The following is a 288358-nucleotide window of genomic DNA, read 5'->3' as shown; positions in this document are numbered from 1 at the left end:
AGGGAAGGAAAATTCATCAAGTCTAAACTATGTTCTCTCTTCTGGCACAAAAGTAAGTGACATCAACAGGATGTGGGGTTTCAGGATGAGCCTTGAGTCCGATGAAATGAATTAAACCTCACAACTCCTTGGAACAGGAACCTGTTTTCATGTGAGTTCCCCAACAGCTTTTGGGGGAGCCTTGAAACAAATGGATTTAGCATCTGGGGATTTTTGGTAGGTTTGATTTGCTTTTCTAACATCCGGTACTTTTGCAAAAATCTTTGAGCACAGAAAGTTAAACCAAAGCCCAGGAGGAGGCAAATGTCCAAGAACATATGGAAGCCTAAGAGGTTAATATGCTCCTCTTTGTCTCTGTCATGATGTACATCCTTTCAGCCTTGACTTTTAGCAAGTGACCTTTAGCAGAGATGTGAGGGTCTGTCACTCTGACATTTGACAGCTATGAAGATTCATTCTCAACAGAACAATAGTTACGGGTTCAAAGGGCAGGCTAGTTGGCCTATTCTAGTTTTTGTGAGGGAGAAACAATACCTTGGGAGACCGATTCTCTAGTAATATGTATTTGATTGTTGTTCAACCTCAGTGAGACACAGAGACTGAGATGGGTCCCAGAAGGAGTAGGAAAGAGGGACTGAAGAGGGTCTGAGTGAGGGACGGAGGTGTTGCTGGCAATTATTTAGGGGCGTTGCAGAGTTGCCTCTTAAAGAGATATCTTCAAAGACATTAGAAAGGAGTAGAGACCGATCCCTTTATAACGTGGGGGGTTTAGCATTATCTCGTTTCCGATATGTAGAAGGATATCTCATTATTGTGTTGGATGCCCCTTAAATGCTTCAAACTTTCTTTCTGGATGTACTCAGGGCAACTTTGGGGGTGTTAATGTGGCCTCGCAGGCAAGGGGAGATGAACAGCGATGACCTATTGCGAGGTAGTCCTAGCATCTCTAACCCTACGGTTCTCAAGCCTCTGATACCATTCTGCTTCTGACGTGTCTCTTAAACTTCAAGTGACCTATATTTAGGAGATTACGTAAAAAGTATTGAAAGCAAATGGCCATTCTGCTCTAAGGTCAGAGTTCTGCTGTAGCTCATAATGCTGCTTTGATCTCCAGGCCCCTGCCTGTCTAGATCTATGGTATCTGTCAGCCAACTTCACTCTGGACTTGACCTTTTGCTGGCCTAGACCTGTGGTTACTGTCAGGGATCTAATCTCTTAGCAAGTCACTTCTGGAAATTTTTTTTTTAAATCCCCAAATCTTACAATTCAGACATCCCAGATTCTGCTTCAGCCCATTGCAAAGGCGTTTTGAAATAAGTAAAAAAATAGAAACACAACAAACAAAAACAACAACAAAAAAAACAAGATGGCAAAGAAATGGTTTTAAGAGGAAATTTCAACAAATGATAAGATCGATGATGCAGTAACAGCAGTTTGGCAAAAACCTTATAGAAGACACATAGAATCATAAATGAATTCTAATAGAGCTGGGTAAAATTGAGAGATTATTTGTTCCAGTGCCCTGTCTGGGGGCAGGTGACCCTCCAACAATCAAAAATAGATGCTTATCTTTTGTCCTTTGAAAATTTCTGGATGTGCTTTGATTTGCTCATTTTGATATTTCATAACCCTGGTAGCCAAAAAGTGCTTCCTCATATCCAGCTGGAATCTTTGCTACTTAATTAAAAAATCTATTTTCCATCCTGTGGCAATTTTGGTTATTTTTTTATGGATCTCTTCCAGATGTGTGCATGGTTTTCACAATGTGGTGAACTAAGTTGGACATGATACTCTGATAAGGGTCTGACTGCTGCAGAGTATATTGGAACCGCTGGGCTAGGATTCAGAAAGATTCTTGCTCCTTGCCTGCCAGGAACCAATGGTTTGACCTTGGACAAGCCACTTCCCCTGTCTGGACTTCATGCTCTTCATCTCTAAAGTGACAGTATCAGACTACATGATCTCTTAAGATTTCTTCCAGCTCTGATGCTTATGTTCAATAATTTTGCTAAAATTAACATACCTCAGTCAATGAATCTGTGCTTAGCATGCAATAGATGGACAGTAAATGTTTGCCAAACTGAATTAAATCATAGGAATTTCCATTGAAGTTTCCTCTCAGTATGTACTAAAACTTTTCATCACCCTGATGTCCTCTGTCCCTTCCAGGAAAGATGTATGTCTTTTATAGAAATCAGAACCAGCGCGCAGTGGTGAAGTTGCTGTCTTCCCAAAGTGTCGCAGGCACCAGCATTGGAGGAGTGAGGATTCTCAGGTTTCACAATCAGGACCAAACTGTTTCTAGTCACTTCTCTACTGCCATAGCCAATCTATTAAAATGCCTGTGTGATTCTGGAAAGAAAACAAGTGCCCATGAAAGGGAGGTTATAAATACATCCAATTATAAATATATCCCATTAAAAATAGATATTGACAAGGAGCTCCAGATAGAGTTGTCCTCAGCAAACTGAGCTGAATAGAACAAAGTGGCCTATTATCCAGAAAGCAATAATACTTTCTTAAGTGATTCCTTAATAATATCTTTGGAGTTATATATGCCTCATAACTAGCTACTAAGTAGTGTTGGTGGTCAGTTAAGAATTGGACTTGAAAGGTCCAGTAAAGATAGAATTAGGACTTAATGCATATTTTTCCTCTCTATGTCACAGGACTGATAAACCCCAGTGACTACGTTGCTGGGAGGACTGAGCTGAGTTTCAAAAGTGAGATTGGCATGCGGTCCTTAACATCTCTGGTCTTTAACAACTCCCATGGAGACCCCTGGCCTGGTGTGGTGGAGGAACCACAGACCTGGAACCAGAGGGCCTGGGCTTCTACCCCGGTCTTGCATGCTCTACCTTGGTGATCTTGGTGACATGGTTTGGCTGTTTGTCCCCACACAAATCTCATGTTGAATTGGCCTGGTGGGAGGTGATTGGATCATGGGGGTGGCTTCTAATGGTTTAGCACCATCCGCCTAGTGCTGTCTTGTGATATAGTTCTTTTTTCTTTCGTTCTTTTTTTTTTTTTTTTTTTGAGATAGAGTCTCACTCTGTCGCCAGGCTGGGGTGCAGTGGCTTGATCTCAGCTCACTGCAACCTCTACCTCCCGGGTTCAAGCAATTCTCCTGCCTCAGCCTCCCGAGTAGCTGAGACTACATGACCATGCCACCACGCCCAGCTAATTTTTTTGTATTTTTAGTGGAAATGGGGTTTCACCATCTTGGCCAGGATGGTCTTGATCTCTTGAGTTTGTGATCCACCCACCTCAGCCTCCCAAAGTGCTGGGATTGAGTTCTTACAAGATCTGGTTGTTTGAAAGTGTGTAGCACCTCCCCTTTTTCTCTCTTTCCTGCTCTGCCATGGTAAGACATGCTTGCTTCTTGTTCGCTTACCACCATGATTAAGTTTCCTGAGGCTTCCCAGCCACATTTCCTGTACAGCCTACAGAACTGTGAATCAATTAAACCTCTTTTCTTTATACCCAATCTCAAATAGTTCTTTATAGCACTGTGAGAATGGATTAATACACTTGGGGAAACTACTTAACCTCTTTTGAGCCTCAGGTTTGCATTAACAATTAAATGAGGTAATGTGTGAGAAAGCAGCCTAATATAGTGTCTGGCAGGTGGGAAAACTCAAATGTTAGTGTCTTGTAGTAATGGTCTGAGGTCAGGTTGTGATGTAGGAACGAAACAGCAGTGATTTGGCTGGCATGTGCTGAGGCCCTCTCGGGACACCACATTCAAATTATATGGGGCTCTTTCCCCAGTGTTTTGTCTGCTAGGGTTGCCATAATAAAGTATCACAATGGGCACCTTAAACAAGAGAAATCAATTTCCTCACAGTTCTGGAGGCTGGAAGTCAAACTCGATGTGCCAGCAGAGTTGGTTTCCTCTGTGGCCTCTCTGCTTGGCTTACAGATGGCAGCCCTCTTGCTGCCTCTGCGTGGGGTCCCCTCTCTGTGCACTCTTGTTCCTGGTGCCTCTTTGTGTGTTCTCATCTCTTCTTTTTATAAGGACACCAGTCACATTGGATTAGGGCCCATCCCAACAGCCTCATTTGAGCGTCATCACCTCTTTAAAGGCCCTATCTCTATAGTCACATTCCAAGGTACTGGGGGTTAAGATTCAATATGGGAATTTAGGCAGGGGGACGCAATTCAGTCCATAAAACCCAGGAACTCACAGACTACAGGAGGAGCTTAAATCACAGGGCTGTGTGGGTTTTACAGTGCGGCCCCGTTTGTAATGTATGAAATTCTATGCTCAAGGCTAGTCTTCTTCCTTCCCCCCACTTCCTCTTCTTTTCCTGGTAGGAAGACTCAAGCGAACATCTCCCTTTTGACAAGTATATATTTCTTCTTTCTTTGCAGGGATTCTTCACCCATGGTTGCTTAGGTTTATAAGCAAGGAAACTGAATAAATTCCCTTTCCTTGTGGGTGAGCCCCTGGGTTTCTGGAAGATTCTTAAAATCATCCCTAAATGGCTTCCAAGCAATGAAGCCCAAGCTGTTAGCTGGCCTGTGTGGGGCCTTGAGACAGAGTGCCACAGCCACACCCCAAGGATGCTGAATGGGGTTTCCCTCCTCTGCGGTTTTCTCCTTTCTTCCACCAGCACTCCTCCTACATGGTGAGTCATCCAGAACTCCAAACACACAGCCAGCTGTTTGGAACACAAGAAATGTCCATAGCCAGAGGCATCTTGGGTCCAAACTCTCTTCTCTCTTTTATTGCTCATTCCCCAAGTCACTTCCTTTCCCCTCCCTTACTTCCCCTCCCTGTTCTTCTTAGGACTTAACACAGGTATCTGGAGACATTAGGTCTTTGTCAGTCAGTGTCGGACCTCTCCTAACATTGATATTTATCAAAGTAACGGTTACATCATAGTCCTCTTTCATATACTCGGAGTATTGTCTCTTCCTTCTTTCTTTCTTTCCTTCCTTCCTTCCTTCCTTCCTTCCTTCCTTCCTTCCTTCCTTCCTTCCTTCCTTCCTTCCTTCCTTCCTTCCTTCTTCCTTCCTTCTCTTCCTTTCTTTCTTCTCACTCTGTTGCCCAGGCTGGAATGCAGTTGGAGGGATCCCAACTCACTGCAACCTCTACCTTCCCAGTTCAAGTGATTCTCCTGCCTCAGGCTCCTGAGTAGCTAGGATTACAGGATTGTGCCACCACACCTGGTTAACTTTTTGTATTTTTAGTAGGAACAGCTTTTCACCATGTTGCCCAGGCTGGTCTCAAACTCCAGTACTCAAGCAATCCACCCGCCATGGCCTCCCAAAGTGCTGGAATTACAGGTATGCACTATTGCACTGGCCTGCATTTCTTTCTTAAGGTGTGATCACTTTCCTTGTTGAATCTAGAGTATTATCTAATATCTAGAATGTTAGCTTCTTATGAACAGGGATCATACTGTATCCTCCATGGCCAATGCTTTACACATAGTCATGCTCAAACACTTTTTGAAGAAAGCAATGAAACTTTTAAGAAAAATATTATTCTCCGAGAGGTATAGGCTTGTAGTTAGCTTTAAAGAAACTTGAGGAGTCCCCTGAGGTATGTAAACCTGGAGTCACAGTGTGCCACTCGTACAGGTGTTACCAGTTACTCTGGTGATAGCATTTCAGACACTAGGCTTAGCCATAGGTATAGCTTATTTTAAAATATATATATAACTTCTTTTGATACTAAAATGTAAAGCAGATAATCACATAAATTCATTTTATAGACATAAATGCTTAGGTAAAATGTACCACCATATCAACTAGATATGATTTTATCATGTTTATTTGTTGTGGCACATGTATACCATTTAATACTATGCAGTCATAAAAAGGATGAGTGCACGTCCTTTGCAGGGACATGGATGAAGCTGGAAACCATCACTCTCAGCAAACTAACACAGGAACAGAAAACCAAACATCACATGTTCTCACTCCTAAGTGGGAGTTGAACAATGAGGACACATGGACACAGGGAGGGGAACAACACACACTGGGGCCTGTTGGGGGGGGGGGGGGCTAGGGGAGGGATGGTATTAGGAGAAATACCTAATGTAGATGATGAGTTGATGGGTGCAGCAAACCACCGTGGCACGTGTATACCTATATAACAAACCTGCACGTTCTGCATGTGTATTCCAGGACTTAGTATAATTTAAAAAATATAAAATTTAAAAAATTGTGACAAAAATAAATTGGTATATAATATAGTTACCCATTGACTCTCACTTTCATTTCTATGGAAAGAATAGGTTAATTCTGATATGTAATAAAAATCATCCATATGAACCTTAACATATATATATATAAATATATAAAAAAATAAATATATATATATATTTATTTCCTTCTTGTGGCTTCAAAGTTAGAAATATGCTCTTAGATACCTTCTCTGGTATTAAAGTCCCCGAAGTTTCATTGAAGTTAATGCCTTCAAGCTTTCTTAAACAGATGTGGGCAGTGGGCTCTGACCCCATCCTAATCTTGCTTGCTCTCTTTCTCTCCTTTCCCTGCCATCAGAGGAAGAGGAGGGCAATAAGGAGATCTAATGGATCTCAGTTTTTCATCTCTGACCTTTCCTGCACTCCTTTCCACTTAGCAGAAATAAGAAATAAAGATGGGGCACACATGTGAAACTTGTACTTATTCATTCAACAAATATTTAATATGAACCTACTGTGTACCATACATTTTGCCAGGTTCAGGCACTAGAAATGAGAAAGTCACAATCCTGGCCTGCAAGGAGCTCATAGTCTACTGGGGAGTAGAAATGCAACCGAATCATTCTTATAGACTGAGATATTGGAAATATGTACAAAGGACTATGAGAGTACTGAGGAGGGGTTTGCCTCAGTCCAGAGTTTCTGTAGATCAGAGGTTCTCCAAGTGAGGTCTCCAGACCAGCAGCATCACCTGGAAACATATTAGAAATGCAAATTACTTGGCTCCAGCCTAGACCTATTGAATCCAAAGTTCTGAGGTTGGGCCCGGCAATCCTCATTTTAACCAGTCCTCTGGGGGTTCTGATGTTCACTCAAGTTTAAGAAACTCTGCCCAACCCTAAAGGATTTTCATAGTTGAAATCAAGTTAAAATGAACACTAGCAGAAGATTAAGGAGAATAAAGGCAAACAGAAATGGTAGACTGGTAACAAGTTACAAATAAACAAGATGGGAAAGCTAGACTCAATCCTGTGCTGCTGAATCAGAGTCAGAGGTATCAGTATAAACTCATACTGATTTTAGTGTATGTAGGCAGATAGAAATAGGACATATAGATATGTGTATATGGGCTGGGCATGGTGGCTTATGCCTGTAATCCCAGCACTTTGGGATGGCTGAGGCAGGCGGATCATGAGGTCAGGAGATTGAGACCATCCTGGCCAACATGGAGAAACCTTGTCTCTACTAAAAATACAAAAAATAGCCAGGCATGGTGGCAGATGCCTGTAGTCCCAGCTACTTGGGAGGCTGAGGCAGGAGAATCGCTTGAATTCAGGAGGTGGAGGTTGCAGTGAGCCAAGATTGCACCACTGTACTCCAGCCTGGCGACAGAGCAAGACACCATCTCAAACAAACAAACAAGCAAACAAACAAACAAAAGGATATGTGTATATGTAGGTTAGTACACATGAATATATTTCCTACCTCTGTCTGCTGAGAGGTCCTGAATGCAGGATACCCCAGTAGCAATGAGCATGCCTAGAAGCCAGATTTTGGTTTCTAATTATTGTTCTCTGATAAAAGAAATTTAGGGTCCTTTGGAGAAATGGCAGATTCTAGGGGGAGCAGGAAAAAAATACAAGATAAACCTGGAGCATCTTATAGTTTTAGAACCCCTAAGGAAAGCAAAGAAGTTCTAAGGAAACAAAAAATTAAGGTACATCAAAAGGACACAGAAACCAGCCTGGAGGAATTACCAAAGGCCAGAGCTGGAAGAATTAAAAAAAATTTAATGTTATTTCAGTAGTTTTAGGGGTACAGGTGGTTTTTAGTTACATAGATAAGTTCTTTAGTGGTGATTTCTTAGATGTTAGTGCACTCATCACCCAAGCAGTGTGTACACTGTTCCTCACCCCCTCTCAACCTTCCTCCACAAGTCCCCAAAATCCGTTATATAATTCTTAGGCCTTTGCATCCTCATAGCTTAGCTCCCACTTGTAAGTGAGGACATACGAAATTTGGTTTTTCATTCTTGAGTTACTTCACTTAGAGTAGTTGCTGCAAAAGACATTACTTCATTCCTTTTTATGGCTGAGTAGTATTCCATGGTGTATACATACCACATATTCTTTATTCATTCATTGGTTGATGGGTACTTACGTTGGTTCCATATCTTTACAATTGTGAATTGTGCTGCTTTAAACACGCACATGTATGTGTCTTTTTCACATAATGACTTATTTTCCTTTGGGTTGATACCCAATAGCAGGATTGCTTAATTGAATGGTAGTTCTGCTTTTAGTTCTTCAAGGAATCTCCATACTATATTCTATAGTAGTTGTACTAATTTACATTCCCACCCAGAGCTGAAAGAATTTAGGCAATAAAATAAATGATTGTATTATAAAGTATAAATAAAGACTTGTATTATAACAACAACTATATATATATATGTTATACATTCACTAGTCCATGCAGACTTAAATAAGTGATTGAATAATAAATAAATGATAAATAAATAAACAAGAGAGGAAGGGATAACTCTTTTTTATAGAAGAGTTTTCAATAATATATGTAGACCATTCCTCCTTCAGAAAGTGAAGCTTAAATCCTCTTCCCCTGAGTGTAGGCTGGACTTAGTGATTCATTTTCAAAGAGTAAAATACCAAAAGGGACAAATAGTAGCTTTATGGAGTACTCTGGCAGACATCATCTTAAACAAGCAATGGGATTAACATCACTAGTGATGTCATACACCCCTGCTATGATGACGAGAAGCATCACACCTCTGTGGTATTATCTTTAAAAACCCATAACCTCAGTCTAAGTATGCAAATCCATCCAACAGACTCACATTGGGAGATATTCTACAAAATATCTGACCAGTACTCCTCAAAAGTATCAAGGTCATAAAAAACAAAGACTTAAAGACCATCCCAGACCAGCAGAATCTAAGGAAACAAGATGACTAAATGCAATGTGGTACCCTAGGCAATTCCTGGAAGAGAGAAAGAATATCAGTGGGAAAACATGTAAAATCCAAATAATGTTGGTAATTTGATAGTAGTATTATATCAATGCTAATTTCCAGTTGTGATAAAGGTGCCATGGTTATATAAGATGTTAGCATTAGGGGAAATTGAGCAAAGTATATACATGAACTTTCTGAACTATATTTGTAATTTTTTGTAAGTTAAAAATAATTCCAAAATACAAATTTATTAAAAAATAAAGATAGCTTGGTGAAGGTAAGATAGCTTGGTAAGGCCTAATATTATGTGCTGCCTTGATATCTAGTGCAACTGGGAAGGCTTCAAATGACCTAACTGCAAGGTCTCCTCTCTACTCCACTCCTGCAGCTAACATCTTCTAGTCAAACAACTCGCCTTTTCAAAGGGACCAGGCACAGTTTCTGCTTACCCCTGAGTAGCAGTTTTCAGTTCCCTGGCAGTCTGTGGAGTTTTTCAAACAAGCCAATCACCTCCTCCTGTGGGAACTGAGAAGCACCCCACCCTCTCCATACTACAAAGCCCCTGCTTATTCCCTAGTGCAACTCCCGGGTGGTCCTGTGGAGCATATGGTATCTTCCTCTCCTGGGCAGTGAGCATATGTGACTAATAAACGGTCTATCTCATCTGTTCAGTGCCAGGTGTCATTTGTTCTGCCATCCCATGACCTAGGGTGGGATTCCCTTCACACTAACAAGGTGAATGCAAGGTGATTAAAACAAGAAGCCTCTTCAGGATCTATATCCTAGAGAAAAAATTCAACACCACCAACAACAAAACAAGAAGCCTCAACTCTGACCCTGTATTCCAGATGTGTTACAGGGGCCTGTCTCCCCAGAGCCACTCTCCAGGTCAGAGCTTACCTCCCCTTGCTCAGGGTTAGGAGCTCTGGGCAGGAAAAGGACATCATGGTGAAAGCCAGAGATGAAGAGGGGAATATGGTAATGAGGAGACAAAGGAAGAGAAGCCAAGGAAATAGAAAAAGGAGAAGATGACACACCTTGAAGGCTCCAGCCATTGCTTAGGATCTGCCAAAAGGCTTTAGGGGGCTTTAGACCAGTGTCCCCACAGAGCGCCTGGCATGTAGTAGGTACTCAATTAGTACTGGAGGAGTCTGAGATTTTTACTGCCATAAGGCTTGGAGCAGGCTTCAATGGAAAGGGACTGGATACAAGCAGTACATCAAGAACTTGATCCAGCCATGCAATGGGCACTGCATTGGGTGTTACAAGCTTGGAATGTTGTCCCCAACACACTATTCTAGCTGTATGGCCTTTGACAAATTCTCCAGTCTCTCTGAGTGTATATATTATCAACCATAAGTGAGGCTAATGGAACCCATGTGGCTCATACTTATCAAACTGGGTGAGACCCAAATATGATGTTCTATGTGAACATGCAAAAACCATTAAATGTCATAGCTTTTAAAAAACATATTAAACACACTGATTTATGGGGCAGGAAGATTATGAGAGAGTATCAGAGTAACGATAAAAAGATGTGGCTTCTGTTCTCAAGAAAGCTGTAACCCAGTGGGAAGGAACACACACAGAGGTCACAACAGTTCCAGCAAAGTCAGAGGTTCCATGGAAGAGGCATACACAGCATGAAGCAACAGGGAATATTTGACCTGGGGATGGATAGAGATTCCACTGAGAAGGTATGGCTTGAACTGGACCTTGAAGCGTGAGTAATTATAAAGGATTATGTGAGGTAACACCAGCGGGGTTGGAATCAAAAGACTGGTTCAAATATTAGTCTCTATTCTTACTGTTTCTGTGATGTTGGGCAAGTTTGAATCTTTCTGAGTCTTAGTTGCCTTGTCTTCAGAAGGGGATAACAATATCTATAGTTGTGATGAGAATCGAATGGAAGATACAAGTGAAAGTGCCCCACAGGGTGCCTGGCATTCAGTAGGTGCTCAGTTAGTGTTGGCTGAGTCTGAAGTTTTTATTGTCATAAGGCCTGGAGCGGGCTTCCCTGGATGGGAATTTGATCCAAGGAACAGATTAAGAACTTGGCCCATCCTTGGAGTTTCCCGGACATCTTTAGACTTGTTCTGTAATGCTTCCATCAGCCAGAGAGCCCTCAGAGCCACCGAGGAGATAGAGAGTGGGCCAGGGAGTGAGGCCTGCACAACTGGGTTCCCAGTGATTACAAAATGAGGTGGGGAAGTAAGCCTCCCTCATGCGCTGTCCACTCTGGGGACTGGGCAATGGAGACAGGCACTGCCTTTCTGGCCTGGCAGTTATCAGCAAACGTATGGCAGCTGGCTTCAGTGGCTGCCACCTCAACAGATGGTTCACTTAGCCATCACCTGCCGTCTTAAGCTCAACACATCCAACCTGAACTCCTGATTTTCTGCACCCACCTGCTTCCTCTAGCCTTCCCCATTCAGTGGACGGCATCTCCATTTTTCAGTTGCTCAGGCCCAATTCCTCAGAGCTGACTTGGATCCTCTCTCCTTGTCCTCCTCTCCCTTCCCTCTCTCACAGCCCACCTTTCAGGAAATCCCATTGCCTCTCCTTTTATAATATAGCCAGAACTGACCTCTCCTCACCACCGCATTGCTGCCCCTGAGTTCAGACACCATGGTCCCCACACCTGGAACACTGCAGCAGCCTGTTGGCTGGTCTCTTTGCTTTTACCCTTGACCCTACTTTACAGTCTGTTCACAAGAGGGCAGCCAACTGATCCTACTAAAACTTAGATCATCTTAGTCCTCTGTTTGAGACCTGCACATGTCCCCATTTCACTCAGAGTAAAAGCTAAGGTCCTTACAATGTTCTACAGGATCCCCTGTGACCTCACGACCTGGTTTCTGTTCCCTCTCTGATTTCATCTCCTGCAACTTTCCCCCTTGAGTCCTCTGTTCCAGCCATGCTGGCCTCCTCCCTGTTCCTTAGGGCTTTTGCTCTGGCTGGCTCTCTGCTTGGAATGCCTTTCCTCCAGATATCCATATGCCAACTCCCTCATTCCTTCAAATTTTTGCTCAAATGTCAACCTCTCAATGAAGGTTTTGACAATCCTATTTAAAATAGTAACCTGCACAGCTCTCCACCTTCCCCCAGCACACTCCAGCTCCACTACCCTGTGCCTCTTTTTTCACACAGCACTCATCATCTATGGACCTTTTAATGTACTTGGTCTTTGTTTTCTGTCTTGCCTCACCAAAGCATAAGCCAAATGAAGGCAAGGGACTTGGTCAGGCCAGTTCATGGATATACTCTAAGTGCCTGGAGCACTTAGTGGTTGCTACTAAATATTTTCTTGCTGTTTTGTCCTTGGCCCCTCCGTACTGCTGGGTGTAGCAGGTCTGCTGTACTTAGGAGTCAATCCGTGGCCTGGGTTAGCAGCCTGGCCTTCCTGTAGGATCTCTGAGTTAGGTTCTTGGAGTGAACTGACTTGCCTAAATCCTCGAGCTGAAGTTATGGCTAGACCTACCAATGACCTCAGGGGATCTGACTCCAAATGGGTCTTCTGCGTCTCTGAGTGTCCCAAGTTAAGAGAGGATTGGAATGGGAGATTGGAGCAGGAAGGAAGGGCTCCTGGGCAGGTGAGGGCTTAGGGACCCCTGTTTGTTCTGAGTGGGGAGTTTAGCACACCTGCAGGATGTGCCCAGGGTTAGCTGTCTCTTTTTAAAACTGCCATCTCCACCCCACGTGGGCATCTCTGATGTTTCCGTAGCTGAGAGGGATGGGGAGGATTTCAGATGTTAGAGGTGAGCTTGCCAATGAATGGACTCCGGACTCTGAACTGAGCCTCCAGCAGAGGGAGAGAACCATGGGCAGAAGGTTGGGAGCTCTGGGTGCCCCTCACTCCAGCTGCTAGACCATGGAGTTTTCATCTGTTCAAAGGGAACAGTTAAGCCTGCACTGTCTCCCTTTTGGCGTTCTGAGGATCAAGTGAAATAATGTATATGAAAATGTTTTCAGAACAATAAAGAGCATTGCCAGGATAAGAAATTGCTTTTATTCCAAGCGATAAGTCAAGGATGAGATTTCTAACAAGTATTTGTGTGTGGGCTGTTTTATTAAATTCTGTTTTGTTTGTTTAAAAACAAAAAAACCTCAAGATCCGCCCGGCTCGGCCTCCCAAAGTTCTGGGATTATAGGTGTGAGCCACCACGCCCGACCAGCCGGGCCTGCTCTATCAAGAAAGGGTGGAGTGTGCTGTGCGGCTTCACAAATCATCCATCTCTCCACAACTCAGTGTTCTCTCCCACGGCAGCCTGTTCTCACATGGGGATGTGCTGGGCTGAGTGTCAGCCCACTAGCAAAGCCCTTGTATACCTGGGATGGGGCTGTGATTTTGCAAAAACCAGATCAGTGCTGCTTGGTTGTGAGGGTGAACCACTTGCCCCAAAGCTTCATCGGCACCATTGGGAGGTAGGGAGATGTTGGGCCAATCCCTTAGTTTGTTCAGGACCTGAGTGGGGAGCAGTGGAACAAGAGGAAGAAAACTAATATTTGTAGGATTCTTTTCTGTGCCAGGAGCCACCAGTCTTTACACCTCACAACAAACCTGCATCTCTCTAAGATTCATCATCACTGATTTGAAAATTAGAAAACAGACTCAGAGAGGTTAAATAACCTGTCCCAGGCTTATTAGTCACCAGCAGGAGTGGCACTAAAATGAAGATCTGTCTGGTTTCCAAATCTGTGCCCTTCTCATGGTACTGCATTCCCCTCTGCATAGATGGATGGACTGGGTTCCAGTCTCAACTCCTTCCCTGACATGCGTGACCTTAGGCAAGTCACTTAACTTCTGCTGTCCATTTCCTCAGCTATAAAATGCAATGATAACTTTCTCCCTCAGTGGGTGGTTGTGAGAATCAAGTGAGATAATATATGTGGAATGATCAGAAACATTGATCTAGATGTTACATGCAAGCAAGGAATTGCTATTATAATTTTGAAAGCATTGCTTTCATTCTGTGACTCCCTTGCTCAGGAACCTTCAGTAAGTCACTTCCCTGCCCAGAATCTGCTGGATCATCCCCATCCCTTATGCTCTCACTGCCCCTCCTCCAGCTAGCCTTTCTCTGTGATTTTTTTTTTTTTTGAGATGGAGTCTCGCTCTGTTGCCCAGGCTAGAGCATAATGGCGCGATCTCGGCTCACTGCAACCTCCACCTCCCTGATTCAAGTGATTCTCCTGCCTCAGCCTCCCAAGTAGCTGGAACTAGAGCACCTGCCACCATGCCTGGCTAATTTTTGTATTTTTAGTAGAGACAGGCTTTCACCATGTTGTCCAGGCTGTTCTCGAACTTCTGACCTCAAGTGATCCACCTGCCTCAGCCTTCCAAATGCTGGATTATAGGTGTGAGCCACCATGCCCGGCCCCCAGATGCTTTTTAGTATTCAGAATGCAAGTATAGATTCCCCAAGCAAGGGAAGGTAAGAAAGCAAGCCTAGTCTTAGTATTGATCACATTGGCTTAACCCATGACACCAGGCACATGACCTCATCTCAGATCCTTGATTCCTTGACACATAAATTGTGGACGATGATAACACAGACATTATAGGGTTTTATGAGCATGCCTTTAAATTCCATCCCAAATTGTGTCCCCGGTTCCACTGTTGAAGTCAGATGCTTTTTACTTAGAAAGCATCTGAGAAATTTCTTCTACCCCCAAGGAAGTCCCTTGTGTTATCATGTACCATAATGCCTTGTTAATTTCCTTCCTAGCACTTCTACAATCTATAATTACTATGTATGTGTACATGTATATTTTGTTTTCCCATTAGAATGTCAACTCCATGAGAGCAGGGAACACCTCAGTCTTAATCACCACTATATCCATACCTCCTAGAACAATGCCTGGCACTTAGTAGGTGTTCAATAATTTTCGGCGGTGTTCCCTTCTCTTTCCACAGTATATAGCACATTGTCAGCCTGGGTGTCAGGAAGATAAAGGGTCTCCTGTATACCACTCAGAAAGCTCCGGTGAGGGCATGAAGGGTGGAGCGTGCACATGTCAAGAAGGAGCTTCTACAACATAAAAACCTTTTCTTCAGAAAGAGGAAGACAGGCGGTGGGGGTGGAGGGTGGGGACAAGTGCTGGTGACCTTTTCATCTGAAGCAGCAGAACAAATGCTGCTCATACCAACTGAGCTGGTTTGGGGTTTCCTCTGCCTCCGCAGCTGGATGCCTGGAATCCCCAGGTGGTGAGGATGAATCTCAGCTATTTCTACCTAACAGGCAGGGGAGCTGCAGGGGCTGGGACATTTCTGGAAGACTAGTCTGGTCTTGCCCTCCTTCCTGCCACCCAGCCCTTGCCTTCCCAGTACTTAGGTAGCATCAGGGCTTGCCACTCCTGGAGTCTGTCCAGGTTCAGCACACTGCCACGTGGCCACCAAGGAAGCTAGTAGAGCTGCGACCTTTCTCACCCAGTGTACTGCACAAGGGAGATGAACGTGTGTGTGTGTGTGCATGGGTGCACATGCAGGACTGTTTATTTTACAACCGAGAGAAGAAAAATGGGAAAGGACAGAAGAGAAGAGAGGAGGGAAAGGCAAAAGCAGAGTGGAGGAGAATGGTGAGGTGAGGGGGGTGGAGAAAGAAATGTTAAATTAAGGGACTTTTACAATTTAAATGCTTGAAAGTTTCGAGCTGATAGAGAAGAGCCAGTTGAGAGGGAGAGTTTGAAAATACAGCACAAGGGAAGGCTAATCACTAGAGCAGAGTCTAGGGTAACCAAGTGTCCCAGTTTGCCCAGAACTTAGGGTTCCTGGGTTGTGGGGCATTCGGTGCAGAGGCTGACGTGGGACTTCTCTGTGGCCAGGCATTTGCACAAGTGTGGCACTGGGGAGAATGGGGGTGGGGTAACTGAAGGGCCACCTTTGCACATATACCTCCTGATGTTTTCCAGGTGTGGAACCAAGAGTTGCTGGCCTCACTGGCACCTCACCCCCACCCCTGGGAAGGTAGCATTCTCCAGGGTCACAGTGTGGCTCTGCATGTGTCACTTGAGTCTGCTGGGCCTCATTTTCCTCATACGTAAAACAAGGACATTGGATTCAATAGGGTCTGAGACACTTTCCAGTCCCTGCTGAGCTTTTGCAAGTCAGTGGCATAAGTTGTGATGATTTTGATGGCCCTGGCTGAGTTCTGTTAGTAGGAGAATGCCTCAGGAGCCTCCGGTGGGGAAATCTCCAGGGAGGGCTGCTTCTGACTGTCATTGGAGGCCCCCCCTATTTTGAGGACCCAGCTTTGGAACAGCCGAAACTCACACGAGTGTAAACAGATGAGTGTGTGGTGAACACTAATGAAGCAGGATCATCCTCCTACACTGCTATCTACATAGGGGTCTAGGCTAGCCAGGCATGGGCCCAGCAGTGACAAGATATCAATCTGTGTGGGGCTGTGTGGTTTCATCAGCAGCCCCATGTGGCAGGGGCTACAAGAGATGACAGCAGGAAATGGGAGTGCGGGAGGAGGGGCTGCTGAACTGATCAGATTTCTCAATTATTTCTTTGTACTAACCAATTTGGGCTGAGTGAGCACCTGGGGCTCTTTAGTTTTGTGGGAGGAGATCCCAAGAGAGGTGAGACTGGCCATCCTTCATTTTGGGCAGGTGGTGACTTGAGTGATTAATGTGCATATGAAAAACAGATATCATTTTATTTATCTTCCAAGCTGATGGAGCAGGTCATGCCAGTCACATTAGTTTTTAAAACAAAACAAAACAAAACGAAAAAAAATAATATGTATGGGTCTGTGGTGGTGTTCATGTGTGTTGTATGATGGGGGAGGTGGCTGAAATCCCAAATCAATAAGGTAATTGAGTTACTTCCTCCAAGTGTTTAAGGCTATTACTTTAAGTGAACACAGGGCAGTTGACTGTGTTTGCTTGACTGTAATCAGCTTTGGACTCATTGGGTATATTGATCTCTTTCTATGCTACTTGGTGTTCTCATTGAAATACCAGCAAAAGTCTTCCCCTCCTCCTCTCCTTTCTCCCCTCCTTCCTTCCTTCATTCTCCAGGCTTCCAAAAAGCAAAAATGCATTTTTTTTTCTACAGGCTAGGCTCTAAGTTTTCTGTTCCACATCATCATCTCTTGTTCTAAAAACAAAATTCAATTTTCCAAGACTCTTTACACTTCTACACACACACACACACACACACACACACACACACACACACACACACACGGCCTCTGTGCTCAACAATGTGCTTTTTAATATAGAAAAAAAAAGCAAAAACAACAGGTCCACTATAGTCCTGCAGTATCCTCGGGCAGGGAAGCCATTCCCAATCCAGCAAGAGACATTGTCCTCATTGAGGCGGCTCTCCAGCTCTGGGAGGCTCACAATCCCAACCTTTGTGGTGACCAAAGAATTGTGGCCTGTCCCCTTCCCCTTGGACTCCACCCTACTGGCCCCCAAAGGTCACTGACAGTGATGTCACGGAAAAGCATGTGCTCAGAGAGCCTTTCCTCAGAGGAAGCCCTGGAAGCTATTGGCGGGTGGCTGAATGCTGGTGGAGTTATCCTCCCTTCCGCCCAACCCCCAGCCCCAAGCCCTGGAGAATGTCTTCAGCTTGGAGAGAGTGCACTGAGGGAAGGAGTCCATTTGGACCTAAGTTGCCCAACTGGGAGATTCCACAGAGAGAGTGTGGGCAGTCCCCTTCTACACTCTCCATGTGCACCCACCCAGGCGACAATGAGGACTATGCAAGCTGGGCCCTGATCCCCTCTCCAGCCTTTCACCTACTTTAACCCTCTTTTGCACAGCTGGATTTTGCCCCACTTTTTTGCATTCATTTGCTCTATCCAACCCTCTTTTCCTCCTCCCTTCAGCATGAGCAATACCTACATAAGCATATGTGTGTGTGCACGCACACACACACACACGCACGCATGAACACATGCCCCAGGGTTCCCCATTAGCCTAGCTCTCTGTACGTGTTAGCCCTATCTCAACTCCAGGCCAGAAAAATCCAAGCAAAGCCTCACTGGAGCAGCGTCGGCAGTGCAGTTAACTAGAGCCTACACATGTCCCTTGCCTGTCAAAGATAGTTTCTACTTAAAGGCTCAGGGGGCATGGAACTCATGGGGTATTGTAGAGAGGATCTCAAAGAAAACAAAATTTACATTAAAGTTGCATTGACTGAAGACTTCCTATGTACCAGGACCTGTCCTAGGTATTTCATATATATTTCCCACAATAGTCTCACCCTCTCCAGGAAGGAGGTGTCGCTACTGCATTTTAGTGCTAAAGAAGATGAAGCACAGCAGTGAGGCCAAATGCATATGAACAGGTTTGAAACCAGGCCCTTTAACTCCAGATCTAAGACTCCCTTTACTACCTCGCAGTTCAGAAACTGCAATAGGTAACTAGGATCATTTACATTCTAGAAGGGGAAGGCTATGCAAATGTGTGTGTATGTATATGGGGGTGGGGTAGACAGTTTAAGGAATCTGGAGCCCAGGTAATGGGTGAAACAGCAATATCATTATGTTTTCCTTTAGTGCTTTCCTCTCTGATACATGTCTGTGCTTCTTGGGGATCAGGGTCTTTCAGCTGAACTCTGCCCAAGGCTCCACGGTGGCTCCCACCACCCCACTATTCTACTGCCACCAGAAAAGAGATTTGGCTTCCAATCTGGCCCCAGACTCCTTTCCACCCTCTCTTCTACGGGCTCCTCTCTGCTTCCCTCCCCACTCACTCCACTGTTTATTACTTACTATGCCTCAAACATCCATATTCTTTAGGACTCAATCCTTTGTATTGGCTGTACCCTTTGCCTGCCATATCTCCTCCCTGCTACCCTTTTTGGTGACCTTCTATTATCTTTGGAATCTCAACTTGTGACACTTTCCCTTAAGCTCATCCCCTTTGTGTCCCCATGACACTTTGCATATCCATCTATGCATTCCAAGTCTGATCAGAGCTGTGTTTGAGAAAGTTCATTGTATTGGTAGGTGGAGGTTGTTAGAGAAGAGGCTAACGGCTGGGAGAACATTAGGAGTTTGTTGCACTCATTTCAGGGAGAGAGGAATTAAAGCAGGGGATGCAAAGAAGGGGCCTGCCTGGGTTGGGGAGAGTTCCTGGAGATTGAGAGTACGAGGCATGGAGCTGAGTTTGATTCTAGGGGCAGATTAAGAGAGGCTACCACCTGCCCAAAGTGGGTTTCAGGAAAGTTTTGCCTCACTGCAGGAGACTTTCCTAGAAGACCTTTAGAAGACCCTTTCAACCCTTTAACCGATTTCGTTATAATTGTGGCATTCTTCGGGTTGCTCAGAAGGCAGAAGCTCTAAAAATAGAAAGCATTATTATTACCGATTAAATTTCTTTCCACCTACGGAATTTTCTGAAAGTAATAAGAAGAGGAAGCCTGAGTCTCTGCTTAAGTGTTCGGGGAGCAGAGATGTATTGAGAGGTGATGAAAGAAGAAGGAGGGTGTGGGGAAAGGGAGGCTAGGCAGGTAAGATGGGGTTAGGGTAAGAAAACACTGATTGAACCCACTGATGAGTAAAGGGAACTTTCAGCAGGCACTGACTTTTCCAGAGAGATGCACTGCATATTAAAACAATAGAGTCCCCCTGAGGCCCACCATCTCAGCTGTGGCAGGTCCAGGCTGCCAGATGGAATGGGGTTTGCCCCGTCTCTGCATGGGGGCAATGCAGGAATGCTCTCCATAATTCTGACAAGCATGCAGCCTCCAGTGCCTTCGCTCTCTGCTTCCTGATGTATTTCTTAAAAACCCATCTGCAAGGCTGCCTACAGCCTTGCAGTTTCTGAGGAGGGCACCCATAGTGACTAAGGACATATAAGATCACATAAAGAGATGATTCGGAAAATATCCAATTTTATATATGTACTTATTAATTTTTTTGGAAAAGAGGAGCTTTCAAATTGAATCAGCATCAGGTCCTACAAACTTGGATTCAACCTTGTGGCTCTATTAGAATATTTTAGAATGATTTTAATGCCTCTTTCTTTTCTTTTCTTTCTTTTTTTTTAAGATGGAGTATTGCTCTGTTGCCCAGGCTAGAATGGAGTGTGGTGTGATCTTGGCTCACTGCAACCTTCACCTCCGGGGTTCTAGCTATTCTCTGGTCTCAGCCTCCCGAGTAACTGGAATTACAGGTGCCTGCCACCATGCCTGGCTAATTTTTGTATTTTTAGTAGAGACGGGGTTTCACCATATTAGTCAGGCTGGTCTCGAACTCCTGACCTCAGGTGATCCACTCACCTTGGCCTCCCAAAGTGCTGGGATTACAGGCGTAAGCCACCGTGCCCAGCCTAATGCCTCTTTCACATGACACAAAGAAGTCCAAGTTACTTACCCTGTGTTTTCTGTATCTTCTCTTCTTCCATACGGCTTAGTTCATTGTCCTGGGTGCCCTCCCCAGTCATCCTTGCAGAAGTGTTTTCAACAGCATATACATCAGGACACAGGCTTGAAACTGGGTTCTGCTAAGAACTGACTTGGGCTACTTGCTTCTAAAATTAAATTATTCCAAATTGCTGTTTGTTCATAGGTTAAAAAAAATGGTTGAATAACAGCATTTACACATGGTTCAACATAATAATTCCTCTATTTTCTCTTCTACAAAATGGAGATAATAAAGCCTGTCTCACCTGATGGTGGTGAGGATGGAATGAGATAATCTATGTAAAGTGTTTTGCACACTTCCTGGCATGTGGTCAATGCTCAATAAATGTTAGCATTTGTTAGTAGTATTAGTATTAATTGTTGTGGTTCCCCAAAGTGTCATTCTCTTTTCCCAAGCTAAAATCAAGTTGTCTCTCTAATAGTTAAGAAGGGGAAAAGCTATGGGGAATCATCACTGAACAGAATCGCCAACACATTCATTGTTGTCCTTAGGCTCCCCCTTAAGCTGCAATTTGTATCTCTTTATAATGACAATAATAGCTAACATTCATCTTATGCTTTGTACTATGTGCTTAACACAAATGAGCTCATTTAAGCCACATCAGCGCCCTCAAGGATGGGTATAATTATTTTCCTCACTTGCCTGAGGTCGCACAGCCAGTGAGTGACAGTCCAGATAAGGCCAAGTGTTGCAAAGTCTGATTTTGACCACTAAGTCACATGACCTTCACCCAGCTCGCCTTGCTGCAGAGTCTCTAGTTTAGACCACTAAAAATGATGGGCTCCTCTTGAGCCTGTGGCCAGCTACAGCCCTATAGGCCTATGCTCCATAACACCTGGAAGGGTGCTCCCGGGAGGGAGCTCCTGGAGGTTGCTCCTTACTCTACGGCTTTTCTGTTCAAACATCCTTCCTCTCAGAGAGCTCTGTGGCTGAGTCCCTTGGCCCAGAACTTCTGTTTATTTACATTTGCATATTATTCACTCACTATTTAGTTAATTAGAGTAATATATGCACAGAGTCATAAGTACCTGAGCCATATAGAACAATATAAAACAAGATTTAAAATTTCCTTTTCCCCCTCACCTGTCTCTAGGTTTAACTATTTCTGTTTCTAGCTCTTTGGTGGTTATGTCCAAACTTTGCCTAAATGCTTATATTGCTTTTTCTTGGTTTTTCAACTTTAAACAGTGTTTATTTATTTTTTACTGTAGAAGAGGAAGAATTTAACCATTTATAGTAGCCTCCTGATTTTGCTTTTGCTTTTTTTTGTTGCCTACCTATGTGATTTTAAATAATATATTTAATTTATATTTTGAAAGACTATCTTTCTCAATATCTCAACTTCAGACAGTATTTCCTAATTCTGCACTATGAAATAAGAAAATCACCATTTCTCCACAACCTGTTAGCTGTTCTGTCACTTTTACATTGTTTAGGTTGACAATATTTAAATTCTATTCTGTAATTACCATTAAGTCTTTGTGTTTTGTTTATATGTTGATTTTATAAGTTGGAAATCAATCAGTATTTACATTATGATTATGTAATTAGTATTCTCTTCAGAACCAAGTAGTGCGATTAGACACACAGAGAGGATGCAATTCCATGTTGTTAAATCTCTTTTATTCAAGAGGGGGGTGCTCTCAGAATCAATGTCATATGTGTTCTGTTTTCATACACTCTACTCATGCTCAGAATCCTGTTACAGTTTCATTTTTGTATATTTAGACCATGATTTTCTTTTATAGCTCTTTGTTAATTTTCCTGGTGTTCTTAACTGTTTTTCTTTTTTCTTGCTTACAAAGTAATGCTATTATTTCACCTTATCAGTAAGGTCATCTAGCTTCTTATTCCAGTTACTTGTTAAAGGAAATTTTCTTGACTCTTGAAGACATTTTTCTCAAACAGCTCTGTTCTCTTTTCTAATTTTCTTGGTTACTTTCTAGGTGGGCCTCCAGAGAATTGCCACTCCAGGATATCAATTCATTTCCCTCTGGTTTACTCTCACTTTTTTTGGATCCCAAGTTCTCCTCTTAGATGTCTGTTTCGTTTGGTTAGAGTATGCTTTCAAATGATCTTTACACAAGGGTGCATTAGAGGTTAACTTTCTGGGTCTTTGCATTTCTAAAAACTCATCTACTCCCACCTCCTTGATTGGTTTGGCTAGAATTCTAGATTTAAGATGATTTTTTCTCTGATCATTGACTTCTAGCATATAGTTTTAGTAATGATGGTCTGATACTTGCTGCTTTGTAAGTGACCAACTTAATTTTTTCCTCTCTTAGAAACTTTTAGGATATTTTTTATTCTTGGTGTTTCTATTTACCAGGGGATATATTTAAATGTGGACCCAGTTTGTATTTTTTTTGTAAGCTCCGGGCATTTGCTTGTTTTTCTTTCTTTTTAAAATTATTTTCTCCCTTCCATTTATTCTGCACTTATTTTCTGGAACTCTCATTGAATCAATCTACGCCATTGATTCTCTATGTTGCTTAACTTTTCTCTGATATTTTCCATCTCTATGTCCTTTTAATCTGTGTGTCTGGAGGATTTTCTTGAATTTGTCATCTAGTTGTTCTATTGATCTTTTTCTTTAGCAGCTGCATCTTTAATGTTCAATAACTCTGTTTTGCTCTTTGAATGTTTTATTTTTACAGCACCAATTTTTGTTTTTGGATGTAATATTTCTTTGGCTCTCTCTGAACACACTAGTTAGAATTATTTTAAAAGTTCACTTCTATTTGGTTTCCCCTGCAGTCAGTGTTTTATTTATTAATCTATATTTATTTGTGATGGTGATTTTTCTCAAATACCTAGTGATCCTTGGAAGTTTATTTATATTTTTTGAATGAAAGAGTAAATTGATTAATTTCTGAAGCCAGCACAAATTTGCTTTGTGGGTGTATAGTCCTGTTTTCTTACCAGGCTTCTTTACTAAATAGAAGACAATGAAGGTCACAAAGTTTCTGCCCTCATGCTATTTATAATCTTAGGAATACACACGTCATATACATAACAGAATCAACAAATATAAAACTCTGATAAAAATTATGAAGAGAAATAACAGGGCTTTGTGAGGGAGTATAGCAGATTTGGGATAACTTTTCTAAGGAGGTGACATTTACATGGAGGTTTAAGGTGGCTTGGAGTTGCCTGAAGAGTGGGTGTAACAGTCTTTTAATCAGAAAGCATAGCATGTTCAAAGGCTCTAGAGCAGGAGAGAGGATGGTGTGTTCTAGGCACTGAAAGGAGGCTTGTGTGGCTAAGATGCAGTGATTAGGGCAAGAGTATATGAGGTTAGAGTTAAAAAAAAATAGCCAGGGGCTGGGTCATGGGAACCTCGAAGATTAAGTTACAGGAAGAGAATTTATTTCTCAGTGCAATGATAAATCATTAAAGGGCTTTAAGCATGGGAGTAATATGATCAAATTTATGATTTATAAATACTGTTCTGGTTATTTTGTGGCTAATGGAATGGAGGTCTTAGCAGTAGAAGCAGGGAAAGAAGTTAGGGAGTTTTTACAGAAGTCTAGGCAAAAGATGATGATAGAATAAGGTGAATACATCAGAGATAGAGAAAAGTGACAGGATCAAATGGTGGATAAGAAATAAGGAGCTAGGGGGAAGTGGCTTCATGAATGACTCTTACATTTCTGGCCTGAGTAACCTAGTTGGGTCAAGATACCATCTGGGGCTAGCAGACCCTGGGAAAACCAGGTTTGCAGGAAACATCGTGAGTTTAGTTGGGTATGTTAGGTGTGAGATGATTATGAGATATCCAAGTGTCAATGTCTAGTGGGCCCCTTGACACTTGGATCTAAAGAGACTTGTGCCAGGAAGGACAAGTGAGCCTACTTCAGGAAGGGAAGGGAATGGTCAGTTGTGTTGGGTGATGTCACGCTAGTAAATAAACATAGATAAGATTTATTCAAGTTTGAAACAAAGGGATTTTTTTTATGACCTTGGAAAGAGTGGTCCTATTAGAGTGAAAGCATAGAGGCCAGGCTGTGTGGGTTGAGAATGAAGTAGAAGGTGGGCATGAGGGTTGCCTAAACAACTCCTTCAAGGGTAGCTGGGAAAGGGAAGAGAGGGCAGCTACTAAAGAACCATGTCACATAACACAGATTTCCATATCAAAATTATTCATTAGACTGTGCACTCCAGAGAGCAGGAACCATTTCTTCAACTTCTTTCATCCTCTGGGCCAGCACAGTACCTGGCAAATGGTAGTTCATTAAACCATATTTATTGAACCTATTGGAAAATATGAATCCTTAACAAAGAGAACCATTCTATTGCTCGACAGCATGTAGAGCTGGCTCAATGCTTAGCACCCCCTGCTGTTGTTAAGACTGATGACAGATCCAGATGACTGCAGACTGTTGACAGCCATGGCTTGTATAAGTTATCCCTATCAGCCTGATCCCTTGGGGATTAAGCTGCTGAAGGTTCTGCTTGGGAAAAATCAAAAGGATCCAGTGGATGTCTTGGTTAACTCCAGGGACTGGTTTTAGGGTTGAACTGTCCTCTCAAAATAAGAATAGCTATAGACCTTCCTTATATTTATTGAGCACCTACTATGTATTGATCACTGTGTCATGTATTTTTGTACGCCTTAAATCTGATTTTCATAGTTATCATCCATATTTCATAGATGACAGCATGAAAGCTCAGAGAGGATAAGTATATTTCTGATACGGTTTGGCTATGTCCCTGTCTCATCTTGAATTATAACTCCCACAATTCCCATATGTCATGGGAGGAACCTGGTGGGAGGTAATTGAACCCTAAGGGTGGGTCTTTCCTATGCTATTCTCGTGATAGTGAATAAGTCTCATGAGATCTGATGGCTTTAAAAATGGGAGTTTCCCTGCACAAGCCCTCTCTGTCTGCTGCCATCCATGTAAGATGTGACTTGCTCCTCCTTGCCTTCCGCCATGATTGTGAAGCCTCCCTAGTCACATGGAACTGTAAGATCATTAAACCTCTTTATTTTGTAAATTGCCCAGTCTTGGGTATCTTTATCAGCAGCATGAAAATGGACTAATATAATCTCCTATGTGTTGTAAATAACTGAGTCAGGATTTGAACCCAGGTCTTCTAATTTCACTGGGCATACACTTTATGAAGGTTAGAAAATTAGCAGGATAGAGGAAGACCAAGACAGGCCATAAGAATCCAAAAATCTTGATGGTATGTCTTTTCAGTGACTTTTGAGGGACATGAAGAGCAGATAATTAAATGATCGGGGTGGGAGGGAGTATAGAAGAGATGAGGAGGAGGAGGGACCACTGAAGGGTTTGATTCATTGATGGGATGAGATGTCTCATGTAATTCAGGTGAGTGGGCCTCTGAGGAGCTGTATCCAGCGATGCTCATAAAACGTTGGTTTTGTGCTCCAGCCTTTTTTATTTTTAATACATTTTGTTGTGTATGTTTAAGGCACAGAACGTGATGTTATAGGATACATAGAGATAGTAAAATGTTTCTATAGTAAAGCAAATTGCTATATTCATCATCTCACATAGTAACCCATTTTTTTTTGTGGCCAGATCAACTAAAATCTACTTATTTAGCATGAGTCCTATATGCAATTCAATTTTATGACCTAAAGTCCTCATGTTGCACACTAGATCTCTAGGTGTGTCATCCTACATATCTGTAACATCTCCCCCATCTCCCCTACTTGCACCCCACTTCTGGTAACCACAGTTTTGTTATCTCTGTGTATTTGAATTTTTTTTTTTTTTTTAGATTCCACATATAAGTGAGGTCATGCATTATTTTTCTTTCTCTGTCTGGCTTATTTCACTTAGCATAATGGCCTCCAGGGGCATTCATGTTGTGGCAAAAGACAAGAGCTCATTCTTTTTTAGGGCTGAATAGTATTCCATTGTCTATATGTACCACAGTTTTTTATCCATTTTTTCTATCAAAGGATGCTTAGGTTGTTTCCATATCTTGGCTATTGTGAATATGTTTGTGAATATGGCTTGGCTTCAGTGAACATGATAGTGCAGACATCTTTATGAGGCAATGGTTTCATTTCCTTTGGGCATATTTCTGGAAAAGGAATTGTTAGGCCACATGGTAGTTCTATTTTTAATTTCTTTAGAAAAGTTCCATAATGTTTTTTATAATGGCTGTGCCAATCTACATTCCCATCAGTGGTACACAGAAGTTCCCTTTCTCCACGCCCTTGCTAACATTTGTTGTCTTTGGACTTTTTGATAATATTTGGCTTCAAACTCGTGGTGTTTTCAGGGAGGTGAGGATTCCAAGGTATTTTTGTTTGTTTGTTTGATTATTTGTCAACCGCTCGCTATATGAAATAGAATGTATGGAGGAAATGGGCTGTGACTTGTGATATACCAATGGCAAAATGAAACAAGTCAAAAGATTAAAGAATATTTTTGTTTAAGATTTAAAAATATTTTGATTATTTTTCTCATTGTAAATGTAATACATGGTCATAGAGAATTTGTTAAAATATTGAATACTGCAAAAGAAAATAAAAATCACTTCAAGATTGTGTGGCCTAAAGTTCAACATTGTTCAAATTCTGTTATATTTCTTTCCAGACTGAAGAATATTTTTGAAAAATCCAAAGCTACATGAAACTTAGATAAAATATTGAAAGGGATGATAGGCAGTTCTCTTTTTTATCTGCAGGCACATTTGTTCTTACACTAATGAAGGAAAAGAACAGTCTAGTTTTCCTTTAAAAATTCACAGAAAGAGGATATGTATAACCACCCAGGGTACTACCTTTCTATGGACCCTACAGTCTGGAAGCCAGGAAACTCTTTCAGTTTCCTAATCTAAATCACTCTTCTTTTTTATACCTACCTCCTTTAGTCCTGGCAGCAGTAGAAACATCTATGAAATAAACACACAAAATAGTCACACCCAACTTGCCTTTGAGGCAACTAATATTTACCAAAAGAGCTTAAGCCAAAATATAAAACCAAGAAGGAACTAAACTGTCTTCATTACTGTGATTGGCTCAGGACCTCAGTTATAAGTGAGGAAACAGCAGGAGGTAAAAACCAAAGCAAAGGTTAACTAGAAGACATTTAATGACGACATGAGGAGGAAGATCTTTTAATAACAGAATCATAAAAAAGTGTCTGTGAACCGATGTGCTTCTCTTTAAAAAACAACAACAACAACAACAACAACAAAACCCAAAGCTCTCACAGCTGGCTGGTGGCAAGCTAGGTCCTATCAGACTCTCTGACAGAAACTAATATGTATAAGTGCCCAGTCCAGTGTCTGAAACATAGAAGGACTCATGAGGCATGACATTTTTTTTCTTTGGCCCATCCAAGGTGCTTTTCATTGCACCAACACCCTTCTAAGCTGTGCAGCATATCCTCAGATGGACCAGTGGTGTTTAATAAGATTATGAAGCTTCATGGCATGGACATTGGCATTGGCGTTGACATCTTCATAGTGCACAAATTTTCTGGTTCTCCACATTGTAGGACTTACGGAAAACATCTTCGATCACAAGGCTGTTTCAAACAGTTATGAGAGAACTCGTTAAAATAATCCATTGGTGAATACAAAAAACTCGGGTTTCTAATTTTTTTAAATCACAACCTGGTTTTATCCAGACTTCACATGTGCTTATGTGTTTAAAAAGCCATGGGAGCTCTCAGCTTAAGTACATGGGGATCTCAAATTGCAGTAGCACCAAAAAATCTGGAAATGTTCAAGAAATCCCTCAGATAGTAGGGCTCAGACAGGAAAGGCCGCTCTGAGAGACAGGAACCAACAATATTGTTTGTCCATTCCCTCTGGTGCTGACTCTATCTATCCACATTTGCGTTTTCCTCCACTCCCATCCTGTGTGCATCTCCACCCCCTTTTCCCATCTGCAGGCTCCCTATTCTTATCAAAAGCTGCTCCTCTTCTCCAGATCATGTAATGCCCGTTACCATAGCACCCGGGTACTTCACATTATTAAGACAATCTCTTTATTAGTAAGGAGGTTCCTCCCAGGAAGCCAGGAGCCTTGGAGCCCATTTGACAAGATGATGAACCTGTGTCTTGGAGGCTTAGAGATTTATCAGGGGGTCAGGACAGGCAGATTCAGAGAACTTGGACCTCATGCTGCACTCCTGGCCCACACCTCACTGCTTAGATAGGGACTGAGACTCCTCACAGCCATATTTCACTTCGTCGCCTTTTCCTTTTCATCATGCACTCACAGTAATTATGCATGTTATTACACTTCATGTTTTACAAAAGGCTTTCAGATACACCCCTTCTTTCAATCCTCACAATTTCCCTGTTAACTAAAAATTTTATGTTCGTTTTAAAGGCTAAAGAAACTGGAAACTGACATTTAGAGGGCCCTAACTACTCAAGATCATATAGATACTCGGGGCAAAGCTGGGACTCAAAACCAGACCCTGCACTGTCTCTACAACCACTTCTTTAATCCTAGACTACCAAACAGATGAACAGATAGATAGGCAGACAGATAGAGAGACAAAGAACCCTATACTTTTTACAGAAAGAGTGCTTAGTAATTATCTGTTGATTTATTGGAATAAATGTGTTTTCTTTTGAATCAAATGCGATTCCACTGACTCACCAACACATGCCTTAGATTACTTACCCATTAGAGGAATAGGTTTAACAGCTATTTGTTTGAGCACCTAATGTGGACAGGGCACTGTTGAAAGTGTTGGGAGAATATAAAGGGTGTCCTATATCACCTATATTCTTAAAGACAGTGAAGAGTGGATGAGACATACACTGTGCACACAAAGCTATAATTGAATGCAGAGTGTGATAAATGTTATTCATTTATTCATGAAATATTTATTGCCTATCAATTATTAATACATTCCAGGCACTGGGAATTAAATGATGAGTAAAAGAGGTATGGCCTTGTCCCCATGGAGCTTCCTATTGTGGAGGAAGGCAGGTGTTAAACTACTGGTTAGACAGTTATTTAATTATAATTGTGCTATGTGCTGGAGAGGAAGAATGCATGCACAGTAAGAAACCTGTGTGGAAACATAGGTGCCAACTTTGGCCAGGATGGGAGGATGTGGGACACAGCTGGGAAAGTTTCCTACGCAGGAGACTTTGATCCAGATTGGTGGGAAGACACGCCTGGCCCCCAAGAAGGGAACTGGGCTCCCTGTCTCATTATAATTATGCTAAGCCCTTGGTGTGGAGGCTGAACATCAGCTAAAATGCAAAAGCAAAAGGCATGAGGAATGAGTTTTTAGTAGCAGCATATTAAGCGATATCAGTCTGTGAGTATGCTTCACACTGAGAAAATTCAAAGGTTTCACAGCTTAGTAGCTAGTTGCAGATCAGAAATAGAGGTACATGGTGCTGGGGGCTGGGAGGTGGGGATGAGAGCTCAAAAGCAGGGAGAGACAGAGAGACAGAGAAAGAGATGCACAGGGATACACAGAGGAGAGAGAGATGGAAAGCAAGATAGAAAGAGGCAGCGACTACCTAGTTAGGAAGGATTAGGGAGAGGAGCATTTAAGACGCTCAGAGAAGGATGAGATGGGATTCATCTAATGGGGTGGGTAGTGGGGAAGATGCTATTTCGGGACGGGAAAGCAGTTTGAACAAAACCCAGGAACAAAGAATATGCAAAGTGTGTATGGGAAAGAGTACATATGCACTTTTCTAGACACTGAAATGTGCTCAGTCAAGTGAGGGCCAAAGGGCATGGAGAAATGAGATGAAACCCAGCGTAGATATCTCTGTGGGCAAAGGAGAAGCCATTAAAAGTCTTTGACTTAAGAGCCCAGCATAGTGGCATGGGCCTGTACCTCAGCTACCCCTGAGGCTGAGGTGGAGTAGTTCGCCACAGGCACATGCCACTGTATGTGGATTGCAAGAGCCCAGGGGTGCAAGGCTGTGGTGAGCTATCATCACACCACTGCACTACAGCCTGGGTGATAGAGCAAGACCCCATTTCTTAAAAAGGGGAGAAAAAAAAAAAAGGTCTTCAGTACTAGGAGTCCCATCAGAGCTGTGCATTAGGAAGATTAATCTGTCAGAAGTGCACAGGATGGGATGGGTGGGAGAGGTAGGAAGGAAGGGTGGCAGCCCCTCCACCTCCCTCACTGCGTCTTCCTGGTTTACCACGGACAAACCGGTCAATAAATCGAAGTTTTAAAATAGTCCCCTGCCCACTCTTTCACAAGAAATGGGTGATTCATTTTTAGCGCTGTTCATTATTGCTTTTCTTAATTACCAGGCAGGACTGATCCCTCACTGAAGTATGGAGAGAGCACATCCCCGTCCCTCAAACTGTCAGGAAACCATGGCTGTTCAAGAACTACTTATTGAATTTCCTCCCCTTTTGCTTTTGCTTTTGCTTTTGCTTTTGGTGGCCTGATGTCTTTGGAAGCTCTCTTCGTCTGCCAGGCTGTCAAGGAGAAGTCTCCTCCATCACCATTGCCATCTCCGTTTCTGATTTCACACCCTTTCAGTCTTGGCTGGCTGAGGCCTGCCAAGGATCTGGACCACAGGTGTCTGTGCAGGCCCAAGTGGCCTCCTGTGGAGGGGAGAGGGGGTGCAACATCAGCCTCACATATAGACTTTGATTTGGCGTCAGAAGGGCTCTGGCCCCTAAATGTCTGTGTCCCAGCCTGCTGATGTGTCTAAAATTCCACCACAAGAGTGGTGATGTTTGGGCCATTTCAGAAATAGCGTAGCATCCTTAACAGCTGCTTGTGGGTGAGGTCACAGGCAGCCAGAAAAGCCTTCCTCTCTGCCAAAGAATTGTTTCTAATCTTGACTCCACTACCAATAACTGTGACTTAGGAAATTGGACTAAAATGGCATTAATATCGACTCTTCAGAGTAACCGGAAGGCATCAACAAATAATCTCTGATGCTGTCATGTGGCATACCAAGTTCACACCTGGCTTTCTGTAGATACCATTCTGTAAGGCCGTGATTCTCCCATCATGCTCATGGGTGGGAATCACTTGTGGAGCTTGTTGAATGGACATATGTCCAGGCATACTCAAGCCCCAGATTCTGATTCAGAGAGTGGGAACAGGCCCCAGAAGTCTGTGTGTTTAGCCACCTTCCAGGTGAGTCTGATGTAGATGGTGCCTGGAGACTTGGAGCCACCCTGCTGCAGGTGGAATGTCTCAGAATTCATCTTCCTCTGCCTCCCATGGATGATACTACACGGTTGATACCAGCCAAACTGGGTCTAGTTCCTCTTCAAAGGCTAATATAATATACTAAACACAGAACTTTCTCAAACTCTGATATTGCTAAACATTCTATGTCCTTCTCTACCTGCACCCCCTACCAACCTTTTCCCCAATCAACTATTTCTCTACTTACAGCTATGTATATTCATTCTCACTACTGGACAGAGTTATCCAAATGCTGGTGGTTGGTGTGGCTTTCTCTCAATTCCTTCCAAAACTAAATGCCTTCTGGCCTTTTGGTATTAGCTGCCTGGAAATAGGGGTGGTTACAGAAGGGATTATGCAGTGTTTGGCTTTCAGCAGAAAGAAAACTATGTCTCTATTGAACACCTACTCAAAAGGCTTTCCCTGCTACAGAGGAAATCATTATGGCAAGATAAATTCTCATGTCCTAATATCCAATATCATTTCTGACTGTAGCCTTCTTGAATTCTGCTTTAACAACGTTTTATACCCATTTATGAATGGGCTACAAAAGCATATTATAAATTATCAGGTGTTATACATGTAGACAATATCATTATTTAGTTTATGTAATTGCAAGACCTTCTTATGATGTAAATGCCTCAGGACAGAACAAGGTCGGTTTTGTCTAAGGCCTACCTTGTGACATCTATATGCTTTGCTCAGTGAATCTTTGGAGGGGGTCACATAGTGCTTTTCCTGCCATACAAAACCCATTCTCAGGGGCTCTTAAATGAAAACCAAGTCAAATAATGGACATTTGCCCTTGTGTAAATATAGCTCTACAAGTGGTGGGGGCCTTTGAGTTGTGCTGAGGTTAATGGTGAGGCTCCTGACGTCCCTGTCTGCCCCACCCTGCTCAGCTGCCAGCAATGATAATCGGCCTCCTGCAGTCACTGGATGGTATATTTAGAGCCTCTCCCCAAGAGTAAGTGGGATCTCAAAATAGACTGCTTTGCCTGTGTGTGACTGGGTTGCAGCCTCCAAATCTACACCTGAATACATGAATACATGTAGCCCGTAGCCAGTACACAGTGGTTCTTAGTACATGTCCGTTCAACAAAATCCAAACGGCAATGACTTGGTCTTAGAGGCTAGGCTGTATTTTAAAATTTCCTCCTCTCTCTCTCAGGGACTTGAACGGACTTAACTGAGCTCTAATGCTGACATCTACTTCTTTGGCTGGGATTCCTTGGATCTGGACCCAGTCTAGATTAGAGTGTCCCATATTTGCACTGCTGTCTCCTCTCTAGAGGGGACCAGATGTTTTCCCCTGGTCTCAGCCCTATTCTCTCAGTGTGGTCACAGTTGTTCTGTATTCTGAGAGCTCCCATGGGCATTGCAGCTGTGGTTGAGTTGTTTATGACAGAAAAGCTTTTGTGATCATCATTTGTCTGGGAACCGAGAGATGGCGGCATCTATGCAGTGGTTCCTTCTACCTTGAAAATTTTGTAACTGGGGTTACCTAGTTTGGAGTTAAGGGTAATTATGTTACTCTTAACTCATAGATTATAGCTCCATAAGAGCAGAGATAGCATCTGCCCTGTTCATTGTTGTAATCTCAGCATTACAACAATTACAATGTTGTAATTCAATAAGCATTTATTAGGCACTTACTGTGTACAAAGCAAAATGCTACATTCTTTGACAATATAAAGATGAATATATGATTGTCCCTGAACTCAAAAGAAGATTCCAGTTTAACAATTAGTTTTGATACCAAGGGAAATTAAATTCATGCTGTAATGAAGATGTAAGGATTTTGAGAGAACAATGGAAGTATTAACTACTTGTAAGGGAAGACTTGATAGAGGGACTGGCCTTTAATGAGCAAGATTTTGACAGCAGAGGCAGTGTTGTGGGAGCATGCTATGCTAAGGACACAGTGCCAGGAAACCTCAAGTCAGTATATTCTACGTCTGCACAGCAGATGGCCACAGCCACCATATCTCCCGCTAAGCAAGAGCTTCTTGGGTTCATAAGCCCCAATTGTGTGTATTAGCAGATGGGAAAAGTGGATCTTATTAGTTCCTTGGAATTATCCAGGGAAACAGTTTCTCATTTTCTCCTGATGGGTTTTTCTTAGCTTGTTATGAGAATATTCTCTTGCTGCAAGTCAATGGTTCACAAACTCATCTGCACATTGGAATCACTGGGGTTCTTTTGGTAGTTCCAAAACCCAGACCACAATCCCACATTAATTGAATAATCTCTGGAGGTGAACATGGGTATGAGTAATTTTTTAAGCTTCCTGGATGATTTCAACTTGCAGACAAATTTGGGAATCATTTCCTTAAGGCAAATTCGGTCAGTTGATTTCACCAGTGACTTCAGCAACTAGCTATGATACAAACTTATAGTTGGTTCCTAAGCCACGTATGACACATTTTAGATTTAATTTGTGCTTTTGGACAGGCCTTTTGTAAATGGCTCAGTTTTGGATCATAGATGAAACTGTTCTAATTTAAAGCTAATCATCAATCTTTCTGATTTAGGCGCCTCATTTCCATCGTCAGTGAGTCTTAGTCATCAAGACTGATGTACCACACTAATGCCAGCATTGAACCTGTCCACATAGGAGTCTGCTTCCAGGAAAAGGAGCTCATGAAAATGAAAATTAGGCTGTTAAAAACTATTGGAACCTAGGAATGGGAACACTGACTTCCTCATGCCCAGTGCCCTGGAGATGACATGAGGACATAGCATAATCAACAAACTTTTATTCTTTCATTCATCATGTATTTACTGGGTTTCTACTATGAGTTAGGTTCTGGTGTTAAAGGCTTTAGGAGCTACAAAAATGACTCAGACTCAGTTGATAGTCATCTAGTAAGAGGGTTTTTCAGGTGCAGTCATGATAATCACACAAGAAGGAACATATTGAGAGACACAAGAATGGTGAGTTACTTGGGGGTGTCATAGAAAAATGGCGAGTCATTGATCTGGCCAGCAATGAAGGTGAGGCAAAGCCAGAAAGGATGGTTTTCTGGCAGCACAGAGCCCAAAATTGACACGGGCATGTCAAGCAAAGAATCATGGGTGAGACAATGAAACAATGGAACTCACTGGGGGTCGGGGGTGGAGGGTAAGAATGTTCAGAGCTCCCATGTTAATGGCCAGACCATGGTTAAACCTCCCATGTTAGATGGTTCAGATTTCCCATGTTAGATGGCCCAACCATGTTGGATGGCTCATGTTAGATGGCCAGACCATCTAACATGGGAGATCTGAACATTCTTACCCTCCAGCTTCTCGGACGCACTGACTTCACTCCCTCCTCAGGGCTGTTAGACCAATTTTTCTCTCTTTCTGGTCCATCCTCTCTTCATCCTCCTGCTTTCTTCCCCAGACTGGATCATAGTCATCCTTTAGATCTGAGTGTAACTACCATTTTCTCAAAGAAGTCTGCTCTGACCTTCCAATTTAAATGAGATTCCCCTGCTGCAATCTTTCATCTCATCCAGTTGTTTTCCTTCCTAGCTCTTATCATGGTTTATGCTGGTATATATGTGTCTGTGACTATTTGTTTAATATCCATCTCCTCTATTGGGATGCATAAGTTCCATGAGGTCAGGGACTATGTCTATCTTTCCCTTTAGTATATCCCCACTGGTTGTCAGATAATAAGTTCTCAGTAAGTGCTAGCTGAATGATAAGTGAGTAAGTGATTAACAGCAAAGACAAAAAAAAACTATGTATAGGAGAAACCCCATCCCCATTAACATAAACATAGATAGGAAACACATCATTAATGAAAGAAGGATTGTGATTTCACGAAAGACACATTTACTAGATGGCAGAGTTGGGGACCTAGCTTTTATACCCATTTCTTTCACTACCTAGTTGTGAGACTAGATCCAAAATCCAATTTGTTAGAGTAACTGTCTTTCATTATCTGATTTCATAGTCTTAGTCTCAAATTGCCCATTTATAAAACTGGGGTAACAAAGCCTGCCCTATTTAAGTCTAGTATTGGGGATAGCACATTGAAACTTAATGTACTATTATGTAGGTAAGGTATTACAAAAATATAAAAATATTAATACATAATATTAGTATGGAGATATTTGCATCTAAATTCTACAGCTAATGTTTATTGGTCATTGTCAAATGGATGAGTTTGGTTTTTCATTTATATTTGCTGCAAAATACTATTTTATATCACCATGGGACAAAAGAAAAAACAAGAGCAGATGTAAAGCTATATACTTTGATTACCAGGGTGAATATAAGATATTATTGGCCAAATTTGTGTCAAACAGTCACACATACTAGTCAAAATCCAAGCTCTTTTTGTTTACTCAAAGGCACTAGTGGCTTTGTAAAAGTAGAACATATTATTTAAGAGGACTAGATAATTAGCCTTGACAAGAAGTAGGCCAAGAATTCCTGTGAATGAATTAGCTAATTCCTACTATACACATTGAGCATTTGGTCTTTCACTTGACATCCTAACGAGAATTCAGTAACAGCTGGCAACACTGTAGTGACCGAAGTCACTGGAGTTGTTTGAGAAGGGCTTAGGTTAGAAATACCAACCACTTAGGATAACGTTGTTATATCAATAATGGTCTTAAGGAAGACATAATGGTGCTAAGAAAAAAAAAGTGGGTTAAAAAGAAAAAAACACATTCATATTTCTTGATCTTATAGCAGAGCTTATGGTTTGTTATGGGATATTAAGCCATATGGAAGGTATCATAAGAAAAGCATACTGGGGTACTCTTTGGTATATTGTTTTTGACATATTTAATTGTGTAAAGCATGTTTGATACAAAAATATTTGTTGAGCACCTATTGTGTGTTTTAGCACTTTAGGTGAGAAAACAAAGACACATAATCCGTTATCACTATATTTGAAGAGTTAATGTTATGAAGATAAGACATATTCAAATGAAAGATAAATAACCATTCCTTGCCATTTCACTGGGGATGCCACAAGGCCGTACACACTAAGTGTCACCTGAACACACTGGACAATAAGTTTTGTCAGACCAGGTTAGGGAGACATCTTTTTGGATAAGTGTGGTCATGGTGGGAACTGGGCTGGAACTTGAATGATAGGTAAGAATTTTAGAGATGAGAATAGGTAAATGGGTATGGACAATGAACTATGTGTTAGTCCTTTTAGTGTTGTCATAAAGAAATACCTGAGGCTGGGTAATTTATAGAGAGAAAATGTTTAATTGGCTCACAGTTCTGTAAGCTGTTAAAAAAAAAAAGCATGGGGTCAGTGTCTGTTCAGCTCCTGGTGAAGCCCAGGAGGCTTTTCAATTGTAGATTATAAGACACTTGCTTCAGATACTACTATGGAGAAAATGGACAATTATGGAATGGGTGATGGATCAGTCTGCATTCAGTTTTAAAGTTGAAGGTGATATTGGAACCCATGTAGCTCTGCTCCATCATTTTACAAATGAGAAAAAGGACAGGAGCCACAAAGTGACTTGCTTAAGTGATAGTGGAAGGCAAAGGGAGAGCCTGTGTGTCACATGGTGAGAGAGGGGTCAAGAGAGTGGAGGGGGAGGTCCCAAACTCTTAAACAACCAGATCTCCTGTGAGCTAACTGAGCAAGAACTCACTCATCACCAAAAGGATGGCACTAAGACATTCATGAGGGATCCACCCCATGATCTAATACCTCCCACTAGGCTCCATCTCCAACATTAGGGATCACATTTCAACATGAGATTTGGATAAAGAAAACATCCAAACTATATCAAACTAGAAGTTGGAATGAACATACCGTACCCCTACAGTGGGCAAAACAGCCAGATCCAAAGCAACTCTCAGAGAAAGGGAAGAAAGAAAACCAGGAAAATATTAATTCTTTGCATTTGTTTTACAAAGCCATCGTATAGAACTTTGCAGTGTAAAAATGAGCATGTGCCCAACTCTCGTCACATATCATTCACAAAACCAAAACTAAAACCAGAAACCTCAGTAAAGCTGGCAGCATGGATGTTTTTCCCAGAGAGTGTGTATCCCAGGCCTTGTGATTACTGCCCCAAAGCACTTTCCTCTACATAGAGCTCACATGATAGGCTGAGACACCCCACAAATGGTGAGCCTTTTCCATGCCAGGTTAGGATTTGGTTTTACTTCTGTGAGGAAAAGAAATAGACAATGTACTGAACTTAGAAAAAGGTGAAGAAAGAGTCTATCTGTTGGTGGATTAACCATCAGATCATCTTGACAATGACCTTGGACAAGTCTGTAGACTGTGATTTTTAAAGAACGGTTTTTGAATACTTGAGTACTTGGAAAAACCCTTGCAAGCACAAGTTCACCAAAAAACCAGTTTAAGTAACTCATTTCCTTTTCTGACATGCATACAATAGAAAACTGTAGATTACAAGACACTTGCTTCAGATACCACTATGGAGAAAATGGACAATTACGGAATGGGTGATGGATTAGTCTGCATTCAGTTTTAAAGTTGAAGGTGATATTGAAACCCAGGTAGCTCTGCTTCATCATTTTACAAATGAGAAAAAGGACAGGAGCCACAAAGTGAGTGAATTAAGGTTACATCCTCTTCCTCCTTGACCTCCTCCTCCTCCCCATCATTTGCATCAAAGTAGATTACATGTATCGAGCATTTAGTATTTATCTGGCATATTTCAAGTGCTTAACATGCATTGACTCATTTAATCCTCACGGTAGCCCTATAAGGTAACTGAAGCTCAGGGAGATTTAGTCATTTGCCAGCATTATGAGACTGTGAGCATGGGAGCAGGGATTTTCACCCAGCAAGGTTGGCTTGTGAGTTGGTGCTTCTACTACACATATAGCCTTTCAAGGCCGTATAACTAGTGAGTAGCAGAGCAAAGTGTCTAAGGCACTAATGAATGGACTTTTTAGTGATATAAGATGTTGTCTTTGCTATGTCCATGTCAACACTTTTATCAATGAGTTGAATCAAGTATGAAAAAGCAGTCCATCAGATTTTCAGAAGTCATGGAATAGGGGTATGAATAAGAAATACTTTGTACAACAGAAGCAGGATCCCAAAAGATTTGGGATGATGAAGGACGCCAAAAAGTTTTAACTTCAGAGGAATATAGGAAGCATTTCATGTAGGTCCCAAAACCAATTGCCAGAGGATGGGATGAAGAATGTATATAAGAGAACACAACTTGGGGGAGGTAGGGGTGGGGGAGATTTTTATGAAGTTGGTTCTACATGAATTAACATGCAGAGCTGCCCAGCTAATGCAAGTGAGCAAATGGTCCTCCTGTATTCTACATTACTTATGTCCACTGGACTCTCATCCCAGCAACAGTCAAGGCAGCTCTGGGCTCTCCAAAGTTCTTTACAGTGATGGCCTGGATCTTTCTTCCTCCTTTCTGACATGCTTTTGGTCTGATTCCCCATTTTGACCTCCTCCTTTGTCGTCACGACTTTGTTCCTGTCTCTGCCTTTTATTCTACACTTTTGTTTTGGCTTCTCCTAGCATTTGAATCTTGATTTTTTTCTATGGGAGTCTGAGTTGACTTGCCTCTTTGGCTCTCTGTCTTGTGCTGCATCAGGAGAAAATCTCTTATCATTTTTCCAGCCCGTCAGAGCTCAGCCCATGAAACGGACCTTCAGTGAGTATGTTGACAGCATCCCATCACCCTGCCAACACATATACCATGAGGAAAAGGTTTGGACCTTATCCAGAGGATTGCATCCAAGTCTGGCCAACCCCCTTCCTCACTGTGAGGGTATCTATGTAAATTGAAGTACATTATTAGTAAAAGGATAGGTTGGTAATAGACATGAACACTTGGTGATACATAGAATTACTGAAAGAGCCAGAGATGCTGAGGGAAAGGGGGATTATGGGCACAGCAGATCAATCTCAGGATATGTAGAGGATCCCACTGCGAAAGACTTTTTTTTGTCTTTCAGGCTTCTCTTGTGTGGCCCCTGGGAGCAGTCTAGCACCTGTGGGCAGAAGCTGTAGGGAAAAAGAGCGGATTTTATCTCTATAAGAAACTTTCTTGTGGTGAAAACTGTCTAGAGATGGAATGAGAAAGTGGTGAGCTCCCCATTATTGGAGGTGTTCAAGTATAGGCTGAGCGGTGACTTGTCATGAAAGTTCTATGACAGACCCAAACGTCAACGAGATGCTTAGATTCTTTGATCTCAGGTCAGTTCCACACAAGACAGGCTCTGGGTCAGTGAGGACCCCGTGGTGTTTTTGAACAGGTGGCAGGATAACAATGGTATATAAAATAAATGCAGAGAAAGACCTTCACATCAAGCCAACCCCTCCTCCCTACCTGTAAGTTTTCCACCTGAGTGAGCTCTGGCTCCAACTGCACTTGTCAACCTCCCATTATTAGAGCACAGATAAACGCTTCAGGCCACCCAAGCAGGAGAGGCCCACCTCAACTTAAGGGCTGCTCCATTTTAGTTTTCTGTAGCTGGAGATTGATTGAGTGTCACGCTTTTCCAGTCTTGGGCTTCTGAAAGGGCCCTATTCTCAATTGAACCCTACCCCCTCCTCCTTTCACAGATCAAATACCAAGTACATTGGACAGATAGAAGCTCGAATGAGAAAATACATTTTAATAAAACCCCACTGATTTTTGTGGATGCAAGTCAAGGAACAGGCACCTAAAGAGTCTTCCATCCCCTGCCGTCTCCCCCTTCTCTCCTGACCTACCCCGGGCGGTCATACATCGATTGGCTTCCTAGATAATAGATCGTGCCACCCGGCAGGGACCTCTGGGGACGCGCCGGGAGCTGGAAAAGTCGCACGCAGCAGCCCAACCCTGAGTTAATCAAACTAGCAACAGGATCTCAAGCAGCAGCGACGGCGGTGGCAAGAGTAGCGGTGGCGGCGGCGGCGGCGGCAGCATTATGCGTGATTACTGACAGGCACCAGCTGCTGCCGCCACAGCCGTCTCAAACGCACTATGTGGACTCTCCGATCTAGAGGCAGATTCCTGACTAATCCCAGAGGGCTGGCCCAGCCTGTGCTCCCCGGGCTGCTAGGAAGCGATGACCACTCTTGTTAACCCAAGTTGAAGAAAGCCAGGCTGTGCCTGGGAGCCGGGAGAGGCTGTACTCTTTAGAAGCCGCACAGGAGAGGAACATGAACTGAAGAGTAAACATGTATGGAAATTATTCTCACTTCATGAAGTTTCCCGCAGGCTATGGAGGTAAGTATCTCCCTTGGGCTTCACTGCTTGGACTTGTATGAGAGACTGAGAAGAAATTGGGAAATACGAATGACTGGATTAGTATTGAATTAAAAGGAGAACATATATGTTTATATGCATATATAGTGTGTATATAGCGTTTCTGTGCATGTGTGTGCACGCGTGCATGAGAGAGGAGAGGAGGCGAGAATGGTCGGTAGGTGAGGATACATTTGCATATCAGAATGAGGATATGGGGATATTCTAAGGAGAGAGTAAACCAACATGCTTGAGAATGTGTCTGAGACAAAGACAGAATAAGAGCATTGTTACAACCCAGTGTGTTTGTGTGGGTGTGAAAAGTGGAAGAGTTAACGGGGAATTACTATGATGTTCCTATTAGCCAACTTGTAATGAGAAAAAAATGTGATTAAAAAGGTTTTGCCTATCTTGGGGGTTCCTGGGATACTTTGTAACAAGGGCATGATTGTTTTACTCAAAAGCAGATTTCCCTGTAATTGGATTTTTAAAAAGAAAACATAGTGTTTTAATTTGTTACTGTGTTTTCCTTTCCCTGTTTTCTTTCCTTTTGATTTGCTAATAGCCTCTTCTCTCCTCCCCTGCTGCTGCCCCCAATTCTATTGCAAGGGTTGCTGCAATCACTTCCACTCTGGGGGTAGAGATCTGGGAATGGGGGGCTGGGGCTCTTAGAGAATTGGCAAACTGAAGATTCAAGTCACCGTGCCAGGCAGGGCAGCCCAGTCACACTTCACAGAAGCTTCCGGAGACTAGGTCCTTAGGCTGCCTTAACGCCCTAGCACATCCGTCCCAAGGATCCCTTGATTCAGTGACAGAAACAGTACAGCCGCCCAGCTCTGAGTAAATGGAAGCAACAGCTGACCAACTGGCCTCTTGCTTGTCAGTTGGAGGCATGTAGCTTATGTTGCTGGGAGCCAAAGGAAGATTCTGGCAGGCAAGACAAAGCAGAAATTCTTATAAGGTCTTGAGAATTGAAAAGTCCCTGCTCTCTGGACTTCCTCCGTGGACCAATTCATCAGAAGCCTTGGGAGTAAAGCTTGCCTAACTCAGCTGGGCAGAACCCTGTGGGAGGCATGGTAAAACACTGCAAGGTAGAAGCGATCTCTGTCACCAGGAGGTGTTAGACCTGGGAGTTTGCACATTCATTCAGGGTAGTTTTTATGAAGCAGGCATGGTGTTGGGCACTGGGAACACAAATGTGAATAAGACACAGTCTCTGCTCTTTGGGACTGGGGCAGGTTTGTTACACAGACACATTATAATACTGCATGGTGTGTGTAATAGCAAACGCCTGGGTAGGTTGTACTTGGACTTGAGGTGAGGGCCATGGAAATGCTCCCGAGGTGATGTTCAAGTTCTTTGGGCCAGTCTGATGACAGAGTGAGAGCGGTGGCCAAAGCTGTGTCCTGGGCATTTGATCTCTAGTCTATGTTTGGGCTCCAGATGTGAAAAGCCTCCTCAATTCCCACCTCAGTCCCATTCAGAGCTGAGAATTGCTTTTTCCTTTACATCTTAGTTCATTTGTGAGAGGTGCATGCTCATTTTTGGCCAGATTCGTGGGCCTCCCAAGGTCTGTGAGACTATGGCTTCATTAATGCCAAAGAACCCTTGTAGACAGTTGGGTGAATAAAAGAGTTGAAGCTAGAAATATTTAGGGAGAGAACTAAAGTAAGAGCCAGAGAAAGAAGATCTAGTTAAAATTCCATGGGGGCTGGAATCTTGGAATGTTAGCATCCTAAGGACCTGAAACAGTGTCTTAGGTTCTCATTTTATAGATGTGTAAAATGAGGCTCAAAGGAAGGCAGGGACTAGTCCAAGTTTACATGGGGCTGAGCTGCAGAACATTTCCAGAAAACCCCCTTACTCAAATTTATATTATTGCTTTAATATAGTGAAAAGAGCACGAGGAGGAGGGGGCAGTACTGAGTTTGGTTCCCAGTTTTTCACTTACTAGCTGTGTGACCTTAGGCAAGCTAGTGAACTTCTCTGAGCCTTAGCACCTTTCTCTCTAAAATGGGATTTATAATCTCATCCTTAGAGTATTGTGAAAATTAAATGAGCTAGCATGTGAAAAACAGCTGCTACAGTGTTGTCCATATATTTGCTACCTAATACAATATTTTCTTCCCCTCTATCTTGCTCAGGGACTAAAACACAAAATAGTTAAAAATCAGACATTATTGTACAATAATAAATATGGAATCTGGGAAAATAAAATTAAATCCACAAAGACCCTCACATTTTGCTGTCATAGATTTTCATAATTGTGGGGGCTCTGGTATTCAGTGTAATTAGATTTCAGATAGAAGGAAACACAGTGGTTCAGCTATGGAAGGAAATAGTTCAGTACAGCATAGGGAACTTGAGGGGAAAGGGTCATGTAGGTTGTCTACATGTCTCCTCTAACGCTACTTTTCCTTGTCATTCTTGAGGGAGGAGAACAATTATTTTGTTTAGTTCTGTTGACGTTTTCCATTTTGTTGGCATGCACCAGTTTAAGAGGAGGCCTAAATGCTGAGCCAAAGGACTCCACCCCCATCTGCAGGGAGGTCTGTTTGAGAACTTTCTGTGATGAGGGAGAGGGATAGAGGAGGACTCACCGGCAGGCATAGGGGAAATTGCAGGATCAGAGTGGACGTCACCTTCGGCCTCTAACTTCCCCTGCCCCAATGCAGCAAGTTGCACTGCACTTATTAAAATATTTGGTGTATAACCGCCTGCCCTTTTACATATTAGCACATGGAATTACAGAGGGTCCCCATGATTTGTATAAGAATCTCCAGGAAGGAAGGTCATCTTTTGGAAATAACACCAGAGATTTGTGTCTGGGACCATGCTTACCGGATGTCAGAGCATCATCTGACCAGTGAACAAGAGATTGCTCAGACTGGCCAAAGTGTGGTGGCTACCTGGGTGACAGTGGCTCCACAAAGGTGCCCAATCCCCCAGCTTTGGGCCCTACCATGTGATGATGAGAGAACCCTTCTCTTCTCCTTCACTGCCAAGTCCAGGGTTTGCCAGCTGCTCGGTAATAGGTTTGTTTTTCTGGGATGAGACAGTTGCTGTCTCTTAGAAGATGGCAAAACAAAGCCTGTAATCCCCCCATCCAATTGTGCAGTAATCCTCAGGGTGAGAAGGAGATCAGGGAGAGAGAGGACTTCTCCCATTTCATTTAACAAACACACTGTAACACTAATGCTCACTACCGTTGTAAGCACTTTACCAGCCTCGGCTCATGTAATCCTCATAACAACCCTAGGAGTGGGTACTGTTACCATTGTTCTCATACTCCTTTTAGAGATGAAGAAACAGAGGCATTGAGAAGTGAAATAACTTGCTTAAGGTCTCATAGCTAGAAAATGACACAGCCAGGGATTTGAACCCAGGCAGACTAGCTCCCAGAGTTCACACTGCTGAGCTGCCTCTCACAGCTTCTGTGAGTGACACATTTGTTCTGCAAAGCCAGGGGCAGCAGCACACCCCCAGGGAGCTCCTCGTGCCCCAATCCGACCTCAGAAATGCAGCCTCAGCACTGACTGGTTGTTGCAGAACCAATGAGCTGGTCATTGAGGAATAAGCTGCACGATAGGTTAAGAGACACTGAAGAGCAACAGTGATCTCTGCAGAATTAATTGGTGGCTTCTCTTGGGGACATACTGATTTACAAAAGACCTGTCCAACTGACCCTGGCCATTCATGTAGAATAATTGCTTTTTCACCTGAAAATAGCCATAGAGAAGGGATTGAGTTGGACGTGCTTTTATGTGTGCGTGTGCATGTGTGTGTATATGCTAGAACATATTTTTCCCCTCCACAGATATGTGGGTGGCTAATTGGAAACTATCGTGGGCATAAGTGGTTAAGGTTTATGTGGAAAGTAGTAACTGTTTATGAGATTTAGGAAGAAACATATTTAGTATAAACTATTTTCTAAAACATTTACAATCTCACCAAGATATAGAGAACTGAATAGCAACTGGGGGAAGAAATTGTGCAAAGAGTAATCTAAATGCCCCACCTCTTCCTTCCCCTCATTATGAAGCTTCTAGGTCTGCAGAGAACTTAGCCACCAGCATTGGATGGCGGGTGTGCCAGGGGCTCCCAGAGGAAGCTAGTGTTTTCTCCTCTTTTTAAAAGTAGAAGACATAAAGGCCCAGGGAATGAAGTGAATTTTCTAGAATGCATGGGCTTTGATGGCTCTCATGAGATTCAGTCCTGGCTCAGTGATCCTCAGAAGAAAGTGAAAATACAGGTTGAGTATCCCTAATCCAAGCATCTAAAATCTGAAATGCTTCAAAATCCAGAACTTTTTGAATGCTAAGATGATGCTCAAAGGAAAGGCTCATTGGAGCATTTTGGATTTCAGATTTCTTGATGATAGATGTTCAATTGCTAAGTATAATGCAAACATTCCAAAATAAAAAAAAATCCTAAATCCAAAACACTTCTGGTGTTAAGCATTTTAGATAAGAGATACTTAACCTGTATCAACTCATTTCATAACTGCAACACCACTTTAAGGTCGGTAGTTTTATTATCCCCATTATACAGATGCAAAAACTGGGGGACAGAGAAATTAATAACTTGCCAAAGGGAATTTGGTTTCTAAATGATACAAGTGGCATTCGAATATGAGGAAAAGCAGCAGATCCAGATTTTAATCCCAGCCCTACCATGTACTGTATTGTACTAGTCTGTAAATTCTTATAGCAGTTATCCAGCACAGCTCTTCCCACCCCTTCCCAATTCAATACTTGGCCTCTCCCAGGATTTTGACCCTGGGCCTTTCTCACTAGAACACTCCACAGTTTGACTCCAGCTCCTCACAAATTCAACTCCCAGTTTGGGTTCCCATCCTCAGGGCTCCCAGCGCAGCCTAATCTTCTTCTCCCTCCTTTTTCCACAAAAGAGCCACTCAGATACCAGGGATTAGCTAATATGCATTTCTTTTTCTTTTTCTTTTCTTTTCTTTTCTTTTTTTTTTTGAGACGGAGTCTCGCTCTGTCGCCCAGGCTGGAGTGCAGTGGCCAGATCTCAGCTCACTGCAAGCTCTGCCTCCCGGGTTCACGCCATTCTTCTGCCTCAGCCTCCCGAGCAGCTGGGACTACAGGCGCCCGCCACCTCGCCTGGCTAGGTTTTTGTATTTTTTTTTTTTGTAGAGAAGGGGTTTCACCGTGTTAGCCAGGATGGTCTCGATCTCCCGACCTCGTGATCCACCCGTCTCGGCCTCCCAAAGTGCTGGGATTACAGGCCTGAGCCACCGCACCCGGCCTGCATTTCTTATATTTGAATTATTATGAGCATTTTCAAAGGGACTTTCACATAAACATGTAGGCTGCACAATACCCTGAGATGGAATGGGAAGGTATTTTATACCTGTTTCACTGGTGCAAAGCTTTACATTTTAACAGATGTAGAAAACAAGATGTTAGACATTAAATTTCCAGTGAATGGGGAGCAGAGGGAAACTTTCTTCTGATGGGAAGGACACCTTCTCCGCTACAAAAGCTCTTTCTGGCTTCCTCAGTGGGGAAAATCAAGGAACATGTTGGGGAGTGGAGAGCATGTAGAAGAGGCCCTCCTTCTGCCCCTGGAGGCTCAGCCCTCTCAGCCTCTCAGTGGGAATGTGAGAATGAAAGTATGCATTAGCTGATGGGTTGATGCTGCTGCATGCTTCACGCAACCCCAGTTCGGACCAGCTGGCTAGCCTTTCGAAGCCACACAGGGCAGTTCCACCTGGATTCATGCGGCCCCCAGAGAAGGGCTGATGAGCTGCTCAGAGTGGGAGGTGGGGTTGCTTCTAGTACTTGAAGGAAGGGGGAAGGAGAGAGTGGCATCCCTGCCTCTCTCCCTCTCCTCCACCCCCCTCTTCCCCTCCCTCCCACTCCTCCCACCTCCCTTCACCCCCGCCTCCCTCCCCTAAAATCTGTAATGATGGAGGTAGTGAAAAGCAGCGAAAGATTGATAATCAGCCTCATTATTACCAGCATTATATATAATTATAGCAAAACCTCACTCATTTGGATCAATTGAGAGAAAAATCAGTCTAAATTCGTGACAAGTTGGCAGATTACTTTTAAATTACAATTTTATTACTTCTAAGTAACACATGTGAATAGTTTGTGTTTCAAGTACCACAAGCTAATGGTTACTCAGTGGGGATTTTAGAAAACCTGCTTTAAAAGATTCTTTTGTAATTAACACCCCGTTAATATGCTAATGTGCTCCTACCATGCTTTTCAAATTGCTTGAAAATGTATGTATCTTAAATAGACTCAACACTTTTACCATCTTATTTGCTCAACAAACATTTTTTATTATTGTTTTGTGAATGAACAAATACAAATTAGTTTATACCGTGACCAATTTAGTCACCAGTCTCAAATAATTATGTTGTAAATTAATAAGACCATGTTGGTTGCTTTTGTTTAGAAACCAGACTTTTAGAACTTGAAGAACCACCTCATTTTATGGAAGAGAGGTTGAGAGACTTGCCCAAGGGCACACAGGCAAAAACAGTAGGTCTTCTGGCTCCTGGGTCCAAGATTATTCCATCTGCTACATAATGCCTTACGTTCCCAAAACTCTTTATAAATATGTGCTATTTATTTCCATACCAATCACTGGGTTATCAGCCAAAAAATATTCGTTGAGCGCCTATTCTGTGCCAAGCCCTGTGCTTAATCCCCATATAATGGGGATAATAAAACTACCAGCCTTAAAGTGGTATTGTAGTTATGAAATGAGTTGACACAAGTTAAGTATCCCCTCATCCAAAATGCTTAACACCAGAAGTGTTTTGGATTTGGGAATTTCTTTTTATTTTGGAATATTTGCATTATACTTCCCAACTGAACATCTATAATCCAGAAATCTGAAATCCAAAATACTCCAATGAGCATTTCCTTTGAGCATCATCCTGGTATTCAAAAAGTTCTGGATTTTGAAACATTTCAGATTTTAGATGCTTGGATTAGGGATACTCAGTCAGAGTTGAGTCAATCTCAGCACTACAGATAGAGGGGCCCCTCCTGGAGGCCACCGTCTATTTCATTCAAACTTCAAACTGACAGTGTAGTCTGTAAGGCAGAAATTATTCCCATTAGACAGATTAGGAAACTGAGGTTCAGAATGATAAAGTGGCCCTTTTGAGGGCTTGCTGCAAATTGTTATAGACCTAGAATCTGAGTCTAGTCTAGCAGAATTTCTGTGAACATTTCTGCATATAATTAGTGACATTTGCTTGCACACCACCTTTCCCAGCCAGCACCAAATTATAGACCTTGCTGGTACAGATGGATATTATGCCATCCCTAACAAATGAGAGGCTCCAGGGGATCCTGCTAACGAGGACCGGCTGGCTGTCCCTTTAAGCCAATTCCTTATACTGGTACATCATGTACCAGTTAGTCCATGAAGGCAGATGTCAATGAGTGTTTGAAGCAGATGCCAATGAGGGTGCCCCCAGTTCTCTCCTCATTCTTGAAGTCCTTGAACATCAATTATGTGCACACCCAGCTCTTGAATCCATGACCTCTGTCCATTTCTCTCTCTGGATTTCTTGTTCAGATAGGCTCTATCTGAACGAGGCAACCTCTATAGATTGTCTTCTAAAGATGGCAGTCATCTTCAAATACAGAGAACTATATTCCTAGTCCCATGTTACCACTGGGTAATATTCAGAACATTATCTGTTCTCAGGTTCTAAATCCCTGAATTCTTTGAATCCATTCACTTAAACTCAGCCCTAAGAAAAATTTGCAGAAATAATTAATCTCCAAATGTTTTGAAGGCGTCAGAGCTTGTAACTAGTTTATACATTCTGCCAGGGCAGGGAATGGGCTTCATGCTCTTGGTGTCTTACACAACCCATGTACAAGCAGATGCTTAGCCAGGGATGCTGGCTGACTGACTGACTGGCATTCTCCATCAGTCTAGGACGTTCTTCCCCTCCTCTCCAACCTCTGCTCTCCACATCCCTGGGGCTGTGAAAACACAGATACTGTGAGCCCTGAACCCTCCAGGAGGCTGCTTCCCCATGACACTAGTGACCAATAAAGAGAAAAGGAGGAACAAAGGAGATGTTGAGTCACAGAAATGAAACCCAGGCAACCAGCCTATAAGAAACACTTCAAAATACTCATTAAGCACTTTGTTTCCCGTTCCTCTGACATCTTTTAAATGCTTTTTGAATTAAAGATGATAACAGGCCTCTTCACTTTTCAAGTTTGGATGTTAATTCTGAAATCCCAACAGGAGTTTGGGATTGACCTTTAACCTTGAAACTCTTGTTGTCCCCCTACTTCTGCCCCCATCTGGTTACAGTAGCTGATAAAAGAGGGCAAGGAACTCCAGGTTGTTCCATTTGCATTTGAGGAAATGGGGGGTGGGGGTGGGTCAGGACTTCTCAAGGTCACCGCCTGGGGCGAGGGTCTCCTGAAAATGATAGGAGTTGGAAGTCCCAGGTCATGGCTCCCTTTCTGTCTGACCTCATGAGTGCCTGCACTGGGATGATTTGTGAAAACATAATTTTCTGAAAATGGTGTTCCCTCCGAGGCAGAATCCATGTCTTATTTACTTTGTCAGCATCTCATAGTGTGCCATCTGACACTTTAAGAACAGGCCAATCTCCTCTAAGAAAAAGGCACATACCAAATTCTAGCTAAATTTAGTGCCATAGTCTCCAGATTTTCTGTAGAAAAGGGAACTAACTTTTATTATGTGTTTATAATTTTCCAGGCTTGATTTTATTTAACCCTCACACTGTGGAAGGTTAACCCTTGTGGTTGGTAGCATTGAGCTATTTTACCAAAGGGTGGGAGGAGGACTCACTGTGGCTCAGCCCCCTCTACTCCCTTTCCTGCCACCCCAGGTGGCTCCAAGGGGACTCAGGGGAACTCAGTTTGAAGACCACAAACAGCCACAGGTCCTGGGCAAGCTGTACCTGCTTTCCCCAGTGTCCTTGCTTGTAACTGAGGGGTTGAACTCGATGATCTGCTGGCCCCTCTGTGTAGCTTTGACAGTCAATCCAGCTTGGTGACAGGGAAGCTGGAGGAAGAGCAGTGTGGTGCTAAGGTGTTGGGGATCACTACTAACTGAAGAGCAATCAGAAACGGTAATGGTAATAGAACTTCTCCAGAATGATCCCCTAGAGGTCTGCAAGCTTATTGGAATGCAGCCATATCTGTGTGCCTTAGCTTACACATTGACTGTGGCTGCTTTCACACTACAAAGGATATTGTGAGTAGTTGTCACAGAGACGGTACAGCCAGCAAGACTGAAATGCTTACTGTCTGACCCTTGAAAGAAAAAGTTTGCCAACCTCTACTCCAGAATGCAAAATCGGGTTCCACATATTAAAATAAGTTGAGGTCCACCTGGAAAAATATTTTAATCCTTGTTTTATTAGCAACTTTGGGGGCCCAGTCCCGTGCCCCCCACTCCTAGTCATTTTGTTCATTTGCTGCAATTATGTGTGTTCTAAAGGAAAAGAATGCATTATGATCCATAAGTAAGTTGTAAAGAGCATAGGGTAAGAATTGAGTATCTTAGTTGTTCTTACACATAGTCCACCCATTTTGGGCTTATCTGGGCTTACCTTCCACTATCTCTCTTCCACTCTGGCAAGTGGCAAGCACAGTGCAGGAGTTCAGCACAGCAGCCCCGGCACGAGACTGCCTGGATTTGGATCCTGGCCCTGCTTTTTACCAGCTAGAAGGTCTTGGCAGTTTGCTTAATCTCCCTGTGGCTCCACTTTCCTGTCAGTAAAATGGGGATGAGGATACTAATAGTACCTTATTTCCAAGGGCCCTTGAGAATATTAAACAAGATGATGCATGCCATGCCCTTGGAAGGGTGCATGGCACATAGTAGGTGCCTAACAAATATTAGCCACTCCAAGCTGAGTATCCCTTATTGGAAATGCTTGTGAATCAACATATTTCAGATTTTGAATCTTTTTTTGATTTTGGGATATTTACATTATATACTTACTGGTTTTGCACTCCTAATCCAAAAATCCCAAATACTCCAATGAACGTTTCTTTTGAGAGTCATGTCAGTGCTGAAAAAGTTTTGGATTTTGAAACATTTTGGATTTGGGATTTCTGGATTAGAGATGCTCAACATGTATAAAGTGTTTAGAACCATGTCTGGCTTGTGGCAGTTGCTCAGTAAATATTAGTTATTGTTATTGTTACACAACAGAGGCGGTGACAGTCAGTTGTTGGTTGAAGTGCCTGTGCCTGGCAATCTCCTGCTGACCTTGCTGAGCAGCATGTCTGTGTTAAGAGTCGAGCCGGGAAAGGATATATGAGTAAATTTGCTACAGACAAAGAAAAATAAGCCACGTGTCTGAGCATCCTGTGATTGCTGGGCTTTCACACCATATCCCTCCCTTGGAGGAACAGAGGCAGGCTTTGGTGTGTGACACTTCCACCGTGGGAGAGATCAGAGTGGGACAGGGCCCCATGGTGCTCCCGTGACTTCATATGGAGACTCCTGACTCTGAAAAATGCCAAGTCTTTAGCTCTGTCCCTTTCCCCATGGGTGGGCATTAGCCATTATCAATGATTCATTACAAGTTTCCATTCCAACCTGAAGAGGGTTGCTAATGGGAGAGCAAACTCTCTACCCTTCCTGGCACAGCAGCAAAGGGGTGGAAACACCAAGCCATTTGCTACCTTGTCTGGCCAGTCAGAAAAACTGCATGCTTGACATTTTGCTTTTATTGGCTGAGGATGAGGTTGCTAAGCAACTTCCTTACCTTGGTAAGAATTCTGTAGTTCTAAGCACCCTGGCTTTTGTGTCCCCTTTCTCAGTAAGTCTCTCTCTCTCTCTCTCTCACACACACACACACACAGACACACACACACACACAGACACACACACACACACGCAATGCAATTCATTGTTTAGAGATTGGGGTTCTGGTAAACATCAGGGACATTGCTTTCTTATGCAAATAATTTCTGTTGATAAACTTTATACCTAGTTATATAAATTAATTAACAAAAAATTAATGACTTCATAGTCTCAGGAGCTCTCAGCAGTCCTCTGAGTTAGGCCTATTTGTCTCAATTTATGAATGAGGAAACTGCAGTTTATAGAGGTCATGTTCCTTGCTCAAATTTACATAGGTGAAAAGTGGCAGAACCTCAACCTAGAACTCTTTGACTTCCGAGCTCTTGTCTCCTCCTTAGTCCTGCATCCCTGAAACTATATTGCCATCAATGAACACAGGGACTTTTGGAGTCATTGTAGAGTTATGCACTCTACAGATTCCCTTCTCAGTTTTGGCTCCTGGTGACATTCTTAGCACCTTTAATTGGAATGCCAAATGGTTTGAAGGCCTAACATGGTCCAGTTGATGGTGACAGGTACCCCTCAGCACCTGGTCCAGACTCAGACCATTCCAGACCACCAACACCTGCACTTCTTTCTTTTCAGTGCCAATGAGCCAGGTCCTACCCAATGCTCATGAAACATTAGTGCTGGAAGGGATCTTACAGGTCACTGAGTGCCAGCTCCTTACTGGGGGAAACGAGACCCAGGAGGATGTAATGCTATTCTTGGGTATGTTACCAGGAGAGAAGAAAACCTTTTGAGGAACTCCACTAGCGCTTTTTTATTAGATAAGTTATTTTGCAAATAAAATCATTGCCTGAGCAAAGAGAATGAACTCTGCAGCCTACAGACTTGATGCATTTTCCAGGCATCTGGCATAGGTGGCTGGAAGATCAAGAGGGCACAGGGGAAGGCAGGGAGCAAGGTTGATGGGATGCCAGGGCCAGGGGTCACGTCACAGAGTGAATTGGACTGAGAGACTGGATCAGGCCGTTTGTGCTGTTGGTATCTTGTGCTACAAGATACCTCAGACTAGGTAATTTATAAATAATAGGAATTTATTGCTCACAGTTCTGGAGACTTGGAAGTTCAGGATCAAGATGCGAGTGGGTTCGTGTCTGGTGAGGGCCACTCTCTGCTTCCAAAGATGGTGCCTCACATGATGGAAGGGATGGAAAAATGGACAAATGGCGTATCCTCTGATGCAGAAGAGATGAAAGGGTCAGGCAGTTCACTGAAGTCCTGTCTTATAAGGGCATTACTCCCATTTGTGAGGGTGGGGCCCTCATGGCCTACTTACCTCCAAAAGGCCCCACCTGTTACTACTCTCTTATAGTTTAAATTCCAGCACAAATTTTGGAAGGACACATGCATTTAAATCATTGCAAGGACCAAAAGGGAGCATTAGGGAAAACCTTGACTTCAGATTTGGACTAGACTTATCCTAGGCTGAGGGCTAGACAGAGTTTACCCTGGATCAATTTGCAATAAACACCACTCATCCTTCAAACAGGAGCCTGCCTACTTGCAGCTGGTGCTGAAGGGAAACCTGTCAGTTTTCTGCCTAGTTCATAGCTTAACCAGAAGGCTCTTGATGGAGAAGGAAAAGAAATAAGATATAATCAGGTATCTGGAAAACTTGTGGTGCCTATTGATATTAGCTATAGTTTCGATGGGGCTGTGGGGAAAAAAAAAAGGAATGAGAGAGGCTGACAAAGACATCACAGACAGGTATGCATTAGTGTCTATTTGGGAGAATAGATGAATTTTCCATTGAGAAACACTTTTGTCATAAAAGTTATTGTTTTCCAACTTGTCTAAAAGCAAAGTTATTTATTTCTAAGAACTACTGGGCCATTGTGAGAGGCAAAGAACTAAAATGCATTTGTCTAAGATGTATTTGCCTTTTAAAATTCTATTTTATTTTTTAAAATGTAGTTATAAAATAGCCCACCTCTTCTGGGTCATTGACTCAACAGAAATAAATCACATTTTAAAGGCCATTGATAGCCAAACTTTAACTCATTATTTCATTGTATCTCAACAATGTACCATTCTCACCACTGCCCCGAGTAGTCAAGTTGCCTTACTTCTTATTAATAATGATAACAACAAAAATGTACTTTAAATTTCAAATCACTTTCACATCATTATCTCATTTTATTTTTGAAACAACTCATGAGTTATTCAAAGTCCATATTTGTATATTTTTGTGCAGGTTGATGTTTCTTAAACATCATTCCTTTGCATACTATTTTCATGATATTTTATATATCCTCTGTACTCAGACTTTTTCTTAAATCAATTTACTGTTTTTAAGAAAGCTTAAATAGCTATCTTTGGGAAGATAATTTTATAACAAAAAACGAGAGCTCAGTCCCTCTTGATAAATAACAGGAAACAAAACATAAATATAAAACTATTAATTTTCTTTTAAGTTTGCTGACATACCACTTAAAATGTCCTTTGTCACTGGTGGCAGAGGGATCACACCCTGGAACTCTTGAATTGATGAGTGTGAAGCAAACTCTTGCTCTTGCCTGTCCCCTCAGTCTAGGCCTGATGTCAGGCTTTGGTTCTTGACCCTGGGGGATAAAGAAATAGGAGGCGCAGTCTCTCTCAGATCTGTTTAAAGCAGAATAAAAAGGAAAGTTGCAGGGTGGTCTGGTCTGTTTTTGGCAAGCCTAAGCAAGAAGGGAAAGTCAATTTCCTTCAGATAGCTTGGTCATGGGGGAAGGACAGCTGTCTTCCCAGTGGAATTCATGGCTCCTCACCCATTGAGTCAGGGCTGGCTCCTAACTCACCTGTCACACTTTATCTTAGTAACAGACTCAAGGTATACATTGACTCGTTAAATGTCACAGCCCCCAGGGCCTCAGGAGAGTCTAAAACTGCTCTTTCCAATGAGTGGCCATCTGAAAAGAGTCTCTTGGTTTCCTTGGCTTTGAGTTCTTGAGTGCTGCCCTCTTTTCTCTCCTTCAGATGAACTTTCAGCTTGAGATCACTTCATAATTGAGTCATCTTGTACTCTTGGTGCAGATGGCTCTCCAATCGTCTTTGCTGTCCTTGACAATAAACACAGAGGAGAGCGTGGGTTTCAGATTGGCAGTTTGAATCGAGGCTTTGCAACTAACTACCTAGGCAGTGCCAGGTAATCTGATAGAGATGGAGAAACAAAACTGGGTGTGGTTTTTTCCTTTCTGTTTAGTGGGAAAGACAGGGGAATAAACAAATATGGTGATACAGTATAACAAATGCTAAGATACAAGTAAGGACAGACACTTTTAGGAGACAAAAAACGGCAGCAGACCAGACCAGGAACACCAGGAAAAGCTTCCTGAAGGAGGTGGCACTTAAGTTAGACCTTGAAGGTTGAATAAGAGCTTCTAGACAGTGGAGGCAGAGGTAAGTCACCCTGGAACGGCGAATGGTATGGGGTTAGATGGAGCCTAAGTTTTCTCATCTGCAAAAGGCTGAAATGATCTTCATAGGCTTATTGTCAGGATAACATTATGGAAATTGTCTGATGCTATTGAGAACAAATAATAAATATTTGAGTTATTCATTTTAACCACTTTGTCACTCCCCTGTGGGCCCGCAGCATGTATTTCCTCCTTGATTGTGGTACTTAGGACATGGGGTGTTGGGATTTACCTGTTTATGAGGTAATCGTCCCTGATAGACCAAAGCTCCATAGGTAGAACGAGGGTCACAGCTTCCTTGGAGTGACTTCCTTCTACAAGTAGTCCTTAACTAAGCTAGCAGAAGCTCCAAGAGAAACTGCAGGTTGACATTTTTTTCCAGTGGGTTGTTTATGTTTAAGAATGGTTTCACAGTTATATTTCTGACACTTCCTGCTCTCCTCCAGAACTTGAAGGAAGCCAGTTTTTCCCAGCATCCTATTCCTAACACTACACTTGGCACCCACTGATGTTGCCCAAAGGCTTAGGACAATGCCTTGCATGTAGTAGGCACTCAAGAAGTATTTGTTGAATGAATAGTGAACTACATAAAGTTAGGCATATGACTTCCTCTACTCCTTATCACATCTGCTTGGCAAGGTGTCTGACCCACAGCAGCCATCTGAGAATGGGGTAACTTCTCCAGCAGGCCGTGCTTACTGAGCACTTAATCCTCTCCCTTTCTATCCATGTGGACAGCGTGGGTGCCATGGGTGTGCCGCTACTGTGCACATGGCTTCTTCGCATCTGTTCTTGCATGCTAGCTGCACAGGGATCTAATGATGTGATCCATGGTAGGCTGCCCTGTGGTGTTTTCTAGTCTCTGCTTTGCTGCCACAGATCCTAAAGTTTATAGCTCCTCTCTTCTGGAGAGAATGTTCCGTGCGGGGCTCCCAAGATGACAGGAGGGCACTCTCCTGTTTCATCTCGAGTTTGCTACTGACTACAGGGGAATGTGGGTTCAATTTATTGGAAGAAAGTGGTACTGATGATCTCCTCACCCAGACCCTGTTCTACAAGACACTTTTGGTTGCAGCATTCTACTCTTGGAGGCAGAAATGGTCTCAGCAGTCCGGTCTGCACTTGCCTTCCTGTGTTTCCTGGGCTTCTGTGGTCATAAAGCCGTGCCTAGCCATTCCAAGTCTTCTCCTCTGAGTGCTAATTAACCCTGTGCTATAGAGAAGGACAGGACAAGAACATCATGTACATAAAGCCTCAATAGATATAGGAAACTAGGGGTATGACAACAGCCACTGCCTTCCCCATCATTATTATGCAATGTGACCTCTGACGTCAACGACTGTGTGCTCTTCAGCTCTGAATCCCTAGCACCTGGCACCCTAATAAATGTTTGTTGCATATACATGAATGAATCTCAGCCCTGCCCCAATTCTCAGAGCAATATGAGTTCTAGGCAGGGAATTCTGGAGCAGCCTGGGAACCTACTTGCTCTCCCCATCTGAGGTTTGGTATAGACTCACCTTCCCAGGCCAGGCCACAGTCACTCAGGCCAGGAGTTTGTGGGCTGTGCCCCTTGTTGCACTGGCCATGGATCCAGCATCACCCAGAGTGGATTCCAAGCTGGGCTCCAGAGAACATCCATGCTTATTTCTATGCTAGGCCAGGCCCTCTCCCCTCTGTGTCCCTCACTTGTCTTTATACCACCAGGGTAGTGTAGGGGAGAGCACCTAGGGCTCACAGATGTGTAGGTGTGGCTAAAAAGAGGGGCAAGATACAGGAAAGAAAAGGGGGCTGAGCCTCTGTCCCCCAGGGCCCATTTCGATGCCCCCCAACCTCCCACCACCTATATTCTTCTTCTCCTTACAGGCTCCCCTGGCCACACTGGCTCTACATCCATGAGCCCATCAGCAGCCTTGTCCACAGGGAAGCCAATGGACAGCCACCCCAGCTACACGGACACCCCAGTGAGTGCCCCACGGACTGTGAGTGCAGTGGGGACCCCCCTCAATGCCCTGGGCTCTCCGTATCGAGTCATCACCTCTGCCATGGGCCCACCCTCAGGAGCACTGGCAGCACCTCCAGGAATCAACCTGGTTGCCCCACCCAGCTCTCAGGTAGGTGTTCTTCCTCTCCAAGGCCTTTCCAGACATCTTACATGGTCTCACCCAGGCTGCTCCTGGAGCAGAACCAGCACTCAGCAGGTGCACAATGTGTGCTTGGTGAAGGGGTTGGATGGTCTCTGCAGACATCCTTCAGGCAGGGCCTTCATTGCATGTGTCCTCAGGCTGAGCGGTCCTGAAGAACTGACAACTCCTCATGGTCCAGGAGACTGTGACCAAAAGGGAGCCTGCCTTGTGGTTTCAGTAGTTCAGCCCTGGCTGTGATTTCAACATCTCTCAGGGTTGTTTGTGTCATTAGCAGAGTGGACCTCTTTCATTCTTCTCAATTCAATCATGAGCACTTATTGAGTCACTGAAGTGCCATGTGCTCTTGTTAAAGGCAATGCAGAAATGATCAGGATATGGCCATTGCTTTTCAGGAGCTTACAACAGAGAGGAGAAATAGACAGGTATAGCAATGGATAAATTGAGAACAAGGCAGACTGCGTTACATGCTGTCTCTGGGACTATGGGAAGTTGGGAAGGAAACTTTACCTTAATTTCGAGTGCCTTCTGCTATGATGGAGGAGAAGAGATATTTGCATGGTACATGGTAGGTTGCTACTCTGCAGAGCCTATAGGATGACCAGATGTCTTTACTTCCTTCTAGTAATACCACACTAAGGTGGTAATGGTTGGCTATTGCTGCAATAACGCTGCATAACAAAAAATTCCCAAACACTTATCTTCTCACTCATATATCTACCTTAGACTAGGACAGATGGCTCTGCTTCAGATGGTGAGCGAGTGGGCTCAGCTATAGGCTCCTCATGTTTCAGTTGGAGCAGCAGCTACCTGGGGCATGCTTTTCTCATGGTGTATCATAGAAATGTGAAAGTCCAAACCCAACCCAGAAAGCACAGTGAAGTCTCTGCTCAAATCATGCCCACTGATATTCCATCAGCGTAAGAAAACCAAATGACTGATTCAGGCCAGGCGCAGTGGCTCATGCCTGTAATTCCAGCACTTTGAGAGTCCAAGGCGGGTGGATCACAAGGTCAGGAGGTCAAGACCATCCTGGCTAGTAAAGTGAAGCTTTGTCTCTTCTAAAAATACAAAAAATTAGCCGGACATGGTGGCAGATGCCTGTAATCTCAGCTACTCAAGAGGCTGAGGCAGGGGAATAGCTTGAACCTGGGAGGCGGAGGTTGCAGTGAGCTGAGATCGTACCACTGCACTTCAGCCTGGGCAACAGAGTGAGACTGTATTTCAAAAGAACAAAACCAAACAAAACAAAATTTGTTTTCCAACATTGGTGGGATAAGGAAGAAGGCTGTGTCTATACTACTGGGAGGTACTGCAGAGACACGATGCAAAGAATATGAAGAATGAAAAGGAGTGAAGTATTAAGAACAATAATCCCATCTGCCATACCTTCTTCTTTCCCTGCATAATAGCCAGGGTTCCTGCTGCCCCAACTACCAGCACACCTAGAGGCAGAACTGGCAGGTCCTTTACATGTCAACTTGACTGTGCCATAGGATGCCCTCATATTTGGTTAAACATTGTTCTGGGTGTTTCTGAGACGGTGCTTTTGGATGAGATGAACATTTAAATAGGTAGACTGAGTAAAGGAGTTTGCTTTCTCTAATGTGAGTGGGCATCATCCAATTAGTTGAAGATCTGAATAGAACAAAAAAGCTCACCCTCCTCTGAGTAAGAGAGAACTTTCCTGCCTATGACCTTTGAACTGTGACATCATTTTTTTCCTGTCTCTGAACTTGAACTGAAGCATTTGCTCTTCCTGGGTCTCAAGCCTGCTGGCCTTTGGAGTGTGCCATGAGCTTTTTTGGGTCTCCAGCTTGCTGACTCACCCTGTTGGTCTTGGGACTTATCAGCCTCCAAAATCATGTGAGACAATTGCTTATAATAAAATTTAAAATACATACATACACACACACACACATGCACACACGCCTCCTATAGATTCTGTTTCTTTGGAGATCACTGACTAACGCAGTCCCAAAGCCTCCTTCAAATACAGTTTTGAAGAGGAGGCAGGGCTCCTTTTATGTCAGCATTTTCTGCTACTCCAGAGAGAACTTCAGTAACCATGCCTGGAGTCTCCTCTGAGATACCTCATATTCTAGGGGTCTGAAAGCAAATTCTTGTGGAGTTATAGCATAGAGCCAGTAAGGACTTCAAAAATGTATTGCTCCATGGATTAGGTAATTAGGAAACTGCCTTAGAGATAAACTAGTGTAGGGATTCCAGGAGCTGGGGCCAGTCAGGTAACACAGGTGAGTGAATGAGGGGGTGTGTAAGTCAATGGGGGGGGGGGGGGTGTGGACTGTGGAGAACTGCCCTGCTCCCTCAAAGCTGTTCAAATTCAAAGACTTTTAATGCATTCTTCAGGCCAAATAAACTACTTTCTTGGGTCTAATTTGGCCAGTCATCTTCACCCCAGTTTCTAATCTTATGGTTCTCACCTGTAGGACATTTTTCAGAGTACACGTTCCTCCCTCATCCCCTATTTTGGCCCTTGGGCAGGTAACAAAAGCCCCACAGGGATCCTAACTGCCCTACTCCTGCTCAAATGAGGATCACTCATTCTGTCCAAACCCTTTATTCCACAAATGAAGTAGCAAGACTTGGGGAGCCCAAGTGACTTGTCCGGCCTCACACAGCCAGTCAAAAACAGAGCCAAAATGAGAACCTGTCCCTGGGCTTGCAACCCTGTGTTCACGATCCTGCATTTTCCTAATGCTGTGATATATGCTGACTTGCACAGTGACCCCAAGATCTTCCTGTTGGCTGCCAAGGATTAAAAGATGAATAATCAGTGCTCCTGGGGAATCTTGTGGGAGAGGTGGCCACATTATGCAGACCCATTGCACTTCGGTGCTGCCTGTGTGCTGTCATAGACGCAGGGACAGACCTGAAGGGAGCAAAGAGAAGGACCTATAAACTGCTCAATATATATTCCTTGACCCCAGCGAGAGTATAAAACTGCTCGGAGGAGTGGGGATGAAGAAGCAGTGGGGGTTTACATGTATTTATGCCACCTACAGCCACTGTAATCAGCAGGGCCATTGATACCCTAGCTTCATAATGTATGAGGCTTGTTTATGCCCTTTCTTTCCTGTGAACGGAGTCCAGGAAGGCGAGTAAAATCTGGTAGTTAGAGACAGAAAGTACAGTTTTGCAAAGGGCATTGACATTCATCCCAATAACTATTTATGTGGACCTACTGTGCATCAGGTACTAATTGATATTGTCCTAGGTTTTAGGGATAAGCATGGAATAAGGTGGCCAAGGTCTTTACTCTCATGGCAATTACAAAATAGCAGGCAGGACACACAAAAACCTAAGTAATAAACAAGATAGTTTCAAATAAAAATCATAATATTTAAAAAGAAATAAAATAGGGTGAGGTGGTAGACAGATCCTGTGGGTAGGAATTGGACAAGGCACCATCCCTCTGAGGCCACTTTTAGCCACCACACTCAAGTTTGATTGAGCCAAACCTGGCCAGTCAATTCATCTTCAGAGCTGTGTGAGTAGCAGGGCTGCTATTCCTGGACCATATGTCTGTACAGAGGGATTGGGGTTGAAAGGTCAGATGGAAGCTTTGGTCCTGGCCAACTGGGCTGTGTGCAGAGGCCAAGGCCAAGTTTGGCTGTGGGGAGCTATATTAAGCTTGCCAAGTGCCGGGGAATCTCAGCAGCCTGAGACCCTGAGCAGAGTTCTGGGCTTGGACTCCGGAACCACACTGCAGCAAAGCTTTGCCCAGTTAACGAGATGACACTGGACAAAAGGCCTTGGTGTTAGCTACAGTGAGCTGGACTCTGGATTGTCTGGGCAGATTATTCCTATGCATCCTGCCTTCCTCACCCAGGACCGGTCTGAGAGGGATTCATGATGGAATCATGTTCGTTCTGTGACCTGGGTCTCGCGTAAGTACGATTTGGGGGTGCAGGGAGGAGGAATTGTCCAGGGGTGGGAGCAGAAGGCAGGGCCAGTGTCCTACTCTGTGCTCTGTCATTTCGTTGTTTGTGCTTCTCTTTTTGCAGTTGTTGGATTTTTGAGCTTGGGCAGTAAAGAGATCGGAACTGGTACGATGAAGGCAGAAATTGTGTAATCTTTTGCAAACCACTTTAACTTGTTTCTGTTTCAGTTTCCTTTTCTTTATCGTGGGGTTACAAATACTTGCCCTGATTACCCTACAGGGATCTTTTTAGGCATGTCAAAGAACATGTGGATTTAAAAATCACTTCTCAACATGTGCAGTGCTCTATAGCCATAAGTTGGTATTATTAGGATTATTCCCAGGTGATAGTATTATACACTTAGGTCATTCAGGTGTACTGTGCTTCTGAAAGGTTCTAGAGAAGTTCATTTCAACAAGCATTTATTGAACCAGGCCCAGTACTGGGCATTGGAGATACCAAAAATGTGTATGAGATTCAATCCCTGCCCTGGGGAGCATCTAAGTGGAGTGATGCAATTTCTAAAGACATCAATATATAATTGGGAAGATATTGATGTACTTTTTAGGTAATGTGATATAGGAAACATTTCTCCGAGTGTGTTTGTGTGTGTGTGTATGTGTTTGATACTGCATCTTTGTCAGCAGGATGTCTGCTGGCTGGACTCCAGAACAGGCCTCACAGATCTTTGTGATACTCCTGTCTTTTTCTCCCTTCCTGAACTCTGCAGCCTGACCTGGGCTCTATCACTGCTAATTTCTGCTTAGGTATTTATTGATAACTGAATTATTATCCTCTTAAGTCTGTTTGCATTTTTATAGAAAATAAATAAAAATTGCAAATGTTAGAGCTGGAATAGACCTTAAAGTTCATCTCGTCTGATGATTTGAAAAAATTAAGTCATCAAGTCTTCTTCAGATGAAAGCGTATGTGGAAGCCCAATATACACATAAGATAAAAACAGATCTGGTTGAGCCAGGGACAAAAGACTTGAAGCCTCAGCCTCCTTCCCCCCCAGCGACACACACACTCACCTAGAAATGGGGAAATAGAGTCTTTGCTAAGTGAAGTGACCTGATTAGGAAGTGGCAGGTTTAGACCAAACCCATGTTGGAGGTTCAGGCTTATTACTCCTCATGAAGGCCGTAACTAAATTAAGGCTGTGCGAGTATAAGGGTTCTGCTCCCTGTAACAGGAGCGCCTGCCTGCAGCCTAACCTTTGATGGAAGGATTTGGGCTGAACACAGCTCAGAAATGCAGGACTCAATGTTCAAGGATGGCTCCAGAAGCGTGCAGAATGAATTGGTTCCTGGCTGAGTCTGCAAAAGGGAAGACAATCCGGCAGACAAGTATGTTTCTTTTCTGTTCTCAGGGAGCCGCCGGCTTGCGTGCAGGAGCAGATAGGAGTTGCCTGGTGAATCCCAGCTCTAAAGTGCTTATTTCAGTAGATTGTTTCTAATGGAACAAGACAGCCGGGAATGGGGGACTTGGGGACCAGGCAGCTAATGGGTTTATGCTCTGATGGCTGCCTTTGATCTCATCTGCCATTGCTCTGAGCCCAAAACAAACCCCAAGCCAGCCAGAGAGATGGGCAGAGAAAATATCAACCCACCTGTCTCACTGCCCCTCCTGCCACTATCCACTCATGAAGAGGAGGAGTGTTGGAGAGGGACTGCTAGCTCAGACTGGGGAGAAAGTGCCCCAAAGCAAGTCTGCTCCTTCAGGGACTCCTGGCCAAGGAGGTGGGGAAGGAAGCTGCTAGGGAAGGTGAGGGTTGAGGATCGCCTGTCACCCAAGGCAGACAATGTGGTGAATGGGGAATGATGATCTAGGATCCAGGATCCTGGGGTTCTGGCTCCAAGCAGTCAGACCTGGTAAGGTACCTAACCTGGTATCTGGGCAGGTGCAATAGCCTTGGATGTCTCCTTCAATCTTTCCTCATGCTCTACCTCATTTACTGTATTATTGAGATAGTTTCATTTAATTATTTCTCTGCTCCAAGCCTCTAGTGGCTACTTATTGCTTCCCAAACTAAATCCATTCTCCTAGCCAGACAATTCAGCTTCTAGGCTCTGTGATAGCCCACTTCTCAACATTATCTTCCATCCATCCACTGGACATGTTTGCTCCACAAACACCTGGGCTTCCCTCTAGGCCCGCTGCTCTCAAAGCCTTCTGCCCATCACTAGCCCATCCAAATCCTATCCATTTTTGAAGGCTGTCACATCCCAGCTCAAAATGCCACTTCCTTCATAAAGCCTTCCCTGATCTCAACAGCATGTGATCTTTCCTTCCTAAATGATCCAAACTGACTTTTAATCTCATTAATGGCCAGTTCCTTGAGGCAGTGTCTGCATCTCACTCCATTTTGGATCTCCATATTGTTCCTGAATAAACACATGAATAAACCCACTTTAAGGCTCATGTCCTTATCTGTAAATAGGAAGACCTCTTAGGGTTGTTGTGAGGATTAACATAATTAATCAGCAGTGAGCAAGCTTTCCACAGATGGTAGCAATGGCAATCATTACTCTCTGTGGTTGCTGCAGGCTGGTGGTTATGGAACTGGCCCTGCTGGAGTGGGGGGTAGGAGGAGAAGGAAGGGTGACGTCCCCTTGAGCCTCAGGTGATGGTAGTTTCTTCCTTATTCCCATGACTTTTCTTGTCCATCTGAGGACTTGGGGACAGAGCCATGGTCAACTAGAGGGCTCTCTCTGTGGGCTCATCTGACCTGAAGTTCTTCCATTTCATAAGTCAGATCCAAGTGCTAATCTCTGTTTCTTTGAGGCACTTGAGGAAAGTTATTGCCTAGAAGTCACACTACAGCAGTGGTTCTTAACCCTGGATGCACATTAATGTCATCTGGTGAAATTAAGAGATGCCAGAGCTGGCCAGGTGCAGTGGCTCTCCCCTGTAATCCCAGCACTTTGGGAGGCCAAGGCAGGCAGATTGCCTGAGGTCAGGAGTTCGAGATCAGTCTGGCCAACATGGTGAAACCCTGTCTCTACTAAAAATACAAAAAAAAATTTAGCCAGGTGTGGTGGCATGCACCTGTAATCCCAGCTACTTGGGAGGCTGAGGCATAGGAATTGCTTGAACCAGGGAGGTGGAGTTTGCAGTGAGCCGAGATGGTGCCACTGCACTCCAGCCTGGGCAACAGAGCGAAACTCCATCTCAAAAAAAGGGGAAAAAGAAAGAAAGAAAGAAAGAAATGCCAGAGCCAAGGCCCTACCTCTCAGACTCATGGAATCAGAATCTCAAGACATGGGGTCCATGTTTTTTTCAAAGCCCCCAGGATTGAGAACCTCCACTTTTTTTTCAAAGCCCCCAGGATTGAAAACCAGTGTACTACATGAAAACAAAGCAAAATGCTGGTTACAAGCTCCACATGTCTTCTCATAGCCTTGTATAAAAAAAGGGGCGGTGCAAGAAGAGAGAGAGAATTCTTCTATCACATATGTGTTGTCATTTATTATGCAAATTAAGTTTTAAAAATTAATAGTGATGTTGATTTCAAAACAAAGCACCAAAGGCTGTGTCTTTTATTTTTTGTATCCCTCATAACGTTAACTGAGAGCCTCTGTTTGCCTCCTGCGCTCAATAAATATTTGCTTAGTGAATTGAAAAAGCTAGTGAATTTAGAAGGAACCTAGCTTAGGCTCTATTGTAGTTTCTGTTTTATTGAAACTTTTTTCTGTCCCAACGGCCTTGAATAGAGAGGAAAATCATACTTTGATTGAGTTTGAGAATTATTGTCACTCTGGTTAGGCAATATGATTCAAAATTCAGACATGAAAAGTCAGTGGTTCCTAACCCCTAAACGTTTACCTCTATTGGACACTTACACACATGCATATCCTGCACCACCTTCATTTGGACTTGCTTGTAAGTGTTCTTATTTTTTTTGTGTGCATGTTCTGACTCCTTGATGACATTGTACATTTTTGAGGAATGAGAGATATACCTTCTGGGTTTCTATCACTGATGGGATGACTGGCTCAAATTTATTCAACTTGCTTTCTTTGGTGAATATAAGACACTTAGCTGCAGTTTCTTAGGAATCTTCCCAAGAACACTGGGAGCTACAGGGATGGTGGTGGGGAACTGATATTAATTTAAACTAAGGGATGTATTTGAGTTCGCATCTTCAGTGTGCTTGCAGAGATGACCACTACACATGTCCTTTTTCATTTTACTGTGAACTCCTTCTGGGTGTGTATTATTCTTTGCCTTTGTACTCCAGAGCCTGGCACAGTGTCTGGCATGCTGAGTGCCCAGGGAATGTCTGTTGATTGACTAATGAATGAATTTGCATTCTTTTGCTTGGCTCTCTTAGAGTGTAAGTCTTTAGCCTGAGGGCCATAGCTCCTCTTGCAGCATGGCTGAATAGGCAGTCAATAGTTGATAAAAATTTAAAAATACACAGTTGACATTGTCCTGAGTGTGTAATTTGGCATGGATTTCTAGCTCAAATAAAACATATGAGTAAAATGAATGAAAGCAGAGAGACTCTAATGGAGATGTGTTGTGATTTTTGGTTTAGGTTTTGGTTTCTAGAAATAATTTTGTTCCTCCTATGGCACTTTTACCCCTCCCTTAAGTTCATCTCACAGATAGGCAGTTTCAAATACTCTGTACTTGGAAACTGTTTCTTGAAATAGAACTTGTTTTTTCTTGAGTGTGCCCTCATTGCCTTAGGCCTTGGGGATTGAGTTTACTCTGGCTCTGTGCTTCACAGTATTTTTTTCTCTTGCAGCTAAATGTGGTCAACAGCGTCAGCAGTTCAGAGGACATCAAGCCCTTACCAGGGCTTCCCGGGATTGGAAACATGAACTACCCATCCACCAGCCCCGGATCTCTGGTTAAACACATCTGTGCCATCTGTGGAGACAGATCCTCAGGTACATGCAGAAGCAGACAGCCCCCGAAAAGTGCCACAGAGAAGGGGTTGCTCACTGCCTGCCTGGATACTTTGTATCCCATGAAAGGAAAATGGCCCTTTAGGATGGGCTAACTGGGGACCCGCCTGTACATTTCTGTCACTGGGTTCATAGGTTGCCGTTCTGATGAATTTAAAGTATGGCTTTATTTTTTGAGGATGAGATTTGCAGGAAGCATTTCAGAAACCCTTCTCTGGAGTCACACTATTACACATGCATCTGAGCGACAGAAGCTGTTGTGATTATCAAGTATTTCTGCCGGGTGTGGTGGCTCACACCTATAATCCCGGTGCTTTGGTGTAGTCCCAGCTACTTGGGAGGCTGAGGTGGGAGGATGGCTTGAGCCTGGGAAGTCAAGCCTGCAGTGAGCCATGATCATGCTATGCCAGCCTGGGCCACAGAATGAGACCCCGTCTTAAAAAAAAAAAAAAAAAAAGTTATTAAGAAAAATCCCTCCCAAATAAGCAATTGTAAAAATAATGTCCTAATGTAGAGGATTTGAACAAACTAGAAAACTCCAAAGAAAAAGTAAAAAAATTACCCATAATGTCCCCAAGAAAGATAAACCCTTTAATATTTTAGCATATCTCCTGCTATAACATTCTAGGTTTTCAATATGTTTTTATAGGCAGGAATAAATGTGTTTTCACCAACTTATCTTTGATTCTCTTCTCCTTTTCTCAGTTATTTCTTTCCTTGCTTCTTTCCTCTCCATTCTTCCTGCCCCATATTTCCCTCCCCACCAATTTTGAACACATCTGAATCTCTGATTTGATTATTTGAAGAATAATAAGAGGAGGAGGTTATTTTCTTTTCTATAGCTGTCCATGATGGCTAACTGAATATTTCCTTAACCTCTTAAGGTCACCAAAGCCACTACAGAATGTCACTCCATTGAAAGTTCCAGGCACCTAGAACTTACCTAGCTGAATGATGTTTTCTTGCTCTCAAAAAATACTTCCTAAATCATGCAGACTTGCCATTGCCATAACAGCACACCAGCCACAGTCCGACAGAGTGTTTACTCTGCTATGCTTATTCTAGTTGAAAGTCTATGAGGTTCATTTAAATATTGAAAAGCCATGGGAGTGACTATGTCACACAGTTGAAAAATTGGTCCCATATTTCTCTAAGAAAAATATTTCAGAGCTGAGAGCACTGGGTTTTCTGGGCCCAAGATAAAATCCCGTATTTATCATTGCTGTGGGTTCAGCATTGTGAAAAGCCAGCCTGTAGTATGGTCAACTAATGAGGCACAGATTGGCTTTTCTTCAGGCAGGCTATCTCTAACCATCATTTCACCTTACAGTGGCTTCCTCTGAACTGTAAGTTCCTGAGATGCTGGAAACCTAAGTAAAACAGAATTAGAAAGTCATGTCACTTCTGCAGCTCAGTGACATCACATATTACATTCAAGAATCAGACATAAATATGTTTTGAGTGATTTGTTTCCTTATATTTTTGAAGTTCCGTAAGTTCAATCAATCAAGCATAATGCCTGGTGCATAGTATTGAGAAGACTTTTACCTAGAAAAAGGATTGTGATTGATTCATGATGCCTGTGTGAGGATGGGCTTGGTGGTCCTCCTGACACAAATTAGCTGCCCCTGCTTGGGGTAATTGAAAACTGCATGTGTGGAGCAGGTAATAAGGGCAGTAAAATATGCAACAAATTAGTCTGGATTAGTCTGGATTAAGCAAAATCACCTTCTTTTTTTTTTTTTTTTTTTTTTTTTTTTTTTTTTTTTTTTTTTTTTGAGACAGGGTCTTGCTCTGTCACTCAGGCTGGAGTGCAGGGACATGATCTTGGCTCACTGTAACCTCCACCTCCTGGGTTGAAGTGATTCTCATACCTCAGCCTCTGGAGTAGCTGAGACCACAAGCATGCGCCACCATGCCAGGCTAATTTTTGTGTATATATGTGTGTGTGTGTGTGTGTGTATATATATATATATACACACACACACACACACACATATATATATATATATTTTTTTTTGATAGAGACAAGGTTTTACCATGTTAGCCAGGCTGGTCTCAAAACTCCTGACCTCAAGTGATCTGCCTGCCTCGGCCTCCCAAAGTGCTGGGATTACAGGCATGAGCCACCATGCCTGGCTGCAAAATCAGCTTCTGTCAGATCTTTATGTCATAGCTTGATTGTCACATGATGAAATAAAGATCAAATAGCAATTAATTTCCTCAACAGGCAATAGCACTTAAAAATTCATAACTCAGAATTCTGTTCATAGTTTATGGTAAAGGATAATAAATTTAAATGGGTTTCCTAAGAACTTGGGTCTCAATTATAGGAAATATTAGTTAAGTTGGGATTCTTTTCCTGCTAGGTAATATGTGACAAGCATATATATTTTTACTTATTATTTACACTAATGTTTTGAATGGAAGCAGAACATTTGCTTAACTAAACCCAAGAGTTGCCCTCATAAAATAAACGTAAAGAAAGCCTTAGCTTTAGGAATTTTCTAATAATTCTATCTGGAATTAGCAATGCAGAGGAAAGAGACAAGGAAAAGTGTATTTGCTCTGTCTGAGTTTGGTTCCTGTGATCAAGCCTGCATTCTCTGCTAGTTATTATTTGCTTTCTGTCCCAGTGCCCGAGTGATGTGCCTGTTTCTCTGGGGAAGAGCCAAGAGGTTCTTTTGAATGAAAGATCCAAATAAACACAAGAACAATCTATGGAATGTTCTTTTCTTGTAACCAGGAAAGCACTATGGGGTGTACAGTTGTGAAGGCTGCAAAGGGTTCTTCAAGAGGACGATAAGGAAGGACCTCATCTACACGTGTCGGGATAATAAAGACTGTCTCATTGACAAGCGTCAGCGCAACCGCTGCCAGTACTGTCGCTATCAGAAGTGCCTTGTCATGGGCATGAAGAGGGAAGGTGAGACACATTCAATTCTAATACTCGTGTCTGGAGAGAGGCATTTCCTAGGGCAAGGGGACATTCAACCGTAATACGTGAGAAGTCATGGTGCCCAAAGTCATCCTAATTTCCCCTTCAAACTTCTTCCCCACAGGGCTTTAAAGAGAAGTCTGAATTGGAGGTTAGGATAACTTTGGGTACCATGACTTCTCGTGTATTGCAATTGAATGTACCCTTGTCCTAGGAAATGTGTCTTTCCAGAGCAGACAGGGCAAGAGGCATCTTCCTCCTCCACCTTTACCCATCCTCTTCTGGAGCCCAGATAGTGATCCCCAAACTGGACCATCTCCTTTTTTCTTCCAATAACCAGGCAACAAGTCTCAGAGACAAGATTTCAGGGTCCTTATGCTCTGTTCTACCAATGGATCGTCAGACTGACCTTCAGGGTGGAGGTGATTTTTCTCCCTTAATCCTAGGTCTCTTTCTAGGGAAAACTGCAGGTTTGATTTCACTCACTGAGCTTTTTTTACCCAGGTCTTCTATCAATTATTTGATATTGGTATATTCCGTCATCTTTTGGCATTACTGGCATACACAGGTTTGATAGGCCTGGCCTTCCCATTCAGAGAGACCACCATTGTGTGTTGAAAACATCACATCTTTTAATTTTTAGTGTGGTTTAGCTGGATATTCTAGTATCAGAGAAAAAACCTCAGAAGGTGCTTTCTGTTCCGTTAGTAGATGGAAAAGTGTTTCCATTAAGTAGCACAGATAAATTGAAGTGGGCAGTTAATTAACTAGCGAGCTCAAGCAGGGACATGGGGATAGTAGTGAATCTTAATAGATTTTACAGTAAGAAGGTCCTGCCTCTCTTTAGGAAATAAGAACAAGGAGTTCAGTCAGTCAGGCCCGGCACGCTCCTCATTCTTGAGGAACTTCTTTTCTGTGAGGAGAGGGCATCTTACTGAAAGGGTCAGTGAAGAGAGGCTCTTTGTGTCCCTGCTAAAAGTGAATGTCACCCACAAGCAAACAAATTATTGGAATCTTAACATGTCAAAATGCTAGAGGTGGCCTTACAGGGTGACCTAATCAACTGTAACCATCCGCCAGATGAGAAAACAGGCTCAGAGAGGTGAACGGAGTTTTCTGAGGTGCCAAAGGCAGGCAACGAATTGACCCCAGGTCTCTGACTCTCAGATCGGTGCTAGTCTGTGTCTCCTTCCCTACCAGGTTGTGAAGGAACTGAAGACAGCCCTTGCCGTGACATCTAACAGCAACCTCAAAAGTGAGAGACCCAAATCTCAGCTCCTGATAATCTGCCTCACACCCCAGCCTGTTCCTCACACAGTCTTCCCCTTTCAGGAAATGGCCACTTATTTTCCAGTTGCTCAGAACAAAAACCATTGACTCCCCACTTTTTTCATACACCACATGTAGTGGGTGAGGAAATCTTGTCTCTTCCTCAACATATGTCCAGAATCTTTCCATGTCTCACTACTTTTACCACTAAACCCTCAATCCAAGCTACCCATATCTTTTGCAGTGATCTACATAGCATCCTAAGACATCTCTCTCTTTCTATCTTTGACCTTCTACAGTCTCTTCTTAGCACGGTAACCAGAGGGAGGCTTTGAAGAAGTAGATTGGGTCCAGGTATTCCTTCACCAAAATCCTCCAGTGTCTTTCCTTCTCACCCAGAAAAAAAGGCAAAAATCTTTGTCACGACTTAAGGTTGTACATGGTCTGGATGCCTTGTTGTCTCCCAGCCTCAGCTATCCTGGTCTTTTTGGTGGTCCTCAAATATACCAGGGATGTGCCCACCTCAGGGCCTTTGCACTTGCTGTCTGTCTAGAATGATTTTTTTTTTCAGGTATCTGCATGGCTCACTTCTTCTCATCCTTCGGATCTTTACTCAATTCTCACTTTCTTGGTAAAGCCTTGCCTGGTTATACCATCTAAAATTGCACCAGCCAGCGCCAACCCTTCCTTGTCTCTTTTACACAGCACTTATCACTATCTAACACTTGTACTTATCTTGTTTACTGTCTGTATCCATGAAGGCGGGGGCTTTGTCTGATTTTTCCCCCCACTGCTTTATCACCAGTGATTAATACACTGTAGCCATTTAATAAATTGTTGAATGAACAGTTTAAACTGAATGCTGAAATCAGAAGTTTTAGAAGTGCAGGAGCTCCTAAAAATGACTCATTCATTTATTCATTGAGTATTAGCTGAGTGCCTACTCTGTGCTTACGTCATACTTGCTGTGGCAGTGGGATCAATGATGTTACAGATTGGAACATACGATATGAAATACCTGCTGGTGAAGAACATCTTTTTTCCAGCAAGATAGAATTGATACTCCTTGGAACTTCCCCCACCATGATTATCAAAATGAAACTAATGACTACAAGTATTTCTCCCATTAACAAGAACCCAGTGGCTGCAGGGTCATTTTTTCCTCCTAAAACACTTGAGATAAGTTTCTAGTTGACTTGGAAAAATAAGTTTTCATTAAGCACATGATATTGAATTAAAAGAAAATGAATGGTCTCAGTCAGAGAAACAATCATTTCTATTTCTCTAGAGTTAGTCTAATCCATCTCTGGAAACGCAGGCTGAATATCTCCAGCTCAGTTAGGGACAGAGTGGTCAATAGGTGAAATGTTGGGAAGTGTTTTTTGTTAACTGTTGTTTAAAAAGGAAGGAAAACAGGGACATGTGAACTGTAAGAGACTGGGCACTCCTTCTTGTATGGCTTGGGTACTTTAATAGAAAATTGGACCCAGTTTTTGCTCCTGCATTTTTAAAAAGACTGTGGAGAAACAGAAAGAATAGTGAAAAGCTGAGTAGTAAAAATTAGGAGAGGGAAATGAGCTGTTAGGGAACTTTCTAAAGAGATTGGCACCATTTACCCTGACAAAGAGAAGGCAAAGAAGTGAATCAGTTCCTCCTCTTGCTATATAAGGGGCCACATTCAAAAGGCCACTGGATAGCCTGTCCTTCACCGCCATCATTTCTGGTCTTGATTTATAGAATTTGGGGTTCTGTTTGGACACTTTCTTGAGGACAAGAATAATAACATCCTGGAGCAGATAGCAGAGAGACCATGGAAATCACACAGATAAAGAGATGGAATTGGGGTGGGCACAGAGTTTACCCGCCTGGGACCAGGGGCCAGGACTTGTTGCCCTTTTAGGATACAAAATGTTAAAGCTAGAGTGGACATTTTCTATTCTCTAATGTAACACGTCCATTTCCTGAAGGACAAATAAGAGGTTCAGAGAGCCTAGGGACCCACACAAGCTCACACAGCAAGCACATGGCAGACCCTGTATAGGACTGGGACCCTCTGATTCGTGGGCTACCTCAGGAATTCTGGAATGTCTATTTCCATGATTTCTCATCATATACATCCAGTTTTAAGACTGGAGAATGGATTTTCTTTGAGGCTGTTCATGGGCAGCATTGGCATCCTTGTGAGCCCTGCGTGGTCTTTATTACTAGACCTATCCTAGTACTTTGGTGGCAGTATTGAGAGGTTAGAGATGGGCCCAGGAGGAGCCATTGTGGGTGTATGTGCTGGTTCCATCATGGCCTACCACGTGCCCTCAGATATGTTACCAGTTTCTCTGTGGCTTGTAATATGTCAGAGGGTTATTGTGAGGATTAAATGAAATGTAATCTATTTAAAATGTTAAGCATAATTCCTGACACAGAGAAAGAGCTTCATAAATGTTGGCTATTGTAATGAGTGCAAAATAAACACATGTTGGATGAATGGCTAAAATCCTTTCCTAAGGCAGGAGTGTGGTTCTATTTTTGATCATCCAGGGTTCCCTGGATATACCCTGATATGTGTCGTAGTAGTAGCTCAGAATGTCTGACACATAGAAGCTACACCCCAAAAACAATATATGACTCCTCATTTATGACAGGAAGATTTAAAGTGCAAAGAGGAAAAGTGAATAGCAAAGGGTTTGCTCAGTTAATGGCAAAACCAGAATTAGAATCGAATGCCCTGACACCAAGGATATTTCCTTTGAAGCTTGAAGGTTATTTTCCTCGAGTGTTACAAATCTGTAGAAGACATTGACTGAGGACCACGAATGAAACTAAACTTAGTTTGCTTTCCCTCATCTTTTAAAGTCAAGACAAATAGAAGCTCATAACCTACCTTTAAAAAATTAATACAAGAAGCATTCAACATTTCCCAGTAAATCCAAATATAATAAAAAATACATATTGTAGTTTCTACATATTGCGTGAATGAAGGCTGACAGAGTGAGCAGAAAGTAAGGATAAGACAGAAAGAGGAAGAACAACAGGAGAGAGAGGAAGAGGCCAAAAAGGGAGATGGAGAGATGAGCCCAAGGGGGTAAAAAGACACAAAGGCAAAGAGGAAATAACTATTTGTATTGAGTTTTTATAATTGCTTTGTTCATCCCTATGATATTATTTCAGTTAACTACTGAAGAGTACCAACCTTAACTAGGTGCCAGCCTTAGCTATCTCAGTTAATCCCTGCTTCACAGATAAGGGAATTGGGGCTTACTAGGCTCAGTCATATGGCCAATGCCATTTAGCAGGGAAGGGGTAGAGTTATATGTGAAAAAGGTTTCTTTGACTCTAAGGCACATGTTTTTTTGCCCTTCTTTTCCCTATTTTCTCCTCTCTGTTCTCTCTCCCTTCTCTTTCCTCTTTTTCTCACCCTGTTTTGTTGTCTCTTTCCCTTATTCCTTTTCTTCTTTCTACCCTCTTTGCCTCTCTCTCAACCACACAGTACCATTCTTGTCTTGAAGCTTTGTGGCGTATCTCCACTAAGCTTGGGAGTATAAGTTGTGTTTTTGCAGTCATACCCTTCTCTGACCTATCCTGAAAGACTGATATGGCTTGCATGACAAACGAGATGTTCAGCATCGCGTTTCCAGTCCATTCTGCAGCCTCTGGGGCTTGTTATCTCCTCAGAGAGTAGGAGGCACTCTTGCAAGTGGACTATGGGGAGGAAGGGAGAGAAACAGAAATAGGAGCTGCTAGTGGAGTAGCTGTCATGGAGTTTCAGGCTAGTCACCTGCTTAAAGGATAATTTTCCTGACTCTTGGGATGTAAAAAATGTGTTCTAATATTAAATTCTGTTTATTGCTGCTGTGAATAAGATGGAAACTACAGCCTTCTAGATGATGGAAACTAACCCAACAGAGACTTTTCTCCTGATGAAGAGCATAGAATTGGAGGGGACAGCAGTCTGCTTTCCATCCTAATGTATAGACATGGAGGGTTCTGAGAGTTGCCCTGAACCTTGATGAAAACCCTAAGCTTTGGAGAGGCTGAGATAATTTCAGCCTACACCTTTGCCTATGTACCCTCCCCCACCTCCAAAATCAGCCACTGATTCTGAAATGTCATCTAGGTGACATCCCTCCACCCCTTCACTTACTAAATACCCACAGCTGGCTCCCTGAAAATCTTCCCTGACAAGTCAGATCAGGTGATGTTGTGTTCAAGCTGGTGCACTAGGGGCAGACCTAATGGGACGTGAATGCCAAGGATGATGCATAGGATCTGACAGAGGGAGTTTTTAAAGTAATGTGCTTGCTACTTAACTATTTCATGCTCACAATTTTTTAGAGGCAGCAGGTAGAGCAAGAATGTGGGGATCTGCAGGGATAGCAAGGAGAGGGTGGCCCATTAAAAGAGAGAATATAATTAGAGTTTATTTAAGCTTAAAATGCATACTTCTTAGTGTGATCACCATAATGCATTGGAAAGAATATGCACTAAAGAACCCCTCATTCTGCATAGGCGTAAGCAAACAGCTTTGCTTTCCTTGTTTCATCTGTCAACATTACAATATCCCCAGTTCAGGATCCCCTTTCATAGATGAGTAAATTGAGGCTTAGGTGGGTCATAAACTTTCCCACTGTTGTCCTGGGCATTATGGTAACCTCTGCATGTCCTGTTGCATGTCAGCTGTGCAAGAAGAAAGACAGAGGAGCCGGGAGCGAGCTGAGAGTGAGGCAGAATGTGCCAGTAGTGGTCATGAAGACATGCCTGTGGAGAGGATTCTAGAAGCTGAACTTGCTGTTGAACCAAAGACAGAATCCTATGGTGACATGAACATGGAGAACTCGGTATGTGCTCTTAGACACACATGTGTGTTCCATTTCTTGGGTAGGACTGGAAATGGGAGAAAGGGGTGTATTTGAGTCCTGGGACCTGTCCCTCACAGTACTTTGTTCCTTTTTCAGACAAATGACCCTGTTACCAACATATGTCATGCTGCTGACAAGCAGCTTTTCACCCTCGTTGAATGGGCCAAGCGTATTCCCCACTTCTCTGACCTCACCTTGGAGGACCAGGTCATTTTGCTTCGGGCAGGTAAAGCATATTGGCTGCCTTTTTCCCTGGGACAGTTTTGAAATTGCTCCTGGGATCCTAAAAAAAGTAACCTGATGGAGCTGCAACATGTCCAAGCTATGTACCATGTTGATGATGAAATAACCCTATGCAGGGCTGTTCATTCCCAAATGAAGCATTGTTAATGAGGGAGTGGGACTGTCTTCCCACGCAAATTTTACCATGGCTTTATAATTTGCATACATTTTTAAAAGACTATTAAATCATTTTTATTGAGGATAATTTGAAGCAGTGCCTCATTATTGTAATGAAATTGGCAAATAGAGGTATTCCCATTTCATAGGTGAGATAAAGAAGCCAAAGATGTTTGCTCAAGCTTGTACTAGATGGGTTCCACGATCTTCCTATTTTAAGACTCAATGTGCTGTATTTTCTCTTGCCTCCTATTTCTGGGACACTTGTAGGCCATTGACATATGCCATATCTCCTATTTGTCACTGAGCCAGCAGGAAAATTTCATGAAGATTGGCTGAGCATGGGGAACCAGTCCACTCATTCATCCCTGTTAGATAATGAATACTCACTGAGTGTCAGCTGAAAGTTACAGACTGTGTTGGGTGTTACTAGACAATGCCAAAGAAACAAAACTAGGTTGTCAGGTCCTGGGGGCAGAAACTGCAAGGTATATTAGCTTTATCCACCATGGAAGCTAACATAGTGACCATTATCTGCTAAATGTTCAATCCACATTTGTTGACTGATTAAAAAAAAAAGAATCATTATCCTCAAGCTGTCATTCTGAGTTGTGTCTGAGAGAGAGTGGGGGATGTGCAGAGCCATGTCAGGAGACCCCAGTCTTATCCTTTTTTTCTTCACTAATTAGCTGTGTCATCTTGAACTAATTCTTAACCTCTCTAGATTGTCAATTCTGCTTGTGTTATGTGGAATAATAGTACATGCCTCGGGTGATTATAAAGAAAGAAAGAATGTGGTCTGTTTTCCCTCAAGACCTCCTCTTTATCCTTGCAGGGTGGAATGAATTGCTGATTGCCTCTTTCTCCCACCGCTCAGTTTCCGTGCAGGATGGCATCCTTCTGGCCACGGGTTTACATGTCCACCGGAGCAGTGCCCATAGTGCTGGGGTCGGCTCCATCTTTGACAGGTGTCTCTCTTCTGCTTCCAGTATTTGTGTGTATTATATGTGTGTATGTGTATACACATGTGTGTATACATGAATTCTCATGTGGGTATGAACCTCTGGGTAGTGCTGGGATGAAGGATGGGCAGCCCAGTTAGCTGCACATGACCATGCAGAGACCACTAGGCACATGAAACTATAAACCTGGGGAATGAGGGAGAGAATAAAAGAAAGGTTGAGATCACAATAAGATGGAGCCAGTCAGAGGCCAGCACAGGCAGATAGGAGAATCTGTTCTCCCAATGGGTTTCCCAGGGAGAGATTAGATCTTGACATCAGCTAGTAAGTTGTGGGTAGAGAGGGTGAACTGTTTATCCTAGGGGCCAAGGATGGGAAAGGGATCAGGATCTGTCCTCAAGAAGCCAGGCAAGATGGACTGTTTATGCCAGGCTCTGGATGATCTCAGAAGGAGGCCTGCAGCAGGAGCAAATCCATCTTGGTCAGGCAGGGACACCCTGACAGAAATTCTGTGCCTTAAATGATACTAAAGGAAAATTAAGCCATCTGACAAGAAGTTGAATAAAAGGAGTGGTTAATAATTTGAGAGTGAGAGGATGGAGAACTGGTAAAGAGGAGAATTAAGTTGAAATTAATCTCTCTGTCCAATGCCAGGGCCCTGTGGCCCCTTTCCCCCTCCATTGTAAATGGTCTTCTTTGGTCATGTGCACATCCACTGAGCTGTCTCTACTACCTCCCTGCCCTATCCCACATGTTCCATGTAGAGCCCAACATGGTGTTTGGAATGATTCATCCCTCTTCATGGTGCCAGGACCTTTCTACCAGTTCACTGAATGCTGCCCTCTGCTGTGTTTTTCTAGACCTGCAATCCCCTTACTTGCTTTGCCTGTTGCGTTTTTAATTTCCAAGACGTCCATGATGACTTTCTGTTTCCCTGCATTCATTGCTTCCTCTTTGGAGCCCACTTGGACTTTGCTCATGGCAGCTATATTCCTGGGCGTCATGCTGCTGCTTGTTTTTATGTCTGTTTCTTTAGTTAAACTGTAATCTCCTTGCAATGAGGGGCTGCATCTTTTACATTTCTGTACCCCTAGTAACTGGTACATCATCTGGAAACAGGGTGGGCGTATAAACATTTTGGTTGAATTCATTTTATTGGCTCTTCGCCTGTTACTCATGGTTTTCTCATTACCCTCTTGTTTCCTATTAACAGAGTTCTAACTGAGCTGGTTTCCAAAATGAAAGACATGCAGATGGACAAGTCGGAGCTGGGGTGCCTGCGAGCCATTGTGCTCTTTAACCCAGGTAACCACCCTTGGACCCCAGGGGATGTGTGTGTTCAGCTCTCTTCCACTGTCAGCCTCCAGTGCTCCCATGTTGTTAGTCCTCCAGCTCAGCTGAGACAGAGACCGCAGAGCCAGGAATCCAGGAGAGCTCACAGTGTCAGCTAGAGCCATCTTGAAAAATGTTTTGAATGGGTGTGGCAGGCACGTGCCTGGGGCAAGTGGGGAAGATGAAAGATGATGGTGGCCCAGGGTGGCAGTGAAGGGAGTGGTAAAAAGTGGTCAGATTCTAGATACATTTCTAGGTAAAGCTAGTGTGATTTGCCGATGGATTGAATGTAGAATGAGAAAGAAAGAAAGGAGTTAAATATGGCTCTCTGTTTTTTTTGTTTTTGTTTTTTTTTTTTAAGTTTTGTTTTCCTGAACAATGGGAAAAATGAAGTTCTCTTCACTGAGATGGGGAAAACTCCATGAGGAGCAAGTTCTGAGAGTGGGTGGGTAGGAATCAGGATCTTGTCTTTGGACAATAAAATAGGAGATGGGTAGTAGATATCCAAGAGTGGCTGCCCAGGAAGCAACTGCTCATATGAGCCTGGACTTCATGGGAGAAGCCACGTGCATCAGAGGGCTGTCAGCCTCTGCCTGTGTAAGGCCATGACACTGGGGTGAGATCATCTGGGAAGATAGAGCAGAGAAGACGGCTAGGGACTGAGCCCTGGGGCATGCCAACATTTAGAGGTCAGGGAGAAAAGGAAGAGCCAGCAAAGGAACCTGAGAAGAAGCAAGCAGTGAGATAAGGAGAGAATCAGAAGGGTGGTGTCCTGGAGGCTCGAGGGAAAATAGTCTTTCAAGGAGGCGATCAGCTCCAGCAAATGCTACTGTGGTCAAGAAAGAGGAACCTTCAGAATTATGTAATCATTCATGCAGAAGCTTTATCTCCAGAATTAGGCAGTTAGTTCATCAATGCAGGACATGTGCCAATTCAGCTTTTGTGCCCCATCTTATCACTTAGTCCATGCTTAGCACATAGTAGGCACTTGGTAAATGTGTGCAGGTAATATTTCGAGAATGGTCTGGATAAAATAAAGCTCTCCTCCTTAGAGTCAGTGGTGGGTACATTTGCCTATTCATGGAGTTTAAAATCTTTGCCCTAAGAGTTTTTTGGGTAAATTGGACATGGAAAGAAGAGCAAGGGAGCACGAATGACCAGCTTTGTTTATTTCACACTTGTCCCTATCCAGGGTGTCTCTAGCAACTCTAGGGAGGGTGGCCAGAGGGAATGGGGACAGCCTCTGCTGGAGGGTGTGTAATCAAAGGCTAACTCAGTCATCTCTTTTAGATGCCAAGGGCCTGTCCAACCCCTCTGAGGTGGAGACTCTGCGAGAGAAGGTTTATGCCACCCTCGAGGCCTACACCAAGCAGAAGTATCCGGAACAGCCAGGCAGGTGAGAGAGTGCTGGCAGAATGGTAGTAACAGCAGCAACTACTCCCATTCTTCAACTACTGAGCCCCTAAAGTGCAGCAGGCACTGTTTAGGTGTTTTCAAATGTTATTTAATCTTCATAACAAGCTGAAAGCCACAAAAATGTTAATTCCATGGTGCTAGTGGCCTTATCTGTCTTATTCACCATTTACTCCTCTAACCTCAACATGTAAAGCAGTGCCCGACACATAGCACACATCTTTAAATGGAGGATGAATAGCAAACAAATGAATAAATGTGGGAATTATTATCTCCAATTTCTATCAAAAAACAGAACCTCAGAAATGTTAAGTAACTTGCTGAAGACCATAATGCTAGCACGTGGTGGAGGTGAGATGTGAACCCAGTTCGTGTGATTTCACAGAGCCTGTGTTTGAGGTGTGACTGCATTGCTTTCTGGTCTGCCCCCATAGAAACCCCCATGCAGGAGGAAGTACAGGCTTTGGTAGCCAGAAGGCATGGCTGCTGGTCCCCAGGGTGCCATGTGTGTGGCATCTGGGAAGGTGCTGGGTCTGGGTCTGGGCTCCTCATTTGGAAAGGTGGATGTCGGTCTAGCAGATCTCTGAGACCATCTAGCAGTATAGGCATTTCTGAGTTATTAAAAGATATTCTCAAAAGTTTTTTCCAAAGTACAGCTAAGCCAAAGAGTTTTCCCTCTCTGCTAATGCCAGTTAAAATGAGAAAATATGATCCTCAAATCTCATAGAAATTGGAAATGAAACTGAAAAGACTGTCTTAAAGACATTAATTTTGTTTGAGGGATTAATTTTACATGCTCCCAATGCTCACTAATTATTTCTATTCCTCTGTGAAGTCTAATATCTACTTAGCTGTTTATCCTGGATCATAAGCCGACATCTAGCAATTGTCCAGAAGAGACTGAGCTGTGTTTTTTGTTGGAGGCTGTGGATGAATTTGGGTAGGTGGGTTTTGGCCCTTTGGTGCAATGAATAGGCAGGGCCTAGTATATTAGTGAGATTAAGCTGAATAGACCCACCAGGTGCCACCAGTTTAACACAAGCGTCTATTGCTTGCTCACAAATCTGGGTGGGCAGTCAGTTTAGAGAGGTGGTTGTCTTGCATGCCATCACTCAGGGACCAAATCTCCTTTTTTCCTGTGTCTCCACCATGACCCAGAGCCATACTGTGTTTTGCATCCAGATGATGGAAGCGGGAAGAGGTGGAGGAGCAGAGAGGCAAGGCCATATGGGCCAGACCTGGGTCTTAGAGCGCCCTCATCTTTTCCTTCACTTTCATTGGCTGATTCCAAGTCACGCGGCCCAGCTGGCCACAAAGGAGGCTGGAGAATGTACCCTGTTTTATGCCAAGGAAGAGAAGAAAAGATTGGATTTTTGGCGAATCTAGCAGTTCACTATAGATGAGATTGAGAGAGCCCTGATCAAGGGGTCAGGACCTGGCTGCCAGCATTGGCTTGGCCTCTGTCAGGTGTGAGCCCTGAGCAAGTCATCTTAACTGAAGCCCTGAGCTGGATGCTTTCTATCACATCTTCCATTTTTTGAGCACATACTGTGTGCGGGGCATTAGAAATAATGAGTGTCATACATATCATTTTCCTGAAATTGGCTCTATGACTTGCTGTTTTTCTTTAAAAACCAACAAAAAACTCCAACTCACTTTTTTTCCTAATTATAAAAGGAATGCATGCTTTGGTTAAAAAAAAAAAAAAACCCTTAGAAAAATATTTTTTAAAAATATGCGGTGGCTCACGCCTGTAATCCCAGCACTTTGGTAAGCCGAGGCTGGTGGATCACCTGAGGTCGGTTGTTGGAGACAGCCTGACCAACATGTAGCAATCCTGTCTCTACTAATAATACAAAAATTAGCTGGTTGTGGTGGCATGCGCCTATAATCCCAGCTACTCGGGAGGTTGAGGTAGGAGAATCACTTGAACCGGGGAGGCGGAGGTTGTGGTGAGCCGAGATCGTGCCATTGCACTCCAGCCTGGATGACAAGAGCGAAACTCCATCAAAAAAAAAAAAAAAAAAAAAAAAAAAAAAGCAGATAATAAGAACTTATTGTAAATATTTTGGTATATTTCTTTCCAGTATCCTCATGTATCTATTATGTCTTGTGTGTATCTTCATGTATCTATTATGCATTATGCATATCCTGTATGCATTTCTAGATATGAAATCATACAGTTTTGTGTGTTATTTTCTTCCCTTAGCCATTCTAGAAATTGTTTTCAATATTGACAACTACAAATTATCATTTTCAATGGTTTTGTAATATTTTGCAGTGTGAACATATCCTAATGTATTTAGCCATTGCCCTGTGATTGACATTTGGGTTGTTTCTAATTCATATCACTTTGAAAATTTTGGAACTTGACTCTTCTGCCGGAAGACGACTGGTAGGGGGCTGGACTGCCTCCACACACTGGGGAGAGAGGCCAACATTTGTTGCCAGGACTAGGGCAGAACCTGGAACTGCAGAGAGGTAGCAGAGGAGGGGTCCACTGCATAGTCTCCTGGGTTTGTCCAGCACAGCTTGGACTGAGGGTGACTGCCCTGATCAAGTGTTCATAGTTGGCTCAGCAGGTATATCAGGGGTGTCGCTGGCCAGGCATGTGGGTGTGCTGAGGGCTGGTCACCTCTGGTCGGCAGAACCTGGTTGAAGGGGATCCTGGCACAGCCAGGTAGAGGCAGATTTCTCAGTGGGAGAGTGCTGCCACTCTGTGGAGATGTCTCAGAAGTGCATGTCACAGGGGCCACGTTCTGCTTTCGCTGTGATCAGAAAGCAGAGATCAAAAGTCAGGTCATAGAACTCACACACACACTCTCTTGCACGCACAGCAGGCACCTTCAAAGGCATAAATCCCCCTTGCTGCTAACCTGTGGGCAAGGAATGCTGTGACATGCGTCTATTAGATTTGATCTCAGTTCCTAAATCCAGATCACACAACAAAGAGGGCAGTATGATGGCATACTTAGAATTTTGGATGTTGTAAAATCTTGGTCTTTTTAGAGTTCAGAAAAATTTTAGAGTTAATCCCAGTCTAACTTTGCACTTATGGAGAAGCCGTTTCCTTTGCCTACTTCCATAAAGCTTAATGGCAGAGGCACAGCCGGGAGTTCAGACTCCTTATTGTCTAACTACCTCTTTCCTGAATGATGATGCCACTCAAATGCTTTCAGGGGCTTTACCACTGGAGGCTTTCGAAGTAGTGTGTGGCATTGGCATAGATCTTTAATTTTTCCATATAGGGAAGCAATTTCTACTTTTTTAGATGGTGCCACTTTATTTTCTTTGTATTGCTACATTTCTTTAAAATGTCATATGGCATGAGTATAGAAATATACACATTTTCAAGGAACATTGAAATTCTCATTTGTAACTTTTTCATGAAATAATGCTGTGACACTCAGTAAAGATTCATCTGGAACCAGAAATCTCTGACTTAGGGCCATAGTGACTAATGTGATTTTGGTCCTTGAGCTTTTTATTGGAAATTGTGAGTAGAGTGACTTCATATCTAGTAGCATTAATAACATTAAAAATGAGTTGGCATTGCATTGTGCACAGAGGGCACAATGTCACAGAGTGAAAAATGTCACAGAAAGAGGTGCCCAAAAGGACATGCAGATGGGAGATGAATTCCTTCACACACTGTTCTTTCTCCCTTTTGTGAACCTCACAACAAATGTCTTCAGTTATCGAAAAATGTGTGTGAGGGTGTGTATGAGTGAGTGAGGGTGTGTGTGTGTGCATGTGTGCATGTTGTTAGAACATGTTAGAGTGTGAGTGTGGAGTGTGTTTGCATGTGTGTATGTGTGAGTGCATGCATGTACATGTGTGTGTATGAGTGTGCATGTGTACATATGTGAGACCACAGGCATGAGATATGTGAGATTAAGTGTGTGCACATGTGTAAGTATGTGTATTGTGTGTAATGTGCATGAATATAGTGCGAAAGCATGAGTGTGTGGATGTGTGTGCAAACACGTGAAGTATGTGTGAAGGTGTGTATACATGAGAGTGTGTGAAGGTGCATGTGCATGAGTGTGTGTGAAGGTGTGTGTGTGCATGAGAGTGTGTGAAGGTGTGTGTGCATGCACATGTTAGGTCATGTGAAAGTGTACATGAGTGGGCATGTGTATGTGTGAGGGTGTGTGTAAGTGCATGTGTGTGAGGGAATGTGAGAGTGTGAGAGCGTGAGTGTGCATGTGTGTGAGTGGTGAGGATGTGTGTGCGGGCACATGGGTGTGAAGCATGTGCGAGTGTGTATGATAATGTGTGGGTCAGTGTGTATGCATGTGTGCATGTATCCTCTCCCCAAACAGACCATAGACTCCTCAGGGGCAGAGACTATGATTTTCTATCTCCTCTTTTCCTAATTTAAGGGTAAGCACAGACTAAGAAGTTGACCATAAAAATTGGTAACAATTGGCCAGGCGCAGTGGCTCACGCCTGTAATTCCAGCACTTTGGGAGGCTGGGGTGCATGGATCACCTGAGGTCAGGAATTTGAGACCAGCCTGGCCAACATGGCAAAATCCCGTCTCTATTGAAAATACAAAAATTTAGCCAGGTATCGTGGCGGGAGCCTGTATTCGCAGCTACTCGGGAGGCTGAGGCAGGAGAATTGCTTGAACCTGGGAGGCAGAGGTTGCAGTGAGCTGAGACTGGGCCGTTGCACTCCAGCCTGGGCAACAAGAGTGAAACTCTGTCTCAGAAAAAAAAAATTGGTAACAATTGGTTACAAATTGGCAACAAAAATTTGGTGACTGTGGACCCCAAGGCATGTGCTGGTAGTCTCACCTACTTAGGCGGCTGAGGCAAGAGGATAGATTGAGCCTAGGTACCCAGGTCCAGCCTGAGCAACATGGTGAGACCTCATTCTTAAAAATATTTTTTGTGGGGGCTGGAAACTGAACCAAATTGATGGCATGATGGCTAGAGTAAGGCTCTCAAACATGTTCATCTAATGATGACAGCTGCCATGGACTGAGCACATTCAGTGCCTCACGCTCGGCTCTGGGTGCTTCAGCAGATCTGTGCAGGTACCCGAGGGACACAGCGACTGTGAGGAGCCAGTATGGCTGGCAACGTGAGTGGACACAGTCATCTAGTTCTTCCTCTTCCCCACCATGAGTGAGGGGAGCTGAGGGCAGTCCTGGGACGTGGCTACAGAATTGAAGATTCTTGAAGGGTCATGTGCTACAGCTTCTGCCTTTAAGGCTGACAAGCCCTCTAGCCTGCTTCTGAAGCTCTCTAGGCTTAGAGATTCTGTGACTCCCTTGTCTCCCCTTCCAGCTCCTTTATCACAGATTGGTAGAGAAGACCAAGTGGACGGCCTCCCGCCAGCAGGTGCAGGTGTGCAGTGCATGCCCATCCCTGTTCCTGATGCCTCTTGGCTTCCCTGCAGGTTTGCCAAGCTGCTGCTGCGCCTCCCAGCTCTGCGCTCCATTGGCTTGAAATGTCTGGAGCACCTCTTCTTCTTCAAGCTCATCGGGGACACCCCCATTGACACCTTCCTCATGGAGATGTTGGAGACCCCGTTGCAGATCACCTGAGCCCTACCAGCCACAGCCTCCCCACCCAGGATGACCCCCGGGCAGGTGTGTGTGGACCCCCACCCTGCACTTTCCTCCACCTCCCACCCTGACCCCCTTCCTGTCCCAAAATGTGATGCTTATAATAAAGAAAACCTTTCTACACATGAGACTTTTATAGGTGGACTTTTGTATAGATGTTAAAGGTAATATGCTTTGCTGTCTACAGGGCTGCGGGACTTTCTGGAAGTTCTTGGGAAAACTAACCAAGCCTCTGTACATACAATTGGTTTAAATTATTTTTTCATTTGCCCTGGAAAGCAAACAAATGAGTAATAAAATAATATATGTGAAATTGGCACTGCTGGAGCATGGGGTGTGTTATTGTGCTACAGGGAAGTCGACTCAGACATGGAGAAGGGATATCAGAGGCTGGGGTCCTGAGACCATAAATCCCAGAGCACAATGCCTGAATCTAAGCTGGGCTTTGCTGCACAGCAAGCTTTGCCCAGGGGCACATTCTGGGGAGACTGGGAAGAGATGCTGTCTTTCCAAATTAACTTGTTTTTTTTTGTTTGTTTGTTTTTGTTTTTCTCCTAAGAATAATGAGCAGAAAGAGACTTATTCTAAATGGAGGCAATTTAGTATGAGGCCAAAGGAGAGATGTTCTCTGTCCTGGGAGTTGGTGGAAGATCTTAGGTTCTGGGAGTTGGTGGGAGATGGTAACAAAGGAATAGGTTTTTCTGTTATATCATGAGCTAGCAACAATAGTCAAAAGACTAGAGTACACCAAGTTTGTTTTCCAATCTTATCTAACCCTGTGCAGCCTGTTCTTAAAGGGGAAAGAGAGAAAAGCTCTCCCATCTTCTAGTCTAGGATGTCCAGATTTACATAGTCTTTAAATCCCAACCGTTGGCTGGACCATGAGCTCCTTGAAGGTACAGACTGTGTCTGACACCACACATAGCCCATATAGCTCACTGTCTTTAACTCACATTCCTGCCATCTGCAAGAATAGGGCTTAACAGATACACAAATCGATGTATGCTATGAATTACGTGGTACCCCCTAAGGTTGTAAATGTAAATGTGCAGCCTGAACAGCTGCACATGGCAGTCCTGCTTCACCTTTTCCATACCACCAGAACCTGACCCAGGGCCTGGTGTACAAAGCACAAAGTAATCGGTGTTGTTGAATTGGGTTCCACACAACTAGAAAGAATCCCCTAAAGGACAATGTGGATGACATTTGTCTCATTCCCCATCAATAACTTGTCCCCTCAAAACCCCCATGGTTAACTCTCCAGTCCAAATACATCCCTCAGTACAACTGTAAAAACTAACATTGCTTTATTACTAAGAAAAACTTAGGGATCTGTCAGTGTTGGACATTAAGCAATGGAATGTAAATCTTAATTCTGCTGCTCTTTCCCTTGACTTGTGTATCTGCATTTACTGTGAACTATGATGAAAATAGTTGGCAGTGGGTGTTAAAATTTAATTGTAGCTTCCTTGATCTCTTCCCTCTGCCAGCATAATTCACCAGACACATTCAACTGCCTTAAGGTAACAAGGGCGTCCCAGGAAAATTCACTGCCCCCCACCACTGGGGTCACTTGAGTCCCATTCCTTTTCTTTTGTTTGTTTGTTTGTTTGAGATGGACTCTTGCTCTGTCACCCAGGCTGGAGTGCAGGGTGCAATCCTGGCTCACTGCAACCTCTACCTCCCAGGTCTGAGCCATTCTCCTGCCGCAGCCTCCCAAGTAGCTGGGACTACAGGTGTGTGCCTCCCTGCCTGGCTAAGTGTTTTGTTTCTAGTAGAGATAGGATTTTGCCATGTCTGGCCAGGCTGGTCTCAAACTCCTGACCTCAAGTCCTCCACCCGCGTTGGCCTCCCAAAGTGCTGAGATTATAGGCATGAGCCACCACTTCCAGCCCCATTCCAATCTTTGATCCCTTTTCCAGCCAACCCTAGCTTTTGCCTGCAACAAAACACAGACTGGTCAGGGCCCAGCAGGGTGCTGCACATCCATCAGGTGTGGTGTCTCCCGAACTGCTGCTAGGGAGCCTCACTGAGCCTGAACAGAAGCTCGGCAGGAGCTGGGCTGTCTTCGTTGCATGGGCTGGTCCTATCAGATTCAGGGCCTCAAAGGCCACCTCCTTCCTGAGCTGGTCCTCCTTATACCCTAGCAAGAGCAACTGAGTGGATGTTCAGCCCCACCTGGATTGAGGTTCACCTTCCTGAAGGCCTGGCTCCACAGAAGCCACGGTAAGTTTCCAGGGCCCCACATCTCTGAAGAGCAAGAGCTTTCCTCATTCCACATGCCTCACCTACAAGTGGAATCAGCTGGGTGAGGGGACAGCATGGTCAAGGCTGACAAATGTTTTTGGTGTCCCACACCCTGTACTATGTAGTCTGACTTAAAACAGAGGGATGAAGCCTTGTTTTTCACAAGTTCTCATAGAGCCTGAGCTCACAGCTCCGGGGTGAAAAGCTTATCACTCGGCTTAGGCAGCCGGAGCCTGACTCCTGGCTCTGCCAGCAGTAGTCTTGGATTTAGGGAAAGTTACTTACCTTCTCTGCCTCTTATTTCCTTCTTTTATTTGTAAAGGTCAGATGATAATACCCACCTTATAAGGATAAAAAGATGAAAGATGCATAAAGCCTAGTGTAAGAGCACATACATAAGACATACTTGGGTTCTGAGTCCTGACTTTGTCATTCATGATGGACTTAAACCTCGCTGAGCCTCAATCACTGAATCTGTAAAATGGGATTCTTGTGAGGATTACATAAGCTAATGCTCTTAGTGCTGTGACTGGCATGGAAGATGGGCAAAAATGTTAATTTATTTTCTGCTGAAGAGTGAGATTGCAATTAAAACATAATCTTGGAGTTTCAAGGAAATTGCCAGAACATTCTATCCCACAGCCTGGCTTGGATCATCCAATATACTGTAAGAGGGATCAAAAATGTCTAGTTTTGGTTTAACACTTTTATTCTAGGTCACATCTTCAGCAGGCAAATGGAAATGAACCACCCCATTTTCCTAATAAACAGTGCTGACAACAGGAAAGCCTGTGTGAGCTGCAGGCACCAAGCGAGTGCAGGACGCTGGTGACTGTGGAGCCTGCCTATGAGTCAGATTGGAGGAAATGCATGCAGGAAGGGGTCATGGTTACAAACACAGGCTCAGAGTCGGTCCAGCCGGCCTCAATTAAAATCCCATCTGATCACTGAGTAACCCTGGGAATGTGATTTAATCTTTTAGACCTTAGTTTTCTACTTTGTAAACTGTGAAAAATAATAGTACCTATCCACAGGGGCCTGTTGAGAGAAGCAGATGAGATAATCTATGAACCATACACAGGGCTCTGTCTAGCACATGGTGAGCTCCCAATTAATTTTAGTAAACCATTATTACTATTCATCCAAATATCTTCTACAGGATTCCTGCTCTGGAAAGAAAGTCCAGACTTCATGGAAAAGCTCCGCCCTACACCTAACTCCTTCTCCACACCCTACCTAACCTGAGAGCTCTCCACACCTTAGCCCCCATCCCCCATGCTGACAACTCACTTGTGCAGTGTGGGCCCGCCCTTCCTCACATGGTTGGTGTGAAAGTTAAGTGAGAGAATTTAATGACAGCACTTTGTACATTATTAAAGACTGTGAAAAAGATGTTGTTTGCACAGTATTTCTTGGCCTTGGCCATTTCTTTTCTTATCGTTTAGTGAAATCAACCAAATATTTGTTTATAATTTTATACTGCTTTCTTGTTCAAAAACTTTCAATGACTTGCTTTAGTCTATTAAGCAGTCTCAGGCCAGGCACGATGGCTTATGCCTGTAATCCCAGCACTTTGGGAGGCAGAGGTGGGTGGATCACCTGAGGTCGGGAGTTTGAGATCAACCTGGCCAACATGGTGAAACTCCATCTCTACCATGGTGGCAGGTGCCTGTAATCCCAGCTACTTAGGAGGCTGAGGCAGGAGAATCAGTTGAACCTGGGAGGCAGAGGTTGCAGTGAGCCGAGATCACACCATTGCATTATGGCCTGGGTCACAAGAGTAAAACTTGTTCTCAAAAAAAAAGCAGTGTCACCAGGGAACAAGCGTATCCCTCCCCACCCCCAGGGATATTTGGCAATATCTGAAGACACTTTTGATGGTCATGACAAGGGGAGTTCCACTGGATGGAGGCTGGGGATGCTGCTAAACATCTATAACGCACAGGATGGCCCCACAGCAAAGAATTATCTGGCCCAAAATGTCAAAAGTACCGAGATTGTGAACCTCTGCTATAAAGTGTCACTAATGGAATAAAATATCAAATAGTACTTTCCTGTTGTTTTGGTATTTTGGCTAAAGCCCCAAGGTGAGGCCATGAGGTCCCCTCATGTCTTAAGGAATTATGAAGGTAGATGAGCTGGTTCTGTGACTTATTCCTCTTCTTGAGCTGATATTCATAGAAGATGGAATTTAAGGAGAGAAGTCCTTAGAATAAGGAGTGTTTGGGGAGTAGAGTCATGGCTTTACCCTATCTCTTCAGGGTATACAGTGAGAGGGAGGGATCCCCATTCCCGTGGCAAATGAAGGGGGCAGAAAAGAGCAACTCATTGAGTGGGCGTGGGCACCTACACAATGGGGAGGCTGGCACCTGGCATCCTGGCTGATGCTTGCCTAGCAGCAGAAACCCATTGCCCCACCTTGCCACAGAGGGTAGGGAGGGAGAGCTGGGAGGGGCCTGAGCTACCATGAGCATCGAGATGGATGTCTCTTCTTGATAGAGACCTCTGAGGACAGGGGCCCATTGTGAGGGTGTAAGTAGGGAAGGAAAGGGAGAACACTGTATCCCACCGCCCCCCTCCCTGTACTTCGTTTGTCCAGGATGTGGTATTTTCTGTGAGTCAACTGAATTCCCTAAAAAAAAGTTGTGTTTAGAATATCCTGAAGGTACCAAGCCAAGAGAGTGGCCTCTCAAGGCAAGGGGACTCCCGCAGTAGGAGGCTGTGGGTTGAATTGCTGTGGGCAGGAACTAAGGGGTCAAGCAGAGCATTCGTTGCCCATACCTGTTACCTCGCAGCACAGAGTTCCCCATGGGGCCTCCCAAAAGCTCACCATGTGCAATAAGAAGAGCCACCTGTTGGTACTTGCCACATGGAAGGCATCAAAGGCGCCACGCACTTAAGAGCACTTCTCTCTCTTCTCATCTTTCCTCCAGGGCCCAATTCCCTGGTAGAGAGAGAGAGAGAAGGAAGACCCAAAAAAAGAAGGAGGGGGAAGAAGGTAGAGGCAGAGAGAAGAATTGACCACTAAGTTTGGGTTAGACTAGACTTTGTAACTACTGAAGTGAGATATTCTGGGCTTTGCCTGAAGTACTGTTAATAGGCAAGGAGTGGGAATGGCACAGAGCTGGTTTGAAGTCCGGCTGGAAAATAATAAAGTTTTTCTGTTTGATTTCATTGACTGTAGAGGCTTCGCAATACCAGCTGCACTAGTAAAAACCCAGGCCCCAGGCATGCATCAGCTTGACTTTGCCTTCTTTGGTTACCAGTGTCTCAGACTTAGCAACATCATTTTCACTTCTGCCCCGCAAGAGTCTAGATGGCTTGTCTGAGCCCATCTGTCCAATATCAGTTGTTATGATTTAGTTCTGCCCCTGAGATAAGCCCCAGCTTTTTATCAGGGCAATCAAGGCTGTCCATGGCTAGGCCCCAAAGAAAAAGTTCCCAGCTCTCTCCTTCTGTACATCACACACACCTCCAGCTGATTTAGCTATTTCTCAAATGACCTGCTGTCTATGTCTTTGCTCAGACATTCCTCTCTGCCTGGCATGACTCCTTCACCAGCTGTATCTACCCAAGTCCTACTCATCCGTTAAGATCAGTTCAAAGGCCACATCTATGTGAAGCTCTTCCTGATCTCTCCATCTTTGTGACATTACCATTATTCTGTGTCTCCATTAGGAACCCATTCAGCACTGTGCGTTGCATTATTGACTGGTTGTATATGCTATCAACTTTACTTGTAAATTCCTTGAGAGCAGGAGATCATGTCTGATTCAACTTCATATACACAGCATCTCTGAATGGAGTGCCCAGCCCAAAGTTGCCATTCAACACATGTTAGTGCAATTGGCACCTCTGGTTTCATTCCCAGTACATGGCAGCCCACTGAAAGTGGTGTGTTCCCATAGTAAGCCCAGGAGCCTCCCCACTGGAGCCCTGAGCCAGAAAACCAGTCCTGGGTAGGATGTTAAGAGAAGGTATGAGGTCTCCACTGCCTTCCAAGTTACTCTTCGTGGGCACAGTGGGCAATGGCCCAAGAACTTGAGGCATGTTCTTTGCCTTCAGGGAACTTACAATGGAGAAAAGCAGAAAGCACAAGGATCAAGAGGTCCTAAGCAATGATACATCTATAGCACTTTGAAGTTCACAAAGCCCATGCAAAGATCTGTGGTGGTAATCTGGCCTTGGAGAGGAAGGCAGGGGAGCTGTTGAGGTCTCCATGTTAAAGATAAGAAACTGAGACTCTAGAGATTCAATGACTTGTCTTAGGACACATATGGTGGTAGCATGAGGAACTCAACTACTCTCACAGCAGATGCAGAGCCAGTGCCACTCAACTCCAAGACCTCTGGGCCTATATCCTCAGTGATTTTTTTTTTTTTTTTTAAGTGGAGTCTTACTGTGTAGCCCAGGCTGGAGTGCAGTGGCACGATCTCGGCTCACTACAACCTTCACCTCCTGGGTTCAAACAATTTTCCTGCCTCAGACTCCTGAGTAGCTGGGATTACAGGTGTGTGCCACCACGCCTGGCTAATTTTTGTAATTTCAGTAAAGATGGGGTTTCACTAGGCAGGGGAGCTGTTGAGGTCTCCATGTTAAAGATGAGAAACTGAGACTCTAGAGATTCAATGACCTGTCTTGGGACACACATGGCGGTAGCATGAGGGACTCAGCTACTCTCATGGCAGATGCAGAGCCAGTGCCACTCAACTCCAAGACCTTTGGGCCTATATTCTCGTGAACTTTTTTTTTTTTTTTTTTTTTGAGATGGAGTCTCAGCCCAGGCTGGAGTGCAGTGATGCAATCTCGGCTCACTGCTACCTCCGCCTCCTGGGTTCAAGCAATTCTCCTGCCTCAGCCTCCCGAGTAGCTGGGATTACAGGTGTGTGCCACCATGCCCGGCTAATTTTTATATTTTCAGTAAAGATGGGATTTCACCGTGTTGGCCAGACTGGTCTTGAACTCCTGCCTCGGTCTCCCAAAGTGCTCAGATTACAGGCGTGAGTTACCATGCCTGGCCCTCAGTGAACTTTTTATATTCTGTGCCCATGGAGTATTTGTAGGTTGAGGGATTGGTATACATGAAGAACAAACATAAAATAATAAGGGATGGTGTTGTTTTAATAAATGTGGAACTTGGACAAACAAACCAACATTTAGCTAACATCTCCATCAGTTTTACTACAGTGATATTTTCCTTGGATAGTTCCCTTTTACATTTGTCTTCAGAGCCAGTTTAAGGCCACCTAAGATACATGATCTCATGATTCTATAGTAAAGACATTAAATAACAACAACTACAACATCTCTCCTGGTCCAGGTTCATGTAACACGCCCATCAATCTGGAATCCAGCATACACCAGGCCCAGGCTGGCACATTCATATTCCCAGCTTTATCTCCTACATTGTTCAAGAAATTTGGAGCTGAATGGCATTTGATTATTTTTAAAAACCAAATCTATCCTCTATGAATGAAAATTTGCCACCACTTCTGTAATTAAAAAAAAAAAACTGACTCAGGCTCTGGAAGAACTGGGTCTTGGAGCTAAATGATCTCAAGGCTTCAGGCAATAAATCAGTGCCTTTCCACTAGGAGAAAGCTTGGGGCGGCAGCTACAGGATTAATTAAGGCGTTACTGGGAGGGGCTAAGTGAGGAGTGGAATGGAAAGCACAAACCCCTTTTCTCCCAACGCAGGCAGGGAAGGCAGATCTGAATAAGAGGTTTGTTAGTTTATGAAGAGAACTGGAGACCCAAACTTTCCCAGCCAGGAAGAGCAGCTTTCACCCTCCTCTACAGAAAACTCCATGGAAATGTCTCCCGTGACAGTGCTGGCGCACACAGCCATCTCTCACCACAGACCACAGACCACAGAGGAACTGGCCAGGCCCAGCCTCCCCAGGGGAGGCATCTCCCGTTGTGCAGCTGCGATGGATGCTTGCAACCTGCCCCTCCCGGCTGCACACTTTGTGAGGGACGATTGTTAGGCATGGGTGCCCTCTGCTGTCTGCTCAGGGCATCACATCCCCAAGAAAGCTTCCAGGAGGCCTGAGAGGGAAGGGATTTTAAAAATTGAAAACAAAAAGGGTAGTTTGAAAAATGAACCTCAAATAGACTCAGAGGAAAGGGTACCCTTAGTCAGATACTCACGTAGTGGAGTGTTTACTTCAGACTCTGGGGAAATGGGCTTAGAAGAAGAATCTCAAGGGGGGAAAGGTTGGAGCATCTCATAGAGAATACATGAAAAGGAGTCGGGTTCAGGCTGGGAAAGAACAACCTCCTCCTCACCTGTCAGCCTCCCCACTAGCTAAAGGAAACATAGATCTGTAAATGCCAGTTCACCGGCATCACATACAAAGCCGAAGGCTAATGCCACATCAGGACCAGTTCTTCAAAGTGGGTGACCACTCCGTACAACAACAGTGTTTCCACAGCAACATGACAGTCAGACCTCTTTCCCAGTGGTAGAATTTGAGATGTTTGAGACTGGCTAAATGTGAGCTTTTAATGGAAAGATGTTTTAGGGAAATTTTCTGTTGTTCTTTTCCTGGTTGTCATGCAGAGTACAAAAGTGCCAGATCAGCCCTTCCAAATTTGCAGAGCCAGATGTGGGCATTCACAGCAAGCTGAAGTTGCAGTGCCCTTAGGAGGAGCAATGCTGATGGCAGGTGGCCCAGTGGGAGGAGCAGGAGACAGGGAGTTAGAGGGTCTGATCATGTAGCAGGTGAGTGTCTGACCTGGGCATGTCTCTAAACCTCTCAGGCCTTCAGCTTTCTCTTCCGTAAAATCAAAGATTCTAACCAGATAATCTCTAAAGTTCTTTCTACCTCATTGAATCAATAATGTCTTTTAGAGATGGATTGACATTCTACTCCATTACCTTACATGAAAGCAGGGGCTTACCCTAAGCTCTGGGCAATGGTTTCAGAGAGAACTCTGACAAAATCCTATTCCTTAGAAAGCTCAGGATCTGAAGGATAAAACACACAGATTAAAAATTTATTAAATTATGAATTGAACACCTGCTATGGGTTTAGTGCTCTGTTAAAGGATAGATTTATAAGCCTGGGCAAGATAGCAAAACCCCATCTCTACAAAAAATACAAGAAACAAAATTAGCCAGGTGTGGTGGTGCACACCTGTATTCCCAGCTACTTGGGAGGTTGAAGTGGGAGGATCTCTTGAGCCTGGGAAGTCAAGGCTGCAGTGAGCCGTGATTGCTCCACTGCACTCCAGTCTGGGTGACAGAGTGAGACCCTGTCTCAAAAAAAAAAAAAAAAAAAAAAAAAAAGAAAAGATATAATTTATAAAGATGGTTTCTAATCCCAGGTGAGGAGAATTGAGTTTATCTATCTCAGTTGATGGCAAAATAGACCATCCAAGTTACCTCTTTTGTTCATTCTTCTCCTGTCATCTGCTATCTCAGATCCAAATCTTCCTCAAAGATTCCAAGTTTCTATTTTTTTTTCTAGTAGGTCCTTGAAAATCCACCTTCCACGGGTTTATTTCTACACATGACATCCATGGAAATTATATGGTATTATATTGTTGTTTTAAAGCTGTATATGAATGACTTTTTTGGTATCAGTTTCATTTTATCCATTCTTCTTTGTTTCTCTCATTACTCTGCTTTGCCATCCATCAGCGATGCTCTGTGTAACTCTGGCCGGTTCCTTTTAATTGTGGCACAGTGTTTCAGTAAACATGTAGATGGCTGACAGCTCTTTACCATGACAGGCATTCTTGCATAAGTCTCCTTGCTTACCTGTACAGGAGTGTCTCTGGTGTGTAAACCCAGGAGTAGGACTTGCCTAATTGTAGAGTGTCCACATGCTCAGTTTCATTGTACTTTCCTACTGTTTTCCAAACCTTTGCACCAATATATATATACATTATATACTCCCACCAGTGCATAAGGGTCTCATTTCCACATATCCTTCTTAGCATTTGGCATAGTTCAAATTTCTAATTTTGTCAGTGTGCTTCATACAAAGTCTTTCTCTGATTTGTCTTTCTCTTATTATTAGAAAGGTTGAGCTCCTCTCTTTCCTTATTAGCCATTCAGATTTCTTATGTTTGTCATATTGCTTATCTTAAAAGAATTACAATTTAGGCCTGGCCTAGAAGAGGCAAGTGCTTACTATATACTGCAAGGAACTGAATGTTTATGCCCCTCTCCCTCAATTCAAATGTCGAAATCTTAACCCCTGAGGCAATGGGGGAGGTGGGGCTTTCGATAGGTGATTATGAGGGCAGAGAATGACATTAATGCCCTTATAAAAGAGACTTGAGAGAAATCCCTTGGTCTTCCACCACAGGAGGACACAATCAGAAGTTGGCCATCTATGAGCCAGGAAGTGGGCCCTTATCAGAAACCAGACTTGCTAGTCCTTTGATCTTGGACTTCCCAGTCTTCAGAACAATGAGAAATTTCTGCTGTTTTATAACAGAAATGTTACAAGCAGTTTCTACCAATCTAATACTATCTGTTCACTCGAGCAGAATCTTTAATTTTGATGTGGTCAAATCCATCCATTTCTCACTTTATGGTTTGCAATTTTGGAGTCTTGTTGGTGGAACCTCCTTCGTCCAAAGGTCCCAGAATCATTTTCTCATTAACCTAACAAGAGACTCAAAGAGCCATGTGGGGACCAAAGCATTTGCTTTGCAAGAGACCGATCTGAAATGGAGAACATGACAGGCCTTTCTACCCTCTTCCCTTCCTGAATTACAGATGTCCAAGTTCACCGTGCAGGGCCAACCTGACTTACCCATGCTTTCCCAGGTGAAGAAGCTGAAGAATGGGGACCTCCTGCGATGAGAGTGCCCCTGTTCAGGGGTTCATCCCATGGGTCCTGGAAGCACATGGCTCACTGAACTTCAACACATGCAGGTCCAGGCAGCAGGTCAAGATTTTACTCCTCCACCTTGCCCAAGGCAGAAACATGGCTGAACAAATGGCTGCTTTTCACCTCTCTCCTATGAGGAGAAGCAAGTGATAGGGTGGACAGAAAAGCCAAAGGATTTCTTCAAGGACTTTTATGTCCAGTAGAAAAGCAGGAGCCCTTCATCTTTGGGCTAAAATGAGTATGTGAAATTAGGAAGAGTAGAAAGTTCCTTTCTCTAGCTAATATTAATATCTTTATGTTACAATTGAAGAGGAGTCTCAGAGAGGCCGAGTCACTTGCCCATGGTCACACAGCAAGTAGTAAAGCTGAAAGTCAAAACTAGTCTCTAAAGTGAGACAGACTCTAATTGTTAGCCACAAAGTCTTAATTTCTCCTCTGTCACCAAAAACCTAAGTATAGACTGTGATTCCCCTATACTTTATTTCCTCCAAATCATAGATACTCAGGATGTTGCAACTTCAGCGGCCACTTCTTACTTCTGCCTGATCTAACTATAGAGTTCCTAGAGACCCAGAGGGCAAAGAGACTTGTCCAAAGCTGCCAGCAAAGTAGAGGCAGAAAAAATACATGTTTTCCAAACATATCATGAAGAGTTCTCTCTCACTGCTGGATGCTTTTAGTCTTGAGCTTCTTTTTTGAAGAGGACTAATGGAAATAATACAGATTCAACTCAATCTGATTTAAGTAAAATGTCTCACAAAACTGAAAGTCTTAGGACAGGACCAGCTCCAGGTACAGAGGGCCCAGGCACTCAGATGATACCTTCAGAACTCTTGCTATCTCTGGGATCTGTATTTCTCTCTGTTAGAGTCATTCTTGGCCAGGAACTCTAAGTTGACATCCTTGCGGGCCAGTGACCCTAGCCAAAGGAAGAGAGATCTTCTCTTTGCCCATGTTCCAGCAGAAATCCTGGAGCAGATATTCATAAGCTCCACTTGGTTGGAATTAGGTCCCAGATACACCCGTGACAATGGTGGGAGGGAGGGATAGCAACATATGAATCACATGGGCTGAACCTGGGAAGGAGTGGTTTCCTAAAATGAAAACTGAGGTGTGCTCACCAGAATTGGGAATGGATCCAGAAAGGCAAAAACCTAGATGTCAACACAACTGACAGATTCAACATGCAGCCATGTCTGTATATTTCTCTACTACTAACATTGCTCTACTACCAGGCAACCTACATTGCCTGCACATGGTACTCCAGACACTGGGCCAAGCATTTCATATGCATTACCTTATTTTATCCTCAGTGCACTTCTATGAAGTGGCTACTATCATGATCCCCATTTTAGTGGAGAGGATATCAACGCCTAGGGATGTTTTATTACTAATTCAGTGTCACATAGCTAGTCACGGGCAGAATCCAGACTCAAACTCAGGAATGCCTTAACTTAAATCCCATACTTTTAACCACTGCATTCTATTGCAAACAAAACAGTTAATACTAGGAAAAGAGGATGGTCTTTATTCTGCAGATAATGTAATGTAAGTCCCTCTCCTCCTGCCCCCCTTCCCCTTTGGCAACAAAAGCGTAGAACAGAAAGTACAAATCCTTACCATCATTGCTTCCGGTTTCTTCCTTGAGATTCTGGATTTCCACTGCATCCACAGACACTTCCTTTCTTGGATAAAGCTGACCACCCACACAAGAGAACCGATGCTATAAGGTGACAGTTGCTTTGGGGTTGTCCAGAGCCAGAGATACATATTTCTTTGTTTTTCAGTTGAAAAAGGATATTCTCTCCAAGTTGCCTGAATCCAAACTGGCTAAACCACTTTTGTTCAAACTTTCCAAGCAATTTCATCCCTGGGGTGGAAACAGAGCATGAAATGATTTGGAGCAAGAGGACAATTTTTGGGGATTTTAAGTGAGTGAAAACAGGAGGTTATAATGGAAGTTGTCTTTCAACCCTTAACTCCAGCATTTTGTAACCAAGAATTCTGTCTCTCAGGTTTTGCTGGTGGGAATGTAATGCTGAGCAGTCGTCTGGAGATGCTTCTAGATATTCAATAATTAGAAACAGCAACGCTGACTCAGAAGCCTATCAGCTGGCTTTCAGAGTGCCACTTCACAGAAGAAAAAGGAAAAAAAGTTGCAAACTTGGTAAAGTAACAATTGAACAAAAATCAATAAATATGTCATATATGTTTTAACAGTGGTTTGTACTTCTCCTTTAAAAATTCCATTGTCAAATGTCTAATATAAATAAGTCCTATATGAAGAATGAATTGGAAGAAAAGTTGAAAATTTTTCAGTAATGACGAGAGGGCAAAATCTCTTATTTGGGGCCATGCGGTCAATGGAAGGAGACAGTGTGGTTTAGTAGTAATTCAGGTGACACAACTAGGAAGCTAATTTGTCTGCAAAATTGTCTTTTGAAATTTAGTCCAGGATGGGATCACTCATGTTCCAATTTCCTCGAAGAGCTTTAAGAGCTGGAAAACGCCCAGCTATTGTCCATGACTTAGACACAGGCTTCCTGGAGACAAAGAAACACTTTTTGGAGTGTCCTTTTCTACTCAATGATTTTTCAGGGCCTTTGTCTTTCCATCTTTCAATGGGTGTGATAACACAGAACATATGGAGAGGATACACACACACACACACACAGAGAGAGAGAGAGAGAGAGAGAGAGAGAGGGAAAGAGACTGTAATCGTTCAGGCACTAACACTGCTGTGGCAAATGGTAGAAGAGAGAATAAAAGGCAGAGGTGGAAGTAGAAAATTTTCCTACAGCATGGAACAGGGCCGGACTTAAGAGTAGAAAAGTTTTCCACTCACCTTGAGCACCTCCATCGCAGCAGCCGCAGACAGCTTAGCCACTGTTTTCTTTCCTGGGTCTGTCTGAGGCAGGTGGAGCCAGGAGGCAAGTGGGCTGTGGACTCCTGTACCTGCATTTGCCACTCCGCTCCATTCCTGGGATTATTCTGGAAGTGGTCATGGCCAGGGCCTGGTACCCTGTCTGGTGCTTAAGTCTATTCTGGAAATGTCTGTTGAGGGATGAAAGATACCTCTCAGACCAGGGTTAGGGATCTGGCCTGGGGCTGTCCCAAATCTTCAATACAGACTCTGAACGCAAAGAGGCCTTTCTCCATCTCCAAAAAGAACTAAATGGTGTAACACTGGCGCTGGAGACAGAAAGACTGTCTACATACATATTGGACTCTGGCCCTGGGGAGGTGCCACCTCCACCTCCTCCACATGGCTGGCAAATAGCACTTTGTTCACACCTCTTCTCTGCACCCAAGGAGCTCACCAAAGCACACACCCAGTAGCAGAAGAAGTGGGAGAACCAGCTGCTGACCTCGGACCTGGCCCTGATGCTCACCATTAGGTGGGTGGGCCTTTTGAGAAGTTTAACAAACTCAATACTCATCAACCTATACAGAGCAAACATTTATTCTGTGAGTAACTCTATGCTAAGATTCAGGGCAACGCATAAAGTATGATTCTGTTTATGCAAAAAATACCCACATAGGTGATTTGTAAGGTTTATATAACTTCATAGAAAGAAGCTAGAAAGGATGCATACTGCTAACAGTGGTTACTTCTGGGAGCAGTGTGGAATTAGAGGCAGTGCTGAAGTATATTTTCATTTTTTACTTCATCTTTTCTATTTCTTTTTTTATAATGAGCAGATTTTGAGATGCAGAGAAGGGAAGAAGGGGGTTCTGGGTGGAAAGCTCAGAATATACTGGTCTCTGGAGGCAGGGAATCATGAGTCTTGGTCCAGGGCTGGTGAATGGTTTGCTCAACAGAAACCTGGGTGTTTACAAGAGAGGAGTGGATAATTCTACTTCTTGGTGTATATTCCAAAGAATTGAAAGCGGGAACTCAGATATTTTGAATGCTAATGTTTATTGCACCATTACTGACTATGATACAAAGGTGAAGGCAGCCCACATGTCCATTAACAAATAAATGGATAAACAAAATAGGATTTATCCATACAATGGAATATTGTTCAGCTATCAAAAGGAGTGAAGTTCTGATACATGCCACAACATGGGTGAACCTTGAAAGTCATACTGAGTGAAAGAAGTCAGTCACAAAGGGACAAATGTTGTATGATCCCACATATATGAAATAGCTAGAATAGGAAAATTCATAGAGGCAGAAAGTAGATTAGAGGTTACCAGGGCTGGGGGAAGTGGGGAATGGGAGTTATTGCTTAATGATTGCAGAGTTTCTGTTGGGGGTGATGAAAAAGTTTTGGAAATGGATAGCAATGACAGATGCACAACACTGTAAATTAATGCCACAGAACTGTCCATGTAAAAATGGTTATGATGGCAAACTTGTATCTATTTGTACCGTAATAAAAAAGAAAGACAAAAGAGAAAAAAAGGGAGGGGTGGGTTTTATAGCAGAGTGGGAGGTGGGCATGTGTGCCAAGCTGAGGAAACAGAAGTGGGTAATGGGGTCCCCTTCTTAGAGCCCTGCTCAGGGTCCACAGAGCCATGCCCTGGCTGCTGGGAGCATCACCTGCTGATATCTCTAAGCTGTGTTCCTCACTAGGCACTGCCTTTGGCTGTAGGGTGCTGTCTTGCCTGAGAATATGCCCCCTTTGTGGGGTGGGGTAGACGGTGACCTGTGAGTGGCTGATGTCTGGAAACTTGGCTCAGTTTGGGACTACTCTGCAGGGCCATCCCAAATCCAGAACTTCCCACAGAATCAGCAGAGGCCTCAGGTGCCACCACCGGTGGGCCAGCTTCTTTCTGGGGCCTCTCCTGTCTTCCTTACTTCCTTACAGGTCTGTCTCCCAAGAGCATTCCCCAGGAAACTTGCTGCATGCAATTCTCCTGCTCAAACTCTATTTCCAGAAAACCTGAACTATGATGGAGACAACTGGGAATTTTTTGTTTGTTTGTTTGTTTTTTAATTTAGTAGTGGCAGAATGAGAGCTGTGGCTTAGGGAGATCATCTTGGCAGAACTGCATATTATAAGTTGGAGGATGAGAGAGTGGAGGTGGGAAGATTATCTGGGATGCCATCACATCAGAGTCAAGCAAGAGGAAGAAAGGACCTGAAGTAGAATGATGGCAGAGGGAGAGAATGGACAAAAAAATTAGAACTAGAACTGGCAGAGGAGGGGAGTTAGCTGGATAGAGGCTGTGAGGTAGCTAATTTGCAGCACAATTCCATGAGATTCCTGGGAATTGGAATGTACTTGTGAACCAAGGCAACCACATACCTTGCCCTCTGCTGTGGGGCCTGGCACTAGGTCCAGGCAAGTACCCAGCAGCCTGACTGCAGCACACCAGCTGAGAGGCCACCCTGAGTTCTGCCAAGAGGCTGTGGGGAAGCTGGAGGTCTTCCTGCTGATTCCCTGGCATTGCTGCAATTTATTCTTCAACCAAGCCCACAGCTAATGCTGCCAGTGTCAGGATGCCAGATTTAAAGGGGAGAGAAGTCCTGGGGCAGGGGTCTATTGAGAGGAAAATCTGAAGAAGCTTTGCAGTAGGCTGGCTAGTTCTGTGTAGGCCAGGAAAGCATTTCCTGGTGGATGGGATTTGAGAGGGAGCAATGTCCAAGGACCTGCTTTGTGATGAAACTGCTCTGGTCTAGAAGGGCTGTCTTCCATGCAAGTTTAGATGCTGTCTCAGGGAAGCCTTTTGCTTACTAATTTTCCCAGCCCCTTGACACTTCGTCTCACTTTCCTCACAATGGCATAGCTTGGGAAGTGGATTTGAAGCCCTGTGGAATCCCACGGTCCCTCTGGAATTTCTGACTTTGAGTGGCTACTGGAGTTCTGGCACAGGCCTTAGACAAGTTTCCCCAGAGGTCTGGGTGGACTCCAGGGATAGCTAAAACACCTTTGGCAAAAACAGACATGCCGTAAGGGTGCATGTCAGGCACCAAAACAACAGAAAGGGTCCTAGAATGGTCTAGTGTGGTGACGCCCAAATCTGCCTGTGCATCAGTGTCCTTTTAAAAGTTGTTTAGAACTACAGAGGCCTGTGTGCTACCCTTGATCTGCTGAATCAGAATCTCTGAGGCTGGGTGGAGATTTGTCTTTTTAAAGCTCCCCAGGTGATGCTAATGTGCAGGCAAGATTGGAATCCAAAATGCTTCTTCCATAGCTGGGAGGTGGGCCCAGAAAGGTGAGTCACCAAGGCTGGCCGAGCCAGGCCTGGAACCCAAGTCTTCCAGGACCCAGTCCAACCTCACATTCCCTTTGCTGACTGTCAGGCTTCTCTGGACACGGACTGCACTGCCCAGCCCCCGACTCTCTCGCGCCCTCCCAACCTCATGCAGATGTGCATGCTCTGCCCTTCCATGTGTTCATGGTGTACCTGTTCTCTAACTTGCTTTTTAGGGTGAAAATAAGTGTTTGCTTATTTCTCCAATTACTTCATTGAATCATAAGGCCAGTGAGGCTGTAGACCACAACAACTCAAACCCTAATAAGCCACAGTTGCCGAACAAGGACTGTGGGCCCCAAATGATCCAGAGAAACATAAAAGTTGAATCTTCTTCAGAGTAGAAGACAACATAGTATAGTGGGAAGAGAATCGACTTTGGAATCCATTAAATCAACTTTGGAATCAGTTTTTGAATCTGAGCTTCAGTTTCGTCATCTGTGCAATGAAACTCACAGGGTTGCAGTGGTCATCACATGACTTAGTGTATGGGAAAAGAACCTGATTTATTATAGGGATGCTATTGTCAGGACAGGCTGAGCTTCTGCTATAACAAACAACCCCAAAATCCCAGTGCATAAAACAAGGCTCACTTCAGGTTGAAGGGGGAGTTCGAAGGGAGGACTCTGTTGGTGGTAGACACTCTGAGGCCCAAACTGCAGTATCTCCACTGTCACCTCAATATCAGGCTTCAGGTTCATAGTGACAGGAAAAGACAGCATAGAGACTTGTGCTGGCTCCAAAATATTCTCCACCAGAATCGACAAACGTCATTCCACTCACATTTCACTGGCCAAAGCAATTCACAAGGATACATCTTACATTGAGGGATATGTGCTCAGAAGGAGAAGAGAATCAGAAATCTTGGTGAACACTAGTCATGTCCACATTGTATGAAAGGACTTATTACTGTCCTGGTGGCACAAAGAGATATTACCACACCAAGACTAGAACCTCATCTTTTGCAGCACACGGCGACTACTAAAGGACAGTTAGCTGTTGTATAAATTCCTCTCCCTTCTGAGTCATTTGCCTTTTTTATAGTCAAATGCTGAAAAGAAACATTTCAGCATACATAAATGAGCGAAGAGAATGAAATTCCATGGTCAAACCTTCCAGTTCAAGGACTGTCCTTTCTTTCAGGGCTCATAACTCCTGTCATATTTCTAAATGGCTTATGCTTGTCAGCAATAGTACTTCCTCTGTAAACAATGAAATTTGGGGTTTGACTTACAAAAGATGTATCACTCTTCAGTACATGCTTTTGACTCGGGTGCAGAGGTGCGGCGCATTGTCAGTGTACATCCTGGGTCCCTGAGCAGTCATTTGCAAAGAGCTCCTCTCTCAGACGACTTCCTCTGGAAACACCTCCATCATTTATACTGGAGGAGCCCTGGCTTTTGGGGGTGCCCCAGCTCTGTAGAAACCACTCAGGCACCAAGTCCACTGAAACTCTGACCCATTAAAATAAAATCAAAGAACTCAGTGGGAAGAGGGGAGACAGATTCAGCTATTAAACCTCTCCCAGTTTACATAAAATTCTTCCTTATGAGTCAAAAGCACTCCTGGAAGTTCTTTTAGTGACTGATTATAAATGCATATCATGTTCAGTGCCTACTATAAGTCAGGTTTTGTTCTGGGCTTTGGGATTCATCAATGAGTAAAATAATTTTCTGCTCTCATGGAGTTTAGAATCTGGGGAAGGAATAGAAGAGAAAACAAACTCATAAGTAAGTAATTCTACTTTAGGCAGATTACATGATAAAGAAAACGATTCGAGGTAAGGAGAGAGAGGATGCATAGACTGGGGGAGGGAGATTGCTATTTTAGAGAGTAGCCAGGAAAGACTTTCCTGATGAGGAGTCAGCCAATCAGAGACTTGAATGAAGATAAGGGGCTAGTAATGCTAAGATATAGCAAATCCACTCAGAGATATGAGGGGTGTGTGTGTGTGTGTGTGTGTGTGTGTGTGTGTGTGTGTATAGTAATGCCCACAGGCAGGACAGGTAATACCAGTAACAGGTCCATCATATTTTATGCAGGTTGGTTGGTACATACTTGTGGTGCTAAGTTCAGTATGCCATATAGACAGGGGTAACAGCAAGAGTAAATGCCCTGTGGCAGAAAGTAGCTTGTAGACCAGAAAGTATCAGTGACCACTGCCTGCTGCAAGAGGAAGGCGGGGGGAGGAAAGGCCACATTAAGATTGGCCTTCTTGGCCATAATAAGGGTCAAATTCTGATGCACCACCATGTAGCCCTTTCCAAAGCCCACAGTGATCTTCATCCCCCACAGCACCATCCTGCTGTACAAAAGGACCCAGTTGTGATAATCACTACAACTGGGGAGATGTTGGTCGTCATAGGCTCTGGGGGTCTGGGCAGGATAGAACTGAGCTCCACATGACCTTCACTACCCTCCTAAGGCAATTTAGCATCACTCTGTAGCTGGCACAGGAAGAAGGCAGATCCTCCTTCCAACTTTACTCATTTCTTCCTACCTGACTCCACCACCCATCCTTATAATTTTAAGTGTTTTTAAATCCACTTTACTTCTGGGAAATTTCTGGGGCTCTCACTGAGTCCTGCTAAGAGCCTGAGGGAACTGAGAGAAAGAAAGGAGGCTCTCCCTTTTAGGAATGGATTGTGGGTCACTGAGGTTCAGTAAGTGGGGAGCTCTGGGCGGCCTCCAGCAAAAGACATGCTGGTCAACCCTGAGGTGGAAAGAGTTCAGAAAACAAACCATTTTTGCCCCATTCATTCATGCCCACCAGCTGCTCCCTGAGCTCCACCGCCCTGGTAATTGTTTTTCTTGGCATTCCAGGGTAGTAGGTCACGTTAGATTCTTTTCTTTCAAATATTCTACTGACATCAAAGTGGAAGGGATGTAAGGTAAAAAGAAATAAATCGGGGAGGATTCCGCTGTTTCACAACTGCTTTCATGTTCAGGATGTGCAGGAATGCTGGGGTGGGCGCAGATTCTCTTACCTCCCCCAGTTCAAGGAAGAGTGGTGGGTGGGAGTGTGATGTCCAAATGCAGAAATGATCTGGACTGACAGTAGGGCAGTAGGCTGCACGAAAGCAAGAGTCAAGGGCAAGATTTTTCAAATTAAGATAGTGTAGTGGATAACACAGGGCGTAGGATGAGCAATAAAACATGAAAACTGGTGGGAGGCAGCTGGAGGTGATAGCAGGAAGGTGGAGAGACAGGAGCGAGGCTCCATTGCTTGATGTGTGCTCTTGGAAAGGGCATGTCTCCTCCCAGAGTCCAGATTTTCTCACTTATAAAGTAGATTCTGTATGTGTGACTTTTCCAGGTCTTAGATCTTCCTGAACAGTTCTGATATGGGGACAATTCATTCCATCCAAACAGCAATTGGTTAGCCAAAGAATCAAAAGCAGTTTCATTTTTATAACATAGCCTTGGTTCTTGGACTTCAGGAGTTTGCAGTCTGATGGAGTTAGCATGAGCATGTTACAGAGATTGCAGAAGCCTCGAGCAGTGCAAAGTGAAGAAGCACCCAAAGTCTTCAGTAGAGAAGGGTCTTAAGGAGAGTCTTCCTGGGGTAAGCTGTAGAGAATCTGGGAAGACTCGACTGACTAAGACACTTGTAGAAGCAGGGGGCACTAAAGCCGGTAGAGAGAAGGCTGGTGAACAGCCAGGTTATAACAATTGTAGATTAGAGAGGGTATTGTTTCACGTCTGTTTTACTGAATGAGCCCATTATTGCATTGGGTACACAAGGCTCAAAACAAGTTTAATTTTTAAAAAAACTTCTTCCTGACTCCCTCTTTTCAGTGAAATTTATACACTCTTTCTCTAGTGCAGTATACCTCAAGAAATTTCAGAACGGTTAAACACTTTCGCCCGAAAGTTCTACTTCTAGAAATGTATTCTAAGAAAATAATCAAGGCTATCAATTGCTATGTGCCAGGCATGACCAAAACAATTTATGTATATAATTTTGCTCTCACAATAACTCCATAAGGAAGATATTACTATCACCTTATCTATGTGTGAGAAACATGAGATCTAGAAAAATTTAGTAAATGTGGTTAAAGTTACATCCAGCAAGTGGTACGGACAGGATTTGCATCCAGGTCTGAATGAGTCAAAAGCCTATTTTCAATCTCCACAATTTTCTTCCACTTTAGGGATATGCACAATGACGTATGTACAAGAATTGATTAAACCAATTATAGCTCCTTCATGTTTAATATTATGAAGATATGAAAAATGATGCTGTAGAACACTTCAATGCCATGGAAAATTATTTATAATACATTAAGTAGAAATGTTATGACATACTATATATTTTAACATGAGCCCAATTTTATAAAAAGATACGATAATGCTTAGGTACTAATCAAATAAAATGCTGATATTTTATGGACTATATTGGGATTGTGAATTTATTATTTTCTTATTAATATATTTTGTAGTTTCAAATTTTTCTTTAAAAAATAATATATTTTTAATCAGAAAAAATAAGAAATGACACAGAACAGTTTGTTTTTAATCATAAAAATTAATGCCTGGTCAAAATTTTTAGAAATTGCCTAAAAGTAGAAGTAAAGAAGCAGGCCGGACATGGTGGTAAGTGCCTGTAGTCCCAGCACTTTGGGAGGCCGAGGCTGGCGGATCACCTGAAGTCAGGAATTCGAGACCAACCTGGCCAACATGGCAAAATTCCATCTCTACTGAAAATACAAAAATTAGCCAGGCGTGGTGGTGGGCGCCTGTAATCCCAGCTACTCTGAGGCTGAGGCAGGAGAATCACTTGAGCCCGGTAGGCGGAGGTTGCAGTGAGTCAAGATCACCTCGTTGCACTCCAGCCTGGGTGATAGAGCCAGACTCTATTCTCCTTCCAAAAAAAAAAAAAAAAAAAAAAAAAAAAAAAAAAAAAAAAAAAAAAGGAAGGAAGGAAGGAAGGAAACAGTTATCCTATAACTATTTTGGTACATTTCATTTCAGTCTTTTATCTGTGCACGATCTGCTTATTAGTTTATTTTACATAACTGTGCTCAGATTTAGATGTGAACTATGTTGTTTTAGTGACAAACTGGAGCCAGAAAATTTCCTTGTTTCTGTTCTCACTTGACTGTAAAGTCTTTAAGGGCAGGATGATTTCCTTTGTTCGTTTTTGTATTTGCAGCCCGTAGTTCAGTGCCTGGAACCTTGTAGATGCTCAATAAATACTTGTGGAATGACGAAGTGGTGGGGTAGGGGAGGGAGAGGCTGTAAAGTTCTGCATAATCTGACCAGAAGTTTTGCACTGGAAGATTTTGGATAGAAGGCCGGTGAGACAGGGCGGGCAAGATGGGGGGCCATCGGGGAGGGCCTTGATGTTCATGGTTAGAAACTGAGATCTGACATATGAGACCCCTGGGACTCACTCTGGTCTTCTAAGTGGGGATGTTACATGATCAAAACCGTGGAACGGAAAGGCGATTCTGGCAGCTGTGCCGTGGATGGCTGCGTCAGGGGAGCCGCAGAGGGGACGGTGCTGAAGGCAGGGAAGTAGGGAGGCAGGGAGGTAGAGAGGCTGTCCTCGCTCGTTCCAGCCAACGGACACTTGCTCTAATCCCTGCCTGGAGAGGATGGGCTTGGACTGGGGCTGCGAGTGCGCACATTGAGAGAAAAGGGAAACGCTCAGCTCTGCTTCCAGGACCAGGCGGGGGCCAAAGGAGGCCAAAGACCGAACAGAGTCAAAGACAATGGGGGGCGGGGCTAACAGCTTCTGGGGCTGCGGGTGCCAGCAGCCGGGAGAAACTGAAGTTAGAGAGCCCCCTCCTCAATCCCCCATTTCTTTTGGCTTTTTGGTTGCCTGGGTGTACAGAGGAACAAATTTGTGGTGTGGAAGGATTCCAGGCCAGTCATCTATCATGCACAGTGAATACTCACTAGGCGCTCATCACACGCTCCGCGGCCTCACCCTCTCCAAGAGAGCTCTGGCGGCGGTCCAGGGGCTGCCCAAGGTGACTTGCCAGATTCTCCCTTGAACTTCGCTCTCTTCCTTGCTCTAGTCCCTGTTTTCTTTTAATTCAGAAAAAGCAACAACAAACCGTTCCCAGCCCCTTCCCTTCTCGGGCCGTCCCTCCCTGCGGTTTGGCGGAGAAGGGGCCTCGGCAGTCCCTGAGAAGATTAGCTAACGCCGCGTGCTCGGGGCGAGCGGGAGCCGGCGGGGCTGGGCGCGGGGCGCCCCCGAGAGCTCTGCCCAGCTTAGCCCGCCCTCTGCTGGGGCCCCTCCGCGCGTCCCTGGCCCAGGCAGCCTGCGGTCCGGGCGGCGCAACGAGTTAGCCAGGCTCAGGGTCTTTGACCGTCAAAGGTGACAGACAGGCCCCACCCCACTTACTGGTCTGTTGTCCAACTCAAATGCGGAAACACTCATTTATTCAGCAAGTGTATTTTATGTTATTAATTGTCAGTGTTAGTGTGCTCAAGCACGGCCTTGAAGGTAAATATAAGGAATCTGGCGATCTTCTTCCTTGTAATGCTGTGCTCCCTCATCCTAACAATGGTCTTGTATGCTCATGTCCTAAAATGTTTTATGATGGTGTTTTCCACCAATTATTTGTGCAGTATTATGAACCTACAAAAAGAAAACGTTTTATGTTTTAAGAAGCAATGACATACACTACACGATTTTTAAAAAGCCTCCAAAATTAGAAATCCTTGCCTAATAGACTTATAAAATTTAGCTCATTATAGACATGCAGGATAGATGAAAAATGAAGAATTAATACCAAGTAAATGGGGATATAAGACAAGGGGCCACAGACAGAGTCACGTTTCAAGGACACCATGACCACTTTCTTTGAGGGCCTCCTTCGATGTCACTTTGGAATGATCGGAAAGCACCAGGTTAGGTCTTACTTAGAGGAATTGTCCTGTGCTCCCACCACACCTGTGTCTACCTAGAAGCACCCATTGCACAGACCTTAAATTTCTGCTTTCCTTGGCCACGGTTGCTGGCACTAAGCAGTCTGGCACCCAGTGCATTGGTCAGCACCACAGGGGCCACAGAAAGTACCAGAGACCATCGATTACTGAATGGCCTGGTGGGCGTGGCCAGTAATTACAGTGGAGGTGGAGGGCAGTGTGGAAGTCAGAGTGGTTTTATTTTATTTATTTACTTATTTGTTTGTGTGAAAGTAAGTTTATTAGGAAAGTAAAAGAATAAAGAATGGCTGCCCCATAGACAGAGCAGCCCAGAATGGTTGTAGGTGGATGGGGCAAGAGGGTCTTTTACCTCAATGGCTGGCTTTCCTTGCTTCTTTCCCCAAAACACACAGAATGGCTGCAGGGTCCCATCAATTTCCTTAAGTACTATAAAGGTAAGATTTTTGCTAGTGCAAATGACTCAAAAGGAAACAAGCTCTAATTCTTGTCAAGCTTGTCTTGAGATCGATTTGGGTGACTTCATTTTGGAACGTCATTAACTTGTGAGAATTTTTAAAATATGTTTTTAATTCCCCTCCCAGAGGGCTAATGGAAGTTACCCATGACGACTCTAAAAGCAGTTTAGGAAGTCTATCAGATGATTTCAGCCCAGGGGATCAACCTTAAAAGACCAAACGTGAAACCTGCTGTCAGTAGTTCAAGTAACTGGGAAATCCACTGGGATTGAACTCCCAGTAGCTGGGTTTTCTCACCTACAAAACCAACACCCTACAAAACCAACACTACCGTGTCTGGCCTTTGTGCATCTCTCAGGGTAAAGAAAAATAGCAACTTATAACATTTCCCACGGGAGCTTAGTGAAGAGACCATGCCAAGTCTGAGGTCTGTGTGCTTGGGTCCTGCTGGTGACTGACAGCCAGGAAGGGGAGAGATGAGGCCACTCCTCCCTCCCAGGTGGACAAGTCTGCTGACAGACAGGCACAAAGCTGAATCGGGTGGATCTTTAGAGTAAGTCAGTCAATTTGCTAAATGTAAATATCATCTTTTAAACAACACAAACTTGGAATAAGCCATTAAATATTTTTAAACTTTAAAACACACAGGGAATCAGTTCCTGTCAAAACTAAAATCTGTATGTTTCTTTTTATTAAAGAAAGATGTTCTGATTTCTAATGGTAATGTAAGGGTGTTAAAAAATGTGTTCACAGAAAAGTAAATGGAAGGGAAAAATTTACTCTAAGTTCTACTCCTGAAAGTTTAACCATTGTTCACTTTGTGTGAATTACATAATATGCAAAAGTATTGGAATGATGCAAAACCTCATGAACAAGATCTTTAAACAAAGGCTGAATACAAGACTTCATTTAGCTTTGCTTTTGGAAGTTGGAATAATTTGGGTGTCCCTGTGGAGGCAGCAGCCCTCTGGGGAGCAAGGTTGATTCTCTGGTCTCTGCTAGGTCACCCACACAGGAAAAACAGGTGCACGAAGTTCTGTTTCTTAAGGGCACTGGCACTTGAAAAGGGAACACAAACGTCTGGAAAATGTCAGTTCCCACATTTAGGTGCATGTGGGCATCACGGTGTAACGAAGACTTTGAACATCCATGCCTGGAATTAGCTCTGCTGGGGACAGACATGGTAGGATGACACCCCGGAAGTCCTGGCTTGTGATTGGAGAGGGGAGTCCCTCAAGCACCCTATGAAACAGATGAGGCCGAGCTGGGCTTGTGGAGCAGTTAGAGATACATTCTTACCACAGAAATGTGTCCTCCAAGATCTCATGGTACATTTTAGGCTTGGGGTCTGCCTCAAGGTGGAAGTGCTGCTGGGACCTGTGGCATGTGTGAGTGAGAGGCTTGGCTTCTGTGAGGTACTTTGGGGCCACACCATCAGTTAGAGGAACAACTGAGGTGGATTTGGGAATGGAAATAATTCCTGAGAGCTGCCTTACAAATTACTCAATGAAACCTGGAGAAAAATATCAGTCTCAGGAAGGAATGTTCAACACACTGTGGACCGGACATGGGGTGGGCTAAGAAGGGTTCTTTCAGAGGCTGTTTAGGATGTCTCCCAGGAAACACAGTCTGTGCATCCCATGCTGCTCTGCAGGAACAGCTTGGAAAGAGCTGCCACAACCTAAGAAGTTTCACTTGTTCTGCTTACAATTCCAGGCTGAGAGCTGACAGATTTCACATGTGAGTGGAAAAGGACCACTTGTCTGGCCCTAAACCTCCAAATTACCAGCCCATCCCTGCTCCTGGTGACCCCAGAGCAGTGGAGAAACTCACCTTCATGTGTAGTTCCTGCTTGCACACCAGATAGCAGCTATTGTCAAAGGATCGTGGATGGTCCGGATTTGAAAGGGAAATATGCACACGTACAAGATCAGACCTGGTGATCATTCAAAAACGTTCCAACTTGAAATCCATATTCGCACTGAAAAAAGAAAATACTGCAAGCGAACAGTGAGAACAAAGTTATGGGGAGATTGCTTAAACTACTTGAGGCCAAGTAACATTCAAGGCATTTTAAAGTTATTTTTTGCAAAAAATAAATGGGCCGGTTATAACAATCAAAAAATTTAGTCCAGTCCTGCAATAACTTGAGTTGTCAACACATCTGGACTAGAAATTCTAGGCAAGTCATATTCTGGATACCTGGTTCATGACAATTCAAAGAAATTGAGTACTCTGTAGTCTTCGTAATCACTGTGGAGGTTTTATGGGGGAAGGCTGACTTAGGGACTCCCCAGTTATCGAACGGACCAACAGAACAGTGGTACCATAGAGTCACAGAGGGGTCCCAGCACTGAATACCCCTGCACTGGGCTTTCTATAAATGGTGTGTTTGACTTGTCTTCCCTCTTGGCCAATTCTGCTCTCCATCATCATCTCCTTTGATTGACAACATATTTCCAATCTAAGTTGTAACTTCTACTTCTCTGGCCATAGACCATTGCTGTCTACCCAATTGTTCCTTGTTCTTTGTTTTTATTTCTGCCTTCATTATTGTATTCTCCGTACCTCTGTGTCATCATCTATAAAATGGGAACAATAATAGCACATACCTGATATGGTTGTTATATAGATTATGTAAGTAATACATGTAAAGCAATTGGAATAGGGTCATGTACTAAGTGTTCAATAAATATTAGTTGTTAATGTTGTTATTATTATTGTTATTACTGTATCTGTTTCTTCTTTTTTTTGACTTGGGTGCTGGCAAAGTTTTACTTGTATAGGCATTGAACAGTCAATGAGAGCAGCAGTTTCTTTTGGTTAGCAAAATAACTGAATCTCAGCAGATTTCCCTTTTGGGGCTATTTTTGGCTACTTTCATTGCTGCTGATGCCTGAAGGACTTCTTGATTATTTCTGGATTTGTGGCTTTTCTTGGCAGTTGAATTGAATTAGAGAGATATTAAGTGTCTGAGTGTTGAATAAGGAGGGTGCCCTGAATTTGAAAGTAATAAAAGTGTTTTATATTACAAAATTTAATAGTCTGGACTTTCCAGCAATTTACTTTTGCCTTATGTCCAATTAGCCTGAATTAGTGAGGCATTTTATATGTGTTGAGGACGTATGTTTTGTATGTTTGAATATATTGTACATTTTTGTGTTTCTATCAGCAAAAGGGAATAGGGATGTTTGCATTTACAGTTAAATTATTACTATGAACTTTGCTTGAGGTACCTAGGAATGCTGTGTGAGGAAGACCTCACTTGGAGGTTGTCCACTTTTTGCATCTTGCCTCTGTTGCAAATCACTCCATGCAGAGGGCAGGTGGTTCCTCTGAAGAGTGAGGCAAAAGTTTTCCCCTTTACAAACTTCTTCCTTTGTTTATTTACCCACATATTCATTCGTCCATTAAGCATGCATTTATTGATGGCCTACTGTGGGCATTGTGGAAACAGCAACAAGCAGACCACAAGATGAGGCTCTCACGGATCTTATTTTCTAGCGAGGGAAACAGAAAATCAACTCTTTGATAACCAAATAATAGGTTTGATGGCGATTAATGCTATGAAGAAAACACGAGGTAAGAAGACAGTGTGGAGATGGAGGTGGAGGGTAGGGGCTTATCTAGAGAGGTCCAGGAGCACTTTCTCTGATCAGGTAGTAATTGAATGAGACCTAAAGTGAAGGCAGGAGGCATGGAGGCATCCGGGGGAAGAGGGAACAGGCTGAAGGGAAGAAGTGCAAAGGCACTGAGGTGGGACCATGTTCAAGAACACACCAAAGGAGCACAGATACCCAAATTTATAAAAAAGAGGAGATGGAGAGGAACTTGAGATTTTTACAAGGTCATAGCAGAGCCGATTTTGAGCTCAGATTTGTCTTGTGAATATTTCAGATGACAATTAATCACATATTTGTGTTTTGAAGATCCTGACTTTAAAATAGGCCAGAGCTAGCCAGAAGTCTGGCTAATTCTGATTTGAAGTGGCTATTTTGTGTTCACTGTGGAGCAGGAATTTGAACTGCATCTCAGCTCACTGCTGTGATCAATGAGTTGATCTTTGACGGGAGCGTGTGTGTGTGTGTGTGTGTTGGGGTTGGGGTAGCATGAAGGCTTTATATCTGCCATCCTGGAAATAGGGCAGTCTGAAGGGAAGGCACTTATCTTCCATCCAGGTCTCCAAGAGATCACCTTGTTAGTGGACACTGGAACAGAAGCTGGGGGAGGTAAGCCCCTAGAGTAATTCCTGGCCTCTCAGCCCCAGCTGGGTCCACCTGGCCTTGATCTGGGCTCCTCATACACCGGCACTGTGCACTTGACATCTCAAGTGGAGAGGGGTGCTTGAGAACTATTTGCATCTCCTCAAAATTTATTGAGAGGGGACTTGATTAGTCTGTTCTTTAGTTGCTATAAAGAAATACCTGAGACTGGGCAATTTATAAGGAAAAGAAGCTTAATTGACTCATAGTTCTGCAGGCTGTACAGGAAGCATGATGCTGGCATCTGCTCAGCTTCTGGGGAGGCTTCAGGAAGCTTACAATCATGGCAGAAGGTGAAGGACGAGCAAGCACTTCACATGGCTAGAGCAGGAGCAGGAGAGAGAGGGGCAGGAGGAGATGCCACACACTTTTAAATGACTCGGTTTCATGCGACCTCACTCACTATTGCAAGAACAGTATGAAGGGGATGGCACTAAACCATTCATGAGAGGTCTATCCCCACGATCCAATCACCTCCCACCAGGCCCTACCTCCAACATTAGGGATTACAATTCGACATGAGATTTGGTTGGGGAAACAGATCCAAACCATATCAGGGATTAAATCAAAGAATTTGAATTCTTAATGTTCATTAGGAAATGAAGTAAATTCTTGAGAAAGGAATCCATACCTAAGTGGGATATGGGTGGGCTGTGTTTACCCAGGCACACACCTCTTCAGAGCCATAGTCCACAGCCCCCAGAAGAGGTGAAAGGGGTTGACCAGTTAGCTATTCTGGTCCAAGGTTTTCATAGCCTGAGGTCAGCTGGGATGGTTTTCTCAACGTAATTTCTGTGACCAATTCCCTATGGTTGCTTCTCTTATTCTAGGCCTCCATATCCAGAAAGCCTGAGGATTAGGAGAGAATCTCTTCTCTCCTAATCTTGCCCATCCCTGCCCCAACTCCCACCCCTCCAATAAATGCAATCACTTCCATCCATGATCCAAGAGCTGCCTGTGGTAGTTTGAGGAGTCAAGGCTTGGTTGGGTTAGGCAGAGAGTCTTAAAACAAAAAGGGCACTGTGGTGAGGTCCAGCAGGGCAGGGGCCACATGGAGAACGGGATACAAAAACCAGAAAGAAGATGGAGATGAGGATGCTGAAGTCTGTTTAACACTACAAAACTGTGAAAAGAGAACAACAATTTGGGTAAAACAACTTTCAAGTTCAAAGCTGCTGTGCACACATGTGGCATGAGGATGTGGCAGGGAAGACGGCCCTTGTGTCTTTGCAGCCACTTGCCAGCAGGGTGCGCTCAAGTTCACAGCAATGTCCCAGTGCCGCTGGAGCCTTGGTGGGGGCACTCTGGGAAAGGAGGGGCAAAGTTTCATTAAAAGGAATCCCAGATAATTTGGTTGAGTGTGTGTTTTCCAGAGATGACCGCTGAGGAGGTTCTGTTTTTTAAATGCTATAACCAGCACGATTTGTCATTTCAGTGGCTCCTGAAGAGAGGGCTTTGAAAGGAGTTGCTAGTCTGCAAAATGTCCAGCTTTGTTTTTAGCAGAGACACATCGGCCTCCTTTTCTCCCTCTTCATCCCCTGCTTGCCCTCTTGTCCCGCTCTTTCCCTTGTGCAAATCCAAATCTGCTGCTGGGCATTTTTAGCCAAGCTAAGCTGTCACAGAGATAAGTTCTGCGCCCGCTTCTCTGTGCCCAAGGTGGCGTCTTTCTTCTCTCCCCAGGTAAGGTGCTGTCTAGAAAGAATCACGCTTGAGAATGACAGCTGTCTGCCCTTCAATAAGATCTATGAGTCTGACTATCTCACCAGGCCCTTTTGGGGCAGGAGGTATTATAATTCTACTTTCTGCATTCCTTTGTCTGGATGGTGGGACTGGGGGGACTAGGTGACAGTCGGCCAGAGGAACAAGGAAGAACACATGTTGGGGAGGAAGCAGCCAGTTGGCCTGCATTCTTTACCATTCCAAAGCACCAGTCATGGAGCTGCCTTGCAGGACAAGGCAAAGAACCAAGGTTAGAACCTTGGAGTAGGGGTCAGGAGTAGGGGACCCGAGTTGATCAGCAGTGCCCATTTCTGAGCTTCAAACCAGTGCCTTTCACGTGTAGATGCACAGTGGGCATTTGTAGACTTAATTTTTCAGGTGGACTTTTGGAGGATCTGTGACCCAATGATCACAATTAAATCTCTCATTAGATTTAGACCTGACAAAAAGTATCTATCAGTCAGAGTTCAGTTAGGAGCAAAAGCCACCCCCAGTTGCTTGATTAGAGAAAATTTAATATAAGGAATAGATAACTAGGCATAACTGAAAATGCAGGAAGAGAACACTAGGTTACCATAAATGGAGCAGTTGCAAAGGGCCTACTACCAATAGGGCTGTTAGGGCAGAGTGGAGTCAGGGGAGAAGGAAGAAGTTGGAATGATAAAAATTAGAGCCTTCGAGGAGATGCCTAGTGAACTCAGGGCCCAGACCTCTGAGGACGGAGCACAGGCAGCTGGTGTGAGTGTCTTTGAGGTGGGCATGGTGGAGCTAGCTCCGCATGAGTTGGGGAAGATGTTAGCTGGCTTCAGCTACTGTCAGGGGGATGCTACTACTGGGATGAGGAAGCATTTCTAGGTGTCACTCAGAACAACAGGTAGAAGTAAGGAAGCCCAAATAAGCACACTTCTAGGAAGGAAATGCCTCCTTCCTCCACCCTAACCTAGCCGAGCCTACCATGAGCCACCTGGCAAAGCACAGAGGAGGTTTGCAGGGTCCCGGCTTCAGCATTGCAAGGCAGGATAGAGAAGAATGGGGTTAGAGCTGAGACACAACCGCTGAAAAACTGGGGCAGTGTGCTGGGCTGGAATATAGCAAAAGAGGACTTGGGAGTCGGCAAGAAGAGAATGAAACTAGAATTTCTTTTCCTTTCTTTTAAAAAAATTCCTGACACTTCAAGAATAACAGATTTGACGGTAAGCCACCAAGATGTTGGACTATCTGCCGGGGACCAGAAAGCTTATATAGGTTTCTGCAGAGTAAGATGGCCCCATTCCTGACCATCCAGCTAGAGAAAGTTCTATAGAGGCTCAGCTAGCAAAGCGCTCAGGTGGGCTGACCGCCCTCCAAAGCTGGGAAGGCCACCGGAGAACTGCAAACAGGAGATCTGCTGCCCTCTTGTGGACACCTGTGGTTCTGCAGGAGGGTAATGGGACTTGCAGCTTGCAGAGGTTGTTGGCTGGCTCACTACACCTGCCCATCTTGAACTCGAAGAATGAGTAGCTGAGAAAGGTTAGCTTGACCATCCTATGCAGATGAGAAATCTCTCAGCATTGGTTCATGGTGGCCATGCTTTTCTTCAAGAGGAACAAAAGTCTCACCACTGAGATCCTATTTGGCCAGGTATAGACACCTAAAGCTGAAAGAGATGCATCTGTTTCATCTGGACATCTACTCTGGGTCTTATAGTATCTTTTAAAACAGGGTTTGGCAAGCTTTTTCTGTGAAGGGTCAGATAGTAAATATTTTAGGCTTTCGACTTTGCAATTCCAACTACTCGACTGTGTTGCTGTAGGGTGAGAGCAATCATAGGCAGTCACTAAACGAAGGAGCATGAATGTGTCCTAACAAAACTTTATGATGAATACTGAAATGTAAATTGTTCATATAATTTTCACATGTCACAAAATATTTTTCTTTTAATCTTAAAAGTCACTCAAAAATGTAAAAATTCTTAGTTTGCAGGCTGTGCAAAAAACAAGCAATGGGTTGAGTTTGGCTCATGATTGTAGTTGATGGACCCCTGATTTACAATCTTGAACAGTTAAAGTCATTAGGTGGCCAGCCAGTATGGTGGCTTATGCCTGTACTCTCAGAGTTTTGGGAGGCTGAGGTGGGAGGATCGCTTGAGGCCAGTAGTTTGGACCAGCCTGGGCAACATAGCAAGACCGTGTCTCTACAAAAAATTTGAAAAATTAACCAGGAATGGTGGCACATGCTTGTAGTCCCAGCTTCTTGGGAGGCTGAGGTGGGAGGATCACTTGAGCTCAGGAGCTGGAGGTTATAGTGAACCATGATCATGACACTGCACTCCAGCCTGGGCAACAGAGTGAGACTCTGTCTCTAAAAAAAATTCTTTTAAATCATTAGATGGTGCCATTGCAAGCTGAAATCATGAAAGCAGCTTCTCACTACCTTGCCAATCCTCAGGAAGCTGCATAGGTGTCCACAGAATCTGGCTCCATAGATGAAAAGGTGGGGTCAACCAGGGCTATCAGTTCCCTGTGTTTCAGGTTTGAGGGGGTTTCTGTGGGAGGAACTCTGGCTCTAAATTTTACCCTTTTTCTCACTAGACAGAAAAACCTGCTCTTATTTAAATTTGTGTTACTGGGGTCTAAAAAAATGAGGAGTTAGCAAATCTGAACCGAATCAACAGTTTGGGGAGTAGCAGAGTATACCATTTCCTCGATAAGAAGATTCACTCCTAAATATCTTTAAACAACATGCCCCTTCAATGCACTGGGAAGGTGACTACTTTAATACAAATGTGATTTTACATGATTTCCCAGGAACTCAATCATTTTTAAAGGCAAGATGCACCTGTACTGTGACTTACATTAAATGTGTGGTATTATTTGTTTCATGGATAGTTAAACCTATGGGTTGAAGATTTGAATAGAGGGAGGAAGAATAAGAGAAACTTGGAAGATTTTAAAGGGCCTCTGTAAAAAAAAAAAGTTATGTTTTGGGTTACAAAGCGGGAAGTAAAGGATCTATATTTGTGTTGTGTTTTTTGGGGGGTATACTTAAAGAAATTGCAAGGATGACTAATAACCTGCTACCTGGCATGTTATATATCAAGGAGAGCTGGGCAGAGAGCAGGGGCTGGAGGGAGACTTCGCTACATCCCTGTTTTTGCACCCTTGGTTTGTAAACCCTACTATAATCTGCATTTTACCTTCTTCATTTCCCACATCTGTCACCAGGGCCTGACTCTGGGAGGCTCTGAGGACACTAAGCTCTCTAAGTCACACATCTGTGTGTTTTCTAGTGAAGGAGGCAGGTATCTAAAGGAAAACTGGTGATGCCTTGTGATGAATGCTAAACAGCCTGCCAGGGCAGAGGAGGTGCTAATTACTTGTCTGAGGGCTTAAGAGGTGGGTTTTCAACAGGGCAGAGAAGAAAGGGAAGGGGACTCCTGCCTGAGGACACTGCTGCCCGGGTAGCAGAGCACAGGTCTGTGCCAGGAAAATGCATGGGGAGTGTCTGAGTCACAGTGTGTGTGTGTGTTGTGGGTAATGTAGAGTTGTGAATGCCTGGAGTTGAGTGAGGAGGAGGGAAGAGAGAAGGGGAGTGAGGGAGAGAAGGCTGGAAATGTTGGGTGGGACCAGCTTGTGCAGAGAAATTTGGATTTTCCTTGGGATGTAGGGATCCATCAGAGGCCCCAACATATATGTCTGAAAACCAACAGATGACAGCTGGGAGTGGTCGTGGCTACAGACTGGAGGCCCCTCATTTGTGAGGTGAGAGGCTAGACCAGCTCTGCGCTGGAGCCCCGTCCAGGACTGACTTTTTATAACTAGGTCAGTGTTTCTTCTCTTTATGCAATCACTCGTGCCATCCAACTGAGGCTCAGCCAGCAGCATGCAGAGCCCTCTCATTAACTTCCTGCTGTCCTAAGGAGGTGAGAAATATTATCTGCCCCATTGCTCAGGGGAGAAGTTGCAGCCTGGGGTGAAACCACTTCCCTGTGCCTGGAAGTGAGTCAGTGGTGAAACCAGAGCCTGCTACCCAGCGGGAAGAAAGATGAGACGCTAAAGAAACTCCAATGGCTGTGCTCCTCCCTCCCCACCCTGCCCAGATGTTCTGGGAGACTCTGGCTGAACTCCGGGGCACACCCATCCATGTTCCTGGCAAGCATGGCAGGCCGCAGTGTTTGCACTACCCAGCTTTTAGCTGCTGCTGGCTTAGAGCCAGGATGGGGTGACTGAGCCCTGGCGAAGGTTTGGGGCTGCCTGGAGAGGGCAGGGCACCTGCCAGTGGGGGTCCTGGTGCTACCAGAAGGATCAAGGCACAGGTTTGCTTATTGAAACTTGGCAGCTCTAAACAGGGGCAGAGCAGTTTTCAGTTGACACTCAGGGTGGATCTCACTCTGCTTGCATATGAAATCAATGAGATAATGGATGGGAAAACATTTTGAAAAGTTGCCAAACTTCTTCTTGCACCCCTTCCTGCTGCTTTCCTCCTGTTACTGCCACACTGTTCCCCAACACTCTTTGTTTTCCCCTTCATTTCTCCCCACTTCACAACTAAACAGATGCTGAACTTTATGACTTGATTTCCGATATTGCTCTTACATTCATCTCCCTCAATGTCATTTCCCTGCCCTGGGTCAGGCCTTACATTTCTCACTTATACTAGAGTAACTAAGTTTATCTGCTCCACCTCCATCTTCTCCTTCCTTTGAATTCATCAGCCACACTGATACCAGAATTAATAAACGTAGACCAAACTCCTGATTATTTTACTCCTCCAATCCCAAACTTTCGAAGACTCTCTATGGCCTGTGGAGTTAGAAACTTAAAGTCCAGTATTCAAACCTCCTGCATTGCCCCATTTCCTTCTGTGCACAGAGATTCTCTAACTTACCTTGACTTTCTTCCCAGATGCCTTTGCTGAAGCCATGTCATCTACCTGGAATACCTTTGCCTTCGATACCCTCCTGAGAATTTTTTTTCCTCTCTGAACTTTAAGGTTAAAAAAGGATTGGGGATAAGAAAGGAGGAAATGGAATCATGTCTTAGATGCATCAAAAAAACCTTTATTTTAATGACCTTATTAATATATTCATGCAACAAATATCTATTTTATGCAAGGCACTGTGCTGAGGAGTGGGGTGGAAAGATTCACTGTTTGCCTCCTTGGGCACTAGAATCTAGAGGTATGAGGATTAATGGTACATTTTCTTTTTTGTTTAATCAAACAAATCCACAATTACCACTCTAATCCAGGTGCAAAAATATCTGTAAGGTGATTATTTCTCTTTTTGCCCTAGCCACCAGGAAACTCAAAGGCAAATTGGACTCTCATTCGCGGTATTCATTTGCTCAAATGTTCACACATAACAAGTGCCAAGTATGTACTTAGAACTATGTTAGATTGAACCATGTTATCATAGTTGCTACCCTCAATGAGACAACTGTTAACTCTTATATTTAATATTATCTGTTTTCTCTCTTCCTGGTTTTGTAGTTCTATCTTATTAACTTGTTGTATATATCATTTCTTTTACATTTGCTATAATTATTTTCACAAAAGGTGAGATACCGTCAATAAACAAAAGTAAAAATTTTCAAACACTGTTCATGAGGTCACAGGGCTGATCTCCATTGTCATGAGTTACATATGTTCTTTCATTACAGACTCTGTCCTAAAGCCAACTAGACACATAAATATTGTTGGAAACACAATTTGATCAGATTATAACAATTTTGTAAAGCTTTACTTTTCTCTGTTTCATCTTGTAAACACAGAGTAACATTTAACATTCTATCACAATTCAAATATTTATCCCCACATTATTATTTGGGTGGGGGAGAGATTTGCTTTTCTGCTCCCAGTATATAATTTTAATTTAAAAAATCGTTTTCACTATTGGTAGTATTTGTATGTCACCTCAAATCCTGTTTAGAAACTAGGAGAGATATATTATATAAATAAATTAACAATGGAATAAACAGGGCGTATCCATCAGAAGAATGAGGATGGATGTACATTCAAGGGCAGGGGCATTCTCAGTCCCATTGTGGTTTAATGCCTTTGGTGGGTGAAGACACAGGTAGAGTCCCTTCCTGAAAATGCCTGTAGGAAACTGGAGTCTTGCTACTGGCTTGATGGAGATGGCCTCTGCACCTGTTTCAACACAGTGCTAATTCAGGCCAGCTGCCTCTGCCCTAGGCATTGCCTGCCTGTGGGGCCTGTTCCTACCTGTTGTAGCCAGCACAGGGACACCCCAATGATGCAAAAGGCTTCAGCCAGGCTCCCAACTGCTCGCTGTGCATTGTCCCCGAGGACATCTGCCAAATTCATCCGTACATTCATCGCGTGATAACTGAGATGTGGTGGCACATGAACCAGGCCCAGGAGCTAACAGACCTCACCTCTTCACAGATCTCTCCCTGTTTTGATGTCTGGGGGAGTTCACTTTTCACGCCCCAGTCTCCCCCCATTATGTCCAGGTTTCTGGTATTTGGTGTGAAGTATCACACATAGATGTCAAAAATAGGGTTTGCCAGAGCCCATGAGTGAGGGCCTCATGCAGGAAGCCTGCAATCTGGGGACTTGTTAGGCAACACGTGGGATTGCTCCAGGAGAAATGCCATCTCAAGTGTGGGTGGAACCAAGAGCCAAACACTACGCTAGCCTCACTCAGCACCAGGGACTGTCTTCAGTTCAGTTCGGTTTAGGTTAATTCAAGTTACATTCTCTGGACACCTGTGTTCAAGTGCTGGGTACCACAGATGTAAATAAAACATGGTCCTAGAGCTGCTTATTGTCCAATAATGATGACAATGATCACAATAGCAGCTACAATTCACTGAATCCTTACGATGTTCCCAGCATTGTGCTAGGTATTTTGTATTTGTTATTTTATTTAAACACACAGAAAAACAGCTCAATAATTTCCTCAGTTTACCAAATGAGGAAATGGAAGCTCGGAGAGATTAAAGAACTTGTCCAAGGCCATCATCAGTGGCAGTGTCAACAACCAGTCCCAGGTCTGTCTGACCCCAGGGACCGTCTTCTTAACTGCCCTACAATGCCATGAGCCCAGCCATGGAGGACAGCCTATCCCAGGCACAGAAACCCCTCAGTTACACCATGATAACTGCTGTTACTAGGCACAGGGACTCTGCCTGAATGCTGGCATGGTTCCTGTTTACTCATAAGAACAGGGCAAAGCCAAGGTGATTTCCCTTCAGAAGCTATATGCACTCATTTGGAGGAATGGTAAAGGAGAGTTACACAGTCTGAACATTAAGTTGGTCAGATTATTAGATGTTTCACAGCCATTGTCCCTATTAACTCTCACAATAACTCCGGGGGAATATCATTCCTCTTCTTGTACCAATAAGGAAACTGAAACTTGGAGAGGTTGAATAATTTAAGATTAAATGGCTTACTAATGTCAGCACTGGGATTTGAACTCAGGCCTGTCTGTTTCCAAAGCCCACTCATGCTTAATCCAGCCTGCTGAGTTATGGCATGAAGTAGACTATGACTTCAGGGCATTTGTACTTAGTCAACAAATATTCACGGGACCTCTACGGTATGCGAAACATTGTGCCACGTTGAGGAGAATCACAGGGGAGTCTGACATGGAACCTTCTCTTAACGAGCTCATGGGACAGCAGGAAGATAAAGTGGGCATGTAGATAATTCTACTGCAAGGTTCAAAGAATGTGCTGCTTTCAATGGTACTCTTGTTAGCCTGGACAAGTCTGCTCCTTGCGTAGGGCCATCTTTGCCAGGCTAGAGGGAACCTTTGCCAGCCTTATGATTAGGGAGAAATATCCACATTTGCATTGTCAGACTTTCCTCCTATTCCAGTGGCTGGTTTGGGATGTCCCTTTCACCCTAAAAAGTGAGAGCCACCTGGTCCTCTAGCTCTGTTCAGAGTTCTGAGTGTCAGCACAGGAATGGGGGATTCACATGAAAATAATCCAGGTAAGGGTAGTGTGTAGTTCAAGTGTGTCCCTGCAACCATGAGCCAGTCTTTGGCTGTCCTCGTTAGAATATTGCCATTCTAGGCGGTAATGTTCCTGCTTTTTTTCCTCTTGCTTGAAACGCACTTTGACATTTTTAAACAAATAACACAATTTTTCCTTTGTGTTTCCCTTAATAAAACACAGAAACGAGAGCAAGAAAAGGAAAGTAAAAAAATGTGTTCCTGTCATCTCCACTCTATAGCAGGATGTCCGTCCTCCTCCCTTTCTTTTTTTTTTTTGAGACAGAGTTTCACTCTGTTGCCCAGGCTGGAGTGCAGTGGTGTGATCTCGGCTCACTGCAAGTTCCGCCTCCTGGGTTCATGCCATTCTCCTGCCTCAGCCTCCCGAGTAGCTGGGACTACAGGCACCCGCCACTACACCCGGCTAATTTTTTGTATTTTTAATAGAGACAAGGTTTCACCGTGTTAGCCAGGATGGCCTCATCTCGATCTCCTGACCTTGTGATCCACCTGCCTCGGTCTCCCAAAGTGCTGGGATTACAGGCGTGAGCCACCGTGCCCGGCCCTCCTCCCTTTCTTCTTCCCTCTCAACAAGCTTTGGTCTCTGACTCCTCTGTCCTCACTCCTCTCCCCAAATCTCAGCCACAAAGACTCATGCATCTGATATTTTTGCTTCTATGTTTTCTACCATAGAAGGGATAGCTCCACAACTATTCTGCACATCCCACCCTCATCTTCTACAAATCGCTATTGGACTGAAGACAGATGACAGAATTGGAACAGGATCTAGAAAACCTCCTACTTGGAGAAGTATCTCCAAGTTCCAAGGTCTCACATACCCCCTGGGACCCACAGATACACCCACTCATTGGTCCCGGCCTGTCTTCCTCCAATGATGGTGCTTCCAGACCAACTTGGCAAGGGCCACATATTTCCCTCTCAAAACAAAGCACTAGGCTTAAGACATAGTTCCTGGATCTCTTGGGATCTGCTTGAAGTTGCAAGATTTCTGAGACAACAGCTACCTATCTCTTAGCAGGAATACATTTCACACTTGGATCAGTTGTACAAATGCGATATGGCAGAGATGGGCCCTGCTAGCAGACCATGTGGAAAAGGACTGAGGAGGTTTTGTTAATGACACATACAGTGTCAGTCAACAGCAGTTACTGAAAATGCTCACACAAGACTGGACGGGGTGGCTCACGCCTGTAATTCCAGCACTTTGGGAGACTGAGGCGGGTGGATCAAGAGGGCAAGAGATTGAGACCATCCTGGCGAACACGGTGAAACCCCGTCTCTACTAAAAAGACAAAAAAATTAGCTGGGCATGGTGGCAGGTGCCTGTAGTCCCAGCTACTCAGGAGGCTGAGGCAGGAGAATGGCGTGAAACCGGGAGGTGGAGCTTGCAGTGAGTCGAGATTGCGCCACTGCACTTCAGCCTGGGCGACAGAGAGTGACTCCATCTTAAAAAAAAAAAAAAAAAGAAAATGCGGCACATTAATGGGTGTTATATTGCTTGAGAAACACCCTGAACATACTATCACTGGAAAGTCACAGCAGGCCTGGGTGCCACCATTTATAAGAGACAGAAAAACTGGATCAGATTCAAAGAGTGGGCAGGAGAGGGAGGCCAGCTCTGCCTACATCTGAAAGTTTTAGAGGCAGGATTTGACTTCCTGAATGGCTAGCCCTGAGGAATCAATGGAACAGAGGGCAGAAACTTTAGAGAAATGAATTTTGATCCATTACAAACTAAATGGTTGGACCACATGAGCTTTAAAATCATTTCCAACTCTAAATGTGTAATCTTTTGGGTCCCCTCTGAAGCCTATTCACCTCATTCCTATGAATTATCAGAGTACTTCTTTTTGATAAAAGGGAGAAGATGGCTGATTCTTCATAAATGGCTTCTGGGCAGTGGCTCTGTGGCATCTTCTTTCATTTAAAAGGTAAAATAAAAGCGTTTGAGTTTAAACCACAAGGAAAAACACGAGGCACAGTAGGAGGATCTTTCATAGAGGGGTTAGAATGATCCACCTGTGGTTGTCCCACCCATCCATGTCACTGAGTTGACGAAGGCCAAACTGAAACAATCCTGGGGTAGGAGTGGGATTCATGACATTCACTTCATTGAAAGAGGGCAAATAAATCACAAAAGAGAAGGCTCCAGATAAATATGATTCATCTTTATTGGTTTAGACACATCACTTAAATACATCAGCCAAGACTACACCTAGGCAACCACTGTTCAGCACCCCATACGGATATGTTGGTTCTATTGCCTACCCCACTGGCCAAAGCCAGTCTGATTTCACAGACTTTAGACCGTGAGGGCCTGACCAACCACATAATGTAGACCCTTCATTCCAGAGAGGTATTGACATCTAAAGAGGTGAACTGATGGCCCAGACCAATTCAGTGGCAAAGCTGGGAATGGAACTGAGGTGCTTTGATTCCTGACCCTTCACTGCAGTGCCTCCTGACTGTAGTGAGAGCTCTACTCATTCCTCAGCCAAGTAAAGGGCATTTGTTCACCAATTATATGTGTCTGGGTCTGCACTAAAAGTGATATGACTTATGATGTGACTTTGAGGCGCAGTCCCCATCCTGAAGTGCCCCATGGCTGGGGGGACATTCTCACAAAAAACCTCTGTGATCTACACTAATCAAGCTGCCTTGTGGGTGGATATAAGAATTGTTTGAAAGATTTGGGTTTCAGGTCAAATGACAATCTATCCACTTTCAGGATATTCAAAGGAACAGTCTTACCACTAGTTAAAACAGATTTCATATATTCAAGACCTTTAGTGAAACCCAAACTCTGCTGAGTATTTAAATAAAAATATTCCTTATGGTTGTATCTGCCCTACTCCATTTTTTTCTTGCTTAACTTCTATTTCACAATTATCCTAATAATACTTGTAGTTTGCATTTTTTTTGCACCCTGCTATACCTGGGGTGACAGAAAGGACAGAGGTCAGGTGTTAGGAGACATGCCACTAGCCATCTGGGCAACATCAGGGAAATCTCCCAGCCATGCTAAGCTCCAAATATTCATCTGAAACAATGGATAAAACTGTTCTGCCTGCTTCACAGGTTTGCTGTAAAGATCAAGCAAAATCGTGTATGTGAAAATGCCTGAAAAGTGTAAAGCAGCATTCAAATATATCGTATTAGTCTCTTTGCCATTTGCCCTCGTTCGTCTGGAGTCATATTCAGTGTTTGGCTTGTGCCTGCTGGCGGAAAGCACTTAGAATGGCGAGTGGGGTCGCTGCTCCTAAGCACATTAAAGCAAGTTGCTGCCAGCACTTTTTATTTAAAAATAAAGAAGTGCCTCTGTCTCTGGAGGAGGTAATAGAAAAACCCTGGCTATGTGGCATCTCCTCTGCTTGAGTTCACCATGTCAAACGGCCTGCCAATTTCATCTCAGTTCAGTTCAGTTTAGGAACTGAAGGTGCCCCAGAGAATCACACTGAATTGAACTGAACCTTCCCATGATATTCAGATGATGGGACTCAGATTCCATAAATTCCCTTACATTTCCCTCAACTGTAAGACTGGGACAACAATTGTCTCCCCTTCATGGGGGTTGTTGTAAAGATTAAATGAGGTGACTATGTAACAAAGCTGGCACAAAATAAATGATAAACGCCAGCCAGCATTGTTATTTATTTATTGAGCATCCACATGGGGCCACACAACATGCTTACCTCCTGGGATATATAGACGGATAAGGCCTTATTCCTGCTCTGAAGGGGGCTAAAGGTCTGTTACTGCAAATTAAAGTTAAGAGGTGCAGATAATTCACATTTCCCCACAGAGACCTTGTTCCCCTAACAATGTCCCTTTACCTGATTTCCTGTAGAGTGTCATTGCAGGTTTATCATCTTGCGGGGCAGATCCCACCTAGTGTCTCCCAAGAGCGTGATTCTTAGACCATGGGTCCCATGGCCTCTGTATACCCCATCAGTGAATACGGTTCGAGCTTAAAGGAAGTTGGGAACTGGCGAGAGCCCTCGGATGATGAGGGGTTTGAGGAGCTCAGAGCTGCTGAGTCCACAACCACAGGCGCTAAACAGCTTCTCAGCGCTTCCCAGGGCCCGGGTAAGGATTGCAGCGCTTTTATTGCAGCAGTTGGAGAGCGGCGGGGGAATCCTCGAGGCCGCACCGCGGTCCGGGAGGCGCCGACATCTCCTCAAAGGCCCAGTTGTGGTGAGGGGCATTGGGGGGCGACCGGGCCAGAGAGCCCCGAGGTAACAGTTACACGTGGAGGGTAGGAAACTTTGCGTGTCCGAGAGCTCCCAGAGGCGGAGGGGCGCAGAGGGCCGCGGCCGTGTGGTGGCCGCGCCGCTAGGCTGGGAAAGGGAGCACCACAGCCCCGCCACGGGACGCGCTGCCAGCCCCCCGCCCAGCGCACCCCACCCCCTCTCCTCCGACGCGCACGCAGCGCCGCGGCCCCTGTCAGAAGCTGCAGGATCCGCCCCGGCGAAGCAGGGCCGACTCGCACCCAGGACCCTGGGCCTCTGCCTTCCCTCCTAGCCTCGGAGAAGCAACCGGCCCTCTCCCACTGCTAGGGAGCGACGCGGGCTGGTAGGACGTCCCGGGAAGGCCGGCAGCTCGCGACCACGTCCCGGCCCTGCCCGGGCGCGCCGAGGAGCAGAGCCAGGGGCCGGCATTCGCTCCGGCTCCCTCCCCGGCGCTCCGGAGCCGAGGGCGGCTCCTGCGGCTGCAGTCTCGGGGGCGACGCCTTCCCGGACCGAAGCTTCCAGCAGCGCTCCGCAACTTCTCTCTGCTCCAGTCACTGCTCGCCTATCAGGTAAGTAAGGCTACCCGTGCCTAGGCTGTCGCTCGGGCGGGCGTGTTTCTGAAAGTTGATTTGAAATGCATCCAAGACTGAGCCGGGCCAGCCGGGGCTCCTCCCCGAGGCGACTCCTTTGCTTCTGCAGACATTCTCGGCACTGGCCGACTGGCGGGAGGACCTCCCTGCGCGTCCCGCACACCGGCTCCCGCGCGCCCCCCAGCAGAGTGCAGCGCCAGGAGTCCAGAAGCGGGCGGGACGCTCTCCGGGTCCCTTACTGTGCCCCTTCTCGACCTGGAGCAGGTGAGGGCCTCAACGGGGCGGCTGGGACGCGGGATTGCAAACCCTATCGTCCCGCGTGCCTGGACCCCGTCGAGCGAGGGAGGGAACCCACTCTTTATATACCCATCATACCCCAGTAGCTGGGTTCCTGCAGAGACGTCCCGAGGGCCCACCTTCGTATAGGTTGGGGCGGAGTCGGATTCGGGATGGAAAACCTGGGGCAAGGGATGGAGGTGGGGGGGGGGGGCGGGGCGGGCAGGAGAAGGAGAAACGCAGTTGGGGGGCGGAGGCCTAAGTACATAACGTGTTGACTTCGAGTGAAATCAGATCAGTCAGAGCAGTTCGCAGTGACTGATCTCTCCTCCCACCCTACATTCTCTTGGCTGGACTCTCTCCTCCTGGCTGATTCTGGTCGCCCTGGACACTCCCTCCGTTCTTTCCCAGGAGTGCGGTGGCAGCGGGAGCCGAGTCCCAGCGGACACGGACGTCAGACGCATCGTTTCTTCTCCTCTACAGGTCCTCCCGGCCCGGCCCGAACATGCTGGACGGTCTAAAGATGGAGGAGAACTTCCAAAGCGCGATCGACACCTCGGCCTCCTTCTCCTCGCTGCTGGGTGAGTGTTCAGGCCGTGCGTCCTGGGCGCACTCTCTTTCCCGCCTGGCCCTGAGGTCTGGAGCCTGGCTCTCTGGGACCTGGTCCGCGATAGGGGAGCTAGCGCCCCACTTCATGCACTAAACTGAGCCCCATCACTATCTGTCCGTCAGTCCTTGTGGGTCGTCCCTATCCAAATAAATCCAACAAGCCGCCCCAGGCCTCACGCACCGGGCACCGAATTCCCCAAAGCCGCGAGGGGCGGGCGAGCTTGTTCGCAGGCGTCTGAGTGGCAAGTGATTAAAAACACCCAGGGCTGGATTTTTAATCTCGGAGCTGATCGACGTCTCATAAATGCCGCCCTCTTCTCACGGCCTAGAGGCAATAGCATCCGAGACCCGAGGCCTGGAGCGCCCAAGTTCGAGGCGGCTTCTCTCCCCCACCAACTCCAGCCACAATTTCAGCCATAGGCACGGCCGAGAGAGACTTTTCCGGGCCGGTAGGCAGCTCAGCGCGGGGATTAGACCGCGCGGCGGGGCCCTAGCCTCCGCATTAATTAACTGGAGCTGGATGCCGGGTCCTGTGGGTCCCCCCTCACAACTCCCTTGCAGCTACAGAGTAGGAGCAGCTAGTCAAGGACCCCGGAAGAGTGTCCACACACGGGTCTTGCAGAGCTGAAGCCAGAGATTCTGGTTACGGCTTCCCCACCCACTCCGCCCTCGGAGATTTTCAAGTTTGGGAAGCCCGAGTTTTGTTTTATTTTATTGTATTTTTAGCAGGAGGGATTTTTCGTTCTGTCCTTTAAACTTCTTAACTCTTTCACTCGGAAGCGCTAGAGCGGCATAAATGTGGAGGATGAGACAGTTCTGCTGGAGAAACCAAATCCAGAGAGGAATCTCCCCACCTCCAACACCCCAGATGAAACGAAATCACGTGCACTGAGCGCCCCTCTTTGAACCCCCCTTTCGGGAACTTTTGGACTTGCCCAGCCTCGGAAGAGAGCGGAGGCCAGAGCAGGCAGTACCCGGGCGGGTAGCGGGTGCGGATTTATGTATACAGCGGGCGTCGCTTTTTGCTCTGTGCCCTCCGTCCGGCCCACGTTCGCTCTCAACGCCCAGGTCGTGGCCCAGGACGCGGAGACCCTACCGAAAGAAAATAGAATTGTAAAATTGAGATCTATCTCGCTGCTTCTCCTAACCTTCCTCGTCCGATCCCCAAAGCGGCAGGTCCAGCTCCCGAGCCGGTGGCCTGGCCTCTCGGAAGGGGAGAGTGGACAGAGAGTGCAGCCGGGAAATGGGGAGCGCAGGAGTGTTGGTACCGGGGGACAAGCGTAAGAGTGTTGTTACTGGGGGACAAGGCCTTCTTTCAATAGCTGTGAAAAGTGCCAATAAAGGTGGCCAAGCGTCGCCACCTGAACCACCTCTCCGCCCCCCACAAACTAAAGGAACAAAGCACAAAAAGTCCAAGGGGTAGCAAAGAGTGGATTCCCTGCCTCCGCTGAGTCGCTGTGAGGCCCGTTTCGCCCTCAAGCACTGCTGCTGAACGCGCCTGGCATCGGGAATCCCGGCCGGGACACTCCGCGGCTTACTTCTTCCGCGAATTTTTTCCCTCCCTGTGTTTTGACGCTTCTTAGTTATGAAAAACTCATGTGCAATTTGCATGCCAGCCAAGACGCAGCGGTTTGGGGTTCATCGGTTTGAATAATATTAGGTTTGCTTCGGAGTGAGACTACATTTTTCTGTACCCCCAGGACTTTTTAGGAAGAAGAGAGAAAATTTTGTTTCCCCTCAAAAAATAGAACAGAACTCTGCGTTTTAACAAAGAAAAATCCAAATTGTTCTTATGCATTCTCAGTTTTTAAAACAGTCAGAGACAGGCATAGTGATTTAATAATTACGACGTAATAAACCTGAGAGCACAAATTTGTATGTAATTTAATCTTACAGGATGTGCACACGTTTGCGAGCATACCTGGGTGTGTTTGTTAATTAAAGGCCAATTACTGATTTCTGTACCCTCCCCCGCTAGGAATTAAACCTTCTCACATAGTCTCCGTTTGTTAGAAACGCCACTTGGTTTGATTTTTTCCAAGTCTCAGCTTGGTTGATTAGCAGAGACTCCCTGGGTTGGGGGGCGCTGGGGGAATCCGTGGGTGTGAAGGGATCAGGAGCGGGTCCCGGCCAGGTTTGGCATGGTCGACCTGCCCGGGCTGCTCACCCGCGAACGTCTGTTGCGGCTACAGGCAGAGCGGTGAGCCCCAAGTCTGTCTGCGAGGGCTGTCAGCGGGTCATCTTGGACAGGTTTCTGCTGCGGCTCAACGACAGCTTCTGGCATGAGCAGTGCGTGCAGTGCGCCTCCTGCAAAGAGCCACTGGAGACCACCTGCTTCTACCGGGACAAGAAGCTCTACTGCAAGTATGACTACGAGAAGTAAGTGGCCGCGCCCCCGCAGCGCTCCCCACGCACTGGCATCAGTGTGCGTCGAGGACTTTGTCCTCCTTTACCCAAGTCCTTTTCTGGAAGGCCCAAGAGGCACGCCCAGCGAGCAGAACTTCCCTTCAGCCCAGTCGTGTACATTGCCTCTCACGGGAAGGTGGTAGGGCAGAGATCCGCGCGGGTGCGCGCAACAGTGGCCCGAGTCCCGCAGAAGTGCGCGCGACGGCTCTCCTCCACGGTCTGCTCGCCTACTTTCTAGTCCTCCCAGGCCCCTTTCTCTGACTCGGCCATTCCCAGAGGCCACTCTTTGTTAGCCTTGGAATCCCTCAAGCTTGGTCTCCCCCAAGCTTGGTCTCCACTTTTTACCGGGGTGCCCTGCGGGTTGCCAGTGACCCCGTGTCTCCTTGCTGGTTCTCAAGCCATGTTACCCAGGTGTCCGCGCCAGCTTCGCGCCTGTGCCGTGCGGTGAGACTGTACTGACCCCGCAGCTTCTGTCCCCTGTGCCCTGTGCGCGTTTCCCGCTCGGGTTTGTTCGCTGGAGTCCGAACAGTTTGGGCTCGGAAATGGCGCTCCTGCCATTCGGAGCTAGGCGCACAGCCCGTTCGCCCTTTCACTGTCGCCTTCCTGGTTTTCTCCAGAACCTTCTGATGCAGGGGCTTTTAGGACAGTAGTTGGGGCCTGAACTGAAGCCCTCTCCTTCAACCTGTGCCTCCACCCTAGTTCAGGTGTGGGTATGCTCTTCTGCCACGGAGCAGGTTCAGTTCCCTCCTGTCCACACGAACGTTCTGGTACGTTTAGAGGAGAACTGGGAGGCGGGCATTTAAGAAAGTGGATATTTCGAAACTAGATTTTTATAACACCAAAGCCTGGATGAGGCCAGAAAGTGGGAGGCAGAGAACTTCCTTATTCTCTCCGGGCGTGCCGGGAGGAGCTTAGGAGGTGTAAGGAGAGGGAACGGTTTTTCCTTGCGAAATGTTTAATTAATAAGGGTATTGGCTTTGCAGAGCTTTGGAGATGATTGAAGAAAAGTGGCTGATCCAGAAGTCTCTTTTTTTGTGCATTAGGACTGGTGTAGGTTAACTGTGTGGACGCGCGCGTGCACGCGCAAAATTCTGCATTTGTCACTGGTGAATGAAAGGAACAGCATTACGTGAAGATAATCAAAGGAAGGTTAGAGTGCGAAAAAGCAGTTCTATCATGTTATTAAAAACACAATGAGAGGGGCTGAGAGGGAGAAGTCTCTGTATAGCAAAAAACACTGAGAATAAATAGAAGTATTTTCTTTTCCTGTTGCCTGGGGCTATGCAAGTTTAAAACCTTGACAAAGTGATTAGACCCTGTGACCAAACAAAAAAATTGTTTCTGCCACTCCACCTTTTTGCCCAAAAATGCTCGAATTTTACCCCCATGTGGAGAGAGTACTAGGCTTTTTTTTTTTGTCATTTTGAAAAGATAATAGCTTGGTTTTTTCCAGAACTAAAAGAAATGTGTGCTCGATTTTGGAAGAATTGGACAATACAGAAATATATAAAAAGTGAAAACTCCTTATGACGACCTATGAAGTGATCATTATGGATAACATTTTTGAAAGAAGATATGCCTGTCTCTATTCTTGGTTGTCTGTTTGTTGACATGGTGTCTGAGTGAAAAGTGTAATTTTTAGGTAGTTAAATAGATTTAGCCCACACAACTTCAAGTATCACCTTTGAATAAAGCTTCTGGCTGATTGCTCGCTTTTTTCTCTCTTGCTTTTCATCGAAAGGTTTTGGTATTGTGTAGACCCAATCTTTAACTTTCTGCTTATAGATTACTGAAATGTCCACATCCTTCAGGCACAACACTGGCAAATTCACAAGTATTGGGGCTTAGGAAAGGATTTGGATTGTGAATTTCTATTCTGTTTGTTAAAAAAAAAAAATCACGAATCAAAGAAGGCTTAAGGGTCAACACAGCTGTCTGGCCAGTCAAATCTTCTTTAAGGAAGTCAGGCTGTGTCAAGAGGAGAAGAAACAGTTGTTGTAAAGTACTTAACACAACAATGTCCCTTCCATTTCAGCCCTCCAGGTTTGGCGCGGTTTGGGCTTATTAGCCCAGGAGGGTCAGTTCTCTCCTCACAAAGCTATTTCTGCAAAGGGAAAATTGCAGGGATCAACTTGCCAGCTGTTAGCCAGAACCAAGAAGATTTTACAGAGGGATGTGAGCTACATTGTTCAGAGAGGTGCTGACATTTCAGTGAAGGATTTTAATTTTATTTTAAAAATATTTTTGGAACCATAGATTTCCAAAATTGAGTTTTTTGTCCTCTTTAGCTCATGGCATCGTAGCAGTACTGGCCTGTGCTTAGCCCATCAATTGCTTGTTAGGTTAACTTATTCCTTTCTAAAAATTCCTTTTTTCTCTTCTCTATCCTCCGTTCCAATTATATTATTTTTCCAATAAAATCGGGTTTTAATATATTTGATAATCTTAATGGTCTTAGTCTGCATGGTGGTATCTGTAGGAGAAAAAGGAGAGAGATTTTTATATGTTCTGTAAAAAAATTAGGCTCAGGACACACTTCTGTATTCAGTAAGCTTTTATGGAGCTTCTATATGCAAGACGCTAGGCTAGATGAGGAGAGGACAATGAGAAAAAGTCTCAGAGCCTGCCTTCAGGAGGCTTATAGCTCAACACTTTTTCCATCTGTGTTGTCCTTGCCATCAAGTATTTATCAAAGCCTTCTTCCATTTAGAGTGTAGGACTAGATATTGCACAGAAGCTATCGGGAATGGCCAGATATTTATCCTCCAGAGGGAACACAACTCAGTTTTAGGCAATAGTCCTGAAGCAATTACAAAGAGCATTTTTCCTCTTTAAAAAATACAATTGTAAAAATAGCTTTGCTTTTTTTTTTTGGTGGATCTTTGAAAAATTTGAGGCCAAACAAAGTAAATGGGAAGAAAATGAGGTGAAAGTTAAGTGGTAAGATGATGTTGATGGTAAGTTAGGGAGCACTTAATAAAAAATGAATATGCAGGCAGTGCCTTGGTTTCCAAATTTCATGAAATTCAAATGCTGTTTCTACACATTTGAATGAAAGAATATATAGTGAATGCAGTTTTCAGTGTCAATCATAGACATAATGTTAACAAAGCAAGTTTATCACATTTATCTTAGTCATCTGTATGTGAATTTCTTGCTGTTGGGCAGTTTTGCATTTGAATTCTTAGCTGTCTGTTTATGGTGTTAGGCAACCAGTTAAAAAGTTAAAATTTCATTCTCTCAACTAGTTGTTACACCTTCACAATGTCAAACACCAAGTTTTTCTAATTAAAAAAGTAGAATTGACAGTGACGTCTTGCACACACAACTATTCATCGGAAGACTTCAGGATGTTTTATTGAGTATTTTTCTCATACACTGCGATGCCATTAGGAATAATTTATCTTCTGATTACCCCCAGAAAATGAGCATTTAAGGCAAGAGTGTGGAACACTGATTTACTAATGTATAGAAATTAAGAACTGAAGGCTATCTTTGTTATGACATGTCAACATGGAAAAATTGCTAGTTTGGTGGGATGACAACATTTACACAATTGATGAATCTGTACCATGTCATATGAAACATGAGGATAACATAGGTGTAGATGTTTTGAAAGTGGATTCAACTGTCTTCAACGTTCCTGAAACTTAGCAGACAACCAGAATATTTTCCAGTCTAGGGGACTTCTATTTATATAGCTGCTGTTCCCTATTTAACTGAGTCCTCTATGATCTGGTTAGTTTGGAGTTTTCCCTGAATTTGTTCCAAACAAATACTGCAGTTGGACTTCAGTCCGAGACAGAAGAGACTGCTGAATAACGGGAATGTGGTAATACAATAGATAATTAAGCCCTCTGGAAGGGATCCCATAGTTAAATCAAGTTTTTATTGTTTCTTTCATGTGCCTGGCTCTGTGGGTCAGGCGGGGCCCTCTGCCCTCACATATGAAGTTTATCATGATCCCTTGGATTGCTCTGGACATCCTAGGAGCAGTGTGGGATAGTATTGCTGTCATCAGGGCTGTTCTCACAACATCATAACTCCCCGCATGTCAGCAAATCACAGGCTTTGGGAAACCTTTCCTCAAAGAGCCAGTGGATGTTTTCTTCCCTTTCTTTTGGAGCGGACCAATTTTCCAAAGAAAGGGACTGAAAAAGGGGAAAGTGGCTGTCACACTTAGAGCTTTCTCTGCATCTTTCTTTGGACTCGCTGATTGGCAGCTCCATGGTGAAAAAGACTTGGGTAATGATATCTATTAGCATCAGTAATGAACTAATTCTGCATTTTATCAAGGTAGTCGAGGAAGTGTGTGTGTGTGAGGAGGAGTTAGTTTAGTTTTATTACTGTGACATTACTTGGAGATCAAAATTGGGCATGCAGTTCCTCATGAAAGGGGCCGGCAGATGGAATGGCAGAGGCAATTGTTACATTTTTGCTTTACTTTATCTTTTGTTGGCCCCACTCCTGGCACAATAAAATTTCAGGAATATAAAAATCAAACACAGCTAGGCAATAAATTGATGTCTGTGTTAAATTGCAGGGGGCTTAGCTCAGCGTAAGCACCATCCATGGGCTGTGGTTGTGTTTGTGCAGGCACTTAATCTCTCTTTTTCTCCCTTTTTAATTTTAGAGGGTGATTGGAAACATTCCCTGCTCAGAGGTGTTTTCTCTTTTTATATGTATTGGTCCCTGGGAAAGAGTTTCTTGGAATCTAAGACTTAAAATTTTGAAATAAAATTAGATAGCAGGAGTAGATATTAATAGTATTCTGGGAATTAAAATACTAGGTATGAACATTCCTTTTTACAGTAGGCTTATGGGATTCTTTTGATACTTACATAAATGGAACACATTTTTGAAAGTTATTTATTCAGTCTAGTTTTACATATTACACCTACCTGGCTAGGAAATAGCTTTTGATATTCAGATTTTAGTGCCAGTAACTTTCCTGATCGTTCATTGTGCTCTTGCTTTTTCATTTTTCTTATTTATAACATTTGTATTAATCGAAAGACCACTAATTTCAGGGAAGCCTCTTCATTATTGCTTTTTAATTCTGGGAAGGATTTTGGAGACAGTGGGCAGGAGCTGTTTCTCTAATGAGAACAATTCCGATTATTTCATTATCAGCTATTTTTTCTTTTATAGTCAAATTATTTAGGTCATAGTGTTTAGAAGGGAGAAAGTAGACAAAGGTTTAAAGTACTCATGATATGATCAGAAATTTACTAAAGCATCTTAGAATAAATGCATTTTACAAAATGTCATTGTTGGATTTTATGAAGTTCAAAATAACCAATACTGAATGTTATGATCTTGGTTATTAAGTACAGATATACAACACTGGAAAATGAATTATGAGGAAAAAAGCACAATCACATCCACAAGAGCAAGATTTAAAAATAATTTCTGCTCTTACTCTGAAACCTTAGCTCTACGTCAGTGTTTTTCAATTTTCTTTCTTTCTTTTTTATAAACATTTTTCTGACATGAATTTGTAAATGCTCTTTCGCATCTTCAGAGAGAAGTTCCCATATGAGCCACTTGGAGGGTGAGCTAGAGGTTTGGGGGCTGGATGGGGTGAGATGTGTCTCTCCTACTCTCTGCAGAGAAGCAGAAAGGCTCCTATGTGGGAGGGCTCAGCCCTATTTCCAGCATGGCTGAGGCTTCCTCTTAGGAATATTCTATATGTTTTTCTTCAAGAAGTCTCTTAGGAACATTAGACAGTCGCTGCCTTTTCAGATTTGGTTGGGGGAAGTTGGTAATTTTAAGAGCAAAGTGTAGAAAAGGTTCTGGAGCAAATATCACAGAGGACAAAGAAAAGATGCCTTTTTCCCCTTTGGGCCCCCTTAGAAGGGCCTGTTTTCTGAAAGAGAGGAAGATTCTAGTTTGGTACCCCATAGGATCAACATTTTCTCCTTAGTCTCTTTTGACTAGCATGATATGAGGTATTTTAGTCATTTTATCATAACTGAAATTAGTTACGTTAGCATTGACCAATGTTGACTGCAGCTTTGTGTCTCCTTGTCATATCTTAAATAAAATCTGTCCAACCGTCTTGCTAAAATGAAGCAAACACCCCCCAAATGTCAAATTGTTATTTTAGTAAAGCACAATTATCTGTCTATATTTTTAACCAAGATGAAATTAATAAAATTGCTATGGCCCTGGTGTTAATTAACGGGAGGATTAGAGCTATATCGGCTAAAAAGGAGGTGTAAACACAGTAATCTTGCTACATGTTTGTTTTCACACTACTGAAAATAAATAAAATGAGACTTAGGATAGGGATTAAGTTTCTTTTGGCATTAGACAGCAGATGCAACTGGAATGCGGTAGAAACCCTGAAGTATTAGTGAAGACATGGTGTAAGGAAGAAAACTGTAGCCCTACATCGGTTTCCTACCCTGTGGGTATACTTAGTCCCGTCACAAATAGCCCCATCTGGGTAGTTAAAAAAGGATTTTGAAAGCCTACCCCTGTGCTGTTCTTTACAGTGGTGAACCAAGGCAACCAAGTCATCTGTAGAGCTTGTCGCCTTGCTGCCATGCACAGATTAGCTAGAATTTAATGAAACGATTGCCAGATTCCCCGTTATTGCACCATAATGTCATAACAACTAAAAATACAAAGTGGACTGTGCTTTTCCTAGTCCTCTAACTGAAGTCACATGAAAGAGTTTGATCTCTTCCAGCCTTTCAAGATTTCAGTTTGGGAATCCTATTTTTGGATAACAGCAAATATGTCTGGCCTTTCTGACTCTCTGGGCCTCCAGTGTATCCTCACACCAATAGATTGATCTGTGTTTTATTATTATTGTTGTATAATAGGGTGACAGATAGAGCTATCTATCTCTGAGAGCTATCTGGCCACTATGGATTGGACTGCCTTATCCTACAGGTCTGATTGAACTCCATCTGTATTAAAAATATCTTAAATGTCCACTGTTGCTGGGAATGGACCACATGCTGTATCTGGACTTCACATCTGCCTCTGTCCCCTTCTCCCTCCCTTATACCCTGTAGAATTCTATTATCTTGACTCTTGCAACCACCTATCAGATGTTGCTTAAACTCCATTTCGTCAACTGCCTCAGTTTTTGCCCAAACCATTTTTGTGGACTGTTAGTGTTCTTTTGATTTTCTAATTAGCCATTTATTTATTTAGTAGAGACAGAGTCTTGCTAAGTTGCTCAGGCTGGTCTCGAACTGTTGGCCTCAAAGCGATCCTCCCACCTTAGCCTCCCAGAGTGCTGGGATTATAAGCATGAGCTACTGCACCTGGTCTAATTAGCCTTTTAGATACACAAAATAACAGTCATGTGGCCACTCAGTTGGGTGAGGCTCAGGCAAATAGATGGTGAGTGGCATAACTCTCAAGTATGCATGACCTCATGACCATTACTCTTTGAGTAACCATTTAGGGGCCTCTAAAAACCTTTCTGACCATGCCTGGTACCTTAGTGGATGCTGGATTATGTCCTGCTACTACAGGTGGGTGTGTTTTGGTGAGTGAGAGAGGTGCCAAGTGCCTGAGTCTGATGCTGTCACCAATAAACCAGGAGAGTCATTTGGCCAGAAGCCTGGCATTTGGTAGGACGTAAACACGTCACTCATTCTCAACTCTGGCTACTTCTTTGAACATCACACTTCTCCAGCCTGGAAAGAAGCATCCTTCATCTCTTGAGCACCAGGTTCTACTGCTGTGATGAGAGGAGCTCTTTGGAGCAGCTTCCTCTCTAATTCCATCCCGCCCCTTCAGTTGCACAGCAGCCACGCCTTGACTCACAATTCTGTTGCCTCCTCCCTATCAAGCCTCAGGAATCTTTAAAAGGCCTTTTCGAAACAAAACAAAACACCCCCTCCTGAACTCCAGATTAGCCTCTTAAGCTCATTAAAGTTCCTTTAAATACCAAAATGTTGGGCTCCTGGGGACTATCCCCCCAAACCATATTTTCATTCTTAGCATTGTTGTCATTCATTGTGCAACAGATTAAGGCCAGCTCCCTCTGGGCCCAGAAATAGGCCCCCTGTCTCTGCAGGAGGGTCCGAATATGTCTTTGTTTGAGCACCCGACAGCCTGAGCCTGAGTGGGAGCTGATGCCAGCTTGGCCTGGGGCCCCCAGCTCCAGGGCAGGGAGAGATCGATGTCTCTCCTGAGCATGGGGCCCTGAAAAGGGAATGGGCAGCTGAGAGGAGAAAGTGTGAGTTTTTGCAGTTTTGCAGTTTCACAAGCTTGGCAGTCATTGGGTCCTATCCCAGTCACTGGAGAGAATCAGGAATGGGCAAGTGCTCTGATGGCCTGGATTTAAAGAGCTGTCCTTGTCCTAAATAATCAGGGTGGCTTTAGGAGCCTTTGAGAAACACTAGAGCCTGGTTTCTGTGCATCCCCCAGGCATTCCTGGTCCATCACAGTCTACAGGTGGATTTTTATGGACATGCCTGCCTTTTGCCTAACATTTCTTCCCTTATTTCAGCCTCCTTTCCAAAGAGCTTCCTTAATAACATCCCGCCTCCTCTCTGTCATTGCAGGCTTCCTTCTCTAAAGCTGGCTCTTGGGGAGAGCTTTCTGGTTTTGACAGTGGAACAAATCCTTTTAAACATAACCATCTAGAGTTTCCTCCCCTGCTATTGGCTACCCCCTCACTCTTTCTCCTCTTACTCCTCCTCACATTGTGGCAGGAATTCCTGCTGTGCATGTGTTCTCCGGTAATGACAGCCAGCATCTTCACAGGGATGCAGGCATAGCTCTTCAGGGATGAAAACCAGTTGGCAGTGCCATGAGATAGACTCTGGAAACCCAGAAGGGAAGAACATCCCAGGAGACCCCTCTCTGCCTCTTTTCGGCTGGAGTTTTGATTGCACATCTCTTTCCCCTGGAGCTCTGTGCACCTTGAATTTCTGGATTCACTTATTTTTCTAACCTCATTTTCAGAATCTCAGCTTGGCTGTGCCTTCTTGCTTGTCTCATGCTCTGAACCCATCTTGTGACCTTTTATGTTTCATATTGCTTTGTGTGCCAGCTAGAGTTGGCTCTTAGTTAGCTGTCAAATTGGGAGAATGTTATGAAATAATTCACATTGGGATGGACAAGATAATGTTCTATTCTTCTGAAGATACTTTTTAACTGGAAGGGTGTTCAGTCAAAGGAATGACTATCTTAGGGTAGAATTTTAGGCTCTAGACTGGAACCACTAGTGGAAGACATAGTTTTGTACAAATAACACTTTGTAGGAGGCTTCCCTGTTTATCTATATGAATGGCTGGTCAGTTTTATGCACCCACTTTTTTCTTCTGAGTTTTATTTTCTTTATGCTTCATCTTTGGTTGGGATCTTCCATTTCAAAAAACCTGTATTCATAGATAGAAGGGGATAGACAGGTGGGTATGAGTGGTTTGGGCACTGCATCTCTCTCTCCATTACTGAAAAAATAATTTGAAAGACATATCCTACTGTCAACAGGTGTCCAAGCAATGGTTTTCTCATCTATACAACAGAATGTGAGAATAATGACCTCATAAGGTTATTGAGAAAAGTAAAGAAGATAATGAACCTGAAAGGCCTTTTGGTAAAGTGTATAGTACTCTACAGGATTGGGTGTTATTATTATTATTTATACATGAGTAAAAGCTTATACATAGTTTTAGAAGCTGTGTATGATAAGCCAAGACAGTGTAGTTGTTAAGAGCAAGAGCATAGACTTAGGAGCCAGAGCATCTGGGATCAAATCTTTGTCCCGCTGTTCCTTAGCTGTGTTACCACGGGCAAGGGTCTTACTTGCTCTCTGCCCATTTCTTCTCTCTAAAACAGGGATAATAACAGTACCAACCTCAAAGGTTCACTTTTGTTTAATATTTGAAATGCATGCCGATCAATGCTTGGCTCACAGAAAATGCTGTAAAATAATTCATTGAAAAAATGTATCCTTCTCAATTTTCAAAGAACCTTCACATATATTATCTCTATTGATCCTCACAACAGTTTTAAAAGTTAGGTAAGGAGAGGTTTTCGGTTTTCTCCTCTTACACTTTATAGCTGAGGAAATAAAGGCTCAGGGAAGTTAACAACTTGCCCAAGGTCACGCTGTTGGGGAAGAGGAAACTGGGATACTGTCCCTAGCTTCTAACTCCTTTTCCAATGGCCTTTCCACTAAATCACACCATCTGCTGCTTGCATTCTGGTGTTCACACCCCAGTGAGATCACAATTCTCAGTTTGTCCTGTTGAACCAGCTCTTGGAAAACAAGTCCCCACCTGCTAGATACTTGAGCTTTCAGGCAGCCTCCCGATGGTCAGCTGTTTATAGTATTCTGTGGTTTTAAAGGAAGTTTTTAGGATTTGGGGATTGCCTAGTATTCTGTGGTTTTAAAGGAAGTTTTTAGGATTTGGGGATTGCCTCTATGTGTGTATGAGAAATCAGCTCATGTACGATCATTGCTCTTGTTTATCAAACTCCTTCACACACAAAGCTGTCCTTGCCCATCCTTTCCTATCCCACACTATCCACATTGATCTCTATTGCCCCTCTAGAATACAGCATAGCTGTTCTTCCCCCCAGGCCTCTAGAAGAAGGACAAAAAGGCAGGCGGAATCCATTTTCTTTCTCTCCAACTCCCAGGGTTTGCTATTGGTGACTTTTGTCCTGGGAGCTTGTCTGCACATTTGGCAGTAGAACTGTTGAATATCATATCCGGAGCTTCCAGCATAACTTCCATCGGGACCAGCCGGCAGCTGTCCATCCATTCCTTGCATAACCCCTTTCCAAGTTTTCTTCTGAACTGTGTTGTATTTTCAAACAAACCTCAGCCTTAGCTAGAAAAGATCCCACTGTGCCCCCAGTGGAGGCTGATTTCCAGAACTGTTGACATCCCTCTTGTTTGTTACTTGGCCTGGCTGTATCAAAAAGTGATAATGGAATCCCAGTTTTTAAGGAGTATTCCTGTATTGTATTATTTCTCTCACCATTGCTGAAATTTTATTCTCTTACAACTAGTTCTAGTCCATTTTGGGGAGGTGAAATATGTGTCTGAATTTAATATGTGTAAACTGATATTTAATGAAACTGGAGATTTCAGGTAACATATGAGCAACTGGAATGTACTTTACCTAGTTGCAATGTGGAATTTTCTAATTTAGAGTTAGACGCTTATAAACAGTTGGTTCGTTAATTAAATCACTCATTCATTCATTTAATCATCAAACATCCGTATTAAATTCCTGTATGTGTCCAGTATGTAAAAATGAATAAAACAAATCACTGATGTACTAAAGGTCTAGCAGAGACTATTTAAACATGTAAATTAAGCAGATGTTTGAAAAAAAGAGTAACATTATTTTAAGAAAGGCTGGCCACAGGGATAGAGAACCAGCTTATCTAAATTCCTTGGTTCTGTATTACCATGTGCTATTCATCATCTTCAAGGCACTTATTACAAATTGAAATATATATATATATATATATATACACACACACACACACATATTTGGTTTATTGTCTGTCTGTGTCACTAGACCATAAGCTCTATGAAGGAAGACACTTCTTGTTTTTGTTTTGTTTCATAACCCCTGCATCTTCATAATCTTGCACAGTATTCAGTGAATACATGTTAGTTGAATAGATAAATTAATGACATGACTTGCTTGGGGTTGTTTAAAAAGCTTCATGGAAAAGGTGACATGTTAACTGGCTCTTGGAGGATGAGTGGGACTGTAGGAAAAGGGGAGAGGATGGTAGAATCCAAGTGGAGGAAGAAACATGTGCAAATGGATGAAGTCCTGAAAAGGAAGTGTGCTAGTCACTGTGGTCACTGGTCGTGGACATGGTGGTGCCACAACATCAAGTGCATTTAGGGTATGGCTGGTTGTGGACTGCAAAATCATGCCAAGTGGCTAGGAGTGTTGTGTAACATGCAAAGAGCATTCAGTTTCATACCGTGGTTAGTAGGCAGCCAGCAGGGATTTCTAAGCATGAAATATTGTGGCCATATTTATTTTCTGGAAAGGTAATTCTGGTGGCAAACAGGGGCACTGGTAGGAGCCTGGGTAGAGACTGGCAGAGACCACTTGGATAGCTGTTGCTATAGTCTAGACAAGAGATAATAAGGATATGAATTAAGGTGAGACATTGGGAATGAAGAGGACAAACATGACCTGGAAAATATTCCTGACGTAGGATAATTTGAACGTCATGACTTTTGACTGAGGAAAGGGATGATAAGGAGAGAAGATTTGACGATGATCCAGAAGGGACAAGGTGGACTGTCATGGCAGTACCTGATAGAGGGAATTTAAGAAGTGAGCAGGAGACAGGCAGAAGCGGACAATGAGAATAACTGTGAACATGTTATGCTAAGTTACTGGCGGGACAGTCAGGTGGAGATATCCAGGAGGCAACTGTGAGAGAAGATCTGGAAACTAGCCAGGGCACAAGACTTTGGGATACATTGTCATATAAATATGAGAAGAGGAGAATGCCCAAGGGTGTACTACGTGAAAAGAGAGCCAAGGTTCTCTTGGGGGGAACACCAGAATTCAAAGAGCTTTGGGAGATTCTATAATGAGATGACACAGAGGCAGGGGAGAACATCGGAGTGAGTGGAGTTCTGGAAGGCAGGGCAGTAGTAGGGAATTTCAAGAAGTAGGGCTTCCTGTTTGCCCTTATTAAGAGTAGTTTTGGCCAGGTACAGTGGCTTATGCCTGTAATCCCAGCGCTTTGGGAGGCTGAGGTCGGTGGATCACTTGAGTCCAGGAGTTTGAGACCAGCTTGGGCAAAACATTAGCCAGGTGTGGTGGCACGTGTCTGTGGTCCCACTTGCTTGGGAGGCTGAGGCGGGAGGATGGCTAGAGCTCAGGAGTTCCAGGCTGCAGTGAACCATCACCACTGCACTCCAGCCTGGGCAACAGAGCAAACCAAACAAAATTAGGTTTGCTAGAGGCATAGAGGGTACAGGACAGCATTTTATACCATATAAAAGCTACATAATGAAAAGAAGTTGAAGAAATAGGGGGAGTGATGTGGCCATTCTTTCAAGAAGATGGGTAGTGAAAAAAAGATGGGGGGAAAAGATAGCACTTGGGGTAGAGATAGAACGAAGGGAAGATGCTTAGAATGAGGTAGTTTTGAGCCTGCTTGATGGCTAAGGTGAATTTAGCCAGGGAAGGAAGGAAGTTGAAGATCCAGGAGGGAGAGTGGGCATCCATTTGATAGAGGAGAAACCTGGGGAAGGGTCAGGGACACATCTGGGGCACAGGTTCTGCCCCTGCTTTGCTCCTTCCCAACCACTCCTTCCCTTTGTTCTTTTGTGCATTTCCCTGTGGATTGGTTGGAACTGATCACTGCAGTACAGGGGCTGGCAGTGGTGGGTCTGCTTTCCATCAGTCCTCAAGACCACTCAGTAGGTGAGAGCTTCTCACAGAGCTGCTTTGGCAATGCGTTCCTGGGTCATGGGCCTGGGAATGACAGTAGAGTGAGGCTCCCACCTATTTCCTTCTTCTTCAGATATCATTCATCTCAGTGGAAAGCTCACCTGCCTGACCTCTTTTTGTATTTGCTCCTGATCCATGCAGAGCTCTATTGCGTGTTGTCCGAAGTATACCACCACATGGCCAATTCCCCAAGACAGGTCTACAAGCATCCCCAGGCCGGGAACCAGTCAGCTGTGCCTATGTGCATGCCTGTCAGTTGAAGAGCTTTTGCTTTATGTGATGCTTAGGAGGACTCTCAAAACAAGAGAGTTCAGGGTGTGGGTACCATCTTCCTTGTTTACCAGACTGCAGTGACGCAGCCTGTACCCAGTTATTGCTGTTTTGTAGCATTATCCACTTGGTTAGTTAATACGTTTACTTCCCCAGACTGGAGAGTAGGGTGACTAATGGATAACAGTGGGTTTTCAGAATCTTTGAGCTTTAATTCTGTCTTTGCCTCTGCTTTGGCTTGCTGTGCCTGGGCAAATCATTTAACCTCTTTGAGATGATCCCATTTATTGCACTGCCTTTACCTTGAGTTCTCTGAGGTGTGGAACATGCTCACAAACTGCCTGATGTGTACAATGGTGGAGAATTAATTGTTTCGACAGGGAGAGGGAGAACAGTGTGTGATCAGGTGGGAATACTTCCCTAGGTCTAGGGCTGTCATATCCATATAACCATAGAAAAGAAACAGTGACAAGGTCATAAGGGGCCAGACCTCTGAGCTTAGAAGGGAATTAAACTGAACTTGGTGCTACCAAGGAAGCCAAGTATTTTCCAATGGCTCTGCTTCTGTGGCCAGCAAATTCAGTGGAAAATATGTTAGTGAGGGGTTATTTGATATCATAGACATCCAACTAATTCATGGAATGGATTTTTCTACTTGTCAACTGGTTGTTAGACCTTAGTTTGGGCTGAGCTCAATAGAGCTAGAAGGGAGACTTGGGTAGAGAACTGTAATACAAATTGCAATACTTAATGATGTATTATTTTTCAATTTCCCTGTTGACAGTTAAAGAGCAAGGGCCAAATGAAATGCACTCTTTTAAATGGCAACATGGACACAGTGGGATTGTTGGAAAGCCATTAGTAGGCAAACCTAGTTAATATCAGCTCAGGTAAATGCTCTCCATCACTGGCCCCTTTCCCCCAACTCAATTATTAAAGGATTAAAGGACTTTCCCAATGAACTCCCTTAAAAATTTAATGATGTGCAGTATTGCAGAGGTCAAACTGTTACGATGAAGCGATTTCAGCTTTGCCCTGACATTGCTGGCTAATCAGAGAGAGAGAAGGTTCTGAAGCTCACATTACCTGCAATGTGGTAAGGCCCACCATCAGTAAAGTCACAAGCTGTGGAATCCAGGGAGCTCATATTCCTGACTTTTACCAGATTGTGCTAATTTCTGGGGACAAAACGGAGGGAGAATATGTCTTTCTGGTAGCCTTCCAATTAGTGTGGCATCTGTCCAGGTAGTACTTATTCTTTCTTAGAATTGAATAGTGTTTTTAAGAGATGCTAATGGAAAAAGATGTGTCCCAGACCTTGGTTTGATGTTAAATTGTGCATAAGGCGTGAATCAGTCCTCAATGGCTGCTGGCAACCTTCTTAAACATGGAACATGTACTTTGAGTTGCCGTTTTCGGGGTAGTAACACACACATACACACAGAAACACACACACACACACACACACACACACAGACACACTCTGTCCACTAGCACAATTGAGGATATGCCTATGTGGGGTCAGTGGGCAAGTTCAAAGCTGTAGCTTCTGGCCAATTGAAACTAAGTTAACTCCTCTTGGTGTCTTTGGGGACCCAATCCATATCCTTAGACTCAGGAACACCAAGAGGTAAATAATGGAGCTAACCAGCCACAAGCAAGCTATTTTAAAATCCAAGGACATCAGTACACAGTGAGTGCTCTGGAAATGCAGCTCTGCAGTAGGGAATGCAGTCAGGGGTGAAGATGGCACTTCTGGATTAGTGGCATCTGTCTTACTAAGTCTCAATGGCAAGAGACAATGCACCTCATGACAGCCTTATTAGTGAGTCACTTAGCATGGAGAAGTCCCAGATTTCAAGGATCATTTCTAATTTTAAAGCCCGTTTTGGTATAGGTTCTGCTATTTATTTCTTTGTTTTCTAAAACCCATTCCTATTTGGTTCTTTTAGAGTTGGAGTTCAGATTATTATCATTTTTCATGCATAGCTGCTTTTCAATCTTCCCTTCAAAAGGTGAATCCATTGTGACTCAGTTTCTTTTCTCTATGCTCTGAAATTATCATTTAATTAAAGATATTGTTATGTTTAGAGTAAGATTTAGAATTGTGGCCTTAACCCTCAGTTTCGACTTGAAAGATAAATTTTAATTCATTCATTTATTTTGTCTACCAATACTTATTGAGCAACTACTATGTATGAGGCATTGTTGCAGTTACTTGGGTTACAGCAGTGATTATATTCTAGATGGAAAGAAAGAAAATAAGCAAAATATCTTTCTCCAGATATCCACAAGTTTGACTCCTCCCTCATGTGTGTACTAAATGTCCATATTCTCCTACTCTGACCACCTATTTAATATTTCAACCCACTCCTACTCTCCCCATCTTCCCATAATTTCTGCATAGTTTCTCTTTTCCCAGACCATTAATTATCTTCCAAAATATGCTGTAGTTTATTTCTTTAGTATTTAAATATATTGTTTGTTCTCCCCATCAGATTGTAATCTCCATGAATGCAAGGACTATCGTTTTGTTCACAAGTCTGATGCCTGGAATAGGATAGGCATTAGGTCATTAAGGAAGGGCTGGAGTAATTGAATGTGAGAGTGAATGAAAGTGAAGACAGAAGGATGATTCCAAGATATTTCCCCTGAGCCGGGTGTGTGGTGATGACCTGTACTGAGATGGCAATGGTGTAGGTAGAGGGCTTGCAGTAGAGGTAAATAATTAGCAAATTTGTTAAAGAGGCTTATGGAGTAGGGGTAGAGCAAGGCTTTTCTTGGATGTGGACAAGATAGTATTCTGCTTCTTAGCACCATTACTTTATTCTTTAAAAACATCTTCAGAGGCCAAAAAGAAAGGGGAAGTGTAAAGGAGGCAAGCAAGTGAAAAATCCAGTGATGTTGATATTTGCGGGCTCTCGTGTCTGTTTGTGTCTGTTTCTGGGGAACAGGGCCCCTAGATTTGAGTAGATCTTGAAAGTGTCCTGTGATCCCGAAATGGTTAAAGGTTAGTGATCTGGAAGGAAGGAAAAGTATTAAGTATTAGGCACATTCTAACAAGGAAATAACATTGTGAGAAGGAAGGACAGGAAGATACATAGAGAACCCTCAACCCCAAACCCCACCCCATCCCCGACAACAGGGACATGGGTTCAAATCCCAGCTCTGTTAACACCTGGGGAATCTCTTTCCTTATTTCTAAAAGGCAAGCACTAGCTCTTTACATACATTTTAGTGATTAAATATATGTATGCTATAAAGCATTTAGTAAAGATTCTTGATAAATGGGAGTTAATTATACTAATAATTTACGTGGTAATGTTTAGCAATACCAACCAATTGCAAAGTAGGCTCACGTGGGCAATTTTATTCTCATACCAGTGCCTTGTTTCTTTCATTACCTTTAAACCTCAGCATTACTTCTTCTAAGAATTCTCAGTGGATATACCTGATATTATAAAAGGATGTAAAAGCTGACAGATTGTCTCATAAAGTAAAAACATACATCAGATTCAAGAAAAAAAATCAAGAACAAGAAATACTTGGTTTAAGATCAGGAGCTTCAAATAGAAGATAAAATATACTTACCCTTGTTGGTTTATACAAACTGACTGATGAACTTAAACTGTGGTCATCCAGTATTTATTTGGTACATTAATCCCAAGCTGAAAAATAATTAGCAAATTTGTTAAGGAGGCTTATGTTTACCTTTCTTTGCTAATTGTGATCATTTGTTGGTAATCGAATGTCGAACTGTGTTCCACTGACTTGATTATAGCTGTCAGGAGGGAAATAATGCACTCGAATTTCACAAATATGTGTGAACTTTACGTGTCTTATACTGTATTTAAGAGAGGCCCACTCTCTCTCAGAAGGTATGCATAATGACAAGATTTATTGAGTTATTGATCATCCTTTATAAATGAGACCACAAAATGCTCCCTAATTAATCCATTTGTTAATATTAATTTAGTGAATGGAAATACACTCAAATTATCAAATGTGTCTATAACAATTATTAATTTATGCATACATTATGTATTTTTGCTTTTATAAGAGTTCAAAGTCTTCAAATTTTTATTTTTTAAGGAAATCATGTACAGTTTTCTCTCAACCCTTCCAAGATTCACTTTGAAGATACCATGCAAAACTGTGGGCAGTGAATATTGAAAGTTTAAAAGAGAAGAAGGTCATATTTTAAGTAAATAATACAAGTTATTCCTTTGTAATAATTTGTAATCCTATATTCTGTCTCTCCATTTCAGAACCCAAACTAATTTACATAGAAATATTTTCTTCCAAATTTGAACCTACAGTAAACCTCTTAACAAAGGAGTGGTGTTTCAGCAATACAATTCAAGGTAAACAAAATTCAGGACTTGTGGGAAGAATTACTCCATCAGGGAATACTCTAGGACAGAATTTCCTCCCTTGCCACCCTTGAAGGGTGACTCTAGACCTCCTGAGACTGACTGAGGTGGGCTATATCTCCCAGGCACAGTGGCCAGAGACTGGGCATTCCTGGAGGGCTTCTGCCCTTCTCTCAGGAGATCAAGTGACTGGTCTTGGGCCCCTGAAAGAGATCTCTTCCCATAGCTTGTTGCACTAATGCCTCTTCAGTTATAGACTTGCTGGGTGTAAAGAAGAGTGAGGTTCCTCTCAATTCCTTTCATGGTCAGGACAACATCAGCATAAAAAGAATTTAATTTAAGCAACGTGGCACAGTATTTAGCTTCCTCATAATTAGTCATGTGATTATGTATGCTTACTTTGGAAATAATGTCAGGGTATGTGAGAGTCAGACCTGGTTTGAAACTTGTCATTTATTTGTTGTGTGACCTTGGATGGGTATTTGATATCTCTAGGCCTCAGTTTCTTCCCATTTAAAGTTAGTTACCAACCTCAAAAGAATGTTTTGAGTTTTAAATGAGATGATGAATGTAAATAATTTAAAACTTACTGTTACTAAGTTGATGATGAGTTAAAGCTTAACTCATCATTATCATCATCATCATTATGGAATTGGAGACAGCTGTGATCGTATTGCTAGACTATTCCGTGTCTACTCATTTTTGCTTGTGCCTTTTCAACTGAATTGCAAGCTGGTTAGTTGATTGCTATCCAGCAATCCGTTCATTGCTTTGTTCATATTGTCTGTGGGTCAGTCGGTAGTCTCATGTAAATGATTCATACTATCTCAATCTTGGATTTAGTGGTGCAGCCGTTTTGTGTGTCTTGACCCAGCTCTGTCTATGTGAGTCCATTTATCAGTCACTAGGCTACCCTTCACCTATGTCTTTGCCAGTCACTGTGTTTAATTTTCCTTAGCTTGAATTTATTCACTTCTATAAGGGAGATACTAATCAATTTATGTCACAGGTGGTTGTCATATGAGACATTCTATGCAAAGGTGCTTCAAATCTGTAGAAAGCCATACAGCTGTGAGTTCTTATTAATATTTAAGAGTCATAGACAATCCCTACAAGGGATATTAGAAAACACCTAATGTAACTGCTTCTTTTTAGAACAAGGAGCCCAAGATCCAGGGAGGTCATCATTATTATTGAGCCTGGTGTTTTCATTGTGTATGTGTGCGTGTTTGTGTGTATGCTAGTGTGTGTGTATAAACGATGTCCTTGGGCTTCAAGAACTGTAAAGTGTTTTGGAGGGCGAAGGTATATAAAAACAGAACATGTAGAGAACAAATGATTTTTATCATTTAGAGAAAAACTGTGCAGAAGAGACAGTGAATGCAATGGGAAATTTAAAAAAATTTTAAATTCGTATTTAAAAGGGGGAGATTGATGCTGTTCAAAACTTGGAGTATCACCATGAGAAAAGTGGCCTTGAGTGAATCCTTGAGGGATAAAAAGCAAATGTTGAGAAGAAAAGGGGGCCTGACACGGTGGCTCACGCTTGTAATCTCAGCATTTTGGGAGGCTGGGGCGGGTGGATCAACTGAGGTCGGGAGATGGAGACCATCCTGCCTAACATGGTGAAACCCCGTCTCTACTAAAAATACAAAAAATTAGCCAGTCGTGGTGGCTCATGCCTGTAATCCCAGCTACTCGGGAGGCCGAGGCAGGAGAATCACTTGAACCCAAGAGGCAGAGGTTGTGGTGAGCCGAGATTGCGCCATTGCTGAGCAACAAGAGTGAAACTCTGTCTCAAAACAAATCAAAACAAAACAAACAGAAGGAAGGCAGTCCAGGCAAAGAGGTAAGAATAAAGGCCTAGTGAGTCAGGAAAGCAGACAGTATATCATGTAATTATCACCATAGTCTCATTGGAGATAAGGAAATTGAGGCTCCAAGAGGCTAAGTGATGGTTCCAATGCTGCATGGTTTCTAAAAGAGGCATAGATGGGAGTGAGGTTCAGGTTTTCTAGTGGCAAGTCCGGTGCTCTTTGCACTGTGTCACAGCTGCTTTGTGTGTAAGACAAAGCCCTGGAGATGCTGTCTGCTTCAGTCACCACGCTATATGGAAAGGTTATGCCAAGTCTTTCCATGAAAATTTAAATGCAAATCGCTCTGAGGCAGTTCTGTTGCTAAGAAGATATGCTTAAGTCACTGTCTAAGAATAAGTGAAGTGATTTTTCTAGATACAATTACCCCAAAACTCCATCTTCTTGCTTGATAGAATGAATGTTGAGAAACAATATAAGCAACGGTGGATGTGTTTGCTTGATACATTTTCTTTTCCACAATTTCTTCTGGGTTTGGGTGCACATTAATTTGACCATTAATTATTGTAATTCTATTCTGAGTATAAAAATATTTAACATTATATACCTATGTGTGTATATATATGCATATACTCATATACAGGTGGAATCATTGGACTTTATAAATGGAAAGTACTTCATATATTATATATAGTGTAATAGTTAAAAATAGGAAACAGATTGCCTTATTCCTAATCTTTGTTTTCTTAAGTATATTTTCTGTAGACAGTAGATAGCTGAGTCTTGTTTTTTTTTTTTTTAATCCATTCTGACATTTTATCTCTTTCTTTTAATTCAAGTGTCTTTTTCATTCATTAACATTTAATGTAATTATTGACACAGTCAGAGCCAGGTCTACCATTTTGCTAGTTACTTTCTATTTATGCACTCTGTTGCTTGTTCTGTGTTCCTTTCATGTCTTCTTTTCGTTTATGGAATTTTTAAAGAATTTTATTTTAATTTACTTATTGTTTTTAACCTATATCTCTTCACATTATTGTTAATTTTTTAGTGGTTGTTCTCAGGATTACAATATACCTCCTTAAAAATTCACAGTATACTTAGAGTTAATATTGCACATAACATGTAAGAGCCTTGGAACTATATACATCCATTTACTCTCTTCCTCTGTTCCTTTTGCTATAGTTGTCAGTCTTTTCCCCCTGTGTTCTTTATTTACTTATTTATCTTTATTTTATTTTATTTTTTCGAGACCAAGTCTCACTCTGTTGCCCAGGCTGGAGTGCAATGGCACGTTTTGGCTCACTGCAACTTCCACCTCCTGGGTTCAAGCAATTCTCATGCCTCAGCCTCCTGAGTATCTAGGATTACAGGCACCTGCCACCATGCCTGGCTAATTTTTGTATTTTTAGTAGACACAGGGTTTTGCCGTGTTGCCCAGGGTGATCTTGAACTCCTGGGCTCAAGGGATTCACCCACCTTGGCCTCCCAAAGTGCCAGGATTACAGGTGTGAGGCACCGGGCCTGGCCCCACCTTGTGTTCTTTAGATTAGATAACTTCTGTTTGTCTGTCTTTAAGTTCATAAACTTTTTTGTCATTTCCAATCTACTGTTAAGCTATTCTGGTGAATTTTTTACTTCAGATATTGTACTTTTTAATTCTAGATTTCCATAGCCTAGTAGCCATTAGCAACATTTGCTCATTTAAATTTAAATGAATTAAAAAGATTACTTTAGTTAGATGCCACATTGCCAGTGCTCAATAACTACATGTGACTAATGACACTGATTGAGCAGCAAAGATACAAATATTTTCCATCATTGCAGAAACTTCTATTGGACAGTATTGTTTTTGAATTTCCATTTGATTTTTTATAGTTTGTATTTCTCTGATATTTCCTATCATTTCCTTTTTTGAGCATATTTTTCTTCACATCATTGAGCATAGTTTTAATAGATGCTTTAAAATCCTCGTCAGCTAATTCCAGCATCTGGGTCACTTGAGGGTTGGCCTCTGTTGATCATCCTTCCGCTTGAGTATGGGTCATGTTAATAATTTTAAATTGTATCCTGGACATGACACATTATCAATAACCTGCATTGTTATGTTCATTCAAATAATATTTATATCTTATTTTTGAAAATTTCCAGTAGGCAGTTAACTTGGCTGAACAGTTTGCAAGCTCTTCCCTGTGGTGAGCTCCAGGGAAATAATCTACAGGGAATCTCAGTTCAGTTCTTTGATCCTGAATTGGGCTGCTTGGAGTGTGTGTGTAGGTCAGGGCTCAGCTGGACATTTCGATAAAGCTTATATATAGAATTTGGAACTCCTCGTCTCTGTGTCTTTCCAGGTTTATTCCCTCACTTTCTAACTTCTGTGTTTACCCCAGATTCGGTCCTCTGGTTCTTCTAGTCAGTAAAACTATGGGTTTTCCATCTGAGTTTCTTAGTTACCCTGTATGACGAAAGGCTTTAAGAACAGGAAAATCACGTTCCAGTCCCTTCTTCCATGTGGTGACTCCCTTTCAATATCTGCCTACTTTTTGTCCATTGTCTGCTATCTTCACATAGTTGTTTCCTATATTTGTCTACAGTTTGTAATTATGTGGGAGAGGTTGGTCTCATAGGAGCTACTCAGCCTTTACTGGAAGAGGAAACTTGTTTCAGATTTTTATTTTTTATTTGTTTATTTTTGAGACAGGGTCTTGCTCTGCTGCCTAAGCTGGAGTGCAGTGGCCAGATCTTGGCTCACTGCAGCCTCAACCTCCTGGGTTCAACCAATCCTCCCACCTGAGCCTCCCAAGTAGCTGTGACTACAGGCATGTGCCATTGTGCCCAGCTAACTTTTAAATTTTTTGTAGGGACCTACAAAATATTTTTGTAGGATCTCTCTATGTTACCCAGGCTGGTGTTGAACTCCTGGGCTCAAGTGAACCTTCAACCTTTGCCTCCCAAAGTGCTGGGATTACAGGCATGAGCCACCATGCCTGGCCTCACATCTTGACTCAGCCACTTATGTAACCTTGTTATTAACTTCTTATGCCTTAGTTTATTTATTTGTAAAAAGAGAATAATAATAACTGGCTTACAATATTGTTGGGAAGATGAAATAAGTGCAATTATATAAAACACTTAGAGTTATTTCTCGTACAGACTAATTGCCCCATGTTAGTTGTTGTTAACAGTAGGATAAATTCAGTCTTCTCGTTTTGCATATAAGGAAGTCACATTGCTAATGAGCAGCAGAGCCAGCACTGGAACCCTGATTCCCAGCTGGGCTACACAGATAGTCCATAGACATACTCAAACAATGTGTCAGTCTTGGAGATAGTGATTTGCCTAACAATAACATTTTTGATTGTTTGATGTGCTATAGCTTTATAAATTATTTTATACTTCCACAGTTTTTGATTTTTTGAGAGGTGAGTGAGTGGACAGTCTGATAGGTTTTACTAATAACAGCCTCTTCTGTCAGACTCCACCAAAATTTTCTGTTTCCTCTGATTTTTTTTAACCCCTTATTCACCCATATCACTGTAAGGCTTTTTTTTACAGTGGCAGGAGTAGGGAGATTGCATGTGAGCACTTACTGCCTTCTGCCTTCAACTACATTGTTCTGTTCTCTTTTCCCATTTAGTGGGAATGTTCAATTTTACTCCCTTCACTCCAGCATGAATTAGCTTTCTAGACTCTGTCATGCTGGTTGCCCTTCACTGAATGGCCTTTGGTTTGCTGACATGTTTTGGGGACAGAGAGGCCCTGTCTTGCTTGGAGATCAAGCAGTGTATTTGCACATCTCCTCTGTGTGGGAGACTGATATGGTTTGGCTCCCTGTCCCCACCCAAATCTCATTTTGAATTGTAATCCCCATAGTCCCCACATGTCAAGGGCGAGACCTGGTGGGAGTGGATCATGGGAGTGGTTTCCCCATGGTGTTCTCATGATAGTGAGTGAGTTCTCACAAGAGCTGATGGTTTTATAAGTGTTTGACAGTTCCTCTTACACACGCTCTCTTTCTCTCACCTGCCACCATGTAAGACATGCCTGTTTCCCTTTCTGCCATGGTTGTAATTTTTCTGAGGCCTTCCCAGCCATGCAGAACTGTGAGTCAATTAAACCTCTTTTTTAAAAAATAAATTACCCAATCTCGGGGAAGTTCTTTCTAGCAGTGTGAAAATGAGCGAGATCTCTCCAATTCTCAGCTCAAGGCTCTCTTTTGCCATGGGGGAGGTATGCCCTGATGCACATTGATACCACAATGAGCATCATTTTGTATTTTGAGATTTCTACCCCAGAGAGATAAATTGCATTATTTTTCCTGACGATTGCACTGTGAGCTGAGATTATTTCTGGAAGCCATGTTCTTTCCATGTGGGATAAGATCCTGAGATAAGACAAGAAACACAAAGGAGTAAGATGTGAATAGGACATGCCTTTGCCTTTGTTGTGCAGGAGGAAACCTAGAACTCACTGGAAAATTAAGGTCTGCTTCATGTTTTATTCTAGTTGTACCTCTGTGAATATGACTGAGTTGAATGGGGCTGAATCTCTCCATTGGTCCACCTCCCTGGGTCTCACTCATGCTCCTGTGCCTCCAGCAGGATGCCATCCATCAAGGGCACAGGTGCATTGTAAATATGGCCCTGTTGGGTGGATCACATAGTTCAGTCTTTGTTGGGTTTCTGGCCAGATACTGGGACAGAGTTGCAGGTAGGTGGGAGTGCTGCAGAGGTAAAACAGAAAGCTTGCTTCCAGACTGCAGGGCTTGTATCAGGCTCACCTGTACCCGCTTGTTAACTTTTCACACTGTGGACATAGCACTATGGGACAGCCTTGTGCCCAGCAAAAGATGTAGATCTTTATGTGATCTGTTTATGTCACATGCTAACAGGTTGTTACTGGATCTAAAATCTAGATGAGTGAACACTATGACCTCAACACAGATCATGGAACAGATACTTTGCCTGTGGGCAACTGACCATAATCCATAGGTTTCTGTTTGAAACAGTGAGAAAGGACTAAACAAGGGTGCAGGTTGGTGTTTTTGTTAATGCAATTTTCTTTCTCCCGGCTTGGGCCATATGCTTTCCTCCTTATCTCTCCTTCCACTCTCATTGTTCTTCCTTTTCTCCCTAGTCTCAACCCTAGAAGCAGAGTGAAGTCATGCAACTTCCTCGTTTCTATATTAGATAGAAATATTTTTCCATTAAAGTTCCTTGCTGGACTCTTTAAGTCGAGGTGGTGGCTGTCGCAGCTTTGCCCTTTCCCCATCTTTGAGAATTCCCTGGTAAAGGCCTCTTAGTGAGAAGGATTTACAATGGAGACAATGCTGCTTTCACAGCTTTTAATTACACTTGACTCCTTCTGAAGCTTCCTGCTGGCAGCAGCTACCTTGTTGAAGAGGGACTGGATTTGGGCTGTGATCAGTGTGGGAATCCCTCCCTTCTTGCTTGGGCAGTGTGTCCAGACCCGAGTGGCTCCTATAGTCCAACTTCAGCTTCATTCCCTGGTAGTGGAGTGCTGTGGGGCGAGAAACCTGAGGCTGTCGGTGGGGAGGGGATTCCTAAGCACTGGTTGTTCAGAGCAGTGGAGGAATGGCTGCCCTTGTTTCCGTGTCCTTTCTGGATGGGTTCTGGAATAGGATCTGGAGTTCAAGACTCAGTTCCAGGATTTGGCAGCAGTTCTGACCTTGCCTTCTGGTGGTTCTGCACACTCAGAAGGCCATCTTCAGTGGCTCTTTCTCTAAGTCAGGCTTGGCTTTATTGGGATCAGGGTGACCTGGGGCTTTTTCTGGGTGTCCCTATCTACTGCAGTAGTCCTTTGAAACATAGCTTGGGCCTGTACTTGGTTGTATTGCAAAGGTAGAGTTAGCCCATTGTTTGGGTTGCACTTGGATTTCTTCTCTCTTTGGAGTACTGCTGCTTCCTCCTTTTGGTCCCTCTGTGGCCCCTTCCCACAGTTCTCTCCTTATATCTCTTTTGTCTACCTTTTTCCAACCAATGAACTTGTCCACTCTCCCAGTTTCAGCTGGCATCCCAAGAGGGTGACTTCTGGATCTCAAACTTACCAAATCCATCTCTGCCCTAATCTCTAGATGCATGTTTTCAGCTGCCCAACAAGGACATTTCAAGGTAATTGAGTTGTTGAGCCATGGTGGGTATAGTAAGGTTTCTCTTTGTCAGTACTATTGCCATTTTAAGCCATATAATTCTTTGTTCTGTGTGTGTGTCTTGGTGGGGAGGGCTGCCCTGTACATTGTAGGGTGTTTAGCAGCATCTCTGGCTCTACCCACTTGATGCCAGTGGTGATTGCAGTTGTAACAATCAAGGATATCTCTAGACATCAAGAATCTCTCCTAGTTGGGGATCACTGGGCATAGTGATACAAGTCACTGAAATAGGAACTGCATGGAACTGAGCAAGTCTGGGGGAAATGGTTGAGTTTGACAGGAAACAGGATGAAGAGGGCCTAGGAAGAGCTGGGGAAGAAAAGGATGCAGCCACTTGCAAAAGGAAGGTGTGCTGGAGATCAACAGGCCAGGGGGCCAGTCTAGAATCTCCTCTTAACCAGCTGGCCCAGGCACACTTGACTTTGTCGGGCTTCAGTTTCTTCATGAAAGAAATGAGAAGTTGGCCTAGATGAAATGTAAGGCCCTGCTGCCCTGTGATCCTTTCCCCACTTGTTTAATACCATTGACCAATTCTAAAAGAATACCATCTCCATTGATGAGTGATTCCTCCAAAGGCAAAGAAAGCAGGAGAGAGAGGAGCACATTTGCAGGGAGTCTGCAAAGCAGTTGCGGTTAATATTACCCTGATTTGCAGACATTCCTAGTGGATCCTAAGAGAATCATGCCTTGCCTAGAGGGTGCAGGGAAGTACTGATCCTCAGAAGCCATGATATGGACATTGGACTCAGTGACAGCTCAGGCACGTCCAAAACCCAAATGTCTTCTCTCCTATCTCATCTACCCCCTTCCCCTCCTCCCCTTCTCTAGCTTCTTTAATCATCATTTCCACCCAGCCTTCTCACGCCTATTGGAAAGATCTGGGAGGCCGGTGATGGATTTGACTGAACAGTGTGTAATATAAAAGGGCAGAGCTGGGCCTGAAGGGACCAGGGGCTGCACGAGCTCCAATATTGCTTCCTCCAACAGGGCAGTGCCGGGGAGCCCCTCTGGGATTACTCACACAATATTACTGCCACTGGTGAGGATGGGGGAAGGAAGGGGAGGCAGGCAGGCACGGGGGAGGGTCTTAGGGTAGCTGCAGATGAGGCTGAGAATAACAACAACAATCATAATGGCAATATTTTAATAATAGTAAAAGTAGTGATAATTGTGTTTTCCAGGTTTATTAACTTTGGGAAGTCTGGTTTATTAACTCTCCTGGCTTATTAACTTTGAGAAGTCTTTGCTTGTCACAGCATATGCCTGAGGCTTGCTGGTGTTTGAGTTCATCAGTCTCAGGCTCTCAAAGAGAAAGAGGGGCACAGGAGAGAGGGGAGGGGGGAGACATGGTGATATTTGAAGTAATTAGAGAGACTTTATTGAAATCAAATGCACAGGCAAGAAATGGTAATTAACTGAGAAGAGGATGCTCTGTTCTCTCTTATCCAAGGACTGTGGGGCTGTCACAGATAATCCTCATCTTGGGGGCACTGGATAGCTTGTGAAAAAGCAGAGTTGGAAAGAATATATACACACACATAAGTATATATGTGTGTGTGTGTATATATATATATATTTTAATAGTGATCTAAATTGAACAATGAAGGAAAGGAATTATACTATCCTCATCTAGTTATCATTGGTACAGAATACACAAAAGAAAAAATAAAAACAATAGAATGGTTTAATTAGAATTTATAGTTCTGTTTCTCCAGTTATTCACTAGTACAGATAATCCAAGAGTAAGTAAGGGGAACAAACTGATTTTACAGGTTTGGGGAGGCCAGATAGAGATCTTTTAATGAGAATTACGGTGAGGAGCAGGATCTTGTTTTGAGACCGGTATCATGATATTGGGAGTAAGAATCTAGTAGGTAGAGTTTACTTGGGTTTCTTTTAGGGGCTGTGCAGTAGTCTTTGGAGGGTTTTAGAGATGATACTGTGGTGGTCATCTGGGGGCTAAGGAGTGGCAGGGGCTCCCTGGAGAGATGTTTAGCTCACATAAGGAAGACTTTGTAACAGTGCTTTAAACTTGGGGTGAATCTTTGTTATAACATTGGTATAGAAGGCACTCAAGAATTCTTCTTATATTAAACATTTACTTACCATGTTTCAGCACAAAGAAGAAAGCTGGCTTAACTAAATGACACTGAGATCGAAAGAGCACTGTATTTGGAGTCAGAATATCTGGGCTTAAGATGCCCTTTGAACCTCAGTTTCTTCATTTGTAAAAATAGGCAAATTATTTCTCTGATAAGGCTGGTATAAAGATCATATGGGATAATGAAATTTAAGTAACAGTCTGTAGACTGTAAAGAGCTATACACCTTTAGGATTAAAAACAATTCATGTTGTTATTAATATTTATTATTTTATTAATCCAAGACTCCATGGTCCTGTAGTTGCAAATATTCCTTTTCTCCCTATATCTCCGGTGGTTTTGCTTTACGTTTGCCCTCCTGGAGCTGGATGATAAAGAGCTGGTCTGTCAACATTGACACAAGGATTGCTCTGGGTCTCGATGTATTCAATCAGTAATTTCACTCGCAGTTTCTTTTGTCAGTGCTTTGAGACTCGTGGCCAAAATGCACTGTGGACACTCAAAGGCTCTCCTGTATTACAGAGATTTACTTCTAATTAGGAGGGTAGCAAGTTGACAACTGAGCCCCTCATCAGGGTAGCGCTGCTCTTGGGCTGGTAGAAGGAGGCTTTGACCAGAGCCCTGAGTTCAGCTGCTCACAGCTTGAATGTTCAGCCCTAGCTGGGTATTAGTCTTCTTACGCTCACTAGTTTGTGCCCCTCACCTTCTGCAGGTGGTCTGTCTGAGAAAGCAGGCACTGCTAAGTAATCATCTCACTTATTCAACGTCCATTCCACAGAATCGACTGAATGCCTGCAGTGTGCCATGCATGTGTCTTATTTTCACCTTTCTCATGGACTGCTATCTGTATTAGGCTATTAGTACAGCTACATATAGAGTAGGAAGTGATGTGGGTTAATTTTGCTGTACCTTTAGAAATGAGATGATAGGTTAACTACAAACATTTAGTAGACGCTTAACATCCAGTCAAACTTTTGTCTGTTCAGTAAATGTTTTTGTGCTGTAGTAGGGCCTATGGAAAGAACCAAAAGAAACAAGTCGAGGTCTTTGCCTTTGGTATTTTATAATCTAGTACAGGAGAAAAAGCACAGATGTGAAAGTATTAACAGTGAAATCAAAACACACAAAAGTGATGGGGTATAAATTAAACACACAAGGACTTATCACGAAGGAGCAAATAAGTCCTAAAATGGGATGAAAAGTAGATCAAGGGAGGGGGAGGTTTTCTAGAGTAGGAAAATTTGGATTCAGATATTTAAAAGGCCAGTTTGCAGAGATCAGTATTTACCATGTGTGCTGCTAGAAGGTGACTTTATGTGGCATCTAGGTATACATTTTTTATTGTTACGGTAGTGTTCTTATTTTTAACATGTATAGAAAAATTATAACATGAAACCAATAATGTCATGGCAGTGGTATAAAGTTTCTATTTTAAAATGAATCTGTTTAAGTAAAATGAGTGAGTTGATTACAAATGTTAAGTTACAATTTTATGGTGATGAGACTTGGCATACACCGCTCTTGTGATATGAAAATTCCTGAAGCTTGGGAAAGAGTGGCATAGATTATATTATAACCTTACATAGATTTGGTGCTTTATAATTCATGAAGCATTTCCATATATTTTGTATGGTTAACTGACCTGTGTAGTGGGCTGGGCAGATAATATTACTATGGAGCAAAGCAACGTTTTGATACATATATTTATTAATTGAATTTTGACTACTCATTTTACACGTAAAGAAACGAGGCCTGGAGAAGTTGAGTTACTCAAGGTAAGACAGTTAGTAAGTAGTGATCTAGAATTACATTCTGGCCCTATTGATTCTGAGATTTTTTCCATGGTAGGGAAGTAAGGGAGGTATTCCAGGTGAAGAGAATAACATTTGAGGAAATAGAGTTTGGAATCAGCAGCAAATTGTGTTCTGATCTAAGGGGCACAGCATTGGTGTACTGAATTAGGACATGATTAAAAATGAATGGAAAAGTCAGAAAAGACAAGGATAGGAATAATTGAAGAAGTGTTTTCAAAGTCTAGGTGTTAAGGAACCATGGTGGGTTATTTTTTTCTGTTTATTGAGATAAAAGTCATATAACATAAAATTCACCATTTTAGCCACTGTAAAGAGTATAATTCAGTGGCTTTTAGTACATTCACAGTTTTGTGCAACCATCACCACTATCTAATTCCAGAATATTTCTATCATCCCTGAAAGAAACTCTGTGCCCATTAAGCAGACAGACCCTTTTCTTCCTTTATCTCAGCCCCTACTTGGTTTTCTATCTTTATAAATTTGCCTATTCTGGATATTTCATATAAAATAAATCATACAATATGTGACCTTTTATATCTGGCTTCTCTCACTTAGCATAAGCTTTTTGAGGTTCATCCATGCTGGAGCATGTATCAGTACTACGTTACTTTTTATGGATAAGTAATATTCCACTGTATATACACACCACATTTTGTATATCATTCATTTGGTAGAAATTTGGATTGTTTCTGCCTTTTGACGGTTATGAATCAATGCTGCTATGAACATTTTGTACAAGCTTTGTTTGAACACCTATTTTCAGTTCCCTTGGGCCCGTGTGTAGGTGTGGAATTGCTTGGTCACATGGCAATTCTATGTTTAACTTTTTGAGGAACTGTCAAACTGTTTTCCACAGCAACTGTACCATTTTTCTTCCCACCAGCAATATATGAGGGTTCCAATTTCTCCGTATCCTCACCAACACTCATTATTTTTCATTTTTGTGTTCTGGCCATCCTAGTAGGTATAAATGGTATCTCATTCCGGTTTTGATTTGCATTTCCCTAAAGACTAATGATGTTCAGCATCTTTTCATATGTTTATTAGCCATTTGTATGCTATTTTTGGAAAAGTGTCTATTCAAGTCCTTTGCCCATTTTAAAGTTGTGTTTGTCTTTTTGTTGTCGAATTGTTTAGCCCTCTTTATATATTCTGGATATTAGACTCTTATATCTGATTTGCAAATATTTTCTTCCATTTGGAGGGTTGCACTCTTTATATATCCTAGATACTAGACCTTTATATGTTATATGATTTGCAAATATTTTCTTCTATTCTGTGGGTTGTCTTTTCATTTTCTTGATTGTGTCTTTTGATGCACAAAAGTTTTCAATTTTGGTAAAGTCAAATGATTTATTTTTTCTTTTGTTGATTGTGCTTTTGTTGTTATATCCAAGAAGCTATTGCCAAGTCATAAAAATTTATCCCTATATTTTCTGGTAAGAGTTTTATAGTTTTTGTCCTCACAATTAGGTCTTTGGTTCATTTTGTGTTGATGTTTTATATGGTGTGAGGTAAGGCATGGTGGATTCTTGACCATAGAAATTATTTGATGGAAGTATTAGGAAGATTATTCTGGCAGTTATATTTAGAGTGAAACAGAAAAACTGGGAGAAAAACAAGAAAGCTATTGCAGAGGGGAGAGGAATCAAAACATTTGTTTTTTTTTTTTAGTAGTAGTTTTATTGAGATATGATTGACATGTCATAAAATTCACTCTTTTGAAGTGAATTGTACAACTCAGTGGTTTTTTAGTATGTTCACAGAGTTGTGCAATTATCACCCCTATTTTCACTATCATTTTAGAACATTGTCATCACCCTCCAAAGAAACTCTGTATCCATTACCAGTAACTACCTATCCATAACTCCTTAGCTCTTGGCAACCGTTAGTCTACTTTCTGTTTCTGTGGATTTGCCTATTGTGGACATTTCATATAAATGGAATCATACAGCATGGGGTCTTTTGTATTTGACTTCTTTTACTTAGCATGTTTTTAGGCTTCATCCATGTGTAGCATGTATCAGTACTGCATTCGTTTTAATGGATGAGTAATATTTGATTGTATGGATGTACCACATTTTATTTGTCGTTCAGCTGTTGATAGATATTTGGGTTGTTTTAACTTTTTTTGGCTACTATGAGTAATGCTACTATAAACATTTATGTAGAAGTTTTAGTATGGACATAATGTTTAGCATTTTGTCATTGTTTTCTACCTTTATCTTTTCTTACAATGTATCTGACTTATCCCATGGAATTACTATTGAGGCAGCTAAAATTACTGGCTTCCCTTTTAGATGGATGGCCTTATCTCTAGGCAATACTCCTAGCATCCCAGACAAGCTGGGTTACTTGTGATGACAATCCTATTTAGAAAGATATGCAATGAGCAAGACCAGGCAAATATTAATATTTCACAGGGTTCACATTTGATCTTAGGGATGCCTCTGGAGTTTCTGCTGAATGTATGAATGTCTCTTTTAGGTTTGAGATGACTCTGTGGAGCCCCCTACTAGAGTACTGGTGCTCTGCCCTTGAGAAAACCCTTTATGGCCAGTGACCAAAGTTTAATGCACACACAGTCTCTTCTTTTCTCTCATTCTTCCTTCTGCCTTGCAGAATATCCTTCAAGATTCCCATCCTGACTCTTAATTTTTAGGGGAAAAACACATTTCAGTCTCTACATTTAATTTGTGCTTAGTGTCTTAGCTAACAATCACATTGGGGTAGGCTCAAGACCTCAGCAAACCAAAGACATTGACTTCTTTGAGGCACGCTCTCTATGGTGTGGGTGTTAGCTGTCCTCACTGTATTCAGCACTTCTTGGGTTGAATAGTCCAGGTTATGAGATCGTTATCAGTAGTACTGCCTTTTAACTTAATGTCAGCAGGTAGAAAACCAAAGGACAAAGGACATGAACAGACACTCGTCAAAAGATCTCAACTTTCTATTTCAATTTTCTTAAGTGTTTGTAAAGAAGTTTCTAGCATTTATAAAAGAAGCATTTGGCCGGGCGCAGTGGCTCAAGCCTGTAATCCCAGCACTTTGGGAGGCCGAGACGGGCGGATCACGAGGTCAGGAGATCGAGACCATCCTGGCTAACACGGTGAAACCCCGTCTCTACTAAAAACTACAAAAAACTAGCCGGGCGACGTGGCGGCGCCTGTAGTCCCAGCTACCCGGGAGGCTGAGACAGGAGAATGGCGTGAACCCGGGAGGCGGAGCTTGCAGTGAGCTGAGATCCGGCCACAGCACTCCAGCCTGGGCGACAGAGCGAGACTCCGTCTCAAAAAAAAAAAAAAAAAAAAAAAAAAAAAAAAAAAAAAGAAGCATTTTAACTTCTGTACTAGGGAGAAAACAAATGTTCCATACTACTCTATAAAGAAAAAAAATCTAGGTGGAGGTAGAGGTTGTACTATCTTAGTGGTTGTTATGCAGAACTATAACCCCGAAAAAGCTGGTGGCCCATGTGGTTGAGAGTTACCACGTTGTAATGGTCAGAGACACTGAATTACAAGGTAAGTAAATGCTTAGTAGAGAACATTTGGAAAATATTAGAAATATAAAGAAATGAAAATAATCTATGATCCTACTATTTACAGATTACTTTGTTAGTATTTTGGTGTATTTCTTTCTAGTACTTTCCCCTCCCCCATTATTCATGTGTGTTTTTGTGTGTCTGCCAGTCTGTCTGCCTTTTGCCTATTCATATGATATGTACAGTCTTATAACCATCTATTTTCATTTAACATTATATTGTTAATGTTTTCCCATGTCATTAGTCTTTGAGAGTATGGTTTTAATGTTATGAAACTCAAGTCACAGAATGATTTGTTCTATTTATGATGTTACTAACACTTAGGTGGCCTTCCTGATAACATGTATTTTATTATATCTTGGATTATTTTCTTAGATTACTGGAGGGAGGATTATAGCAGAAAGCATATTAACATGTTTAAAGGTTTGATTTCTCTATTTTAAATTTTGTTTGTTACTAGCAACATAGAAATGTTTTTAGTTTTTATATATTGTCTTGTGTCTCTATACTTTACTAAATCTATTGTAAGCCCTTCCTTTATTCTCTTGGTTTTATTCATTTACAAATCATAACTATTTTATCTTTTTCTTTCCAACAGTTGTATCTCTATGTGTTTATCTATTTTTTAAGACAGAACTTTTTAAGTATTTAAATAGTAGAGGTAATATGGAGCATTCTTGTCTCTCTCCTGGATTTAAAGGAAAATGAATGTCTTTCAACTGATTAAAGTATAATGTTGGCTGTATGTTTAAGATTGCCATTCTTTATCATGTTTAGGAATGTCTAGTTCCTACTGAGAAGTTGGGGTGTGTATGTGTGTGTGTGAAATACTTTCAGCTTCAGATAACAGAAAACATAATTAACCTGGGCTTAACCAGGAGGGAAGTTTGTTTCTTCCACATTACAAGATATCTGAGGATAGGCAGTACAGAGATGGTATGATGGCTCATTGATGCCATCGGCAATCCAGGCCCTTTCTATTTTTTTCCTTTCCATCTCTTTAGCACATAGGTCTTTATTCTCAGGGCTACAGGAAGACTGTACAGCTGCAGTTTTGTAATCACATTCCGGGCAAGAAGAGTGTAGGGCCAAAAGGTGAAGGGTAAAAGGCCAAAGAATCACACTAGCTGGGTCTTGTCTCCTTTAAAAAGCTGTCTTGGAAGCCACCCAGGGGCTTTCACTTACATCTCATTGAGTCAAATGGGCAGCTCTTAACAGTAAAATTGTCTGGGAGGAGGGGCCTGAGGATGTGAGCTGAGTTAACGAATCCACAGCATCTACCACAGCTTATAAGCAAATGGCTTGGAGTCCTCAGAGAAAAAAAAAATTATATAATGCCTTAACAAATTCTCTGAACCTGAAGCCAGCAGATTTTGTTTGAATTCTGACTTCTCTTTTGACCCTCTGCCAGCATGAACAACTCACTTCTCCGTCCTTTGGCTGGTATCTGTCTCAGCTACCTGGGAGCATGCTTGTGGAGTGCAGATAAAGTCAAATCCTGGAAGGACTCCGATTTTCATTTCTTTTTTGCATTAGGATAATTTGTTTTTGGTTAATTAGTAAACTGCTCTTTCCTCATGATTTTTATGGTGTTATTACTAAATTACTTTTGCCTGAATAGAACTGTAAGGTAAACAGGATACCAAAAAAGGTAACATGGACAGCTGTCAGCAACAGGAATTATTTCTTTATAAAAGGGGAAAACAAAGTGCTAAGACAAAAAGTCAGAAAGTTGCCTCAGCCTCTCTCCAACCAGGGGCAGAAGGAAGACAGAATGTGTAGCGAAGTGATTCAGTGTGCTTCCTCAGTCAGCTTTGCTTTCCTTCCCTGCCTTGGGGCATGAGAAGTGCCCTGCTCTGAAGTTTTGTTTAGAAAAACACCCTGAATCATGTTGCTTTTGTGGCAACTATTAATTGCTTCCTGAATTTATACAGCATAAATAAAATAGGTTGCCAGGGAATGAATTACGCAGTGGATAAATGGTGGGTCATTAATGTAGCATTGACCCTGAACCCAGAGGATGACGTGAGATCCGCGAGAGCTCTCAAGAAATTTACCAGAACCCATTTCAACTGGAGGTGATGTGTTTTAAATCCCCCTGTAATGCAATGAGGGGAATCAAATTAGATAATAGTTTGCAGAAATCTTCTGGGCCTGGAGCCCCACTCAGAAGGATTTTGTCCTCTTCTATTATCAGGCTTCACATTTAGGGGCTGGACATGTGTCCCAGTGGTTCCCAGAATGGCTTTATTTTTTCCCCTTGTGGTGAGAGCCCGGGCTGACACATCTGAAATGCTTGGTGTGCATGCATGCTCTGTGCCTCTACTTTTTAATACTGTAGTTATTTTGTATTAATATGTACATTTCAATTTCGCCTTATTCTGAAGTCCAAGATCCTAACTAATACAAAGAGAAGGGTAAATCCAGAATGCAATTTATTCATCCTGCTGCCTCCTTTATAATTTTCCCTGTAAAAATATTCAGGTATTTCCCATGTATCCTGTAGTTGGAATAGTTGGAGCATGGGTATTAATTGTATCTATGGATAGTTGCATTTCTATGGGATTAAAAATAAACTAGACTTGGAACTATTGGGGTTTCACCTCTCTACTCTCCTTGTTCTGAGTGGGTTCCACGAATTCAGAGCACCCCTCAGATAAGCAGAGTAATGAACATGGGCTGAGGGCTCACTGTGTATGATGCACATGCTGGATATTGTGGTGATGATGGAGGGGGTTCAGAAACATATGAAGGAGAGTCACTTTCTTCTCAAGCCATTTACAAGTATCAATTCTGTAAATAATCCTATCAGGCTATTTTTTTTTTTTTTGGAGTGTTTTCTTTTTCCTTCTAGGTTTTCTAAACTCATTCTCACTGAACTGGATCCTGATCAGAAAAGTACATGTCTCAAAAGGAAGGGAAGCCTCCATCCTGTTTAGGGAGGCAGCTTTGCCTGGGTCCGAGTGCCCTGTGGGATCCGGGTGGGGAGGTGTTGCTGCAACAGGGCTGCTGGGCTTCTCTCCAACTCCTCCTCATTTGCCACTTTTCTCTTGTGCTGTAAAAGTACAAGTACATCTGCCTCCATGGCCAGCCTCCTGTGTGTAATTCAGATGCCCCTGGGAAACCACCTGCATGTGGATGAAAATGAGGGCATGTTAACCTTAAAGATTTCTCCTCTGTCTCCAGCCACCTCCCTGACCAAGTACTTGTGTGTGTGTCTCTGTACCAGCCTGGAAGCCCCAGTTTTTCCTGCCCAGCGCCTCCCTGCGGTATTCTCTGCCTGTGAAGCAGCTTGAGGGAGTCATAGGCCCTACTGCCAAGGGTGCCCACCATGAAGTTGCTAGTGTAGGGACCAAGAGGCAGGTGGTATCAGTGCCCCCAGGACCTCCAGCCCTCACAGTGACCGTGGTACTGGTTCCATAGGCAGCTGGGCGTTTTGCTGTGTCCCTGGGCCTTGAAGCAGCAATGCTGTGCTCCCAGGCCTCTCCACTCTGCCCTCCCCATCTCCCCGTGGTAAGGTCTCAGCATGTGCTCATGGGGCTGGGAAGGGGACAGATGCTGCCCAGTGTCCACCTGTCTCTCCTTCATGCCTGTGTGCGCTCTGTCTCACACAACATACACATGCAAACGCTGCACATACACAAGACAGAATGTCACCAAGGCAGCTACCCAACCAAGAAAGAAAAACCTTCCTCCTTCTGTCAGAAAATAAAATGTCCCCTGCACACCATGTCCCATGGACATACTGTGGGTGAGGGGGTGTCTATGCACCCATCGCCTGACCTTGACTCTGGCACTCTATTATGAGAGATGTCCAGTAGGTCCTTACTTGACCGGTGCACATTTACCTCCCATGACAGGATCTGAAATACTACCAGAGAGAAGAAGCCCTTTGGGTGTTTAAGATTTCCAATTTTCAGAACCCCTGATTTAAAATCAATACCCTGAGAGAGGTGCTCCTTGAATGTTTTTGCAGGCAGCACCCTTGTGAGCATCAACTCTTAGCTGCTGAAGTCAAGGCTCTAGGAGAGAGGCAGAGGTATTTGGTGCATCATGTGTGTCAGGAGTCGATGGGACTCGCTGAAACTGCATGGTGCCTCCTTGATGGTTTTGAGGTTTTTCCTGGGGGTAGAGGGTGCCAGATCTCAAGGCTGTCAGACACAGTGTGGGATTGTGGAACGCTGTGTTGTACTTCAGCCTAACAAGGAGTCAGGGTGACAAGGATTTAGTTTTACAGTGTTGGATTAAGGACCAAATACAAGATGACTTGGATAATTTCCACTTTGCTGACTCCTTAGCTACAAGTAATTTATTCCAACCTTCTTCCATAATGCCAATTACAGCTGTTAGCACATACTTCAAAGCCAGTATTCAAAGTACAAAGCTATAGTTAAGATTTCTGAAGTTCCTCTGCTGATGTCCTGGGCCTGGGGGGCTTTAAACCAAGGTTGGAATGGGTAGAGATGAAAGGAAGTAGGGCTTTTCCTAAATATTCTTTGGTTAGTGTGGATGTTGGGAGAGGGGAGTTTAGGAAGGTGGCTGGAACCAACCCAAAGGAGGGAGTGGCCAGAGGGGAGTTGTAGATATGGTTTGTGGGGACATCTCCTTTATAAACATAAAAGTTGTGACTTACTAGAAAGACTTTCACTAAACAAGGAGGGGTAGAGAACAGAATGAAAGGGAAAGATGAAGATAGAGAACAGCCCTAATAAAAGAATTAATTGATAAGACGTGCCTTGCTGAACATGTCAAGAGAGACAAACAGTGCAACTCCAGACTGTCCTGTCTTGTGTAGGTATCTGATCAGTAACCTAACCTAGGGGCTGGGAAGCTGGAGAAGGAACTAGGTCACCAGTCTAGCAGGAGCCTCTGGGGTGTTGGTGTTCAGGGCTTCTGCCTGGGATGAAGTGGGGCTGCCTGTGATTGCTGTGCTCCAACTGATGCCAAGTGGGCTCCATCCACCACTATAGTTATGCCCTCATTACTCAGATAATTCTAACAATTATTGGGTGCTTAGTATGAGTAAAGACAACATCCTGGCTACTGTAGAAAACAGAAACTGCCAGTTTTGCTTAAAGGTAGAAGATACTGGACCCTAGAAATCTTGTGGGTGTGGAGACCATGAACATCTGTGTTCTCTCTTGGTTCAAGCCCTGAGAGACTAAAAAAAGAGAAAAGAGATGGGATCTATAGAATGAGAGTTAATGAAAAAAAAAAGATATTGGAAGAAATTACAGTTTTGAAAAGGTAGAGAAAAAACTAGAAGAAACAAAATGAAGAAAGAAAAAGCTAAGACCTAAAGAAGGAAAAAGGTCAATAAGATGGGGGACCAGCTAGAAAGGGGACTGATCTCACATTAGAGCTACTGCACCCTGTTTCCTGTCAGATCTTAAAGGCAGAAAAGGGTGACTTGCGAAAATGCTACCACTGACCTGGGTGCACCCTGCACTTAAGATGCAAATGTAAAAGCGAAGTTGCTTGAGCCCTTTTTGAAGCATCTAGGATGCTGCATTCATAGAGGTTGGTTCCAGGAGGGTAGGGGGATGTTCTTAGGCCCCTTTGCCATGCTCTCTGCTTTGTTCTGGAGCTCAGATGTTGCACATGTGGTGACTATCCTCAGGTTACTCCCCTCACCCCCCCACCTGCTGCCACCCTCAGGCATGTTCCGTACAAATGACTGAGACAGAAGGTATTTCTCAAGGAAGTGTGAGCTTGTGGAGATATTTTCTTAGGGAGCTGGCTTGGTTGCCTCTCTCTGTTTGTTGTTAACACTCCTTTCCATTGCTGTGGGGTGAGGGCTGCCTCTGCCATCTCTAGCATAACCACTCACTGCCTTCATTATCTCAGCTACCTAGCTCAGCCATGATTTCTGAAAGCAGTTTGGCAAATGTCAGCCAAGGGGTTCCTCCTGTGATGCTGTTTTTGTTATTGTTGTTGTTATCTGTAGGGATAAGTGAGAAAATGTTGAGATTTTCTGAAAAGGGCTTTTCCAGTTTTCTTAAAAATACCTTAGCTTTCATGTATACTCCTATGAGACTGGCTTGCCTGCCCTGCCTCAGTGAACTGATCTGTCCTCTGGCTTCTCTTAGTTTGACCAGCAAGAGGCCCTGGCAGAGGAGCTGAATTCAGAAGGGAAATGAGCTGGGAATTTATTCCCCCAGCTTCTTCGTGGGTTCTGGTAACTGCTCCCTTCAGGCCTAGGGCTGGCAATAGCTCCCTGAAGTTTCCAGCCTGGGATTCCATACCATTTTTTGTTGCTTTCCTTAAGCCCTGCCCACACCTTTAAAAAACTCTTCTCTATTACCCAACCCTGACCCCAATAACAACAACAACGACAAAAAAAAAAAAAAAAAAAAAAAAAAAAAAGAAGAAGGTGTATGTGACTACATATGAAGAAGTTGGTTGATCATTTTAAAGAACCGTTCATGACATAAGGCAGATTTTGCCTTGTTCTAAATGAAATAACAGAATGCTTCTTCTAAATGAAATATCAGGTAAGGAGTGGAGGAGATGGGTGTCTAGGGTTTAGGATATGTGTTTCTATGGTATGGATCAGATCAGCTAGGCTGTTAAGCTGGGATGAAGGGCAGCTCTTGGTTTAATCATCTGCTGTTCCCTCTTGAAATTATTTATACTTTTATATGTAATTCTTAATTTTTCAACATGGAACCCTGCATTTTCACTTCGACACTGGGTCCCATAATTATGCTGATCCTGCTGGGATGAACTTACCTGTGGACTCTATATTGTTTCTGATTGGCATAAGTTGAGCATGACTAACCCTCAGTCAATGATGAGGATATAAGGCCATTAGACAAGAATGCCACTTCTTCAGAGGACTTTTTTTCCCTCTGATATTCAGTCTCTTTGTGTGAGCTAGAGAGGCATAATTGAAAAGGATAATTCCTTTATATTTGGTTCCGTTCCATTTTCTTCCATCGAAGTCCAAATATAAATCCCTATCATTCATTGGCACATAACAAACCAAGCCAAAAGTTAGCAACTGGAAACAACAACCACCATTTACTTTGCTAATTAATCTGCAGTAGGGTAGGGCTCAGCAAGGATGGTTTGTTGCTGTTTGGTATGGTGTCTGCTATAGGTGGACCAGTTGGGGATGGAAGATCTGTTTCCAGGATGGCTCACACATGTGGCCGTTAAGTTGGCCCTGGCTCTTGCCTGGGAGCTTGGCTGGGGATGTTGGCTTGGGGATCTTATTTCCTTTCCATTTGAGCCTCTACATAGAGTTGCCTGGGCTTCCTTACAGCATAGTGACTGGATTCCAAGCATGAATGATCTAAGAGACAGGAAGTGGAACTTACCAGTCTCTTAAAACCTGGGCTGGGAAACTGGCACAGTGTGACTTCCACTGTCATAGAGCCCATCTAGACTCATGGTGGGGGAAATGGTCCCAGTTCTTGGTGGGAAGAGAGTCAAATAATTTATAAACAGATGTCTTTAATTTGGATAAGCATACCTGTTTTATGTATGAAAAAAACTAAAAGTAGCAGCACAATGAAATTTTCTCAGAGCAACAGCAAATAGGGCCAGAGCTGGACTTAGAGCTCATAAGCTCCTGATTTCCCAGCTGTACTGTGCCTATCATACCATACTGCTCTTTTGCTAATCTAATACAAAGCAATAACTCTTCCTTGTCCTCATGGCCCTGGTTTTCAACCTCAAAACCCATTAGAATAATAATAAGGGAGAAATTCTGGTACTTTTTTAGAACTGCTAAAATAGAGTCCAGGCATTTGAAAACAAAGGAAAACATCCAAACCATTAAAAGAAGAAGCAATTATCATTTGTCAGAGTTGAATAAAGAATATGAGGATATAGCAGTACATGGTTGCCTCTTGCTCCTCTAGAGGCAGAGTGGGTAGCTCAGGACCATCTGCTAGAATGGCCATGGTGGCACAAGGAGTTCTGTTTTGGGTCACTGCAAAGCTGCAAGTTAAGACTGAAGGCTTTTGAGGAGCTCTCAGCCATCATGAAGGGCACATCACACACCAGTGCCCTCTGAAATGCTCTGAGGGAATTGGGCCTTATAGCAAAAATTGGCCCCATCATCCTTCAAAGATCTTGAATGCCTTTGTGCAGGGGAAGCCTGAAGAGTTTGCTTTTCCAGGAGCCTCTGGGGCAAGCAAACCCAGGCCTTTGTCTCTCAAAGCTAGGTCTACAGTTTAGAGCTTGCCCGACTCAGAGTGGCATCCCTTAACCTTTGATGACAATTCTGGGAAAGAGGCTGTTGGTTTTCAAAGTTTGGAGTGTGTGGCCCTTGGTGTGGTATGCCTATCTTCAGGCATGTCCATGCAGTAGCTTCAGGGGCATGAGGGTGTTAAGAGCCAGCCAGTGGGCTGGGCCTCTGTAGTTGACAGCCTGGGGTTCTGAGGGGCAGGCCGCTCTCGTTGTGTTATCCCTTCAGTGGAGATAGAATGGGCTTGGGAACTTCTGATGATTTCAGAATCCAGTTGAGAGGAGGCTTCTTGTCATACAAACCCACATGAAGCTGGGAATGTGGTCCAAGGATGACTGGGCCTGAGATTCTTTTTATAGATGGGAGATCATTTTTCGTATAATTAGGAACTTCCAATAAAGTATTTATCACTTCAGCCCTTTGGGCCCATCATTTTGAAAATCTCTGATGAATACTGCAGTTTATTCTGACCACTCCAATTCCAGTCAGGCATTTCTAGGGAAGAGCGAGGGGCCCTGGCAGAAGAAAAAATGTAAATCCTGTTGATTGAAATACTTAGTTCTTGGGATTCCATTACATCTGTGGATGAGATTCCAGATAAGTCTTAAACTTCTTGAATGTTAGAACTAAAAGAAGTGGGAAAGTCAAAATAGAAATAGATTCCCAGATCTGGGGGACATTATGGGAAATATTGTCATAATGGTAACTTTTGTATATAAAGTTCTTTCATTGTCCTGTGGATGATCACATGTATCCAAGATTTTTACAGGAATCATAATCAAATACAATATACTTTCTCAAATCCTTGTCTGCATCGCATACCTTCTGTATTGTAAATGCCTGAGCAATGCAGATAAAAGCAGAGTTGAGCTCTCCTCACTTGTGGTTCGACATTTCAGTGGTAACTACTTTCCAGCAGCCCTCAGTACCCACATCTCAAATAAACTAGGATCATTCACTAACATGAAGCAATGCCCAAAATACAGGAGTGTGGAGAAGGAAATGGGGAGAAAAACAGTGCCTGGGCAACATCTGCATCTCCACCCCATTGGATGCATGAGCCTTCTGTTGGTTGCTCATACTGCACAGACAGCTAGATTGGCTTGGCTTCCAGTTTTGTCAGGGGGTATAATAATGGCTAGCTATGCATGATAACTCACTTTTACTTATTGTTCTATCTTCAGCGACCTGTGGCTTTTGATAGTGGCAGCTTTGAGTTTGTAATACTAAACCTGATGAGTTTCTATTAAGAACACAAAACAGGCAAAGAAGGTGCTTTTTTATCACCTTACCCTGCTCATTTATTTCATCATTGGAAGCCTGTCAAATCTTCCTGCCTGGTAAGAGCTTGGAGGGAAGGTACAGAAAGTTAGGAAGGTGGAAAGAGACCAAATCTGGGTTAGAGAGGAAGTATCATTGTCACTCATCACTAATGAAGAATTCAAATTCATACTGTATAGAACTGGGAAGAATTTTGTTGGGATGTCAAATGTCCCTACCTTTATGAAACTATCAAGCCACTGTGGTGGACTAGAATTCAGAGAGCCTGAAACTCTGTGAAATGAAGCAGAGAGCTATGCCCTTTAGTTATAATACTGGGATTCAAATTGTGACTGCCACTTATTGGCAGTAGGGCATCGGACAACAAAGCTGAGGCTTTTGTGCATCTGTGAAATGAGGAGAATATTTGTGCCATAAGATGGTTGTGAATATCTAATGAGACAGCTTTGAGGACGTGACTGTTCAGGGTAAGTGGATGAGCATTTTTCTCATTTTTATTTTTTCTCGTGAAGGCAGTGGGATGGAATACATCCTCTCTCTGGCACCTTACAATGTGGTGACTGTAGTAGAGGTTGCAATGCTGTGATTTGGCTTGCCAAGACCAGTTTACCAACAAGCTTTCAGTTCCAGACACAAAGGTCATGGGGAAGATGGGTGGTTCACTGGTCTTCTTGAGCATCCAGCAATGTCTGGTCCCAGTGGTTTCTGCATTCCTTTTTGGAGAGGCTGCTGAGAGCCATGTGGGGAGTACAAATTACCCCAATAATCTATAGCACAAGCTGAACCTACAGGACGGATTGGGTGGATCTTGGCTGGAGATGGTGGGAGGGGCTTCCTCAAGGAAAAGAAGAAGCCACTATGTAGACAGTTGCTGCTGTTGTTGGCTTTGAGGCAGAAGGCCTAGGGGAAGGTCACAGGGTGCCCTTGCATCTCTGGCGGAGGGTAACAGATGAGCTGACAGTCTGCCCTCCAGCCCCCCACCAGGACTTCCTCAGTTTTGCCACTGGGGCCTCTTGCTAGGCAGAGGTGCCTTCCCTGCCAGGTTTTTGTTATTAAAGTTGATCCCATGTATCAGAAAATGGAAAGCAAGCCTTGGAAATCAGCATCCAAGTGGGATTCCAAGCTCTCTGTAGCAGCGAGTGCCAAGGGTTGGGGGTGGGGAGCGTGCAGCAAGCTCTTTGCTCAGCATCCAGGAGCGAGCCCTCAGCATCATTCACTCTGTCAGGGTATCTCGGTGATAATCACTTCCAAATGGTGGCAGGGCGGGGAGGGGGCTCCCCTCCAATCACCCAAGGAATGTCTTGACTCAGGACGGAAAGGGAGGTTTTCCATAAGCATCTCTTCTTTCCAAAGGGGACTGGAGATAGAATACGAGACACCCATGAGCCTTTGTTAGCATCATCTATAATAATATTCAGGTCATCAAAACAGAGGGGGAAGGACCAATAATACAGGGTTGTGTCAGGTCCCATTGCCTAACCTGGGAGGTGCTTTCAAGATGAGCAGATCACCCCTCCAGATGACACATGACTTGTCAAGCGTCTTCTGAGGCAGAGACTGTGAATGGATGCACTGGCACAGATTCTGTCTCTAAATTAATAGGCACAGGAAAAGTCCCTCATTACACTCACATAGACCCAAGCTGTGGAATGTAGTGCAAGGGAATAAAAGGTCACAAGTCCAGGGGACCAATCAAGTCACTTAATCTTTCAGAGCCTCAATTTTGTTACCTGTAAATTGGGGATTATAATGTCTGTTGCATAGAATCTTTGTGAGGACTAAATGATACAACTTTGAGAAAGTGTGAATCACCAAGTGCTCAGTATTGTTTTAAAAAATTATATTAAAGAGATTCAATGTCTTTCCTGTTATTTTACCGTAGGGACTTTGCTTTCTTCTGTTCTTAGCAGACACTTTGCAGAATCACGGAATGACATACACATTGTATCTAAAATTTATATGGAGCCTTATTGAATTCAGAATGATTCTGCTTCTTGCTGCAATTCTTTTTTTTTTTTTTTTTTTTGTGAGACGGAGTCTCACTCTGTCGCCCAGGCTGGAGTGCAGTGGCGCCATCTGGGCTCACTGCAAGCTCTGCCTCCCGGGTTCACTCCATTCTTCTGCCTCAGCCTCCCGAGTAGCTGGGACTACAGGCGCCCGCCACCTCGCCTGGCTAATGTTTTGTATTTTTTTTTAGTAGAGACGGGTTTCACCTTGTCAGCCAAGATGGTCTCAATCTCCTGACCTCGTGATCTGCCCGTCTCGGCCTCCCAAAGTGCTGAGATTACAGGCTTGAGCCACCGCGCCCGGCCTCTTGCTGCAATTCTTACCATTTGCATTTGCATTGGAGGAACCTGAGTAAGGCTGGTGTGACTTGGCCACAAAGCTTGTATAGAAGGTGTTCTCGGCTCTCTTTCCTGGCATCTGGTTTTCAGAGGGCTAACTATGGTTCCTTGGCATCCGGTGAGTATTCCCCAATGGTCCGGGGACCAGCCTCCTGTCCTGTGGATATGTTGAATATGATAGCATCAGTGTGTCTCTTTCAGACTTGGACTAATAATTTCCTTATAAAAATACTGACTGATTTTTCCTCAAAACTGTTTCTTTAATGTGTGATTCTTTCCTTTCCGTTTTTCTTCTTATGTTGTCAAGCAGGTTGCAGAAGCCCTTCTCTGGCTGCTTGACCTCCTGAAGTTGTTCTGTGACTCAACATTTATGGAACCAAGGAGGAAGGGGGAGGAGAATTTGTAGCTATGGTTGGTGGCCTTCACACAGTCTTTATAAAAACAAAGTTAACATTTAAAATGTGTTGTTGTTCAGGAACTATTTTTCATTTAAATTCTGAGTCCAAATGCCAGTCTAAATACAGATGGTCAAATGATGGTCATGCTAATAACTCATTGTACTTCTCCTTGGTCCTTCTACCTGTGGTCCAGGCTTCTATGGATGTAAATTCCCTGGAGGTATGTGCAGAATGCCAGGACCAGCTGAGGTGGGTAGGGGTTAGTTGCAAGCTCAGATGGATCTTCTTTGTAAGGGTATTGAGGATTGGAGGTTATGGGGGTGAATCTACTAGAATCTCAGCACACATATATAGTATGTACGCACTGCACACCTCCCAGAATCCCTTCTGGGCATAGCATAATCTTGGGGAGGGGATCCAGATGTTCTTCTTCATTCTGCCTGTGGTGCAGGTACAGGCTCATTTGCAACTAAGAACTACCCCAAGTTGTACTGTGGCCTTGGGGTTACTCAAACCGGCTCATTTTTTCCCACCTATCTGGCACCTTGGCTATCCAGAATGCTTGTGGAATGTCATCAACCATGTTTTCTGGATAGCAAATATTCATAAGTTTTAAGCCTTTCTGGAACTGGATGTGGTAAGGTTTGATGGACAGAACTGTGAAAGCCAATGATGTAATATAGAGTGATTCACACTAAAGTTATAGTTGTGCTCCAACTGTCTTTGTCTCTTGCTCCCTTTATCTTTCCTCTCACTTTCTTCCCACTTCCAGAGCTGTGCCCTGGCAATCCTTCCTGTGTTGGTCAGCACAGAGAGTTTCCTGCCATTTGTTTCACTGTCATTTCTGGAACAAGAAGGGAAGTTTGGCCTGCTTTGCCTGCACTGCCTGATTCCCTTGCATGAAGCCACAGGGAATTCTCATTACCACTGCCCATATGCACAGACACAGCATCTGTCTTCTGCCTGAGAGGACATGGGGAGAGTTGCTGCCAGCAGCTCAGGCTGAGCCCCTCTCCTGCTGACCGCTTCACTCTGTGTGCTGCCTGGGCAGAGGGAGGCGGAGGAGGGTGGTATGGCACACACAGCTTCCAACAAGGACTGGAGTGGAAATCCTGCTGATGGTGGGAAGTCAGGCAGAGGCAGCCAAACCACTAGCCATCTCATCTCTGGGAGGTACCAGGCACTGTGTAGTTTGGATATATTGTGGTGTGAGAGCCACCAACAGGCTGTTGGGGATATTCAGAGCCCATCCTGTACTGACTGCATTTGGGAAGGAGCCATCACTGTGTTACACAGGAAGATAAAGAGAGAGCAAACTAGCAATCAAGTTGATCAAGTTGAGCTTTTCTAAGAGTGTATGGGTTAGCTATAGCTACAGGAATGTTGCATAAGAAAGCATTCTAGAACTACAGACTTAAAAAAGCCAAGCGTTTATTCTCACTCTTTGGTCTCTGGGTGGGCAGGGGCAACTTTGTTTCAGGCTATGGGTCACCTGGACTTACCCAGGCTTCAGAAGGGGTCCAGGTATTGTTCCACATTCTCTTTGGACCAGGAGCCACTTAGATGTGTTCTCATGGAGAATGACAGAAGCCAAACCACACACTCACATTTACTCACATTCCACTGCCCAAACAAGCCATATGGTGAAGCCCAACCTGAGTGGAAGAGGGAAATTTATATCAAAAGGGAGGGGCAAGAGGACAGTGACTATCTATTAAGTGCTATTAAGTGATAATCTAAAATATCAAAAAGGTTATATATCTACAATTTCCATTAAGCTGAGCTCTGGAGACTAGATGAACAGGTGGGAAGAAGAAGGTTGGAGGAGTAAAGGATGTCTGATGGGTGGGTATGAATTTAGTGTGGGGAGAGCTTAGGGATACAGGTCCAGGCAGGAGCTGGGCAATGAGAAAGCTGGCTTTTTCTGTATGCACATCTGGGACATAGTTTTCACAAATGACGTTCATGCTAGTAACGCATTGTACTTGTCCTTGGTCCTTCCACCTGTGGTCTGGGCTCCTATGGATGGAAATTCCCTGAAGATGTCTGCAGAATGTCAGGACCGGGGCTGTGCTGGCTGTGCTGGTTTTCCATGTGCTATGGCTTTTGGTTGGTCACTCCTTGGCTCACTCACCATATCATATCTTGTTGGCCCTAACTCTGGAGTCTTGGTACTTAACCTGCTGTGGTTTTCAAACAACTGTGAATGCAGTCTGTATGCCCCTGAGTGAGACCAATAATAAAGATAAAAAGAAGCCAGATTCAAGTTAGATACTGCCAGTACTTGGGTCAGATATCTATATCTCTGTGTTTCTTTGGAGCAACTGATGAATATCCAATTTGACGTTTCTACTGTGGAATGTGCAGTTGGCTAAACTCTGCCTAGGAGCTGTGTCAGGAAAGACCGTGGTTGTAGGGACTCCTCTGCTTCACAATACTTAGCCCCTCTTCTTGCTTTAGCCCTGAGTGGAGAGGCTTATTTTAAGATGCGATATTTGGCCTACGGGGTCCTTTCATACTTAAGCTTCAAGATTCTCTGCTTGATGTCTTTGTTCCCTCTCATGCTTGCTTTCTAGAACATTCCAGCCCAGATAGTGTTATATGTCATAAGTTTGTCTCCCTTCATCTCTCTTTCCTCTCCCCTTTGCTCAGTCATAAATTTCTAGTGGAGGGGCCCTTTCTCCAGGATCCTGCCACTGCTGGGTGGCAATATGTGTCAATGAATCCATCAACCCCATTACCTGGGCAGTGTGCTATTTAGCTAACTTACCGCTATCTGTTGACCAGTCCAACTGCACATGTCTCTCACCTTCCTTTCTGTGTTTCCTTTCATGAGCACCTACTATGTGCTGGGCACATGACACACATAGACACACAGATGCAAAAGAGGCAGACACACTCCTTGATCTTGGGGCGGTGGGCGGGCACTCTCTAGAGGGTCCAAGAGACAAGGAATAGAGATCCTTATAATGCAAAGTGGTAAGTGTAGAGTGATGAAACAATGTGCAGGTTATAACTGGAGCATGAGGTAGATGCACCCAGCCTGCTGTGGGGCAAGTGGTGGGGGAAGGTGCATGACAGGTGTCCAGAAGGACATGATGCCTGAGCAGATTTGGCAGACGAGGAGAGGGGAAGTTTTCCAGGCTGATGGGACAATCTGGGTAAAGGCACCAGACAAGGAAGAGGATGCCAGGCACCAGTGAGAAAAAAAGAAGTTCAACATTGCTGGATTATGAAGGTCCAGACAGGGACTAGCAGGTGATGAGGCAGGGAAGGGCATAAGGGTCAGATCATGGGGGTCCTTGGATATCATGGAAGGGACTTGGGTTTAGGGATCTTTGAAAAGCTTGAAGCAGGGGAATGACATGGTAAGATTTGCATTGTGTTTATATAAGATCATTAACCATGTGCAGTTAGTTCTTAATTATCTGGGTCAAGAGAGTAGAAATAAGTAGAAATGAGCAGACCCAATCATAACTGGTTTTCATCTTTCACTGTATATCCAAACCGGTCCTGCATGCTCCTGAAGACCAAGTTTGGAAGTGGCATATCTTGGGTGACGTGGTCCTCAAACAGGAAATGTGTTGTTTCTATAGATAATTGAGAGAAGGCTGAACTAACTCTCATGGTTATTGAGTTCCTTTTTCTTTCTGAGACTGGACTAAAATCTTGGAGGACAAGATATTTTTGGGGCGGAAGAGGCTAAAGTTTGTGTGACACTTGCCTTAAGCCAAGCACATACCATGGGCTTTCTGATCCCATGAGATGGGCTCCATTATTGTTCCCACTTTATAGATGAGGAAACTGAGACCTGGAGAGGTTAAGTAACTTTCCCAGGGTTACCCTATTACTAAAGAGTGGAGCCTGGCTTCACCACCTCAGTTCTGATCACCTCCAGAACTAAGGATCAGTAGAACCAGTAGAACTGAGGATTAAACTAATGTGTAATGTAGTGACCACTGTGACCCCTTCCTTTCTCAGGCCCAGGGTTTGTGCACCTTAGATGGAGGGTGTGATAAACTTTGCAATTTAAGAAAACAACAATCTCTGGCCTGGGGTAGTCCCACCCATATACCAGACATAATATCTGTGTGGAAGATATGGAAAGCTTTATGCTCTTTTCCTACTGCTTTAAAGTCCACCGCAGCCTCCACAGCTTGGACTGAGGCTGTTTAGAAAGATAATTGTTAGAGCAGAGGGGTCTTAGAATCCAGCAGGGGGCTGACTCTGGGGGAAGTGGCTTCCTTCCTGGTCTTACCTTGGCCCCTTACATTTCTGTCCAGTACCCGCCTACTTCCCATCATGCTTTGCCTCCCTGGGACCCAGAGGGCTGGTGGTCTGAGTGAAGAATAACTGACTGCAGGCGTAGGCGATGTCTGGAGGAACAAGTCATTGGGCTGCTGAAGCCAAGTCCGTGACCAGCACAATCCCAGGAGGGCCAGCAGTTTGTGGTTACTTGGCCACTCTTCCAGCTGAGGAATGTGCTTCCCCCTTCTCATCTGTCTTGTGCTTTTGTAAATTTTGACGAGGATCAATGAACAACCCAAAGCACCAGAGTGGGTACAAGGTCAGCCAACCACGAAGCATTCCCAGCCCCCAGCACATTGGGAAGAAGTAAGATGCCACTTGTGAGCCATAAAGGAAATGATCACTTTTGTGGATAAATGCAGCAGAAACACCGTGGGCTATGGAACGGTGGAAGCACAGGGAGCTGGTCCCAGATTTACCTTAAGGTTCAGGAGCATCTTGGAGTTCTCTGTTTTGTGTGGTAATTTTGGCACAAAGGGAGTGTTCTCACTAGCTCAACATTCCTGGTTTTGGACCAAGATGTACGAAAATTATACATTATCTTTCTCCTCAAAGCTTGAAAAGTCTTGAGAGTTTCATTATGATTATTTATACTCTACCCTTCCAAAGAAGATTTGAAGCAATTTACAGTGAAGACAAAGATAATATGATGATTATAAAAAGAATAAAAGAATAACAGCAAAGTAATGAAGGGAGTAGTGTGGAGCAAGAAGTGTTCCAAACAACATAGGCTAAGGGGATCATTTCAGTTGAGCACGTGAAACCTAGTTCTGAGCTTCCTGGAAGCTGGGAGGAAAATCAACTATGCTGAGTTACAGGAGGCTACATTTCTAGCAACTGGTAGCCTCCTCATGCACCTAGAGAGAAAAACCTAACCCTGTCACTTTTCTCTAAGGAGGAGGAAACATAAGGATGATTGTCCTAGGATCATTGAGCAATTAGACAGCAATAAAAATGACCTTGCCAAAAATTCAGTGGTACTGCTGGGTCATTCATCTTCATTATGGCCAGGTGAAGTAAAAGTGATTGTTTAGGCACAGATGTTTTTGATGGATAGAAGTGGAAACTGAGGGCAAGGACATGGATTGTCATTACAAAGGGTAGTGAATGAGTGAGGAGGAAGATTTTGAACAGAAGCAATGTCAGCATCACCAGCCACATCTCAGAACATTCTCTGCTTTCTTTTCTTTCTTTTTCTTCCCTTTTTTTTTTTTTTTTTTTTGGTGGAGTCTCACTTTGTTGCCCAGGTTGGAGTGCAATGGTGTGATCTTGGCTCACTGCAACCTCCACCTCCTGGGTTCAAGCAATTCTCCTGCCTCAGCCACCTGAGTAGCTGGGATTACACACATGCACCATGATGCCTGGCTAATTTTTGTATTTTTAGTAGAGATGGGGGTTTCGCCATATTGGCAAGGCTGGTCTCAAACTCCTGACCTCAGGTGATCCACCCCCACCTTGGTCTCCTAATGTTCTGAGATTATAGGTGTGAGCCACCGCACCCAACCTCATTCTCTTCATTCACTAGTACACAGGGAGGGAAAGTAGAAAAGGGGGTTTGGGAGACTCAGCTTCTTATTGTCTCTGCTGTTTTGAGTGTCTGTGTGAACTTGGGGAAGTCACTTAATTGTGGTTGAGCAAAATTCAGGCCTTATAGTTTCTTCCTCTGTAAAATGAGAAGGTGAATGATGTTTTGAAGATTGCTTTGTACTGTAGCATTCTATGAGTTGATAGTCCCCCCACCCCCAATCAATAGCTATAAACTTAAGTGGAACCAAGTGAAATAAGTCATCTCACAAGGAAATACTTCACCTTGAAAAAGTAAGTGGCTTTCCAGGGATAAATAACTTGGCAACAGTTTAAAACAAAAGAAAAAGAAAAGAACCAGTTTAATCTGTTCTTTCATTCTTCTTATTCTTGTTCTTGTTTTGTTTTGTTTCTGTGTTCGCTATCCTCATTGCTTGATTTTGTTTTCTTTTAAAAGTACATCTTGGAACCTGGCTGTCATTTTTGACACTGGAGGACCATATTTAGCAGAGCATTCTCACCTTTTTGTTTGTTTGTTTTTTAACACCGAATTTCCTCAGATTGGAAGCTGCCTGTCTGGGTAAACAGGGAGAAGGGCACTTCTTACAATGGGCATTGAGTAAGCAGGAACGTTAGCTTGGCATGATGCAGTGCATTTCCCAGCTCCTTGTCCTCTGTGTGTGTGATGTTAGTAAACATTAGGTCTTACAGAAATCATAATGTGTTATAGTATTATACTGGCAGAGAAGTGTGTGTGTGTGTGTGTGTGTGTGTGTGTTGTCGGGAGTGTAATCTTGGACTCAGGCTAGTTTTGGTGTAAGCCAAATGTTGTGCAGGCATGGGGGGCTCTGGAGTCAGGTATTCAACCATATAGGTGCCAGGTGGGATGAGAGGCAGGTGGGTGTAACACCCAATAGAACCAGAGCAGTGGAAAGTTCACGTGTTAAAGGGGAAGGGATATTAAAATGACCATCAGGGGTTTCCACAGATGGCACAGTGTAGCTGCCCAATGGGTTCTCACCAGGTTTGGAATTGTGTTAAGCCGGTCCTGAGAGTTGGTGGTTTTGTGTCAGCATCATGCATATTTGCACAGTGGGCAGTGAGGAGAATTTTCCTATGATTTCATAAATAAGGAAAGTAGATATCTGGGCTCCATTTCATTACAGATTGAGCCTACTGCTGTCAAACGCCTGCCCCTCAGATCCTCTAGCCCTTAGATGCAACCTGGAGTTTCTCTACTTTAGCTCCCCAGTGTGCTAAGTCCCTCTGTAATATACCTGGGTTCACAGGCATCCTGGGAGTCATGAATGAGGAGAAACAGGCAGGGTGGAAAGGGGGAAGGGAGAGTTCTCGGCATTTCTACAATATTATATGCAAGTGCTCTGCAAATAAAATGCAAATTAAAACTGAGCGCTCTAGCAGTGAGCAAAGGTGATGCAAATTTGCTTTTAATTTCTCTTCTGTGCAGTTGCAAGCACTGCCAAAGCATCCAGGGAACTGTCATGGGGAGCAGGGAAGCAGGGAGCCTTAGGGAGGAGCTGAGGCTGTTTTGTGGTCAGTTATGACTTGACCGTTGGTCCTTCTGCTTGATGTATGCATAAAGTGCTGCTCTTCTGAGAACAGCTGATGAGAACCACTTTCACTCTAGAGTTTTCTCTGTAGTAAAAGTAAGGGAGGCTTGGGAGAAAGAAGAGCCCTTAACTTGGGTCAGCTCAAGGTTTTGATGGGAAAGAAGGATGAGTTAGGCATTTTCTTGCGAGTCTGAGCAACTGTGTTGAGGAAAGTCTTGGAAACTGCCCCAATCCAAGTGAACATTAGAGATGAGAAAGCCCTTTCCAGAAAGTTAAGCGGCGAGTTAAGTAAACAGGTCACACATCAGGCCTAAGGTTGTGAGCATATTTTAATTGATGGCAGGCTCTGGTCAGCTCCAAGCTCAAGATGATTTGGTGAATGCTCAGGATGTCAGCTGGGAGTTGTAGGGGTTGTGAGGATTGGACAGGTGAAGGAGTTGGCCTGGGACCACCCGCTGGGGGCATGCTCAGCAAGGTGTCCAGTGAGATCAGAAGCACCATGACACTGACTTCCCAAAAGGGTCTGAGAAAGAGTCTCCTGACCCAATGGCTCTTATCCCACCCAAGATTCTTGAGCAGCCAGGCCTAGGTGTCAGAAACAGTGACCCCAGAGTCACACTGGGTCAAGGCTAGGCTCCAAAGCCAGGCTTAAAATTTCCCTGTCTCGGGGGAAGTCAGGGAGAAAAGAAGGGATTTGGGAGATAAAGTAAGGGGTCAGGAAGAACTAACTGCCACCTCTTGCAAGTCGCTAATAGTACAGTATAGTTACTAAAAAAATACTTCTCTTTTTTTTTGAGTGTGCTTCTTGGTTGCCCTGTTATCAGACATACATGCTGAAACTCCAAGAGAGAAATATGTTTTAACATCCTGAAACTGAATTATTAAATGGGATTAACTTGGTGTTGACTTTTCTTCATGGTCGATTTGCAGTATAAACTGGGTTTAAGGCATCTTTTACTAAACCTTCTGGATTTCAGTAGATCGCATTGGATGAGCCATTCATTAAAGATTTCATGCTGATGTTATTTGTTTAGGCTTTGATGCCCTTTTTCTGTTTTCCCTCCCCTTTTGTTCAATAATGATATCTTTCAGGCAGAAAATACCTTCCGTCCTATGGTATTAAGGGCTTTCCAGGATAGAGAGCATGGCCTCATGGCCAGTGTCTAGGCAGGAAATAGAGAACTTAGGTTCCCTGCCTTCCTGATCCCCAAACAGCCATCCAGCTAGGACTGGCTACAAGAATGGAGGGGCGCTGGACTCCTTCAGCTGCTTATTGAAGCCTCAGATTCATTAAAAAGGGAACTTTCCTTTTCATTTTACTCTTAAACATCCAGAGACAAGTAATGGCTTAAATTTATAGTGATGTGTAAATGTCCATTACAGCATTCTTGTCGGAGAGCAGATACTGAAGAGAAGAGGAAGAATGGGGCATCTGGGGCTGAGATATACCAGAAGGATGCTGACTTTGTTAAAGTCATGGGTCTGAAACATACTACCCTTGGACAAGTTATTTAGCCTCTCTGAGTTTCATTTTTGTCATCTACAAAATGGGAATAATAAAAATATCTCTTGGAGCTGTTGTAGGGTTAAATAAAATTATGATTGAAGACAGCTCAGTATATAATACATGCTCAATATTTGATCTCGTCTCACATGTAGACACTTTGTATAGCTGAAATCATACTGTTTGTATCATTTTAATATGTTGCCTTATAAAATAAGCACCTTCTGTAATTCTGCAGTCTTTCACTCATTATCGTTAGTGGCTGTCCAATGTTCTATAGGGTAATTTGCTAAATTTATAATTATTGGTTATTTTGGTTGTTTCTGAAAGTTACAGTCCTTTCTGTAGGCCTTGGAGGCTCCTTTTAAGTTACACCTTGTGTGGGTTCATAACAGAAAATGCCACCTTGGTTTCTTTTGGAACACTGTGACAAGAGATGATCTCAGATGGTGTGGCAGCATTTCACACGGGCCAGCTGCCTCGGCCCTGGCCAGGGGTCAGCTGTCAAAATCCAGAATGGGAGGTAAAATGTCATTCCCAGTCCTTTCGGCCTCGTTAATTGTGTGTTCTTGCACCTGGACCTCCCGACTGCATGTGTCCGTAGCAGCACGTCCTTCTCACCATTTAGAACTGTGTGGCCAATTGTGCTGCATTCCTCCCTTTGTCCCTGATGGCTGCCTCAGCCTCAGGCTGTACTTTCACCCTGACGGCCCGCAAGCCTTTCAGCTGAAAAGTTGCTCTTGAGCCCCCAGAGTCATTTCAGCCTTCAAGTGATGGAGTTTCTCACTGGCAGTAAATCAGCTCTCATCTCCCCAAATTGCTGCATAAAAACCAGTCTGGTCAGAGGGAAGCACACCTACACTGAGGCGCTGGCGGGCTCTAATGACTGGAAAGAGAATCAGTCCTGAGCTTGGGTACTTGCACCCAAGGAGATGCCCCCCTGGTACATTTTAGGTTTCAACTCTTATCTCAAGTTTATTTCTTTCAAGTCCTGTAAGGTTACTTCTTCAAAGAACATCTTGCATTGTCTTTATGCTACATATCTGCTTTCCTGGCTTAGGAAACAAGAATTAACTTTTAATGCAACAGACATTTGACATGCGTTGTCACATTGAAGCCTCACTGCTTGATGCAGTGGACTGGGTTTTGTTATTTTTATTTTATAAGTGAGGAATCTGAGAGGCTGAATGACTTGCCTGAGTTCCCACAGCTATGAAGCACTGATGCCGATGATGGGGCTCAGTTACACTGACTCCAAAGCTTGGCAGTGGCTTAGTAGAGTGAGCCTTCTTCTCCCTGGGTCACAGGCTTCCCTGGAGGCTGGTCGTGGAGGGTCTCAGAAAGGGTCATTTGGGACACAGCCGTGGAAGTAACAATAAAAGCTCGATGTTGGGGTCTGGAGTCTCTTGGGAACCCCTTTCTATTGCTACTAGACTCTAGCCACTATCCCATCCTGATCCCCACTGTCTCCATCCAGAGTGTGGAGGCAGTATAAGACCTTTGCTTGGCATCTCGCTTTTCAGTGTTGAGTGTTCTGCTTCTTAAGTACAAATTGAGGACATCCAGAGACTTTGTTTTAGACTGTTTCAGCTTCCACTAAGAGTCCAGACTTCCAGGGTTGTTTTCAGCCCCATGTTTGCCATCTGAGATAAAGGATAAAATATTCCTTCCTTTAGAAGCTTTAGAAAATACTAATGCCAAGCCCCTGCCTGGGCCAATTACACCAGGATTTCTAGGAATGTGGCCTGAGCATCTGACTTTTTAAAAGCTCACCTGGTTATTCTCATGTGCTGCTAGGGTAGACAGCCTTTATTTTAATTTCTGAAGGAAAGAGATTTCCAGCACCTGGTTGAACACAGGGGCAGAAGTGGCAAAGGTTTGAGTGAACAGAGGTAGAGACAGGGAGTTTCACATGCTCATTCGTTTAGGACCTAGTGTGTTCCAAACACTGTGCTGGAAACTGAGCTCTACAGATGTCTAAGACATCTACTTGCTTCACAGTCTGATGGGGGAGACAGACACACAGAAAATGAACTGTGATTGCACTCAGACCAGGACACCTGTTAGGAGTTTGTGAACCTTCCTGTATGTGTAACTCACCCAAGGAGCTTGTTACAAATGCAGAAGCCCTTTGGCTAACACTTTTGCTAAATGTGGGTCCACCTTCTTGCTAAATCAAGCAAGATTAAACCCCAAGCCTTTCTTGTAATACAATGATGGAAAGGAAATATGCATTCTTTAAAACAAAAACATAAAGATACATTGCTTGCAACATTAGCCAGTTCAGGAAGCCTGTTCACCCTGAGATATCTACTCATTCACAACAAGAAACAGCAGGTGTAAGAGGGAAAGGGGCAGAGGCCTGGATCCCATTATATGAGGTCTGATATAGGAACCTTGGGTGGGGCCCAGCCATCTGCTATTTATACTGCACTAGAGGTATGAAGAGAGTGTCTGAGGGAGCAAGGGGAAGGAGCAGTTAATTCTGAATGGGGACATTGAAAAAGGTTACACAGTCAACGTGATACATTAACTGACTTTCTAAGAGCAGGCCCTTCTCTGAAGCCACATGCAGTTGGGCACACAGAACACTTTGCAGGGTATGATGGTGCCTCTCCTTTGAGAAGGTTCACTGTAGCGTGCCCTGTGGGGCCTGCTCCCCTGCCGTTCCCTGCCTCACTCTTCACACTGTAGTATGTGTCTCTGTGCCTTGCATGTGTGCTCCCCCTGGTTGAAACACCCTTCTCACTTTTCCTCAATGGATTAATTTCTCTTTGTTGTTCAAACTCAAACCGGGGCCCTTCTTTTGTAGGAAGATTTTGCTGTATTTGAGACTTGTACTTTGAGAAACATGTACGTTTGGTGCTCAGCATTTCACCATGTCTTTTGAAATGTAGGGATGGACAGAGTGTGACAGACGAAGGAGGGGAGATATATTGGGAAATATAGCTAGTTTGATTGGTGCATCAGTTTCTATTTATGTATATGTTTTGAGCGGGATTGCTAAACCAGATCTTTAATCAGTTCTCTAAAGGTTACAACTGTTTCCAACAAACCTTTTCTGGCCAAAGAAATATTTAGAGGGAGAGAAGAACAAATATGCAATATCCCCTCCTGTAGTCCGGGATGGTACCCCAGACCTGGTGTGCAGATTCCAGGCCCATCTGTTCGATTTGCTTCTAACAGCAACATGAACTTTATGTTTATCCTGGTTCTTTTCCTGTCTGCTTCTGGGAGGTAGTTTTCTCCTGGGCATGTGACTGAGACCTGGAACTTGGGAGAATCCTCTCCTTAAACAGCAGGGACAATCTCACCTTTCTGCCTATGGGTTTAATACCTATTGTTTCACCCTATCTCCTAAAAGAGGAGAAAAGTATCTCCACTTCTACACACAAGTATGTGGAATGTACCAGCATCCACTGATCATGCACTTTGATTTCTGTTAGGTGGCTTTGACACAGATACCCTTTCCTTGGGAAGGCTGGGATCTTTCATCTGGGAGTTGGGAAAAAAATGAATCTTCAAGTTTGTCAAAGTGATGTCATTAGGTCATTTCTCTTTAAAAAATATTTATATCTGATTATAATAGGGCTACCTATTTATTACAGCAAATTTGGAACTTATGAAAAAATAATAAAGAAGAAACAAAAATTACTTGTCATCTTACAGTCTATAAATAATCACTGTTAATGTTTTGGTACTTAGCCTCCCATGATTTTTTTTCTTTTTTCCTGCCCATACATATTAGTGGGGATTATCTTATACATCTTATTTTATAATCTGCTTCTTCATTTAACAATTACCATGAACACTTTCCCATGTCATTAAAAGTTTTTTCACATTTCCAACATCACTTTAAACCCTGCATAATATTAAATTGAAGTTTTATACCATATTATACAGGTATTGAATATCAGTGATTTCTTTTTAGGTATTTATAGCTGAAACTTACAGATGAGCTTCCGAGCAACATTGATGCATCCTCTATATTTGCATGCAAATGTTATGTGCGTGTGATTTTTTTTTTCTTTTGAGATGGAGTCTTGCTCTGTCACTCAGGCTGGTGTGCACTGGCGTGATCTTGGCTCACTGCAACCTCCGCCTCCTGGGTTCAAGGGATTCTCCTGCCTCAGCCTCCCATGTAGCTGGGATTACAAGCATGTGCCACCACATCCGGCTAATTTTTGCATTTTTAGTAGAGATGGGGTTTCACCATGTTGGCCAGGCTGTTCTCGAATTCCTGACCTCAAGTGATCCACCTGCCTTGGCTTCCCAAAGTGCTGGGATTATAGGCGTGAGCCACTGTGCCCGACGCGCATGTGATTTTTATAAGGAGATGGACCATGGCTTTTATCAGATACTCAAAGGCTTAACTGCTAAAGGGTCAAAAATAAACAAACTTAGGCAATAATTGTTTAACCTCAATTTAGAAGAGAAACTGCCAGGTTTAAATGATTTGTATGTTTTTGAGGTTTCTGATGATTTTGCCAGATTGCCATCCCAGAGGGGCTAGGGCGGTTTATACTACCACCAGCAGGAGCTAAGTGTTCTTGTTTCTCTGTGTCCTGGCCAAACTGTCCAACTATGGCTCACTCTGGGCATGACCTCTTTTGGAATTTATTATCAACCTATTACTGGCTGCTCTGGCACTTTGCTTATAATTTACCATCAAGCATGGTTGAGTTAGTGCAACTGCTGGAGTCACAGCCACTTAAAAATACTGTGCGTGAGTGGTTCAGCTGAAGGAGCCTGGGCTTGTAACTGCAGTATCTAGGTTTGTGTTCCAGGTCGGCATGGTCACTTCCTGTGCAGGGCTGACCAGACAGTGTGGTGGTTAGAAATGCAGTTGCTAGGGTCAGACGCGGTCTTGGTTCCACCTTAGTCCCTATTGATCAGCTGTGTTACCTTGTACAAGGTGTGTAAGCTCTCTGTGTTTCAGTACCCTCATTTGTAGAACAGGTACCTAACGATAGTGCCCATCTCTTCCATAGGGCTATAATGAAGATAAGTGAGAAAATCAATGTATGGCACTTTCCTTAATATCCAGCATATGGAATGCTATGGCCTGAATGTTTATGTCCTCCCAAATTCACATGTTGAAATCCTAACCTCCAACATGACGATATTAGGAGGTGGAGGTTTTGGGAGGTAATTACATCATGAGGCCTGAGCCCTCTTGAATGAGATTAGAGCCCTTATAAAAGAGGCCTGAGGGAGGTTGGTCATCCCTTCCATTCTGTGTAGACATAGCAAAAAAGTGCTGTCCAGAAAATGGGCCCTGACCGGACACTGAATCTGCCTTGATCTTGGACTTTCCAGCCTCCAGAATTGTGAGAAATAAATGTCTGTTGTTTCTAAGTTGTCTGGTCTATGACATTTTGCTGTATCAGCCTGAATGGACTAGAACACAGAACATGTTTAACAATTATGAACTATCATTATTAGGTGTAATGTTCTCAGGTCTCTTTTGCTCTCTGAGTTTTAGTTCAAATGCTGAGAATCACAGCCTTACAGAGCTGGAAAACATCTTGATAATCTTGTAGCCCAGTTCTCTTATTCTACAGATGAGAAAACTGAGGTAAGAGTAGTGACTTGCTCACAGGGATGTTACTACTACCTGGTTCAGATGGTTATTTTGAGGACCAAATATTATTTGTGAAAGTGCTATTTTAAACGTTTACACATTTGTCCAATGTTAGTTAATTGTGCACTGTCTATATGGCCTGTGAAAAATGAAACTCAAATAGAAGGAACACTCCGTGAGCTGGGTCTTATTAAGCCCTTGCTTCCCTGAGGACATCTGGTCTAGTGTCTTGCATACAGCTGTAACCCAGTAAGTTTTTTTTTTTTTTTTTTTTTTTAAATAGAATCTCTCTGTCACCAGGCTGGAGTGCAATGGCGCAATCTCGGCTCACTGCAACCTCCTCCTCCTGGATTCAAGCGATTCTCCTGCCTCAGCCTCCTATGTAGCTGGGATTGCAGGTGTGCACCATCACACGCAGCTAATTTTTGTATTTTTAGTAGGGACATGGTTTCACTGTGTTTGCCAGGATGGTCTCGATCTCCTGACCTCATGATTTACCTGCCTTGGCCTCCCAAAGTGCTTGGATTACAGGTGTGAGCTACCGTGCCTGGCCCCCAGTAAGTTTTTTTATGAAGACAATGAATGTGACAAGTGGGTAAAGCCCAAAACAAGAGACTGGAGTGGAAAATCTATGGCCCTGGGTTGTATTTGTTTATCTGTTTCAATTCTCTGGGTCTTGTTTATCTCTGAGTCCCAACATATAGCATAAAATTTCGGAGAATGAGCAAATGAATGCTGCCTACTTGGAGGAAATAAAGTGAAATAATTTTCATCCTCAGGCATTTTAATGTACAAACCAGTCAGGCCTGTTAGCTGATAGGTGCACAGACTGATGCCACAGTCTGAATAATCCTGCTGTACAGGTGACCCTCCTGGTTGGAGACCACCCGCTCTTCTCCATGTAAGCTTTATAGCCACTTCATATGCCTCTCATATCTTTTCTTTCCCTCACTGCCTTTTGATACATAACAACTCCTTCTACTTCTGACTCACTTTCCTGAGCTTTGCTTCCAGCTTTTATCTGTGTGGTTCTGAGAGTTTTAAAAATAAAAACAAATGTTATCTGAATAGGTAACTATGAGTCTTGAGCTACTGTGAAAGACATGTTCCCAGTAGCCACACTTATTTTATCCACTTGTTAAAAAAAGAAAAACTCTAGCATCCTATTGGAACACGATTCCAAATTCTGCTTTTTACAGTTGGTTCACTTTGGCAGTCTTTTAAAGCCAGAAGTAAGTTAGACTGCCTTCCTGATGCATCCCTGCCTGCCTTAGTCCATGGTGAGCAGGCATATAGTATATTGTTAAGGGTACAGGTTCAAATCCCAGCTTTGCTACTTGTTAGCTGTATGATCTTAAGAAAGTAATTTAAAAGTTTTCTGTGCCTCAGTTTCCCATCTTTAAAATGGAAATGATGCCAGAACCTCTCAGGGTTGAAATGAAGAATAAATGCATCATAAAGTTTTAAACCAGTACTTGCCCCAAGTCATTCTATATTAGGCATTATCATTATTTTCTGGTAGCACTTCTGGCTGTACTCAGAGTCATAGATGATTAGACATGCTCCAGTTTATTTGCCTCATTTTCTGGATGAAGAAACTGAGCCACAGAGACATAAAATGATGGGCCCAAATTCAGTCAGCTGGAACATGGCAAATTCAGTCAGATGGAAAGAGGCAAGCCCAGACTTTGAACTCTCCTTTTCACCTCTAAGCCAGGGACAGGTATCTGCTGCTACTTTCCATCAGCGCTTCACATGCCTTCGATGGGTTTCTCCATTATCATCACATCCTTAAAACCAGAATCTCTGTGTTAAATCCTTTTGTATTCCTTTCTGTGCCCAGGACAGTGCTATAGACCAGAAGTTGGCATTTCATCATTAGCTGCTTAATTACTCAAGCATGGGGCTATGCAAATTGAAACTGTTGCTAAGGTGGAGAATACTGGTGATGTCTGGTGCTTGTAGGGTTAATGGTAATAATCTTAGATCTTATGTTAGTAATTTTAAACCATTTTTAACCATTTTAACTGTAAGCAATGCAGTGGGCAGGTATATAAAATTGGTAGTATTTAAGCCAAAGCTGGGTATAATTTAGCAGAGATGCTGGGGAAAGAACACTGAAATAAAAAACTTCATTCCCACTAGACCAGTGTTTCTCAAACATTAGCATGCATCAGAATCACCTGGAAGCCTTGTTAAAACACAGACTGCTGGGTTCCACCATTGAGCTTCTGAGTCAGAAGGTGGGTGGGAGGCAAGAATTTACCTTTCCAACAAATTCTCCAGTGATGTTGGCGGTCCGGAGACTACACTTTGAGAGTCACAGTTCTAATATCTTTTCCAAATCTGAGAGTCTATGATCCTTAATAATCCTTCATTCCTTCGGAGTACAATAGGGTCTGTTATCTGCTATGTTCTCAGCATTTAGCACAACGTCTGATCCATAAAAGGCATAGTAAACTGAAAATGTCCCCCAAAGACATCAGGTCCAAAAGATCTTATAGATGTGATTAAATTAAGGATCTTGAGATGAGGGCAGAATCCTGGTTTGTCTGGGTGGGCCCAAAATGCTATCATAAGGGTTTTTATAAATAGAGATATTTTATACACACACACACAGACACACACACACACACACACACACACACACACACGAAGGCAATGTGAAGACAGGCAGAGATGGGTGTGATGTGGCCATAAGCCAAGGAATGCTGGCATTGGCAGCCGCCAGAAGCCAGAAGCAGCAAGGAACAGAATCTTCCCTTGAGCCTCTAGAGGGAGCATGGCTCTGCTGATACCTTTGTTTCAGCCTAGTGAAAAGGATTTTGGACTTCTGGTCTCTAGAACTGCGAGAGAATAAAGTTCTGTTGTTTGAAACCACCAATTGTCAGGTAATTTGTTACACTGACCATAAGAAATAAGTATAGTAGATAGTCAGTCCTTCATCAATAAAATGAATACGGGAGCCAGACGTAGACATTATGATGTCCATTTAACTGATACATAAACTGAGGACTTCATGTCTCAGGTCCAAATGTGCAGTGTATGTTTACTGAAAGGGAGGCCCAAGTTCTGTCACCTACCTCAGTTTCCTTTCTACTAGCCCAACTGCACAATGAAATCAGACTCCCTGAGGATGGGCCTGTGCTTCACTATTGTTTCAGAAGTTCACCAGCCAGGGTTGAAAACTGCCTAGACCAGACTATATCATGGAAGCTGGCTGATCCTCAGTATGACTGCTGAGAGCTTAAATGCACACCGGAGGCTTTAGAGTTTGCAAAGTACTCCTATCAGATCTAACCCCACAACAGCTGTCTGAGGCAGGCAGAGTGGGTGCCATCGTTTCCCAGATGAATAATGAGCCCTAGGAAAAATTAGCTCTCTTGGAGCAGCCAATCCTCCACCCAGACTCAGCTCTCTGACTCCGTATCCAGAGCCTCTTGTGCTACACGGCAGTTCCTGCCCTCAGCAGTGATGTGTGATTGTGTGCACCTAATGACTATTCAGGTAAATTCATTGTCATCCCTGAGATTTTGGACACTGGAAACATGAACATTTTACATACTGAATTACTTTAAACTTATTATGGGAGAAGAGGTAGGTAAGATTTGAGACCGGGGAGCCTTGGCAACATTTCTTCAGAGGGAGTTTAAACTTATCCCAAACCAGTTCCTGGGGCATTTTGCATCTGACTCTTGAGCTAGACTTGAGTGACAAATGATTCCAAACACATGCTAGAATGCTTATATCAGCAAACGAAGGATCTCCCTTTGGGATATCTGCAGTGCCATTTTGCTTGTGTGAATATCCAGGCAACTGGCTCTCTCTCTCTCTCTCTCTCTCTCTCTCTCTCTCTCTCTCTCTCTTTTTATCAATAATCAGAGAAAAGCACTTGAGCACACATTTCAGTGACTTTGGGTCAGTGGATTTTAAGGTGAATCAACAATACCCTTACCCCCTCCCAACTCCAGATGGACATATAATCATAGCTTCATAAATGTGACCACAAAAGATTAGATGAAGGCACAGGGCAAGGAGGCTGGAGTCTCTGGTGTGGGTGTTTTGTAAGATACCCCCAGCAGGGGCCAGAAGTCTGTTTGCTCTGCCTGCTTGGCCCAGCTGCCAGCTCTGATGATTCACTCTGCCAATTGGATATTACCTAGTGATTTTTATGGAGTTAAATCTAAAGGAAATTTGAGGAGGAGATCGCTTCCTCTATTTTAATTAGACTTCCGAGACTGTTTGCTTCAAACGCAACTGCACCACCGCACATCTGTAGCAGACTGGCTGCTGGAACAGCAATAAGGCACCATGAATTTTAACTATCTGGAGAGGGTTATTTGAAGAGCCAGGTTATGATAGCTGCCGCCTGAACGTGTGTGTGAGCACAGGCGCGCAAACACGCATACACACGCACACACACACGGTATACCTTATACAGATGTTTGAACAGTCCCTGGGGAACACACATTTTCTGTTGTAATAAAGGAAAACACAGTCCTCAGCTGTAACCTAGGAGACATGGGATCCCATCAGAATTGGAATCTTTAACCGCATCTTGGCTGCTTGCAGGACCGGCCCAGGAGGTGTTTTTCTAGCGCAGGCTTCACGTTGCCTTGTAGTTCCCGGTGGCAGCCGTGGCCGAGGAGACAGCTGCCTGCTGTTCGCTCACACATAAATCCCTGGGGAGAAATAAGAGCTAAGTGGTTGTTACAAAGGGGTGATGGGTTTGACTCCCATAGCTAGTCACAGAAACATTCCTGCCTCTTTCAGACCACACTTTCTCATCCCAAGACACCTTTCTGCCCCTAATCTCTGTGCATGTTTTGGAATCACAGGGCTGGAAGTAGACTCCGGGGGCCACCTACCTGTTTCCCCACTGCTTGTCACTTCCTCATCCAAGCAGGCCCAACCCAGGAGACCTGTCCATCCCTGTTACCCCCTGGGAAGGGCATAAATATTGTTATCTCCATTTAATAATGTGGTGCTAGAGCAAGGTAGAGAATATTTGTTCCAGGAAAAATGATAGCGGTTTTCAGCCTAGTGACTTGGAGGTGATTTAAACCCCCTCATCTGGATTTGTTTAACACACTTCAGTTTTATTATTCGGTTTTCATACAGGAAGTTAATGAATAACGCAATCTGGCTCTACATCTATGCAACCAAACAAGGCACCCTGGCTGGGAAGCTCACTCTCAGGACAAGTGGACCTTGATTTACACAATAGCAGCATTCCTGGGAAATTGTCTATAAATCAGAATTTTGAAATAAAAGAGCCTTTAGAGAAATATGGCATATAGTACGTCTGTCTGTTTTTAATTTTTTAATTTTTAATTTTTTTAGCAAAGCCAAGATCCATCTTGGAACATGAATAATTTTCCCCTAATAGATTTTTTAAGTAAATTTGCTGAGTTAGAGTATTCCTCAATAAAACTCTGTATTAAACATGGCTCACAGGGCTGGTGTGGCCCTTGTAGGAGGCGTTGCCTGGGAGTTGAGTGAATCCTGGAATGTTTCGGCTGGGAGACCTGGGCAGAGGGACCCACCTTCACCCTTCCCAGATGAATAACTGGAGCATACCAGTGCTCTGGGACACAAAGGAACAAAAGAATTCACAGTTGTAACTCACCCTGAGGGCCCAATTCCAGCCCAGTCTTGTCACCGCCTCCCTTTTGGCAAATTACTTCTTGAATCTGGGCTTCTTTCTTTTAGGAGAGGTGTAGTCCGAGCTCCAATTTACCTACCAGGAATAGAGGGAAAGAGAGTTCAGTTTTTTTATTCCTTTGGAGAAATGGACTGTCTCACGTGTGAAGAGGATTTCTAAAGCCACTGGTCATATTCTGCCCCCGAACCATCTTCAGAGTATGATGATTGAATCGGATCAGGTGGATTTTATAGAAGGAAGCCCACTCTCTGCTACTTGGGGCAACTGGGTAGCCAGTGGGGTAGAAGGTAGTGCAGATAATTAGCAGTTTGCTTTGAAGCTCCCGTGTTTCCTATTATCAAGCATAACAGAGGACTCTTTTGATTTATTCTTTCTATTAACATATTATTAATATTAATTCCCATTGTATTTACTCTCTGCATTTTAATCTGACTGGGTGATGAGAGGGGGCAGAGAGATGGATGAATTAAGCTGGATTCACCTTGGACTCCGTGGTACTCAAGAATTAATTCTCTTTTAGCACCAAACGTCACTGATAGGGTAATATTATCATTTACTTTTTTCTAATTATTTCCAGATACAGTCTTGTAAATGCTCAGAACACCTCTGTGAGGTCTTTAAAATTGGAAAGGGGCTTGTTTTCAGAGCTGAGTAGGCTGGGTTTGAATCCTGGTCAAACATAATCTATATGATCTCAGGTAATTTGCTTTTTTGAACCTCAGTTTCTTCATCTATAAAATCACTTAATAGCAACAACCCTGCAGTATTCTTGTGAGGATTAATGTACAGAAAGGGAATATGCAGAGTTCAGTGTCTGGTACTTGGTGGGCACTCTCCCTTTTACTCTGGATGCTCTCATTTTATGTTTACCAAGTTGGGGAAACTGAGGCACAGAGCACTAAAGTAACTTTCCCAAGGCAAAGCCAAGTGCCAGAACCTCAGATTCTGGTTCTGAAACCTGTGGTCTTTTGTTGTTCAGATATTGTCAGAATTGGAGTAATTTAGGCTAATACATGGTCCATCAAACAAACTGGCATGTCAGACTCATCCTGTCTCTTCCCTGGCTCCTGTCTTTCAAGTGGGATTTCTGCAGTCTATCAGGGCACTTCCTGCACAGATCCAGAGTCTACCAGGAAGTAAAGGAAGCTGACATTTATTGAGTGCCCACATACTCTGTGCCTTTACATAAATTATCAGACACAAGAAGCCTTCAAGATTGGAATTATTGAGCCTATTTTACGAGGAGGAGATTAAGATTCAGGGGTTTTAAGTAGCAGGTTGTTCATTCACACAGAGATTGTGAAAGCAGTGGAAGTAAGAGTGCAACCCAGGCCCCTGAACTCTAGACAGGGGTTCTCATGCCAATTCCACTTCCTCCTGTACAGCAGCCACTCAGGGGTCTTGCCTTCCCTTGGATTTTAGCCTGTGAGTCTGGATAAGCCTTGGGCTGTGTTTTCTTTACTGGCTAAAACAAGGAGCTATAATTTTCTTAATTAACTAGTCTATATCTCTGATCAACACCAGGGAGCAGTGTCACATGGCTGGCAAAAGAAGCATGTCTCATAGCCCCTGTCCTTCCTCCCCACATCCATACCCAGACAACTGAGCCACCACAGATAGACAGGGGTCCATTGGGCCAATAAAGGCATTTGGAAAAGAAGCTTACCCGCTTTCCTTAGTAACCCGTTGCTGTGTTTAATAACCCATCCTGGCTGAGAATGCTTCCCTACTTCTAGCCTAAGCAAGCACCAATCCATCAGGCTGAGCCCATTCCTTTTGGTTTGTTCCTCAGTGGAGATGGTGAACAGCTGGTCCTCAGTCTCTGTAATAATCTTCCCGAGGAAGCCCATAAGCATGTATTCACCTTGGAGATTGAAGGCTTCTCTTGGTTTCTGTACAAGAGGACTTTACTGCAAGACAACACGGAGACACAGAACAGCTCTTAGAACAGAAAAGGTGTGCAGCGTCTCTGAGTTGTCACTGATTTCTTTGCAGAATGGGCTCTGATTTTGTGGGTATCATGGGAAGGAACAGTAAGACATATAGAATCATTGTGTTTAGAACTGGAAGGATTTTCAAACACAGTCTGATTGAATCATCTCATTTTATAGCTGAAACTCATCCTATAGGGCCCACACTTAAGCTGCATGGATGGGGAAGTGGAGTCTAGAGTTCCTACAGAACTCTCCACCTAAGGATTTCCTTCTGGGTGTGCTATAGGCCAAAACTATGAAGTGGAGGTGAGAATTATTTTATTTTCTTCACTGGATCCTTGCATCCAGGCTGGGAGATCCTTATGCCTTTTGCATATTAATATTCAAAATCAGGGAAACTAAACATGTAATCTTTTTAAGAACAGCACTGTGGATGTGTGGCTAAGGTATAAATTGACATTCCTCCAAACACCAATCACTTCCCATCTGTCATAGCCAGGCAAGGGTCAACCCATTTCACAGAGAGAGAGACTGAAGCACTCTGGCTCTCCTAAAGGCAACAACTATATGTGATTTTCCTCTGGCTGTGGCTCTTGGTTCTGGAGGCTATTGCAGGCTGGTCAGAAACCCGAAAATCTCCTGCCATCTTTCCACATGCTCTTCCTGGTGGGAAAGAACACCCAGATGGAGGCGCTTTTCTTCCCACGAGGGTGCTACGGCGGGTGCTGGTCGGTCAATTCTTTGTAAGCTGAAGGACTTCCGTGTTGGCAAACCTGCTTGCGCTCAGCAGACGAGCCTATAAATCTTGCTGAAAACAAATGCTTTAACTAGAGGAGGAAAGTTTAAAAGGCCCTGTGGGCATATTCTAATCACTGCTCACTAATATCAGCTGGCTCAGATTTAGACTGTGGTTGTTCCCAGCGGAGGGGGTCTGGGTAGGCACGGTGTAAAATGCCGCTAGCCGTAATTAACTCTGACCTCCACAGCCTGCCTGCTCACTCACTCTTAATATTAGCTTTGACTCCCAGAATGAACATTCACTGTTTGTTTTTAGGATGTGTTGTTTAAAATTTTTCTTTAGCTGTCCTTCGTCAGTTCCTATTCTAACCTCAAACACACATGGAGCCAAGGTAATCAGGTAGTATCAAATGAAATCAATGATTAGGTAGATTTTGCAGTCTTGGAAAATTACACCCGTCTCAACACTGTTAATAATCCATACATTTACAGCTCACGCTTTACAATGTGCAAAGTGCTTTCATATACTTACTTGTTCCTCATGACTGCCCTGTGAGGTGGACAGGGCTGATATTATAGTCATCTTGTAAATAAGAAAGAGCACAGGTGAGAGAGGAGATGTGGCTTGTTTGGCATCCCCTGTGCAATTAGGGGCCGAGGCCTGGATTCACATTTATGTCTTTTGACCTCAACACTGTTTCTTAAATACCTGATTCAGAGTGGACCATAGAGATAGATTGTAATGATGAAGGTTGGGGTGAGGGGGAATGAGTTTGTATCTTTACCTCCTGCCAGTCAGGCCATGAGTATTCAGCAATTTCTTTCTTCTGCCTCCTGGCAACAAAGGGGCATTAGAGATAAAGTAAGCATAGGCTTGTGATACATGGCATATTGTGGACAATGAGAGTAATGAGGACAACCCACCTAATGTGTTAAAAACTAAATGTTTGTGTTTGTGTATATTTGATTGGTTAGAAGACCATACATTTGAAAAATGTTTTGAGAACCTGCTACGTGCCAGGCTCTGTTTTAGCCATTTAGACATGGTTTCTCTACTTATGAAGTTACACTGGAGTTGGAGGAAACAACCAGGAATAAACAAGCAAATGAGAAAAACAATGCTATGCAGGGTATGTGGTAAAGTGACCAGATGGCTACATTAAGTTGTATGGTCAAGGAAGACCCTTTTGAGCTAAGAACTGAATGTCAGGAGCCATTCACGTGGGGGATGAAGATGAGTGTGGGGATGAAGAAGAGAAAGAGGAAGAGGAGGAGAAAGAAGAGGAGGAGGAGGTTCCAGGCAGAACATTTGACCGGTGAAAAGCTTTATGTTGAAAATGAGCTTGAAATACAGTCATGTGTTACTTAATGACTGGGATTCATTCTGAGAGATCTGTTGTTAGGAGATTCTGTCATGTGAACATCACAGATTGTACTTACTCAAACCTAAGGTGTAGCCTGCTACTACACATTTAGGCTGTATGGTAGAACCTATTGCTTCTAGGTTACAAACCTGTACAGGATGTGACTGTACTGAACACTGTAGGCAGTTTTAACACTATGGCAAGTATTTGTGTATCTAAGCATATCTAAACATAGAAAAGGGACAGTAAAAATATGGTATAATATTGTCCACCATTGTCTACACAGTCTGTCATTGACTAAAGTCTTTATTCAGCTTATGACTGTAGTTGAGGCATGGAAAGAAATCGATGCGCTGGAGCTGAATGAAAGAGTGTATGTGACTTGGGGTTGGAGACAGTGGTGAGAATCAAACTGGAATATGTTTTGTAAGTCAGAGTAGAGGTTTGGGTTTTTCTTCTGAATCCATTAGAAAACCACTGGAAAGCTTTACACTGAGGACTGATGATTTACATTTTAAAAAGATTACTCTGACTGCCTTGTGCCAGTTTACAAAGGCAAGGGATGGAGGTGGCAGTGGAGATAGTGAGAAGTGCAGGAACTCCGTACATGACTTGGAGGCCTAGCAGGGCTGGTTGAAGACTTACAAGTGGGGTGAGGGGTAGACAGGAACCAAAGGTGACTCCTAGGTAGATGGAGACCCTACTAACTGCCATGTGAATGAGTGAAAGCATGGATGGAGGCATAGTAAAGGGTTCTGCATGGCCATGTGAAGCTTATATATGTGTCATAAAGTTGGCCTCCATATCTGAGGGTTCCAGAGCCGCAGGTTCTGCATCAATAGATTCAACCAACCATGCGTTGAAAATATTTTTAGAAAATAACAATACAATAAAAATAATAAAAATTTTAAAACAATATTGTATAACAACTATTGACACAGCATTTATGTTGTGTTAGGTATTATAAGTAACCTAGAGAAGAATTAAAGTATACAGAAGGGTGTGCATAGGTTACATGCACATACTACATTTTATATCAGGGACTTAAGCACCTGAGAGTTTTGGTGTCCGAGGGGCTTCTGGAGCCAAACCCTTGAGAATGCTGAAGGGTGACTATATATCCAGGTGGCGATGTCAAAGAGGCAATTGGATAGCATGAGTTTGGAATTTAGAAGAGTGACTAGAGATAGAGATTTGGGATTTATCAGGTTATAGCTAGTATTGAAAACCGTGAGGCTGAATGGATGACCTGGGCAGATAGTGTGGAGAAGGAAGAAACACAAGCCTGGGGCCCAGGGGTCAGTGCCCAACAGGAAGCAGAGTAGCAAGGCTGTAGTCTGAGGTCTGGCACATGCCAATGTATTTCCTTCTCCCTGTTGTCTGAGGTATCTGTGCTCCTAACCACAGTTGACCATTTCACAACTGGTGGTCATTGATCACAAGAGAGCTAAGTAAGAAATTGATTTATCAGTGAAAACTCATTGCCATCTCTGGGGAAAAATCATATGGATAATCTAAAAGTCATCAGAATTGCTGGCCAGTCAACAGATAACTTTCTGGACATTTAGCAATATGCTAAGCTATATAGCTTCATTTTGAAAGGCCAGTGCATTGTGGCTTCACACACACACACACACAAACACACTATTGCCTGTGTGTACAGTTGGCTAAGTGGGCAGTCTTTAGCAAACAGTCGCTGTTTACACATAAATGCACACATTGATCTCCTGCATACAGTTGCAGCCATCATTCATAAAACCTGCTTTCCTCTCTGCCTATGGTCAGCCTGAAACCTTTCCTCCAGTGCAAGCTCCCTCATCTTCACCTCCAGAAATCCTGGAGTCTCTTCAGTCTCCTGGGGTTGGAGCTGGACTTGATTGCTAAACTCCATGCTCAATGTGTTTCCTGGTCTCCATGTTTGCAGTGATCACCACTTAAATCTACCAGACCTGAACTGAAGAACATTTAGGTCACAGGTCCAAGGAGACTTTGCTCCTAATCCCGATGGAAGCCCTGGTCTGTGCTTTAGAGCTGGGTATGCCAGCTCAGCTGATACTTTTCAGTGGGAGACAAAGATTTAAGGTGGTCACATGTAGGAAATTCAAGAACTAAATAGTCCTGGAAATTTTTCAGAAAGCTTAATGTCTTGCATTTCTGCTTTTTTTTCTCAGAGGCACTAAAAGTGCCTTCTACTCCTTTTCCTATTCACTCCTGAATGAGAGGAATTGTTTTTCTCATTTTATAGGGCAGAAGGTTCCTAACACAGAATCTTGCTTGAGGTCACAGATTTAGCAAAGAGTGTCAGTGGGACTCCAGCCACCAGACTACTTCTCTATGTTCTGGGGTGGGGTGGTGCCACCTTCTGCAGAAAATGAGTTGATCTCAATAAATTTGTAAATAGTGTATCCATCAGGATCATAATCTGGTCTCTAGACCTTAAGTTTCTGCCCCCATTGACTGTTACAAAGGCCCCATCCAATGCACAGATCCTGGGGAATTTGAGTAAGGGATCACTGGGATACCATGCAGTGGGGGTGGGGTGGTAAAAAAGAGTGGAAGCTGCATTGAGTAATAATAAAGTTCAGTACTGTTTGTGTTTGGCTCCAGATATATAAGTCTGCTTCCATAATTTTGCCACTTCTACCTAGTATTACACCTTATGCAATAGAAAACCAGACTAAACCACAAATGCATGCCTACTAGTTTATCAAGCTGGCTTTCTGTATGGGTGCATGAATACTAATAGCACTAATGATAACTATTGTTTAGAAAATAACAGTGATGGTCGCAAAGCCAAAGAAAATTCCTCAAGTTGAGTTGTTGGGACTGTAGAAATACAGTCTAATACAACATTGAATAAATATGCGAAGTGTCACAATGGTGAGACATAGAGGTGAATCCCTGAACGCTCCCCTTCATCTTTAAGAAGTCAGCCCTCAGCCCACTGAAGAGGGCTGGCTTCAGATGATGGCTCATCAGGGTGGGGTACTTTGGGGTGGGAGACAGTTGTTTTTAAGGGTTAGGATCAAATTTAAAAGCACCACCATTTACCTTGGTTGCTAAGCCTCCCTGAGCCTGAGGTGAGGAATTCTGATTGGCAGAATCTGTAGGAATTTAGACAAGGGGAGCAGTACGGAAAAACGGGAAGCTTAGGATGGGGACCCTGGCTGCAAAGCAAGTCAGTGCTTCAATAAGCCCGAATCTGCTGAGAATACATTTTACGAACATGCAGCTAAGTTGGCTGCCTTTGTTTGGGGGTTTGTTAAGCATTATCTAAAGAATGCCATGGTTCAGCCTGCTCGGTGTGAAGCCTAATTCTTCCCCTTTCTGGAGCCACGGCCTGGTGTGTTCAATTTTTCTCTCTCCGTAGGACTGCAGGCTCTCTGGTACTCCAGCCAAAAAAACACTCATATTTTAGCGAGCTTAGTCCCAGTCTGGTTGCCAGGCAGTAAAACGAGCACTTGCCCGCCCCAGGGAGAGGGGGACCACGAGATGGAAAAGGGTCATGTAAACGACTCACTCAAGCCCTCCCCACAAAATCCCCACTTGAGAATCTTTGGGGCAGTTGATATGTTTATTGATGTGGAGAGACACTGCCACATAAGCCCAAACGGTGGCCATTTGTCGGAACTAATAATACAAATTATTTTTATGATTATCGAGTCACTAATAGCAGGATAAGTTTGCCCTGTGCCATTTCTGTAGCCCTAGATATACTCAAATGAATAATGTTGTTCTGGACAGGCAGCATCAGCCCCATTTAACTGAAGGGGAAACTGAGGCATAAGGAAGCTGAGCTTCCCAGACAGAGAGGACAGAGTCAAGCATTAGCACCATCCTTCTCTCTTGAGGGCAGATGGCATTGTAGATGGAATTAATGCCAGTTTCTCTCTTGGATCTTCTCTCAGGTTCCCTTGCTGTAGAAAAGGCTGTAAGAGGGAAAATTAATACAATGAATTTTAGTCCTGGAAATGCCTAACTCTGAGCGTTATTGCAAAGAGGGTGCTGAACTGGGCACTCTGGTGCTTCTTCCAAGGTCACCTGGAACAGGAAACAAACTTGAGGCCTGTGCTTGCTGACCGCAGAGGCAGTTATTGGGGACGAGGCCTCTTCCCACTGGATGAAGTCTCCATCCACTTATTTCTCACAATCACAGGAGCCCCTGCAAAGGATAACAGATTTCAGACTTTATTGGACAGGTTTCGTAAGTTTGCAATCCAAAGTGAAAAGGCTCATAATTCTATTCTGGAACTCACTGATGAGGGAAAATGTATTGAATGCTCACAGGCTATATACAGCTGGCAGTAGAAGTTTAACTTCAAATTTTGGACTCCTCCAAAATTCCAGAAAATGTCCCCATGAACAGAGAGAAGCCTACCTTCTTTGATGCAGAGCAGCTCTTGCCTGGTGCCCTCCTGGGCTGAGGTTCCCTCAGGGTATTGTATAACAAGTCTGACCCTCAGCCCCTGGCCCTTGCGGGGTCCTTCCCTGTACCTTCTCTCAGCCTTCTGGGACCTCAGCAGCACTGGGTGTAGGGTTAATGTTCCAATTCCACCCTATCAACCTCTTTGAGTGGCTTCCTGGCAGGTGAGTTTTCTCTGGGTGAGAAGTAGGCTTTTGTTGTGCTGTGCCTGAGGCCTTGCAGTCCCCTGGAGGAAAAGGTGTGCTGAATTTCAGTCCTGCCACCTCCTGTACAACTGCCACTCAAACTAGGAGGTAGACCTGAAGAAGGTGGTTGTGGGCTGTCCCCGGGGTTTATGGAGCAAGTGTGGTTCAGAAAGACTGCAGATAAGACAAAGATGGGGGCCGGGCGCGGTGGCTCAAGCCTGTAATCCCAGCACTTTGGGAGGCCGAGACGGGTGGATCGCGAGGTCAGGAGATCGAGACCATCCTGGCTAACACGGCGAAACCCCGTCTCTACTAAAAAATACAAAAAACTAGCCGGGCGAGTTGGCGGGTGCCTGTAGTCCCAGCTACTTGGGAGGCTGAGGCAGGAGAATGGCGTAAACCCGGGAGGCGGAGCTTGCAGTGAGCTGAGATCCGGCCACTGCACTCCAGCCTGGGCGACAGAGCGAGACTCCGTCTCAAAAAAAAAAAAAAAAAAAAAAAGACAAAGATGGGGAAGAGAGAGGAGAGAATGCAGCAGGCGGGAAGGAAATAAAAAACCTGTGGCAGTGGAAATCCAGTGTTTGATTAGGAACTTGGCAGCATGTACTCAGTGCCAAGTAGTGAGAGAATGTGAGAAAGAGGTTACTCCAAAAGAAAGAGGAAAGCTGTCAAAGAGGGAGCTTAGATTCTGGAAGCTCTTCATTTTTTCCTGGAGTAGCTGCTGAGCTACGGGAGCATGTGCCAGACACAGCTTTTGATTTTCAGTGTACAAAGATGAGTAAGTCATAGCCATGCACTAGATGTTGATAGCAAGATGTCTTCGTGACAGTTCAAGTTTGTGAGGTCATGGACCTCTCTGAGAATATGAAGTAAACTGGGACAGGACGTCTAGGTGGTTATGAGCAGGAGCTCTGGAGTCAAGTGGCCTGAGTTTGAATTCTGGCTCTACCACTTATTAGCTTTGTGACCTTGGCCAAGTTATTTAATGTCTTGGTACCTCCATTTCCTCATTTTAAAATAGAGGTTAAAAACAATTTTTATCTCCTATCCAAGGATTAAATTAGCTGATATGTATTAAGTTCTTAGAATAGCAACTAGCACACAGTATTGGCTGTTACAACTATAGTTATTCTCAGAAGTTCACATAAAAACACATAAAGCCATATAATTTCTGGGGGTCCATAGACCCCCCCGATGCTCAACCATAGAGTCCCCTAGATAAGAACTCCACTTTATTTCTTCATTTATGTCACCTAGCAAAATGAAAGAAGCCTCATTCTTCTTGCCCCAAATGACACCAGATCCCCACCTTCCCTTCTCTGCTATTTTAGCAGCAGGCATTTTAGGTGCTGTGTGGAGCTGTAGGGGTTGAGGCTGGAGTACTTTCAACAGAAGGATCAGACCTGCCCGTGGCCAGCCCTGATAGAGCAGAGGATTCCAGGAATCTGAGGCCCAGAGAGGGTTGGTAGAGCAAAGGCAGACTTGGGTTTTCCTGGCAGTCAGGTGCTTTCCATGATTTATATGGTGTAGTGACAACTCAGGATAAATCTGTCTCTGACACTAACATACATTTGCCCATGGAGAGAGAGAGTGTCAAATGAGGGAAGACCCAGTGAGTGATATTGGAATACTCTGTGACCCCTGAACAGTCTCCCAGATTCCTGCACAGCCCTGGAATGCCCCTTCCCAAGGGGGGGGATTTGGCAGAGATGTCTTCTGGAAGCTGGCGCTCCTGGTAGTGAGCCCTGGCGGAGAGTGAGGAGGTGGGACGATGCCAAGACAACTTCATTGAGTGGACATGCCACTCACAGAGCCTTTCTGACCCCCCACCTTCTATGGCCAGTGTCTTCCTACTCTGGCTCACCTTGCATTTGCAGTCCCACTAGCCCAGTAAACTTGCTGTACCCTCCTTACGTGCACCTTTCACCAACAAACCTATGCAAATTCATTTCTTGGGCACTCACCATTCCTGTGGCAAATAGTCAAATGGAAGTCCCCAGAGCTGTTGTACTCTTGCACCCTGCATGTAGCTTCTACTGCTCAATTGTTCCCTCTCTTGAAGCTGCTAATAGTTATTGACACGATTGTGGCATGCCTTACATTTGGCTGATGGCAGTCTTCAGAGCCCAAATCTTGGGCTCAGGTGAGTTCCTCCCTTTACCTCTCTGTATCTCTTTACTGTTCAAAGCCCTGTTTCCCCTCCTGTAAGTTGGAGTTATCAGCAATAATGATAACAATATCCAGTTACATGTACAGAGTTCCTATGCACCTCATAAAGTGTGTTCGCATGTGTTATCTTACTAATAATGCTATCCTCCTTCTTAATTTCCTGTGTATGCTTTTTTTCCCCCAACTCCTCTCTTCAGGTCTGAGTTTACTTCTTCCAAGAAAGATGAACATCAGCCACACTTACACAATTTTTTTTTTTTTTTTTTTTTTTGCTTTTCTTTACAAGTGCTGCATCGTGTAGTATAGCACTGTCCAACGTGACTTTAGTGGCCCAGTCAGAACAGGGTGATTATAACCTCAATCTTTGAGTACTGTGTTCACCCTGGCTTGGAGCATACGGTTGTAGGGCTACTGGCTGTTCATTCTCCTGAGGCTGGAAATGAGAATTGCTATCAATCGTCAGGGTTGCATGTGCTGATTCTGCCTGGTACCTACAGCTACATGTTTCTGCCCGAGCTTTGCCAAAGATAGGGCTTTGCCAAAGATAGGAAGGGTGAGGGTGGAGAGACGGCTGCCTCAGCTGGAATCTTTTTATGTTTAAAGAGCTCTTCATCCTCATGGGTCTGTTTTTAAAATCCCAGCAGGCTGTCAGTATCAGACAAGGAGGAGCTTGTCTCAGCATTCAAGACCTCTCTATCAATCAATTGATTGGTCAATGAGCAGGAAAAGGTAGAGAGGCTTTGCCAAAATATGCGGTGATCCAGGAGTTGAAGTTTGCCAAGAAGAATCAGAAAATATATTCTCAGGATTGTAGCCAGGGATGATGCACTCTGAAGGGGCACACTTGCTTTTTCCTTTCTTCAAGACATCTCGGGCCCCTCCCCCTCTTCCTCCTGCCAGCCTCTCGGATGTGTGCGCCCCATCACTCACACTCCAGTTTTCCTTTGTGAAAACTCAGTGACATTCCCAAACACAGTTGTGGCCGTCTCCTTGCCTAGCCCCAGTCTGCTCTCATTCTCTGAGTTGGCTGGTGTTCAAACTCACAGGGAGGAAGACACACACACACACACACACACACACACACACACCCCAGTGCCATAAAAGTTCTAGAAACCAGAGGCATGAGAGCACAGTCCTACCAGTTGTCTTTCCTGTATGCTACACATTTTCATCCCTATATTTTTTTCTCCCCTTGCATCTGCCTCCTCCCCTCTACCAGCCCCCTTCCCATCCCAAGAGTGACTCAGCAGCTCTTCTTCCCTAGAGAAGGATTACTTCATGTTTGATGAATGGATTTGCTATAGAAAAGAAGGAAGGGGGTTTTGCCAAGGAACTGGATATGATGGGGGGCAACAGAAGGTAGCTGAGGGGGACCCAGTAAGGGTATATGGGAAGGAAGGGTATATGAATATTGGGAGATGACTAGAAGTTACCTGGAAGTACGTAAACCTCTGTCACCCCAGTCAGATTTAGTGTGATAGCCTTTGGTATTTTTGTTGGGATGTTTCCCACAAATGCGAATGAGCAGTTGTAGTGGGCTCTCCAACAAAGCCCAGACTGCTGCTTATTGGGGGGTGTTGTTCACACTTGCTAATGAATAACTGCCATTAATGTATTAATCAGCAAAGTCAAACAAGTGCCTGGAGGGACCCAGAAGCAAATTACTTGCTTGATAGAGGCTCCAGCCTAGGACTCGGGGCTGTTGGGTGCTGTGAAGTTGGGAAGAGTTGAGTTCTGTGCACTTCAGGGGCAATTTCAGATGTCAGTCTGGCTGTGTTTGATCAATGGGAAGCCTCATTTACTGGAAACCATAGGGTTCCTTTTGTCATTAACTCCAGAGCTCCTACGAACCTATGAATCCTGTATTTAAATTAAAAATTAAAATAAGACCAAAAAAAATTCAACCTGGCAAAATGAAATCATGCTAGAATTCATATTCCCTCAAACAGGTGAGAAAATGGGAATTACTACCAATTATTGAGCGCCTACTATGTGTCAGTCACTGGGCTTTATTGTATTTAATCCTCTCAACTACCTTATGAGGTAAGTGTTATTATTTCCATTTTACAGATGGGGAAACTGAGGCTCAGAGAGGTTAAGTAGCTCAGGGTTTCCTGTGAATGGGTTCCCACCAGTGTTTCACCTCTAGGGAAATTTCATGTTTTACCTTCATGGCACGTTACATCCGTGACCACCATGGCAACGATGCCATAAAGTTTCAAGGGACATAGCAGCCCTGAGGCTGAGGCTGGAGACTGCATCCCACAGCTCTTTATGATGGTGGTGGCCATCCATCAGTCCCACTGCCACTTCTGATATCTGCAGTAAATACTCACTGCAGTGAGTATTTACTCCTGGAGGCCAGTACTGGGAAGGTGGATTAGCTAAGGGCTGTTTGGTCATTCCTTAGCTCTCAGAATCAGCAATAAGTCCTGACTTCTATGCCCAAAAACCGAAACCCCAAATTAGTTCAATTCATTCCAATCTAAATCAATCTGGCCAACATTTATTAAGTACCTACTGTATACTAAGTACTATACTATGTTCTGGGGGTACAAAAATGAATGGGTTCCTCTAGAGACACAATGTAGTGAGGGTGGCAAATATAAACAATATTTATAAATATTGTAACATAAACCAGAGTAGATGTGTAGAATATTCCTTGAATACAAAGATTAAAGTGCAATTATATATGTGTGTAGAGGTATTGGCAATGGGCAGGGGTGGCCAAGGAAGGCCATAATTGGACCTGAAAGGTAGAGAGGAGAGAAGAAGTCATTCCAGAAACCCAGGCAGGTGTGCACTGCCCAGGACCCAGGACAGATGCATTACAGTCAAGCTAAGATGAGATTATATGGTCACCCAACCTCTGCATACCCAATTTCCTAATCTGTAAAGCAGGGATGACAATTGTGTTTGACTCAAAGGATGGCTGCGAGGAATGAATGATGTAGTCTAGCAGCTTGAGGAATGTCTTGGGCATGTAAGGGTTGGTGAGCATGATGATGGCCACATCTCTTGTCCTCACTGGGCACTACTTGTGGCAGCTCCCCATGGTCCTGTATGCCCTCCCACGGGTGCCTGATTTGTAGTTGGCCTTCATTAAATGTCCTCTTGCACCGTCATCTTGAACTCTCACCTAAATCTTGTATTGTCACTTAGTTTTTTTCATGTAAATGCTTTGCACCTCCAGCTAAACGTTAGATTTATCTTGGTAAGGACAATATATGTTTTTGTGATACCCATAGCATGGGGGAACTTGATACAGTGGATGCTTCATAAATATTTGTTTATTACAAATAAGATGGCATATAATAAAGTTCTGAATTGTGTTCAGTGGAGGGGGGGCAAGATTCATATCTAAGGAGACAAAACAAGGTAAGTGCTCAATATACAGGAGCCCAGATGGGAAAGTGAGGTCTCAGTGGAAGGCTCCAAGGGGTTCCTAGTTGGTTCACCTGACTTTCTTGACAGATTGTTTTCTCCTTCGAGTTGCCTGTGTGAATTGGCTGTGTGAATGGGCTTTGTATGGATGCAGACTGTGTGTCTTGGGACTTGCCGTTAGGAGGTGCCTACTGAGGGATATTGGGTTGCTTGAGAAGATGGCCAAGTGAGCCCCCTTCTGCAGACTACACATGCTAGTCACTTCTTGGAAGGGCTTGGAGTATGAGGCCCAAGTCATGACAGGTCATTCAGTGACTATGCTGGCATCAGATATTCCTTCTCCAAGTGGTTGCTCAGAAAGAGTTCTCTGTCAGTCAGACACAACACATCTGCACTTGCCCAAAGAGCAGTTCAAGGAATTACTCCAGAGATGTCCTCAGTAGTGCTCTTACCTGAGCCAAGAGAGCACTTAGAGCTCCTCCCAATTTATATCTCCAGCTGGGTTGGTGCAAATTCAAACCATGAATGCTTCTCCTGGGACAGATGGGAATATGGAATGTGGAGGAAATGCACAGGTTCCTACTTCCCTTTCATGCTGCCAGGGATGTGCTTATTAATGCCCCTCTGTGGTCCAAAGAAGAATTTTCATGGAGATCTAAGTCCTTCCTTCCTTCCAGCTAACTATGTTGTCTGGGGACTTCTCCAGGCTGCATTCTAAGCTGAGGGCCTTGTTAGCCCCAGGTTTACCCTCACTAAACCACACCATCAATAACTATTGCTCATAGACCTTACGCAGACCCGTAGCAAACCACCCTGACTGCTATGGGTACTCTGGAGCTACTGGGTTTCTCTGTGGCTCTTATTTCAGCACTCGCTGGGCAATGAAACACAGCCAGCAGACTTCCGTTCATCCTCTTCCTTCCACACTTTCCTGACATCATCTCTCCCTGCCCCCACAGCCCTGGTCCTCCCAAATCTCCACTATGGTCGTCGTTCTGTGTTGATAGACGGGTGCACACCCTTGGGCCTGGAATGTGCACTTGTTTGGACCCAGTCGAGGTGGAAACAGACTGAAGGGGAAAGCAGGGAAGGAAGTAGTGAAGGTCTCTTGCACCACTTGGTTGCCACCCTTACTTTGCCCTGCTGCTTTCAATGAGTGAATGAGGGTGGTTGATGCTTCAACCACCAGTGTAAACAGATCTCTGTGGACTCTTAAGAAATGGAGCTCTCTTCAGCAGCAAATGTTTGCAATTAACTTTAACATATGGTGGAATTTGTTTTTGTGTTCGTGAAGTATGATAGGCAGTGAGGATCTGGCAGGGAATGCATCCAGCTTGTCATGCCCTGGGCCTAGCTGATAGCAGGGATCTTTCTTCTCAGTTTGGAGCACCAAGCCCCTTGGTGGGCAGTGTGGTCCTAGATGAGTCAGCTGGGGCCCTGAGCCTTTCCTCTGGCTTGGCACATCCTCCTTCTGCCGGGTGTTTCTACCTGCCCAGCAGTAAGGGAAGAGTGTGGCTTTCTTCCCATTATGATGGGGATCAGCAGCCTCTAGCCTTGGTGACTGTTGCTTCTCAGTCTTGGCCACTGCCCAAGACCTGTGCTGTTGGTCCACTGCACCCTCAACTGCAGGGAAGTCCTGCAGGATCCATGTACTTTGATTAGCTCTAGGAATAGGAATCACAGATCAGCTCTGTGGCCAAATCCCAGGTGAACTATATGAGTTTAGTAGGTTTTGGGCTTCAACTAACACAAAACTAAATGAACAGAGGCTTAAACCAATAGGAGACCTAATTTTACTAAACCTGAGGTTTGGAGGCATGTGATACTGTGTTGGTTTGGCAGTTCAACAATGTCATCAGGGATCCAGCCTCTCTCTAAATTCCTACCCTCTATCTTTGGGATGTTGGTATCATTGTCCAGTTTGCCACCTAATACCTGCATAATGGCTTCTCATCCTCATAGGACAGGGTCCAAAGTGTGAAGGAATGGTCCAGGACCTGGGGGTTCTGCATTTTTTGCTTCTTACTCACAGAGGAAAAAATTCTTTCTTAGCAGACTTGCCCTTATTTCTCTTTGGCCATAGCTGGACCATGTGTCTTCCCCAAGGCTAGCACTGGCAAAGGTGAAAGAGATGGGTTGGTCTGGCTAGGATAAATTAGGACTCATCCCTGGGGTGGGAAATATTGCTACCTAACAAAGTCAGGGTTCTCTTTGCAGGCTAGAAAGTGGTGATTGGGAGGGAAATGGCTGTTGGGAAGGTCGCCAACAGTGTCTGTTGCAGTGCAGCTCTGCTGTTGGAAAAGGAAATTGTCACTGTGATGCTTGAAACCATCAGAAAAGGAGAAGTCATTCCTGAGAAATGAAAGGCATTGGGATACAGGATCCCAGTGGTCCACACTTTTCCAGGATTCTTTCCCATCTGTCCTGTGTGCTGGTCCTAACAGAGTATTTTTCGCACAGCGTTCTTTGCTCAAGTTATCCTTATGCTAAAAAATGTGTTAAGACTCCCCATTTCCTATAAAATAGAGACTGAAGTCAGCACTCAAGGCCCTCCTCCACCCCACTCAAACCAACCTCAAATCTGGCAGGAAATGAGAATTTTCTAAAATATCCTGATACTGCCCTCTGCCAAAGAGGTATCAGTCAAGCTGGTTCATTTTCTAACTGTTTGACACACCTTGAGTGGCTTTTGGCCTGTACACCCTTGCTCACTCTAGGGTCTCCACTTGGCTTGTCTGAACATATAACTTGGCCTGCTCAGATTCTTATTATTTAAGGCTCCCATTTAAGTTATCATTTCCCTTCAGAATACTTCCTTGATTGCCCCCACGGGAGTTCCCGTGTCTCCAAATTTCTCTAGCCTTTGTTTTCAGTGTACCCACATGAGACACAGAATTGGATAGCCATAGATGATCTTCTGGGGGGTATGAGCCTTGAGCTGACCCTTGAGGGCTGGGAAGGATTTAGGCTGGTGGAGAGGACAGAGCCATGCCAGGTAGGTGGGGGCAGGATAAGCCTGTCTATAAGAATGTACCAAAGTCTTCACTTTCCTACTTTGGTCTTACTTTAAGCCATCTTAGTACTTTTTCTCCAGGAGCATATAAACTTGGCTTATGGCTACCATGTGTGGATAGCACAGATAGAGGACATTTTCTTTCTTTTTTTAAATGTATGTTTTTTAAAGTTCTGGAGTACATGTGCAGGATGTGCAGGTTTGTTACATAGGTAAGCGTGTGCAACAGTGGTTTGCTGCACCTATCAACCCATCACCCGGGCATTAAGCCCAGCATTCATTAACTCTTTTCCCTAATACTCTCCCTCACTGACTCTCCTCCCATAGGCCCCAGTAAGTGTTGTTCCCCTCCCTGTGTCCATGTGTTCTCATTGTTCAGCTCCCACTTGTGAGAACATGCAGTGTTTGGTTTTCTGTTCCTGCATCAGTTTGCTGAGAATAGTGGCTTCATCCATGTCCCTGCAAAGGACATGATCTCATTCCTTTTTATGGCTGCGTTGTATTCCATGGTGTATATGTACCACATTTTTTTAATCCAATCTACCATTGATGGGCATTGGGTTGATTCCATGTCTTTGCTATTGTGAATAGTACTGCAATGAACATAGGCATGCATGTATCTTTATAATAGGATTATTTACATTCCTTTGGGTATATACCCAGTAATGGAGTTGCTGCGTCAAATGGTATTTCTGGTTCTAAGACTTTGAGGAATCTCCACACTGTCTTCCACAATGGTTGAACTAAGACATTTTCATCATCGCAAGAAGTTCTATTGGACAGGGTTGATCTAAAGGGACACCAGGGGAGGTGTATAGTGCAGTTGAAATTCTGGTATCTTTTGGTGCAGGGGCAATTCCTGCATTTATTCTATTAGTTTGCTGAACTCTGATCTGCAGTGTCTATTATGAGGATGGAAATGCAGGCTCTGTGCAAACAAACCTTAGGGGAACTGATTCTCAGCAGGATATTCTAAGCAGCCCTGCTGTCTGCACTGGGAGAGATAACACCCTCTGGTGGTAGTCTCCAAATTGAGAGTCTAAACTCATTATCTCACCCTCTTTTGTCCCAGAGCCTCCAAGGGACTGAAATGTGCTTGGTGAGGTGATGGGAGTAAGTGGTGAAACAGGAAATCCATCTCTGGGTATCTCTTGGTGGGCCTTTGGAGGCCTAGCCAGGGATGAAGTAATGAGTCTAAACTCTGGAAGAGGCCACATACTCTGTCCTATTCCTTGGCTTTGTTTCCAGTGCATAGAAAGTGTAGCTCCGCTTTTGAAGATTTTTATGTTGCCTGTCATATGGTCTTTGCAATGGCTTTCAACAATTTTCATAACAATGTGAAGCACATTTAGACAGCTAAAGCCTGACTATCTGGATAACCGTGTACTACTTTAGAAACTGCTTTTAGAGATATCTCCTCATTTGCTGCTGTTGACTGGTGCATGGGTGTCACTAAGCCCATTTTACAGTTGAAGAAATTCAGGCTCAGAGAAGTTAATTACCTTGACTAAGGTCACACAGCTAATAAGTGGTAAAATGGGACCTTGAATCCAGACCTTTCAGTGCTCTTTCTGCTATACCATAGCTGCCCTTATATACTAGAAAAAGATATTTTAAACATACCTCCATCTTACTCACTATGTGTACGTATTGGCATTAGAGGTGGGAATATTTATTAGTGATCTTGGTAACAGCATCTCTCAGTGCCATTCCTAAGGCCTCAACATCATGCATGTGGTTTGAGGTGCAGGGCTTAGTTTATCCAGTCAGTGTGTTCACTCCTGAGCCATCTGCTTCACCATTCATGAACTATGCTTTAACACTGGTCCCAAAACATCGTGAGAAGAGTAAATATGTGGCATAGCAAAATTATTTAGTATATTATGCAGTCAAATATGAGTGCTTTCGTTTATGCAATATTTTGGCTTAAACTTGGCTTCCCTCGTTATTAGATCAAATAATCCAGAGTGGTCCAGACTTTAGGCTCTTTCCAATATGAGTTTCCCAGAATTCTGCCTAGAGCATCTAGGAGTCTTTACTTGCTCTAAATTAAGGCCAACACTCACTCCACAAGTGCCCTAGCTCCCCTCTGATCTCCCTCTCATTTACTTGTGGAATGTCACTCCGGTACTCCTCCCCCACTTCCCTCCTACATCCTTAAGATTTCTCTAGTACAAAATTATTCTTATCAGCAAACATTCTATAATTACTCCCATTAAAAAACAATCTTTTGACCCTAGATCCCCCTCTGTCTGTCACTCAATTTCTCTGTGTTCTTTAGTAAAACTCTTTCAAAGAGATGTTTACTCTGGGTCACCATGTCCTCTCATTCCACTGAGGCTTTCTCCCTAGCCATGTCCCCTTCACTGACCTCCCCAGTACTGAGTTCCACTGCCAGTGCTCAGTCATCATCTCACTTGATCTGTCAGCAACCTTTGGTGGGTTTCATTATTCCTGTTCCCTTGAAATATTCACTTCAGTTGGTTTCCACTTCACTTTCCTGCTTTCTCCCTAGTGTCTTCTCAGTCTCTGTCATCTCTTACCTGGAGTATTTCAATAGCTTTCTCACTGGCTTTCTTCCTTCTGTTCTTATCCTCCCCACAAGTATCTCTCAACACAGCAGTGATAGTGATTCCATTAAAACTTTATCCTAGGTATAGGATGAAAGAATTGAAAACAGGCATTCAGATAACTACATAAGCACACAGGTGCATAGCAGCACTATTCACCACAAAAGGTGGAAACAGCACAAATGTGCATGAATGGATGATTGATTGGATAAACAAAATGTGGTCTATCATACAATGGAATATTATTTAGCCATAAAAAATGGAGTATTGACACATGCTACTGAACACATGTACCTCGATATATGCTACTGAATGCAATGAACCTAGAAAACATTATGCTAGGTGAAAGAAGATAGGCACAAAAGGCCACATATTATATGATTAAATGTATATAAAAATATCCAGATCAGGTATATCAGTAGAGACAGAACTCAGATTGGTGGTGGCCCATGTTTGACGACAAGGAAAATGGGGGGAAACTGCTCAATGGGAAAAGGGTTTTATGTGGAAATGATGGAAATGTTTTGGAACTAGACAGAGGTGGTAGTTGTACTACATTGTGAATGTACTGAATATCATAGAATTGTTCCCTTTGAAATCTATGAATTTCACCTCAATAAATAAAGGAAGGAAGGAAGGAAAAGAGAAAGAAAGAGAGACAGAGAGAGAGAGAAAGAGAGAGAAAGAAAGAAAGAAAGAAAGAAAGAAAGAAAGAAAGAAAGAAAGAAAGAAAGAAAGAAAGAAAGAAAGAAAGAGAAGGAAAGATAATTAGTTCATCCAGCATGTCGCTTCTTTGCAAAACGCCCTCCCCTGGTTTCCAGAGAAAAAGTTGAAGTCCTCCCTGTGATCTACAAGGCTTCTCTGACCTATCCAGACTTTCCCTTGTGAATTCTCTAATCTTAGCTCTTACCTCTCTTTCCTTTGCCCCATCTTTGCCGCAGCCACAGTGCACTCTACTATTTGTCCAAAATGCTGGTCCTACTTCTACCTCAGGGCTTCTGCTCCTGCTGTTTTCTCTGCCTAGAATGCTCTTCCCACAGATATTGATAAGGCTAATTCCTTATCAGCTCCTTCAGATCTTTGCTTTAACATCAGTTATCCAGGGAAAATTATAACTCCCACAGACCTGGCACTTCTCATCCTTCTTTACTCCTTCATTTTCATCCATTGCACTCATCTGACATTTCATTGGTGCCTATTTGTTTTCTATCAAATGTAAACTCCAAGGTCAAGGATTTTCCCCTAGTGTGTTTACTGTTACATTCCTAGAACCTGGAATAGTACCTCAATATTCGCAGCTAGAATCATGGGCACCCAGTAAACATTTGTTGTTTATATGAATAAAACCCCTTCCTTAAATAATCAATCATTTAGGTTCCCCAATTACCTTTTTCACTATTTACTAATTATAAGGATCTTTGTGTCCCTTTGTGGGAGGTGCTATGAAAAGTCATATTTCTCCCAGTTGTGCCTATAAATTAGTTGGTCATGAGCTTTAAGTTGTTTCCTGGTTGGTGAAGCTGTTGTATGGGTTTTGTCTATGCCCTTTCTCTCTGCCCATCTCATGCAGTTTGGGAAAGGAATAGTTTTCTTCATGAAGGTAAGGTACTGACCTGTTCTTGGAGGGATTCAGCCCATGACTGAAGTCTAGATAACAATACATTTCAATGACAATAACAATGACGAGGTGTTTTTCCAGGGTAGCTCTTGTTGGTACAGTGCAATGGAGGTTGATGCCAGTGTGTATGGCTCCCTGTTCACAGTGGAAAGATGTGCAGGGCTCAGAGAGGCACTCGCGTTTGAGTGACAGAGAAGTCTCTTCTTCCTGGATGACTAGGGCAGTGTCTACAAGCCTTTTGAAAGGGAACTCCACAAGAACTCCTTTGCCTCTTCCTTTGCCAAAAGACAAAAGGCTCCCTGCCCTTGTGCCTGGCTCTAGGTAATCTGCCAGTCACTGAGTGATAGAGGCAGGTGTTTCTCTTGGAACCAGCAAGATAAGCCTCTGGCCTTATCTTTTGACTTGGAAGAACAGGTCTGCAACTTCCTATTTTTGCAACTGTAACTTGGAACCTGAAGGTCCCAAGCAAGGAAGGGGTGGACTCCTGGGGCTTCTTTTCCTTTTTTTTTTTTTTTTTTTTTTTTTTTTTTTTTTGAGATGGAGTCTCACACTGTCGCCCAGGCTTGAGTGCAGTGGCACCATCTCAGCTCACTGCAAGCTCCACCCCCCAGGTTGCCGCCATTTTCCTGCCTCAGCCTCCTGAGTAGCTGGGACTACAGGCGCCCACCAACACGCCTGGCTAATTTTTTGTAGTTTTAGTAGAGAGGGGGTTTCACCGTGTTAGCCAGGATGGTCTCGATCTCCTGACTTTGTGATCTGCCTGCCTCGGCCTTCCAAAGTGCTGGGGTTACAGGCATGAGCCACCGCACCCGGACTTCCTTTTTTATTTTGAGACAGGGTATTGCTCTGTCTCGAAGTAGAGTGGCTTGAACATGGCTGGAGTAGAGTGGCTTGAACATGGCTCACTGCAGTCTCGATCTCCTGGGCTCAAGTAATCCTCCCACCTCAGCCTCTCAAGTAGCTGGGACTACAGGCACACATGACCACACCTGGCTAATTTTTAATTTTGTTTTATTGAGACGGGGTCTCCCCAAGTTGCCCAGGCTAGTCTCAAACTCGTGGGCTCAAGCGATCCTCCTGCTTCAGCCTCCTAAAGTGCTGGGATTGTAGGCATGAGCCACCGCACTAGCCCTCCTTTTCCTATATCAGCATTCCCTTTCGTTTCACCTTATAAGATCTGACAGTGCACTGCCGTAGCAAAATGCAGACATCCCTCAAAGGTCGTGCTCTCTTGAAGACTTCCTCTGGTTGAGGACACCCTAACTTGTCATTATTTATTTCCATGGTTGGGAGGGGCTGTTATTAAAAATTCCTCCCCAAACTTCTGGCTGTAGCATGCTGTGTGGATCGCTAGTCTAAGGCAGCATGTATGTGTGTGTGTGTGCACGCGTGCGTGTGTGTGAGCATATGCATGCTTTATGCATGTCTGTACACATAACTTGTCACTGTGATTTTAAACCAAGAACCCTGTTTCACAGAGATTTTTGTGGTTCTTTAGCTACTCATGTCTGTCCCTCTTCTTTAATCCTCTGAATGGAGCTGCGTATGGGGAGCAGAGCCATATGAAAGGCATCCAAGATGAAAATTATATTGCAGACTTGCACATGAGTTTTGTGGTTGGGGTGGTGGTGGGGGCTGTGTGCAGGCTGCCACTATTCCTTCTGGTTTTTCTATTTTTACCCAGTCCCTCCTTGCTTGTTTCAGCGTAAGTCACAAAGTTGATCCTCTCCTGGGTTAGACTCATCCGGGATTGTTGATCTCAGTCTGGGTTTTCTTTCAAGTATTAGAGGGAAAACTCTTGCTTTTCCTTTCTAGGTAAAATATTTCAATATAATTGATAACCTTCTTCATTCAGCACTACCATATCAGGAGCTTGTGTTGATAATGGTGGTAGTATTACCTTGCAGTCACACAGAGCTTTTAATTTGCAAAATACCATCCTACCATTTGATGAGGACAACCCCCAAAGCTAAGTTAGGCAGTGATATAATGGCAGACTTGATTTAAATCCTGACACCCCCAAATACTAGCTGTGTAAAATTGAGCAAATTATTTAACCTTCATAAGTCTTTGTTTTCTTGTCTGGAAAATGGGAATGAAGTAGATTGCTAGATTTCAGATGAGGGACATGATCTGATTTAGGTAGTAGGATAACCCTGAGTGCTCTGCTGAAGATCAGCATAGCAGGTGACAAGAGGAAGCAAGTGGTCCATTGAGGAGGTTGTGGAGGTAACCCAGGGAAGATATGGTGGAGGCAGGACTATAGTGGGAGCTGTGAGATAATGAGAAATGACTATCCTGGCTATTCTTTGAGGATGGAGCAGAAATTGCTTGTTGGCACATTGGATATGAGACGTGGAGGATAAAGAAGTCAAGAATGAGTCCACGATGTTTGTCTTGAGCAACAGGTAAGATGTAGGTACCATCCATCAGTGGAAATGGAGAGGTTGTAGTTGGAGCAGATTTGAGCCAGGATGAGCTGGGTGGGAAAAGATCAGGAATTTTATTTTGGTTTTGTTACATTTGATATTGTGATTAGAAATCCAAGTGAAGATGTTGAGTAGGTAGTTGGGTATACAAGTTTGATTTAAAAGAGCAAGCTGGGGTGGAGATAGAAATGTCAAAATCATTTAGCAAATGTATGATATTTAAAGTAATGGGACTGGCTAAGATCAATAAGGGGAGTGAGTGTAGATAAAGAAAACTAAACATTTCATGGTCAGGGAGATGAGGAGAAACTGGTAAGGGAGAACAAAGCAGGAGTGACCAGTGAGGTGGGAGGAAAATCAGGGGTTAGCAGTCCTGAAAGCCAAATGACTGATGATGTCCAAGCCTGCTGATGGGCTTAGTATGGTGAGGACTAAACACTATGGAGGGCATTAGTGACCTTTTCAAGACAGTTTTGTTAGAAAGGGTGGGATAAGTACCTGATTGGATTCGTCTAAAAAGAGAGGAACTGAAGATAGTAAATAGAAGTAATTTAAACAATTTTTTTTCTACAAAGGTCATCAGATACATGAAAAGGTAGCTGGTAGAGGAAATGGAATCAAGAGAAGGGTATTTTTTTTCCAAAATGGGAGAAACAAGAAAAAAAATTGTAAAACATATTTACAAAGAGGAAGAATATATGATGCAGTTTTTGAGTAAGCATGAAGTGACAAACTTTAGCACCTAAGTAGAAGAGTTAGCCCTAGATAGCAGTGTAGGACATTCAAGACATCAGGTGGGAAGAGGATATCCCTTTAGCAAGTCAATATGAAGAGATTAGAGCAGGACTGCATTTGGCATCATATAATTCTGTCTTGACTAATTTAATCAAAGAGAGCTTTAATTTTTCTCACTAAGAGGGAGTCAAGAAGTAGGAAGTCCAACGAAGGTGTAACTGCTTAAGGAAGTTTTCAAGAATTCAGGCTTCTTTCTTCTTTCTCTGCATTCTTAACAGGTAGCTTTCATTCTCTTAGTTCCAAGATAGCTGTTTTATCTCTCAGTATTGCATTTTAATTCCAGGCAGAAAAAAAAAGAGAAAGGGTAAAGAGGAAAATGTATGCACCAGCTGAGATTGTCTCATTTTATTGAGAAAACAGTAGCTTTTCTAGAGCTTTCCTCACCAATAGAATCCATGTACTACCTCACATGGCTACCCCTAGCTGCAAGGGAAGCTGGTGAGAGTTTCACTTGGGAACATAATCACCTATATTTTGGTTAGAGAAGGTAGAGCATAAATAATGATTGCGTCTTTCAGTTAAAAAAATCATTTTTTTTATTTTTAAAAAAGTATGATAAAATACACCTAACATGAAATGTATCATCTCAACCATTATTAAGTGTACAGTTCGGTGGCATTAAGTACATTCATACTGTTGTGCTACTATCACCACTCTCCATCCACATACATCTTTTTATCTTGCAAACTAAAACTCTATGCTCATTAAATAGTACCTCTTCATTTTCTTTTCCTGGAAGCAACTGTTCTACTTTCATCTCACTGAATTTGACTACTCTAGGAACTTCCTAAGTACCATCATACTGTGTTTGTCTTTTGCGAATGTCTTATTTCACTTATCATAATATCCTCATTATGTTGTAGTGTATGTTAGAATTTTCTTCCTTTTTAAGGCTGAATAATATTCCATTGTAGGCATATACCACATTTTGTTTATCTGTTCATCTGTCAGTGACACCTGAGCTGCTTTCACCTCTTGGCTACTGTGCATAATGCTGCTGTGAACTTGGGCATACAAACATCTCCTTGAGTCCTTGTTTTCAATCATTTTGGCTATATATGCAGAAGTAGATTGCTAGATCACATGGTAATTCTATTTTTAATTTTTTGAGGAACCTCCATACTATATTCCACAGCACTGCACCATTTTACATTTCCACTGACAATGCACAAGAGTTCCAATTTCTCTACACCCAACACCTGTTACTTTCTTATCTCTTTGAGAGTAGCCATCATAAGGGGTATGGTGCCTTCCAGTTTTTAGTGGGTGGAAGGAGAGTTGAAATGGAAGGATGGGGAGAGAGTTGAAGAATAAAAAGGTTTAAAAAATTGAAGGATACAAATATTTTTAAAAATCAAGAAACAGGCCTGGCGCGGTGGCTCAAGCCTGTAATCCCAGCACTTTGGGAGGCCGAGACGGGTGGATCACGAGGTCAGGAGGTTGAGACCATCCTGGCTAACACAGTGAAACCCCATCTCTACTAAAAAATGCAAAAAAAAAAAAAAAAAAAAAAAAAAAAAAAAAAACTAGCCAGGCGAGGTGGCAGGCTCCTATAGTGCCAGCTACTAGGGAGGCTGAGGCAGGAGAATGGCATAAACCTGGAAGGCGGAACTTGCAGTGAGCTGAGATCCGGCCACTGCACTCCAGCCCGGGTGACAGAGCGAGACTCCGTCTCAAAAAAAAAAAAAAAAAAAAAAAAAATCAAGAAACAAGAACTGTGTCACTTCCACTGGATCAGACTTTATTGAAACTTCCATGGAGTTCTCAAGACACCTGAAATCTAACATGAAAGGAAGGCAACATAGTTCTGTGATAAAGAGACTGCTTTGGGGTTTTAGGACCCTGAACTTCTGTACACAGGCTCCATTACTGCTGGATTTTGGAGTGTGCATAATGTGCCACATTCTGCTGTTATGCCAGTTTTGTCCTCTGAAAAATGAGTGTAATTGAATAAGATCATAGAATCTGACCCCCTTTTCAATTATTTCAGAGCTAAGATGTTTATACAAGATTGCATGTGCTTTGAGATCATTGAACTAAAGGCATTCTGGAAATTCAAATAATCCAGATATATTTTCCACCCATCAGTTAGAAAGGGAAAGCCTCATAGCAGCTCCCTGTGGTTTTTATGCCACAGGGAGATTTTTACTCAGATTGTCAGTGGATGCTTTTCTTTTCTTGTTTGTCTCCCCTACAAGACTGGGTGACCCTTGAGAACAGGAGTCATGTATAAGTAGGAGGAAGATCATCATAGCTGTCAGTGTTTTGAACATTGTTATATGCTAGGCAGTGCACCAGATGATTTAGGAATGTAATCATTGGTTTTCAGAATACATTTAGTTCCTAATATAGTACTGCTGGAAACAGTTGATTCTAGGAGCTCTTCAGTTGTGACACTATGGCTTTAAAAAATTTTTTTTGGGACATATAGCACAATGGTAATAATAAGTGAAAAGTGATTTTGACCAAAGCAAACAGGATTCATGGAGAGTTTGATGTGGCCCCCTGTTGGAATCCCAGAATCTTTCCCATCAAAACACCATCAGTAAAACCCTTGTCCTTCCTGTTATCACACACACACACACACACACACACACACAGCCCAGGAAACATACATTCTTTGCAAGAGTATACATTGTATTGGCCACGTGCCATCCAGCCAAGCCAAAAATTGTGAAACAATAGGAATCTGTGCCCAGAATATCAGCTAAAAATACCTCATTTCTCCTGCTCCGTTGTTTGCTGGATATGTTTAAGAGTGTCCCAGGAGGCTAATGAGGATGAAGGGAAAGGAAAACTGACATTTTCAAAGGAAACCAAACCTTAACTCCCTAAAAGGAAAACATATATTTTCCATATGTCTGTTTTATGTTTCTTGCCATTTGTGCAAGAAACATAAAACATAAAATATTGTCTGTGTGACAATATGCAAAGTCTGTAAGTTGTGCCACCTTGGCTTGAGTTATTGAAATTCACACTTTCACCACAGTCTTTTGCTCTAGGGCTTGACTCATAGATACTTTTCAGGTTTCAACAAAGAAGAGGGTAGGAAAAGAAAGCTTCCAAGTGGGAGAGACTCACTGTCCCACACACAGCGCACTCATTCAGCTTGTCTGACATTGTCTCCTCATTTAGTTGTTCAGAACACTGCTTAAGAGCCTGGAGGAGTACGTTTTCATCTCTCATTGGGCCATGTTATAATCTCTTTAGTTTCCTGATCATTGACTAAGTCTCAAGCTCTGTCTGGTCCTCTCAGCAATCATAGCTTTCTTTGTGGTCTGGGGTAGATTATTGCCCCTTTATTGGCCTTGGTTTCTTGTAATATGAGGAAAGAGGTTGACTGGTCTCTTGGTGGACAGGAAGTCAGATAGCCAGGGAAGCAAGGCAAGGATAGGGATGTCTCAGTACATGTCCACACAATAGTCGGCAGCCTCTGTAAGAAGCAGTCATCTGAGAACCAAAATGATGTGGGGAAAGGGTCTGTTTCAAATATTTGCCAGATAATGTCAGCATTAACCAAATAGCAACTGTTGGCTCTGGTTGGCTAAACATGGAGCTGACAACTTCCTGAACATATGCTGGGTGTTAGGCAATGAATTTGTGTGTGGGTCAACACTCGTGGCTGGTGTCAATATTGACCTTGGGTTAGGGTAGACCATAGCCATAGCTGCCTGAATGAGATGTACCCTCAGTTTCCTCTCAAGTGTTTGGCCTTTCATATTTGTTTGTTGGTGTCTTCTCCAGTAATATATGAAAGGCTGGTTGAAGTTTGATTTGATTTGGTATAATAATGAGGGACAGAGCCTTGAGATACATGTAAAGTTCTGTTTTTGGCTCAGTTGACTGTCTTGAAATAAATTATCTTACATAAATATTTATATGGGCAGATATGGTAAACTGATTTTAATAAAGGCAGTTGATGAGTACCACTTATTGAGAGCAGCTAGTATGTGTCAGATACTTAAAATACACTATTTTACTTAACCTCCAAAATATCTTATAAGGTTGTTATGATCTCATTTTTAGAGATAAAGAAGCTGAGGATCCAAGAGAGTTTGTAACTTGATCAAGTTCTTAAAGATAGAACCAAGGTTTGAATCCAGGTTTTATCAGATGTCAAAAGCTGTCCTCTTCCCACAATGTCTTGCTGAGTCTGGAATGGACACTTTGTGAGAACAAGAAAAGCACTTAGTCTACCATTTCAAGGTAGAAACCACCCATCGCCAGCAACATTTGTGATAGATGAAAAACCATGTGCATTACCCTGCCCTTCTTGGTGACACCAGTGCCTCCCGGAGCCTCTGGGACGTGCAGACATCATACTTAGCAGTTCTCGCTCCCACTCGTTCATCCCATTGTATGATCCTCCTTATAGCTCCCCAGGCGCTGCAGGCAGACAGAGACCCTGATTGGCTCTGCCAGCCACTTATTGTTTCCCATTTTCTCACCACTGCAGAGTCTTGAGACTGTCTCCTATAGAAGATCCTGCCACTCTATTGTCCATGCAGACTTTCCCACCGCCCCAGGACCATGTGCTCAGTTGCTTATTGTGGTGTTGTTGGCTCAGCCTCAAGGACAGAGACCTTGAGCCAGCTGACAAGGTTGCTTGTGTCACTACTTCTAAGGCCACAAGCCATGCTTTTGGTTCTCAATACTTTTGAATACTCTTCTCTCACCATCTCTCCTTCAGTTTAGCCACATGGTCTCCCAGACTCCCAGCAGCAGATTTTCCGGCAGACGGTTTTGGCTTATGGCCAATCCCTGTCTCTGCCTGGATGACCTCAGTTACCAAGTCAACATGGCACTGAATGAATGCTGCTATGCTGCCCCCTGGTGGAGAGGTGGAAACTGAATGATACACAGATTCCTGCCTTGTTAAAGAGCCCCAAACCCTCTCTTACTTTCTAAACCAGAGGGTTCATATATCTTACCAAAACTCATATCGGTGGTGCCTGGAGAAAGACAGCTGATCTGTAGTAGACTACTGTCCAAAGCTACAGATTGCTGTGATTTCTTATTTTGGTGGGGCAAGCGCAGTACACTACAGTTGGCTCAAACTGGCATCAGGGTTTTTCATAGGTTTGCTTTGTCCGCCATCCTTCTACTTGTTTGTCTATGGTATGGAGGCTTTGAGAAGCTCTCTTTAAGGTCTGCAGGACTTTGGGATGAGGTTAATGAAGATCTTAGCCTCTCTCTGGGTGGATTTCCTCAGGTCTTCCTGGGTCCAACCCTGTCCCCATTGGCTACATTTCTGCCCATATCTTGAAAAGAATGACCTGACTTACCAGGCTCCCCAGGAAATAGGGTTCCAGCAAGATTTGTCTTGTTTCCCAATCTCTTTGGAGTCACAGTAGACTCTTGGCTGGTGGTTTTGGGTCAGAGTATCCCCACACACTATTTGTTCCTAACCCACACCCATAGAGGGTAGGCCTCTTTCAGAAATCCCTTCGGGTATTTTGGGGTCCACAAGCTGAGTAGCCTAAAGGGATCAACTTTCTTTTTTAACTCCTGCCTTTCATCTACCTACATGTCTGCAGTGGAGTCTCAGGACCTTCTATAAAACCATGGGCCTGTCTCGTGACTCTCTCATGAGCAGAGGCTGCCATCTTAACTGCTTGATCTTTCTATATGTTTCTCCTATGAAGACAGTGCTAGAAAGCATGTGGGAGAGAAATACAAAACAGGACCCATGAGTTCGCCATCCCAGAGTGGCTCTCTCCTACGGAGAGAACTGAAATATGGTCAGATTCTCTTTGAGTTCATAAAATAGTTCTATTAACCCCTATCCCACAAATTTAGTTAGATAATGGATAAAAAGAATATCACACTTTCTAGCACTGAGTGGGTATTCAATAAAGATTAATTCTTTTTTTCCTGTCCTCCACAAGCCCCCTTCCTTTGCAGAAATATGATTTTTGGAGTTGAAATATATTCTAACAATGAAGACACTGGTGTTCAGAATGGTAGGGTGATTTTCCTAAGATTACACAACAGGCATCGAAATCCAGGAGTCCCTAGAGTGTCTCGGTTGGTTGTCATCTTGTGTGGAGACTGTAATGCCTGCAGTACAGGAGTGTGCTTTGTATCCCGAAGTTCGGTGCTTCTTTGTTGATTGTCATAGACTTGTCTGCTAGTAGTTTCTCAGGCATCAAGCCTTCATGTCTGCTTTTGAAACCTTCTTGTCTCCTTGGTTACAGATGAGGCTTCTCAACTCCTGTAATAAAAACTTGAAATATAAAAATGGGACTAAGAAATTGTCCAGCCTAGTGGGTTTCCAATGTGCCTTAGGAGCAAAATGTTGTCTTCCAATGATACTCTTCTATTAATAGAATAGATATCATGTCTTTTGGCTTTAGCTGTTTTATATTTATATATATTTGAATGATATGTTTCTGGAGAAGATTTTGTTCAAGAATTACCATAGCAAGGCAGTGTCATGTTAAAACACTGTCTGGAGACCTGAATTTAGATGTGAACGAAGTGGGTTTCTCTGGTTGAAAGTGTGTGGAGACCTAGGAAACAGAGTCATCCTTCCTCCTCAGCCTCTAAGTTCGAGACAACTCTGATCTAGGACAGAACATTTCCATTGAGAAATGGATGATAAGATAACCAAGATTCAGGGAAAGGTGGTGGCTTTTCTGAGGCATCTTGGAAAAGGCAGCACTTTTGAGCCCAGGTTTCTCATTCCAAGTCCCGTGTTCTTTCCCCGACACCTCACCTAGGGCAGGATGACTGAGTTTGGTTACAAGAAACACTGCTTCAGTTCGATGACCTTGGCCCATGTTGGAGAGAGGGTGAGAGGCCCATGGCTTGGTGTAAGGGGCTTGTTCTGCCTGCACCATGAGCAGTGTGTTTCCTTGGTTCATCTTCTGGGTCAGCACTATGCTCTGGAGATGCAGTCATGCACATGTCAAAGGAGGAAGGAGTCAGTGGAAGGGCTCACGCTGCGGAGGAAGTGTTCTCTTAGAATGGAACTCACAACATTCTTTTTTTTTTTTTTGAGACAGAGTTTTGCTCTTTCTCTCTTGTTGCCCAGGCTGGAGTGCAATGGTGTGATCTCAGCTCACCGCAACGTCTGCCTCCCACGTTCAAGAGATTCTCCTGCCTCAGCCTCCTGAGTAGCTGGGATTACAGGCGTGCACCAGCATGCCTGGCTAATTTTGTATTTTTAGTAGAGACGGGGTTTCACCATGTTAGCCACGCTAGTCTCGACCTCCCGACCTCAGATGATCTGGCCGCCTCAGCCTCCCAAAGTGCTGGGATTACAGGCGTGAGCCACCGCACCCGACCAGAACTCACAAAATTTTTAAGCAACAAGAACCATGTTTGAGGCAAGAAAGAAAAATCCACAAGGGTCAAATGATAAAGGCACAAAAAAATTGTGCTACACCTTATAGGTCACAAAGTACTCCATGTACATTTAATCCTCATTAGTCCAGAAATGAAGACATCATTATTACCTTTTACATCAAAGCAAACTGAGGCAGCAAGTGATGAAGTGGTGTTCTCCCAGTCATGCTGCCTGGAAGTGGCAGAGCCTGAGAACCCAGGCTCTCTCACCAAAACTGAAAGTTATGCATCTTATAGCTTGCAGCTGTACAAGAAGAGATGTCAGCAAGGCATTGAATAGCATTTCGGCCAACCTCTATTTTCCTGCTTGGCAGAGTGAGTGGAAAAGGGAGAGTGAGAGGAGGTACAGGGAGAAAGAGGAAAAGAAGAGAAAGTGTAAGACAAAAGATTCTGTGACCTTTAGCCTAAGCTAAGTGTATGGGTCTCTCCTTTGTGCTATTCCCAGCTATTTCTCTCTGCATATCCCAAACACATCCTACTGAGGTCATATATTTAGAGTCTGCTGCCTTTCAGAGAATGTGAACTCCCTAAGGAGAGGGACAGCCTTATTTATCACAGCATCCCCAGAACCTTCCCCACAGAGAGTGATCAATAGAGGAAGAACAGCACTGAGTGCTTAGTCTCTGCAACAAGTACTGCACTGGATGCTTTTCCAAGAGGTAGATACTGTTATTCCCATTTTACAGGTGAGGGAATTAAATGCAAAGAGGAGATAAGGAATCATTTGAGGAACTTTCAGGGGTAGGACAATTTATAACATCAAGGAAAGCTGGGTGGTGTTATGTATGCCTTGATGAGCTGGACATCTCTGGAAGCCTTGTCCAGCTGGCCAGGGCACAGCCAGGCTGCCAGGCTATGAACCCACAGTGAGGTCTCATTAGCATTCAGTGGGGGAAGGAACCATGGGGGATGCCATCCAGAGCATTAGGAAGAGACAGGCTGTGTTTTAATTATGACCTGGACTTTTGAACAAACCCTTTTCTCTGCTTGTCTGAGCCTTAGAGAAAACAACTTGTGGGAGGTGTACAGTCGGCAGCTGGGTCCACAGCGGTAGCCGTACAGCTGTGTACACATCTGGCACACAGGTGGTGGACCACATGCACCTTTTCTCCTTGAATTGCTCTGGGGTTAGTGAAGGTAATAGGAGTCAAGGTAGTAAGGTGAGGTTGATCTGGTTTGAACCCAGAAAGGGAGGGAAAAACAGAAAGAGAGAAGAAAAAAACAGGACTGCCCTGCTCTTCCTGGTCTGTAATCCCCAGTGACCATGACCATTTCAGGATTTGAGCCCAGACAACTCCCGCCACTTCCTCTAGCCACTCCTGAGTCAACATGGTGGGCTTTCTTTGTTGAGCTCACTCCAACCCTCCCTTCTCCAACTTGGGGGAAATTTTTGGAGTGGGGGATGAAATTAAGAAGGCAAGAAAAAGAGGAGGAGATTAGCAGGGTGGAAGTTAGACAAGCACAGATGCTACCACCTGCTGTTGCAGCTTCTCAAGTGCTTGTTGACTCCCTGGGAGCATTTGCCTTGAGTCTGTTTAACAGTTAATTCCAGGGGAAGGGGAGGAGAAGGAGGGCTTGGGGACAAAGGGCCTTTGACCAGCTCCTGGAAAAGCATTGATTAGTTTGCTCAGGTTGGCAAACAGCAACCGGGGACTTGGGGCCCAGGGATGAAATGGGTGGATTTTCTGTCCAACGACAGTATCCAGCATAGGGGAGAGGGAGTCAAGGCAAATAGTCAAAAGGCTGATGTGCCAGAGGTTTAGACATAGAGAGAAAAACTGCACTGGGTGAGAGGGCAGGGGAAGGGCAGCTGGAACCTGGAGTTCCAGGCTCTACCATAACTGTTAGTGATAAATGAGCCATTCCAACCCCTTGGACTGTCCCCTGTTTCATTTCCTTGCTGAAACTGAAAGGCAGAGGAGAAGCATATCGAGATAGGTTATTCTGAGGTGCTTCTGATGGCCAAGGGCAGGGAGGACTGGTGTGGTGCTTCAAGGCCTTTGTTGAAAGTAAGACAGCACATGCACTTCCAATCCCGCAGCCTGGCCTCTGTTCCAGGAGGCTGTTTCCTGAGAGGTGGCTTCATCATCTTTTCCAAGCTTTGCCTTCCTTCACTCAAAGAATTTGAATGGCCCTCTTTTTTGTGTCAACTTATGAGTAATGCCTCCCTGGGAACTTCTCCTTAGCTTCCCCTTCATTCCACCCTCAAAACTCTTGCCTTCTTCCAGGAAGCTTCCAAGGTAAACACACAGTGCACATGTATTGACTTAGAATCATAAACCAGCACAATTTAGAGTTGGGAGGTGATTAAATATTATAATTACATATACGATAGCTTTATGCCGTTCTATTTTATATTCATGGGACATTGCTTTATATTGTTCTTATATTCTCTTCCGTAAAGGTAAATCCGTAAGGTTAGACATGATTTATCTATTCATTTATGTTTGTTTACTGTCTCTCCCACTAGCATGTGTGCTACATGAGGTCAAGGATTTGTCTGTCTTGTATCCTTTTGTGCCTACAACAATGCCTACCACATAACAGACACTCAGTATATACTTGTTCATGTACATGAATGCTGTTTGGATGGTGGTTTCTTTTCCTCCTCTCCCTGTAAAGACACAGAGTGTGGTATATTGCAGGGTGCATAGTGGATGCTTCTGAATAAATGAAAGAATGAATGAAATGAATAAATGATTGAATGAGTACATGAATGAGATTTTGAGTGAATGAATTGGCAACGCTTAGGCCATCATGGTAGTTGGCCTGCCTATATGAAATGCTCTTCAGTTGTTCATATTTTCTTAGCTCCTGCCAGGGTGGGGCTCATCAGCGGAGCACGGTGGCCTCAGCTCCCTGGATAGGCTCTGAGTCAGTTCATATCTAGCTTTATAAAGAGGAGAGTGGTGTGAAGTTTTATCTGCTCTCTCTGGCCATTCTGTGCCCCCTTAACATTCTCTCCTGTACACCATCTGACCGTTCCATATCTACTGACCCCTCTGGCATGTGGGAATAAACAGAGTGTTTTTGAAAGTATTTTCCCCTCTATTTTGCTACTACTTTAAAAAAGAAAAAAAAAGTCTTTATTTTGGAAATAGTAAAATGAATGTTATAGTGAATGAATCCCAGAGATATTCTTAGGGTATATTGTCTCTGTACTTATGCCAAAGTTTTGACAAATGCAATTATGGTATCATCAAGCAATTTAAAAAAGAAAAAGGAAACAGAGGGATCTGCTTTAAATTTTAGTTTTATCATAGGTTACCCTGAATTGTTATTTCTCTGGAGTGACAAGGAAGAGAAGAGAGACATCTTTATTGGATATCTATTATGTGTCAGCTCATATGCTAGGCTGTTTATATATATTATGTTATTTCAGAAAGAGGGTGAATAAATTAGATCCACGAGTCAAATAAAATCAACTTTTATTGAGCACCCACCATATGTGAGAGTATATAAATATTCCATAGGCCTTGTTCTTGAAATAGGAGTTGTTGACAAGATAAGTTATAAACATGGGAAAAGTAAAATAATAAGGCAAGAGTAAGATAATATTTTGAGCCAGCAATTGCAAGCAATTGATGGTAGAATTTTTGTAGCTGGAGGAGACTGGCCTAACATCTTAACAACAGACAGAAAAAAGGAGATATGAAGGGGCAGGCTAAACAACCTGTCCAAGATTTTGCAGGGTTATCTGTAGAGCTGGCAGCAGAGCACAGGCCTCCAGTGCCTACTACTTTTCATATTGTAGTTCTGAGACATCTCCAGAGAACTGTGGAATGACCCACAGAGATAGTTCCTGGTATCATCATTCAAAGGGGGGCAGTCACTTCAGGCTGGGGGGCACAGATCAGGGCAGGATTCAAGGAGAAGATGGAAGCTGCTGTGTCCTGAAGGGTGGTTTGGGTTCCGATAAATTAAACAGGAAAACATCATTTCTAGGATGGGGAAATGACATAAATAGTCCCAGAGGTAGGAAATGAGTAATTTTGTATATTGGAGTCTTCGCATTATCGTTACCTGCCAGCTCTGACCACTAGGACCCTGGGAGCCATGCCCCATGCTTTCCTATCTCCCAGCTGTAGGCTCTGCCCCCTTCTTTCTGTCTTACCTCTGCTGCATGAGTCCTGATCCTGATAATTTCTCAGCCGCTCACTCATCTCACTACCTCTGTTTCTATTCCACTTTTCATATAGCCAAGAGCTCCTTTTCCAGAACTTGGATATTACCATGTTAAAAAACCATTCAAGCCTAGTGAGGTGGCTCATGCCTGTAATCCCAGCACTTTGGGAGGCTGAGGTGGGAGCATCACTTGAGGTCAGGAGTTCAAGACCAGACTGACCAACATGGTGAAACCCCATCTCTACTAAAAATACAAAAATTAGCTGAGCGTGGTGGTGTGTGCCTGCAATCCCAGCTACTCAGGAGGCTGAGGCAGGAGAATCACTTGAACCCAAGAGGCGGACATTGCAGTGAGCTGAGATCACGCCACTGCACTCCAGCTTGGGTGACAAAGCAAGACTCTGTCTCAAAAAAAAAAAAAAAAAAAGCCATTCAATGCTCCCGATTGCTGGCCAGATGATGTCCAGCTCCCTACTGTGTGATTGAGTCATGACTTAACCTCACCTGCCACCTTCTTGGAGGTACCTGCCTCTAACTTGGTGGAGTGCACCCTACAACCTGGGCATCCATGCCTGTTCATGGTTCCAGGCCTTTACACAGGCTGTTCCCTCCCCTGGGAATGTCCCTCCTCCCACCACTTTGTGCCTGCCAGCCTGCCTTCCTTCCTGTCTTGTGTTTGATTTAGATTTATTGAATACATACTAAATGCACCCCCCACTCACTCCCTGCAGGTTAGTTATTTCCCGCTCTGTACTCCCACAGCCCTCTACTTTAATTATTTGGATATGTCTATCTCTTCCATTAGCCTGAACTCAATTCTGAGGGGGATTTTCCTTTATTCGTCTTCACATCACTAGCACTTACTGCTTTTGGCTTGGCATATATAGTAGATACTCTAACTGTTTTGTTGTAAATAAATGAAAGAAGAGTTAAGTCTTGAGAGATAGGCTGAATCTATTGAATATCAGGCTGGGAAGTTGGGATGCCATTTTTCAAAAACTGGATTACACATCTAAGCTCTTACACATCTCAAGAGCTTGTTAAGAATTCACATTCTGGGGCACATCCTTTTACACTCTCACAGGAGTGGGCTTGGACAATTTTGTTATTGTTATTGCTGATTGAAATAATTTAAATAATAAGCTCCCCTAGGGATTCTGAACAGCCTGCCTGGTGCCGGTCTGTAGACCAACCTTTGAAAGCACTGTGTCATGAACCACAGCAAATAAATTCTGGGCATTGACTCGGATACTCTTCTTTTTTTTAATCTTTAATTTTATTTTAGTTTCTGGGGTACATGTGCAGGATGTGCAGGTTTGTTACATAGATAAATATGTGCCATGATTTTTTGCTGCATTTATCAGCCCATCACCTCGGTATTAAGCCCAGTATGCATTAGCTATTTTTCCTAATGCTCTCCCTCCCCCACCCCACCCCCTGACAGGCCCCAGAGTGTGTTTTCCTCTCCCTGTATCCATGTGTTCTCACTGTTCAGCTCCCACTTATAAGTGAGAACATGCGGTATTTGGTTTTCTTTTCCTGCAATGGTTTGCTGAGGATAATGGCTTCCAGCTCCAATCATGTCCCTGAAAAGGACATGATCTTGTTCCTTTTTATGGCTGCATAGTATTTCATGGTGTATATATACCACATTTCCTTTATCTAGTCAGACACCCTTCTTCAGCCTTTGAGTGACTCAACTGCATGCTTCAATTCAATCTCCTCAAGGAATAAATAACCTGGATTTAAAATACATTTCATTCTAACATTCATATCCTAGTTCTTGAAGTTCCTTTTGCTGTTGACTTCAGGGGAGACCCATAGGGAATAAATAACCTGGATTTAAAGTACATTCCATTCTAACATTCATATCCCAGTTCTTGAAACTCCTTTTGCTGTTGACTTCAGGGGAGACCCAGGACAAAGCCAGATTTTACTCATGGTGCATGTACTTCCTTTCTCCCTGCTGCCAGGCTGTTTGCTGTTAAATGTGGGGGCTGCTTCGAGGCCATCGCTCCCAATGAGTTTGTTATGCGGGCCCAGAAGAGTGTATACCACCTGAGCTGCTTTTGCTGCTGTGTCTGCGAGCGACAGCTTCAGAAGGGTGACGAGTTTGTTCTGAAGGAGGGGCAGCTGCTCTGCAAAGGGGACTATGAGAAGGAGCGAGAGCTGCTCAGCCTGGTGAGCCCAGCAGCCTCAGACTCAGGTGAGTGCCAGGTGGCGGGCAGGGCTGCGGTGGGGTGGGTAGAGTGGAGTTGGGTGGCTGTCTGCATTGTTTCTTCCCTAGAGAGCCAGCCTCCAGGGCAGCCTAGCTCCGTGGCAAGGCAGTTCTGTGTATTCCAGGAACTTTCTTTGTAAGCTCGGAGTAATCTCTCATCAGTCAGCGATTACCATGATGATGGTGCATAACAAATTACCCTCAAATTCCATGGCATACAACCATAAACACTTCACACACACACACACACACACACACACACACACACACACACACACACACACACACGTGTCTGGGTTAACTGGAGTTAACTGGACTTTGCTTCAGCCTTCCAGTTACCTGGAGTCTGCTGATCTCAGCTGAGCTTAGCTCCAGGCTGTAGACAAGGTTTAGGAATACTCTGTGCCATTCATTCCAGGATCCAGGTTTGAGGAGCAGCAGCTGCAGGGCATGATCTTCAGACAGTGGTAAAAGTGCAAGAAGGCATGCCCAACCACAGAGCACATTTCAAGGTTCTGCACACATCATGTCTGCTAATATTCCATTGGCCAAAGCAAATGGCAATATCAAATCCAAAGTCAAGAGGAGAAGAAATACACTCCATGCACCACAAACCCCTGCCCAGGTATAGATACATAATACTTTTAAAGAGAATGATGGATTGGAACCAATAATTCAGTCTACCACAATCACCAAACTGTCCTAAGCTGTTGTTTCCTCATTTGTCAAGTGGGAAAGATGGAATCTATCTAAGGCTTGGCAGGTCACATAAAGTAAGGCACTAGAATGATTTTGTTCTTTCTCCTCATCAGCCACTCGACCCTCCCTCTTACTGCCTTGAGGGTTGGCGAAAGAGAGAAGACAGGAGAGGTTCAGAGATTTTACAGGGCAGGTTTCACAAGGCCAGACAAATTACATTAAATTAACACTGACTACATTCAACATGAAATGCCTTTTTGGAGTGTTGGTCTGCACAGCTCCAGCATTCCTCTTATCTATAGGAATCTGTGAGATCCAATTAGGTAACATCTATGTGACCCTTACTAGTTCTTGGCATTGCCAATTCCAGTCCATTTCCAAGCCCCCTGTAACCTCACTCTATCCATCTCTTTGGCCTCTTTGGGAGATTCTGATCACTCCCACCCTTCACTCCAGCCTTACTAGGCCCTAGCACCTGTCAGTGTGTCTCACCCACTCTCAAATCTTAAAAGTCTATTCCTTCTCTGCCTCTTTCCCTCTCTCTTTTGTCTGCTAGCTTATCCTTTAAGCTTCCCTCTAAAGGCAACTTTATCGGGAAGGTCTCTTAATCCCTCATGCTGGGTGAGTTTACCCTTAACTTCTGCTACTGGGATATTTACTTCATTGTAGTTACATGTTTGGTTGTTTCTTATTCTTTTCAGAGTGCTAAACTCTGTGAAGGACAGTGTGTGTCTTATTTACCACTATACTCCCAGGCCTAGCACAGGCATGGAGCACTGAGGGTGTCTGATAAAACTCTTTGTTAAAGAGTGAATAAACACGTGAGACAAAAGCATCATGGCATGGTGTTTAAGTGCAAAAACTTTGGAGACAGACAGGTGGGGTGCCTTAGCCAGGTTTTATCACTATATCGCTGTGACTTTGGGCAAATTTTGGAACCTCTCTAAGCCTCAATCTCCACAGCTATAAAATGGTGATGATCACACCTACTAACAGGTTTACTGTTGGAGAATGAGACAGAATGCATATAAAAAGCCTGGCGCTCAATAAATGCGGGTGCTTGACATCCACTAGACAGTGTTAGCATCTTTGTAGCAGCCGTGTTCTGCTCCCTTTACCTCCAGGTTGGTTCTTGCCTGGCCTTGCTTGCAGCCTTAAGAAAGCTGACATCAGGAAAGCCCCAACCTCTACTGGTGTTATTGGCCTTAGGTTTTCCTGGATTTATTATTTTGATTTAAGGGAAATTTCTCCTTGTCAGGAACACTGGCACTAACTTATGGAGTATCTTCTTCAGGGGCAGTTGGGCCCATTCTAATGGGTATACCACTTGGTATTAAAAGGTCAACTTAACCTGTCATTTTCCTCCAGGTATCTTGCTGTGTCCACCCTCTTAGGCTTCCTCCCCAAAATCCTATAGAATTTCTGATTTCCCAAGGGCTTAGGTGTTATGGTGATCAGAATACCAGCATGACCATAGAAAGATGTGTACTACCCTCCCCTCCCACCTCATCAATATTACTTTCAATGAATGGGGAGTGCTGTCTCTTGAGTAGTTTTACTCTTTGTTAGATCTAATAATTAGAATGACATTCTAGCATTTCCTGTGTTAAATCAAAAATTACTTCCCTGTACCTTTCTATCTACAGTGTAAACACTCTATAATTTTGTTGAATAATTAAATGAATGAATTATAATTCTGTTCTCTGAAACTGGAAAAAATAGGTCTGATTGAATCATTTGAAGGCAACAATTATGCCCTCATTCAGTCTTGACTTCTCTATCCTAAACGTACATAATTCCTTCATTTGATATGGGTTTCTCACATAGAAACCCATATGATATGCTTTCTCGCATAGAAATAAATGCTGCGGTCTAGCCTTTCCTGATAAACATTTGTTTGGAGGCTTAATCACTAAGTTATTCAGTAGTCCCTGTGTTAACGGTTTACAGATTTTACTTCACTACAAAATCAATAAGAGGCATTAGTGGATTGGCTCCACGCCCCTACCTCTGCAAAAAAAAAAAAAAAAAAAAAAAAAAAAAAAAAAAAAAAGAAGCAATAGCAAAAGCTTATCTGATCTAAGCAACATTTACAGATTAATAAAATTATAATGCTCAGTACCAGGGAACTGCAACAGGTTCACTTCCTGATCACATTTTCAGCAATACGTTCAGTTATGGAAATTTCTCTTTGAGGCTGATAATGACATATTGGAGCTTTCCAGTTTATTCATTCAGTAGACATATCCTGAGTGCTTGTATTATGCCAGGCACAGAGTCAGAATATGAATGACAAGAATGATGTGGGGATGGGGAGGTCTCAAAAGCATATCAAATGAAGGAATTGTGTATGTTTAGGATAGAGAAGTCAAGACTGAATGAGGACATAATTGTTGTCTTCAAATGATTAGATCAGACCTATTTTTTCCAGTTTCAGAGAACAGAATTATAATTCATTCATTTAATTATTCAACAAAATTATAGAGTGTTTACACTGTAGATAGAAAGGTACAGGGAAGTAATTTTTGATTTAACACAGGAAATGCTAGAATGTCATTCTAATTATTAGATCTAACAAAGAGTAAAACTACTCAAGAGACAGCACTCCCCATTCATTGAAAGTAATATTGATGAGGTGGGAGGGGAGGGTAGTTCTAGAAGACCTCTGTTATCCCTTTCAACTCTAAAAACCTGTAATTATTTTTGTAGTTTTAAATGAAGTGACATTAAAGTCTCAATCAGAATCAAATATCTTACCTGGACTACTCATTTTGTCAATTATATCAATGCTACTTGTCTTGTATCATAAATTTTTTTGTGTGCCAAAGCTTGCCTCTTTACTGAGAGGACAAACTTTTAGAGAACAGGGTTGTAGCTTTTGGTTCCTTTGTTCCTTTAACAAAGCTTAGCATGATGTCAAGAGAAGAGTAAGCGATCAAGAAGTACCTAATTAGTTGAATTAAATCTTCATGGAATGAAGTCCACCTCATTGTTAACAGAAAGCAGACAACTTTAGGATCTGCCCCAGTACAAATACAGTTCCTCCTCTGGTTTCTGTCTTGAGTATCATACATATATATTGTAGGTGTTTGATAAGTGTTTGTTCAGTGAATGACTGATCTAGTATCTTTAACCTTTTTATCAATGACTTGGATGAAGACACAGAAGGCAGGTTTATTTGGTTTACAGATGACACAAACCTGGCAGGGAAGGCTGGTGTGGCAGTGGATACTCTCAATGTTCAAAAAGATTTTGACAAGCTAGCAGAACTGCACAAAGACAGCAAGATGAAATCTAACCATCATCTCCCAAAATTCTATTGTAATTGTATGAAATGGTGCCTGTTTTGAGCGAATTCCATGTGGGATTATAGTTGGCAATAAAGCCAATAGGAGCCAAAAAGACATATGCTGCGTTAATAGAACTACAGTGTCCCTAATGTGTAATTATAGTTTCAGTATTTTTTTTTTTTTTTTTGCCCTGCTCAGAGCACATTTAGAATATGTGGGCTAATTTTAAATGATACATTTGAGGAGGTCATTGACTAACTAGAGAGAATCTTGAGGAGAGTAATTAGCTTGTTAAATCATAAATAATTAAAGAGACTCGGTGTATTAAGTAAAAATAAGGCCAAGGGACATATGAGAGTCACACCTAAGGTTGCCCACCCATGTACTGGGGAAGAAATGACAGATTTTGGTTCAACATAGGGTAGAGCTGTGTCTGACAAAGGGTCAGACTGGATTGCCTTTATGGGAAATAAACTGCTTGTCCCTTAACATTTTAATTACAGTTGGTGGAATACTGTATCAATGACCTTTAGGGTGGCTTACATCTAAGATTCTAGAGGAAGGAGGGAGGGGGGTAAAGGCTGAAAAACTAACTCTTGGGTACTGTGCTTATTACTTGGGTGATCAGATCACTTGTACCCCATACCTCAGCATCATGCAGCATACCCATGTAAAAAACCTGCACATGTACGCCCTGTGTCTAAAACAGAAGTTGCAATTATTATTATTTTTTAAATGTATAGTTCTGTGATGCTGACTGATCTTACACAAAAGCAGGGTGGGATACCAAACTCAGGACATCTGCAACTGCTGTGTGCCCTTTTCTGGTGTGGGCCAGCCTTTTTGTCCTGGTCCCTGCTTTCCTGATGGCCTTGAAGCAGCCTCCCAAGCAGATGAAGGGAATTTGTAGCCAGAGTCAGTTGATTTTTTTTTTTGAACTGGGCAACTTGGATGTCCAAGGTCTCCAGGAGAGACCCCGCAACATTTACAAACTTCTACATAAGTCTCTAGAAGTGGTTTTCTCCTTCACCAGAGAATCACGGGCTCTTGAGATTGGCAGGCACTTTGGAGTTTATCCATTCCAAGTTCCCATCAGATACTTATCCAGCCTCTACTTGAGCATTTCCTATCATGGGGAGTTCAAAAGATAGAGGGGAAAAATACCAAACTGCTTTTTCTCCTCTCTACTCTCCACTCCACATAACACTTCTGACACCAGCCATGTAGGGGTTTTCCCCACATAGCAAACAATTCTCCAGTGGACACCAGCTGGGTATCCCTTAATTCAATTTAATTCTGACACTGTCTACCTAGAGGTAACATCAGATCCCACAGGTTAAGAGCTTGATCCCACAAGACTGCCAGGCCCCACCCCACTTAAGAGGTCAATCAATCACAAGTATTAGGTTGTCAGCTATATTTCTAGCTCACTGGCTATAAATTGTGGATCCTAGGACCTCATCTTCAGGCTCACTAAATTTTCTAGAGCAGCTCACACTTTACTTACATTTACTCATTTACCACAAAGGATATTTTAAAGGATACAGATGAACAGACAGGTGAAGAAATTCATAGGGCAAGGTATGGGGGAAGGGGTGCAGAGCTTCCATGCTGTCTCTGGAGGCACCCCTCCAGGAACCTCCACATTTCAAGCTATCCAGAAGTTTCCTAACTTTGTCCTTCCGAGTTTTTGTGGAGGTTTTATTACATAGGCAATGACTGATTACATCATTACCCATTGGTGGTCAGCTTAACCTTCAGCCCCTCTCCCCTCCCCAGAGGTGAAGGATTAGGGGTTAGGGGATGGGGCTGAAAGTCCTAACCTTATAATCATGCCTTGGTCTTTCCAGTGACCAGCCCCCATCCTGAAAGAACCTAGGGGCTCCCAGTTACCATTAGCCTACAAAAGATACTCTTATCACTATGGAGTGTTCAAGGATTTTAGTGGATTTTTGTCAAGAAACTGGATGAAGACCAAATACATATTCCGCAATATCACAGTGGCCCTTGACTTCAATTCCGAGGGTAAATTGTCAGAATTGTTACATTGAATTCCAACATCAATCTCCGTATGTAAATTCAAACCATGGTCTTGGCTGTACTTTCGGGAACTCACAAAGCAAGTGTTTCCTCTACATGGGGCAGCCCTTCAAGTTCAAGACAGAAATGCTCCCTGAGAGCTAAGATATTTTCTAAGTTTTGTCTTTTCTTTCTAGTTCTTCCTCATTATTCTAACTAGCCCTCATTACAGACTTTCTGTTTTCTATCTACGATCTTTTTCAGAGGTACAACCAAGAAGGGGATACAGTTTTCCTTATGTGGTTTGTACTAGCACAGTGTTATTACCATCTGTTGTAGATATTATGTTCTGTTGATGTAGCCCATGATTTCATTAGCTTTTTTGACCTGGAGGTGGAGGCAGGGGCTTGGGGCTTGGCTGTGGGTAACCATGGCTTCTGGCCAGTCCATGTTGCATTTCTTACTTATCTACCCCTCTTATCTTTACATTTCCTTTTAAAATCAGAAGTCACCTGAGAATGTCCTGTGAAGCAGTTTTTAAAAACTTTTAAAAATAAAAACGTTTTTTAAATTTACAAAACAGTTGCAAAATAGGACAGAAGTTTCCATATACCCTTCATTTAGCTTCCTGTAATGCTAACATTTTACATAACCATGGTACACTTATCAAAACTAAGAAATTAACATTGGTATAACACTCAATTATAGGCATTATTCCATTTCATGAAATTTTTTTTCATTAATGTCTTTATCCATTCCAGAATTGAATCCAGTACATCACGCTGCAATTAGTTGTTTTATGTTTTGTTTGTTTGTTTGTTTTAATTGAGATGGAGTCTTGCTCTGTTGTCCAGGATGAAGTGCAGTGGCGTGATTTTGGCTCACTGCAAGCTCCACCTCCCGGGTTCATGCCATTCTCCTGCCTCAGCCTCCCGAGTAGCTGGGACTACAGGTGCCCACCACCATGCCTGGCTATTTTTTTTTTTTTTTTTGTATTTTTAGTAGAGACAGGGTTTCACCATGTTAGCCAGGATGGTCTCGATCTCCTGACCTCATGATCCACCCGCCTCAGCCTCCCAAAGTGCTGGGATGCAATTAGTTTTATGTTAAATTGCTTTCGTTTTTGGAATCACTGAAAAATGTTGAGTCAGAATTTCATTTTTGCTATCTGAAATAATATCTTTATTTCCTTTTAGTGTCTTTCACCATGGGATCCAAATGCTTTTTTTTTTTTTTTTTTTTTTTTTGCTTTTTTATTTACCATTTAAATTTTTTTTCTTCCTGAAGACCAGTTTGCATTTTAGATCATGCCTAGGATTTATTTCTTGGCTAAGGCAGGCTCTTTTAGGTGCTCTGCTTTTGTACAGGGATTTTCCCAGAGGAAGCCTGGTTGCGAAGTCCCTGTCATGAGGGCCCCTTTCTGCAAAGAATGTTTTATGTTTTGGATTAATGCAGCAGTTCCATGACCTCCATTTCCTGGGCAATCTGAACTGCTCTGTGAGGCTTATACTGCTTCACTCCTTGCGTTCTGCATTCATCTGGCCCTAGCATGGTGCCTGGCATGCAATAGGCACTCAGTAAATGTTTGCTTATTGTGTGAACAAATTCACTTTGTCCTATTCATATTGGCCTCTGATATCCTTGGCAAAGAAGCATCAACTTCCAGTGTAACTTTTCTCCTTGCCGAAGCCAAAGAGAAGATTCCTCACATCTGCTGGAGTCTGTGAATCCTTCTTCCTCCTAATTTTCCGTGGGATATAGGATGTTTTGATTTGGAAGATCCAAATGCCTTGCTTGCCACTCTCATTGTGTAATATGTCTCTTTCTCCTATTCTGAGTCATGCTCTCCACTGCAGGTACTTAGACATTTGTCTTAATTTCCTTCTACAACCTTGGAACTGTTTTTTTTTTTTTTTTCCAATTCATTTCAAAAGTATTTCATCCACCCTGTCTTGGAAATCTTCTTGTTCTCCAATAAATAAGACTAGAGGAGCAGCAGTTAACTCACAAATTCTGGAAAGTGCCTGACTCTTCTCTGGGATTATCCTTGTCAGTTCATGGTTCTGAATTTTATAATGAAAGATAGAAAAGGTCAGCAGGAGTTATGAAGAAGTCTCACCCTCCATATCGTAGTGCATGGGATCTAAAGCTAGACAGGTCTTTGATGCTTTCCCTGCACTCACAAGCAGTGTGACTTTGAGCTAGCCACTTCTCCTCTCCAGGACTCTATTTCCTAACCAGTAAATAGGGGGTTACAATACAGCCTTTGTGGGTTGCTGTAGAACAAAAAGAGGTAATGAAAATCAAGGGCTTGAAACTTGATCAATGTCCAATAAATGACAGTTACCATTATTATCTCCTAGTCTGGGAGCTAGTGTAGTTATGGATGGCTCATGGGTCATAAGCTTATGTCACCAAAGATCCATCATTTGCAAGTATCTCCTCTTCCATCTTTGCTCTTTGGTTTTAGGCACTTATGGATAGCATACCTTGGGAACCTCAAGGTGGTACAGATAGGGCCTGTCATTTTGGGTGGCTAGGGTGCATAAAGTAAAGATGGGCTGATTCATACCATAAAGCCTGTGTGTCTCAGAGGCACTTTCTGTTTTTTGAACATCTTAGCTAGCTAGTGTTGTTGCATCCTGGAAAGTCAATGCAGAAGACTGGGGGAAAAACAGTCTTGAAGTTATTTCTGAGATTTAATAGAAATCTCAAGCAAGAATGGGAAGGATTTATCAAACATAGCTACCTTTCTTTAATAGACCAGAAAACTGATGCATACACTGGTCATTATTTGAGCTATTTTAAATACCTAAGTGCTTCCTTATTCCTAAACATTACACTTCCTGGCATATAGTTATCCTGGGGGTGGAGCTGTCTGTGCCTGTTGGTCTGAGGGTGATGGTATGTCTCCCATCTTTGAATGAGTTGTTTTTGGAGTGGACTTGACTTTTCTCTTGCAACTGGAGTCTTTGAGTCCAGACAGGACATTGAACCTGACAGTTAATGAATGCAGTGTACAGCTGAGCCAGAGTTACTCTATTCCTAAGTAGGCTGCTAGCATTACTCTGTTACATGCCATAATCTATTTATGTCCTTCCAGGCAGCCACCTGACCAACCTTTAATTCAACAAATATTTCTTACAGACACCCACACTCTGTCAGACTCTGTGCTAAATGCTATGTTTTAGTTGCAGAAAAAGAATGGCAGAGGAACGGTGAATGCTGAGCAGCACAATTGAGGAAAACATCTCAAAGCCAACATCTTAATGTCAGGGGAACAGGGGCCAGCTTTGTAATAGAAAGGAGCTGACAGATGGGAAAAGGGACATAGCTTGGAGATCAATCTAACCATTCTTTTTAAGAAGCCGAAGGGTGAGCGACTTTAAAAACAACAACAACAAAAAAACCTTGAGTAGGTATTTAAAAGTACATACATAAACATATTTATGAAGAAACATATTTAAATCATATTTTATATATTCCTCTAGAGCCATGTTTTCAAAAGACTCTATGGTAGCACTTTTCAGAAAATCTTAGCTACAGCTAAGTAAAAAATACATTTTTTATCATAAGCTAATATACACATTTATATGTGAGTATATAAGTTTCAACACTTAGACTGACTTGCTGCTTGCCCTATGTGCTGATATTTTCTATTCCATTTATTTTAAATTCTATTTTTAGCCCACTGTAGTAATTTCATAAGCTACTCATGGGTCATAACCAGAAGTTTGAAAAACACTGCTTCAAAGCACAGTTACTTGCAAACCTATTCCCAGGTTTTGGAATTGGTATAAATTCCTTAAATGTCAAGCCAATAAATATGTCTTAATGATACTGTGCCAGGTGCTGTGAATAAGACAAAAGGCACAAATGATATCATCTCTGGGCCCAAAGGCTTGGTGAAGTGGCCTGAGTACAGTAAACATGTAATAACTGTTGTCTATTTTTATTGTTGTTATTAAGGAGACATCAAGGGTACACATATTTATATCATGACTAGTACAAAGGTCTTCATGAACATTTTCTGATTTATTAATCTGGCATCTGTGGATGATAGGCAAGAAGCACTTAGAACTGCCTGATTTTGTTTTCAAAATCAACAGATTTGTCTCTTACACAGTATCACTGCCATAAAATTCACTACCAGAATTGTTTGTTGCTCTTAGTTTGAGGCTAAGCATTTCTTTTCGGTGCTGAACTTTTGTCTTCTAGTGTATTTGTTTTGTCTTCATAAAGTAGATGGAGAAATAAAGACACAGGATACTTGAGTCAGGGATAAGCCAGAATAAGAACTTAATTCTACCAATTACCGAGTCAGGACACTTGATACTGAAACAGAGGGGTTCAGTCCTTGCTATAATTATGAGTTGGGTAAAGTTTATCTTTAGTGCTTAAAAAGTTACAGGCAATATACAGGTTCAGACAATGCATTGTCTGACTGTACTTTATTTTTGAAAATGTGTTCACACAAGAATTTTGATTAAAATGAATAATAAAATCATAAGTTAATATTAGTGCAGTTGCTTCATAGCATATTTAATCAGCAATAGTGTGTTATCTGTGTGCATTCATTTCTCCTGTTCCACCACTGTAAAAAATAAAATTGGCCAAATGGGCAACTGATCATTGTGATTTTTGCATGATGATGATGATAATGATGTCAACACTTATTGAGCTCTTACTCTGCACAAAGCATTACTTTAAATTATGCACTTTACACGAATTAACTAATTTTACATGAATTACTCAGCACACCAAGCTGATGAGGAAGGCAATGTTATCATTCCCATTCTACAGAGGAGGAAGATGAACATGGAAAAGTTAGTAATTTGCTTACAGTCCTACAGCTAACAATGGAAAGAACCAGAATTCACATCCAGTCTAGCTCTAGCACCTGCATCATTAAACACCATACTGTGTTGCCTAGTCATTTAAAATGTATGTGTATAGGAAAATGAACCTTATGTTTTGTTCTCATGTTTCACTGACAGCTCTTCCTGGCTGGCTATGGCAGTGCTCCAGGTACTCAGTAGGACTTACTACCTTACTGACCCCAACTGAAGGACCTTTTCATATATAATTAAAGCAATGAAAACAAGGTGATTTGAACTGAGTTTACACTCCCTTTCAAAATCAGTCACAAGTTCACCTTGTTTTTTAACCTCCAGTTCCTCCCTAATCACTAATCACTATCACTGTACATCTCATGGGTACCTCTTCTAAGGCAATAGGAAGCTTTGAAGGATCTAAAAACAATGTGCTATGTGCATGAGGAAGTACTTTAAAAGTGCACGTAAGGTACTATTACTGTTTTTTTGTTTTATGTTTATAATTATTCAACAAACTTCTGATTCTTCTGCTCCTGTGACTTATTTGATAGTAGCAGGAAAAATCAGTTGACTTTTTGTCCAGATGAGAGGTATCAGCTGTGCAAACCACAGCTGCCATCAGTTAAATGAACAAAAGCACGACAGTGAAGTAAATTGGTACATATCAAAACTTCTTCTAACGTGCTTCTTCTACAAGCTGACCTGTAATGTCCTACTATCTTTTACAATTGTACTCTTCAGAGAAATGAACTCAATTTTGTTTTTCCAGTGGCAATGATGACAATGTGCTTCTATCCACCTTTACATTGGGTCCTCTTTGGGTACAATGATGGGGCAGTATGACTAGTAAATTTTAGGAGTGCAGTCTCTGGACATGCAGAGCCAACCCATGACTTCAGTCTTTCATATCTGAGCTAAATGACCAGGGACTCACTTTCTATTGTGTAATAAAGATCGGGGAGGAGGTGCAGGGCAGACACTGGTTTTCTTGCACTGACATTCCAGCCAAGCCTACCAACTTTAGATTTCTATCAAGAGGTTTCAAGTTGGATCTGAAGATGCTTTAGATAGTTTACTGAGCAAATGGAAGAATCACCTTCAATACTTCCCTGTTCCCTGGTTTCTGTGACCAAGGAAAACCCTCAAAGTCCAGTTTACTAAGGATTGGTGGCAAACTAGGTACTCTGCTATTTGGTGCTGTAAAAGTATATTGAAAACTGGGTAACTTTAGAACCATCTGGATTCTTAGTGGTCCAATTCCAGCTTTGCACGCTGGGACCTGGAGGCACGCTTGGGTTTTTTTGTTTTATTTTTGTTTTGTTTCTGTTTTTGTGCTTCTGATCAGGGATTTGCATATTGTGTGGCATGGGTGTGCTAGGTGGGATCAGTGGACCCAGATGGTGTTCAAGATAGAGTGTCCTTGGGAGGCCAAGGCGGGCGGATCATGAGGCCAGGAGATCGAGACCATCCTGGCTAACACAGTGAAACCTCATCTCTACTAAAAAAATACAAAAAAAAAAAAAAAAATTAGCCAGGCATGGTGGAGAGTGCCTGTAGTCCCAGCTACTTGGGAGGCTGAGGCAGGAGAATGGTGTGAACCTGGAGGCGGAGGTTGCAGTGAGCCGAGATTGTGCCACTGCACTCCAGCCTGGGTGACAGAGCGAGACTGTGTCTCAAAAAAAAAAAAAAAAAAAAGACAGTGTACAAGCATTCCTTCTTAGGAATCAGTGAAAGTGGGAAAGCAGTGACTGAACTAACTCAGCATCTGTTCCATCCATAGGAATTTGCTGGGCATTTACATGGGGCAAGGATTAGGTTTGGGATGTGGAACACAGAGAAGTGTATGCAGTTTGACTAGCGAGCAAATACTTTTGAGTACAGAGTATGTAGCAGTCCTATGGTAGGTGCTGGGATGATATCTCTGCTCTCACACAGCCTACATTCTTGTAGAAGGAAACCATCAATAACTAAATAAATGGATAAACAATATTATATTCTTGAGTTCCCCTTCAAAGTATTTACCCTATAAGACTTGTTCTACTTATGTATTAAAACAAACAAACAAACAAAACAAAAAAACTTTGAACTCCTATGGAATGGACCTTCGGATTTAATGGTCTGGGGTGCAGCCTGGGATTTTTGTGTGTGTAAGCTTTCTAAGTTAGTTAATGTGCAGCAGGCTTGACAGCCGTTGCCCCAGGAGAGGGTGAAGCTCAGAGGGATGGAGTTGAGATACCTTAATCAGCCATTCTTTCAGTTGCAGAACCTTGGTGCTGGGCCACAGACTCTGGAGTTAAAAGAGAAAGCAGTATTTTGCTTAGAGTGAGCAGGTATAGTTAGGGTTGTGAGAGGCAGCAAACACAAATCCATGTGTAAGAATAAACAATGAATAATATTTTTGTATAAATGTGTCCCATTTAATACAAAAATTATTGTTTATTGGAAATGCAAATTTAACGATGTGCCCTGTATTTGACCAGGCATCTCTAGATATGGCGAGAATCTGGCAGGGGTGGGGGTGAGAGAACCCACAGTATGGTGATTGGTGGTGGAGTCTGCAAGCCTGTACGATTGATATTTGTTTGATTGATTTATGATAGGGAAAAAGAAATGTAATTCTGTCCCAAGACACCCGTGTTCCCAGTATCCTATGTGCGCGGGCCTGGCCCCAACCCAGCACGTTGAGGCTTCCCTCTGCTGGGCCTTAGCGAAAGGGCGGCGGGGGGAATCTCCCGTTACCTTGGCAACTCCCTCCTGCCGTCTGCTCACAACAGTTTGAATTACACCCCTGCCAGGCGGTCACCAGTCCGATTTTTTTCCTTTCTAGCTCTCGTTTTCCCTCTCAGCGCTCAGGCTGGGGGCGGCGTCGGTGCCAGTCTAGTCCGGAGCGAAGCTTCGGGCTGGCTCGGGCCGGGCTGCGGGACCCGCCGCGGAGCGCAAAGTGCCTGAAGCCCCCGCGCGCATTCGGCCCTCCCTTCAAAGGCCCCTTAGAAATGCAAGAGGCCAGGCGCAGAAACACACACGGACGGCAGTTTTATGAGAAAATGCAGATAAAGAGCCCGGCGGTAGGGCCATATGTTCCCCATAATCTCCAAAGCCGTCACTTCAATTAGAGCCTCCCCTGAGTTCTAATGCCCAATCCTGAGTAAACAAGCCGCTCTGAAAGAAGAACTCGGTTTCCAATTAAAAGTGTACTAACATTTCTCCTTCCTTTAATTCCCGCGGAGCAAAGCCCCGCGCGGGCGGAGGCGCGGCCGGGTCGCGGCGAGGTCGTCCCGGGTCCGCGCCGCCCCGCGCCGCCGCGCGTTCCCAGGTGACGTCAGGCGGGCCCAGGATTAGGGCCCACCCTGCGCTCCCCGCGCCGCGCCGCAGAGTTAATTAAAAGTAATGCCACGGTAAATCCAACGGCTCTCCGCTGGCGGAGCCGCGCCTTCGGGCCAGCCTGCGAGAGAGGGCTTTCCGAGGCAGGTGCTGGGGATTTATTTGTATGTGAGTGTGAGTGTGTGTGAGTTTGTGTGTGTCCGCGTGGGCGCACGTGTGAGCGCTTGTGCTGAAAGGGAGAGTCGCCTGGATTTTTTGGAGACCGAGATTGCCTTCCCTCTTTCGTTCGTGCCTCCAGCCCTCCTCGCACATGCACTAGGGAAGAAACGCACAAGACACCGTCGCTACCTGAACTCTGCTTTCCTTTGGGCTGAGCTGACTCCTGGTTTGGTCTTCGTTCCCGCGTCTTCTGGGTACTGTGCTACAGATACTATCGACTGCATCGCCCCCTACGCTCTATCTGTCCTTCATACCCCAACCTTCAGAAATCTAAGGGCATAAATAAATGGTAGCCAGATGCGAGGTGATTTAAATATCAGGAAAGCAGCTGAACACCTCCTGGCATTCTTTAGGAGCTCTTTAGAGTGCTGAATCTGAACACTGCAGGCCCTTCGACCTCCACATTATGACATTCAAAAACTTGTTTTCTATGGATGTTTGCTGTTCAACAGGACTGGTTGAAAGTTGCCTGGTTTCAGATGGGAGAGTGATTGTTAGATTAACTTTCTGGCCTACTCTCTATACCATGAAAGAATCAAAGAATTGAAGCCATTATCTGAAAAATTCCAGAAACATCAATAAGCAGAAAATCCTCACTAGATCATTCAAATGCAAATGGTTTTCCTTCTTTCATGAATCATCTACCCAAGTAATTACTTTAGTTTTTAGTTTGGCCTTGGCGGTGAAGACCTCAGAGAATTAGTCTCACTAAGTCCATGGCTGTTTGTTTATTCGTTGCTCTCTGATTGATGTTAACTAAATTAAATTGAGGCCAGTTCAGCAAACATTTTGAAAGCCTGTCTATATCTGTCAGACTCTGGGTTAGATACTAGTGATTACAAGAGGAATGGAAACCACCTCTCTTTTTCAGACCCTCAGATTCCTCAGGGGATAAGAAACTCCTATAACAAAATAATTATAATAACATAAAATATACATTAATATTATAGTAGAGATATAAAGTGCTATGAGATCATAGAGACTGGCGCTATCATTCCTCTTGGGGTGCGTATATGTGTATTAGGGTGAAGTACTTGGGACTATTTGGAAAAGGCTTCACAATGGGTATGAAACTGTAACTAGGACTTGGCAGAGTAGGTAATTTGCAGGCAATGAAATGAAAATGAGTATGTTGTTAGAAAATGTAACTTAGCCTGTACTGAGTTGCAGAGTAGGGTTGTATCCAGGCATGAGAGGAAGGACTGAATTGTAGGATTGCTCTGGAGCACTGAGATCCTGCTGTGAGTGAGCAGTAAGATTAATGCCAAAATGTGAAGGATTTTGTGTATCTTATTTGAATATACTCTGATGGTTGTGGGAAGTCAGATCAGAAGTTTGTAGGCCGGGCGCGGTGGCTCAAGCCTGTAATCCCAGCACTTTGGGAGGCCGAGACGGGCGGATCACGAGGTCAGGAGATCGAGACCATCCTGGCTAACACGGTGAAACCCCGTCTCTACTAAAAATACAAAAACTAGCCGGGCGAGGTGGCGGGCGCCTGTAGTCCCAGCTACTCGGGAGGCTGAGGCAGGAGAATGGCGTGAACCCGGGAGGCGGAGCTTGCAGTGAGCTGAGATCTGGCCACTGCACTCCAGCCTGGGCGACAGAGCGAGACTCCGCCTCAAAAAAAAAAAAAAAAAAAAAAAAGAAGTTTGTAAACAGGGTTGTGATGTTATTCTGTTTTTTCAAAAGAGAAGTAGTGAGGATGGATTGGAGTTGGGGTAACATTGCAGGCAGGGAAATTGGTCAGGAGACTATTGCAGTGTTCCAAGTGAGAGATGAAGGTTTGAACCAAGGCAGACCTTAGAGAGGGGTTTCAGAGAATTTATTCATTCATTTATGCCTTTAATACTTAGTGAATCCCTACTAATGTGTCAGGCATCATTCTACGTGCTGTGGACACAACGATGAACAAAACAGGCAAAGCACCTGCCCATCAGGGAGCTTAAATTCTAGAACTTAAATGACTATGAAATACAGGAAGGGTGGTTGAAGTTGAGGATGACTGAGAGTTCTAAATGTTATGAATAGTGTTGTTAAAAGAAGAGATAGAATGTTCAGAAAAGAACCAGGGATCTAGATAAAATTCAGGTGGGGCATGCTGACTTTGAAGGTTTTTTTGGACCACGTGACTGTGGACATTTGGTGGGCAGTTGAACACATAGATCTGGGATTTAAAGTGGAGGTCCGATGTGGATTTGGGAATCACAGAAAAGCTGAGGGTTTAAAACTGGGTAGTTTTTCTTTTTCTTTTTTTTGAGACAGTCTTGCTCTGTCACCTAGGCTAGAGTGCAGTGGCACAATCACTTCTCTCTGCAGTCTCAACCTCTTGGGCTCATGTGATTCTCCTACCTCATACTCCTGAATAGCTGGCACCACACTTGTGTACCACCACGTCTGGCTAATTTTTAAAATTTTGTAGATGCTGGATCTCCCTGTGTTGCCCAGGCTGGTCTTGAACTCCTGGGCTCAAGGAATCCATTCACTTAGCCTTCCATAGTGCTTGGATTATAGGCATGAGCCACCGTGCCCAGCCAAAACTGGGTAGTTTTAAACCAGTGTCTCCACAGATGCAATTGTCTGAGTCTTCATGGCTTTGGGAAAACAAATTTGTGAGGCTTGGAAGGGACTATATATATAAAGTGTTTATGGTGGGGATTGTTGGGAACAAAGTAAGGGTGCAATAAAGGGAATTCATTATTATACATAAGTATTGATACTTCTGCTGGTCCATTCAACATCCTATTCCTACACCATCTAAGGAGAGAGAGGAAACCCAAGAAGTGGAGACACTCCAAGGACATCTTCCTGACTCACCCAAAGTGCCCTTTTCATATGGTTGGGAAGCCACACATTAGGCTGCTTGACAGTGATGAAAGGAGTCACAGCTAGCTTTTCCTAATCTAACAGCTGGGGTGTGACCAGAGGGAAATTTGGTTCTTGAAGGAGGGACAAAGGACTCCAGAGAAAATATCTGCCAAGTGGAACGTGCCAAAGGGAATGTGACATTAGTTCTATCACTTTCCCCAAGAATTGGTTTGGATCTGTGTGTATGAGGTAGTCAGTTTATATTGAATTTTTATTTTCTTCTTAAATGACCAGCTACAACATGAGAAGCTCCTCATCTTCGTAGAAGTGTTGTGCTTTGCTGAAAGCAGACCAGGTAATGATGCCAGAAGTCTCTTCCTCTTAAAAAAAATATGGAAATGTTCACCTTCCTCTACTTCCCTCTTTGCCTAGTGTCTCATGGCTCTCCAGAATGCTGTATGCCTACTCCATATTACATGTAAGGGAGATCCATTGAGCCCTGGTTTTCCCTTTTAGAGGCTGATAAAACCATGCACTGGCATTTTCTGGTGCTTTTGCAAAGTTTGAGAAAAGGAATGGAAAATGCCTCCCTCTCTTTGATGAACTCTGGGTCTTCAAGCCCAGACACAGTAACTTCCAAAGGAAAGGACTCAGGACAGGGATGCAGATCTCCTTCAAATGGCAAGGTTCCCCTGTGCTTCTCCGTACGCTAGTCTGGAGCCCTTTGCTGTTCCATCACAGGGATGTATCCCCAGCCTTCCCTACTCTGTGGACCTTGAGGCTGGTTTCACAGAGCTAATCCCCAACCCGGTACTTCACTTTCTTTGACCTCAGGTATACCCAAGACCATGACATGTCCTTGTGGGAAAGCAGAAAAAGAGTTTTCCCTTTTCTTGTCTGATAGAATGCTCTCAAGAGTACCTTGCCAGGTGCATAAGACACACTGGTTTCAGTCCCTGTGTGCTCTCAATGCGTTTGGATAGTCCATGTAGGCAAATTCCCAGGAATAGCAGATTTGTAATCATTAAATTCCAAAAAGTTGAGATAAACTTGCCTGTGAGTGTTTTAAACGTTAGAATACTCAAATTATAAGCTTTAGAATTTAGATTATTTAGAACAGGTAAAAATAAAAGTCTGTTAAACCAGTTTACATAGGAGAGAAAGAATTAGTCAGATAAAATAACAACTATAATTTTGCACCAAACACAGGTTCATGGGAACCAAGTTAACTAGAGTTCTCAATTAAGCAGAATATATAATTTAAAACTCTCTTCTAGTACAAAGAAATAATTAATCAGAAAATAAAGTTGGGTGCATTGGCTCACATCTGCAATCCCAGCTCTTTGGGTGGCTGAGGCTGGAAGGTCACTTGAAGCCAAGAGTTCCAGACCAACCTGGGCAACAAAGTGAGACCCTCTCTCTACAAAAAATAAAATTAGCCTGGCATGGTGGTGCATGCAGGCTAATTAGTCTTAGCTACTCAGGAGGCTGAGGGTGTAGGATGGTTGAGCCTAGGAGTTTGAGGCTGCCATGAGCTATGATGGCACCACTGCACTCCAGCCTGGGTGATAGAGTTGCGACCCTGTCTCCAAAAATAAAAATAATAAAAGAAGAAACTAAGCCAATTTCTAAGATTTATTTTAAATAACACCCTCAAAGAAGTATTTTCCAGAGTTAGTCCTAATCAGCCCAGTGTCTTATACTTCCTACATGTGCAGCTGTATAAAGCAATTGCTTTGTTAAGACAGTGCTTCTCATGACTCATCAAAAGATTGAGAACCATCACCAAAAAAAAAAAAAAAAACAAAAAAACAAAAAACTAATTGTTTCTACAAGGTCTAGTTAGTGAACTAGAAGGTAGAATAATTTACTTTAGGAAAAATTTTTTTTATCAACAAATGTTCAGAGTGTTAGTGCTCCACCTTCTGAGTTGAGTGCATGGGGTTAGTGGTGTGATCACACCCCATTCCCTGGGCAGTGGGCAAGAGTTCTCCAGTCTGCTCTGCAGGACACTGAATTGGAACTGCTGGGACTTTCTCCTCTCATGACCTGTGACAGACACTTGGAATGGGGAAGGAGCACTGGACCTGAGCCAAGAGACTTGAATCCTAGATATGGGGACTATTAAGTAGGCGTATGATCTTGGATAAGTTCCTTTCCCTATCTGTGACTCAGTTTCCTATCTGAGGAAAAGTGAATGTGAAATTGTTGCTCTAGATGCTCTCCAAGTTTCTTTATTCTCAGACCCTGTGCTGTTTTGCAGCATATTGCAGCAAGGGGCAGCTGGAGGGTAAGTCAGACATCCACATTCATGTAGTGATTTGTGAGCAATGTGGCGTGGCAGTGGAAACCTGTTGGTTCCACTTACCTCAGCCCAGAGATAAAGTTATTGTCCAATATGTAGGGCTGTTCCTGCCACCAGGAAACATGAAACTTGAGAAATTCATAGGATAATATTAAGACACAGATTACCATCTGGATAGCAAACTGGGGGGTTTCCTTGGGCATTGCCTAAGTGACAGCTCCTAGAGCTATCCATGTTAAACCACCATAACAAAATTAAGTTAGACAGAAATCTTTATGCAAAAAGAACACAAACTGAGAGATAGATTTCTGTTCATCATCATAAACACCTTCTCAGAATATTCCTGTTTTGTCTGCTCAGGCTGCAATAACAAAATGCCATAAACTGGGTGGCTTATAAACAACAAAAATTTATTTCTCAGAGTTCTTGTTGCTAGAAGTTTGAGGTCAGAGTCCAACCATTGTTGGGTTCTGGAGAGACCCCTCTTCTGGGTTGCAGATTGCTGACTTTTCCTTGTATCCTCAAGTGGCAAAAAGAGAATGAGAATGATCTCTGGAGTTCCTTTAAAAGGTCACTGAAAGCGTTCACGAGGGTTCCCCCATTATGACCTAATTACCTCCAAAAGCCTAACCTTTTAAAACACTCACATTAGAGCTTAGGATTTCAACCTATGAATTTCAGGGGGACACAAACCTTCAGTCCATAACAGTCTTAGTCTGCATTTCCCAATTTAAGTATTATTGGCATTTTTGGTGAGGCAAGTTGCTGTATTGCATCTATGGCCTCCCTCCACTAACAACCAGAAAAAAAGAGCCCTCATACATTTACACATATCCCTGAGAGACCAAAAAAAAAAATAAAAAATAAAAAAATACTCCTGATTGAGAACCAGTGTTCAGTTCAGTGATCATAACCAGACAGCAGATTTGTTAATATCTTCTCCTTTCATTTGTCAACATAGACAATTGTGTTGAAAGGAATCTAAGACATTTATCACAACTCCCTCATTTCATAGCTGAGAAAATTGAGGTTAAGTGCCTTGTTCAAGGCCATGTTGTAGTAACTGGTAGAAGCAGGTTTAGTATCAGGCTTCCTCCCACCCACTGTGGGGTTCTTGTGCTGCCTCATTTGGGGTCATAAACGTGGCCAAAGAGATAGTTGGGAACATGTGAAGGAGTTGGGACTAATAATAGAAATCACGGGGGCAGGGGGTGCCATCTCTAGCTTCCGTAAATGAATTCTCTCCCCAAGGTCCTGAATCTTGGGGTTTTCTAGATGAGCAGTCCCTTAAGCAGTTTCTCTGGTTAAGAGGACTTGAGTACCTTAAGCAGAGGTGATGCTGTGTTTCATGTTCTAAGACACTTTTCTTGGGTTGTGTTTTAATGTATCCAAAATTGAGATCTGATTCACAGTTGATATGGTGAGAAAGCATTGTATCAAAGTTTAAATGGCCACTTTTTTTTCCTTTTTTGGTGGTCCATAAAATAATGACATATTTTATAAATTAAAGGCAGCTGATATTTGATGAAATCTGATAGATCACTTTCAGGACAAGCTGCAGAGATCATTTCTTTTCTTTTTTTTTTTTTTTACTTTTTAAAAAAATTATTATACTTTAAGTTCTAGGGTACATGTGCATAACGTGCAGGTTTGTTACATATGTATACTTGTGCCATGTTGGTGTGTTGCACCCATCAACTTGTCAGCACCCATCAACTTGTCATTACAGAGATCATTTCTGTTTTAACTGTTCCTAGAGGTGATGCAACATGTGGAAAAACCTGTCTCTTTAATTGTTTGGTCTATATATGACACAGCAGTACAGATAGTGGACACAAATTGAGGAGTGGCTCTACAAGCAAAGATGATAAGGTATCCAGTTCTTCTCTTTGGTCTCTGGAGTAAGTTTCCTTTAGAGTCCTTTCTGGCCTCTGGTTTTTGCCTGTGGCCTCTTGGATCTGGCCATGGTGCTGACTGCTTGTAGAACTTTAGTACTAATTTCCAGTGAATTCTGGACCTAAAGTCTAAATCCTGGGGTGAATGTTTGCCATGTCTCATTACCTAACTGCTACTCTAGGATAAGCCTTTCAAAGCCAGGTCCAAGGAAGATAACAAAGGAAATGAGAAGATGATTTGAGCTAACTTAGTTTTCAATATGGCTAGTGAAATCAAGTGTGTGGAGGTGCTTACCTGGCAAGTGAAGGGACTGTTGCCCAAACTGTGAAATCTTTTGACACCCTGAAGAACTAAATCATCCAGGGGCCAGCCTGGGGAGAAGACACAACTGTTGACTTTTAGAGCAGAGAGAGTTTGATACAGAGAAGTGATTAGATGGCTGCTGAGGTTGTTGAGATACAAACAGACCGGGCAAGAAAATCTACAAATTAGCAACAAAAGAAAGCTGCTACTACTTGCAAGCTGAGGGACAGAGTGAGGAAATGATGTAACTGCTGCAGGCATCTTGTAGAAGCTGAAGCTGCAGTGGGCCTGTCAGGTATGAGCTGGCACCATGGAGGAGCTGCAGCAGGTGCTATCTGAACTATAGCACTGTTCTCTCCAAAGTAACATCCGTCACTACTGACTTATCCATCAGTCACTGTTTTCAATCCATGCTTATCACTTTTCCCTGTTTAAATTTTATTTAGATTCTAAAATGGCATAGATCATGCTTTATTTCTTTGATATACCTTCTCCAAATAAAGGCAAGTTCCACAAGAGTAAGAGGTCCTGTCTGTTATATTCACTACTGTATTCCCAGAACCAAGAACAATAGTCGCTACAACATTATGTGAAGTAAGTAAATGTTTGCCGAATGCGTGAATGAAAGAATCTCTTCAAATGATATTGTAATTATCTGCCTGTGTGACTATCTCCCTAGCTAGTGACTAGAGTTTTATTTTTCCATTTCCTTTCTTTTGTTTTAAAAAAACAAAAACCAAGACTTTTTGGTCATTGCTCATATTAATAAGACCCTTTTGCATAGGGTATGTAATATTACTTAGTTGTGATGAAAAATATTAATAATTTGAATTTCTTGAATGGATACTATGGTGCTCAGTACAAGAAGCTGAAATTTGGGGGAAATAAGTAATTTTTTCCCAAAAGAGCCGGCATTGAATTCCAGGTTTCTTTGACTCAAAGCTCTAGACCATTCTTAACCATTTCCCTTTGTTGGCTCTGCATTATATGTATGTATGTATGTATGTGTGTGTGTATGTATGTATGTATGTATGTATGTATGTATTATTGAGACAGGGCCTCACTCTGTTGCCCAGGCTGGAGTGCAGTGGCTCAATCTTGGCTCACTGCAACCTCCACTTCCTGGGTTCAGGTGATTCTCCTGCCTTAGCCACCCAAGTAGCTGGGATTACAGGTGTGTGCCAACATATCCAGCTAATTTTTGTATTGTTTTTAGTAGAGATAGGGTTTCACCATGTTGCCTAGGCTGGTCTTAAACTCTTGAGCTCAAGCAATCAACCCACCTCAGCCTCCCAAAGTGCTGGGATTGTAGGTGTGAGCCACCATGCCTGGCTGGCTCTGTGTTTAAAAAACTGAAACCAAGCCTCTGCTCTGTCAGCTCTGCTAACCCCTCCTTCACTGTCCATGCTCCTGTCTGCTCTCTTGTGCTAGAATATTTTTCTTTGTCCTTCATTTTAAATTTATGTAAATTTAAATCCATTCTCTTTCTGCAAGCCTTCTTGAGGAAGCCTGCCCTGATCCCCTGAGACCACATTAGATGCCCCTCCACTGTATTCCTTCAGTATCTTGTACTTTACCAAAACACTTCTTAGCCTGTCTTGTAAAGGCCTGTTAATCTTTCTTCTCCTCCACCAGACTGTGGTGAAGACAGGGACTCTGCCTTGTTCACGGATGTATATTAAGCACTTTGCACAACAAATATGTTTAGATGAATACGTGATGATGGAAGTATGAGGATCCTCTGCATACTAAAAAATATTTATCCCTGAAGATAAAGCATCTATGTAACTAAGAACTCCTTCATTGGGAAAATAAAATTCAACCTTACAGAAGTTTGGTCTATGTACAACTTCCCAGATGCACATCCATTATATAGAGCAAGGCATTTGATACAAAAAGAAGCAATGTTAACTTAGAACCTGACAGCAAGGTTAAGCTCAGCACCTCTTTACCAGCTGCTGTCATAGCTCATCAGCCACCTATGATTCCTGAAGCTCAGCTGCACCCACAATGGCAAGTTTTTTCTCATTTGCCATGCTTCCCAATAATCTCTTGCTCTAGCTCTCACTGGCACTGATGGAGGTGAAACAGCTGACTGTGAGGGAGGACTCATTGAAAGACTTGATCTAGGACACTGAGCGAAGCCCACACATTGGATGACATTTGTGCTTTGTGAGAGATGCATGACTTTGAATTCACCAGTCTTGCAAACAGAAGGGCTGTTCAGCACTTTGCCTCAGTCCAGGAATAGATGATAGGGAATAGAGGTGGAAGAGAGCACCTTGAGCATGAAGGTAAAGGAGAGACGAATCATGATGCAGATTCCTTTCAGGGGCTCACTGCCTGCTTACCCACTTAGCTGTCCATGGCTCTGGTGCTTAACAGCCATCACACTGATAGAGAGGAGAGAGGCCTGACTTTGTGCTTGGTGGTGTACTTCCCAATGATGCACAACAAGGACCAGTCCTGCGCCTGCCCATCTTAGGTTACCTTATACTCATCCTCACCTTTTCCTCCAGTCATACCATTATTTTTAAAGAGGAAAAGATGGTTGTAAAAAAATTTTCCATTCTCCCACTATTATCAAAACTAGCAGGAATCACTCTGAAGAGCTGGTTGAAATAGTTGAAAAGGCATGAAGATTCTGTTGACTGAAAGTAAGAATGTGCTGTGTTTGCTCACATCTCTTCAGAAACTCTTACCCAACCTCCTTGTGTGTGCCTGCAGGGGTGGGAGTGTAGGAGTGGGGAAAGAGAGAGGGAGAAACATTCTGGATCAGTGATTCTAAAGGTGTGGTTCCTGGACCAGCAGCAGCAGCAGCAGCAGCAGCAGCAGCAGCAGCAGCAGCAGCAGCAGCATCACCTGGGAAATGGGTAGAAAGAGAAAGTCGCGGACCCCATCCCAGACCCACTGTATCAGCAACTGGTGTTTTCACCAGCCCACTAGGTGATTCGGGGACATGCTCATTTTGAAAACCATGGCCCTAGAGTCCAGACTGTAATTACAGCTGTCTTAGCTTCAGAGTAACAATGTTTTTCCTCTAACCCCTATTTCAACAATAAACTCTGTCTTTTATAAGTAATGACAGTATTGAAGAGTTTTTAATGTTAGAAATTCAAGGCTAACTAATTACACAAAGTGTTTGTGATGGTACTGTCAGCAATGATTTCATCAACATTAAGATAATCTCGAGACACTCAATTTCACCGAAAGGAAATAACCATAAATAATTTCTGAATGGTTGTAGTGGAGTTCACTGCATACAATTATAATCAGTTTATAGCAGTCTAGGGCAAGCTTTCCTTGCAAACAATATTTCTGCTTTCCTCACTTAATCTTGTATTCCCACCCATGACGAAGCATGGCTATGGGAAGGTCTGTCCAAGATTTCTCAGCTGGGAAGCAGCCCAATCTGCCAGGGCTGAGGTCCTCCTGACCAAGTGCTTCCCTCCTTCCCCTAAGCTATCCTTGGAAACTATGTGTTGTAGTCACATGAGGACTGGCTGAATGACAAATTGCTGATTTTATGTGCTCCACAGTGCTGTTCACCTTCTCTGCCCTGTTTGCATTTTATTTTCTTCAGTCTCCCTCCTCTCTATCCCTAATTAGCATAATTTGGGGTTCTCTTTTTCATGACCTGCTCTCCTATCTTCCTATTGAAACATAACTGGATGGGTACTAATGAGAAGGTGGACCGTTGGTAGCATCAATATCAATGTGAAAGAGATTCAGATTGTAGTTCAAAGGAAATACGTTTCATCCCAGGTGAACCCTAACTATGGAGGTAGCTAATAATTTCTATAGTGACTGGAAGTTACTGGTTGGCACTGGTGAATTGATTTGTGAAAAAAATGGAAAGGCAGAACTCTACAGTGCATTTGTTTGTGCAATGCATTGCCAGTGTGGCCTTTGGCTTATTTCTGTTCCTTCTGTATTAACTGAAATACAAGCTATTCAGCAGCTAATTATTAATCTCCCGAGTACTCAATGTTGTTGTGTTGTGGAGGATACAAAGATGATTCAGACTTGACCTCTGTTTTCTGGAAGCTTATTCTAATTATATAGAAGATAAACAAACTTAAAATGCTGATGAAAATTAGCCAGCATTTGTTAATTTCTTACAATTGACTAGATACCGTAAACACTGTTCCCCCTTCAGTTCCTGTAACTATCTTGTTGGGTAGGTGCTTTCAACAATCCCATTTTTTTTTTTTTTTTTTTTTTTTGAGACGGAGTCTTGCTCTGTCGCCCAGGCTGAAGTGCAGTGGCCGGATCTGAGCTCACTGCAAGCTCCGCCTCCCGGGTTTACGCCATTCTCCTGCCTCAGCTTCCCGAGTAGCAGGGACTACAGGCGCCCACCACCGTGCCCGGCTAGTTTTTTGTATTTTTTAGTAGAGACGGGGTTTCACCATGTTAGCCAGGATGGTCTGGATCTCCTGACCTCGTGATCCGCCCGTCTCGGCCTCCCAAAGTGCCGGGATTACAGGCTTGAGCCACCAAACAATCCCATTTTATAGATGGGGCTGCCTAGACTTAATGCAGAGGGAATTTTTGCTGTATTAGTCTGTTCTTGCACGGCTATAAAGACATACCGGAGACTGTGAAATTTACAAAGAAAAGAGTTTTGATTGGCTCATGGTTCCAGAGGCTGTACAGGAAGCATGGAGGCATCTGCTTGGCTTCTGGGGAAGTCTCAGGAAACTTGCAATCATAGAGGAAGGTGAATGGGGATCCAGGCATCTTACATGGTGGAGCAGAAGCAAGAGAAGGAGGAAAGAGGTGTCACACACCTTTAAGCAACCTGATTTCATAAGGACTCACTATCATCATGACAACACCAAGGGGGATGGTGTTAAACCATGAGAAACTGCCCCCATGATCCAATCACTTCCCACCAGGCCCTGCCTTCAACATTGAGAATTACAGTTCAACATGAGATTTGGGTGGGACACAGATCCAAACCATATCATTGGCCAAGACCACTAGCTAGTAAGTGACAGAGCAAAATATTTGAGTCCGAAGCATCTTTCTTAATCACTCTGTTATACTGCCTCCAGAAGTAGGTTAAAACAGAATCTTTATATTGGTGTAGTACACTAGTTGTTTTAAAAAAGTTCATGCTTAGAACTTATGATACTGTTGTCCACTAAAATGGTTGGAGAATAATGTAAGACAACATACAAAATTGTCTCCTTGTTTGAATATGCTTCAGTAACTAAAGTATTTGAGATAGACAAACACGTGTTCTGGGTATTTGGAAAGGGAAGAAATTACCATGGACAGGAGCTGAGGGAGGCTGCAAGGAGCAGATAGATTTGGACCTCCCTGTTAGCACAGAACTGTGAACTTAAGAAGCCTTTCTTACTCCCTCAGTCATTCTTTATTCCATTGCTCTGTTTTCTTTTCTGTTTTTCTTTACTCACCATCTTCTAAGGCAGAGGCTGTCTTGATCTTGTCCATTCCTCCTTGTTCTGGGTCTAAAAGAGTGGCTACACATCGTAGGCACACTGAAGCTGGAGTTGTTAAATGATGGAATTTTCCATATGAGGAGTTTGAGTTTCTTAGCCAGTGGGGATACGTGGTAAGTTCATAAACAGCCAAGAGTCATAATAAAAATATTTGAAATATCTTACACTTTTATTACAACTTTTTTCGAAGTGCATTTGTCTGCTGTGTCTGTATTGTGTTCATAACAATCCTATCAGGGTGGCTTGACAGGTCTTTATTCTTCTGATTTTACAAATAGAAAAGTAGGGTTTAGAGAGGTTCGGTCATTTTTTTTTTCTTGAAGTGTACAATTAAGTAGCGTTTAGTGTATTTGGAGTTGTACAACCATCACAGTCAATTTTAGAGCGTTTTTCATCACCCGCCACCCCACCACCAAAAGAAATCCTGTATTCATTAGCAGTGAATCTCCATTTCCTCCCAAACCTCCTCCCAGTCCTAGGCAAGTTAAGGTCATTTGCCTTAGGTCACACAGTTGGTGAGTAGCAGAGGTAAGAACAAAGGCTAGGTATCTGACCCTGTTTTACCTTGCTCTTTTGGATAGCCTGTCAGTGGTTTATGGAATGGACTGGAGTCTGAAGGCATAGACCCGGCTGGGTATGGGCCTCTGCTTTCCTCTCCAAATCAACACAGGGCCTGTTCAGGAACCACAGTGTCTCAGCAAAGGGCTCAAGCAGTCTGATCAGCTGTGGTCATTCAGGCAACCTCTCTCTATGTTTAAGACCACAGTGAATTTGACCAACAAGGACTCACTTTTGCAATGAGAACATTTTGAGTGTTCGTCAACTTACCCACCTTCCTAGCCACTTACAGGATTGTTGTCTTGGTCTTTTTCAATTTGGAGAGATAATTAACCCTTTGTCTTCCAACCCTGGCCTAGAAACAATTTAATTTTCTCAGATAATTTATCCTTCAAAAGACTAGTAATTAATATAGAAAATTGGACTACTCCAAAGAGAGATGGTATTCGATCCACTTAAGTTACTTCCCAAATTAGGACAAACACACTCAAACCATATTCATTTGAACCTAATACAATGTCATGCACATAATACTCTAAGCCTAGTGAACCATAGGGAAGCTGGATTAATGAGCTTTATCTAGACTGAGCTCTGAGCCCCAAACATCTGAATCAACTTGTTATGAGCTCTACAGTCTCCTTCTTGGAGCCCTGCCAAATCAAAACAAAACAAGTTATGGTTTCAGTTAGTATATTTACCCAGGCTTGATTTGAATACAGTGATGGTGGTGGGGAGGAATCTTCTGATATTTCAGTTGCCAGTATTTGCAGTGTCTGACAAATCTGTGTGTAGGTACATGCAGTATACACCCATACTTATCAGTTTGGACTACATGTGGCCATGTTTTTATTAGATAGGAGAGAGAAAGAGATGGAAAAATTCAGAGAGGGAATGATGGAGAGAGAGAGTGCGCGCGCGCGCACGTGTGTGTGTGTGTGTGTGTGTGTGTGTGTGTGTGTGTGTGTGTGTAGAAGGGAGACAGAGCTAAGGTAGGTGTTAGCTTCAGATCTATCCAAATGTGAAAAGTCCTGAAACTGATGCAAATCCACAGTAATTCTACCAATCAGTCCCAATACTGTCCTGTTTTCCTGAATACCTCCCAAGCACAAGGTCTCCCTTCATGAGCACCAGCCAGCTGAGGAAAGCAAAGGGAGAGGCATCCAGGCTGTGGCTGGCTGCCAGCACTCAGAGTGGAGACACACAGCTCCCCTTTGGGGCCTGCCTGGACGTCTGAGCTGGAATGCCCTGCCTCTGACCTGCCCGGCCCCTCCCCCTGCCTGGCACAGAAACCCCCATCTGCAGTGGACATCTTTGAACAAAGGTGTCTTTCTTGGGACACTTTACCTACGGCCTGACTCCGGCATGCAGCTTGGTTTCTGTCTGCTCTGCTCCTGGAGTGCTTAGTGCACTGTGCTTGGAGATTTTCCTTGCATTCGCCCTGGTGGGGATTGCAGTGGTGGGGCAGGGTAGTTGGGGGGTGTAGCGGGGGAGATGGGAGGGCCTGGGGAGATATGGGGATTTAAAATAAGCTCTGCCCCTTTTGTACTGAAAAGAATGGTTTTTCCAGCAGGAGCTCAGGGTCAACTTTTCACCCCCTCCAGAAAACCTTCTTTCTTTCCTCACTCTTTAATAACAATAATGCTGCCTGCAGTTAGACAGCACCTGATATTTTGCAAGCACCACATATCCTTGGATCTTTACAACAACCCGTGAGGCAAGTCAAGAAGGCAGGGAGAGATAGGGGTTGAAGAAAGAGCATCCCAGCTGTGTGTCCTTGGGCAAAAGATCACCTTACTTTCTTCTTGGGCCTCAGTTTGCTCATTTGTAAAAAACTGATAACAAGGCATTTCCTGCCTCATAGGGTTGTGGTGGAAACAGTGAAACAATGCAATTATAAAGTGATGCCATGACAAGCATTAGATAAGGAATTTTTAATTCATCTCATAGATGTAGAAATTGCATCTCAGAGACATGAGGAATTTTATCCAAGGTCACACAGCTTAGTAGCAAAATTAGGACTAAGATCCAGGTCTCCTATTTTACAGCCAAAATTACTTTCCACCACTCCACACACCTTCCCATAGAAAGAGTAATCTTTAGTGGTTATTAGTAATTAATGGGAGACAAAGCATTTGATTTTCAGCACACTTGGCCCAGGGCATGTACAGGTGACTGTCAGTTGCTTACTATGTCTGATATGCTGGCTAAACAGCCTGTTCCTTTTCTCCCTGCAGGGGTGCCTCTGGGCCTCGTCTTGGAAGTAGACAAACCTTGCATGAAGCCTGACCCTGCCACCTATGCCCTGTGGCTGTTGAGACCAGTTCCTGCACCTCTTTGAGGCTATGTTTATTCCTCGGTTAGGTGGAGTGTTCCAATAAGACCTTCCATGCCATGAAAGGCTGTCTGAGGCCCCAAAGGTCCAACACTCATCTCTGCACACACCTTCTCTCTTTTCTTCCTGTCCTTTGTAACACCTCCTTCCTCCCATTGGGCTTTCTAAATCCTCTCCTTCCTTACCTGGAAGCCTTCTTCATTCATTAACTTCTCTGACTAATCAATACTCCTCTTTTCTAAATGCTCACACTTTTTTTTTTTTTGGTTTTTACTATGCCTGAAGAACTTAACCACATACACTTTTATATACTTTATTATCTTTTACATGCCAACGCACTCTAACTCAGTTTTATGTTCCTTAAGAGCAAGGGGTTCTTCTTCTTTATCCCCTCACAGTGCTAGAAACAGTGCTGAATGTGTAGTGGAATGCCAGGAACATTCATATTTGAGGAGCCTCCATTCCAGGTCAATGTCTTATTTCCATGTCATTAGATATTTTGTGCCCTTGGCATAAAGTGCTCTGTCTCCCCTTTTCTCCCTGGCAACTCCTGGTCACCATTTGTGTCATTCGTTTTCAGCTCAAGTGACACCTGCACTGTGAACCCTTCCCTAGTCCCCTCTCTTAACTCCTCTGTGCAGTTATTATTTTGGTGCTGGGTCTTTCTCCTCTACTAATCACATATCTCTGTGAGAGCAGAGGCTGAATCTTCATCATCCCTGGATCCTAGGATTGTCCCTGTGCAGTGCTCCACACATGAGCCGGTAATAAATGCTTACTGAGTGTAAGACTAAATGAAAGAGCTCCAAGTCAAATCTTTTACCAGAAATTGTTTTTGGTCTGAGTTGAAACTTCCTTGAAGAACTATGTGTCAGACAGTTTCAAAACAGTAGCTACATGGACTTTGCTTTTCTAGAGAACTGCACTTTTTGCCTCTTGGATTTTAAATGCTGCTTTGAGTTCACTGCATTGAGAGCTGACGGCTGCTATTCTCAGGGAGAATGGAATTCTAGTCATACAGTGCAGGGCAGGGACTGAATAGCTTCCTATATATCCTGTCTTCATAAATTCCTCCCTTCTTTCTTTCCCTCCTCCCTCCCCTCACAACAAATCCCAGACCCTTCCTCTACTCCCCCTGTCTAAAAGACATTTATGAGGCTCATCACTGGGGAAGCATCTGAGGCCCGTTCCTGCCTCTCCCTGCCCTAGCATGAAGGTCTGTCATCCCCTCCCTCATCCTCGCCTCCTAGGCCAAACTCAGATATCTCTTGCCCTGTTTATGGGCCGTTGGGATTTTTCCAACAACCTGAAATGAATCTCTGAGGCCCCACAGGTAGTGCAGCTCCGTCTCTGAGCCATAAACCATGGCTGGGTCTTTCATCTGCCATTGCTTATGTCATAAACGAGTGGGAGGAACAGCAAGGGGGAAAAAACAGCCCTGAGCCATTCCAGATTTTTTTTTTTTAAAGAAAGGGGAAAGAAAGGCCCTGAGAAACATGTTCAAACTTTGTGCCAAGCAAATTCATTTCACTCTGGTAGGCTGTGTGTGGAGACTTAATCTCTGGACTTCCCCACTAGGAGTCAGATTTATGCTGTGTTTGTGTCTAAATGGCCTCCAGGGATGCTGACATTTGTTGTTGGAGAGCAGCGAGTGGTGTTCCTTTCATCTCCGCTGAGGGGTGTCAGCTTAAATTATGAGGGATCGCTCTGGCCTGCATCTGGGAGTGGGAGTCTCTGGCAAAGGAGAGGGGCCGCCTCTCCCTCCACTTCACTGCTCTGCTGTTTAAAGGTTTTTCTTCATCTTCTGCTCTCCAGTACTCCTCTTGGTTCTGGGGGCAATCTCCTGGCTCTTTTAGAAATGTCCTTTCTCGTGAACAAATTGATCAGTGTAAATTTTAGGCACTGCATATTTTCATGGCGAAACTGAGATCCGAGTCAGGCAGCTCTGCCCCTGCTGAAAGAGAAAACAAAAGCCTCAGTGAGTACCCCAAGAGCAGCTTGGAAAATCCCCAGGAGAGTCAGAAGTCACCATTATACCCATAATATTTACAACACAGTAGATGGAAGCTGGGTGATGGTTAACAAGGGTCCAGATTCCTGTTGGCAGCTGGGTTGTGGCATCTGTCTGTACTTTGAGAGGTGCCAAAAGCTTCCTCTGTTCCTCTATCTTCAGAATCTCTCTGGCTCAGATGTGCCAGGATGCCCAAAATTCCACATTGGTGACTGTTGGGTAGTGGCATTTCTTATTAAATGCATATATGTTATTGATTGTGGGAGAGAACACATCAAACCATGCTAACCATGAGCAGTGCTTCCTGCCTTGAGTCAGAGCTGGAAGAACGGGACACAGGATGTGTAAGTTTTGATGAAGAACAAGAGGTCAGGAGAGGTCTAGGGCAGGGGTTAGCAAACTGTGGTATGCAGGCCAAATCTGGCCTGATGCCTGTTTTTGAAATACAGTTTTATTGGAACACAGCCATGCCCATTCACATTGTCTGTGGTTGTTTCTGTGCTATAATTGCAGAGTTGAGTAGTTGCAACAGAGACTGTGAGGCATGCAAAGACTAAAATATTTACTCTCTGGCATTTTCAGGAAATGTCTGTAGACTCCTGGTCTAGAGCATGAAGTGCTTCTTAGAAAGCAAAATGGAAGGTGTAAAGGGACAGAAGAGATATCAAATAACAGGAAAGAGGACTCAAAGAAAGAAAATGCACCACAAAAGCAAGAGAAACACTCCAGAGACAAACCACCACTACTGCTGCTACCGTTAACCCTGAGCAATATGGGTTTGAACTGTGCAGGTCCACTTATATGTGTTTTTTTCTTTTTTTGACCAAATGCAGACAGTATTCAAGGGCTGTGAAACCCACATATATGCACTGTGGGAGACCCACCTTTCCTATAGCCAGGTTAGGCAGGACCAACTGTGGGACTTGTGTATGCACAAGTTTGAGTATGCACCTGAGTATATGCAGGAGTCCTGGAACCAATCCTTCTCCTCTTTCCCCTTCTCTTCTCGTTTTGAAAACAAATATGTTTTTCTCTTTTCTTGCGGGGATGTGGAGAGAGGGAAGGAGCAGCCACCTGTGGTGCTCACCACCTCCCCCAAAACTAGGCCCCAACGGCTAACCTAGGAGGTGTTCTCTTCCCCTCTCTTCTCTGTTGGTTCACGATGGCACAGCAGTTCTTTGGGGATGTACACACGTCCCAGGCAAGGCTGAGCACAGCAACAGCAGTAGGAGGACCCCAGAGGGCCCTTAGCCATCCTGCCTCTGGGGCTCTGAACAAACTTCAGAAATTGCACCTTCCTTCTTCAACCAGCTCCAACTCCCCCTCCCTCTGTTGCTCTCCCTTCTCACAGGCACGCAAGCAGAGTCCACAAAACCAGCTCTACATGTTGGCTAGGGTCATATCTGCAAAGAGAGAGAATTGAACACCTGTAGTGTAAAACCTTAACTGAGACTTCCCACTGATCTGAGATTGTAATTAACTGACAACACATGTCAGAACTAAGAATATGTCTTTTATGCTGAAATAATAATGATTATTATTATTTATTAAATGCCAATTATTTCTGAATGGTGCTAAATCCTTTACATATACCATCCCATTTAATTCCAACAACACTGTTACTTTCTCTGATGAGAAAATTGAGTCTTGAGAATGTGTTCAGAATCAAACACAGTAACTGGCAGAGCTAGAATTTCAACCTGAGTTTATATAATGCTAAAGATACATTTGTAGATACCATGTCACATTGCTGTCCTGGATGGTATCAATATAAATGAACGATTGTCATTAGTTTAGACTTTACATTTTCATTAGGTATGTTATCCAGCTTATCAATATACGTTTGCATCAAACTATGTGAGGAATGACTGTAAAAGGATCAATGCAAGTACTGTTTTATTGAAAAGACTGGTATGAGGCATGAGGTTTCTGGAGACAATACAATTGCATTTTAAAATATATTCTCTACTGGGGATTTCCCAACTCTCTTTAGTGAGCCCGGCCTGCAGACTCAGCCTCTTTTCTTGCCTACCTTGAAGGAGATCTGCATGATCCCTGGGGTGGGGCATTAGCTCCATTTCCTCAGAAATGTCACTGAAGTCATCACTAGTGCTAGAGGGGCATCGTTTTTACCCCTGGGAGTCCACCACCAGAGAGAATTGCTGGCCTCACTAAACACCAAAGTTTGAGGTGCCTCTGAGCAGTAGGATCAATAGGGTCTAGCAAGGGCAAATCTGTGCCGTCAATGGCTTTCTTTTTTCTACATTTTATCCTCTTGTGGGATCTTCTTATTTTCCTGAGGCTCTTAGTTCTTAAGTGCTTGCTTTTTCCTTGCCATTCTGAAAACCTTCTAGGAAGATTTTATAATCACACCAAGGTTATATCTGAGATCAGCTTACCACGTCACCCCCTGGAAAACAGCAACCTCAGACTTTAAGATGCCAGAGTAGCCACCCCTTATCATGAGGATTCTTGCTTTAACTTTCTTCTTTAATCTTGTGGGGGCTTTTATTTGTACTATTGAGAGTGGTGAGGCAGAAGGAAAAGACACCCTTTTCATACCATCTATTAAGGGCTGCCTGAGTGCCAGGACTGTGTTAGTTGCTTTACACACAACAACCCTACTTCTGTGACACCCACTGTGTGGTATTATTGTTGTTGCTATGTAGATATGGAAACCAAGGCTCAGCAACATGACATAATTTGCACAGGGCCATACTTACAGCATGGGGTCAGAACTGGGATGGAAACCTAGGTCTGCCTGTATCGGTCTCTTTTCAATTATATTGAAAGGGCCATGTCCTCAAGGAACTCACAATTTAGTGTTCCCTTCATGTTCAACCTTGTTTGTTCAAATGTTCATGGAAAGAAGCAGCCATTGTCCTTTCAGATTAAATAAGTTTTTTGGATCTGGCAGAGCCAAAATTGAGAACTCAGCTAATGTCTACACTAAAACAGCATGTGCCCATGAGCATCCTTCACAGAGGAGGGCAGGAGGAAAGAGAAAGGATGTGTAGCTCACACACAGTGGGTCCTTTCTTTTTTTTTTTTTTGAGATGGAGTCTCGCTCTGTCGCCCAGGCTGGAGTGCAGTGGCGCGATCTCAGCTCACTGCAAGCTCCGCCTCCTGGGTTCACGTCATTCTCCTGCCTCAGCCTCCTGAGTAGCTGGGACTACAGGCGCCCGCCACCACGCCCGGCTAATTTTTTGTGTTTTTAGTAGAGATGGGGTTTCACCGTGTTAGCCAAGATGGTCTCGATCTCCTGACCTCATGATCCACCCACCTCGGCCTCCCAAAGTGCTGGGATTACAGGCGTGAGCCACCGCGCCCGGCACAGTGGGTCCTTTCATCTTTGCTTTCTTGAAGTGGCCAGAAGGGACTAGCACAGGGGAAAGCCATTGAGGCAAAGATGTTCACTGGAGAAAAGAGGGTAGTTCAGCTCTTTGAGAACCCAGAGAAAAATTAGGTTCTTGTTAGATCATTTGGGCATAGAATTGCCTTGGCTTTTATTATTATTATTTTGTTTCGGAGACAGTCTTGCTCTGTCACCCAGGCTGGAGTACAGTGGTGTGATCTTGGCTCGCTGCAACCTCTGCTTCCCGGATTCAAGCAATTCTCCTGGATCAGCCTCCCAAGTAGCCAGGATTACAGGCGCCTGCCACCATATCCAGCTAATTTTTTGTATTTTTAGTAGAGACAGAGCTTTGCCCAGGCTGGTCTCAAACTCCTGAGCTCAGGCAATCCACCCACCCCGGCCTCCTAAACTGTTAGGTTTATAGGCATGAACCACCACACTTGGCCTGCCTATGGCTTTTAATGCCAAAAGTAAAAAGAAGTCTCTCTTACACAGGTATGTCCCAGACCCTAGAAGCACTTTCTCAGGAGTGTGATGTCTGTGGAATGTAAGAAGTAGCTTGAAAAAAAAAAAAGTGACATATACTAGAGGTTTTATTTCCCTTCAGAGTTAACCCTCGTGTTGTTCACTGCTTGTAGAGTTGAAGTATTTCAAATAGTTAGACAATTACTTTAACAGTAGAGAGTTACTTACTTTACAGAAAAGCAATGTTGACTAGTTATCGGTGTTATCTGTCTGTTCTGAATTATCTGTACTGGCAGATGATCTAATGCTTTTCTCTATGGCCTTTTTAATAGTAGTATTTTCTACCACTTGGCAGTAACTAGAGTTTCAGACATAGTCTCTAGGTCTAGTCTTGAAAAATGATGTCTAAGAAATAATATTAATCATCAACACTACTTGAGCACTTATTATATGTCAAGGCTCATTGGCATTTAGGGCACTCAATGCCGTATTAGTATAAACTCATTTAATCCTCACAGCAACCCCAATGAAGTAGATTCTCGTATATATCACTATTTTGCAGAAGAGTACGTTTAGTCCTAGAGAGTTAAGTAACTTGCCTGTATTAGTCCATTTTCACACTGCCATAAAGACGTACCTGAGACTGGGTAATTTATAAGGAAAAAAAACTTAATTGACTCACAGTTCTGCATGGCTGGGGAAGCCTCAAGGGACTTTCAATCATGGCAGAAAGTGAAGGGGAAGAAGGCAGGTCTTACCATGGCAAAGCAGGAGAGAAAGAGTGCAAAAGAAGCCACACACTTTTAAACCATCAGATCGTGTGAGAACTTACTATCACAAGATCAGCATAGGGGAAACCGCCCCCATGATCCAATCACCTCCCACTATGTCCCTCCCTCAACATGTGAAGATGACAATTCTGCGGACCCAGAGCCAAACCATATCATTGCCCAAGGCCACACAGCTAGTAAATGTGGAGCCAGGATATGATGCTGTGATAAAGCCTGAGGTGTAATGGTGGACTTTCTGCTGCCTGTCTCTGGGTTTTAGAAGTATTTTTCTTGGCCTCTTCCTGGAAACTTTCAAATCAATACTACATAGGTTATTGCTCTCATACATAAAGGCATCCTGGAAATGTGGTCCTGGAGGACTTGCTATGGAATAACATACAGCTCTAGGAACTGGCTTTCAGGGACTGACAACATTGTCTTTTGCTTCTTTTAGGTAAAAGTGATGATGAAGAAAGTCTTTGCAAGTCAGCCCACGGGGCAGGGAAAGGAACTGCTGAGGAAGGCAAGGACCATAAGCGCCCCAAACGTCCGAGAACCATCTTGACAACTCAACAGAGGCGAGCATTCAAGGCCTCATTTGAAGTATCCTCCAAGCCCTGCAGGAAGGTATAGGAGGGAGCAGGGAGGAAAAGGAGCTGGGCCCCACTTCTCTGTGTGCACTCAGAACCCTCTGGGATCTCAGTGGACATTAGGGGTCAGAGTGGTGAGGCAGGCTGTTTAGACAGAGCCTGCACAGGTGGCTCAAGCCCTGTTGGAGACTCCAGAGATCACTAAGCTATGGCCAGGATGTGAAAGACTCTCCCCATGCTTTCATGCATGCACACCAACTCCACCTTTCATTTCATGGAGCATACCTTTCATTTCATGGAGCACAATGGGAACAGTAATAATGATAGGTGCCCATTGTGGTGTAGACCCAGATGCTGTAAAACAAAGAGTATAAAAACACAGTGGCTTGCAGTATGTACTCTTTTTTGAGTCTGGCTTTTTCCACTTGGTGTGATGATTTGGGGATTGATTCATTCCTATTTCAGCATTCCACTGTAGAGGTGTGCCATGGTTGGTTTGTCCATGCACCTGTTGATGGGTGTTTGGGGTTGTATCTAGTTTGGGACTGTTTCAAATAGGACTGCTATGAACATTCATGTAAAAAAATACAGTGGTTTAATGAGACAGGAGTTTATTCTCTTCTGTCACAGTCTAGAGGTGAGCAAGGCAAGGCTGGTGGGTGGCCCTGTTATCCATCTCCTGGGTTCAAGCGACTGTTCCAGTTGTCACCATGTTTCTGGTCACCAGGTAGAGAAAGAGGAAATGGAGGGCAAGCACCCTGCTTTTTAAGGATGTATCCAGGGGTTGCTCAAATCATTTCTCCTCATATATTTTGGCCAAAATGTAGTCCTGTGGCCACACTTCCTGCAGGGAAAGTTGGGAAATGAGTCTGTCTGGGTGACCAAGAGCCTTGCTAAACTTAGTGATTCAATTACTCATAGGAGGAAGAAAGAATAGATATTGGGGACAATTAGCAGTTTCTGCCATAAATAGCAGCGCCCATTTATTGAGTACTTATTGTTTATCGACTGCCTGTCATATACTCAGTACTATCTTTTACATGGTAAAAATAAAGAAAACAGGGTATTCTTTACTGAAATTCACAAGGGAAATACATTTTGAAAAAATGTTAGCATTATTTTTCCTGCATCCTTTTCTGTATTAGACAGCTTTGTCTGTGATAAAACAAACAAACAAAAAGTCGTCATGGCTCCCAACAAGCATGTATTTTCCCTTCTTGGACTGTGCATTGGCTGTGGCCCAGTGGGGTGCAGGTTCCAGCCTGCTCCACCTGTCTGTCATTCGAGGGTCCAGGCTGAAAGAGCAGCCCTCTCCTGGGCATGTTGTTCTCATGAGGATGGCAGGAGGCAAGAGGCCAAGTCAAAGTGAGAAGCCCATCGAAAACCTCTTGCTGGATATCAGACATATCACATCCCACAGGCCAAAGCAAGGCATGGGCTTAGCCCAGCATAGGTGCAGTGCTCCACCACAGAGCAGGGGAGGGAAGGATAGATATTTATTGAGCAATAGTCTAGCCTATCACAACTTCTGACTTTCAGAAAGATTCAGTTGCAGACTCACTTTTTCTGCCCTTTCAGCTCCTTATGCTCCAAGAGAGGTACGGTAGAAAGTGAAATGCCCCCAAATTGGGCTTGCACCAGGACAAATTACAATCTTCCTCACTTATTTACTTCTTCCATGTATACTAAACTCCCAGCCCATGTATGGCTTTGTGCTGGGTGCTTGTCCTGGGCAGCTTCCAGGTAACCAGCAAGAAGGAGATGTGTGTACACATTACTGTAACACCAGAGAGGGGGCTCTGAGGACCATAACACAGGGGAAGCCAGGAAGCAAGGGAAGGGAAAGGCCACTTTGGTCTAGGCAATCAGGCAAGGCTTTGTGGAACAGGTGGCTTTTGAGCTGGGCCTCTGAGGAATGGATAGGGTTTCAGCAGGTGGAGGTGGGCCCCTGAGTACACTCCTATTTTAGTTGGCTTAGCAGAAGGATGTGCTGTAAAAACCTGTTCTAATCATTCCACTTCTAAGCCTTGCCCCAAGTGGCATGATAAAGGGGAAGTATTTCTCAAGGCCTCAGTTTGCTCTACTCACACGTTTATTCAAGGAGCTCTTTCAATCCCATCTTCTCCCCAGGATCTAATCAAGAGAGGGCAGTGTCTCTCAGGCCCCCTCTGAAAATCTGTGCTTCTTGCCCTTTCTTTTCTCGACACCTTGCCAGACCTCACTGTGTGCCTGTATGGTGGGCAGATGTTTACATGTATCTCTTTATTATCTGGATCCCAGTTGTCCTGTCTCCGCCACAGCCCTAGCACACATGCTGGCCTCAGAGTTGTCTACCTGGCTCTGCCGGATTCCAGATGGCTCTCATCTCATTCTCTTTGGGCAGGGCTCACTTGGGGTAGCAGTCAATATGGATATTTGTGAAACACCCAAAGTTACATAGAGACATGAGGGACAAAACCAAAAATTAAGGTCAATGAATTTAGGCAAGAGAGGAGAGCAAGACAGAGCCATTTGTTTTTCCAAAGTGATTTTCACTCTCAGATCTCCTGAAGTAGGTCAATGCATATGCATGGCTTATAGCTAAAGCACAACAATAGACTAATGTCTAAACCACTTGAAGGCCTAATTTCCAGAGCAAGAGAAATCCAGAAACACCTCTTGGGAATGCACATGTAAATTAATAATTATTCTTTTGTTTCTTTACCTGGTGAAGGACTTTCTCTCTACCTGAAGGGAAGTAATGGTCTCGTGTTTGTGTTTATGCTCAACATTAAAAACTATACAGCTCCTAGAGCAGATACAGTCTTTTGGCCTCCTCATGTATTATAAAAAAGACGTTCTACCTCCTACCCTGAGATGCCAATGTGCCTACATTTCTCATATTCAATTTTTCCAAGGTGAGAGAGACTCTGGCTGCAGAGACAGGGCTGAGTGTCCGTGTTGTCCAGGTGTGGTTCCAGAACCAGAGAGCGAAGGTAACCTTTTTCTTACTTTTATCTGTCCCCGTGTTGCTGGTTTCCTGAAATAATCACAGTAGAACATTGTACTTGCTGCCAGGTTTTCTCACCTTAGCTCATTGGATAGAGTAGTTCTCTTGATTCAAAAATTCTGTTATCAATAGTTATTTTGGCCACAGCAGCCCTGCAGGAGGGGAGAGAGAAGATATTTGTTTTAGTGAAATTGCTTGTATTTTCCTAGTGGCCATGACTGTGAATTTGGCCAGCCATCTGTGTCTTTTGGTAAAAGCATGTTCTTTAATTCATATTTATTTAACACAAATACCAGAGTTGTTTTAAAAGTAGCATGCATACGACTGGTCCAAGACAATGTTATGACAGGGTGGAATGAGTGCCTTTTCTTACTTCTCCCAGGGCCCAGCCCTCACTAACATAGGCCCAAGCCGTCATACTGTCCTCTGGATCCAATGAAGCTCTATATTCCCTCATCATGGTTTTAGTTTTAGACCTTTTACTCATTCATCTTCCTACCTCTAAAAATACATGTGTCCTGTGGACTGTTTCTCAAGAGCCCTGATCTTTAGTGGATGGATATGAGGAAAAAACAAACTCTGTATTTCCTCTGCTCTTACACTACAACAATCAGTGCAGAATGCTTCTGTGACAAAATATGTGGAGATATTCTCCATATGCCAAGCAGGCAATCAATTGTGCAGTGGATACCAACTGGGTGTCCTCTAATTCTGACACTCTCTACCTGGAAATAGTGTCAGACTTCACAGGTTGAGGGTTCGGTCCCACAAGACTGCCCTCCCCTTCAAATGCCAATTGCAAGCTCCAGGTTGTTTTACCTGTGCTTCGGATCAGCTAGCTATAAATTGGGATTCCTGTGACCCCACTCCTTGGGTTTGATTAATTTGCTAGAGCATCTCACAGAACTCAGGGAAATATTTACTTATATTTACTGCTTTATTATTAAGGATATTACAACGGATGCAAATGAAGTGATGCATATTGCGAGAAACGGGGGAAGGGTGTGAAGCTTCCATGCCCTCCCTGTGCACCCCAATCTCCAGGAATCTCCGTGTATTCAGCTGTCTGGAAGCTCTCGATCCCCATCCTTTTGGGGTTTTATGGAGGTTTCATTATGTAGGCATGATTAATTAAATCACTGGCCATTGATGGTCAATTTAACTTTCAGCCCATCCCTTTTCCACAGAGGTTTGGAGGTGGGGCTGAATGTTCCAACCATCTAATCACACCCAGGTCTTTCTGATTATCAGCCTCTACTCTGAAGCTACCTAGAGGCTGACAGCGGTCAGTCAGTCATTAACATTCAAATAGGTATTGCTTTAGAGAGTCCAAAAATTTTAGGAATCGTATGCCGAAAAACAGGGTCGACAACCAAATATATACTTTACAGTATCACAGGTTATCTCTTTATTTGATCATGATTGGTTAAGGTAGCATTTCCCTAAATGACATCCTCAGAACAGGGCTATTGATGTGTTATTCCACCAAAGAAAGACTCCATGGTGCAATAAGTTGCAGAGGCCCTATAGTCTATGGATTCATAAAGCACAGGGGCCCATTTAAAGGTCTGAAAAATCTTGCAATAGAGAAAATGTTTACAAAAATCTAGTGTTTCCTATGCACAGACACATACACACACTCAAAGTATATGTCAACATCTCATGGAACCCTAGTGCTCTATGAAACACAGTTTGAGAAACATTGAGTTAAAATATTCCTTCAGGGAAGCTTGCATGTTAGTAGGGTACTTTGGAAGAGGCATGAATGTCTGGATAGGCTCATCTCAAACTTAAGGGCCAGCAGACAGGGAGGGGGAAAGGAACAGCCTCTTGGCTGATCCCAAATCACAACCTGTCAGTATCCTCTTGTTCCATACATCTAGCCTGGGCTGCAAATTTCACAGTCACACACTTATTACCTAATGTAAAATGGTCACACCACAAGCAGCAAGTTTTGTTTGCTGAGGGAAAATCCCTGTTTCTGCTAAGACAAGCTGCATCCCTGCTTCCCAGTCTGCTGTCTTTATACTGCTGCAGAGTAGAAGAGCTCTCAGCTGCAATGCTTCTAGTACATGGGGCTGGCCACTGAGGCTCCTTTCCTAAGTAAGAGCTAGAGCTTTGCCAACAAGCCCTCTCCCAGGGGAGGCGTCACTTCCAGGCCCCCACCCTACCATGTGAACATGCTACAGGTCACCTGACTTCTAATCCTGTGGTCCTCTCCTTATCAGATGAAGAAGCTGGCCAGGCGACAGCAGCAGCAGCAGCAAGATCAGCAAAACACCCAGAGGCTGAGCTCTGGTAAGCTGGTGCCTCCTCCCAGGCAGTTCTGGCTGGAATCCAGGCTGTTCCTACCAGAGGCCTCCCACTACCCAGCTCTTTGGATGACATATCTGGACTCAGTGAAGCCTAGACCATACCCACTGGAGAGATAAGGCCTTCAAGGGAGGACTGAGCCATGAGGAACTTGTGAGAGGGTTGAGGACGCCTGGGCTGCATGCAGGCTTAGAACTGCTGACTGGGGATGGCACTGACCTTATCCACAGCATCTGGGCCTGGATCCCACCACAGTGTCAGGGAGAATGTGTCAGGACTACTTGCAGAGTCACAGATACGTTCAGTTTCTCATCTTGCTTAGTTCTCCTTCCAGGCTAATTGATTTAATAGAAGATGCCTCGGTGACTTGCTTCTTTCCAAAATAATGTAAAGTAGTAAAAATAATGATGTAAAATAACAATGCCCTCCTTTGTTGAACAGTTTTATAGATTGGTGTTCTCATACATGCTGACTTGACTTTTACAACACCCACTCCTGGAGGTGAGTGGAGAAGTTGTTATTATCCCCATCTCACAGATGAGCAAACAAAGGCTCTGCAAGACTGAATGTGGCCCTAGATCAGTAAGGGAGGGGGCTGGAACTGGAACACTGTGTTCCACAGGCCATGCTGCCTTCTCATCTCTACCCAGGTGTACTTTTAAAAAAGTCAGAGTGATATGAGGATCAGGGAGGAGGGTGAAGAGGTACAGACTATGGGAGACTTCATGGAAGTTAAAAGAAAAAAAAACAAACAAGAAATACTATTTTAGAACAATGTCATTCTTAAAGGCTATGCCCCTCACCCCCTAGCTCAGCTATCCAGAATTCCTTAAATGGTTTGTACCTTAAAACAGGGCTTCTTACATTTTAATATGCACGTAAATCACCTGGGATTTTGGTAAAGTGCAGATTCCAATTCATAAGGAAGGTCTGGGTGGGCCACAAGATTATGCCTCTTTAACAAGCTTTTCGGTGGTGCCATTGCTGCTAGTCTGTGGACCACACTTTGAAGTCTGTGGACTGTGATCCTAGTTCTCAGGCCCCTCAGCACAGCCTCTTATCCTCATATGGACCCTGCCTTGTGCTTGGCATCAGGTCTAGGCTTAATCCAGAATTTGACTCTTGCAGCCAAGAGTTCCCTTAGTTTCTTACCTTCTAGACTAAACACTATGTTAACAACAAGGTAGATGTTAGGGAGAGAAGAAATAAAACAGGGCATGGGTGTGGGGAAGGGTGGAGCAGCAAGCTGGTTAGATCTGAATTCTGCCCTTAGCTCCACCCCTAAGGCTCTTTTTGTGGGAGCAACTTTTCCTTGTTCCTCAGGCTGTGTGCATCCCTAGGGTAGGGCCCTAATGCCTGCTAGTCCTACCTCACAGGACCCCTGTGCAGTTCAAAGGGAGAAGAATGCATCAAAGCATTGTGAGAACACAAACTCATATGGCTTGGGACTTAGTTTACATAATTCTAAAGGCAGCTCCAAAGGTAGACTTAAGGAAGCAGAGGCTGGTGGGGAAATAGTCTCTATTCTTCCCATGTTCAGAGAACCTCAGCAAGATGTGGGGGCAGGAAGTGAATCCTGCTTGTCTTATAAAATTCTATCTACAAGCATAGCAAGCTATAATTCCAAAGCATACACAGTCCTATGGAATCTTCCCATCAGCCCCATGAGGTCAACAGGTCACAACTCCCACTTGACTGATGGGCTCATACTGGTTTATCACAGAAAGATCTTTAGATACATCTATTCTAGTGACTGCCAAATGTGTGGCTAGCATCACAACCTTTTGTTGAAATGATATATTTCAAGGATGTTCTCAAAGTTCAACATCCCAGCACCTACCCTATTCCTATCCTCCAAAGTGATTCCTGATGGCCTCTGGTAGGACAAAGGCTGGAACCACTGATGTCACCTCATCCCGTTTTATTTTATAAATGAGGGAATCAGGACCCAGGGAAGTCACATGCCAGGCTGCACATTGAGAATGACCTGGCTGCTTCTTTGTTCCACAGCTCAGACAAATGGTGGTGGGAGTGCTGGGATGGAAGGAATCATGAACCCCTACACGGCTCTGCCCACCCCACAGCAGCTCCTGGCCATCGAGCAGAGTGTCTACAGCTCAGATCCCTTCCGACAGGGTCTCACCCCACCCCAGATGCCTGGAGACCACATGCACCCTTATGGTAAGAGGGGCTCAAGCCCCCCGGGCCCTCTCATAACTTGTATGGGTTTGTCATTCCCTCCTAAACACATCTACGCAGTTCCCAGATGCTCACCGAAGCTCCAAAGCAGAATAATGTGCCCTACAAAATACTGCTAGAATCGCCTAACCAATGGCTACAGGAGAAAGACCTTCATGCATATTCATTAGTGACCCTTCCATTTGTCTTGTTTTCAAAGCTTCTTGTTTGTTGGTTTTTAATAGGAAGTTGTGCTCTCCTTGTAGACCTGTTTGTTGTCATTGAATTCTGCAAGTCTTGCGCTTTCATGCCAGATGTCAGCAGTATCAGTGCTACGGAAGGCCTTAATTAAGCAAACGTTTACCTTAAGTAAGAAAAGATGTAAAAAGCACAGAAGACAAATTTTCTATCTGGACTATCCTACTATGGATACTAATAGGTGTTCTAATTTAACTAGTGAAACATAAACTGACTTGTAAAGTGAAAAGTATCTCCCTTATACCCACCCTACCCAAAGAAGCATTGATTTAAATGCTGCATATATGGATAGCTGAGCCTCTCCCACTTACCCAGCTTTGTGCTTAAGCTAATGGACAACAACTGGGGGCCTGAGGACCCAGAGTAGGGGGCTGGGTGAGCTTTGGAGTGAAGGCTCAAGTTAAACCTCAACCAAGTATAGGGCATTACATTTTTATACAGAGAAGGTTAGTGGTGTATGTAATGCATTGGTCTATACTGTGTAATCTGATAAATTACACTGACAGTTAAAAAATAATTTTATGCAGCAAGGCTTCAAAACATTAGTATCAGAGATTCATGCCACAGATCACAGATTTTGTTAAACAACTTCTTTCTTACCTTCATTTAAAAAAAAATCTGTTGTTAAAATCACCCCTACCTTCCCATAGCACACATTCAGCAAACATTTATTAAGACTTGGCCCTTGGCAAGCCCTTCACTGGCCGACCCCATTCATTGGATGTTCAGTGATAGCCACCCTCTTGGCTTCCTTGGAATGCACAGGTCACCTCTGTACCATTCTTTATTCCACCGCTGTGGGAAAACAGGGCAACTACATTTTTTTGCAAATTCTTTTCAGAGTGCCAGAGGTTGTATTACTTAAAGTATCCCTGTGATGACTCCTTTAATAAAATGAATATTTAAAGCCCCATGACAAGTTGTATAAACTCCAGTTTTCACCTCTCCTATTTACTTGAAGTGGAGGCAGAACATTCTTTGCCTCCACATCCTGGTTGCAGTGATTTCTCAGCTGTTCCACTGTGTGCCCTACTGGCTTCCCTATGAAAGGTGTAAATTAGTTGAACGTAGGCACCTAACCTTCCTTTCCATTACAAATTTGGGGTAACACCTGATAGCTAGTAGACGCTTGGTGTTTGAAAGAACAAATGTTATCACAGGAGTTTTCATTAACCTCACTCAAAGAGCTTTTTTTTTGGTTTTGTTTTTTTGTTGGTTTTACCATCCCTTCTTCAAGCATCATTTTTTAGGCCCAAGTCCTGTGGGAGCTCTGCCCTGTCTCTCCAGCCTCTGGTGACATGTCCTGCCTACTCCCCACACTCCCTGTCTAGACACTGTGACATTTGCTTATGTTGCACTCAATTTAGCACTTTGTCATGTCCTGGTTTAGATTGTTTTCACTTGTTGCACTTTGGACATGAGCTGCCTAAAGAGAATATAGACTTTTTGTAGAAAGTTTCACATGGGGCATGTGCTCAGGCAACACTTGTTGAATTCAGCTGAATATCCTGACACTGAAATGAGTCACTTCTTCCAGACCCTCATGCCAGTGTTTCCTCTCTATTTCAGGTGCCGAGCCCCTTTTCCACGACCTGGATAGCGACGACACCTCCCTCAGTAACCTGGGTGACTGTTTCCTAGCAACCTCAGAAGCTGGGCCTCTGCAGTCCAGAGTGGGAAACCCCATTGACCACCTGTACTCCATGCAGAATTCTTACTTCACCTCTTGAGTCTTCCCCTAGAGTCCTGTGACTAGGCTCCCATATGGAACAACCATATTCTGTGAGGGGTCACTGGCTTTGGGACAGGGAGGCCAGGGAAGAGGTGGGTTGGGGAGGGAGTTTTGTTGGGGATGCTGTTGTATAATGATACGGTGTAGCTCAGCATTTCCAAAGACTGAATACATTATGGATTGCATAGTTTAATGTTTCTAATAAGAGTCTTAGCGTTAGATATGAAGATGTGTTTATCATTAAGGACAGGGACTTTTAATATAGACATTCTCATGCAAACTAGATACTTAGGGACTCCTAACAACTTCCCACCATGTCGGGGAAGCTCTTGTCAAGAGGTGCATATGTCTATCCATCTACTCACCCATAGACAGAAGGACAGACAGATAGATGTGTGTGTGAGTGTGTAACCTTTCATATTTTACCCTCAAAGTTTATTCCTAATTATAACAGACACCAACTGTACAGCAAAAGTAACTTTATTTTCAGTGTGAACTATATTTAAGGAAATGCTTGATGCACTTAAGTTATAAAATGAGATAATTTACTTTTATAAACTTTATTTTTAGTTTGACGAGACTTGTCAGCAGGGCAGAGAGGGCTGCTCCACCTAGCCCCATAGCTTTGAGTGCTTGGGTTCATTCTGTTTTCAGAGTGTCTTTCAGGTCTGGAAAGCAATTCTGTGTGGCTGACGGTGTTCTCTCTTGCATTCTTGCTTCCTTTGGGGTTGAATCACTGGGCAGGGGTGGGACAGAATAATCCCTGATCATGTTCTGAGAAAATGTAAAGCCCAGACTCCTGGGCTTACTTTTAAATTCTGACAAGTGGTTGTTAGGCAGTGCTCGGAAGGTTGGTTCAGCTCTTGAGCTTCAGCATCTGCAAGTGTGGATGAGGCTAATAGTATGTACCTACCTCACTGGGAAACACCAAGGCTTAATTCATTCCCAGGACACATGAGCAGGGCTGAGACTAATATCTGATATTTGTTTAAGATACAACCAGGCCACTCACTTGGCAAAGGAGAGTACATAGGGTTGCAGAGCAGGAGGGCTCCCGAACTCTCGAGGGCAGTTTTGCCTGCTGAAGTCCCTCTGCAAAGCCTGTGCTGGAGGAGACACCAGCTCAGAGCAGCTCAGAGGGATCCCAGAGTCCTGGAGTGGGGAGGAGGCGAAGGCTGAGGGGATAGAAGAGGGCCTGGTGGTGTTCTAGAGCAGGGGTGGGCAAACTGCTGCCTGCAGGCCTGCTTTCTGTGGCTTGCCAGCCAAGAATGGTTTTTACTTTTTTTTGAGGTCATTAAAAAAAAAGGAGAAGAAGAATATATAACAGGCTGCCTGTGGCCTGGAAAGCCTGAAATATTTGCTATCTGTATTGTCTGGCCCTTACAGAAAAGTTTGGGGCCCCTTGCTTTAGAGGGTCTGTTTCTAAAGAACCTCATGGAGCTCATAGAGGCAGAAGGGTCCAGTGGAAACCCTTGGCTCTTCCTTCCAACTCACTCTTCTGATCCTCAGCACAGAAGACCCAGCAGCCATTGTACATGGAGACAGTTCCACACCCTGGTCTCCAGTTGTGGTGCTAGGATGGGATCGTTCTGTGCTAGGAAGCCTCCTGGGAAACCAGAATGAGTTGGTGGGGAAGACAGAGGGTCACTATGGACCTATCCGGGAGGGGCCAGGACAGGCTTGGCCTCACTTCTGGGGACATCATTGGAGACTTGAACACAGAGACACGTCCCTATCACTCTGGCAAGGCCAGAGGGAACATGTCCCCTTATGGTAGAGTCTATGTCGTGTGATTTTTTGTGCTCTTGTTTATAATTTATGCAAACCACCAAGAAACCCAAACCAGTCTGATGAGTGAAAATTATGCAGATACTGTATGGCTCCACAGGTTTCTGTGGTAAAGACCAGTTGGAGAATGTAGCAGATACTATGTGAGTGAAAATGAATAGAGATCCTTATTCCACTCCTTAATGGCATACCAAGATGAAATTAAAAATCTCCTACAAATGAGCTGTTGTTTATTCAGGGATTGGATGGTGGGTGGGGAACCAGGGGGGCATGGGAGTTTTGTCTACATGGCCATGGGGATGAGCTTATGGCAAAGCTTTGAATGAATGGAAAGGATGACTACAGCAAAACATAAGGAGAAAAGGGTCTTCAACTTCTTGCCAAGATGGACAAAGACCCCAGTTTTGACCCCACAGAAGGAGGCAGTAGGAGCTTTCCATCACCACCATCAAGTTCCCTCAGGGCACAGCAGTTTGTGACATGTGATGAGGGAACACTTGCTTGGAAATCAGAACAGAGTGACAGGGCAGGAGAAGGATTTCTCATGCAAGACTGAAGGCAGATGCCTAGCCAGGATGGGAGAGCCAGGCAGCAGACAGTGGCTCCCTGACAGAGTCTCCCAAAGTTATCAACAATTTTCAATGTGATATATGGTGGGCAAATAGGACTATGGAGAAAAGAAGTCAGGAAGCAGTATGGATGTAAGACCAGGAGACATACTCACAGGGGAGGATTGTTTTTTGTCTGTTTTCTCCCCCACTTGCAATTGTTCAAAGCCTGCAACCCCCACCTCTGGCTCACTCACCATATGTTAGAAGCTGGCTCTTCCTCTTGCTGAGGGCCTGGAAGGAGATAGATGTGTATTATAAGGCCAGGTTGACAGGAGGAGCCCACTGAGGAGGCCTTATCTCAGACCGGCCTCCACTGGGCTGACCTTAGTTCCTAACTCCAGCTTCCTGGGAAAGCCTAGGCACAAGCCCTTTACCCCTCATATTTGCCTAGTGAGCAACGACCTGACCTTCAGAATCAGCATACTTGGCCTTCTCAAGCCTACAAGGCTGGATTAGGTGCCTATATGGACTACTTGGACTAATGCTACCTGCTGCAACAAATAAACCTCCAAATATTATAGTAGCTCGAACACAATAGAAATTTATATTTTTACTCACATAGAAGACCTGGGAAGGAGTTTGGGTTAGAAGCACACCTCTCTTTCATGCACAGTGAAGGCTCTGCTCCTGGCTTCCAGGCTTTCACTGGGGATCAGTTGTCTCCATTCATCTTTTCCCCTTCCCACTGGAAGTGGATGAGTCTAGATCGAATTCCCAGCTCCTGGACTTACTAGCTATGTGGTCTTGGGCAGGTTCCTTCACTTTGCTGAGTTGATTCCTCAGGGATGGTACTTGTTTCTACCTCAGGGGGGTTTGTGAGCACGGGTGAGATAATATGTGTGAAGCACTTAGCCCCGCGCTGGGAGTATAGTAAGGACCAGATGAGTGTTAGCTGCTGCACCGTGGGCCAGACCAGCTCTTGGAGTTTGGTCATTGATGAAAGGCTGCTAGAAGTCTCAGACCCTATTTGAGGAAAAAGAAGAACACATCCTGGTTCACCTGAACTCAGAAGGCATCACTTCTCATCATCACCTCCTTAAATCTCAGCATGTCTTCCAGAGCCTGAGCCAGAATTGTGGGGGAGTGTCTGCTGTGTTGTTTTAAAGCATGCAGATAAAATTCCAATTATGACGACACATTCAGAACTCTAACCCCCAAGGAGGAGCAGTCAGGTCCTAGGAAATTCCCCCAGCCACCTATTGTCACCTGCTTTTCATGACCTGCATGATGGGGAAGGCCTTCGGGCTAGGCTCAGAGTGGAAAGCCTGGATCCACAGGTTGAGCCTTCACACCTCAAAGGACCTGTGCCTAGGCTGTCTCTTAAGAAAATTGAGTTCACCTAAAATGAATCAAAAATGGGAAGAAAATGGAGTTAATTTGTCAGTTCCAAACTTAAAGACAAAATAAAATTTAACTGAATTGCAAATGAAATCTAAGTTTGTCTATCTATCTCTTTCACTCTTTTTCTTTCTCCGTCTAAATCAATTTAAACTAGGATGAAACCTATTAATAATATGACTTAACAAGAATAAAACTGTACCTTCAAGAATTAAAACTGAAACATCACTGCTTCCCTGAATCCCTTTATTTGGCATGTTTCAATATTATGTTCAGTGACAAGGTGAGGGCTATCGTTAGGGCTCAAAAGAAGGCCTTGAGATTTTTTTATGCTAAAAGTATATGCCTTCTACACATGGATGATGAGGAGATTACCTGGCTTTGAAGTTCCCAAATGTATAACCTTAACAAGATGCTGAGCCTTCATTTTTTCATCTCTAAAATCACAATGACACTTGCCTCTCTTATAAGTTGGCTGCTGCATACAAAAAAAAAAAAAAAAAAGAATTAGGACAGAGCTCTATAAACTTTGAAGTGCCATACAAATGGAAGGGCTTGTTATTATTTTGTCCCAGGAGACACATGCAGATTAGCCATGTGGGGTGCATAGCATCTGCATAAGCAATGCTCCTGCTTGGGTAGATGCCCACAGCAAGGAAGGGATGCCCCAGATCAGAGTGTGAATAACTTATTTCCTCTCCCAGCAGCTGTGGATGACTGCTGCCACCATCTTATGGGCCTTCTACCCTCCAGGGGAGGGTTCTGGGGAAAAGCGCAGCATGGCCCAGCCTCTAGTGGATGGGGCATTGGCTAGTCTGCACTACTTTTAACCTCTTTCCTGCCACTCCATGTGCCAGGGAAGGGAAAGATGGAGCCTGCCCCTGATTTGTGGTTGGAAGGACCTACTCTAGATACTTGTGCAGCTGACCTAATTTTTCTGGCCCTTTTAGAACTTATTCATTTCTTCACTCATGTCATCCATTCAATAAATATTTCCTAAGCATTTAGAATATGTCAGGCTCTGGAATATGTAACAGAAACACAGAAGTGAGCAGAAAGACATTGGCCCTGCCCTCATAGAGTTTACAACTTATGGGAGAAATGTCCATTAATTGAAAACTCAAATTTAACTTGCACTGTATTATTCACAAAGGAGAACACATAGAGCTGTAAGAAAGTAGAATAGAGGGAGGCTTGACCTAGGAAGGTCAGAAAAGATTTCTCTGAGCAAGTGGTGACAGAGCTGAGATTTCATTTCTCTCTCCCAGTGCCCTCCCTCCATCCGGGAGTAATTCTGTTTCCCTTTTCTGTAAGATCTTGTTCTAATTGCCATTGGTAGAAAGAATCTGATAAACTGATGCTCTCCAAGGTGTTCACTGATAAGGTCTAAAGAAATCACTTATACTATCTTATAATGCAAAATATCTTCAGAATTAAAGGAATGGGCCACTGTCACTCAATCAACATATGTTTATTAAGCCCTGTAGTGGATATTTACTGCTTTCTGACCACCCAGCATCCATTCACCCTACTTTTGATAACGTCAGTCTGATTTCCTTTGGGGAGTTGACCTTCCTCCATTGTGTATAGGTAGTCCTTGTGGGACTATGAATCAAGGTGATCTGGTCTGCTGTAACCAAGGAGTGGGAGCATATACCCGAAGGTTGGCCAACCAGTCTCTCCCAGAACGTGAATCTCATGGAATAGCACAACATTGGAAACTTGGATGTAGTTCATTTCTGGCAGTGCACATGACAATCTGGTCAAACAGTTCTTGCCCCCTGGACCCCAGAGCTGCCCTGCACCCCGTCTGTTTCCAAGACTGGTCTGGACTCCAGACACACTTTGATTCTGTGAGCAAACTGCTCTGCTATTACAATAAAGACTATTTTTTGCTCAAGTTAGCAAGAGCTGTTGGCTTCTATTGCTTACAGTAAAAAAACACAAAACAAAACAAAAACTTGGACAGAAACTACAGACATATTATTTGTGTGATGTTTGTCTTATGCCAAGGGTGTGTGTGTGTGTGTGTGTATTCCTTAACATAGCCGTTTGGATTAGGTTACGCAGGTCTTCTTGTATTTTATACATGAGAAATCTGAAG

General features: G+C 43.5%; 2 protein-coding genes across 5 annotated transcripts; both read left to right on the top strand.

The window, feature by feature from the left end:
* Positions 1–40419: 40419 nt before the first annotated feature.
* RXRG (retinoid X receptor gamma) lies at positions 40420–85206 on the top strand. 3 transcript variants are annotated; one of them, XM_010373363.2, is made up of 10 exons: positions 40420–40851; positions 57003–57250; positions 65981–66125; positions 68890–69069; positions 75022–75182; positions 75300–75429; positions 76438–76570; positions 77778–77869; positions 79187–79292; positions 84719–85206. In XM_010373363.2, the coding sequence occupies exons 1-10, from the start codon at positions 40803–40805 to the stop codon at positions 84864–84866; spliced, it is 1392 nt and encodes a 463-aa protein (XP_010371665.2). In that variant the 5' UTR covers positions 40420–40802; the 3' UTR covers positions 84867–85206. The 3 variants fall into 3 exon arrangements, with proteins under 3 accessions (XP_010371665.2, XP_010371666.2, XP_010371667.1); XM_010373364.2 differs by lacking the exon at positions 68890–69069 and having other exon boundaries at positions 40544–40851; positions 84719–85015; XM_010373365.2 differs by lacking the exons at positions 40420–40851; positions 57003–57250 and adding an exon at positions 60958–61191 and having other exon boundaries at positions 84719–85015.
* A 42734-nt stretch (positions 85207–127940) lies between these two features.
* Positions 127941–284527, top strand: LMX1A (LIM homeobox transcription factor 1 alpha). 2 transcript variants are annotated; one of them, XM_010373362.2, is made up of 9 exons: positions 127941–128293; positions 129074–129171; positions 131392–131578; positions 235562–235794; positions 272912–273084; positions 275945–276022; positions 278265–278334; positions 280360–280530; positions 282355–284527. In XM_010373362.2, exons 2-9 carry the CDS (start codon positions 129096–129098, stop codon positions 282513–282515), a joined length of 1149 nt encoding a protein of 382 aa, XP_010371664.1. In that variant the 5' UTR covers positions 127941–128293; positions 129074–129095; the 3' UTR covers positions 282516–284527. The 2 variants fall into 2 exon arrangements, with proteins under 2 accessions (XP_010371664.1, XP_010371663.1); XM_010373361.2 differs by lacking the exon at positions 127941–128293 and adding an exon at positions 128413–128578.
* Positions 284528–288358: the final 3831 nt, after the last annotated feature.

Source organism: Rhinopithecus roxellana, chromosome 8, assembly GCF_007565055.1.
Source record: "Rhinopithecus roxellana isolate Shanxi Qingling chromosome 8, ASM756505v1, whole genome shotgun sequence".
NCBI lineage: Eukaryota > Metazoa > Chordata > Mammalia > Primates > Cercopithecidae > Rhinopithecus > Rhinopithecus roxellana.
Note: the sequence above shows the minus strand (reverse complement) of the source record. Positions and strands in the feature narration are given on the sequence as shown.

Coding starts and splice junctions, on each gene's coding strand:
- LMX1A (XM_010373362.2), top strand. CDS start 129,096: ATGCTGGACGGTCTAAAGATGGAGGAGAACTTCCAAAGCGCGATCGAC. Junction 131,579..235,561: donor TGCAAGTATGACTACGAGAA/GTAAGTGGCCGC, acceptor CCCTGCTGCCAG/GCTGTTTGCTGTTAAATGTG. Junction 278,335..280,359: donor CACCCAGAGGCTGAGCTCTG/GTAAGCTGGTGC, acceptor TTTGTTCCACAG/CTCAGACAAATGGTGGTGGG.
- RXRG (XM_010373363.2), top strand. CDS start 40,803: ATGTATGGAAATTATTCTCACTTCATGAAGTTTCCCGCAGGCTATGGA. Junction 69,070..75,021: donor CATGGGCATGAAGAGGGAAG/GTGAGACACATT, acceptor GTTGCATGTCAG/CTGTGCAAGAAGAAAGACAG. Junction 75,430..76,437: donor GGTCATTTTGCTTCGGGCAG/GTAAAGCATATT, acceptor TTATCCTTGCAG/GGTGGAATGAATTGCTGATT.